At 41.1% G+C, this 288,358-nt stretch overlaps 1 protein-coding gene across 1 annotated transcript; it reads right to left on the bottom strand.

The window, feature by feature from the left end:
- Positions 1-62,592: 62,592 nt before the first annotated feature.
- Positions 62,593-228,238, bottom strand: MPP7 (MAGUK p55 scaffold protein 7). Its single transcript, XM_065900993.1, has 15 exons — positions 228,128-228,238; positions 169,881-169,958; positions 167,478-167,558; positions 155,518-155,649; positions 147,434-147,515; positions 146,816-146,901; positions 143,254-143,328; positions 142,878-143,074; positions 142,338-142,402; positions 113,366-113,536; positions 82,614-82,694; positions 66,809-66,902; positions 65,710-65,818; positions 64,488-64,631; positions 62,593-62,772 (listed from the first exon to the last, which is right to left on the bottom strand). The coding sequence occupies exons 4-15, from the start codon at positions 155,587-155,589 to the stop codon at positions 62,593-62,595; spliced, it is 1,356 nt and encodes a 451-aa protein (XP_065757065.1). The 5' UTR covers positions 155,590-155,649; positions 167,478-167,558; positions 169,881-169,958; positions 228,128-228,238.
- Between the last annotated feature and the right edge of the window lie 60,120 nt (positions 228,239-288,358).

The following is a 288,358-nucleotide window of genomic DNA, read 5'->3' as shown; positions in this document are numbered from 1 at the left end:
AGGGGGCAGGAGTGGTGGCAACAGAATTATACCCTCTACTTCCAGAAGAAAGAGTCAGCAATAATCTCTAAAAAGAAAAACCAAGCCATAGCAGTTTAAGCATGGCATTTAGAAATTTGGAAATGTTGAGCAATACCAAAGACAAGTAAGAGACTTGCCCATCACTGTGATTTTTAAGAAAAGAAAAAAAAAACAGGATCCAATCAACTTCTCAAGATAAACCAGGGCCAACCACCTTGTAGGAAGGCTGTGCTCCATCATCCAGGCCTGGCTAATCATACACAGACTTAAGAGACCCAGTCCTGATGAACTCAGACATTGGAGAGGGCAAAGCTTCTGTGACAAGTAGCTAGTGCTGCAAGAATGCTGCAAGACACAGAGCCCAAACTCAGTGGTACACGTGGATCTGTACTCACAGACCCTCAGGTCAGTTGCAGTTCTTGTAGCTTGGCTCACCTAGACGAGCCCTGAGTAAGTGCTCTGCTTCAGGCTCTGCTTCTGGGCTTGGTTCCAGGCCTTGTTCCGGAACTCAGGCTCAGGGGCAGTGGCTACCTGTGGGATGTACTTGTTGTAGTGAGTCACTTTCATGGACATTCCAAGCCTCTGATTGCATCACATCAACTGACATCCCTTGGATCCAAGAACTCACATGGCCAAGCTCAAAGCCAAAGGTTGGGAGCTATTATTTGCCCACCATGAAATCATGGCCAGGGTGTGGATAATCTGACACCACTTCAACAGAGTGAAGAAATCACTGGAACTAATAATCTACTGAAGCACCCTTCTTTGTGTATCATTCATCAAGTGGGTTCTAATTTTGGTCTTCATTCCCAGTGCGTTATCATGGTGGTTCTGTCACCTTATCATATTCTCTATCCTCTAGCAGGAATATCTAAGGTTGTTTGCAAATAATTTAAACACACTGTAATCATAAGTTTAAAAAAAAAGAATATCTAGGATGAATAGCCTAGTTAAGTGTTCTGATTTGCTTCTTTATTTTTATGCAATTATTCTGAGTCTTTAAAAAATCTTTTTATGAATTATTTTATTCAAAGTCTCTCTTTTTTGTTCTAAACTCTCTCTTTTATCTAAGTAAGAAGACAGAATACCATAAAGAAATGTTTCACCCCATTTTATGTCAAGTAGCACTTGGTCCCTGTTCTGGATTTTTTACAAAGTAGAAACTCAGGGCAAATACACTGGAATGCAGGGAAAGTTATTTGATATAGAAAATGTGTAGTCTAGCCAAGGAGTGATTACTCCAGAAATCCTCATGGAGAATAAAGGATTTAATGTGAGACTTGATATTTTGGAAAAACAAACTGAGGATTAATAATATCCGGGTGATGTCTCCCAAAAACACCAAAGGAAACAGTGAAGACGTCTTAAAAGAATGGCTTCCAGATGCCTAGTAAATCATGTGTCTCTACCAAATGAGAACATGGCTTAAGGAGGATATTACTTATTTTGAGAAAAGAAGCATTGTTTGGGTGACTAGTCGTCTCTTGCCCTTCAACTCTGTAATATTATTAAAGATACGGAAGCCAAGAGCATTATCCTTTTTGAATAATGGAATGATGGATACCATTATTTGCGGTGAAAATTAGTTCTACCATTCAGTGTGATTTCTGTAAGAAAATTAATAAATTAGGGTTTTACGGTGAGATGATTTGTCTTCTTTGGTGACTGGAGTATATCTCGGAGTCTTGTAAAGTGGATGAAGGATGATTGTAAAAAGGTAGGATGAGAAAACCAGGCCGAGGCTTAGTGCACAGGAACGTTTTTAGATACATAAATTTCAGAAACAATTTGCAATCTGGAAATTGATTTCCTATAAAGCATCTACACCCACAGACCCTTTGGCAAGAGTCCATGTGTCCCCAGTTTGGAAACCACTCACTTGGTTCACTGATGGAGCGTCTCGTGCCCCATATTCCTCTGCCCTTTGCAGTCCTAGGTCACACCCTCCAATACGCTCCAGGGAGGATTTGCACCAATCACAATGTACCAGAACTTACTAGCTTTCAGAGTTGGGGTCCTGAAGAGCATTTATTGAGGTCACTGGCATTGGTTTTCCATGTTGAAATCTTCCTTTGACTTTCTCGGTGATTCATATTCTCGTCCCTGTAATATGACCTGGCAAGTGTTTGGGCTTGAGCAATTCTGCTCTGGGTTTTGTCACTGGATTAGCAAACAGCAGCAGCAGCAATAGCAGCAGGAACAAAACTAGTCTCTAGGGATCGCAAACAGATTGTAATCAGGTATCACAGAAGAGAAATTAGAATGTGTGCATTCTCTCTGAGAGATATTGCATTTACTAAATTAAATTTCCTATAGAGGATTTTAAGCACAAATGGGCCATTTTGCAATTTCCATGAACTTTAAGTTCTTAAGGTTAAAAAAAAAAAGAGGTCTAAATGAACCTAATTAATCTTCTGTTTCCTTCCTAACTGGCAAATCAGCTGAAATAGGCAGAAGCACAGATTAATAAACCATATGCAATATACTGCCAGCTGTCATCTGAGGAAACTATTTTTTCTTCTGTCCTATTCATTACCTAAGTGTTATAGTAACATCACAGGAGCTCTTTGGGATTAGGAAAGCCATGATGATTTTTCTCCCTCCTTTGCAAAATTGTCTACTTCCTTAGTTTCTGTAAACTCACTTTGTATTAGTTAAGATTAGGTTCTGGTGTGAGAAACAGACTCCAAAAACCAGTGGCTTACGGAGGACAGAAGTTTATTACAACAAGAGTCTGCAGCAGTGGTTCAACTCCACAAAGTCCTAAGGGACCCAGGCTGCTCCTCCCCTGGGCAGGACCCACATTTCCACGGTCCGCTCCATCTCCAGACATCAGCACCACATTCCTGCCAACAGCAGGTTGGAAAGCATGAAAAGGGGCAAAGGTCATGTACTGGCTTACTTTTAGGAAACTGCCATACCACAATTCTACTCATATCTCAATGGCCAAAATTAATCATATGGAACATTTTTGCTTTTTACATTTTGAAGCTATCGTAATAGGTACATAGAAATTAAAAAAAATTTTTGGCCGCACTGCACCGAGTGGCATGTGGGATCTTAGTTCCTTGACCAGGGATAGAACCTGCACCCCCTGCACTAGAAGCATAGAGTATTAACCACTGAACCACCAGGGAAGTCTCTTGTTATCTTTTCTAAGGATCCGACCCTTTTATCATTATAAAGTTAACCTGTTTTTCTCTAGTAATGATTTTTGCTTGAAAGTATATTTTTTATGATTTTAATAGAGGTACACCAACTTTCTGTTTGGTGTTTTCCTGGGGTATGTTTTCCGTCCTTTTACTTTCAACTTTTCTGGAAACTAGCATTTTAGATATGTTCATTGTAACAGAATATAGGTGATTTTTTAAAAATACATCTGACAATCTTTGGGATTGACATGTACACACTGCTATATTTAAAACAGATAACCACCATGGATGTACTGTATAGCACGCGGAACCCTACTCAATAATCTGTAATAACCCAAATGGGAAAATAATTTGAAAAAGAATAGAAACATGTATATGTATAACTGTATCACTTCGCTGTACACCTGAAACTAACACAACATTGTTAATCAACTATATTCCAATATAAAATAAAAAATGTTTGAATAAAATAAAACACAAAAGACCCCGAATAGCCAAAGCAATCTTGAGAACGAAAAACAGAGCTGGAGGAATCAGGCTCCCTGACTTCAGACTATACTACAAAGCTACAGTAATCAAGACAGTATGGTACTGGCACAAAAACAGAAAGATGGATCAATGGAACAGGATAGAAAGCCCAGAGATAAACCCACGCACATAAGGTCACCTTATCTTTCATAAAGGAGGCAGGAATGTACAGTGGAGAAAGGATATCCTCTTCAATGAGTGGTGCTGGGAAAACTGGACAGGTACATGTAAAAGTATGAGATTAGATCACTCCCTAACACCATACACAAAAATAAGCTCAAAATGGATTAAAGACCTAAATGTAAGGCCAGACACTATAAAACTCTTAGAGGAAAACATAGGCAGAACACTCTATGACATAAATCACAGCAAGATCCTTTTTGACCCACCTCCTAGAGAAATGGAAATAAAAACAAAAATAAACAAATGGGAGCTAATGAAACTTCAAAGCTTTTGCACAGCAAAGGAAACCATAAACAAGGCCAAAAGACAACCCTCAGAATGAGAGAAAATATTTGCAAACGAAACAACTGACAAAGGATTAATCTCCAAAATTTATAAGTAGCTCATGTAGTTCAATAACAAAAAAACAAACTACCCAATCCAAAAATGGGCAGAAGACCTAAATAGACATTTCTCCAAAGAAGATATACAGACTGCCAACAAACACATGAAAGAATGCTCAACTTCATTAATCATTAGAGAAATGCAAATCAAAACTACAATGAGGTATCACCTCACACCAGTTAGAATGGGCATCATCAAAAAATCTAGAAACAGTAAATGCTGGAGAGGGTGTGGAGAAAAGGGAACCCTCTTGCACTGTTGGTGGGAATGTAAATTGATACAGCCACTGTGGAGAACAGTATGGATTTTCCTTAAAAAACTACAAATAGAACTACCGTATGACCCAGCAATCCCACTACTGGGCATATACCCTGAGAAAATTATAATTCAAAAAGAGTCATGTACCAAAATGTTTATTGCAGCTTTATTTACAACAGCCCAGAGATGGAAACAACCTAAGTGTCCATCATCGGATGAATGGATAAAGAAGATGTGGCACATATATACAATGGAATATTACTCAGCTATAAAAAGAAACGAAATTGAGCTATTTGTAATGAGGTGGATAGACCTAGAGTCTGTCATACAGAGTGAAGTAAGTCAGAAAGACAAATACCGTATGCTAACACATATATATGGAATTTAAGGGGAAAAAATGTCATGAAGAACCTAGGGGTAAGACAGAAATAAAGACACAGACCTACTAGAGAATGGACTTGAGGATATGGGGAGGGGGAAGGGTAAGCTGTGACAAAGTGAGAGAGAGACATGGACATATATACACTACCAAATGTAAGGTAGATAGCTAGTGGGAAGTAGCCGCATAGCACAGGGACATCAGCTCGGTGCTTTGTGACCACCTGGAGGGGTGGGATAGGGAGGGTGGGAGGGAGACGCAAGAGGGAAGAGATATGGGAACATATGTATATGTATAACTGATTCACTTTGTTATAAAGTAGAAACTAACACACCATTGTAAAGCAATTATACTCCAGTAAAGATATAAAAACTAAAATAAAATAAAGTAAAAAAAATAGTCTGACAATCTTTGCGTTTGATGAAGGTATTTAATTTATTTACACTATGTGAAATCTTATTTTGTGCTTTCCATTTGTCCCATCTTTTCTATGATTCTTTTTCTCTCCTCTGTTTCCTTCTATTTGAATTGATTAATTTTTTTTTCTAACTCTGTTTTACCTACTATTATTTGGAAGTTGTGCACTCTGATACTGTTCTCCAAAAATAACAGGCATAATTAACTTATCAAAGTCTCAGATTGAACAATGTCTCTCTCCACCTGCTGAGCCCTCATCCCTGTTAGAGTTGTCTCCCTTCTGGGATAACATGCTGTGGTGCTCACGCATTTCAATTCTTTTAACCCCTTAAAACTTTGATATTGCTGCTTTATACAGTCATCATTTCATATTATTTCTTTTTTTTTTTTTTTGGTACGCGGGCCTCTCACTGTTGTGGCCTCTCCCGTTGCGGAGCACAGGCTCCGGACGCGCAGGCTCAGCGGCCATGGCTCACGGGCCCAGCTGCTCAGCGGCATGTGGGATCTTCCCGGACCGGGGCACGAACCCATGTCCCCTGCATCGGCAGGTGGACTCTCAACCACTGCACCACCAGGGAAGCCCCCATATTATTTCTTTCTGTGCACATATTTACCAGTTTCTCTGCTTTCCATTTCTTTTAAAAATAGAATCATTGAGGTATGATTGACATACAATAAACTGTACATATTAAAAGTGTACAGTTTGAAAAGTTTCAACGTATGTGAAACAATCACTACAGCCAGGAGAATGAATATATCGTCACGTCCAAAAGGTTTCTCAGGTCCCTTTTAATCCTTCACTCCTATCTCTTTTTTATTGTTGTCGGTGGTATTTCAGGCAGGAGCCTAAATCCAAATCCTATTACTCTGTCATAGCTATTAGTGAACATCTCTCTCCATTTGTGTTTGTATCTCAGACTTTGGGTTTTGTTTTTTTTTTAATATTTATTTATTTATTTATTTATCTGGCTGTGCCGGATCTTCGTTGTGGCACGCGGGATCTGTTTTTAGTTGTGGCATTGTGAACTCTTAGTTGCAGCAGGTGGGATCTAGTTCCCTGACCAGAGATCGAACCTGGGCCCCCTGCATTGGGAGCTCAGCATCTTACCCACTGGATCACCAGGTAAGTCCCTGTATCTCAGACTTTGAATATGAGATCACTTTCCTTCTCTCTCTTTTACACTCTTTAGATTTTCCCTTAGTGAAGGTCTACTAATGGCAAATATCCCTCAGTTTTTGATGGCCTGAGAATATCATCAGTTTGGCTTCATGCAGAAAAGATACTTTTTTCTAAGAATAGAGGTCTAGGTTAAAAATAGTTTTCCCTTTGTACATTGAATATATCACTTCACAGTCTCCTGGCTTCCTTTTTGCCATCAAGAAAGCAGCTGTGTGTTACTCCTTTGAAGATAGTACAACTCCTTTAAAGATCTTCTCTTTTCTTTGGTGCTCTACACTTTCACTGTGAGTTTTCTAGTTGTGGGTTTCCTTCGTATTTATCTGCCTGATTTTCTCTGTGCCCTTGAATCTGACAGAAGATACTTTTCAACAGTTCTGGAAAATTCTCAGCCATTTTATTCTCACATAATACCTCTGCTCCCCTTCTTTCTTTTCTTCCTGAAGCTCCAATTCGGCACATATGTACTCTATCCACAACTTTTTTTACCTATTTTCCCATATATTGCATGTCCTATCTGTGCAACCCTCTGGATAATTTCCTCAGGACTATTTATCTTTGAGATCACTAACTCTCTCCTCAGCTGTGTCTAATCTACTGTTAAGCCCATCCATTGAGGGTTTATTTTGTTCGTTTCAGTTATTAGGTTTTTCATTTCCAGGTGCTCTATTTGGTTCTTGCTCAAATTTGGTCATTTTATATAGTTTATTCTCTGTACAGATTTTCAAACTTTTATTTCTTTATACATGCTAAACATAATTATTTTATATTCTTATAATAACAATACCTGAAGTCTTGTATTGCTGCTTCACAATCATGGTACCTTGTTTCCCTGTGTGTTGGATGGTTTCTTGCTGTGAGCTGCTCATTTCCCTTGGAAATTTGTTTTTCAAGGAATTCTTTGGGAACTGGGAAAAAAAGCTTCCACCAGAGAAGACGGACCTTTGCGTCTGCCAGATACCTAGGGTACTATATGTTTAAGACTACTTTAAATTACTGGTATCATCTTATATATTTGATCTGTAATTTTTCATATAACAGTATATCATGAAATGCCTGTCATTCTAGACAAATTCGCCTACTCACTATTTTTAATGTTGTATAGCATTCTATAATAAGGCTATATTATAATTTATTTGATCCTTCAACTGTTGACTTTTGAGTAGATATCACTGAAAATGTGTATCTTTATATACATAGCTTTACATGCTTGCATAATCATCTCTAATTATATATATATATATATGTTTATCCTCTAATCATATATGTTCACTTATTATTCAATAATACATATTGAATGTATTCATTTCAAATATATATAATATATACATTATAATAGATGTATATTCATTCCAGAAAGTTGGACTGCTATGGCAAAGAAAACGTGTACTTTAAAAATGTTTCATACATACTACACATGACCTTCCAGAAAGATTCTATCAGTTTACAGCCCACCAATATATACCCATGCCCCTGACAATACTAGATGTTATCAATCTTTAAATTTTGCTGATCTGATGAGAGAATATTATTGTTTTAATCTGCTGATATCTTACTACTAATAAGGCTGAACATATTTGCTTACTTCTATTGACCATTTGCTTTTCTCTTCTGTATGATTGCTGTTCATTTATTTTGCCCATTTTTACAATTTTTTCTGAGTCATTTTCTTGTTTTTGTTTTTGTTCTTTTTGCAGTACGCGGGCCTCTCACTGTTGTGGCCTCTCCCGTTGTGGAGCACAGGCTCCGGACGCGCAGGCTCAGCGGCCACGGCTCACGGGCCCAGGCGCTCCGCGGCACGTGGGATCTTCCCGGGCCGGGGCGCGAACCCGCGTCCCCTGCATCGGCAGGCGGACTCTCAACCACTGCGCCCCCAGGGAAGCCCCCCCTGATGATTCTTAACCAATTTTATTTCTTAACATATAAGTTTTATTTTTAAGAAAATTTACACATTCCTCCTCTAAATACTTATCCAGTCTGAGTTGGTGAAGTCCTAAATGCTCCTGGTTTAAATGCACTATATAAACTGTGAATTCAAAGCAGTTTAAAAATATCTTTGATGTTATATCATTTCATATGATATGTATTCTATCATTAAGGAAAGCATTCCTATGGAAGAATAAAAAACTTTCTATAATTTTCAGTTTATTTCAACATGCAAAGTCAAATTTCTCTCACATCATAGAAACCTATAAAAATTATCAGTAGCTGTAGTCAGTGTTTTATAATTGTCAGAAAATGGCTTTCCCAATAACTTTGCAAAAAATTCATAGCCCGAAAGAATTAACTGAAGAAGCCAAGTATGAGTTTCATAAGAAACAGAGATTTGAACAGTCATTAGAAATAGTAGACATCTTCCAAAACAGTAAAATATGCATTAGTAAAACTTCAAATTCCAACAATGCTATAATCTCTCTCCAACAATAGTTGTTAAATATAAATATTACTGCTTTAGATAAATAATGAAGATGGAACCATCTGGTGAAAATTAGTTACACACTAAGCACTTGAAGTTAAAAAGTTAGGGTCTCTGAAAATAAGTATATCTCTAGTAAAGCATTAGAAACCTGACTAGAAATAGCTCCCTAAGTGTGACTATTAGTACATGAATCTCCAACACTTTTTTAAAAGATTGAGGAGGCAATCAGATTAAATTTTCTCAACAATAAAATATACAATCACTACTCACTGGTAGGCTCTTTTGCCTCAATTCAAATACCCACTCACTTCAACTAAAGCACTCACTTTAGGTAATGACCAGAAACAGGAAATGAAAAAATACAGATTCTAAAAGTAGTCACGAAGAGCACTATAATATTCATGGTGTAAAATTTGAGAATACCAAAGAACGGATGCAGGGGACTATCACCGTGTACACTGTTTACAACAATTATTCACTGCATATCTTTGCCCCAAGAACAGTATCTATTATGAAAACATTTCAATTCTAATTTATACTAGTTCATATTTACATTGTAAAAGTTATTCCTGGATCATATGTTTAAAAGGAAGATGTTAAAATTTGTAAGGTTCAAAGACTATCTACAAATAAGAAAATGACTCAGGGCTTCCCTGGTGGCGCAGTGGTTGAGAGTCCGCCTGCCAATGCAGGGGACGCGGGTTCGCGCCCCGGTCTGGGAGGATCCCACATGCCGCGGAGCGGCTGGGCCCGTGAGCCATGGCCCCTGAGCCTGCGCGTCCGGAGCCTGTGCTCCACAACGGGAGAGGCTACAACAGTGAGAGGCCCGTGTACCACAAAAAAAAAAAAAAAAAAAAAAGAATCATCAGGGCTTAGAAATGATATTTTTCAGAATTTTCCCAAGCAACTTACTGATAAACATGCTGAACAAACATATAAATTCATCTGATTCAGGACTGATCCAAAAGCTAAAAAGATGACAAAGTCTTAGCAGATTTCGTATTCCACTGACTATCTGATTTAAACAGTTTAAACATTCTTTGGCATTTAAATAAAGTCAAGTATTCTTATTTATTATTTTCAGAACATATAATTTAAGATTACAAAAGTTTGAAATATATTTTTTAAAACTCAGATCCATTTGATCATTCAAAATTAATAAAAGGAGGCAGGGTGGTAGGGGAGAATGATACTGAATTGCCATCCATGCTTCAGTACGAAAATGGCCTGAAAGAATAAATGACTGCACATAATTGGCTTTCTCAAAATAAGTTACTAATAAGAACTATAAACCTTGGACTTCCTCAGTTCAGTGAAAGCACATTTAGCTGCTGTGTTGTAAGAGATGCTGGTCCTTATAATGGCTATAATCAGACTATTTGGAACCTGATGCATCCAAGTCAAAGTTACCTACCTAAATTATCAAGCAACTTCTGGAATTCTCTGGATTTAGGGGTAGTGTATCAGCCAGGGCCAGAAGAGATCAAGATCAAAAGGGAGCCAACACAGCAAACAGAAGAAGAATTCAGAAATTCTGGTGTAGGAATCAGGTCAAATCAAAAGTAGGAACTTGGGCCTCTGGAATTACACCAGTACAACCAAGATTACAGGGAAGGTGAGTAGGCAGAATTCAATGGGTTACACTTTTACCCCAGCCCACTATCATAGTGATACTATCACAGAAAGAAGAGAAAAGAGGGCCTTACCTTGTAATCTGCCCCAAGGTGAAATCTTAAGCTACCCTAAGGAGTCTTGAAAATATGTCCTAGTCTTAGTAAAACTGGAAAGCTAGCTTGTATAACTGATCCTAAACTTTATACCAATAAATGTGTCAGTCACATTAAGTATTGTGTTTGGCATACATAACTATTTACTATTATTTACATATCATGAAGACAATCATATACTTTTCTTTTTAAAATCTTTTCATGGTCTATGCTAAATATTTATTAGAAGCAACTTCTATGACTGTTTACAAACTAAATACCATAATTTGTGTACTACCTGGCAATGTGTAAGGAAAGAATCTTGTCAGTTCTACATTTTGCTTTACAAAAATATTAACTTAGCTCTGTTCTTAAATCAGTACATGCAAAGTTCAACAAGGCATGAAAATCCATAAGTAAGACTACGTTTTGGGAAAACACTACCTTGGGGAGAAAATGTTGTAGTCTTCCATTTTCAAGCTGGCATATACAACCAATTGAATTAACTTTCAATTGTCTATTTAAAATTAATTCAGTCTGATCTAGAACCAAAATACTAACAAAATGCTTACATCTGCAAAAGTTGAAGGAGTAGATGTTTCAGTCAATATCATTTTCTATATTTAAAACCAGAAAGTGACGTCAACAGCCCTCAACAACTTACTTATTGTCGTATTTTTGGTCTCCAAACACATCCGTTTAACATGTGCACTGAACTTTCAGCCCTGAGAATAGAATCCCAAACATTCACTACATACATATGTCTATGATTACTTCTGACCACAACAAAACTTTCAAATGAAAGTGAAAAATAAGAAGGTAAAAGGTTTGTTTCTCCATCTTGCTATTTTGTTTATAAGTACACACATACACATTAATATTAAATTCACAAAACAGGATACAAAAATTATATGTGAACTATGATTGCAACTATGTAGAAAATGCATATAAAAAAATGGGAGGCCAGGAATCCACTAAAATTGTAACAGCGGTTATGCTAGGGTTATAGAGCCACGGTGTTTTGCTTGCCTTTGTCTTGACTTTCCAAATGCTCTGCAATGTGGTGATACTACTGTAATTCAAAACTCCCTTGTCTTCTTTATCGAACACCCTGAAAGACTTTACTCAAAAAAATACGTAGTGATCAACGTGCAGTTTTTTGGCAATTTGGTAGGAAAGGAAAAGAGACGTTCACCGCTCATCCCACATCGGAATTTGAAAGTCCCTTTGAATGCTCTTCTCCAGAATCCCTTCTGTGCTTTAGTACCGGGAAGGCTCTTCTTCCTTCCTTCCCTCTTCACAGCACCGCATCCCTGCCACCTTACTGCTCAGCCTTTGGCCTCCAGAATGCCACGCCTTCCCTGTCAAGTTTCTTTCTCTTGAAATTATCTAGGAAGGTTTAACTATGCCTTACCTTCTGCCTCTACATTTGCTTATCAAACCCATGCCATCAAGGTGCTCAGAAAACAAAAGGATTTTGCAGTCACCGGGAACCCCCCTCATTATGTTTCTATGAGTGTAAACTGGCCTGATTTTTCCGAGAATACAGCAATCTCTCTGAAAATGCAAAATATACGTACCTTTTGGCCTAAAATCCCACAGTTAGAGATCATCCCGTAGAATTAGTCAAGAAAGTTCACCAGTGGAAAATGTACATGGATGTTTACTGCAACAGCGTCTGTCATAGCAAACAACTGGAAATATCTGAAGTATCCGCTGATACGGCACTGGTTTAAACAAATACAGTGTATCCATGGGAAGGACTACCACGCGGCTATTTTAAAAGAGTGAATGAAATCATACTAATCTAGAAAGCTCTCAAAATATATTGTTTTTTCTTTTAAGTCAAGATATTAAATAATCTTTAAGTATTTTTCAGAGGGTAAAGTGCAAGCTATCTACTAAACCCAAGACCCTAAAAAGAAAAAAACAAGACTATGGAGGAGGACAGTTGGCCCAGCAATGAAGTCTCTTGGCCTTTATCAGCATATAAACCGAAGAGAGGGGAGCAAGGCTTGAGAGGTCTTGCTACCCTTTCCGGCCCAAGTGCTGTGGCCATGTGGTCTTTCGGGAGATGGCGTTAGCGGTGCAAGTGGCTGATGCGACCACCACAGCAGGCAGTCACAAAAGCCAGCAGATCCCACCTCCACAGCTGCCCGAAGGTTGCCCTGCTATGACCCACATGGGGCGGTACCTTGGCCAGGACGGGGGCAGGCTGAGACCTGCCACACGGGAGTGTCTGCTGAATTCAGCCACACGGTGCACTTTCCACTGCTTTGGCCTCATGTATTCCTGTTTCTTGGGGAGAAGCCAGAGGGACCTGATTTTTCTGGTGACTTACTATCACATAGGACCTATGTTCTTTAGTTTCTTTCATTATATCCCTTTGAGATGCTGAAACATCAACCCTATATTTTAACAAATAGCACCTGGACCCTCTCATCTCGTTTCTTTGTGAAAGAATCTCAAAACACTTTAGTAAAGAAGATTTATGACAACTCTTCTATTTTTTTCCATTTTATATGTCTGCTAAATTCCATTTTTTAAACATAGAGAGAGCCACTGGTGGAATTGCAATGTCTAGAGACGTTAACTTCTCCGTAAAAATGAGGCCACTCAAATCTTGTTAAACTGATATTGTATTCATTGTGCCTTTTAATGCCCACGTTCATTCCAAAGGACTTATAAAATGAAATCATCAAAAAGTTCCCAGCTGCACAAGTCTTCTGAAACTTTTCTGTTGTAACAGAGTCTGCGTTACACATTACAAAAACATGCAAGGGGGCTTAAAGATAGTTTAACAAAAAGACTAGAAAGGGAGACTCTCCAGGTGGCTTTTTAAGTGTGGAACATAATAAAACAGTGTTTGGAAAGTATTATGCCAAGATGTAATAACTAGAAAACAAGAAAGTCCATTTATAAGGTGAAGTGTAACTTTCAGTCATAAATGGAAGAAATGTTGAGAACGCAAGGCGGAAAAAAGCCATGAGCACTTAGTAAATGTGTTACAACTACACTAAAAGCCTTCAGATGTAGAAGAGCAACGGACGGTGTATTCTCAACCATCCTTCTGAGCCTCTGGCCTAAGGCTTTGAGTTATATACTATATCGGTCAGGACCTCCTCAAGGAAGAGAAATCACTTGAATATTTAAAACAGAGAGCCTGATGCAGGAGGCTGGTTCCCCAGGGGAAGGCGGAGCTGAAATGCCCAACAGCAGACAGGGAGACACCCCAAGCTTAACCCTAGCAGGAAGCCACCACCATCCCTGGGCCAGAGTGAGGATGCAGAGGGCACGGGTAACTGGAGGGGAGCTGGACGTGGCCCACCATTGCATCACATGTCCCCAGGGAGAGGGAACAGGAGAGATACTGGCTTCTCCCTCCTTCCTCCCCGACCTCCCGCTGGTGTTTGCCACACCGGTCCCAGCTGGGGAACTAGCTCACAGGGTTCATCTGTCCCGCAGTGCAGGGGAGCAGACAGATCCCAGGGCAATCGGGTCCAGGACCAGCACAAACGCTGTCTGCATTAGCAGAGGCACACCCTTCCTCCTTTATGTTCGGGGGAGAACTTCCCACGGGGAGGGACGTGCACGGCGCTAGGATGACCAGGGACTCTATCCTGCCGCGCGACACTTTGCTCAAAGCAAGTAGATTCACCCCCGACTGCTCCTTGTGTCTTGACAGTGTTTCTCTGCTGCATTACTTAAAGTAATATTTCAGGTGGGCCGTACACGTTTTTTAAAGGGCTCACTTGGCTTGTATTCTGGGTGTCCTGCTGTAATTCATCCACTGACCTTTGGGCAGAGCACACTTTACAACCACACCAGAGGCAGGTTAAGTGGAAGCCCAGCTGAGCAGCTGTCCATGACACCAACCAATAAGAGACGCGGAGATCAATGGGGCATTAAAACATCGCTGGAAATGTCACTAGCTGGGGGGAGAAAAAAACCCAAAAAACAAACCAAAAAAGGCCTTGCATTTCCCAAAATTCCTCCAAAGGAGATAGAATGCACTTTATCTGGTAGAACGCTTGAATCCACTTTCAGACACTGCCTCGTCCATGCCCATAGCCAAAAAGTGCTCTTGGGAACAAACCGAAAACTAAATCTCAACAGTAAATCCATTGACTCACATAATTTTAAGAAAGACGAGTCAAGGTGACCTTCAGGCGAGTCTGGATCTGCAGCCCAGTGACATCCCCAGGCCCACACCTTCCTCACGGTTGGCTCATGGATGTTGAAGGACTGCCAGCGGCCTGTCTGCGAGGAGAGGGAAGACCTCTTCCCTCGACACAAGACCTTCGGGCCACCAACAATTACTGGCCAGCCTTGGGCTTCTTGGGAAGTACGGTTTCCTTAAAAATTTACTGCTTCCTTCCCATTCATCTGGTCGCTACTGCATAACTTAAGGTGTTTGAAATGGACACGGGGGTGGGAGGGGTCAGGACTAAGCTTACTCATATTTCTGAGAAGTTCCCGCCTTCCTGCTTTCTCTGGCACCACCTCAGCTTGTGAAGGAGAATTAGCTCTTCCAGCTTTGAGAGGCTCCAAATGTTTGGGCCCCCCAGACACCATAGACAGCCAGTTCCCTAGAAAAGTATCTCTTAGCAAAGCCAGACCCTGGAAACCTCTTAACCATTGTGGTAAGGACTGCTTGTCGGTCAATTTAAATTCAAAAGGAAACATAAAGGGATACAAATAGATTATAAACATTTTATTTTATTCATCCATTCATCAGTAGTTTGGTATGAGGCCAAGGCTTTTTCTTTAAGTGTGGGTCTTTTCTCACATTAAACTTTAGACGTAATTCATTGAAGCATAAGATTTACAGTTTCTTTTATTCTGTTTTCTTTTAATGTGGAGTGAGACTTTAAAGGAACTTGTGAAGTAGAGGAGAGAAAAATCCTTTTAAATTTTTACAATTTCCCCCAATTTTTATAGTTTGGGAGCAATTTTTAAGCAGTTGACTTTTATCAAGTCTTTCCAAAGCATTTAATCTAGTTTTCCTAGGGGGGAAAAAAAAAACACCTCTACTGTCATACTCATAGTTCATTGGTTTCTGTAATTCTTTATTACTTACTAAATTATTATGTTACAATAAACATAACTGGCATAAATAAATTTAGGAAAAGACACAAGTAAGTTGGGTGGCCATAAAACTCAGCTGGTGGGAGCAGGTGTGCTTGGTGGGTTAAGGGCAATACCTATACCCATGAATGTTCTGAGGACCATGGGCTTCAGTCAAGATGTTTTACAGGAGAATGGAGCATATTAAGTGGCCAAGCAATCAATTCAGCAGATGCTAGTTAAGACAGCAACTGGGGCTTCCCTGGTGGCGCAGTGGTTGAGAGTCCGCCTGCCGATGCAGGGGACACGGGTTCGTGCCCCGGCCTGGGAAGATCCCACATGCCACGGAACGGCTGGGCCTGTGAGCCATGGCCACTGAGCCTGTGCGTCCGGAGCCTGTGCTCCGCAATGGGAGAGGCCACAACAGTGAGAGGCCCACGTACCGCAAAAAAAAAAAAAAAGACAGCAACTGCCTTACATTCCCTTTCTGCTTTCAGAAAAGCCACCTGCAGCCTAAGTTTGCTTGTACTTCTCACATAAGACCTAACTCAAGGTCACAATATATATTCAAAATCTCCAAAATCCTGATTTTTTTTTCCTACCAGATGTCAATGTCACAACCTTGGTAGAAATGTACTCAGAGTCCCAAAGCACAGTAGGAAATATTTTCACCCACTCTTTGCTGCTATATACAAAGGTGTCCAACTTCCCTGCTTGGGATCTGTATGATTATCCTCATTACTGTCCAGCCTACCTTCTCAGCTCACACAGTTCCACATTTTTAAATCTTCTCTTTGTAACACCTCATTTTATGTTAATAAATTCTGTATGCATTGTAACTATAATAGAAAAGACTTAAACTGGCTTAATCAACAAAGAAAATACATTGGCTCAAACTTCAGAGGAAGTGCAGGTTTTAGGCGAGGCTCAGAGATCCAGTGCATATTTGTGTAGATTGTGCATTGCTCAGAGGTGCCTGGGCAAGCGGGCAAGTGGGAGCTGGATCCAGCTCACCATCCATATGCCCAGACATGGGTCTGGGTCTACCTGGAGGAAGGGGTGCCATTTTATTCACACAAAGGAGAGGCCCGCGCAAAAACAAACCCCAAAAAGCTCAGTTGAGCATCTTTTTTTTTTTTTTTTGCGGTACACGGGCCTCTCACCGCCGTGGCCCCTCCCGTTGCGGAGCACAGTCTCTGGATGCGCAGGCCCAGCAGCCATGGCTTACGAGCCCAGCTGATCCACGGCATGTGGGATCCTCCTGGACCGGGGCACGAACCCGCGTCCCCTGCGTCGGCAGGCGGACTCTCAACCACTGTGCCACCAGGGAAGCCCTTTGTTTTTTATAGAGCATTGATTTATAACATTATCTAAGTTTCCATTATATTTCTACTTCTGTATACCCTACAATACAACATGCTTACCACCAAAAATTTAGTTTCCTTCTATATGGAAACCCACCACATAGTTGATCCCCTTTATCCATTTCACCCACTCCACCTTTGGTAACCACTATCCTGTTCTCTGTATCTACTGTGTCTATGTCAAATTTCTTTTAATACATTAAACCTAACTGGTGCCATTGGCAGTATCAAGGGAGCATTTAAAAGAATTATTTTGGAATTGCTCAGTTTAGATTGGGACCTGTTGAATCTGATGATAATACGTTATCCAAGAAGAAATGACCTTTGTGCAGCTGGAATGATGGAATCAGGGCTCATTTGTTACGCCGAATTATTCAGACTTGCTAATCTTACCACTTTTTAAAATGTTACCACATTTTTGAAGAGAATTTTGCTTCCCTTCCTTTTGCTCAGTAGTGTTCCCCTAGACTGACTGTAGCTTTATTATGGTGAAACAGAAGTCAAAATTAATAGCTGGCATACTCCTCTCTAGGTTGCATGTCTAATCATGCATAGGAAGGAGAATTAATTTTCTCTGTACGGTTCAGAAAATTTGCTTGTATCTTTTTTATTCTGCTGTTACTTGCTTAGGTTATGAATGAAAGGATGGATTTCAGAGAGAGAAGCCAAAGCTGAAATGCTCTATTTTTTTTCCATTGAAGTATAGTTGATTTACAATGTTGTGTTAGTTTCAGATGTACAGCAAACTGATATATTCTTTTTCAGATTATTTTCCATTTTCCATTGTACATTATTATATTGAATATAATTCCCTGTGCTCTACAGTAGGCACTTGATGTTTATCTACTTTGTATACAGTAGTTTATATCTGTTAATCCCATACTGTACTCCTAATTTATCCCCCCCCCCCACTTTCCCCTTTGGTAACCATAAGTTTATTTTCTATGTCTATGAGTCTATTTCTGTCTTGTACATAAATAAGTTCATTAATATTATTTTTTTTAGATTTTTAGATTTTTTTTAGATTTCACATATAAGTGATATCATATGATATTTGCTTTTCTTTGTCTGACTTACTTCACTTAGTGTGATAATCTCTAGGTCCATCCATGTTGCTGTAAATGACAATATTTCATTCTTTTTTATGACTAACATTCCATTGTGTGTGTGTGTGTGTGTGTGCGCACATCTTCTTTATCCATTCATCTGTCAGTGGACACTTAGGTTGCTTCCATGTCTTGGCCATTGTAAACAGTGCTACTATGAACATTGGGGTGCATGTATCTTTTTGAATTATAGTTTTTGTATTTTCCAGGTATATGCCCAGGAATGGGATTGCTGGATCATATTGTAACACTATTTTTAGTTTTTCAAGGAACCTCCATACTGTTCCCCATAGTGACTGTATAAATGTACATTCCCACCAACAATGTAGGAGGGTTTTCTTTTTTCCACACCCTCTCCAGCATTTATTATTTATAGGCTTTTTGATGATGGCCATTCTGACTTGTGTGAGATGATACCTCATAGTGGTTTTGATTTGCATTTCTCTAATAATTAGTGATGTTGAACATCTTTTCATGTGCCTGTTGGCTGTCTGTATGTCTTCTTTGCAGAAATGTCTATTTAGGTCTTCTGCCCATTTTTTGATTGGGTTTTTTGTGTTTTTTTGATATTGAGTTGTATGAGCTATTTGTATATTTTGGAAATTAAGCCGTTGTTGATTGTATCATTTGCAAATATTTTCTCCCATTCTGTATGTTGTCTTTTGGCTTTGTTTATGGTTTCCTTTGCTGTGCAAAAGATTATAAATTTGATTAGGTCCCATTTGTTTATTTTTGCTTCTATTTCTTTTGCCTTGGGAGATTGACCTAAGAAAACATCGCTACAATTTACATAAGGGAATGTTTTGCCTATATTCTCATCTAGGAGTTTTATGGTGTCATGTCTTATATTTATAAAGTCTTTAAGACATTTGAGTTTATGGTGTGAGGGAGTTTTCTAACTTCATTGATTTACATGTGGCTGTCCAGCTTTACCAAGACCACTTGCTGAAGAGACTGTCTTTTCTCCATTGTATATTCTTGCCTCCTTTGTTGAAGATTAACTGACCATAGGTGTGTGGGTTTATTTCTGGGCTCTCTGTTCCATTGATCTACATGTCTGTTTTTGTGCCAATAGCATGCTGTTTTGATTACTGTAGCTTTGCAGTGTTGTCTGAAGTCTGGGAGGGTTATGCCTCCAGCTTTGTGTTTTTCCTCAGAATTTCTTTGTCAACTCTGGGTCCTTTGTGGTTCCATATAAATTTTAGGATTATTTGTTCTAGTTCCATGAAAAATGTCATGGGTAATTTGATAGGGATCATGCTAAATCTTTAGATTGCTTTGGGTAGTATGACCATTTTAGCAACATTAATTCTTCCAAAACAAGAGCATGAGATGTTTTTCCATTTCTTTGAATCTTCTTCAGTTTCTTTTTTTTTTTTTTACTTTTTTTAACATCTTTATTGGGATATAATTGCTTTACAATGGTGTGTTAGTTTCTGCTTTATAACAAAGTGAATCAGTTATACATATACATATGTTCCCATATCTCTTCCCTCTTGCGTCTCCCTCCCTCCCACCATCCCTATCCCACCCCTCCAGGCGGTCACAAAGCACCGAGCCGATATCCCTGTGCCATGCAGCTGCTTCCCACTAGCTATCTACCTTACGTTTGTTAGTGTATATATGTCCATGCCTCTCTCTCGCCCTGTCACAGCTCACCCTTCCCCCTCCCCATATCCTCAAGTCCGTTCTCCAGTAGGTCTGTGTCTTTATTCCTGTCTTACCCCTAGGTTCTTCATGACATTTTTTTTTCTTAAATTCCATATATATGTGTTAGCATACGGTATTTGTCTTTTTCTTTCTGACTTACTTCACTCTGTATGACAGACTCTAGGTCTATCCACCTCATTACAGATAGCTCAATTTCGTTTCTTTTTATGCCTGAGTAATATTCCATTGTATATATGTGCCACATCTTCTTTATCCATTCACCCGATGATGGGCACTTAGGTTCTTTCCATCTCCAGAAATCAATGTTTTATAGTTTTATAGTTCTCAGTGTATAAGTCTTTCACCTCCTTGGTCAGGTTTATTCCTTGGTGTTTTATTTATTTTTGATGCACTTTTAATTTTTTTTTCAACTTTCTCTTTCTAGTATTTCACTGTTAGTGTAAAGAAATGCAACAGATTTCTATATGTTAATCTTGTATCCTGCTACCTTGCTGAATTTGTTTATCAGTTCTAATAGTTTTTGGGTGGAGTCTTCAGGGTTTTCTATAAAGTGTCATTTGCATATAATGACAATTTTACCTCTTTGCTTCTAACTTGGATACTTTTTATTTTTCTCTTCTCTGATTGCTGTGGCTAGGACTTCCAATACTATGTTGAATAGAAGTGGTGAGAGTGGGCATCCTTGTCTTGTTCCAGATGTTAGGGGAAAGGCTTTCAGCTTTTCACCATTGAGTATTTTTTTGGCTGTGGATTTGTCATAAATACCTTTTATTATGCTGAGATATGTTCCCTCTATACCCACCTTGGTGAGAGTTTTTTTTATCATAAATTTTATCAAACGATTTTTCTGCATCTATTGATATGATCATGTGTTTTTGTCTTTTCTTTTGCTGATGTGGTATATCACATTTATTGATTTGTGTATGCTGAACCATCCTTGTGACCCTAGGGTGAATCCAACTGGATCATTTTTATGTGTTGTTGGATTCAGTTCACTAATATTTTGTTGAGGATTTCTGCATCTATATGCATCAAAGATATTGGCCTGTAATTTTCTTTTTTGGTAGTGTCTTTGTCTGGTTTTAGTATCAGGGTGATGGTGGTTTCATAGAATGACTTTGGGAGTGTTCCTTCCTCTTCAATCTTTTGGAAGAGTTGAGAAGGATTGGTATAAGTTCTTCTTTGTATGTTTGGTAGAATTCCCCAGTGAAGCCATCTGGTCCTGGACTGTTGTTTACAGGGAGTTTTGAGGTTTTTTTTTTTTATTACAGATTCTATTTCACTTCTAGTGATCAGTCTGTTCAAATTATATATTTCTTCTTGATTCAGTTTTGGTGAGCTATATGTTTCTAGAATCTTGTCCATTCTTCTAAGTTGTCCAATTTGTTGGCATATAATTGTTCATAGTATTCTCTTATGATTTTTTGTATTTCTGTGGTATCAGCTGTTATTTCTCCTGTTTCATTTCTTATTTTTTTATGGGGGTCCTCTCTCTTTCCGAGCCTGGCCAGAGGTTTGTTGATTTCATCCTTTTAAAACACCAGCTCTTTGTTTTATTGATTTTTTTCTATTGTTTTTTAATCTCTATTTTATTTATTTCCTCTCTGATATTTATTATCTCCTTTTTTTCTGCTGACTTTAGGTTTCTAATTCTTTTGAGTGGTAGGTTAGGTTATTTATTTGAAATTTTTCTTGTTTTTTGAGGAAGGCCTGTATTGCTATGAACTTCCCTCTTAGGACTGCTTTTACATCGCAGATTTTGTATGGTTTTGTTTTCATTGTCATTTGTCTCAAGGTATTTTTTAATTTCCTCTTTGATTTCATCACTGACCCATTGTTTTTTTAGTAACATGTTGTTTAGTCGCCATGTAATCTTTTTTTCTTTTTTCTATTTGTATAGTTGATCAGTTAAGCATATTTTTTGTGAGTCTATTTCTGAGTTCCTTATTCTGTACCATGGATCTATGTGTCAGCTCTTCCATCACTACTACACAGTCTTGATTACTGTAGCAATAAAGTAAATTTTGAAATCAGGTAGAATAAGTCCTCATACTTTATTCTTCTTTTTCAAAAAAATAGTTATTTAAGTTCCTTGACCTTCCATATAAATTTTGCAATAATTTTGTCTATAGCTACCAAAAAATCTTGCTGGGATTTTGAAAGGAATTGCATTAAACCTGCATATCAATTTGAGGACAACTAACATCTTTACTATGCTGAGTCTTGCAATCCATGAACAAACCATGCTTCTCCATTTATTTAGGTCATCTTTGATTTCTTTCATCAGTATTGTGTAGTTTTTGGCATACAAGTCCTGCACTTGTTTTGATAGATTTATACCTAACTAACTAATATTTTAAGTGATTATAACAGCATTGGATTTTTAATTTTAGTGTTCACGTGTTCATTGCTAGTATATAGAAATGATATTTCATCTTTCTTTTGTAACCTGTGACTTCGTTGAATTCTCTTAGTTGTTCTAGTTCTTTTGTAGAATCTTTGGGATTTTCTGTGTAGACAGTCGTTTCATCTGCAAATAGGGACAGATGTATGTCTTCCTTTTCTATCTCTATATCTTTCATTTCCTTTTCTTGCCTTATTACACTGAATAGAATTGCCTGCACTATGTTGTATAAGAGTTGTCAGAGCAGATATCCTTGCCTTGTTCCAGGTCTTAAAAGGAAAGCATTCAGCCTTTTGTCATTAAATGTGATGTTAACTATATATTTTTGTACATATTCTTTATCAAATGGAGGATGTACCCCTCTCTTCCTATTTGTCTGAGAGATTTTTTTTTATTATGAATGAGTGGGGATTTTATCAAATACTCTTTCTGCATTAGTTGATATAATCATATGATTTTTCTACATTAGCCTTTTAAAGTACTGGTACATTGATTGATTTTTGAGATTCAAACAACCTTGTAACCCTGAAGTAAACCCCATTTGGTTATGTGTATATTCTTTTTAGATATTGCTGAATTCTGAATGCTAATACTTTGTTAAAGATTTCTGTGATTATGTTTATGAGAGATATTGGTCTGTAATTGGGTTTTTTTAAATTATCTTTATCTGGTTTTGGTGTCAAGGTAATAGTAGCTTAATAAAATGAATTGATAGATATTCCTCCCTCTTCTGTTTCTTCAATGACATTGTGTAGAATTGGTGTTAATGTTTTACATCCTTTTTCAGTGAAATGATCTGAATCTGGAGGTTTCTTTCTTGGGAGTTTAAAATTTTTGAATTCCGTTCTCTTGATAGTTATAAGGGATACTCGTTCATAATTGATGAGTTGCATTTTTGTTTTTCAAAGAATTGGTTCATTTCACCTAGCTTATCAAATTTGTGTATACTGAGTTATTCATAGTGTTCCTTTATTACCCTTTTGATGCCTGCGGGGTCTGTAATGATGACTCCCGATTGCATTCCTCATGTTGGTAACTTGGGTCTTGACTCTTCTTATCTTTATCAGTCTTGTTAGAGACTTGTCAATTTCATTGATCCTTTCAAAGAACCAGCACTTTGTTTCATTGATTTTCCTTTTGCCCCAATTTAGTTTCAACTGCCAGAAGTAAGTTTTCCAATTATGAAAAAAAAGGAAGATTTTGAAAGGTTTATGTGTGTTTAATACTGTTACTCTCCTCATAAAGTAAAATAGTGGATTTATAATTCTGACCAAAAATCTCTCTTCCTTTTGAAAAGGTTTGATGTCATTTGGCTATCAAACCATATAAGTTTGCATTTTAGAGTTTTTATGTGAATCATAATAGTGTATTGTATAGTGCAGGTACTTAAATTCTAGTGTATATAAATAGGTATTATCTCAATGTTTCTTTAAGACACAGATGCAAAGGGCCCAGCTAAAACTCACTGAATTATCATTTGCATTTTCATGAGCACCTAGGGTGATGCTGATGCATGCAGATAGCCCCTGGAACACACTTTGAGGAATGTTACTCTACAGGGTAACTGTCTCTTCTTGAAGAAAAACATTCTGAAAACATAGGTAATTGAAGCAGTTACCTAATTGAATAACCTCCGTTTTTAAAATATGCATTCAAATATTTTTGTCTTTATTCCTTTCCAGCTTTCCTACTGTAGACCTAGACACATGGTATTTAACATAGGGGTGGTGCAGTTTGTGTAGCAAAAAAAGGAAACATCTAACTCAAGACATAACCCTTGACTACAACATCTTTGGAACTGACCCTATATATAGAATGGGTCTAGCTTTCTTAAAGGAATACCCTTAGCTTATTTATTTTGGCAATCTTATGCGTATTTTATCTGTATTATTGTGGTAGCCAGGTAAAAACGCCATAACTTAAGGTTTCACATGACTACACAAATAGCAATAAAATGGAAACAAACAACTGACTCCCTCCCAAATAGTATTTTATTTAACCTAAGCTCACCTCTTTGGTGCTGCAGCTATGTAATTGGATCATTTTATAAAAGGGTTAATAATGCAAACTTCTGGACAGAAGTCCAGAAAATTATCCCTCTGTTTCCTTTCCTTAGACATTGAGTAACACTAGAGTTCATATGTTTTTGGAGATCATTTTAGAAAAGGCAGGATGATTACTAAACAGTCAATTATTAGGTAGTAACTCACAGAAAAAAATTTGTAGGGTTTGGCTTTGGCTTTGAAGTATCTTAATTAAGTCTTGCTTGTTCTCCTGGATGTGAAGGATTCACGTCTTATTGATTCTGACCCCTGTAGACTATCTCCATCCCCACCACAGCGGCCAATCCACTTTCCTTTCCCTCCTGGACTACATCCAAAGGCTCCACTCTCTATTCTTGACCCCTTCCAGTCAGCCCCCCACAAGACCTTTAAAGTGGAGTTTTTAATAAGATAAATGGAATCATGTCATTCTTCTGTCTGAACTCCTTCAGAGGCTTTCCTCATCATGGACCACACGTTCCTGCAGGATCTGCTTCTGGCCTCCTTTCTAGCCTCAGCTCAATCCCACTTCCCTCTTCCTCATGACACTTGAGTCACTTTGCCTCCTTCGCCCCCTTAATCCTTTGACGCATCCAAGCTCTTCCCTACCTCAGGGCCTTTGTGCAGGCTGTTCCCTCTGGCTGGAAGCCTCTTCCCACAATTTTTACCTGGCTAAATCAGGGCTCCTCTCTTAGATCTGTGCTTAAATGCCACAACCTTAGAGAGAGCCTCCAAATTGAAGTTATGTTTCTCCCACATTTCTCCTCATTGCTTATTTTCTTTCAAGACATCGCAATCTGTAAATACAAATGCATGTGTTTGCTAATACCTGCCTTTCTCACTAGTCTATTCTGAGAGAAAAGATTATGGTTATGTTGTTCATTACTATACCCCAGTGCCTACCATAGCACTTGGCCCTGAAAGAATAAAAGTAAAGATTTGTAATTACCCAGTGTATTAGCTATCTCCTGCTGTGTGACAGATTAATGCACAAACTAAGACATCTGTCTAAAACAACAAATACTTCTTATCTCATAGCACTGATGGCCAAGAATTTAGAATGGCTTATCTGGGTGGCTCTGATTCAGGGTCTCTCATGAAGCTGTACTCAAGGTGTCAGCCAAGGCTGTGGCATCTCAGGACTAGAGTGGGGCTGGAGGATCTGTTCCGAGAGGGCTCACTAACTAATTTTCCTGTGGGTTATTAAGACTATTGGCAGGAGGTTTCAGTTACATACTACAGGCTACTCCATAGGGCTGCTTGAGTGTTCACATAGTGTGGCAGCTGGCTTCCCCCAGAGAGATGATCCAAGCGAGAAAGAGATTAAGGAGAGGTAGCCCATTCTAAGTCCTAACTTCAGCTAACACATAATGTTGCTTTTACTATATCCTATTTGCTAAAAGCAAGTACAGGTCACACTTAAAGGGAGAGGAAATTGGAAGAGGAAACTGGAAGAGGAAATTGGAAGAAGAAATTGGAACTCCTCCCTTCTTTGGAAGGGAGGAGTATCAAAGAATTAGAGGACACATTTGGAAATCACCACAGTTCTTCCGGCCACAAATTGTTTATATTGCCTCCACATGCAAAATATACAAAACTCCTCCTCCTATCTCTCTGAGGGTCTCATTCATCTAAATTATTGGATTAAAATCCAGAATGTTGGCTTCAAAATTAGGTCCAGGTATGGAGAGACTCCTTGGGCATAGTCCCTTAAGTATAACTCCTTTAATACCATTCAAACTGAAGACCTATGACTTGAAGAGACAAGATAACTACTTCTCCCACAGCCAACCTGCAATGATGCGATGGCTGGTTATGGCCCGGCATAACCGCTATAATACAATCCTGTTTAAAAGGGGTGAAAATGGAATGTGCAGAGAAGCCCTTGGTCCATGGCAATTCTGAAATCCAGCCTGACGTAAGTTGCTGTTCTTTCCTCTTCCTCTTCTTCTTCTTCTTCTTCTTTTTCTTTCTTCATTGATTTTCTTCATTTTTTTTGTTTCCAGTTTTATTGATTCCTGCTTTAAACTTTATTATTGCCTTCCTTGTATTTGTTTGAGGTCTATTTTTGCTCTTCTTTTGAAAGTGCTTAAAGTTGAACCTTAGATTATTGATTGGAGACTTTTCCTTTTTTTTTGAATGTATGTGTTAGGTGATAAATATCCCTCTTGCACTGCTTCAGTTGTGTCCCACACATTTTATTATGTTATATTTTCATTTTCATTCAGTTCAGTGTATTTTATTTATTTCCCTTGAGACTTGCTGGGTTTTTTAAATTAATTTTTATTGGAGTATAGTTAATTTACAATGTTGTGTTAGTTTCAGGTGTACAGCAAAGTGCATCAGTTGTACATGTATCCACTCTTTTTTAGATTGTATTTCCATATAAGTCATTACAGACTATTGAGTAGAGTTCCCTGTGCTATACAGTAGGTCCTTATTAGTTATCTATTTTATATATAGTAGTGTGTATATGTCTATCCCAATCTCCCAATTCATCCCACCCCCCCTTTCCCCCTTGATAAGCATAAGTTTGTTTTCTACATCTATGACTCTATCTCTGTTTTGTAAATAGGTTCATTTGTACCATATTTTAGGTTCCACATATAAGTGATATTATATGATATTTGTCTTTCTCTCTCTGACTTACTTCACTCAGTATGACAATCTCTAGGTTCATTCATGTTGCTGTACATGGCATTATTTCATTCTTTTTATGGCTGAGTAATATTCCATTGCATATATGTACCACATCTTCTCTATCCATTCCTCTGTCAATGGACATTTAGGTGGCTCCCATGTCTTGGCTATTGTAAATAGTGCTGCAATGAACATTGGGGTACATGTATCTTTTCGAATTATGGTTTTCTCAGGATTATGCCCAGGAGTGGGATTGCTGGATCATATGGTAGCTCTATTTTTAGTTTTTAAAGGAACCTCCATACTGTTCTCCATAGTGGCTGTACCAATTTACATTCCCGCCAACAGTGTAGGAAGGTTCCTTTTCTTCACATCCTCTTCAGCATTTGTTGTTTGTAGATTTTTTTTTTTTTTTTCGGTACACAGGCCCCTCACTGTTGTGGCCTCTCCCGTTGCGGAGCACAGGCTCTGGACGCGCAGGCTCAGCGGCCATGGCTCACGGGCCTAGCCGCTCCGCAGCATGTGGGATCTTCCCGGACCGGGGCACAAACCCGTGTCCCCTGCATCAGCAGGCAGACTCTCAACCACTGCGCCACCATGGAAGCCCCAGTTGTTTGTAGATTTTTTGATGATGGCCATTCTGACCAGTGTGAGATGATACCTAATAGTGGTTTTGATTTGCATTTCTCTAATAGTTAGCAATGGTAAGCATCTTTTCATGTGCCAGTTGGCTGTCTGTATGTCTTCTTTGGAGAAACGTCTATTTAGGTTTTCCACCCATTTTTTGATTGGGTTGTTTGTTTTTTTGATATTGAGCTGCATGAGTGTTTGTATATTTTGGAGATTAGCCCCTTGTCAGTTGCTTCATTTGCAAATATTTTCTCCCATTCTGAGGGTTGTCTTTTGGTCTTGTTTATGGTTTCCTTCGCTGTGCAAAAGCTTTTAAGTTTCATTAGGCCCCATTTGTTTATTTTTGTTTTTATTTTAATTACTCTAGGAGGTAGATCAAAACAGATCTTGCTGTGATATTTGTCTGAGAGTGTTCTGCCTATATTTTCCTCTAAGTGTTTTATAATTATCTGGTCTTACATTTAGGTCTTTAATCCATTTTGAGTTTATTTTTGTGTATGGTGCTAGAGAATGTTCTAATTTCACTCTTTTACATGTAGCTGTCCAGTTTGAGACTTCCTGTTTGATCCATAGTTTATTTAGAAGTGTATTATTTAATTTCAAGTTTTCAAAGATGTTCCTTTTATCTTTTTGTCATTGATTTCTAGTTTGATTCCATTGTGGTTAGAGAACATATTCTTATGATTTCAATTTGTTTAAATTTGTTGGGGATGTCCCTGGTGGTCCAGTGTTTAAGACTTCACCTTCGAATGCAGGGGGTACAGGTTTGATCCCTGGTCAGGGAGCTAAGATCCCACATGCCTTGTGGCCAAAAATCCAAAACACAGAAAAACAGAAGCAATATTGTAACAAATTCAATACAGATTTTTAAAAATTTGTTGAGGTTTCTTTGATAGCTCAGGATGTAAGCTCTCTTGGCATATGTTGTATGGGTGCTTAAGAAGAGAGTATTCTGACATTGTTGGGTGGAGTGCTCTATAAATATGGATTACATCCTGTTGGTTGGTAGTGTTTTCAGTTCTATAATTTCTGTTCTAGTTGTTCTATCAGTTGTTGAGAGAGGGATTTTGAAGTCTCCACTTATAACTGTGGAGTTCTCTAGTTCTTTTACCTGTCTGTTTTATTTTCACATAACTGGAATCCTATTTTTTGGTTCAGGTAAATTTTGGATTACTAGATCTTTGTGGATAGATCCTTTTATCATTATATAACGTCCTCTTTTGTCCCTGGTAATTTGCTTTGCCCTGAAGTCTATTTTATCTGTTATTAATTAAGCCATGCTGCTGGAGTTTAACTAATATTTGTATGATGTATCTTTTTCCATTCTTTCATTTTTACTCTGCCTATATCATTATATTGAAATGAGTTTTTGTTGACAGCATATAGTTAGGTCATATTTTTTCAGTTCTTTCTGCTGATCTCTGTCTTTTAATTGGTATGCTTAGATCATTTCCATTTAATGTAATTATTGATATGTTAGAGCTTATGTCTGCAATTTTATTTTTTGTTTTTCATTTCACTGTTTTCTTTTTCTTGCTTTTCTGTGAGTTATTTGAACATGTTTTAGAATTCCATTTTGATTTATCTCTACAGTCTTTTAGGGATCTGTTTGTACAGCTTTTTAGTCAGTTTCTCTATGTAATACTTTGTATATGTATATAACTTATCACAGTGTACTGGTGCCATCAGTTTATTAGTTCAAGTTAAGTATAGAAATATTCACCTTCCTTTACATCCCTTTACCTTTAACATGATTAATTTTCCTAAGTATTTTGGTATATTCTTCGAGAATCACACCAGAGAATGTCATAATTTTTGTTGAGCCTATCAACTGAGCTTTTTATTTTGGTTATTGTATTTTTCATTTCTCATATTTCCATTTGGTTCTTACTTATATTTCCTATCACTTTTCTGAGACCTTCTATTTCCTTCCTGTGACTTTGTATTTTTTCATTTATTTACAGAATATTTGTGTTTGCTGTTGCTGCATTTTTATCATGACTGCTTTAAAACTGCTGACAACAATTCTAACATCTCTTTCATCTTGGTGTTGTCACCCATTAATTCTTTTTCTATTAAGTTTGAGGCCTTCCTGGTTCTTGGTATGATGAGTAATTTTTTAACTAAAACTTGGATATTTCATATGATGTCATGAGATTCAGGATCTTCCTTAACCTTCTATTTTAGTTGGCTTTCTCTGATACCACTCTGGCAGGGGATGGAGATGGTACTGTGTCATTACTGTCAGGTGTAGGTAAAAGTTCAGATTCCCCACTTGGTCTCCATTGGTCCCCAAGGAAGTATTGCTGGATGGATGGACTTCTGGCTCCTACATGGTCTCCACTGAGTACTGTGGGGGTGGCCGTGCTACCACTGGGCAATGGTGATATTCCTGACTCTTTACTAGGCCTCCTCTGATACCACCCAAGCAAATATAGGGAGGGTGCCTTGTTACTTCCCAGTAGGCATGGAAGTCCAGGATTCCCACCTGATCCCCACTGAAACCACCTGGGCTTCATTACCGGCTGGTGGGAATGAAAGTCTTCGATCCCTATTTGGCCTTTTCTGATATCACCCCAGGAGTTGGGGCACTTCATCATAGCCTCATGAGGGTAGAAGATGAGGCCTCCCCACCTGGACTATGTTGTTGTTGGTAGGGCTGGGGCCATAGTTTTTTCTAGGGTGTTTGGCTCAAGTAGAGCAGTTATTTCTAAAAATTTTCTGTCTTGCTTGGTGTCCCCTACCCTGTTTTCTTGGCAAAGGAGAGCAGGTTTTTGTCGAGGATTTTTTCTTGTCTTTACCAATCAGTGTTTCTGGGCTGCCAGCTTCTTCAGATCAAGTCTGGGATATATGAGGCAAGAGAAAAACAAGGGCTCTCACCACTGTGTCATTCCTCAGATCCTGAGGTCCTCTGCCAGTCTGCCTTCTACCATCCAACGTTCAGAGTCTTCTAATATTTGTTTTATATGTCATGTCCATGGTTTTTAGTTGTACTTAGAGGGAAGAATGGGAAAAAGTACATCTATTCCATGTTCCAAGAAACATAAGTCTCCACAATTTTCTTATAAATGAGATGAGAAGAAAAGAGTTACAAAACTAGGTTTATACTGCCTTTTATATTTACCTATATAGTTGTCCTTATCAGTTCTTTTATTTCTTCATGTGGATTGAATTACTGTTTAGTGTCCTTTAATTTCAGCCTGAAGGACTCCCTTCAAGCTTTCATGTAGGGCAGGTCTACTAGTGAAAAATTCACTCCTGTCTTGTTTATCTGGGAATATCTTAATTTCTTTTTTGTTTTGGAAGGACAGTCTTACTGAATATAGGATTCTTGGTTGATATGCTTTTTCTGTCAGTACTCTATTTCATCCTGCTGTCTCTGGCCTCCATGGTCTCTGATAAGAAGTCAGCTGTCAATCTTAGTGAGAATTTCCATCTACACAGTAAGTCCTTTGTCCCTTCCAGTTTTCAAGTTTCTTTGTCTTTTGACAGTTTGCCTAAGATGTGTCTGGGTGTGGATCTCTGAGTTAATCCTACTTAGAGTTTATAGAGCTTCTTGGATGCACAGTTAATGATTTTCATCAGATTTGGAACTTCTCAATATTCTTTCTGCCCCTTTTTCTTTCTCCATTCCTTCTAAGTCTTCCATTGTACATGTTTTGGCATGCTTGACAGGGTCCCAAAGGACTCTGAATCTCTTTTTCTTCATTCTTTTTTCCATCTGTCCCTCAGATTGAATAATCTCAACTGGCCTTCAAGTTTGCTGATTCCTTCTTCTGACAGCTCAGATCTCTTGTTGGGATCCTCTCATGAACTTTTCACTCATGAACTTTTCACTTCAGTTACTGTACTTTTTGGTACTCTGTAAATTTCTATTTGTTCTTTTTAAATAATTTCTATCTCATTATTTTTTGTAATTTTATAATTTATATCTCTTTATTTGTATTCTCTATTTGGTAAGACATTGTTCTTCTACTTTCCTTTAGTTCTTTAGATGTAGTTTTCTGTAGTTCTCTGAACATATTTGTAATCGTTTTTTTTAAAATAAATTTATTTATTTTTGTCTGTGTTGGGTCTTCATTGCTGCATGTGGGCTTTCTCTAGTTGTGGCGAGCAGGGGCTGCTCTTTGTTGTGGTGTGTGGGCTTCTCACTGCATTGGCTTCTCTTGTTGCGGAGCACGGGCTCTAGGTGTGCGGGTTTCAGTAGTTGTGGCACGTGGGCTCTAGAACGCAGGCTGAGTAGTTGTGGCACATGGGCTTAGTTGCTCCACAGCATGTGGGATCTTCTTGGACCAGGGCTCGAACCCATGTCCCCTGTATTGGCAGGCAGATTCTTAACCACTGCACCACCAGGGAAGCCCTGTAATAGTTTATTTAAAGTCTTTGGTAGGTACAACGTCTGGGCTTCATCAAGGACAGTTTCTACTGATTGCTTCCTGTGTGTTGGGAGAGGGGAATAGCATATTTTCCTATTGTAATTTTATGTTGTTGAAAACTGGACATTTAAAATGATATCATGTGGTAACTCTAGAAATAATATTCCCTCCTGCCAAGGTTGGTTGTTGTTACTATTGTCACTGCCTATTTATTTAGTGATTTTCCTGAACTAATTCTGTAAAAATTTCTATTCTTTCTTGTGTATAATAAAACAAGTCTCTATTCAGTTAGCTTAATGGTCAGCTAATGATTGAACAGAGATTTCCTTAAACGCCTTGGACCAATAATTCTCCATTCTTTGCCAAGGAATCTGTGTGTAGGGGTATGCCTGTAAGGCTCTGGCATGCAGGCTTTAACTACGGCTTAGCCTTCACTTCCCGTTTGTGCAGAGCCTCAAGGTCAGCCAGAGGTTAGAAATTAGGTCTCATCTTCTCAGGTCTTTCCTATGCATGTGCACAGCCCTGCACATGAGCATGTTCTTCTAATATTCCAGCAGTATCGGAGATTTTCAAAGTCCCCTCTGAACATCTCATTTCCCAAAGTTTCCTTTTGAATTTTCTGGTAGCCTCTTACTAGCCCCAAATTGTATTGCTGTTTCAGGCAGGAGCAGTGTTAAACACTGCCACTAATTGTTTTCTACAAATGTCCTGATGATAGGGCTGTTTAGATTGAGTAAGCTCTGAATTGGGTTAAAGAAAAGTCCCAAGAATATAGCTTTTGGGGAAGCTATGAGGCAGGTCAAATAGTGACAATTATCTAGGAATGGGGTGTTAGGAGAGTTTTAACCCCATTCTGTGCCATCTCCTTTGGCTAGGTTGCTGGTTTTTACTGTGATTATGTGGATGTTGATTTCCAAGATTACTGTGAAGCTGGGGCAAGGGAGAGAGGAATAGGATAAATCACAAAGCTTTCTGCTTGTGCCTAGATTCATCTGTTCTCCCTGAGTAAACACTTCTAAGATTATTGCAAGTCTTTGGTGAACTTGCAAATTTCTAATAAAGTTGATCCTGACCATTTTAGCCAGTGTCTCATTGCAGATCCTATTATTTATTTATATTTGGCTGTGTTAGGTCTTCGGCTGCATGCAGGCTTTCTCTAGTTGTGTTGAGCGGGGGCTACTCTTTTTGCGGTGCGCAGGCTGCTCATTGTGGTGGCTTCTCTTGTTGCAGAGCACGGGCTGTAGGTGCACGGGCTTCAGTAGTTGTGGCTCATGGGCTCTGGAGAAGAGCAACAAGAGAAGCCACCACAATGAGAAGCCTGCGCACCGCAAAAAGAGTAGCCCCCGCTCAACACAACTAGAGAAAGCCTGCATGCAGCCGAAGACCTAACACAGCCAAATATAAATAAATAAATTTATTTTAAAAAAAAGAGTTCCCTTTTCTCCACATCCTCACCAACATCTGTTGTTGTGTTCTTTTTAATGATAACCATTCTGACAGGTGTGAGGTGATATCTCATTGTTGTTTGATTTTCATTTCTCTAACAATTAGTGATGTTGAGCATCTTTTCATGTACCTGTTAGCTATCTGTATATCTTCTTTGAAAACATGTCTGTTCAGGTCTTCTGTCCATTTTTATTGTTTTTTGCTTAATGGAGTTGTATGAGTTGTTTATATATTTTGGATATTGACACCTTGTCAGTCATATCATTTGAAAATATATTCTCCAATTCTGTACGTTGTCTTTTCATTTTGTCCATGGTTCCCTTTGCTACGCAAGGGCTTTAAAGATCTATTAGGTCCCCCCCTTTTTAAATTTATTTATTTGTTTTTATTTTTGCTGTGTTGGGTCTTCATTTCTGTGTGAGGGCTTACTCTAGTTGTGGCAAGCGGGGGCCACTCTTCATTGCGGTGCGCGGGCTTCGCACTATCGCGGCCTCTCTTGTTGTGGAGCACAGGCTCCAGACGCGCAGGCTCAGTAGTTGTGGCTCACGGGCCTAGTTGCTCCGTGGCATGTGGGATCCTCCCAGACCAGGGCTCGAACCCGTGTCCCCTGCATTAGCAGGCAGATTCTCTACCACTGTGCCACCAGGGAAGCCCCGGTCCCATTTTTTAATTTTAGTTTTTACTTCTTTTGCCTTAGAAGACAGATCCAAAAATATATTCCTTTGATTTATGTCAAAGAGTGTTCTGCCCATGTTCTCTTCTAGGAGTTTTATGGTTTCAGGTCTTATGTTTAGGTCTTCATTCCATTTTCAGTTTGTTTTTGTACATGGTGTGAAGAAATGCTCTAATCTCACTGTTTTACATGTAGCTGTCAGTATTCCCAAGGCCACTTATTGAAGAGATTGTCCTTTCTCCATTGTATATTCTTGCCTCCACTGTCATATATTAATTGACCATAAGTGTGTGGGTTTATTTCTGGGCTCTTTCTCTCTCTCTCTTTTTTTAAAAATCATTTTAGATTTATTTATTTTTGAACAATTATATTTTATTTTATTTTAAAAGTATTTATTATTTATTTTGGCCGTGCTGTGTCTTAGTTGTGGCATGAGGGATCTTTAGTTGCAGCATGCAGACTGTTAGTCACAGCATGCAAACTCTCAGTTGTGGCATGCATGTGGGATCTAGTTCCCTGACCAGGGATTGAACCCAGGGCCCCTGCATTGGGAGTTCAGAGTCTTACCCACTGGACCACCAGGGAAGTCCCTCTTTTAATCCTCATACTGGCTTATTTAACGGGTTAATCCTCAGTCCTTACTATATATTTGGCTTCCCTGGTGAGATTTTTCCCTCTCCTACAGATTCTTATTTTCCACTTAGAGAAAACCCTTTAACATTTCTTTTAGGGTAGGTTTTAGTATTGATGAACTCTTTTAGAGTCTGCTTATCTGAGAAGTTCTTTGTCTCTCTTTCTCTTCTAAATGATAACCTTGCTGGGTAGATTATCATAGATAGCATGTTTTTCCCTTTCAACACTTTGAATACATAATACCACTCCCTTTGGGCCTGCAAAGTTTCTGCATAGAAATCAGGTTGTAGCCTTATGGGGGTTCCCTTGTATACTGACTCTTTGTTTTTCTCTTGCTGCCTTTAGAATTCTCTTGTTAACTTTTGTCAGTTTAGTTATGATATGTCTTGGTGTGGGTCTGTTTCGGTTCATCTTGTTTGGGACCCTCTATGCTTTCTGTACATGGATATCTCTTCCTTCAGGTTTGAATTTTTCAGCCATAATTTCCTCAAATATATTTTCAATCCCCTTTTCTCTCTCTCTCTCCTTCTGGGATCGTATAATGTGAATGCTGGTATGCTTAATGTTATGTTAGAGATCTCTTAAATTGTTTTCATTTTAAAATTTGTTTTTCTTTTTGATGTTCTGGTTGGGTGATTCCCATTATTCCAACTTTCCAGATCAGTTATGCATTCTTCTGTGTCACTTGTCTGCTACTCATTCCTTCTAGTGTGTTTTCTATTTCATCTATTAAATTATTCATTTCTGTTTGGGTCTTTTTATATTTTCTAGTTCCTCACTAAAGTGTTCACTGTGTACATTAATTCTTTTCCCTAATTCAGTTAACATTTTTATTGCCTACTTTTAAAATTCTTCATCTGGTAGATTGTTTATTTCTCTTTCATTGTTTACAGTTTCAGGGATTTTTCTCTTGCTCTTTCAATTACGAGTAGTTCTTTGCCTTTTATTTTGCATATCATTCCCCATCTCTATCAATTTAGGTGAAACAATTACCTATTGCAGTCTTGAAGGGGTGATCTTATGTGGGAGCATCCCTGTACGGACTGCATATGCCCAGTGCTTTTTGGTGGGAGAGCTGGATTTGACATGGACAAAAGTCACATCTTTTCCTCAGGGTGTGGGGCAGCTCTCACCTTGGTAGGGAGTGGAGCTGGAAGTAGTGGGGTAAAGCTGGAGCCGGGTGTGAGGCAGGACTTCTCGGCTCAGGGGCTATCACCACCCTATCGGGGACAGGGTCTGATCCCAAGTTGCTGGAGCAGAAGCCCTGATTGAGGGTTGAGCCCGAGCTGGCTCTGTTCTCTTCAAGTGTTTGCGGCATCCGAGATCCAGAGCACGTGGGCTCGGTAGCTGCGGCACGCAGGCTTAGTTGCCCCCATGGCATGTGGAATCTTAGTTCCCTGCCCAAGGATCGAACCCGTGCCCCTGCATTGGAAGGCAGACTCTTAACCACTGGACCACGAGGGAAGTCCCAGTTCTAGGCACTTTTGATTTGAAATCTGGGGCACGTAAATCTCCCAGGTTTCTGTAAGGAGCTGGATCTCCACAATCACAAAAATCAAATCAAACTGCAGTTTCTGTACCCAACTTTGTCCTCATTCTTAGATGTGACAGTCCAACTCATGTCCTGTACATGAAACAGTTATCTGAGAGTGCCCAGCTCTGTCTCCCCACAAAGGCCTTGCAAGCTCTTGATGCACTCCAGACGGGAGGACCACACTGTAGTGAGTCGTTGACCTCAGCCCTACGAAAGTACTCTGACCATCATGGACTGGAGGGCTGGCTTAGAGTCCATTCAACATCCACTGTGATAACCCCACTCAAAGATGACCTTAGCTTCACTTACATTTGAAGATCAGAGATTAAAAATTATTCTTAGGATGGAAGAAAATCTATTCAAATATGAGTAAGAAATCTGGAGTTTAAATTTGTATTAATTCACCTGAGGGGTATGCGTGTGTTTGTGTAGGGGAAAGGGCTTGAAAATACACACAAATAGGACATCAGCTTCTGGAAGTCATTCTCCCAACCAGTATGTTTTACTTTATACTGTTAAGTTAACTTGATGAAAATATAAGTTTGGGTAAAAATAAAAGAACAAGGGTAGAGAATATTATTTATGAGTGTCAAAATTCACTATCTAGACAGACTTTTTCATTTGACTAAAGGAGCAGAAACCCACACATCAGAAATATAATAAAATTTTTTTCACTGTGTTGCTGGCAACAGCCTGGAAGAATTCTGCAAAAACCCCGACTGTGAAGAAAGGTACTCTGACTGTGTCATGTCATTTGAGTCCCTGCCACTGTGCTTTGTGCCTTGGCATTTTTCACCAGGCTGGCTCTAATTGCCTGAGCAGGGCTTCCATTCTATGTGGAAGAAATGATGTCTGTCTAGCCTCATTTTGCAGAACAAGCCAGATGTAGCGTAGATACAGGCCCCGGAGGTCAGAGAACGGGTGCAGCATGCACTTCCTCTTCTTGGGCAGCGGCACCCCAATTTCCTGTGTGAAGATCAGTGCTTCTCCAGTGTGGTCTCTGGACCAGCAGTACCAGCCTCACCTGGGCACGAGTTAGAAAGGCAGATTCTCAGGCACCACCCCAGACCTCCTTAATCAGACATTCCGGGGCAGGGCCCAGAAACCAGTATTTAAACAGGCTCTCTAGGTAATTCTGATGCTGCTACCATGGGGAACCCCTCCCTTCCCTAATCTCAGGCACCCCAAATCAGGGGTAGTACACAGAACCTGTGCTTGCCCAGTTAAAGTCAATGTCAGGACTTAATCTGAAGCTCCCAGAAGACTCCTGTTCTCCCAGCTGCCTTGGACTCAGTTCCCTGGACAGCTGGCTTGTAATCCCAAGTGGAGAACCTGTCTGAGAATCAAGCCAGTGAGTGGAAGAAAGCCCAGTGAGCTGGGCCAAGCCCTGTGCCTCGGGCAGAGAGAACCAGCTCCTGATAATACCGCTGGAGCCCAACATCAGGACCACTTCAAGCCAGCTCTGCCGTGGGCTCTCCAGAGACAAACGTGGATTACCTTTTTACTGAAGCCAGTTTGGCCTGGGTATCATGACACTTAAGACTGAAGGGATTCTAAGGAATAAAACATGCAAACACTATTCTGAGCCAGTCAGTGAGGTTAAGTGTTTTCAAAACCACTAACCTAATGAGCACTCAGTCTTAGTAGAGAAACTTGCCTCCTGAGTTATGAAGAAAATTAAGGACACTTGACAGTCTTATCAACATGGCCCTTCTCTTCCTCCGCTCTGGGATGAGGTGAGGACTCCTGTGGCAGGGGCTTCCTGCTTCCTCACCCCCTGTGCTCTTGGCCCTCTGCCTTCCCTCGTCTCCCAGGACCCTGCTTCTTAGGTCACTCTTTTCCCTGCTGTATCCTCACCTCTCTGTCTCTGAAGCCTCCTTGCCTTCAGTCCATAAATATGCTCAATCTCCCATCCTCTAAGTACAGCCCAGCTTAACTGCCACTCTCATTCAAACCTTGCAATTCAAGTAGCATCAATTTACTACTTCCATTGCCTCACCTCCTAACGCGCTTCAGTGACTTCTCCCATCACCACTCACCTGCAAATGTCTCCATTAGGGTTACCGGTGCCTGCACCATGCTGAATCCAGTGGACATTTCTTGAGTTCTCTCTTGGGTTTGACATCATTGGTCATCCTTTTCTTCCTGGTCTTTTCTACTTCCTTGGCTTCTCCGATATCACTCTCTCCTAACCCTCTTCACAGTTTTAGCTTTTCCCTCACCGCCTCCTTTATACCTCCTCCTCTGTGAACCTGGTGGAAGTTGGCATCATCTAGGATGCGTTCTTAGCACATTGCTCCTCTCCATGGATGATCCCATCCATTCTCATGTCTCCACTAGCCCTGTGCTCCATGGATTCCAGAGTCTGGATACCCAGAAGCTTCTGCCTCTGACAGCTAACTGTCTACTCATCTCACATCCAAAACTGACCCAGTCATACTCCCTCAGCCCCATCAGATCTTCCTGCTACATTTTCTCGTTCAGTTGGCAACACCACCACCACCCAGTCACTCAGGTTAGAAACTCGGTTCCTCCCTCTTCCTGACCTCTCACTTTGAATCCAGCGTGCATCCTACAGATTTTGCCCACCGAAGACTTCCGGAATAATGTTTCTTCTCTCCATCTTCACCGCCTCTCCACCTCCAAACCATAGTTTGGATTATTGCCATTTTCCCCACGGATTAGGTCTTTCTTTTTCCCTTCAAATCAAGCGGTTTAGAAGCCTCCAGAAGGCCTGGTATGGAGACACAGCCAAGCCAGCTCCACCACCTCCCATCCCGCTCGGTCCCCTCACTGCCCCCCCTAGTGCTGACAACAGTGTTTCTCAAGTTTTCAACCCGAGAATGTCCTCACCAGGCTCACCTGGGGTACCTGTGACAGTGCTGATTCCGGAACCTTACAACAGTCCTACCAAATCATACTCTCCAGCGGGTGCCTAGAAAGTTTGGATTTTCACACGTGTCTCAGTGATATACACGTTTAAATTTTGGACCCTTTGGCCCAGTGATACACCAGGACCCTCCTGACCCTGGCCCTTGCTCCTCCCATTTTCTTTCTTTCTCACTATTCCCTGACTTTAGCTCCATGCTTTTATAATCCCAAATGCCTGTATTATACTACACTGTGTGTCTCATTCCATGAGTTTGTTCGTGCCGCTACTGAAATACCCAGACCCTGTCGCTCACTCCACACCCCCACTGCCTGGTTATCTCATGTTTGTCCACTGAGACCTTCAGCTCATGCCTCCTCTCTTGCAGCACGCCTTAAGGTCTTACCCTCCAAATCCTCTCTTCTCTCCCACATCTTTTCCCCTCTGTTCAGCAGGCCAGATCCTCTTTTGAGCTTCCACATGTGTATCTCTATTATTGCTCTTATGCCAGTTCTCAAGATTCCTAATTTGTGTGCCTCATTCTCCCTCTACAACGTGAGCACCTTCAAGTCAGCGACTGTGTGCTATTCAACCCACTAGTCATCGCCCCAAGCACAGGCTGGGTAGACAGCAGGCACTCAGATGTTTCTTCCATACATGAAGTGTGCATACGTGTTCTCCCTATCCTTGCTAGCTGTTTCTCTGCAGAGGGTCAAACGTAAGAGAGCAGGGAGGAGGTGGAAGGTAAGATTAATAGTGACAGTGTTAAGGATGAACGGGAAGGGAAGATGCTCACGGAAAAGGGGCCATTAAGGCCATTATAATGGTGGCGAAAGGAGATCATGAGCTTCTGAACAAAGAAGGTAGCAGAGAAGGGAGAGGTAATTCCCCTCTTTTCCTAGTTTGTTGAGAGCTTTTGTTATGAAAAGGTGCTGCATTTTATCAGATGCTTCCTTTGCATTTACTGAGACGTTCATGTGGTTTCTATCCTTCATTCTGTTAATATGGTATATCACATTAATTGATTTTCATATGTTGAACCATCTTTGCATTCCAGCAATAAATCCCTGCTGAATTCATTCTGCTAATATTTTGTTGAGGATTTCTGCATCTATATCATTAGGGATATTGGTCTGTAATTGTCTTGTAGCATCCTTGTCTGGCATTGATACTGGAGTAATTCTGGTCCTATAAAATGAGTCTGGGGACTTTCCTGGTGGCACAGTGGTTAAGAATCCACCTGCCAATGCAGGGGACACGGGTTCGAGCCCTGGTCCGGGAAGATCCCACGTGCTGCGGAGCTACTAAGTCCGTGAGCCACAACTACTGAGCCTGCGCTCTAGAGCCCACGAGCCACAACTACTGAGCCCGTGTGCCTAGAGCCTGTGCTCTGCAACAAGAGAAGCCACTGAAATGAGAAGCCCGTGCACCGCAATGAAGAGTAGCTCCCGCTCGCCGCAACTAGAGAAAGCCCGCGCACAGCAACGAAGACCCAATGCAGCCAAAAGTAAATAAATTTATTTTTAAAATAAAATAATTTTTTAAAATAAAATGAGTCTGGAAGTGTTCCCTCCTCTTCAGTTTTTTGGGAAGTTTTAGAAGGACTGGCATTAATTCTTCTTAACATGTTTGGTAGAATTCGCCAGTGAAACCATCTGGTCCTGGGCTTTTTTCTTTTGGGAGGCTTTTGTCTATTGATTCAATCTCCTTGCTAGTTATAGGTCTGTTCAGACTTCCTATTTCTTCATGATTCAGTCTTGGTAGGTTACATATTTTTAGGAATTTATCCATTTCTTCTAGATTTTGTAGTTTTTTGGTATATGTAAAGGCCATGTAAGAAAAACCCACAGCTAATATCATAATCAATGGTGAAAAACTGAAAGCTTTTCCATTAAAATCAGAAACAGGATAAGGAGGCCCACTCTCACCACTTCTATTAAACATAGCACTGGAAGTCCTGGCCAGAACAATTAGGTAATAAACAAACAAAAACAGAAACATAAAGGTGTCTTAGTCTGTTTCAGGCTCTTCTGTAACAAACCAGCACAGACTGCGTGGCTTACAAACAGCAGACATTTTTTGTTCACAGTTCTAGGGGCTGGAAGTCCAAGATCAGGGTGACAATGTGATCAGGTAAGGGCCCTCTCTGGGGCTGCAGACGTCTCATTGTTATTCTCACATGATGGAAGGGGCTAGAGAACTCTGTGGGATCTCTTTTTTAAGAGACCTAATACCAGTCATGAGATTTCCATCCACACTTATGACCCAATCACCTCCCAAAGGGCCCACATTTGGGGTTAGGATTTCAACACATGAATTTTGAGGAGATACAAACTTTCAGACCATAGCAAAAAGGCATCCAAATTGGAAAGGAAGAAGTAAAATTGGTCCTGTATGAAGATGATATGATCTTATATGTAGAAAACCTAAAGACTCCACACAGAAAAACTGGTAGAACTAGTAATGGATTTAGTAAAGTTGCATACAACATACAAAAATCAGTTGCATTTCTATACACTAACAGCAAACTGGAAAGGAAATTAGGAAAACAATCTTTTTTACAGTAGCATCAAAAAGAATAAAATACTTAGGAATAAACTTAATTAAGACAGTGAAAGACTTGTACACTGTAAACTATAAAACACTGATGAAAGAAATTAAAGAAGACACAAACAAATGGAAAGACATGCTGTGTTCATGGACTGGAAGATTTAATATTGTTAAAATGTCCATACTGTGGCTTCCCTGGTGGTGCAGTGGTTGAGAATCTGCCTGCCAGTGCAGGAGACACGGGTTCGAGCCCTGGTCTGGGAGGATCCCACATGCCACAGAGCAACTAGGCCCGTGAGCCACAACTACTGAGCCTGCGCGTCTGGAGCCTGTGCTCCACAACCAGAGAGGCCGCGATAGTGAGAGGCCCGTGCACCGCGACGAAGAGTGGCCCCCACTTGCCGCAACTTGAGAAAGCCCTCGCACAGAAACGAAGACCCAACACAGCCATAAATAAATAAATAAATAAAATGTCCATACTACACAAAGAGACCTACAGATTCAATGCAATCCCTATTAAAATCCCAATGGTAATTTTCTTTCAGAAAAAAAATTCTATAATTCATATAAAACTGAAAGAGACCCAAATAGACAAAACGATCTTTAAAAAGAACAAAGCTGGAGGCATCGCACTTCCTGATTTCAAAATGTATTACAAAGTTTTAGTAATTACAACAGTATAAATACTAGCATAGTGACAGACATATAGATCAATGGAGCAGAAGAGAGAGCCCAGAGATAAATCCATACAAATATATGGTCAACTGATCTTTAACAAGTGTGCCAAAAATGCACAATAGGGAAAGGATAATCTTTTCAACAAATGGTGTTTGGAAAACTGGATCCACACGCAAAAGAATGAAATTGGACCCTTATCTGACACCTTACATAAAAATCAATTCAAAATGGATTAAAGATCTAAGCATAAAACCTGAAACTATAAAACTCCTAGAAGAAAACATAGGGGGAAAGCTTCATGACATTGGTCTTCACAATGATTTCTTGGATATGACACCAAAAGCACAGATAAGTGTGACTACACCAAACTTAAAAGCACAGCAAAAGAAATCCAAGAGGGTGAAAAGGCAACCAGTGGAATGGGAGAAAATATTTGCAAATCATATATCTGATAAGGGATTAAGTTCCAAAATATGAAAGGAACTCCCACAACTCAATAGCAAAAAAAAAAAAAAAATCCTGATTTAAAAATGGTCTCAGGACTTGAACTGACATTTCACCAAAGATTTACAAATGGCCAAGAGTATATGAAAAGATGTTCAACGTCACTAATTATCAGGGAAATGCAAATCAAAACAAAAGAGACAAGAAGTGCTGTGGATGTGGAGAAATCAGAACTCCCGTACTCCTTTGCTGGGAACGCAAATGGTGCAGCTACTATGGAAAACAGTATGGAGGTTCCTCAAAAAACGAAATATAGAACTACCTTATGACTCAGCAATCCACTTAGGGCTACTTATCCAAAAGAACTGAAATGAGGATCTCAAAGAGATTTCTTCCCTCCCACGTTTATAGCAGCACTATTCACAATAGCTAAGATGTGGAAACAACTTAAATGTCCAACGATGGAAGAATGGAGTTTTAAAAATGTGCTATATACGTACAACAGAATGTTATTCCGCTTTAAAAAGGATGGAAATCCTGCAATATATGACAACAGGGGTGAACCTTGAGGAAGCTACGCTAAGTTAAGTAAGCCAGTTGCAGAAGGACATATACTGCGTGATTCCGCTTCTTTAGGGTATCTAAAATAGTCAATCTCTTAGAAGCCAAGAATAGAATGGTGGTTGTCAGGGTGTGTGGGGAGGTGGAAACGGGGAGTTGCTGATCAACAGGTATAATATTTCTGTTTTGCAAGATGAGTAATTTTAGAGATCTGTTTACAACATTGTGCCTATAGATAACAACAGTGTATTGTAAACTTTAAAATTTGTTAAGAGGATAGATCTTAAGTGTTCTTACCACAATAAAATAAAAGAGGGAGAGAGAGGGTAGAGAGGATGGAGCTAAGAGATTTCTGATAGGATTCAGTGGCTGAATGTCTGTAGGGGGTGAACATACTAGTTTTCTATTCCTGTGTAACACTCACTACAAACTTAGTAGTTTAAAACAACACCCATTTTTATCTCACAGTTCTGTAGGTCAGAAGTCCAGGCATGGCTGAGTTCTCTGCTCAGGTCTCACAAGTCTGACATCAAGGTTTTAGCAGGACTTACTTCTCATCTCACTTGGAGCTCAGGGTCCATTTCCAAGCTCAGCTGGTTGTAGGCAGCACTCAGTTCTTGAAGCTGTAGGACCGAGGTCCTAGCTTTCTTGCTGTCAGCCGGGGACTGCTCTCAGGTCCTGGGGGCTAATCATATTCATTGCCCTGTGGTCCCCTCCATCGTCAAAACCAGCAAGAGAATCTCCTCATATCAAATCCTTCTCACACTTCAAATCTTTTTTATTTTTCTGTCAGGAAAAGCTCAGTCACTTTTTAGGGGTATACTTGATTAGACCAGGGCAAATCCCTTTTTTTAAAGGCACCTGATTTGAAACCGTTAATTCCATCTGCCAAATCCCTTTATAGGAACACCTATATTAGTATTTGATTGAACTGGGAGAAGGTGTAGTAGGTACACCAGAGGGTGGGGATTCCGGGGGTCATCTCCAAATTTTGCCTAACACAGTAGAGAAGTGAGGGTAGACTGGGAGAGTTCTAGCTGGAGACATTGGAGGGTCAGCGAAGCCACTGACTAAGGCTGAAAACACAGAAGGTGGAAGAGTTTTGGTGGGAAGGAGCTCACATTTAGGATACATGAGATAAAGAGTTTAAAAGAAAAAATCTCAATGAAGCAATTTTTTGTATATAAGAATATCTCCTGCCAGCCTGCCTTACAAGGGCTGAGCCCCAGTAGTACTTTCTTTCTGAGGAATAGAAAACTATTGGTGAAAAAATAAGCTATTAAAAGGAACTGATCTTTAGGGAATATGGGGATAAAATAATTATACTTTATAGAAATATTTTGCCCCTCTCAGCTCTCTGAAAGTTCTAAAGAATATTCTCTAACTCATAATGGGTATAAAATGTGCCTGAAGATGAGGGCGCAGAGTTTTATTCTCTAATTCTTGAGAGAACCTGGCCCCAAGTTTTTATTAAAGTTGGTATTTCCACCCCACGGCAGGAAATGGCAGTCTGCTTGCAAGGTAAAGTTCCTTCTTCCTCCAAAACCTATCCGTAAATCTAAACTATCAACTACCCAGGGCAGGACATCCAGAGATTACGAAACGGCTTTCCACTGTCTAGTTCAATACTTTTCCATTATTCCTCCCACCTTCCCATGAATTCTTGAGATGCCAGGCATTGCAGGTGGGGGAGGAGCGCAGTGTAACCAACCCTCTTCTCTCATCCTGCAGAGATGAGGACGTAGGAGGCGACACACTTAAGGATAAATAACTGCACAGTAACTGGCCCACTGCTGACAGACATATGAATAAGGTGTTGGAGAGACCGAGGATGGAAATGAAGGTCAAAATCCAGCCAGGGTACGGATCATGAAAACCTTTTCATACAAGGACTGGCTTGTTTTATCTTGCTTTGTATTATAGATGCCTGGGAGTCAGTTCTCTATCTGTCGGGTTTCTTTTAATTTCAGAATTTGGAATTCGTCTTTCTTATTTTTTTACAACGTCATTGAGGTAACATTTAGGTCCAAGAAACTGCATGATGCTTAAAGCGCATAGTTTGATCAGTTTTGAAGTCATTACCATAATGAAAATAGCAAACGTAGCCATTATCCCCCAAAGTTTCCTCGCAGCCCCTGGTAATTCCTCTCTTCCTTCCCCTCATCCTGGCAATCACTGACCTGCTTTCTGTCATTATAGATTACCCTGAATTTTCTAAAATTTTCTATAAATGAAACCATACAGTATGTTCTCTTGTCTAGCTTCTTTTATTCACCAAAACCATCTTGAGATTCATCCATATTGTTGCATGTCTCATTAGCTTATTCTTTTTTATCGTGGAGTTCTATTCCATTGAATGGATAAACCATAATTTGCTTACCCTTTTTGCCTGTTGATAGGCGTTTAGGTTATTTCCAGTTTGGGGCTATTTCAAATCATGCTGACATGGACATTTGTGTACAAGTTTTTATGTGAACTTATGCTTTTGTTTTTCTTTGGTGAATGTCTAGGAGTAGAATAGCTGCGTTGTGTGACAGAAGTATGTTTCACTTAAGAAACTGCAAACTTGGGCTTCCCTGGTGGTGCAGTGGTTGAGAGTCCGCCTGCCGATGCGGGGGACACGGGTTCGTGCCCCGGTCCGGGAAGATCCCACATGCCGCGGAGCGGCTGGGCCCGTGAGCCATGGCCGCTGAGCCTGCGCGTCCGGAGCCTGTGCTCCGCGAAGGGAGAGGCCACAACAGTGAGAGGCCAGCGTACCGCAAAAACAAAAGAAAACAAAACAAAATTGAACTACAAAAGCACGACGTGCTAAATAAAAAACAATTCAAATAATATAAAAAGGTATGTACTAAAAAGCGAGACTTCTCAGTACCGCCACTCTCCCCAGGTGGACCACATTAACAGTTGGTTTGGCACCTTCATACCATTTTTTATATACCTTTACATACAAGGATGTAACATCCTTTCAGGTCAATTATACACATTATTAATACGCACATTATAATAAAATAATACAGGAAGAACCACCTCATAGTTTACAACAGTAGCATAGCGGTCAAAACTATATTTTACATTTGTACATCATTCTCTCACTGCTAATAGTAAGACTGATTATAATTTTTCCAAAATAAATTCTGCTGCATTTGACGTTCCTGTACAAATATGAGTTTGCAAATGAAACTGTTTGGTCTAGGGCCAAGTGAACTGCAAAATTGCCCTGCAAAAGTGTTTTAGCTACTTGAAGCCCACCACTATAAAATAATAGCTAATATCTATTGAACATTAACCAGATACAAGTACTGTACTGGGGGCTTTATGTAAAACATCTCAACAAACCCTACTGTGTTGTCCTGTTACTATTACTTCTGCTTTATAGATAAGGAAATGAAGGTGCAGGGAGGATGAGTAATTTGAATGAGGTAACATAGCTAAGAAGTGACATAGGAGTGATTTAAATCCAAATACTTTAAATGTATTATTGTCTGTAAGTTCTGATGATTCTTTTACCTATCACTCATGGTTTTATTCATAACTTCCTCTTTCATAAATTCATTTTCATTGCTGGAGTACCTCTTTGAGTCTTTTCTTCCAGGAAGAATATAAGGGTGGTAAAACTGGCTACGTCCTTGTATGCCTAAGTGAGTCTGTTTTATTGCCACTCTTTTTTTTTTGCGGTACATGGGCCTCTCACTGTTGTGGCCTCTCCCGTTGTGGAGCACAGGCTCCGGACGTGCAGGCTCAGCGGCCACAGCTCACTGGCCCAGCCGCTCCGCGGCATGTGGGATCTTCCCGGACTGGGGCACGAACCCGTGTCCCCTGCCTCGGCAGGCGGACTCTCAACCACTGCGTCACCAGGGAAGCCCTACTGCCACTCTTGAATGATAGTCTAGCTGGTTATAGAATTCTAGACTTATACTCATTTCCCCACAGTACTTGCTGTGCCTTTGTTATCTAATATCCCATTGCATGAGACATTGGATGCCCAACAGGTTTTTCATTTCCTTCTAGGTAATCTCTCTCTCTCTCTTTCCCTCACTCTATCATGCTATGGGACTCTTTCCATTGCTGAGGTTCACAAATTTATGAAAGAAGTACTTAGAACTTTAAAGTGATTCTATCTTCAATTTAGGTAAATATATTGTTTATTTCATGTTTTTAGCTTAATTTTCTCCTAATGAGAAACTGTACTACATGGATACTGGATCTCCTTTCTTTTTTTTTTTTAATTAAAATATAGTTGATTTACAACATCATATTAGTTTCAGGTGTACAACATAGTAGCTCAACATTTTTATAGCTATACTCCATTTAAAGTCACTACAAAATAATGGTTATATTTCCCTGTTCTGTACCATACAACCCTGTAGCCTATCCACTTTGTACATAGCAGTTTGTACCTTTCAATCCCCTATCCCCCTCCTACCTCTCACCCCCTCCATCTCCCCACTAGTAGCAACCAGCCTGTTCTCTATACCTGTGAGTTTACTTCTGTTTTGCTGTGATCATTCGTTTTAATTTTTAGATTCCACACACAAGTGATAACATACAGCATTTGACTTTCTCTTTCTGACTTGTTTCACTAAGTGTAATACCCTCTAGGTCCATCCATGTTGTTACCAATGGCAGAATTTCATTCTTTTTATTTATCTGTTGATGGTCACGAAGCTTGCTTCCATATCTTGTAAATGGTTATTGTAAATAATGCTGCTATGAAAATTGGGGTGCATATATATTTTTTGAATTAGTGTTTTCATTTTCTTTGGATAATATATACCTAAGAGTGCAATTGCTGGATCATATGGTAGTTCTATTTTCAGTTTTTTGAATCTCTATACTGTTTTCCATAGTGGCTACTACACTAACTTACATTCCCACCAACTGTGTACTAGGGTTCCCTTTTCTCTGTATTCTCACCAACATTTGTTATTTGTGTTCTTTTTGATGACTATTCTGACAGATGTGAGATGATATCTAATTGTGATTTTGATTTGCCTTTCTCCGATGATTAGCAATGTTGAGCATTTTTCATATGCCTATTGGCCGTCTGTATATCTTCTTTGTAAGACTGTCTATTCAGCTCTTCTGCCCATCTTTTAATTGGGTTGTTTGTTTTTTTGATATTGAGTTTTATGAGCTGTTTATATATTTTGGATATTAACCCCTTATCAGTCATATCATTTGCAAATATTTCTTCTCATTCAGTAGGTCGTCTATTTTTGTTGATAACTTCCTTTGCTGTGCAGAAGCTTTTAAGTTTAATTAGGTCCTATTTGTTTATTTTTGCTTTTGTTTCTTTTACCTTAGGAGACAGATCCAAAAAAATATTGCTATGATTTATGTTATACAGTGTCTCCCTATGTTTTCTTGTAGGTCTTACATTTAGGTCTTTAATCCATTTTGAGTTTGTTTTTGTATATGGTGTGAGGAAATGTTCTAATTTCACTCTTTTACATGCAGCTGTCCAGTTTTCCCAGCACTGCTTATCGGAGAGACTGTCTTTTCTCCCTTATATACCTCCTTTGTTGTGGATTAGTTGACTGTAAGTGCATAGGTTTATTTCTGGGCTCTCTATTCTGTTCCATTGATCTATGTGCCCATTTTTGTGCTAGTACCATGCTGTTTTGATTACTGTAGCTTTGTGGTATAGTCAGAGAGCATGACACCTGAAGCTTTGTTCTTTTTTCTGAAGATTGTTTTGACTTGTTGGGGTTTTTTGTGGTTCCATAAAAATTTTAGAATTATTTGTTCTAGTTCTAGTGAAAAATGTAATGGGTATTTTGATAGAGTTTGTATAAATTTGTAGATTGCTTCGAGTAATATGGACATTTTAACTGTATTAATTCTTCCAATCCATGAACACAGGATATCTTTCCATTTCTTTGTATTATCTTCAGTTTCCTTCATCAATGGTTTATAATTTTCAGAGTATAGGTCTTTCACCTCCTTGTCTAAGTTTATTTCTAGATACTTTATTCTTTTTGATGCAATTTTAAATGGGACTTTTCTTATTTTCTCTTTCTGGTAGTTCATTAACAGTGTATAGAATATAGTGTATGTCTATTTATTAAACCTGTAATCTGCAACTTTATTGAATTCATTGATTAGTTCTAATATTTTTTTGATGGAGACTTTAGGGTTTTCTATATATAGTATCATGTCATCTGCAAACAGTGATGGTTTTTCATCTTCCCTTCCAATCTGGATGTCTTTTCTTTTTCTTGTCTGATGTCCATGGCTAGGACTTGCAGTACTATGTTAAATAAAAGTGGTGAGAGTGGGCATCCTTGTCTTGTTCCTGATCTTAGAGGAAATGCTTTCGAGTTTTCACCATTGAGTATGATGTTAGCAATGGGCTTGCCATATATGGCCTTTATTCTGTTGGGTTATGTTCCTCTATACTCACTTTCTTGAGAGTTTTAATCATAAATGTATGTCAAATTTTGTTAAAAGCTTTTTCTGCATCTATTAAGATGAACATATGATTTTATTCTTCACTTTGTTAATGAGGTGTATCACATCGATTTGCAGATATTGAACTATCGTTGCATGTCTGAATAAATCGCATTCAATCATGGTGTATGATCTTTTTTATATATTGTTGAATTTGTTTTGCTAATATTTTCTTGAGGATTTTTTGTATCTATATTTATTAAAGATACTGGCCTGTAATTACTTTCTTTAATCTTTCTTTTTTCTTTCTTCCTTTCTTCTTTCTTTCATGTCTTTGTCTGGTTTTGGTATCAGGGTAATGATGGCCTTGTAGAATAAATTAGGGAGTGTTTTGCTCTATTTTTTTTTGGAATAGTTTCAGAAGGATAGGTATTAGTTGTTTATATGTTTGGTCGAATTCTCCTGTGAAGCCATCTGGTCCTGGACTTTTGTTTGCTGGGAGGTTTTTTTTTAATACAAATTCAATTTCGCTACTAGGGATCAGACTGTTCAGATTGTCTTTTTTCCTTATTCAGTCTGGGAGGTTGTATGTTTCTAGGAATTTGTCCATTTCTTCTAGGTTGTCCAATTTTTTTGGCATATAACTGTTCATAATATTCTCTTATGCTTTTTTTTGAATCTTTGTGGTATCAGTTGTTATTTCTCTTCTTTCATTTATTTCATTTGTTTGGGTCCTCTCTCTTTTCTTCTTGATGAGCATGGGTAAAGTCTTATCAATTTTTTCTTGTTTATTTTTTCAAAAAAAAAACAGCTCGATTTCATTGATTTTTGTATTTTTGTTGTTCTCTATTTTTTAATTTCCTCTCTGATATTTATTATTTCCTTCCTTCTGCTGACTTTGAGCTTTGCTTGTTCTTTTTCTACTTCCTTTAACTGGTAGATTAGGTTATTTGAGATTTTTCTTATTTCTTTATGTTGGCTTGTGTGGCTATAAACTTCCCTCTTAGAACTGTTTTGCTGCATCCCGTAGATTTTGGAGTGTTGTGTTTCCATTTTCATTTGTCTCAAGGTATTTTCTGATTTTCTGCTCTCTCTTCATTGACCCATTGGTTTTTTAGTAGCATGTTGTTTAGTCCCCACGTTTGTGTTTTTCTCATTTTTCTTTCTGTAGTTGATTTCTAGTTTCATAACACTGAGGTTGGAAAAGATGCTTGATGTAATTTCTACCTTCTTAAATTTGTGACTTATTTTATGGCCTAGCAGCTGGTCTATCATGGAGAACTTTCTATGTGCACTTGAAAAGAATGTGTAACCTGCTGTTTTGGAATGTGATGTCCTGTAGATATCTATAAAGTCCAACTGGTCTTCTGTGTCATTAAGACAAATTTTGCCTTATTGATTTTCTGTCTGGATGATCTGTCCACTGATGTAAGTGGGGTGTTACAGTCCCTACTATTATTGTTTTATTGTCAATTTCTCCCTTTATGTCTGTTAATATTTTCTTTATGTATTTAGGTACTCCTGTATTGGGTGCATATATGTTAATGACTGTGATATCCTTTTTGTATTGATACTTTTATAATTATATAGTGCCCTTCTTTGGCTTTTGTTATAGACTTTGTTTTGAGGTCTATTTTGTATAATAAGAGTATAGCTATCCCTGCTTTCCTTCTGTTTCCATTTCCATGAAATATCTTTTTCCTTCCCCTCACTCTCAGTGTGCGTGTGTCTTTAGCTCTCTAGTGAGACTACTGTAAACAGTATATGGGTCTGTTTTTTTATCCAATCTGCCACCCTATGTCTTTTAACTGGAGCATTTTAATTGATACTTGTAATTATTGATAAGCATGTACTTATTCCCATTTTGTTATTTGTTTTCTGGTTGCTTTTGTAGTTCTGTTTCTTCTTTTTGTTTCTTCCCTCATGGTTTGATGATTTTCTTTAGTGGCATGCTTGTGTTCCTTTTTTCCCCCTAGTTTTTGTGTATCTATTATGGGTTTTTGATTTGTGGTTACCAAGGAGTTCATTCACATATATTGACTGTAACTATATCTACTTGTTTTAAACTGACAGTCACTTAAGTTCAAACACATTCTAAAAGATCTTAATTTTTTCACTCCCCTTTCCCACATTTTGTTTTTGATGTCATATTTTACATCTTCATGTTTATCCCTTCACAATTTATTGTAGTTTTAGATGATTTTATACTTTTTTCTTTTAATCTTTGTACTAGCTTATTTAAGTGGTTGATTCTTTGCCTTTACTCCTGGGATTTTTCCTGTTCTACAGATACTTACTTCTTGTAACCTTTTCTTTTCTACACAGAGAAGAACCTTTAACATTTCTTTTAGGGTAGGTTTACTCTTTATGAACTTTAGTTTTTGCTTGTCTGAGAAATTCTTTCTCTCTCCTAAGTGATTGATTATCTTGCTCTGTAGGGTATCCGAGGTTGCAGGGTTTTCCCTTTCAGCACTTAAAATATATCTTGCCACTCCCTTCTGGCCTGCAAAGTTTCTGCATAAAAAGCTGATAGCCTATGGGGGTTCCCTTGCATATAACTCTTTGTTTTTCTCTTGGTGATTTTAGAATCTCTCTTTAACTTTTGCCACTTTAATTATGACATGTCTTGGTGTGAATGTGTTTGCAGTCACCTTGTTTGGTACCCTCTGTGCTTCCTGTACCTGGATATCTATCTGTTTCCTTCTTCAGGTTTCGGACGTTTTCAACCTAATTTCATCAAATACATTTTTGACCCCTTTCTCTCTCTCTTCTCCTTCTGGGACCCCTATAATGTGAATGTTGGTACACTTGATGGTGTCCCGGGGGTCCCCTAAACTGTTCTCATTTTAAAAAAATTTTTCTTTTTGCTGTTCTGATTGGATAATTTCCATTACTGTGTCTTCCAGATCACTTGTGCATTCTTCTCTATCACCTAGTCTCCTGTTAATTCCTTCTAATGTGTTTTTCATTTGTCATTATATTCTTCATTTATAACTGGTTCTTTTTTACATTTTCTAGCACCTTGTTTAAGTTCTCACTGTGTTCATCTATTCTTTTCCTTAATTTAGTTAGCATTCTTACTGCTAACGCTTTGAACTCTTTATCTGGTAAATTTTATTTGTTTCATTCGTTTTTTTTCAGGGGTTTTCTCTTGTTCTTTCAACTGAAACAAATTCCTCTGTCTTCTCATTTTGCTCATCTTTCTGTGTCTATGAATTTAGGTGAAATAGTTACCTATTCCAGCCTTGAAGGGATGTCCCCATATGGGATCATCCCTGTACAGTTGCACATGCCCCATAGCTTTGGCGGGAGAGCTGGATCTGATGTGAGCACCAGTCATGCTTCCTCCAGGGTGTGCTGGCACCTGTCTCCTTGGTAAGAGTTGGGACTGGAGATGGACAGGCTAGAGCCATGGCCAGGCGTTTGTCCCACGGCTTCTCCTCTGGTCAGTGGCCAACATCACTCTATTGCAGGGTTGTTCAGGTCCCAAGTTGCTGAAACAGAAGTCCTGAGGCTCAGGTCCGAGCTGACTCTGTTCTGTCAAGTGTGTATTCTCCTGTCTCCTAGCACCAGCACCCTCGCCCTAGAGGGGAGCAGCGTTGGAGCAAGAGGGGCTGGAGTGGGTGCCTGGTGTGGATCAGGGTACGGACTGTGGCAGTCCTGGCCCCAGAGTCCCGGACCTCGCTGTAAGCACCAGTAATGGCTGTCCCTGCCCCATTCAGAGGCCATTCCAGGTCCAAGCCAGTACCGTCCCTCACAACTGAGCACTCCTCTCCTCCATGGCTGCTGTCATGCTAGTGTGGAGCTGTGTCCCAGAGCAAATGGGGCCTGAGTGGGCACTTGGCTCAGGCTGGGGTATGCTGCAGGGTGGTTGGGGGAAACCAGAGTCCCGTGCATTTTCAATCTGCTCTCTCCGCTTTGTTTCAGGAGTAAGCAAGTCTGTGCACTCTCCTCACAAACGGAGTCTAGGTCTCTTACAGCCCTCCTGTTAGTCCCACGGATTTTCAAACCAGCTAAGGTGACTCGTCTTTTCAGTGTCAGACCCCAGGGCTGGGGTGCAGAATATGTGGCTCGAAGCCCTCGTTCCCCGGGGGGAATCTTCGCCCATGTAATCCCCCTTCTCCTGGGTCCCCTTCCAGGGGCACAAGTTCCAATCTGATCGCTTCTCTTTCCTTCCTTCCCAATTCCGTGTGGATCTTTCTTACAGCCTTGGTTGCACAGGAGTCTTTCTGCCAGCCTCTCGTTAGTTTTCAGGGAGAACTGCACCACATGTAACTGCATTTTGATGCGTTCATGGGGAGAGGTTAGCTCTGTGTCCTCCTACTCTGCCATCTTGACCTCCTCCCTTCGGATTTACTTGTGATGTCTCACAATTTTTCTGAATTCTCATCCTTATGCTATTAAAATTATGTTCTGGGAGAGTCTGTGATCTTTCGATTTAGTATTTGGGTCTGCAGTAATGTCTACTCTCATATAATCTCATTGTATGTTCTTGGAAAATATTATCAACTTTAAAGCTATTTTCTTCTGCAGCAGTATCCCCAAGGATAGTACTTGATGCTCAGTCACATATTAATCACATCAAAGCATATTAAAACAGGATGAGCAGTGTAGCTCAAAGGGTGCAAAGTAGATGGGATTTGAATAGCCATCCATCTGAAGCAGCAATAGTCACTCCTATCATACTCAGTGGTCTCTTCCTGTAAGAGAGATTTTTGTGATGTCACTTCTGCTATCTTGAAATGAAATCCACAGATATAGTGTAGTCTGCACAGTTAAAAAGAAACCCCAGGGACTTCCCTGGCAGTCCAGTGGTTGAGAATCCACGCTTCCACTGCAGGGGCCACGGGTTCGATCCCTGGCTGGGGAACTAAGATCCTGCATGCCGTGCGGTGCAGGAAAATAAAGTAATAAAAAATAAAATAATGGAACCCCAGTGTAATATAAGGGAGAAGGAAAAGGAGAGGAATGGAAAGTAAAATAGCTCAAATTGTGAGATGTAAATGCTCAAGCAGCAGTTCCCCAAAGACAGCAGTGATCACGTGCATGGGGTAGGTTCACACATCGTGGCATGGGTGTGTCCTGACATGCAATGTTGGAGACTGACAGCACGAGTGGTATTTCCATTAGTGACATGATGTTCCAAAATAGTGAAAAACTCTTGGTAAACTTCTGAAAAAATGAAATACTATCTTCCTTTGATTTACATGGTAGCGCATTCCTGGAAAAGTCAGTGTATATTACAACCTAGCCAAAATACCACTCGTGTTATTCTTTCCGGAGCTGCTTGAGCCCGTGTTTATTTTTATTTTTCTTTCCTTTGAAAAGCTTTTAAGGCAACAAGTTTTCCTGAGCTCAGTTTTTTAGTCCTAGTCCATAGATTCTGATAGTTACATTGTTATTTTCTGAATAATCTGCAATTTTATTTTTAGTTAGTCCATGATCAGAATACTTTTTAAAATTTTGACTTTTTCTAAGAGGTCTTTTTTTGGTGTTTACTTGTTATTCATTTTTAGCTCTATTGGACTGTGGTCACTAGATGTAATTTGAAGTATTTAAATATTTTGGAATTTAATGAGGTTTTTCTTGTAGCTTACTTGAGGACTGGGTTTTATAAATGCTCAGTGTAGCTCCTGAATAGAAGGTATAATTTCAGTTTGCAGGAAAAAGCATTCTTTCCATGGCTATGAGATTGGCTGAGGAACTGTGATATATGGACCTTCTATAACAATTTTCTTCAAGGTCTAAGAGAAGTATTTTAAAGATTATCAAATAAGATGGTTTTATTGACTGCACTTCTGAAGGTTTTACCCTGTGTCTTCGATGTTCCTCCTTTTGTGACTTATACCACTGATTACTAAAGAATGACTTTTTGACCCAACTGATAAACATTGAACTCAATTTTAATATTATTATTGTGCCTTCTGTTTTCTTATTTTTTTTTTTTTTTCTTTGCGTTAGTAGGGCCTCTCACTGTTGTGGCCTCTCCCGTTGCGGAGCACAGGCTCCGGAAGCGCAGGCTCAGCGGCCATGGCTCACAGGCCCAGCCGCTCCGCGGCATGTGGGATCCTCCCAGACTGGGGCACGAACCCGTGTCCCCTGCATTGGCAGGCAGACTCCCAACAACTGCGCCACCAGGGAAGCCCCTGTTTTCTTATTTATTTATTTTGCTTTCTTTTTGTTTGCATCTGCCTGGCTTATTTTTGTCAATCCTCTTACTTTACATCTTTCTCTCCTTGAAGAATATGGTTGATGTCCATTTTTGATGTAGTTGAAAAATGGTCTCAATACATGAGTTCACGGCATTTAGATCTGTAATAAGAGACCCATTTGGCCTTGTTTCTGTCATCTCATTTAATGGAGTCTCTTTCTGATTCCTCTTTGTATTTACTTTCAATTCCACAGATGATTGCCTTCAAATACTTTTAAAAAATTTAACTAATATTTAAGCACGTTTATATTTCTTCCTTCTTTCTTTCATCCTCAGTTGTTTTGGTATCTTCTAGATTCCTAAGAGCAATGTATTTCCCTAAGTTATTACTTTATGTTATATAGCTCTTCATTGACATGTACAGTAATTACATTTTGTAGCCATTGTTACGTAAACATATTGCTCTTTAGGTCTTTTCTCCGTTTAAGTGGAGTCAGTGATCACAAACAGCTCACCTACTACTAACTAGCAGAGTGCCAAGGCACAGAGCAGGAGCCCAATGAACTGAGCCTTTAGGTATTACTAATGCCCAGGTCAGATTAAACAGTTAAAGAGGTATTACTTTGTCCAAAATGGTAGACTCACAACCATGATAAATTTGGAAACCCAAAAACATATGAACAACTTTCCCCAAACTTAAATTTTATCCATACTGTGGAGGAAAAAAACGTGGAACCCAAGAAAAATAAAATTTAAATGGGACCTCTTGCTTTAGTTTTCGCTACAAGTTCCGGAATGTTTTAAAGCTCAGTGCATCATTGCAGGGCAAGTGACACCTTTGGAAAGTGAACGTAGATACTGGGAGTGGCCTAGGCTGTCATGCATACTGCTTTCCATTAGGAATGCTTCCAGCAGCAAGTAAGCAACAGCTAAATATTAACACTTTTTAATAGAACATCTTTTCCAGTTTTACTGATATAATTAACATTGTGTAAGTTTAAGGTGTACAGTGTGATGATTTGATGCATGTATATATGATGAAATGATTACCACAACAAGGTTATTTAACACTTCCATCACCTCACATAATTACCTTGTGTGTGTGTCTGTTGACAACTCTTTTAGCTACTTTCAAGCATGTTACACAGTGTTGTTAACTAAAGTCACCATGTTGCACGTCACATCCCCAGAACCTATTCATCTCATAACTGGAAGCTTGTACCTTTTGACCAACCTCCCCCTTTTCCCTCCAACTCCTGGTAACTACCATTCTATTTTCTATTTCTAGTTCAGCTTTTGTAGATGCCATATATAAGTGATAACATATAGTTATTTGTCTTTCTGACTTATTTTAGTTAGAATAATGCCCTCAAGATACACCCATGTTGTCACAAAAGGCAGAATCACCTTATTTTTAACTGTTGAATAATCTTCGTGTATGTGTGTGTGTGTGTGTGTGTGTGTATGTGTGTGTGCGCATTCTCCCATTCTTCATTCATCTGTTGAGGGACACTTGCTGTTTCCTTGTCTCAGCTGTTGTGAATAATGTTGCAGTGAACGTGGAACGTGGGAGTGCAGATCTCTTTTCAAAATAGTGATTTCATTTTCTTCAGATATGTACCCAGAAGTAGAATTGCTGGGTCATGTGGTGGTTCTATTTTTACTTTTTTTAAGGAACTGCCATACTGTTTTCCATAGCTGCTGCCCCAATTTACATTCTCACCAACAGAGCATAAAAGAACATTGTTTTTTCAGTAATTAGAGGAAGGAGGTCCCAGGATTTTTGTCAGCAGCTCAGTGATGTTACGGATTTAGGATCTTTTCCTTTTTCTACTCATTCATCTATAGATTGGCCTCAGTCATCCATTGGTTTAGGGTTAGGGTTATGGCTGTCATCTTTGCAAGCACCTCAACATAACAAGCATCTCAAACAGGAAGCATGGGGGCAGGAGCATAAAAGGTTTTCACCTCATGCAGTTGTTTAAATCAGGGAAACAGCTCTTACTCATAGCTCCTACGACAGACATTACCTCGAAGTGGGTGGCATGACCAACTCAGGTCCATCCTTGCAAAGAGGGGATTGTATGATTGATTAGACCAATCACGATTCATCACTAGGGAATGGTACTCAAACAGACAAAATAGAAATATTGCATATCATGCTAAGTTTTTTGTATGTTTTTGATAATAGCCACTGTTTGAAGATCAGCCCACTATACAGGCATAGACAAATCAAGTCATATCTGACTAAAGCAACAGTGCTCTGAGAACACTCTTTGTAAACTGCTGTGCATCAAAAGGATGAACAATCACTCCCCTAATGACCAAATCTCACCTGTTTCCAGAACTGGCTCAAGTTCTAGCACCACCAGGAAACACAATGCAGTGAAATAGTGTGGGATTGGAGGAAGCCTGACCACTGTTCAAGCCCCGATTCCTTACTCGTCACCTGTTACCTTGGGCCAGGTACGGAAGCCAGCACCTTGGTTTTCTCAACTGTAAAATATGAAGCTACCACTCCCATACAAGGCAGCTGTAAGGATTAAATGAAGTCGCAGACAAATCATACAGATGTCTGACGTCAGTAAGGACATTTGGTCTGGCAGTGAGGGGGCCCAGGTAGGTGTATGTGAATAAGACAGCTGTTATAAAAGTAAAAGTATTCCCTGCCCCCCAGAAGCTGAAGTGTAACTGAGCACGCATTTGGAAAGGAAGTGTGGTAGCAGAAGAAAGGGCTGGGATACAATTAAGGGACATTTCTTTCAGCTGGTATCAGCTATATTCCATACTAGTGGTTGCAAATACAAACTGGTTCACTTTCCTGTTGAGAATCAGCCAGTGAATTCTGGATGCATCATTTGGACGCAATGGTATTTTTATAAAACAGTAAAGCTGGTCATAGAAATTATTTAGGAAGCTTCCTGTGAATTTACTAATAAGAGAACTCTTTGTTTGGAGTAATTAAGAATATTTACGCAGCTACTTTTAAACTGTGTGACGTGAGAGTGACCGTTGTGAAGCGAGCTTACCATCAGTGAGCACTTCTAGCCCAGGCTTTGTTCCAAGCACATTACACGGATCAATTCTTTCATTTCATGCCCACAACAATCCTATGAGGTAAGCACTCTTATTATCTCCATTATTTTCTGGTGAGAAAACGACAGTGAGATTAAACGAGGTTATAAAACTCGTAATAGGCAGCATCTCAACTCAACAATCCAGCTCCAGACCCCACGCCCCTAACTGCTACATCCTACAGCCTCTCAGTGGAAGCAGAGCTGGGCTAACTCGTTCAGCTGCTTAAGCAAGGCCAGTGCCACTTAGCCTGTCTGTATAAGCAGATGGCAGTCTGTCCTCACATGCAGAGCTGGAAGTCTACTTCGCCTACCTGGAACAGGGGCAGAGGATGTGGGTGCCGCTCAATGCCTGACGGAAAGAGGCGGGGCGGGGTGTCCCCATCACGGATGGGCTGGGACCAACCATTCCATTCTTTGCTCCACAGCTTTAAGTGGCTGGACCGTGTGGGTAAGAGCAAGGCTAGTGAAGTCCACCTCTCCAACAACCTGGATGAAACCAATTAATGTTTGAAACAAATATGAAATTTAATTTTAGACAGAGCCAGTTCAAATATATCACTTGGTGTCATTAAAAAAAACAAGTTTTTCCACCATTGGAAACAGTGAAGTAGATACCAAGTGCAAGAGCCATCTTCAAGAGAGTACACACATAATTTGAAGATACTTTATTAAGCTCAAAGGTTTTCCATGACTTTTATTTATAAACTCTCACTAGTCAAAAAGAAAATAAATAATAAAACTCTATCTTCAGGAAACTTTTAACAACATAATTTCGTTTTACATGTTTGTCAATTTTAAATTATTACAATTTAGATACATTCAATCATTACACAATGCCAGGAAGGTCAGCCTTAAAGATATCGATAATGTCTATATTGGTAAGTAAAATAATGGTAAAAAAAAAAGATTCCAGTATGTTAATAATGGGAGTATAGAATTATCTTCTTGATCTTGGATTTTAAATACATGGACTTAAAAAACCCAATATTCCTGTTCTCTCAAATAGTGGCTGACACTGTCTCAGAAGCAAGCTGCCTAAAGAACTAGTCTGTCCTTGCTAGAGAGGGAGCTGAGGATGCATAAAGCACAGAATCAAGGGCCCTTTGCAACATTAATCAGAGGCCATGGAGTTGGCCCTGCTGCATTAAATTTTAACTGAATCTCTTTTTTTTTTTTTTTTTTTTTTTTTGTGGTACGCGGGCCTCTCACTGTTGTGGCCTCTCCCGGAGCACAGGCTCCGGACACGCAGGCTCAGCGGCCATGGCTCGCGGGCCCAGCCGCTCCGCGGCATGTGGGATCCTCCCGGACCAGGGCACAAACCCACGTCCCCTGCATCGGCAGGCGGACTCTCAACCACTGCACCACCAGGGAAGCCCCTGAATCTCTTTCTAAGCATCAAGGTGGCCATGTAAACGTCACTTGCAAGACCACGTATGTATATTACCTGATTTTTCAAATTGCTGAAGTACCTCTTTTCATTATTTAAAAAAATACTGCCCAGCTCTCGTGTAAAAAGGGAGAAAGGCTGGACAAATATAGTTCTATAACACCTCCACCACCACCACCAAAAAGGACCCCGTTTCTACCACATTACACTATCTCTACCTCCGCAGGAAAGAATTGAGGCAATTGTCTGTAAATGAAAAAAAGCAAACCAGGTACTATTTCTGAACAAAGAATTTGGACTGCCTAAATTATAATTCATTTCCTAGGAAGTCCTGATTTTTCGGAAATTTCAGTCAATGTTCAAAGAGAATATTCTACCCAAACCACCTAAGGAAGATTTGTACTTTCTTAGACCAGCCACACAACTATAAAGTATGGCTTCAATATTAGATCTGGCAACCCACCAACCCCCCCTTTTTTTTTTTTTTTTTTTTTGTGGCACGCGGGCCTCTCACTGTTGTGGCCTCTCCCGTTGCGGAGCACAGGCTCCGGACGCGCAGGCTCAGCGGCCATGGCTCACGGGCCCAGCCGCTCCGCCGCACGCGGGATCCTCCCGGACCGGGGCACGAACCCGCGTCCCCTGTATCGGCAGGCGGACTCTCAACCACTGCGCCACCAGGGAAGCCCTCACCAACCCCTTTTTAAACTAAATTGCTTGCTATTTAGTTAATTAACTTAGACCTTGCTGTTTGGATTATGCTGTCAAGTAACAATGTCTGGTTATCTAACTATTTAGCTGTGAGTGTGTATCAAGGTATGAAATTTGACACGTCTGAAGGAAACTCAGTGAGTGATGCTATCAAATGTGCACACAGAACACACTTGTGGATCTGCATATGAATAAAGGTCAAATATTTACATGGAATGTTGACCCTGACTTATAAAACTACTATCTTAAATTATGATGTCTTTACATACTATTTATTTAATGAATAGCCTCATTTGATAATTAAAAAAATATGCCTTTCAAATATTTCATAAATATATAAAATTTCACTACACTCTTTTTCTTTAAACAGGACATCTAAACTCTCTTTACAAATCAACAAAAAATACCGTTTTTTCTGCTTGAAAGTCGCAGATGCAATGATTTCTGATTGACAGGGTCCTACGGCACGCAAGAATGGGAGGACATGTTCTCTTACACAACTATGGACATTTCTGGTATTTTGAGCTATATAATTTACTCGCTGAAGATGAGTGGCATCAAAGAAAAATGAGAGATCCCATCTAAATATTTACAACAAAAGAGTCTTTCTTAAACTTCTTTAAAAATGGCAAGACTAGGATGGTATCTGGCCAGTGTTAAATATTTTGATGACGAAGAAATAACATTACATGAAAAGTTTTCTAAAATATATCTTATAGTGCAATTTAAATATATTGTCATCAACTGCACACATTTGAAAAATGATCACATTTTCCTTAACTGTAGCAGTAACAAGTAAAACCTACTTTTAGAATAGGAATCATTCTTATAATTTATTGGGAAAACCCAAAGCCAAATAACTGGCTCCAGAATTTCTGGTGAGTCCAGAAATGTTGTCTGAGGATTTACAAATAAAAATGTCCTTTGTAATCTTACTTGCCCCAGGATATCACCATTCTTAAGCCATAAAGAAAGGTTTTTAGTTTCATAAATGGTAATTTTTAAAAGCCCATCTTCCCTTATTAAACATTTGTTGAGTCACTGATATATGCACTCATAAGGCCTTCTCAAACTGTAACTGTGAATATGTTGTGTCTACGTAAGAAAAAGTTTGCACTTGCAGAACAGTAAGAAGACTCGGCCTTACTGCCAGCCCAGGCGCCTCTATGATGATGTCTGGCTCCTGAAGACTGTGAACTGAACGTATTCAGCGGCTGACATGCAAACTCCAAGGCAGTGATGACGTCGGAGACCAGCTGAAGCACTGAACTCTCGTGTACATTCTCCAGCTGTGTCTCTCTAAAAAGTTCAACCCCATTTTGGAGATAGAGCTACACAGTCAAGACAACCAGAATACGGTACTGTGCAGATTTTGACTTTGGACCTTAAACTCAAACACTGTGCTTGAAATAAGGCTGTAAAAAGATACAAACAAGACCAACACATCAATTTTAACCAAGATTGCACATCTTAACAGTGATATAGATTAAAAAAACCCTACCACCAAAATGGTAACTGATTTAATCATGCACTCTACAGAAAAGATAATTATGGAAATTTCCCTTAGTTACGAATGCAACCAGCTCACTGGAACCCAGTGGGTATCTGTCTCCAGTTTGTCAAAAGTTGTTTTAAGCTCACTGAAGGCCACGGTGAGATCATCATTTACTATAGTTTTGTCAAAAAGATGACCATATTGACTTTCCATTATCTGGGCAGATTTAATCATTTCTTGAAAGTCTTCCTCCTACAAAAAGAAGTATTTTAAAAAACTGGTTAACCAGGCAATTTTACCACGTCACGTCAATGCAAATACTGCACAACTGGTTTGTCTAATGTTGTTCTGTGTTCACTATTTCACCTCAGCCACAAAAGAAAATTATCCTCTTTAACTGTAAGTTCTTCAGAAGCCATAATTTCTAATACCCTCTCTCTCTATTTGCTTGTAACTAAACTGCCCTGACAAGAGTCAAAACTCCTGCCTTACCTAAATTTCAGGATAATTAGTCACTCGCTTATCATTACAGGGATATTTCAGTATTAAAGGAGAATTGTTTACCCTTAGGCTTTGCCTGCCTTGTTCACATTTATTCATAGCAAGGAATGTATAACAAACTACTTTTTCAGAGTTGGATACATTTATGAAAGGACACTTATATTATGTCCTTCTACGTCTCAGTAGAAGTGGGAAGTGGGTCAGGGGCCCTTCATACTCACATTTTTGAAACCAGTAAGAATTTTAGTTGATTATAAAACAAGACTATATACATAAACGTGAGTTAAATCTTATGTTATCATTTATTATCTTCATTGAGAAATCTTCACATAGTACAATACTATAATAAATAGTACAATAACTCTTTTTTTTTTTATGCGTTACGCGGGCCTCTCACTGTTGTGGCCTCTCCCGTTGCGGAGGACAGGCTCCGGACGCGCAGGCTCAGCAGCCATGGCTCACGGGCCCAGCCGCTCCGCGGCATGTGGGATCTTCCCAGACCGGGGCACGAACCCGTGTCCCCTGCATCAGCAGGCGGACTCTCAACCACTGCGCCACCAGGGAAGCCCACAATAACTCTTTATACCGTGACTTCTTGGAGTCTTTTCAGAGTCTACATTTCAATGTCATAGAAGATTTTCACAACAGAAATTTTAATTTTAGTGTTAATCCAGAGCCCTGAGTAATGTATGGTTGTGTATTGTCAGTACTTTAGAAAAATGACATTTTTAAAATACTGGGAATCAAAAACATTACCTGTACTTGGTACCCACAATTAATAGTTTACAAATTAATACAGACTAAAGTTAAAGATGAGTTAATTAAGAGAAGGAGGGGAAAAAACCTTCTGCCATTAAATTTCTCTGCTTTTTATTTTTGAGCCTAAAGTAGACTACATCGTCTTATGGTTAAAAACAAAAAACAATGAAAGGCCCTGCCAGAGTCATTCTAGTCATTAACAAACCACAGCTGCCATTTCTAGTAACAGTCAAAGGAAATACAAACACAGATCGAATAATACAAGTCTACTTGTCCTATACCCAAAATGATGCTTTTCCTTTCACTATGCTAAATATGATGTTGATACGAACAGACAAGGCAAATTATTCAATTTTCATCTAGACTATTAATGAGTAATGGTACCTGACTTTGGTATTTTTCCCTTTAAAAATAAGGCTAGCTGAAAACTCAGTGGTCTAACTTTTTACATGTGCCTTCAGAAATTTTATAAGTGTACATAGTAGCATACAAAATAGCTTAGAGTCAGTGTAATATGAAGGTCACTCACAGAAGCCGAGGAAGCAGTTACGGTGCAATCACTGAACGCGAGCGCCTAAGTACAGCTCTGCCTCGCATGGGTGTCTGGGTCCCTTCATCTGCTGCAGTCTCCCTAATGCAGAGCCACTACTGCACATACGACGTTAAGTCCCGCTTGTGTATTTTCAGTAAAGCACCCTCATACTCACCGTAAAGGGCTTGGCGGCACCTTGCTCATCTCTGCTTGAAATAATCTTTGCATTTTTTCTTGTCTCCCTCAAACGCTCTATTGACGGAGGCTTTATAAATATCACATAGGGCTTAAATTCTAGTGTCCTTAAGTGCTTCACCGTCTGCAATGAGGAAAGTAAGTTTTCTTACATTTCTCCATAAAGTCATGAATTTTATAACAAAACTGAATTTCCTTTCTAAGGAGAAAATTCCTTAAAATTATTTCCTAATTAAGCTTAGCAGGTCTTTCAATATATTGTGGTTCAATCAGTTGTTGACAATTCAATGTAACAGACACCTCTCAAAAGATGGAGAATGTAACTTGTCTTTAAAAATGCTTTGAAATATGACATAATTAATACTGAAGAGAAGCAGCTAAAAATATCAGAAAACTAGTTTTTAGATCTAATACCCAAAAGATGCTATGAGTTAACTTTCTTTACACGAAAGTCTTCCAACCATCCTGTTTACGTCTCTTCCTGATCTCAGGTTGAGGTCTCCCTCCTCTTTCATTCTGCCCTTCAGAGTCCCCTACAAAGGGCAAGCCCCCTGCTTTTCACGAAGCTCGCAGCACTGCCTCTGGGTAACGAGGAGAATGCTGTGGGCTGCGTCTCTGCTGGGGGTCTGTGGTGAGACAGGGAAGTGCACTGCTTCACCCACTGGCACTCAGTCCACATGACATGAGTTCCCAGGGTGCCAGGCGAGCTCTACCTGGCGACTTGTTCCTGGTACAGCTCCTGTGAGATGCCCGCGGCTCTCACCGGGCAGTTTACACTTCTAGAATATTTACAGAACCAAAATCAACGAAAGAGGACTGAGAACCAAAATGTCCATTGTCAAAAATGATGAACACTTATAACAATGCATACACGAAATACATTATACATGTAATGCAACATATTTTTAAATACAAAATACATAGAAGAAATATCTAAGAGACATTACACTTGGCAAACACTGAATCCAAATAAGAGTTACAAACACAAATGTCGAGGCTTCCCCGACCCCTGTTTCCTAATAACAACATGGGCTTCTTTTCAGCAGAAACTTCTCAACTGACATTTAAATGCTTTTGTCACCTTAGGAAAGCCACCTATATGCCAAAAGTGAGTAGATTTCAGATTTACCCCATACTGAAATGCTCAAATGTGGTAGATTACATGGGCTTGAAGGGTGTTGAATAGGTCACTGTTCACTTACATGAGGCTGAACGTCCAACAAACAAACTTTGTTTTTAGCTAGGACAGACCGAACTGAGTCTATACTTGTGCCGTAATAGTTGTTTTTATATTCACCATATTCAATGAACCTGTAGAAATTAGAATCATTTGTGAATTATATATGGCAGACATAATTCATATATAAAAGATGTTTTTGCTGAACATGTAATTTTTTAAACTGCTTTTAATAAAATAACTAGGTCCAAGTACTCCAGAATGTCAATTTAAAAAAATCTTCTATTTCATTTTTTCAAATCAGTAACACTTGCTTGTATTACACTTAAGCAGAAAAAAAGTATTTTAGTCCAGCAGGACTCTAATGTTTTCCATCACCTCTTTTTCAGAACTAATGCAATGCAATAAAACAGTGAATAAGCCAAACAATAAAAACTACTGAAACTTCACTGCACACGAAAGAACAACCAAGCTCAGCTTTAGAACTCGAGGAGGACTGGCTGGCGGCTAACGCGAGCAGGACAGCTGAGAACGTGCTATAAAAACTCAATCATTGTGCCAAACACGGAAAAAGCATTTCGATGTTTCAATAAAGTCCCACAATCCCACATTAGAGCACACATTGCTCCCTGATACCCTAAAATATCCATGCTTCAGCAAATGGAAAACCAGGGGCTGGGAGACTTAGCGCTTGCTAGAGGACATGGTACAAGCAAGATGGTTAACATTATTTTGGTTTTCTGAAGAGCCAATGAGAGAGAGGGAGGTATGTGGAAAAGACTGGAACTAGGGATCTATTACACAGTTACTAGTTACTAAAATAAGGTTCTAAATTCTACGTTAAGATTCAATTACAGGGGCAGGACGATCTCACAATAATACACTAGCAAAATAATCCCGACACATTCAATTTACCAGATACACGACAGCTCTAGGTTATTAAAAGATTACAGGCAATGATGGGTAATAGCCACTAACTAAATTATCTTTTTATCAGTTTCAAATATTATAAAAATGAAAATTCATTTCAAACGGAAGGGAACCCTCAGTTGTCTACAACTAGACATATGGGTACATGTTTAAAAACAATAGTTCTACAAAGATTCTAAAAGAAGTCCACATACTTGTTATTTTGTACATCGGTCTCAAACAAGTGCTTGGAAACGAAGACATATTCAACACCATCACTCTCCTGGCTTCTTCTTGGTCTGGTGGTGTCTGTGATTTAATTAAAAAGAGTTCAGAAAAGTCTGCATCAGCCACCCTAAGTAAAATAGTAAAAAAGAAATTATCATATATTTGATTAAAGGACTTTTCTTAAATAAGATTTTAAAACTTAAAAAGCAAATTAGCTAATAAAATATAGGAATCCCATTAATTCAGTTTTTCCACTGATATTAAAGTTATATTGACTTGAAGATGGATTCAAAATTAAGTTGCATTATGTTTATGCTATTAATTATTCTGAAGGGGCTTTAATATGCTAATTAAACAAAAATGGTATTTCAACCCTTGAGGAAAAACTCCTTTCTTTGGCAAATAATATGCTTATTATTGTCATATTGATTCTTTGTTCATTGTAAGCAAGTCTACTGCCCACTAGGTTGAAAGGTAAAAACTCTTAAAATTATTTTACTATTTTCTGCACAGGGTACATGGTGTATGCCATCAATGCTTAATTTCCCAATCAAAGTCAAAGACTTCTATGTGCTATTCATTTCTCCTTTGAAAAATCATAAACATCTTCTTGAAATACAAGTGAACTTCTAAACTTTCAGCAATTCTGCCTAATTATTTGCTACTGAATTATAATGGAGCAGAAAATAACTCTAAAAACAAAAACAAAACCCTAAGGAACTGCAGGCTGATATGGCACGTGAAAAACTGACTACTGTCCATCCCTCCTGCTGATTACAACTAAAACCTCTGGACCCAGAACATCTATTTTTGTTTTGAGCACTTTGAAAATAAAAAAAAGCAGGCAGACTGTGGAAGAGAGTCAACCGCCCTGGGGAACGGTTTAACTTTTATTTCCTTTTAGCTTTGCCCTAGGGGTGGGTTCGTTCACAGAGCAGCATGGAGGAATGTGTGTCTAAATTCCAACAGAAGGCCTGACTTCCTGGAGAAAAGGACCAGAAAAAATAATGCCCCTGTGAGCTGAAGAGGGTGCAAGGAACCCAGGAAGGGACGGAGCTAGAGAAGAAAATACTCTAATTCTGTGTGCAAACCAGCACCGGCCTAAGAATAACCCCTAAGCCGTACACATGCAGCCCAGACTCAAACCCGCACAACGAACTTGTAAGAAGTGAATTAAGATTAGAATACACAAGTCTCAGCCTAATCCGTGAGTAGTGGAAGTCCAGAACACACCCAAACCAATGGAGAGAAGGCTTAGGGAACGGAGCTGAGATCTGCACTATGCACACACGTTGCAAACTAATCCCTGAACTACACGTAACAGGGCAGACCCAAACCAGCACAGCAGAAGTTTAGAGAACTGAAGTGAGATTTAAACCATAACTTACAGAAAATGAGGTAAAACTTACAGTCTAAACATAAACTAGTCGGTTATAGCTAAAATAAAACATCACCTTTCTCCAGAATATTGTAACAGGACCTGGGGTCAAGAGAACGTTGCATTTGTAATATCGGGATGCAGTGTTCTATTATTCAACAGAAAAGAACCGAGGAAGGGAGGAGCTTCAAGATGGCGGAAGAGTAAAGACGCGGAGATCACCTTCCTCCCCACAGATACACCAGAAATACATCTACACGGGGAACAACTCCTACAGAACACCTACTGAACGCTGGCAGAAGACCTCAGACCTCCCAAAAGGCAAGAAACTCCCCACATACCTGGGTAGGGCAAAAGAAAAAAAAAATAAACAGAGACAAAACGATAGGGAAGGGACCCGCACCAGTGGGAGGGAGCCGTGAAGGAGGAAAGGTTTCCACACATTAGAAGCCCCTTCGCAGGCAGAGACTGCGGGTGGCGTATGGGGGAAGCTTCGGAGCCGCGGAGGACAGCGCAGCAACGGGTGCGGAGGGCAAAGCGGGGAGATTCCCGCACAGAGGATCAGGGCCGACCGGCACTCACCAGCCGAGAGGCTTGTCTGCTCCCCCGCCGGGGCGGGCGGGGCTGGGAACTGAGGCTCCGGCTTCGGTCGGAGCGCAGGGACAGGACTGGGGTTGGCGGCGTGAACACAGCCTGCAGGGGGTTACTGCACCACGGCTGGCCGGGAGGGAGTCCGGGGAAAAGTCTGGACCTGCCGAAGAGGCAAGAGGCTTTTTCTTCCCTCTTTGTTTCCTGGTGCGCGAGGAGAGGGGATTCACAGCGCTGCTTAAAGGAGCCCCAGAGACAGGCGTGAGACGCTAAGGCCGCTGCTGCTGCCACCAAGAAGCCTGTGTGCGAGCACAGGTCACTCTCCACACCTCCCTTCCGGGGAGCCTGTACAGCCCGGAACTGCCAGAGTCCCGGGATCCAGGGACAACTCCCCCAGGAGAACACAGAGCGCGCCTCAGGCTGGTGCAACGTCATGCTGGCCTCTGCCGCCGCAGGCCCGCCCCGCACTCCACGCCTCTCCCTCCCCCCGGCCTGAGTGAGCCAGAGCCCCCAAATCAGATGCTCCTTTAACCCCCATCCTGTCTGAGCGAAAAACAGACACCCTCTGGCGACTTACACGTAGAGGCGGGGCCAGATCCAAAGCTGAGCCCTGAGAGCTGTGCGAACAAAGAAGAGAAAGGGAAATCTCTCCCAGCAGCCTCAGGAGCAGCAGATTAAAGCTCCACAATCAACTTGATGTACCTGCATCTGTGGAATACCTGAATAGACAACAGATCATCCCAAATTGAGGAGGTGGACTTTGAGAGCAACAATATATATATATTTTTTCCCTTTTTCTCTTTTTGTGAATGTGTATGTGTATGCTTCCGTGTGAGATTTTGTCTGTGTAGCTTCGCTTTTACCATTTGTCCTACGGTTATGTCTGTTCATTTTTTTTTTAACTTAAAAAATTTTTTTTCTTAATAATTATTTTTAATAACTTTATTTTTTTTTTACTTTATTATTTTTTTTTTTTTTTTTTTTTTTTTTTTTTTTTATGCGTTACGCGGGCCTCTCACTGTCGTGGCCTCTCCCGTTGCGGAGGACAGGCTCCGGACGCGCAGGCTCAGCGGCCATGGCTCACGGGCCCAGCCGCTCCGCGGCATGTGGGATCTTCCCAGACCGGGGCACGAACCCGTGTCCCCTGCATCGGCAGGCGGACTCTCAACCACTGCGCCACCAGGGAAGCCCTTTACTTTATTATTTTTAATCTTCTTTCTTTCGTTTTTTTCTCCCTTTTATTCTGAGCCGTGTGGAGGACAGGCTCTTGGTGCTCCAGCCAGGTGTTACAGCTGTGCCACTGAGGCGGGAGAGCCAACTTCAGAACACTGGTCCACAAGAGACCTCCCAGCTCCACATAATATCAAACGGCAAAAATCTCCCAGAGATCTCCACCTCAACACCAGCACACAGCTGCACTCAATGACCAGCAAGCTACAGTGCTGGACATCCTATGCCAAACAACTAGCAAGACAGGAACACAACCCCACCCATTAGCAAAGAGGCTGCCTAAAAACATAATAAGTCCACAGACACCCCAAAACACAACAACAGACATGGACCTGCCCACCAGAAAGACAAGATCCAGCCTTATCCACCAGAACACAGGCACTAGTCCCCCCCACCAGGAAGCCTACACAACCCACTGAACCAACCTAAGCCACTAGGGACAAACATCAAAAACAACGGGAACTACGAACCTGCAGCTTGCGAAAAGAAGACCCCAAACACAGTAAGTTAAGCAAAATGAGGAGACAGAAAAACACACAGCAGATGAAGGAGCAAGATAAAAATGCACCAGACCTAACAAATGAAGAGGAAATAGGCAGTCTACCTGAAAAAGAATTCAGAATAATGATAGTAAAGATGATCCAAAAACTTGGAAATAGGATGGAGAAAATGCAAGAAACATTTAACAAGGAACTAGAAGAACTAAACAGCAAACATACAAAGATGAAGAACACAATAAATGAAATTAAAAATTCCTAGAAGCGATCAAGAGCAGAATAACTGAGGCAGAAGAACAGATAAGTGACCTGGAAGGTAAAATAGTGGAAACAACTACTGCAGAGCAGAATAAAGAAAAAAGAAAGAAAAGAACTGAGGACAGTCTCAGAGACCTCTGGGACAACATTAAACGCACCAACATTCAAATTATAGGGCTCCCAGAAGAAGAAGAGAAAAAGAAAGGGACTGAGAAAATATTTGAAGAGATTATAGTTGAAAACTTCCCTAATATGGGAAAGGAAATAGTTAATCAAGTCCAGGAAGCATAGAGAGTCCCATACAGGATAAATCCAAGGAGAAACATGCCAAGACACACATTAAGCAAACTATCAAAAATTAAATACAAAGAACAAATATTAAAAGCAGCAAGGGAAAAACAAGTAACACATAAGGGAATCCCCATAAGGTTAACAGCTGATCTTTCAGCAGAAACTCTGCAAGCCAGAAGGGAGTGGCAGGACATACTGAAAGTGATGAAAGAGAAAAACCTAAAACCAAGATTACTCTACCCAGCAAGGATCTCATTCAGATTCGACAGAGAAATTAAAATCTTTACAGACAAGCAAAAGCTAAGAGAATTCAGCACAACCAAACGAGCTTTACAACAAATGCTAAAGGAACTTCTCTAGGCAGGAAACACAAAAGAAGGAAAAGATCTACAATAACAAACCCAAAACAATTAAGAAATTGGGAATAGGAACATACATATTGATAATTACCTTAAATGTAAATGGATTAAATACTCCAACCAAAAGACATAGACTGGATGAATGGATACAAAAACAAGACCCGTACATATGCGGTCTACAAGAGACCCACTTCAGACCTAGGGACACATACAGACTGAAAGTGAGGGGATGGAAAAAGATACTCCATGCAAATAGAAATCAAAAGAACGCTGGAGTAGCAATTATCATACCAGACAAAATAGACTTGAAAGCAAAGACTATTACAAGAGACAAAGAAGGACACTATGTAATGATCAAGGGATCAATCCAAGAAGAAGATATAACAATTGTAAATATTTATGAACCCAACATAGGAGCACCTCAATATACAAGGCAAATACTAACAGCCAAAAAAGGGGAACTCGACAGTCACACAATCATAGTATGAGACTTTTAACACACCACTTTCACCAATGGACAGATCATCCAAAATGAAAATAAATAAGGAAACACAGCTTTAAATGATACATTAAACAAGATGGGCTTAACTGATATTTAAAGGAAATTCCATCCAAAACCAACAGAATACACATTCTTCTCAACTGCTCATGGAACATTCTCCAGGATAGATGACATCTTGGGTCAAAAATCAAGACTTGGTGAATTTAAGAAAATTGAAATTGTATCAAGTATCGTTTCCGACTACAATGCTATGAGACTAGATATCAATTACAGGAAAAAATCTGTAAGAAATACAAACACATGGAGGCAAAATAACACATTACTTAATAACCAAGAGATTACTGAAGAAATCAAAGGGGAAAACAAAAAATACCTAGAAACAAATGACAATGAAAACACAACGACCCAAAACCTATGGGATGCAGCAAAAGCAGTTCTAAGAGGGAATATTATAGCAATACAATCCTACCTTAAGAAACAGGAAACATCTCAAATAAACAACCTAACCTTGCACCGAAAGCAATTAGAGAAAGAAGAACAAAAAAAACCTAAATTTAGCAGAAGGAAAGAAATCATAAAGATCAGATCAGAAATAAATGAAAAAGAAATGAAGGAAACAATAGCAAAGATCAATAAAACTAAAAGCTGGTTCTTTGAGAAAATAAACAAAATTGATAAACGATTAGCCAGACTCATCAAGAAAAAGAGGGAGAAGACTCAAATCAATAGAATTAGAAATGAAAAAGGAGAAGTAACAACTGACACTCCAGAAATGCAAAAAATCAGGAGAGATTACTACAAGCAACTCTATAGCAATAAAATGGACAACCTGGAAGAAATGGACAAATTCTTAGAACTGCACAACCTGCCAAGACTGAATCAGGAAGAAACAGAAAATATGAACAGACCAATCACAAGCACTGAAATTGAAACTGTGATTAAAATCTTACAAAAAACAAAAGCCCAGGACCAGTTGGCTTCACAGGTGAATTCTATCAAGCATTTAGAGAAGAGCTAACACCTATCCTTCTCAAACTCTTCCAAAATATAGCAGAGGGAGGAACACTCCCAAATTCATTCTACAAGACCACCATCACCCTGATACCAAAACCAGACAAGGATGTCACAAAGAAAGAAAACTACAGGCCAATATTACTGATGAACATAGATGCAAAAATCCTCAACAAAATACTAGCAAACAGAATCCAACAGCACATTAAAAGGATCATACACCACAATTAAGTGGGGTTTATCCCAGGATTGCATGGATTCTGCAATATACGCAAATCAGTCAATGTGATAAACCATATTAACAAACTGAAGGAGAAAAAGCATATGATCATCTCAATAGATGCAGAGAAAGCTTTCAACAAAATTCAACAACCATTTATGATAAAAACCCTGTAGAAAGTTGGCATAGAGGGAACTTTCCTGAACATAATAAAGGCCATACATGACAAACCCACAGCCAACATTGTCTTCAGTGGTGAAAAACTGAAACCATTTCCACTAAGATCAGGAACAAGACAAGGTTGCCCCCTCTCATCACCATTATTCAACATAGTTTTGGAAGTTTTAGCCACAGCAGTCAGAGAAGAAAAGGAAATAAAAGGAATCCAAATTTGAAAAGAAGTAAAACTGTCACTGTTTGCAAATGACATGATACTATACATAGAGAATCCTAAAGATGCTACCAGAAAACTACTAGACCTAATCAATGAATTTGGTAAAGTAGCAGGATACAAAATTAATCCACAGAAATCTCTGGCATTCCTATACACTAATGATGAAAAACCAGAAACTGAAATCAAGGAAAAACTCCCATTTACCACTGCAACAAAAAGAATAAAATATCTGGGAATAAATGTACCTAAGGAGACAAAAGACCTGTATGCAGAAAATTGTATGACACTGATGAAAGAAATTAAAGATGATACAAATAGATGGAGAGACATACCACGTTCTTGGATTGGAAGAATCAACATTGTGAAAATGACTGTACTACCCAAAGCAATCTACAGATTCAATGCAATCCCTATCAAACTACCAATGGCATTTTCCACAAAACTAGAACAAAAAATTTCACAATTTGTATGGAAACACAAAAGACCCCGAATAGCCAAAAGCAATCTTGAGAAAGAAAAACGGAGCTGGAGGAATCAGGCTCCTGGACTTCGGACTATACTACAAAGCTACAGTAATCAAGAGAGTATGGTACTGGCATAAAAACAGAAATATAGATCAATGGAACAGGATAGAAAGCCCAGAGATAAACTCACGCACATATGGTCACCTTATCTTTGATAAAGGAGGCAAGAATATATAATGGAGAAAAGACAGCCTCTTCAATAAGTGGTGCTGGGAAAACTGGACAGCTACATGTAAAAGAATGAAATTAGAGCACTCCCTAACACTATACACAAAAATAAACTCAAAATGGATGAACCTAAATGTAAGGCCAGACACTATAAAACTCTTAGAGGAAAACACAGGCAGAACACTCTATGACATAAATCACAGCAAGATCCTTTTTAACCCACCTTCTAGAGAAATGGAAATAAAAACAAAAATAAATAAATGGGACCTAATGAAACTTAAAAGCTTTTGCACAGCAAAGGAAACCACAAACAAGGTGAAAAGAGAACCCTCAGAATGGGAGAAAATATTTGCAAATGAAGCAACTGACAAAGGATTAATCTCCAAAATATACAAGCAGCTCATGTAGCTCAATATCAAAAAAACAAACAGCCCAATCCAAAAATGGGCAGAAGACCTAAATAGACATTTCTGCAAAGAAGATATACAGAGTGCCAACAAACACATGAAAGGATGCTCAACATCACTAATCATTAGAGAAATGCAAATCAAAACTGCAATGAGGTATCACCTCACACCGGTCAGAATGGCCATCATCAAAAAATCTACAAACAATAAATGCTGGAGAGGGTGTGGAGAAAAGGGAACCCTCTTGCAGTGTTCATGGGAATGTAAATTGATAGAGCCACTATGGAGAACAGTATGGAGGTTCCTTAAAAAACTGAAAATAGAACTACCGTATGACCCAGCAATCCCACTAGTGGATATATAACCTGAGAAAACCATAATTCAAAAAGAGACATGTACCACAATGTCCACTGCAGCTCTATTTACAATAGCCAGGACATTAGGAAGCAACCTAAGTGTCCACTGACAGATAAATGGATAAAGAAGATGTGGCACAGATATAGAATGGAATATTACTCAGCCATAGAAAGAAACGAAATTGAGTTATTTGTAGTGAGGTGGATGGACCTAGAGTCTGTCATACAGAGTGAAGTAAGTCAGAAAGAGAAAAACAAATACTGTATCCTAACACATATATGGAATCTAAAAAAAAAAAAAAACGGTTCTGAAGAACCTAGGGGCAGGACAGGAATAAAGACGCAGCCATAGAGAATGGACTTGAGGACATGGGGGGGGGAAGGGTAAGCTGGGGTGAAGTGATAGAGTGGCATGGACATATATACACTACCAAATGTAAAACAGGTAGCTGGTGAGAAGCAGCCGCATAGCACAGGGAGATCAGCTCGGTGTTTTGTGACCACCTAGAGGGGTGGGATAGGCAGGGTGGGAGGGAGGCTCAAGAGGGAGGGGATATGGGGATATATGTATACGTATAGCTGATTCACTTTGTTATACAGCAGAAACTAACATACCATTGTAGAGCAATTATATTCCAAAAAAGAGGTGAAAAAAGAAAAAGAGATCAGACTTTTGATTATCAGAAGTGGTGGGAGGGTTTGGAGGTAGGTAGGGGGGCAGGATGAAGGTGGTCAAAAGGGACAAACTTCCAGTTATAAAATACGTAAGTATTGGGCATGTAACGTACACCATGATGATTATACTTAACACTGATCCACTGTATATATGAAAGTTGCTAACAGAATGGATCCTAAAATTTCTCATCACAGGAAAAAAACTTTTCTTTCTCTGTCTTTTGTTTTTGGTATCTATATGAGATGATTCTATAACTCAACTTATGCTGGTGATCACTGTGCAATATATGTAAGTGAACACCTTATGCTGTACACCTTAAACTTACAGTGTTATATCTCAATAAAACTGAAAAACAAAAAATATGATTTTAACAGAAAAAGAATTAAAATAGAAAAAAAGACAATAAAGAAAAACAAACAAAATTTTAAAATCTGATTACACTGATCAAGAAAAAAAGAGAAAATCACCTATATAAAGAATGAAAAAGGGGTTATTACCACAGAGCCTCTGGATATTAAAAAGGATAAGAGAATATTATGTTCTATTTAATGCCAACATATTGATAGTTTAGATGAAATGGACAAATTTCCTGAAAAATACAATGAATCAAAATTGAAATAAGAGGAGACAAAAAAAATCGAAATATCCTTGCATCTATTACATAAATCAAATTTACTTTTTAAAACCTTCCCCAAAAGAAAGCTTCAGGCCTAGATGACAGATGATGCCTATCAATCATTCAAGGATGAAATAACACTAATCTTACATGAACATTTTTTGCAGGTAGGAGGAAGAATCATTGCTTAATTCATTTTATGATATTAGTACAATCATAATAGCAAAGTCTAACACATTAGAAAATAAGATTATAGACAAATATGCATCATATTTAGGCACAAAACTCCTTAACAATTTTAGCAAGTCAAATTCCATTTGTGTATATATATATATATAAAGATTCCAGATCGTAAGAAAGGTTGGCTTAACATTTGAAAGTCAATGGAATTCACCCTATTAACAGAATGAAAGATAAGACACAATCATTTCAATGTATGCAGGAAAAGAATTAGAAAAAAATTCAACACCCATCTGTGATAAAAGGTCTTGGCAAACAAAGGGCATCAATGAGTCAACATCACACTTAATGGTAATAGACTGAATTTCTCCTGAGGTCAGAAACACGGCAAGTCTGCTAAACAATAACACAACAAAATAACTTGAAATGGATCAAGACCCAAATGTAAAACCTAAAGCTATAAAACTTGTAGGAGAAACAGGAGGATGTCTTTGTGAACTTGAGATAGTAAAGAATTTTTAGATAGAACACAAAAAGCACAACACATAGAAGAAAATATATGTGATAATTTAGACTTTGTCAAAATTAAAAACTTTTGCTTTTTGAACAACACCATGAAGAACTAACAAGGCAAGCCACACAGACTGGAAGAAAACATCTGTAACCCATTTATCAGATAAAGAACACTTTCAGAATATACAAAGAACTCTCAAAAGTCAGTAACAACCCAAATGATAACATCACAGTCACGAGTTAAATGCAAATTGTAGTACAATGAGACATCACTACACACATTGCACTGACAAAAATTTAAGACCGACTATACCAAGTGTCGACAAGGACATGGAGCAACTGGAGCTTATATACACTGCTAGTTGGTTGTAAAAGGGCATAACCGCTCTGGAAAACAGTTTCTTTAAAAATTGAACCTACAGTTACCATATGACTCAGCCATTCTACTTCTACTTATTTACCCAGGAGAAACAAATCAATACGCCCATCAAAAGACTTGAATACAATGCCCATAGTAGGTTTACTTGTAGTAGTCAAAAATGTGGGGAAACCCCCAAGTATCCATCAACAGGTGACTGGATGGATAGACAAACTGTGGTACTTCCATGCAGCAGACTACTTGGCAATTCAAAGGGATGAATTACTGATCAATGAAACAACACGGGTGAACCTCAGACTCATCAAGGCGAGTGAAATAAGCCAGGTGGAAAAGAAAAGAATGGAGGAACGTACTGTATAATTCTATTCATGAGAAATGCTAGCTATTCAAACTAATCTTACAGTGACAGAGTGCAGATCAGTGGTTGCCTGGGGACAGGGGTGGAAGGATGGATTACAAAGGGCCCAGGGACGTTTTCTGAGATGGAAATTTCATTCTGTTGACTGTGGTGATGATTTCGCGTGTGTGTATATAGGTGATCTAATTGTACATTTTAAATATGTGCACTTTATTTATTTTAATTATATCTCAATAATGTTATAAAAGGAAAAATAAGGGAAGTGGGGAAAAAGTAACCGAACACAAAAAGGAATAGATTTATAAAACCAAATGAGTTTAAATTACATTCAAAATTTAAGGTCCCTGCTATTTAGTTAGCAAGCGTATTTTAACAGAACGCTCAGAGCTGCTGGAGGGGCATGAAGAGGTGGTGCCGTCCTTTACAGAAGGTCACTTGCTTTGCTGAACAGCACGGAATACGGATAAATTTAATTCTACCATAAAAGCTGAGAATGAATTTCAGAGCAGAAAAACAGACTCTACTAAAGTGTATATAACATAATACGCATCCAAGAATATACACGATAGTAAAGTTAGCACAAGACCCGACTTCGGAGCTTAGGGCTGACATTCATTTATTACTTGATTGTTATTGTCGTTGCTGGTATTCCTTTAGCAAATAGCAGGCTTAAGAAAAATGTACTGTTGACAAGCAAAACCGAGGATTTTGTGTGCAGTAATCTGTCTCTCATGAACTGAGAAAAGGTTGAATAAAACTATTCAATTTTAGGGCTTCCCTGGTGGCACAGTGGTTGGGAGTCCGCCTGCCGATGCAGGGGACACGGGTTCGTGCCCCAGTCCGGGAAGATCCCACATGCCGCGGAGCGGCTGGGCCCGTGAGCCATGGCCGCTGAGCCTGCGCGTCCGGAGCCTGTGCTCCGCGACGGGAGAGGCCACAGCAGTGAGAGGCCCACGTACCGCAAAAAAACAAAAAACAAAACAAAAAAAACCAAAAACTATTCAATTTTAATGGCAGAACACTGAAAATCTGGAACACACAGTTTAAGGATTACTGCACGGACACATGGAATCCCCTTGGGAGGGTTAAAAATGTTATTAGACCCAGATCAAGTGAATAAGACATTTATGACACTGCTAAACAGTTATAAGGTAACATCTACAACCAAATTGCTTATCATGATCAGCCTGAACTGTCCAGGTCTGATGTGGTTTTACCGGTGAAGAATTTTACTGCCTAATTGTAACCAGGCACCATAGGAATCTCATACGCTCCTTAACGCAAGCAATCCTGAATCAGGGTCAGAAAACTCTTACGAGAAGGAATTAGAAGGCAAAGGTGGGCATCAAACCACAATACAGGCCACTACCTCGCCATGATTCACTGTTTAAGTGCCATGTTTATCGTTTAAAAGAAACATCAAACAAACATGAAATGAACTCCACTGTCTTCCTGTGCTCCCAACAAAACCCCAGAATAACCACCATGGTGGGAGAAGAAGAAAAAAAAAAGTTTTAACTGGTCCCCTAACTTGCAATACACATATGTATTTTTAGAAATCTCAACAGAGATATCCTATCTACAAAGAAGCGTTCTAGAGCATGAGGCCTTTGAAGCCTCTGACAACACGTAACTGTAACATATACCTTCACGAGAAACCACAGAGAGTGCTTAGTGGGTGTGGCTGGCTGAGAGAGCACCCGAATTGCACACTATAAACACTCTGGAATCCATCAAGTGTCTGATATCCACTCTATCAGCTTTAAGCTTTGTTAACTGTTTTAACTGATATCCACTCTATCAGCTTTGAGCTTTGTTAACTGTTTTAACTGATATCCACTCTATCAGCTTTGAGCTTTGTTAACTGTTTTAACTGACATCCACTCTATCGGCTTTGAGCTTTGTTAACTGCTTTAGTTTACTGAAAAGCCTTCTGAAGCACTATGTGAACAGCCGTATAGACTTGTTAGGATGAACCGGGGCCTTAAAACAATCTTGATGCTGCTTTAGCAAGGATGAAGCTTCCCACACAGAAGCACGTTTAGGCAGAAATCAGGGGCTCTGACCACTTTCTTTAAAAGCAACCTGGCATGTCTAATATGGCTATGTGGATCATTTTAAAAGTTCACGTAGTTTGTTCGTCCATTTTAGCACGAAAGAAATAGCATTTACCTAATTTAGCATCCCTTCAAAAAGTTTTTTTTTTAAATTGAAATAATCGTAGATTCACAATAAGTTGCAAAAATAGCACATAGAGGCCTCATGTAACCATCACTCAGCTTCTTCCAAGGGTAACACCTTCCATAACTATAGTACGTATCAAAACCAGGACATTAGCTAAATCAACAATTAACTACCAAGTGTTTCCTTTTTATGTTTAAAAACCTGAAGTATAATATACAGAGAAGTTCCCATGGAAGCCCGATGAATCTTCACACATCAGATACACCCGTGTAACCAGTACTCTGAAGAAGAAACTCGCCAGGACGCAGAACCCCCTCCCACCCACCTCCTCAAGACTTCTAACAGCACGTATTAGCACTGCCTTTCCTGCATTTACAGAAAGGGCGTCACAAGCACGTTCTCGTTTGCGTCCGTCAGCCTCTTCTCGCTCAGCACGATGTTTGTGGGAGTCCTGTACTTTCGCATGCGGTAGCAGGTTATCACTGCATTACAACATCCCTCTGTGTGAATATACCACCATTTGCTCGTCCGGTCTACCACTGATGGGCACTGGGGCAGCTTCCAGTTTTGAGCTCTTCTGAGTACCGTTTCTATGCATATCTGAGTACATACTGTATGCATTTCTGGGAGGAGTGTCCTAGGAGCGGAGCGGCTGGGTCACGGGGTATCGGGTGTGCTCAGCCTCAACAGACCCGTAGTTTTCCAAAGTGGCTGAATTACTCTGCTTCCCCACCCCAGCAATGTGCGAGAGTTCCACTGCTCCAAAGCTTTTCCATTTACCCCTTCTGGTGGATATCTGGTACATTTTTTGGAACAGAGAATTTAAACATCGAACAGAATACCAGTGGTGTAATCAAAGCAATAATTTTTCTCCAGATGATCACAACTCTACCTAAAAGTCTTCTACAAAGCAAAGCAATCTAAAATTCCCAAACTGCTCTTAAAATATCTTCTTACTTAATTAAATCATCCTCATTTGATGCTATGGCTGTATTTCTCACACATGACTGACACAGTGAATCACCTGGGATACGTGCTATAAATACAGATTTTCAGGAATTCTGTCAGGTCTCCAGAAGGAGAATCTCTTTGGAAAGGCCTTGGAATCTTTTCATAAGAACCTCAAGAGACTCTTATTATCAGGCAAGTATGGGAAACACTGCGTTCTGGGGATCTTTTGACATTAACACCTGTTTAAAAAGGAAAATTACTCCTTTAGGGATTTCTTTGGAGAGTCTCAGCCCCAGAACATTTCTGGATGTTGTTAACTTCTATAACAACTTCAGACGCAAACAGTATTTTAATAGTTGGATTAACTGAGTCCAAAGTGCCCTGAGTAATACCAAAATTATCATGGAGGGTTACATGTGATAGGCAGCCTTATTAACTTTTATCCTCTTCAAAAGAAATTAGTTTTTACTACTAATTGGGCTGCAGTAAAGAGAATCTGGAGTTGCAAAGGGCTGCGCAGCATTATACGGTAGCGAGAACGTGAGACCTGGCTTCAAATCCAAGTGCAGCTATTGCCTGTGGAACCTCTGAGTCAATCAAAGTATCCTTTCACCTGTTTCCTCCTCTGTGACGTGGAGATATTGCCCATCTTACACCGTTGTTGGGAGGGCAAAATAAGACAAATAAGGGCAATGAAGACACAGTAGGAAATTAATTTGTTTTTTTTCCTTTGTAATCTGTTTTCCATCTTCTAGGTTTCTTCTGTAATTGCTCACCTGTAAGCTTAACAGTTGTTTTGTAAAATGTTCTAATGACTTGTATATTGCAATTCAGCTTTTGTGGGAGAAATACATAATTAAGAAACTGTTTAATTCCCTATTTCCAGTTTCCTCTACTTTCATCTCTGTTGGTAGAAACCAGCAGCCCTATAACTTACGGCTGAAAACGATTACAAACAATAACTTGGAAAAATGCAGTAACAAGGCGTAACAAGGTAACAGAAAACTGTAATTTTAAAATAAAGTTCAACTAGTCCAAAACTAGAGAACGTTGCTAAGGGCATTATACAAATGATTTTTTTAAAACATTACTAAAACCACTTAAAAAGCCAACATTTAATCTAGTCTTTTAGATGGTTCCCTAACATCAACCTGTTAAGTTGTCAAATGGCATTTATTCTGGGTATCAAAATGCTTCCAGGATCACATTTCACTTGTAAGAATGCCTGTGAAAACCACTTTTACAAAAATAGACCTAATTCTGTATACTGATAAGAAGCCTACCACATTTGGATTATATGGCCATGAAAAATTACTCTATGCCAATTACTACAATATGAAAAGTAATTAAGAAACGTTCATAAGAAGCCTCCTCCACTCTCTGCAGTTTGGCCCTTCTAATCTTAAAGCTCATGGAAAACTCTGGAAATTGAAGAAACAGAATAAACTTGTATGGAGCAGAAAACTTGTAAATAATAATTTGATGTCATACCTGTATTAAAATCCACCATAAAAAATGCAAGTAGGGAAGCTGAGAGCAACAAACACCTTGCCAGTGATCTGTGTCATCTGGGGCAAACCCCTTAACTCTTGTGCCTCAGTTTCCTCCTCTGTAAAATGTGGACACTGTCACTTCCTACTCCCCAGGGCTGTGGTGAGGTCTACATGTGAGTGCTGACACCAGGGCTTTGCAGCACACATGCTGTGTACGTGCTGGGCCAGCAGTAGTAGCAGCAAACAGCACAGAACTTACGGGGCACCGTCACGCCGTAGTGCTGTGTGTCACTGATCAGCAGCTTTCGTTTCAGTTCATTCAAACCTACCCCTACAGGACCTGAAAAACAGGAAAACAGAAATTCACTCCTGAACAGAACACACCATATAAACATTGCTATGATGACATGATCCGTAAGACAGACTGAAAACGTGTACCCAACTTCACATGTATCCCAAGTCAAGAGATTATCTCTAGTTAAGTTGTACGTAAGAAAAAACTAGGAGTCATTTGCTTGCTTTTCTACTTTTTATTTCTTTATTTTTCCTGTTTTTTTAAATTTCGCTTTTCTACTTTTTAAATTTAAATCCCCATCTTTCCATTAAAAGGATTAGAAATCTTTGTTTCAAATGAAACATATTCAAGAGTATCTGAGTACATTAACAGGTAATGGTATCCCGAAGACCTTAAAAAATAGGTGCACCTAAAAAAACGGAATTACACAATTTTAAACGTTTTTAGATCCTAATAAAAGAAAATCTTTGAACCTTGATTTTATTTTAGGTGCAAACACCTCATCATGCATTTTAAACTTGCAAAACCATCAGTGCAACGTCAAGCTCCTCTGCAACACTGTTTATTCCCAGTTGGTCCTTAAGCCTTTGAAAACTTACATAGACCTGATGTACTTCAATCAGTGTGCACATATAAACACCTGTTGTGAACAAGGCAAACAGTAAACGCTGTGAAGATTAAAAGATAAGTGAAGTCTGCCTTCAGAGAAAGTAACTGGGTCGGGAGAGTCACACAAAACGAACAGACTGGGGCCAGAAAATGAAGAGTGGTTTCAGATATGAATCCGAAATCAAGAGTTAGAAGGGCACAAGCCCCAGACGGCTAGCTTCTCACAGCCCTGCCATCGAGGTCTATTTGGTGACGGTGTCACGCCTTGAGCAGAACGCAAGCCACAGGGCCAGACTGCCCTCCGTTACGTGCCCATCCTCAACACTCCCTCACCTGGCGACACCCATGCTGTGGTCTGAATGTCTGTGTCCCCCCCAGATTCACATGTTGGAACCCTAACACCAACGTGATTCTGTTAGAAGCAAAGGTCTCTGGGGGGTTCTGAGGTCACGAGGGTGGAGCCTCCATAAAAGGGCTTAGTGCTCTAATAGGAGATGTCACAGAGCCCTCTAGCGCCTGGCCATGTGAGGACACAAGGAGAGAAGAGAGCCCTCGCCCCCACTGCTGGCATCCTGATCTCCGACTTCCAGCCTCCGGAACCGTGAGAAATCAATGTCTGTCGTCTATAAGCCACCTGGGCTGTGATATTTTGCTGTGTTGGCCTGAAAGGACTAAGACACTGGACATGTTCTCGTCCTTGAGCCCTGGCTGGACTTCATTCTAATCCTAAAAGGAACCATGCTCCCTTTCTTGGAAGGAATAATGAAAACCCATGTCCAGTAACTAGCACCGCACCCAGGTATTCAAGGGTTCATTCCCTTGCCTACTTACTCTTCCAGGCTTTGAAAAGCATGGGGTTTTATGCTGGACAATGGAGGACACTCAGGAGGACAGAGCAGAGCGGCTGGGGGTCTGGGTGGGGGCGAGCTGGGAGCAAGACGAAGGGGCCTCCGCCTGCACAAACTGACCTGTCCCCCCGCTGGCCACTGGCCAGCGCCGTCCGCCTTCCCACACGCTGCTGTTGGGGGCCAGCTCTCTGCCCCAAGACAGTGGTTCTCAAGTCTCTCTCTAAAATGAATACTCTGGGGCTTCCCTGGTGGCGCAGTGGTTGAGAGTCCGCCTGCCGATGAAGGGGACGCGGGTTTGTGCCCCGGTCCGGGAAGATCCCACATGCCGCGGAGTGGCTGGGCCCATAAGCCGTGGCCGCTGAGCCTGCGTGTCTGGAGCCTGTGCTCCGCAACGGGAGAGGCCACAGCAGTGAGAGGCCCGCGTATGCCCCCTCCAAAAAGAAAGAAAAAAAAAAGAATACTCTATAATATCCCAGTTTTATCCTGAAATGGCATTCACAGCTGATATAACTTGCTAGCGCATATACTTTCTCCCTCCAAATTAATATAACGCCCTAGCTGTAATGTATGAAGGATCAAAAAGTAATTTACAATAGAACAATGTGTATTTCGATATGTAAATGCTCGGGCATGACTGGAGAAAATGAAGTCAGATGTCCGCACCTACTTATTCTAAATAAGTCTGGACTTCAGAGTAATAAAAAGACTAGCAGCCATCCTGTACCAGAAAGAACAGATGAAAGCCCAAGGATACAGGTGAACATCAGAATAAAGTCTAGCAACTCAACGGAAACACAGATGGGTCTTACTGGAATATGATAAGGAAAGAGAGGAAAAAGCAGCCTTAATAAGGAAACAGGGATACAACACATCAAGGCTATCAAAGAGAAGAAAATAAAACTTTTACAAAGAACGTGCAGTGTATGTGCAAGCGCAGTGTAGAAATCCTTCCCCTGAGATGGGACGGGTGAGTCACCTGTGAGTCCCTCAGTGTCCAGCATGACACTGGGAAGTCGTGTGGGATGCAGGACAGGTTTCTGTTCCATAGAAATGTCAGGTGTACATCCCGGCATCCTCAGCCATCTGCATAAAGAATAGGTGCCCTCACGAAAGTCCACGGTGTTCCGCGGTAGGCGGTCCTGCCCCGTCTGGGACCACTGCTCTCGTCACCTCTGCACCCCAATCCTGCCGTCATCGGGGACGACTTCAACACCCCTGCAGAGAGCCTACTTCCTCCCCACTTCACTTCAACCACAAACTACGCAAACCCTGACTCTGCCTCACCAGGAGCTATCTCATCGCTAGTATTAGATTCAGGCCTCCCGTGTGAGACCCCGATCCCTGATCGTTAGCCCTCCCACTCAGTTATTCCTCCTCTCATCAAAAGGACCGCCAGTGGTTTCTTTCTTTTTGTCTAACAGCCCTTCGGGTCTTCACTTCCTTGGGCTGTGGTATCTCCCACTGTCTTGCTAATACCCTCAAAGCTCTTACACGCCGGTCTTTATCACACTTGTCATGGAAACTTCGAGTCCAAGGTCAATCTTATGGCTGCTCTACACATCTGCGCCTGGACTGAGAAAGCCCGTACAACGGGAGCAGGGATGCACACACTGTGCTCCCCACAGAGCTCAGACCCCTGGGCTCTCCAGCAGTTACCCAGTTTTCCTGATTGGATTTCCCGGGTCACCATGTGGTCACATCCCAACCCTCTAGTCTCCTCCTCCTCACACCTAGAACCTCCTCTCTCCTCACACCTAGAACCTCCCCTCTACTCTAACAATTGTCAAAGGCTGTCGATCTTCCCTCCTGAAGATCCTCAGAGCTGCGACGTGCCACTGCCACCGCTGCCACCCGAGCCCGGACACCTCATCTGTGCCCCTCTCCTGAGTCAGCCTCCAAGCAGCTCCCCTACCTCTGCTCAGCAGCCAGCACCGTCTTTCTGAGAACGCCAACACACGCACTTCCTCAGTCCTCTCCACAAAGCTGCGCGCCTACACCCAGCCGCCAGCTGCAGCCCCTCGTAGGGGGTCTCCTCCCGCGTCTTCACCTCTCCTGCACTCTGTTTCACGCTCCTTCCCATCAGTACTGGAAATTCACACTGTCTCCCACCTTCAAACAGCCGGAATGACCAAGAAAGCGAAAGGAACACCTTCCTTGACCTTGCACTGTGCACCGCTGTCCCCAGCATCCCGGCCAGGCTCCCGTCACTTCTCACCAGCACCTCCCACTCCCGCACTGGGAAGAGGACCCGACGTGACTCTTTGACAGGTCTGCCCGGCTTGCATGTTGGCAGCTGCGCCTCCCTCCCTAACCTGCATTCTCGCCACTCCCGCCTTGCACCGTACACCCCGGCTGCGCGAGACCCCTGCGCCCTGTAACGTGGCGGAGTCTTCTCCGTGCTGCTGGGTCCTCGTCACATGCCGCTCAGCTAAAACACTGCTGTCCTTTCCTGGCTAATTCAGGCTGCGTCTTAGATACGCCCTAGGGATTCTTCCCTGACACTTTAAATGCGGGTCGGGCGCCCACTGCTTGTGCCCCCTGCCCTTGCGTGTCAGAGGGCCGATCACACTCCGTCATGATCGTCTGCACACTCGTCTTCACCCTCAAACAGACCTGAAAACAGCGATGTCATCTATCTGCTCACCAACTGTCTCCCTAGCTGGCAAACTGGAGGCACGCGTTAGGTTGTTCTACTTATTTAAGTTACGCTCAGTGACTCTGCTGTCATGGAGGTAAAGCTATTTGCCGAATGAACCAAAGGCATGGGAGTTAAAGCAAGAAGCATCTGCACCTAGGATGTGTGGACGCGATGGCTAGAGAACGTGCTCAACGTCGTAACAGGAGTGGGTGGGGCTCACGTTTGAACCTGGATCCTTGATCTTAAGATCCAGAGAAGCAGAAGGGAAGGGGATGACTTTGGCGCTGGAACAGTGAGCATAAGGGACGGAAATCCACCTGCCTAAACTCAGACAAGGACCGCGGTGCGCTTCAGACGCAGGCTGGGGGGAGTGATAAGCATTGATGGGTTGTCTCCAAAGCACCAGGCACCAGGCAGGGGCTCATGTGTCTTATCCACTCTGTAGGGACAAACAAGATCTGAGTAGGTGCTGCAACCTACTCTTTAAAATAAAGAGTAAACAAACAAGAAAAACAAGGGGCTTTACGATGCTTTGCAGATGATGCAAACCCAATTCTATACGCTCAAGAAAAAGAAGCAAACAGAACACTACAACTTAAACAGCAGGTCCTGGCCCGCCATGCCCGCTCCCCACAGAGGCACCGAGGACTACGGGGGATGCGAATTCACTGTCCCTTCAAGGAGGTCTGGGCCCTGGAGTACTTCCCAGAGTGTGAGCTAATTTGCTGAGTGAGAGTCTAGCATTTTTTTCTTTCTTCTTCTACCCATGCCAAAAAACCACAGTGATTTATTTTAGCTCTGGAGGAAAAAAGTAGGCGTATTTGAACTAGCGGGGGGGAAAGTATGCTTTTGCTCACGTGATACCCTTAGACTTGGACTGTTTTCAATTTTCGCCCTTACACAAGCGAACTCTTACCAGGGACCCTGCTTTACCGCACGCCCACAGACCATGCCAAGAATGTGCAGTGGCAAATACTTTTATTTAAAATTTCCCCTAGGTTAGTTATTGGAAGCCATCATCTTCAAGGTGGGATCCTGTCACAAAAAGATTAAAACAGGGGCATAATTTTAACCATTCTTCCTACAAAACTGCCGGGCAGGCCACTCAACAGCATTTTCCCAGCCAGGCCCTTGGATCAATCCTGCCACCCACACAGGTGAAGTTATAGACTTTTTCCTCTTTTAGATCTTGACCTTAAGATCACATCTTCCATCCACACTCCTGCCCTGTGTCCTTCTTCTACGGTGGGGCCTAAGGTCACAGTTTTAGTTGGCTGGTTTGTATTTAGACGACTTACACCGCAGTTGGTTTAGGCATGCACACTGAGTTAGGTCTATTATGTCTCTGTAACGGGACACATTCATCTCCTCTTCAATGTATAAATTTTTACCACAATTGGTGACACACATTTACACATAAGTATACAAATAAGTTTCTCTAGAGTTTGTTTCCAGCTGTGCTTGTTCATGCTAAAGGGAAGCAGAGAAGATAACCTAAACAGCAGGTATTTAAATCACAGACAGCAGGCTTTGCAAAAGTAAAGACAGTGATGACACAATGAGGTCTTTTTAGGCAGCAGGCTTGTGTCCCATGGTTTACATACACCATGACTAATCCTCAAAACATCCCTGCCAGAAAGGTATGGTTATCCTCGTTCTACAGATGAGAAAACCAAGACAATGAAAGGGTAATTTTCCCAAGATCGCACATTGGGATTACGGCTTCACTGGTACTCAGAAGCCAGTATGCCTGCATTCCTTCCATTCGATCCATCATCTTATCAAAAGAATGCCGAGGACAGGACACGGGCTCAGGTAGCCAGCTGCTCAGCTGTTTGCGGCTGTGACCCCCAACTTCACAAAGTCCCTCACCCCATTCCGAGCTGTCCCACACTTTAAATAGAGATGAAAGTTATGCTGGTGGAATACGAGGCTCAGGCTACAAAAAGTGGCAGAAGTCAAATCCGGTGAGCTCAAAGCTCAGCCTGCGCAGAGCCTCTGAGAACTGAGCTAAACCTACGGAAGACGGCGAGCTTCTCAGGCCTGGGCAACACACACAGGGCGTGTCTATTAGGATTCTCGACTCAGGACTAAGGAAACTCAAACAGAATGATGACATCAGAGGAAAAGCCAAGAAAGCATGTTAAAAAATCCTTCTGGAGTTCACTAATGTGGAATTCATGCAGTGCACTGAAGTGGACGGGCTTGCTAGCTTTAAAAATAAAAAGGATGTTTCTATTTGAAGCAGAAACGTAACTATGTTTCTTTTGTTTTTTAAATTTCATTAAGAATTCAGAAAATCACTTTGTGTGCAAATTCTGGAAAGAAAGAATAAAGCCATGAGCATCAATCTGCATTAGTTGAAATTCTAATGTATGTAAACAATAATGTATGTAAACAATAATGTATGTAAACAATACATCAAATGGATAAGGTAATTAGAAAGGCACGTTACTTTTAATTATTTGTGTGCATTTACTTAGTAACTCCTACCTTAACAGTAGGCAAATGTGTTGTGTGTGATTTTATATAAAGGCTCATTCATTTCAGCCACAGAAATACAGCCCGTTTGGGGGTTAATAAAATGATGCTAGAAAGTTTCTAGTTAAAGCTTTACATTTAGGCAAATATTCCCATTAACTAAATGTAAAAATGCCTTTATTTTTATCTTACAGAGATTTTGGAGGGAGTGGCCAAGACGGTGGAGAAGGACCACCCTAAGCCCACCTGCCCCCACGGGCACAGCAAAGTTACAAGTATTCACAGAGCGGCTATCAATGAGAACCTGAAGACCAGCAGAAAAGATCTGACACAGCTAAAGATATGAAGAAGGAACCACAATGAGATGGGTAGGAGGTGTGCAGGCAACGTACAGTCAAGACCCACACCCCACAAACAGGAGGAAAATTACAATTGCAGAGGTTTTCCCCAAGGACTGAGAGATCTGGGTCCCACACTGGGCTCCCCAGCCTGGGGGTCCTGCACCGAGAAGATGAGCCCCCAGAACCTCTGGCTTTACAGACCAGTGGGACTTGCTTTCAGGAGAGCCAGGGGGCCATGGGAAATAGGGACTCCACCCTTTTAAAAACATAATTAATTAATTAATTACTTTATTTATTTTATTTCTGTAGAGGTGGGTCTCTGTTGCTGTGCATGGGCCTTCTCCAGTTGTGGTGAGCAGGGGCCACTCCTCACCGCAGTGCGGCCTCCCGCTGTGGTGGCCTCTCCTGCTGGGGAGCATGGGCTCCACGTGTGTGGGCCTCAGTAGCCGTGGCTCACGGGCTCCAGAGCTCAGGCTCAGTAGTTCTGGTGCACAGGCTCTAGAGTGCAGGCTCTAGAGCTCAGGCCCAGTAGTTGTGGCTCGTGGGCTCAGTAGTTGTGGCTCACGGGCTCTAGAGCGCAGGCTCAGTAGTTGTGGCTTGAAGGCTCTAGAGCGCAGGCTCAGTAGTTGTGGTGCACAGGCTCTAGAGTGCAGGCTCTAGAGCACAGGCTCAGTAGTTGTGGCACACGGGGTTAGTTGCTCCATGGCATGTGGGATCTTCCCAGACCAGGGCTCGAACCTGTGTCCCCTGCATTGGCAGGCGGATTCTCAACAACTGCGCCACCAGGGAAGCCCAAGACTCCACTCTTAAAGGGCAAATACAAAATCTCCTGCACTCCAAATCCCAGCACAGAGGCAGTAATTTGAAAGGAGCCTGCATGAGACCCTCTTGCTGGTCTTAGAGAGCCTCCTGGAGAGGCAGGAGACAGTTTGCACACCCCTGGGGACAGAGATGCAGGCAGAAGCCACTTGGGGAGCTCACTCTACCATAGTGACGTGCGAGCTGCAAGTGCCGTTTTGGAGTCCTTCCTCCTGCCTATTAGCACCAAGCACTGACCTGCCCAGCGGCGGGCTGGCACCAGCCATGCTGGGACCTATCGCCGCACAACAGTGGGCTGACAGCCACCTCATGAGGCAGGGCCGGGCAGCCCACTGGACTGGGGGTCAGCCCCGCCTACCAGCGTGCCCACAGGAGTCAGCCCCACCACGACAGAAGGGCCCCCGCAGCACACACAGGGGCACCCCTAGAGCGTGCAGCTCTGGTGACCAGAGACGAGCGTGCTGCGGGGTCCCACTGGAGTCTCCTACAGACAAACAGTAAAGGCAGTAGATCAACCTCTTATCAAGTTAGTAGGAAGATTAAAGAACAAAGTAGTAAAACCATCTTTATGCACAATAAGTAGTTAGGGGATACACAAAAAGATGTAAAATATGCTGTCCAAAACATTAAACATGGGAGGAGGTGGAGTAAAAACGCAGAGGTGTTATAATGCATTAGAACTTAAGATCATCAAGTTAAAATAATCATGCATATATATATAGGTGGTTACATATGAACCTCATTATAACCATAAATAAAAAATCTATAATAGATACACATACACAAAATAGAAAGAAATCCAAACATAACAGTAAAGACAGTCATCAAATCAAAAGGGAAGAGAACAAAGGTAAAGAAAGGAAGAAAGAAGAATTACAAAAACAACCAGAAAACAATTCACAAAATGGTAATAAGTACATACTTATCAATCAAAAGACACACAGTATTACTGGATAAAAAAACAAGACCCATATATATGCTGCCTACCGGATACTCACTTCAGATCTAAAGACACACACAGACTGTCAGTGAGGGGGTGGAAAAATATATTCCATGCAAATGCAAACAAAAATAAAGTTGGGGTAGCAATACCTATATGAGATAAAACAGACTTTAAAACAAGCACCGCAACAAGAAACAAAGAAGGATATTACATAATGATAGAGGGATCAATTCAACAAGAAGATATAACAATTTTAAATATATATGCACCCAACATAACAGCACCTAAATACATAAAGCAAATATTAACATACATAAAGGAGAAACTGACAGTAACTGAATAATAGTAAGGGACTTTAACACCCCTTAACATTAGTGGACAGATTATCTGGACAATAAATCAATAAAGAAACAGTGGCCTTAAATGACATGTAAGATCCAACAGTTTAATAGATATACAGAGGACATTCCATCCACAAAGCAGAACATTCCTTTCAAGTGCACATGGAACATTCTCCAGGATAGATCAGATGCTAGGCCACAAAACAACTCTCAATAAATGTAAAAAGACTGAAATTATGTCAAGTATCTTTTCCAACCACTAGACTAGAAATCAACTACAGGAAAAAACTTTTATTTGCTACTTTTATTCAACATAGTATTGGAAGTCCTAGTCATAGTAATCAGACAAGAAATAAAAGGAATCCAAACTGGAAAGGAAGAATGGAACTGTCACTGCTTGCAGATGACATGATCTATACATAGAAAATCCTAAAGACGCCACCAAAAAACTACTAGAATTCATCAATAAATTCAGTAAAGTTGCAGGATATAAAATTAATATACAGAAATCTGCTGCATTTCTATACACTAATGACAAACTATCAGAGAAATTAAGAAAACAATCCTGTTTACCATCACATCAAAAGAATAAAATACCTAGGAATAAACCTACCTAAGGAGGTAAAAGACCTGTTCTTAGAGAACTAGAAGTCACTGATGAAAGAAATTGAAGACGGCACGAACAGGTGGAAAGATAAACTGTGTTCATGGACTGGAAAAATTAATATTGTTAAAATGACTATAATACTCAAGGAAATTACAGATTCAGTGCAATCGCTATTAAAATACCAATGGCATTTTTCACAGAACTAGAACAAATGATTCTAAAATTTGTATGGAGGGACTTCCCTGGTGGTGCAGTGGTTAAGAATCCACCTGCCAATGCAGGGGACACGAGTTTGAGCCCTGGTCTGGGAAGATCCCACATGCCGCAGAGCAACTAAGCCTGTGTGCCACAACTACTAAGCCTGCGTTCTAGAGCCTGTGAGCAGCAACTACTGAGCCTGCATGCTGCAACTACTGACGCCCACGTGCCTAGAGCCCATGCTCCACAGCAAGAGAAGCCACACAATGAGAAGCCCATGCACCGCAACAAAGAGCAGCCCCCGCTCGCCGCAACTAGAGAAAGCCCACGTGCAGCAACAAAGACCCAATGCAGCAAAATAATTAATTAAAAAAAAAAAAGAAAAAACTTCGTATGGAAACACATAAGACCTCAAATAGCCAAAACAACCTTGAGAAAGGAGAACAAAGCTAGAGGTATTATGCTTCCTGATTTTAAACTATACTACAAACCTATGGTAATCTAAACGGAATGGTACTGGCACAAAAACAGACATATACATCAGTGGAATAGAACAGATTTTTTTCCAAAGAAGACATACAGATGGCCAAAAAACACATGAAAGGATGCTCAACATCACTAATCATCAGGGAAATGCAAATCAAACCCACAATGAGATACTACGTCACACCTGTCAGAATGGCCATCATCAAAAAGAGCACAAATAACAGCTGTTGGCAAGGATGTGGTGCACCGTTGGTGGGATGTGAACTGGTGCAGCTGCTGTGGAAAACAGCATGGAGGGTCCTTAAAGAACTAAAAGTAGAACTACCATACGACCCAGCAATCCCACTTCTAGATAGTTTTCCAAAGAAAACAAAAATATTAATTCAAGAAGATACACGCACCCCTGTGTTCACTGCAGCCTTATTTCCAATACCCAAGATATGGAAGCATGCACCCCTGTGTCCACTGATAGATGAACAGATAAAGAAGGTGTGGTCCATACCTACGATGGAGTATTACTCAGCCATAAGAAAGAATGAAACCTTACCATTTGCTACAACAATGATCGACCTAGAGAGTTAAATGCTAAAGTGAAATAAGTCAGATGGACAAAAACATATACCATATTATTTAACTTATATGTGGAATCTAAAAATCAAAACGAATGAACAGAAACAGACTCAAAGATACAGAGAACAAACTGGTGGTTGCCAGAAGGAAGGGGGCCATTGGATAAGTGAAATACGTGAGGGAGATTAAGAGGTACAAAATTCCAGTTATAAATAGGTAAGTCAAGGGGATGTAATATATAGCATAGGGAATATAGTCAATAATATTGTAGCAACTTTGCATGGTGACGGATAGTAGCTGGACTTATCTTGGTGATCATTTTGAAATGAAGAATATGGAATCAAAAAATTAATTTATAATTTTTTAAAAGATTTGAAAACAAATCTTTATGTAAATTCTCAGTCTTTATGTAGGAGAATTAAGACATATGCCAGCTTTGACCCAAATGACCCCAAAGTCTGTTGAAATTACTGACTCATTTTCTATGAAATCATGAGAGGTTGAGGTTTTCTCCATTGTTCTCTTTTCAGATTTTTTTTTTTATTCCATGAATATTTTTAGGGATTTATGATTTGTTTGTGTGTAGAAAATAAGAAATAAGTTTGTATTAGAATGCTAGCACAATATCCTTTCAAAATTAATAGTTGAGCATAAAAGTTTTTCATTCTGTAAACATGGCCCCCCAAAAGATCTACTTTCTGAATCTGAAATAGACATGTACAATTAAAAATTTTTAAAGGCTAAATGAGTGAAGAAAGCATTGAGGCAGTAAAACCAGTGCCTCCAATAGCACTTTGAAACTGTAAGAACACCAAAAGAATGCTTTAAAATACTGGTATGATATTCTTACTCAAAAAAAAAAAAAAAAAAAAAAGGCCCAGCTCTATGACATCGTACTTTGAATCTTCAACCATCTACTTATTTATGTGTTAGCACAGATCCTGAGTCACTGAATAATTATTTACTAGAACAATAATGTATTACTATTGTGAAAATAATGTGTGAAACGTGGTATTTTTTTCAAATGACACTCATGTAGTCCTACACAGAATTAACATAAAGTAATTTCTAAATATCCAGCACAGAATTTAATTGTAGCTTTTCTTAAGGCTGCTGAGCATCAAATCGAATTTAATAATGTAAATAAGGATGGGTGGTACCTTACGCGTAAGAGGTCAATATGCTAAAAATTCCAGTATTAAGTTGTTAGGAAACAAACTTCTCGTTTGAGAAGAGAAAGAGACACAGGTAGGTGGAGATTAGCCCAATTAGTTTTAACATACTATATATTCATGTAACAGACACAGTATATTAATAAAATCGATGTTTATTTATGTCTAATATTAACTTATATATTGGAAAGAAATCTGTTGCTCTGACCAAGTACTATTCACTTTTGCTACTGATCTCTGAACATGTTGGCACAAACATAAAGATGGTATGTTATGTGCAAAGCTACTGACACAGATGCAGCTTTTACTATGTTTGCCTCCAGTGTACCTGCACTACTTAACATGACGATTCTTCCACATTTTCCCCCAGACATTTTATGCTATTGGCCAGACTTGTTACTCTTACTATCCAGTGAAAAATATCAGAATTACTGGAGACTGCAATAAATACCCAAACTGCTTCTGTGACCTAAAAAAACCACACTTACTCATCTGATTTACTGCAAAACATATCAAATGAAATCTCTAGGTATCCCTTAGATCAGACACGTTATAAAAAGTCTACTTGTCATATTGCAGCACTATATACTATATTTGCTGCTCTACGCATAAAATAAAAACAATCATGCTATTATACCTGACTCACAATCTTATAATGATCGCATTAGTGTGTGGCTGGATTTTGGTGTTGGAGAGCGACAAATCTGTTTATAAAACCCTGGGAATCAAACTACATAGAAAACGCAGCAACTTCGCAGCTCATAACAAACCTTGTTAGAGATTCTGATTTTCTTTCCTCTGTTGCTTTCATAATAGAAGAAAAATGCAATTAACGAAGCATCAGTTTTTATGCTGATGTCAGAAGGAGGAGGAGAAGAGGAAAGAAAAGAAAAAGGAAGTAGGAGGCTTGTTGAAGCGGCATTATTTTTTCCAAAGCAGCTATTTACACCAGACTTCGACTTAAGTACCTGTCTCTCCTCTAACTCAGGGCTATGACAAGAGTGCAGTAAAATTAAAAGGCAACATAAAACCATCCTTGGGTCTTCCTTAGCGAAGCAGAAGAGCGATGGATAATTCCCTTATCCATTCCTTTCCAGTTTGTTCAAAACTGCAACGTTTCAGTGAGGCTCCCATGATCTCTATTCAAAATAGCCAACGCCCAGGTCCCCTGATTCTGCTCTGCTTCTTCTTTCTTCTACACCATTTATCACCCTCTAAGTACAATACAATTGACTTTACTATTTATTGCTCATTTATTATGAGTATGTTTTCTGTCTATAAGTCCTTTCATTAGAATGTAAACACCTCAAGGGAAAAAATGTTGTGTTCTTCAGTGATGAATTCACACGTCTAGAACAGTACCTGGCACAGTCCGTGCCCCAAACAAATCCGTGCCCCAGACGAACATAACTGTGATTTACGCCGAGGAAGTCATCAGAGTGTAAACATTTAAGATAGACCAACAGCCAACTGTGCTTATAATAAAGATCATATTTACCTCTTATATACAAGGATTATCATTTTAAATCTATCACACACTCATAGATTCAATGATAACTTTTGGGTTTATAGTTGTCTATCTAAAATCCTGCAAAGCAGACTCTAATTCCCACAAACCTTCAATCAACGTTCAACAAAAGCTATGGGAATCCTAATAAACATATTAACATTTACATTTAGTCATGATTGCTTACTTTTCTTTCTGCTTTATGTGGGAGACTTTTTGCTCTGCCAGTTTTATGGGAAAATGGCGACAGTCTTACAAATGCTGATTTATTCAAACTACTTCCACAAGGCAGTCTTTAGGCAACATAGGAGAGTCAGCACAAAGGAGGCAGAATAGGGCTTCAGGCTAGAACGTGCAAGGTGAAACATACAGAAAGATTCATTGTCAGTTTCCTCTTTTGTCTCCTAACCAGAAGGAACAAGTAACAGATTGTCTGACCATCCACAGAGATAAGCCTTGCTCTTTACTGCCTTAAGCCCTGAAGGGTTTTAGTAGCTGCCCCGGCACACACATTATTTGGTTTCATTACTTTACTTTTTAAAAAGTCAGGTTTCGCCAAAGATAAAACTTATGTAGAAAAATGTACTAAATGCTGCTTGTCATTTGGTTTTAACATACATTTTGGAAAATACTTTTAAATGCAGAAGGAAATATAACAGAAACCATCACTGAGATGTTTTAGTTGCTAAAATGTGGCTTGGAATAGCATCTTTCCAAAATGAAGAGAAAAGCAAATACTTCCGATCAAGGCTCAAAGTCCTCCCCGTCATATTTTTGCCATGTTAACAACTTGGATAATTTTAACTTCTTGAACATTAAGTCTGAGAATTAAAGTCATGCAATATTATGGTAAAAATGTAGAGATAATAATTCTGGGTAGCTCCTTAATGATATTTATCTAACAGTTTCAGGGCAAATACCCCTATTCCTGATGGCTTTGTGAACACTGAGAGAAAACAAATGAGGCTGGGGACCACATGCTTATACTCTTTCCGTCTTCTGTACACGTTACAGGATCCAAGAACTATTTTTTAAATATATAATTTTTACAATCAAGAAAAGTAAACAGTTAATGCAGGAACAACGAGAATTTCCGAAACGGGAGTCCACTGCTTGACTACCTCTTTTAGATGATAAACTGCTAAATAATCTAATTTATTAAGCATTTTGAACGCTGAGCTTCAAAATCAATAGAGGCCTATTCATGTTTGAACATTTCATGTTTATCTTGTTAGTATTTTTAGCTAATATATAAGAGCTACATTTTATTAAAACTTTAGTAGGGTCAGGAATTGGCCTAAACCCTTTGCAAATATTTCATTTAGCTCTCAAACAAACCTAGAAAGCAGGTGATCGTATTATTTTCATTTTTTGGATGAAGAAACTGAAGCCAGAGAAAATCTGAAATGTGTAGGTGTCACCAGCTACTGAAGTGCAGAACTGGATGGGGACTCAGCCTGTCCTGCCCCAGAAGCCTGTTTCTTACCATCCACGCTATCCTGCACTATATCACGGGATCTAGTAGATGGAGATTTCTCGAGACAATAAACTCTAAACTTCTGATACCTCAAATTGTGCCACATGGGACAAGCAGGAAGGCTTTCTGAGTGGTGACCACATAGAAGAAAGTGAATAATGGGAAATTCTTTAGAAGGCCAGTCTACAGAAGGCCACAGTGCAGGCAGAAGACAGAAGACATCCTCATGTTCAGTCAGTGACACCAACTTAATGCAATTTCCAGGCCTCCATCTGGCATTCAGGCATTCCTGATTTTGAAAAGTTTATAAATCCTTCCTTTAGTAGAAACAGGATAAGAAGTTTGTGTGAATTTAATATTTTTACGTGATTTTCTTTCTCTATTTTTCATGTAGAGATACAGGATCTACTATTTGCCTGGGTATAATATGTACTCTAACACCACAAAAAAACAAGACCAACATTCTTCATTAAGTCTGTTCTGTTGTAATGCAATAGTAAAAAGTTCTGCATTCTTAAACATTACCTTTTACCAGCACTTGGTCCAAAACAGGGAAATAAAGTGTTCAGAGCTAGAGTTTCAAATAAACTTATTTTTCTAATAGGAATTTCAGAATAAAGGCTAAAAACTCATAAATCAGTTGCTCTAAACAGATAGACCAAACCTAAAATATTCCAGAATAGCAGATTAAGAAAAATCAGAAGTCTTCAAACCATCATTATAACACATGCATATGCAAAAGTACAAAATGCAAGTGTGAGGCTAAGAAAAGTAGAAAACCAAAATAAATTGCAGTCAGCTGCCAACCACCAGCAACGAACGTAGCGGCAACTGAACCTAACCAAAGAGAGCACCGGGCTTCCCCAGGGTGCAGAGCGCTAGCACCTGGCTATAACCAGGAAGGGTAGGCAAAAAGCAAAAGGCAGACTCTCTGGCCTCGCCCAGGGTATGAGCTCAGAACCTGCATATGAACAAGATCCCCAGGTGAGTCAAATGCCTTTTAAAGTTTGGGAAGTGCCGGAGCAGGGGCTGCAGGCTACCCTGCTGGGGTAGCAGGCGTGTCTGTCTCCACCATCACAACACGGCTGGGGGCTGTGGCTGACGCCTGAAGGCAGAGGAGACGGTAAAAGCAAGCCCGGAGCTCTTCCTTGGTGGCCGGGAGAGCTACCCAGGTGGACTGCCGAACATGTGAAGAGATCGAAGAGGAAAAGGGCAGGCAAATCTGCTAGGATACTTCAGGGAAGAGCTGGCAGACGTAAGGAGCAGGAAAGCAGACCAGTAAGGTAAGCGGACCAGTGATGCTGTGGGCAACGCGGGGCCCTTCGTAGATGGCGCAGGGAGGGAAGGCAGGGCTGGCCTGACCCCGAGGCCCCAAGTGGAAACGTGACTCCTGCACGAGAGACGCTCTTGGTAGACTCAGATCTAAACTTCCACAAAACATGGAGCTATGTGTCAGAAAAATGAATGGATGGGCCCTAAATCAAAGAAAGAAAGAGAAAAGTAGGATATTTGGAACCGGCAAACAGTGTCAGCACAGCCCTGATTTTACAGGTTAGAAGCAATATTCCACAGTGAGATAAGGAACTCAGGCTCTGGTCCTGAACTGTCTGGGTCTGAACTGGTTCCACAGCTTAGTAGCTGGATCTTGGGCAAGTAACCTCTCTCCTCTTTGTGCTTGAGTTTCTTCTGTAAAATGGGGATATTTACCTCATAGTCATGGTAGGGGCTGAATGAAATAATGTAGGCACAGAGCTGAGTACAGTGTCTGGCACTCAATACATAATGGCTACCGTTATTACGCAGGGCGCTCGATACGTGTTGGCTACCGTTATTACGCAGGGCAGAGGAAGGTCAGGGCTCACTTAAGAAACAAGTTAAAATTGAAAAACAGTTGGGACACTTTGAATGCAGCTGGGAACAGCAGAGAGTCATAAAACGTTATAGTCAGATCCTAGTCCATAATAGAGAAATCTAAGTCATAAAAAAGGATGTTCTGCTTGTTGTTGAAGTAAGGCCTGGAAAACTCCAAAGAGCAAGGAAATGCTAGTGGGGGAGAAGCACATAGCACAGGAAATAAGAATCTTCACTGACTGTACCACTTTGAAGCATCAACATTTAGCATCTCCAGCATAGGAGTTGCTTGAGGGTAACACTTCTTTGGGGAGATAAAAGGGAAATTTCCCCTGAAAATCAGGCCTTAGAAACTTACGGAATTGCAAGAAGGAGACAGAGAAAGAGCAGTTCCTGCAGTCTGAGTGATGTCACATGTGAAACAACTAAAATTAAAATGAAGAAAGCTCTAGGATCCTGCTGGGAATGTAAATATACAGTGACAAGAGCAAGCAGTGTGCTTGTTTGAAAACTAAGACACCTGGCCCACAAGACAGAGTCCACATTCAATTTGGAGACAGGTGCCAGGAACCTGAAGATCAAGAGGCAAAGGGGATTTAGGGCAAGATAAGTGCCTACAATTAAACTAACCTCTTCATTAAAGAGCTCACCCAGATATGTTTTAGTTCAATGACTGTGGATCTAGACAATCAATACTCATGTAAAGCAGAAGCCAAAACACTGCAGATCACTCTGTGATTTGGGGCTTACAGTGGAATGTTGTGATACATATTTCTGGGACCATTAATTTACCTTAAAAAGTAGCTGGGACGAAGCTGTGTTTTTCTTCTGATGACCCTTTGAAACTGTGAGCAGGAGACATGAAAGTTAGGGCTGTGTCACCCCATTCTGAGGAGGCTGACTGCAGAGTGCCAGTCTGCACAGCTGTACACGCTGGGAGCTCTAGCTCCACTCCAGGGGGGCAAGCTCAGTACAGCCTACCTGGCCCACCGATTACAATGGAAACCTCTGGATGGCACACAGAAAGCAACAATCTGGGGCTCTGGAAAAGCAAACAAAAGCAGGCAGAGTAAAAGGAAGCCAAGTCTGGAGAGGTGACCCCCAAGGGGTGAAGTCTCCCATTTTATTTTTTTATCTCTTCTTGGCCTTTGCCCAGAGGGTGAGTCTCTCTCAGAGCTGAACCGTGGAGCAGCGGGCCGAACAGCTAAGACCCCACAAAGATGTGGGTTTACCCCGAAGCTGTGAGTGAGTGAGATGAACCCAAAGCAGCATAACGGAGGCTTGGAAAAATGAACTAAGATTCAAACCAATGCCTCTGACTACCCCAAGTGTCACACGCATGGCACAGACCCAAAGCAGCAAAGACTTGAAAACTGAACTGAGGCATGCAGAGGGAGCCTAGTAAGGTTGACAGCCTGCTAAAAAACTCAGCATCTTCCAGTGGAATACAGTAAGACCCAAAGTCTGTATGAAATAATGTTCAGAACGTCCAGGGTGCAGAAAAATGATTCAACATACAAAGAACAAGGTAAAGGTGACGAATTTTCAAGGAAAAACGCAACAGATGCTGACCCCAAGATGACCCTGATGTTGGAATTTTCCAAGACAAGAAAGCAGCTAAGCTTCATGAGGTAAAAGTACACACACTTGAATGGAAAAATGAAATTCTTACTAGATAAACAAAAACTATGAAAAAGAACTGGTAATTTCCCAATTGAAGAACATACAATACCTGAAAGAAAGAAAGTTTGCTCAGTGGGTTAAACAGCAAAGCAGAGATGATGAGGGAAAGAGTCAGAGGCCTTGAAGATAAAGCAATACAAATGATCAAATATGAGAAACAGAGAAACGCTTGGAAAAACTTGTGAGCCAACAGTAAAGGGTCTAACATATGTGCTGCTGGAGCCCCAGAAGGAGAGGGGAAAGAGGCTGGGGCAAAAAAGTCTTTGAAAAAAGATGGCCAAAAATTTCTAAAATTTGGTGAATGTCATAAATTTTCAGATTTGAGGAGTCCAGGAAATCCTGACAGGTTAAACTCAAAATAAAAGATACATCATAGTCCAACAGCTAAAAAGCAAAGATAAGGAAAAACCCTGAAAACAACTAGAGAATAATTACACATAAAGCCAAAAAGTCATCAAATTTATTAAAATCAAATAAGAAAAAATAGTCACATAACCCAAAAGAAGGCAGAAATGGGAACAAAGAAAAATTTAAAAAAATACAAATGGCCAAACAGAAAACAAATAATAAAACAGTAGACTTAAAACCGTTATTTAATATATATATATAAACATATATGTTAAAGTTTAAACATATCAATTAAAGACACTGATGGTGAGACTGGACAACTAAAATGAGACCCAATACTATGCTGTCTGAAAAAAAAAACCCACAAAAAATAAACATATAGATGGGTTAAAGTAAAAAGACAGAAAGTGATGTACCAGGCAAATAATAAGCAAAAGAAAGCCTGAGTGGCTACGTTATATATCATACAAAGCAGACTTCAGAACAATGAACATTACCTGGGGTAAAAAAGAGTATTACATAATAAGAGTGAATTCATTAAGAAAACATAATACTCCTTAATGTGTATCTACCTAGCAACAGAGCTTCTAAATCTATTAAACAAAAGTGGACCGATGTAAAAAGAGAAACAGACACAGCTACCGTTACGGAGAATTTAAGTCTTTTCCCAACAATTAACAGAACAAATGGACAAATAATTAGTAAGAATATAGAAGACCTGAATAACATTATCAACCAAGTTGACTTAAATAATATTTATAAAATACTCTATTCAACAACAACAGAACACATTCTTTTTAAATACACACAGAACATTCAACAACACAGACCATATTCTGGGCCGGAAAAAAAAAAAAATTCTGACAAAATTGAAATCATACAAAGCATATTCTCTGACTATAATGAAATTAAACAAGAAATCAATAACCAAAAGATATTTGGATAATCCCCAAGTATTTGGAAATTAAATAACATGTTTGTAAACAATTCACTGGTCAAAGAAGTTACAAAGGAATTTAGAAAATATTCTGATCTGAATGATATGTTATAAAAACACAATAGATCAGAATTCGTAGGATGCAGTGCTTAGAGAGAAATTTAAATTTACATTTATACGCAATTAACTATGTTCAATGATCTAAGATTCAAGTTGATAAAACTAGAAAAAGAGAAATTAAATAAATCCAAAGTAGGCAGAGAAAGGAAATAATAATAAAGAGCAGAAATCAATGAAATTGTGAAAAGTTTTTAAAATGTTAAATGTAAATTTGGTGCTATAAAAGACCAACAAATTGGACAAAGAGCTAGGCAGGTGGACTCCAAGAAGGCCAGCAATGACCCTCACCTCCTGCTCGTAACACCCTTGTGTAAACTCCCTCTCTGTGAATGTGAGTGAAACCTGTGGTTTGCTTCTAACCAACAGAATGTGGAATGTGTTGCCAGGCCGCGTGAGGCTGTGGCCTCCGGCTCTGGGCTGACTCTCGATTACCTTCTCAGTTCACACACTTTGACGAAGCAGCTCCCAAGTGGGAAGGAATTAGGGGTGGCCTGTGAATCCTGCCGACACCACGTGGTTTCGGAAGCAGATCCTTCATCGGTCTAGAATTCAAATGAGACCCTTGCCTCTGCCCCAGATACGTCTGCAGCCCTGTTGGGGCCGTGGAACAGAGGACCAGCTAAGTCATGACCAAACTCCCCAATTCTGACCCACAGAAACCTTCCTACAATACACATTTTGCTATTTGAAAGTCACTAAGTTTGCAGTAACTTATTATACAACGATAGATAATTGATGTAAGAGTGAAGACACAAATTATGATAACAGGCATGAAAGTGGGGACACTACCACAAGATACTACAGCCCATTCAATGATAATAAAGGAACATCATGAACAACTTTATGCTTCTGTAATTGGCACCTTGGATGAAATGGACAAATTCCTTCAGACAAAACGTCAAAGCTCACTCAAGAAGATAACCTAGGGAGGACCTTCAAGATGGCGGAATAGTAAAGACGCAGAGATCACCTTCCTCCCCACAAACACATCAGAAATATATCTACACGTGGAACAGCTCCTACAGAACACCTACTGAACGCTGGCAGAAGACCTCAGACCTCCCAAAAGGCAAGAAACCCCCCACGTACCTGGGTAGGGCAAAAGAAAAAAAAAAGAATAAACAGAGACAAAAGAATAGGGATGGGACCTGCACCAGTGGGAGGGAGCCGTGAAGGAGGATAGGTTTCCACACACTAGGAGCCCCTTCATGGGCGGACACTGCGGGAGGCGGAGGGGGAAGCTTCGGAGCCGCGGAGGAGAGCACAGCCACAGGGGTGCGGAGGGCAAAGCGGGGAGATTCCCGCACAGAGGATCAGGGCCGACCGGCACTCACCAGGCCGAGAGGCTTGTCTGCTCCCCCGCCGGGGTGGGCGGGGCTGGGAGCTGAGGCTCGGGCTTCGGTCGGAGCGCAGGGAGAGGACTGGGGTTGGCGGCGTGAACACAGCCTGCAGGGGGCCAGTGCACCACGGCTGGCCGGGAGGGAGTCCGGGGAGAAGTCTGGAGCTGTCGAAGAGGCAAGAGGCTTTTTCTTCCCTCTTTGTTTCCTGGTGCGCGAGGAGAGGGGATTCAGAGCGCTGCTTGAAGGAGCTCCAGAGACGGGCGCGAGCCGCGGGCGGACCCCAGAGACGGGCAGGAGACGCTAAGGCTGCTGCTGCCGCCACCAAGAAGCCTGTGTGCGAGCACAGGTCACCATCCACACCCCCTTATGGGGAGCCTGTGCAGCCCGCCACCGCCAGGGTCCCGGGATCCAGGGACAACTCCCCCGGGAGAACTCACCGCGCCTCAGGCTGGTGCAACGTCACGCCGGCCTCTGCCGCCGCAGGCCCGCCCCGCACTCCGCGCCCCTCCCTCCCCCCCGGCCTGAGTGAGCCAGAGCCCCCGAATCAGCGGCTCCTTTAACCCCGTCCTGTCTGAGCGAAGAACAGACGCCTTCAGGCAACCTACACACAGAGGCGGGGCCAAATCCAAAGCTGAGCCCCGGGAGCTGTGCAAACAAGGAAGAGAAAGGGAAATCTCTCCCAGCAGCCTCAGAAGCAGCGGATTAAAGCTCCACCATCAACTTGATGTACCTGCATCTGTGGAATACCTGAATACACAACGAATCATCCCAAAATTGAGGCAGCAGACTTTGGGAGCAACTGTAGACTTGGGGTTTGGTTTCTGCATCTAATTTATTTCTGGTTTTATATTTATCTTAGTTTAGTATTTAGAGTTTATTATCATTGGTAGATTTGTTTATTGATTTGGTTGCCCTCTTCCTTTTTATATATATATATTTTTTCCTTTTTCCCTTTTTATGAGTGTGTATGTGTATGCTTCTTTTTGTGATTTTTGTCTGTATAGCTTTGCTTTTACCATATGTCCTAGGGTTCTGTCTGTCCGTTTTTTTTTTTTTGAAGTATAGTTTTTAGTGCTTGTTATCATCGGTGAATTTGTTATTTGATTTGGTTGCTCTCTTCTGTTTTAAAAAATTTTTAATGGTTTAAAAATTTTTTATTTTAATAACTTTGTTTTACTTTCTTCCTCCCTCCCTCCCTCCCTCTCTCCCTCTCTCTCTTTTTTTCTCCCTTTTCTTCTGAGCCGTGTGGCTGACAGGGTCTTGGTGCTCTGGCCAGGTGTCAGGCCTGTGCCTCTGAGATGGGAGAGCTGAGCTCTGGACATTGGTCAACCAGAGACCTCCCACCTCCACAGAATATCAAACGGTGAAAGCTCTCCCAGATATCTCCATCTTACCACTAAGACCCAGCTCCACTCAACAACCAGCAGGTTACAGTGCTGGACACCCTATGCCAAACAACTAGCAAGACAGGAACACAACCCCACCCATTAGCACAGAGGCTGCCTAAAATCATAATAAGGCCACAGACACCCCAAAACACACCACCGGATGTGGTCCTGCCCACCAGAAAGACAAGATCCAGCCTCATCCACCAGAACACAGGCACCAGTCCCCTCCACCAGGAAGCCTACACAACCCACTGAACCAACCTTAGCCACTGGGGGCAGACACCAAAAACAACGGGAACTACAAACCTGCAGCCTGTGTAAAGGAGACCGCAAACACACAGCTTTTCATTAAGCGAAATGAAAAGACAGAGAAACACACAGCAGATGAAGGAGCAAGGTAAAAACCCACCAGACCAAACAAATGAAGAGGAAATAGGCAGTCTACCTGAAAAATAATTCAAAGTAATGACAGTGAAGATGATCCAAAATCTTGGAAATAGAATGGAGAAAATACAAGAAACGTTTAACGAGGACCTAAAAGAACTAAAGAGCAAACAAACAATGATGAATAACACAAAAAATGAAATTAAATATTCTCTAGAAGGAATCAATAGCAGAATAACTGAGACAGAAGAACGGATAAGTGACCTGGAAGATAAAACAGAGGAAATAACTATCGCAGAGCAGAATAAAGAAAGAAGAATGAAAAGAATTGAGGACAGTCTCAGAGACCTCTGGGACAACATTAAATGCACCAATATTCGAATTATAGGGGATCCCAGAAGAAGAAGAGAAAAAGAAAGGGACTGAGAAAATATTTGAAGAGATTATAGTTGAAAACTTCCCTAATATGGGAAAGGACATAGTCAATCAAGTCCAGGAAGCGCAGAGAGTCCTATACAGGATAAATCCAAGGAAAAACACACCAAGACACATATTAATCAAACTATCAAAAACTAAATACACAGAAAAAATAATAAAAGCAGCAAGGGGAAAACAACAAATAACATAAAGGGAATCCCCATAAGGTTAACAGCTGACCTTTCAGCAGAAACTCTGCAAGCCAGAATGCAGTGGCAGGACATATTTAAAGTGATGAAAGGGAAGCACCTACAACCAAGATTACTCTACTCAGCAAGGATCTCATTCAGATTCGATGGAGAAATTAAAAACCTCACAGACAAGCAAAAGCTAAGAGATTTCAGCACTACCAAACCAGCTTTACAACAAATGCTAAAGGATCCTCTCTAGGCCTGAAACACAAAAGAAGGAAAAGACCTACAATAACAAACCCAAAACAATTAAGAAAATGGGAATAGGAACATACATATCGATAATTAACTTAAATGTAAATGGATTAAATGCTCCAACCAAAAGACATAAACTGGCTGAGTGGATACAAAAACAACACCCGTATATATGCTGTCTATAAGAGACCCACTTCAGACCTAGGGACACATACAGACTGAAAGTGAGGGGATGGAAAAAGGTATGCCACGGAAATGGAAATCAAAAGAAAGCTGGAGTAGCAATTCTCCTACCAGACAAAATAGACTTTAAAATAAATACTATTACAAGAGACAAAGAAGGACACTATATAATGATAAAGGGATCAAGCCGAAGAAGATATAACAATTGTAAATATTTATGCACGCAACAAAGGAGCACCTCAGTACATAAGGCAAATACTAACAGCAACAAAAGGGGAAATTGACAGTAATACAATCATAGTAGGGGACTTTTAACACCTCACTTTCACCAATGGACAGATCATCCAAAATGAAAATAAATAAGGAATCACAAGCTTTAAATGATACATTAAACAAGATGGACTTAACTGATATTTACAGGACGTTCCATGTGAAAACAACAGAATGCATTTTCTTCTCAAGTGCTCATAGAACATTTTCCAGGATAGATCATATCTTGGGTCACAAATCAAGCCTTGGTAAATTTAAGAAAACTGAAATTATATCAAGTATCTTTTCTGACCACAACGCTATGAGACTAGATATCAATTACAGGAAAAAACCTTTAAAAATACAAACAAGTGGAGGCTAAACAGTACACTACTAAATAACCAAGAGATCACTGAGGAAATCAAAGAGGAAATCAAAAAATACCTAGAAACAAATGACAATGAAAACACGACGACCCAAAACCTATGGGATGCAGCAAAAGCAATTCTAAGAGGGAGTTTTATAGCAATACAATCCTACCTCAAGAAACAACAAAAAATCTCAAATAAACAATATAACCTTACACATAAAGCAATTAGAAAAAGAACACAACCCCCCCACAAAGTTAGCAGAAGGAAAGAAATAATAAAGATCAGATCAGAAATAAATGAAAAAGCAATGAAGGAAACAATAGTAAAGATCAATAAAACTAAAAGCTGGTTCTTTGAGAAGATAAACAAAATTGATAAATCATTAGCCAGACACATCAAGAAAAAAAGGGAGAAGACTCATATCAATAGAATTAGAAATGAAAAAGGAGAAGTAACAACTGACACTGTAGAGATACAAAGGATCATGAGAGATTACTACAAGCAACTCTATGCCAATAAAATTGACAACCTGGAAGAAATGGACACATTCTAAGAAAAGCAGAACCTTCCAAGACTGAACAAGGACAAATAGAAAATATAAACAGACCAATCACAAGCACTGAAATTGAAACTGTGATTAAAAATTTTCTAGCAAACAAAAGCCCAGGACCAGATGGCTTCACAGGCAAATTCTATCAAACATTTAGAGAAGAGCTAACACCTATCCTTCTCAAACTCTTCCAAAATACAGCAGAGGGAGAAACACTCCCAAATTCATTCTACGAGGCCACCATCACCCTGATACCAAAACCAGACAAAGATGTCACAAAGAAAGAAAACTACAGGCCAATATCACTGATGAACATAGATGCAAAAATCCTCAACAAAATACTAGGAAACAGAATCCAAAAGCACATTAAAAAGATCATACACCATGATCAAGTGGGGTTTATCCCAGGAATGCAAGGATTCTTCAATATATGCGAGTCAATCAACGTGATACCCCGTATTAACAAACTGAAGGAGAAAAACCATATAATCATCTCAATAGATGCAAAAAAAGCTTTTGACAAAATTCAACACCCAGTTATGATAAAAACTCTCCAGAAAGTTGGCATAGAGGGAACTTACCTCAACATAATAAAGGCCATATATGACAAACTCACAGCCAACATCGTTCTCAATGGTGAAAAACTGAAATCATTTCCTCGAAGATCAGGAACAGGAAAAAGGCTGTCCACTCTCACCACTATTATTCAACATAGTTTTGGAAGTTTTAGCCAAAGCAATCAGAGAAGAAAAAGACATAAACGGAATCCAAATTGGAAAAGAAGAAGTAAAGTTGTCACTGTTTGCAGAAGGCATGATACTATACATAGAGAATCCTAAAGATGCTACCAGGAAACTACTAGAGCTAATCAATGAATTTGGTAAAGTAGCAGGATACAAAATTAATGCACAGAAATCTCTTGCATTCCTATACAGTGATGATGAAAAATCTGAAAGAGTAATTAAGGAAACACTCTCATTTACCATTGCAACAAAAAGAATAAAATACCTACAAATAAACCTATCAAGGAGACAAATGACTTGTATGCAGAGAACTATAAGACACTGATGAAAGAAATTAAAGAGGATAGAAACAAATGGAGAGATATACCATATTCTTGGATTGAAGAATCAACATTGTGAAAATGACTATACTACCCAAAGCAAACTACAGATTCAGTGCAATCCCTATCAAACTACCAATGGCATTTTTCACAGAACTAGAACAAAAAATTTCAAAATTTGTATGGAAACACAAAAGACCCCGAATAGCCAAAGCAATCTTGAGAAAGAAAAATGGAGCTGGAGGAGTCACGCTCCTGGACTTCAGACTATACTACAAAGCTGCAGTAATGAAGACAGTATGGTACTGGCACAAAAAGAGAAATATAGATCAATGGAACAGGATAGAAAGCCCAGAGATAAACCCACGCACATACGGTCACCTTATCTTTGATAAAGGAGGCAAGAATATATAATGGAGAAAAGACAGCTTCTTCAATAAGTGGTGCTGGGAAAACTGGACAGCTACATGTAAAAGAATGAAATTAGAATACTCCCTAACACCATACACAAAAATAAGCTCAAAATGGATGAAAGACCTAGATGTAAGGCCAGACACAATAAAACTCTTAGAGGAAAACATAAGCAGAACACTCTATGACATAAATCACAGCAAGATCCTTTTTGACCCACCTTCTAGAGGAATGGAAATAAAAACAAAAATAAACAAATGGGACCTAATGAAACTTCAAAGCTTTTGCATAGCAAATGAAACCATAAACAAGATGAAAAGACAACCCTCAGAATGGGAGAAAATATTTGCAAATGAAGCAACTGACAAAGGATTAATCTCCAAAATTTACAAGCAGCTCATGCAGCTCAATATCAAAAAAACAAACTACCCAATCCAAAAATGGGCAGAAGACCTAAACAGACACTTCCCCGAATAAGATATACAGATTGCCAAGAAACACATGAAAGGATGCTCAACATCACTAATCATTAGAGAAATAAAAATCAAAACTACAATGAGCTATATCACCTCACACCAGTCAGAATGGCCATCATCAAAAAGTGTACAAACAATAAATGCTGGACAGGGCTTGCAGAAAAGGGAACCCTCTTGCACTGTTGTTGGGAATGTAAATTGATACAGCCAGTATGGAGAACAGTATGGAGGTTCCTTAAAAAACTAAAAATAGAATTACCATATGACCCAGCAATCCCACTACTGGTCATATACCCAGAGAAAACCATAATTCCAAAAGACACATGCACCCCAATGTTCAATGCAGCACTATTTACAATAGCCAGGACATGGAAGAAACCTAAATGTCCGTCGACAGATGAATGGATAAAGAAGATGTGGCACAGATATACAATGGAATATTACTCAGCCATAAAAAGAAATGAAATTGAGTTATCTGTAGTGAGGTGGATGGACCTAGAGTCTGTCATATAGAATGAAATAAGTCAGAAAGAGAAAAACAAATACCGTATCCTAACACACTTATATGGAATGTAAAAAAAAAAAGTGGTTCTGATGAACCTAGAGGCAGGACAGGAATAAAGATGCAGACATAGGGAATGGACTTGAGGACACGGGGAGGGGGAAGGATCAGCTGGGACAAAGTGCGAGAGTGTCATGGACATACATATACTACAAAATGTAAAATAGATAGCTAGTGGGAAGCAGCCGCATAGCACAGGGAGATCAGCTCAGTGCTTTGTGACCACCTAGAGGGGTGGGATAGGGAGGGTGGGAGGGAGGTGCAAGAGGGAGGGGATATGGGGATATATGTATACATATAGCTGATTCACTTTGTTATAAAGCAGAAACTAAGACACCATCGTAAAGCAATTATACTCCCAAAGATGTTAAAAATAAAAAAGAAGAAAACCTAACAGTTGTGTGTGTGTGTGTGTGTGTGTGTGTGTGTAGAGATGAACTCTCTTACATGCTTGCTTGCCCTCTCTCCACCCCTTCTCTCTCTCTCCCACCTCCCTTTTTTTTTAAAGAAATTAAATTTGTAGTTAAAGACGTACCCCAAAAGATGGCTCCATGCCCAAATGTGTTTTCACTCAGGAATTTTACCAAACATTTAAAAAAATCATAATACTAATTCTACAGAAACTCCCCAGAGAAATGAAGAGAAGGAAACAGTTCCCTACATGTTTTATGAATATAGCATTACCTTGATACAGAAGCAGACAAAATCATCATAAGAAAACTGCAGGCTAGATAACTGGAGTACTGTACAAAAGACTAATATGTCACGACTTAGTGGAGTTTGTGCTGGGAATGGCAAGGCTCATTCAACATTCAAAAATCAATCCATATGAGTCAGCATTTCAACAGATCAAATGACAGAAAACATATAATCATCTCAACTGATGCAGACAAAAACCACTTGACAAACTTCAACATCAGTTCATAATAAATACTCTCAGCAAACTAATAATAGAAGGGAATTTTCTTAATTTGCTAAAGGGTATCTATTTAAAAACCTATAGCTAGTATCATACTTCCTGGTGAAAGACTGAATACTGCCTCAATAAGGAGGACAAAGCACCGATGCCATTCACCATCACGCAGGGGAGCCTGGAGTGAGGAGGAGATACAATAAGGCAAGAATTTAAAAAGTCCTACAAAGAAGGAACAAAACTGTCTCTATTCACAGGTAACAGGATTAACTATTCCTGAAAAGTGTCAAGGAATCTACAAAACAGATACTAGGAATTTCCTTAAGGGCTGGGGAGTGACACCTGCATACAGCACCATTTCACAGAAACCCGTGATTAATTCTATCTGTGAGAGGCCGAGCTTTCCCCACCCCCTTTCCTTTGGAAGATTCTAGGGAGTGGCTATTTCCTTTCCATAATCAGCAACTATCTTTAGTTGCTTCTGTAATTAATTTTATTCTTCCCTGGATTAGTATTCAGACTTATAACTTATCCTCATCTATCTCCCCTTCCTCAGCCCCAAGGAAAGGGTTTTTTTTTTTTTTTTTTTTTTTTATTGTTAGCACCTATAGGAAAGAAAAAAAGGCAAGGTTTATCCTACTTTCTTCTTTCAATTAGATCCCGTAGAGAAAACCAAAGGTTACATAGTTGTAATAATAAATCCTGGACTAGAGAGGGTCATCTAGATTCAAGGGGACGTAGGAAATCACACTATCCCTGCCCTTTTATCACAAAGTACACCTCACCCCGGGTGAAGAGCAGGTATGCGACAGGGCTGGGAGGGACTCTGCAGGGACTGGTGCTGCTGAGGGGTGGCTCGGGGCAGGGGTGCTGCAAGGACAGGGGCGCTGCGAGGACAGGGGCAGGAGGTCCAAGGAGCCCGAGTGCGAGGTAACAGGACTTGGAACTGGGGAAGGCTTGGGCTCTCGCTCGCTCAGCTCCACAAGGAGGGAAGCTGGGGCATTGTAAGCGCTCCAGGCAACAAAAAGACCTACGGAGAACATCCTTCCAGGTGGGGCTGGAGAGGGGGTGAGGGTCCAGTATACACAGATGGTCAATAAAGGAAACCTTGGAGTCTGTGAATACGTATTTCTAAATAGTGCAAACAGTGGGAATATCTGGCGATGCCATGATCCCCTCCAGAGCCACTGGATGTGAGAAGCGGCATCATTTCCTACTGGTCACCTACCGTCTGTTACGAACATGCTGTTACCTTCAAAGGACCCCATCTTAATAAGGAGGGGGATTCTTTAGCTTTTCCATCTATTCTCATCCGCGTGACTGTCGTCTTCAGATTATAAAGGCACAATTAACAAGAGATAGACTCCAGGCTCCAAATTTTCCCCCCAAATCACTGGCTTTGATCCTTGGAGCCTATACACCTGTCACCACACTTTTAAAGAAACACAAACAAGGGTGGTGGGGGGGACACGACGGTTGTGTCTGCTCCTATCTTAAAGGCTGGACGAGACGTCTGCTAGGATGTTAATGCAAATCAGACCAATATTTATGGAAATCCCCGCGTATACTTTTCGCAGTTTCCCTAACTCTAGCTTTAAACACGCTAGAACTTCATCAAAGATCTAAACCCATAGGAAGCTTATACCATGGCTACTGCCTCAAAATGAATCAAAAGAAACGCGATTACATTAAATTTTTTCATTTCTATTACTTAGTTGCCCTGATATGCTGAATACACTGTGACAGTGTTTGCTCTCCCCTGTCCCACAGAGGGTCCAGTAAGATGCCAACGCCGTGGCCCAGAGGTCTTGAAAGTCTCCTCGATGTCACAGGTACAAAAAGACTAAAGGTTTCATTTTAGAGGCTGAAGAAAAGGTGTTAAGATGAGATTTTTTTAGCTTGAAAATTTCCAGCATTGTTCTCTTTGAAGTTAAATTCCCACTGTCTCACTTATTTCCTCAGCATCACACACAAAACAATCACTTACCAACCAAGACAACGAGTCTGTAGTTCTCATTCATCTGCCGTCGATAGGGTGTCACCTCCTCATAAGTGGGCACATCGGCTGTGTCGTACTGGTCACTCTTCTTGCACTCATACATGGATTTATTTGTTTTCTTATCTTTTCTACTAAGACGGAAACTTCTTCTAAAACCAGCTGCAAATACAAAAAACTATTTTTAGCAATTAGAACTAAAAAAAGAGACCCCACCACAATACAGAAAGAAAACACCCTCAAAGTTGGGCTGGATTTTATTCACCATAATATCATTACAAGTGCACTTAGTAATAAAGGTAAATAGATGTTCCACTATTTCATGAAAACAACTGTTAAGAGAATCATCTAACATTTAATTATATAGTTATAATATCATAAATTTTATTTGGTTCCAAATCATAAAGAATTCTCTTCCGAAATCAGGAACCAAAATAACTACGTGATAAGACAAATTAAGGAGGTCAGGCGTCATAAAGAAAATTTTTCACAGACTGACTGATGAACACATTTGATAAGAAAAAGTTAAAAGCACTAAAATCACTTGAAATATAAATGCTGAATATTCCCACTCAGAAGTACTAGAATCTTTTATGCTATATTCTGAGCACAGCCTAACAGCATACCTGTGCCACAGACAGCATCTATTGTTAAATAGAAAGAAAACTAAAGTTAGGGAGAGCACAGTGTCGAACAGGCCTCTGCACAGATCCGGCAGACAGAACCTGCCTGTCACTAAGAGCAAGTTACTTAACTGCTATGAGACCCCAGGGGGTGGAGCAAATGACCAAGCCCCAAGTTCTTCTTCTCCTACGGAAATTCTATGCTTTTATAATTTGAAGGCTACTGAAATTTGGAAATAAGTTTCAGAGCCACAAGTGTGCACTCTTATGAATAGACCATGTCATCTTTTATTAAACAGCTTTCCGAGTATTTAAATAAATTTCCTGTCTGCTTAAACGGTCCCCTCCAGCTCACCACTGTCACTTGAAATGTTGGCTTAGAAAAGCAGCTTTGCAAAAGTTCCTTTTCTCAGTCAACTCCCATTTCATTCTGCTTCTGCTTCATGTTGTTATATCATTCTGGTTTTATGCCTTTTCTAGAATAGTGATATTTACCATACACACCATTCAAGAATTCTTGGCCTAACCAACACTCTCAAAATACAGACTTTAAAGGGAGGGAAAAAAGCCTGCTTATTAAGATATGATACATATTCTCTATCAGCTCCGTAGTACAAAAAAAGACGCAAGTATAATTATAAAACATATAAAAATAGATTCTCTTTAAAAAGAATACTGATCAAATTTGACAAACAGAAAAAACTTTAATAAAGGTATTTTATAATAAAACATAATAATGTAACAACTGATCTGTGTGAATTTTAGGGTACATGAAAAGTAAATATTACTATTAGATTTAAAAATTAATAATATTCAAAATAAAGGCGATATGAAAAAACAATTATCAAATCACTACAAATGTCTGGCACAGAAATGGATCGAAGACGTAAATGCCTCACCCACAATGAACCCAAAAGTGAAAACCGGAAAGATTCCTGATCCACGAATCCCAGCTAAATCCTGAATTTCAGTGAAAGCGCTTTACCTAATGGAGTCTTTATGATTAGCTGAAGTTTTCACTTCCATCATAAACAATAATGAGATAGTGGGAGAAAGAGAGAAGAGAGCCAGATTTCTAATGTGAGATCTCGATGGACATCAAGGATGGAGGACCCTGGTCTACAGAATGGCTTGGGGATGCAAGTTGTACAGCGCTTGGTACAGAATAGGTGCTTGATCAAAGTAAAAAGTAAATTTTCGAAACAGAATTTTAAAAAGGCAACCCCCAAAACTCTACTATCATTCCTGTTTCATTTTCTTAACATAAATTTCAACAAAGGAAGCAGAACGCATTTGGTATTTTCACAAGAGAAATGTAAGAGGCAGACAAAAGGACAAAACACTGCATCCGTGAAGGCTCAGGGCTGGAAGCAGCCCTGGGGAGCATCGGAGCTGCTTGGCCCCTGCGCCCGGGCCAGCGCAGCAGGGATGTCACCACACGCGCCCACGCAACACGACACGGCCCTGACCTCGCTCACATGTCTTCCAGGTGGCCACGACCAGGCAAGTGGAATTCCCACAGGTTCTGAGGCTTGAGTACCTTGGCCCCATGCCTCATTTACAAAACAAAGGGAAAAGTCAGCCAGGTCCATACGGATCCAATCGGAGCTCCGCTCCCTGAGTGTTAAAGGCTCAGACTGGAGGGGGAAAGGCCTGGGTCACTGGCTTACTTACTAACTGGGTGACTTGCCAACTAAGGCTCATTTCTCAGCTTTAACATAAGGATACTGTCAACCCCTCACAGGGTTATTAAGGTTAAACTACCCATGTGAAGCATTCGCTCAGTGCCTAGCATATGGTAAATGCCTTACAGACTAGACAGAGACCAGTACCTGACTACGTCCCACCTAAACATGCTGTGTCCCCTGTGTTCCCACAGCACACGTCTAGCAAGAACGGGAAAAACAAATGAAGGGGCTTACATGTTTTTAATTGGGTAATGCTACGAAAGACACAAAATAGTAAAGCCAGATTTAAATATGATAAATATTAAAAGTACCTTATTAAAGTGGTAAGGCATTTTTAAAGAAATAAAACAAAGACTTAAGTGTACATTAACTATCCTTTCATTTTTTCTTAGATACTCTTTCTAGGGCGGTGCTGCTTCTGTTCCTATATTTAAATCTAGAGAGCATCCTTCCCTCCTGTCCTCCTTCCCCATGATCCCTCACTTCCTCAACACACATCTATATATGGTCCATACTGACACCACACATTTACACACACACATACGCATACATATGCACACATGCATATACACGTGTACATACACAAAAACAGAGTCAGAAAACAAGAAAAGAAAACTCCCCAACCCAGAACAACAGAGGATATGACAAAAGGTATGAAATCCAGAATACTTAACTTGCCTCTCAGAACAACAGAGGATATGACAAAAGGTATCCTCTCAGATAAAAGCAAAACCAAACCAGGTGGCCAGAGGTAATGGCACACTGGGCCTGCCTTTCAAGGCAGCAAAGAGACTGTAACTTTCAAACTTCAGTGACACAGTGAGTGACGCGTCAGCACACCTCGGTTAAGTCTAAGCCTAAAGGAGATCGACCTTTATGTCAGGAAAAGGGGTTAATAATTTCTGGCCTTCAGGCCTTAGGTGGTTCTCTTATTAAAAGGATGACCAAGAATGTGTACTTAAACTGAAAGCAAGCACAAGGTTCTTTCCGATAAATGTGAATAAATAACCCAGAACGTATTTACTTCTAGTTTGTTTTCTGTGTACAAGTCTTAGCAAAAGCTGGCTTTTAAAAAGAAGGAGCAGGAAAGCAGCAGTAACAAGGAATTTGGAGTAAGGGAAGAGTTTCGTACAAAATGTATTTTTCCTTATATCTCACATTTTTGTAATTTATAATTGGCTCAACATTTTTACGGACAGGCTTTTTCCAGGGCTCTTACCCACAGCTGCTAAAGATTTGTGTTTTTTAAGGAACAGCGTGTTTACTTTATTACAATAGGAAAGTGGCTTCACAGTGAGAATGCAGCTGCAGGTCAGCCCTTCATCACACAGAGACACTTCTTATCTAATATTTTCCAGCAGGAATAATTTACGATGACTTTTAACTTATCTAGTTGTATGGTTCTGTTTTAAAGTAAATTTACTTTTTTATTATAAAAGATGACATTTACGTTGCTTGTTATTTGCTCCTTATTTCAACAAGACAGCAATAAACATCCCTGTACATTCCTGTTACTCTATGTCACTGATGACTTTATTAGGGCAAATTGCAAGAAGCTTGACAGATCTTGTCCAAATGCTTCTCAGATTGGTTAATAACAGTGTACATTTCCAAGTACAACTGCCCCTATTACCATTCTTTCATTAAAGGACTTCTAACCATTTAAAAATCTGTAGTGATCTGACAAGTGAAAAACTGTGTATCATTTCATTTTAACTGATAGTAAAGTTGAACTCTCCTTCACGTTTATTACTCATTTGCATTTATTCCTTCTGTAAATTGCTGGTTAATACATGTTGATCATTTTTTGATTGGGGTCTTCATAAACATATATACACATACATGTATCTTTTAAGGTCACAGCCCTTGGCCCTATTTGTTGCAAAGACTTTTTAAGATTTTCAGTTTTCCTTTTCAAAGAAATTTTAAAGGTTTATGTATTTGAATCTGTGAACTTCTTTGGTTTGTCATTTCTTCCACTGCTTTTATGACTTTCCTACCCTTTAGTCTGATAAATACCCAAATTTTCTTAAATTAAAAAAAAATAGGTTACATAGCTTTCCACTTAATGTTTTAAATCCATCTGGAATTACTCAGCTGTGATTAGGAGATCAAGTTTGTGATGTGAGGCTGTAACTTTATAGTTTTCTAAGTAATTAACCAGTGGTCCCAGAAATACTTACTGAACAATCCTTTTCCTACTTTATATGAATACATACTTTGTACTGAAGCACCAGATAGTTAATTATGATGTCATGACCAGAAAAAGGTGATTCTTGGTCTAAGTTTAGATCATTCCCTTATTAGTAATATTAATACCAAAACAACAGAAGAAGTGGTGGTGCTAGTGGGTGTTTGTGGAGAACTTACTGGACGACAGACACCATCTGAAGCACTTACGTGCATTAGTTCATTTAAGTCTCACGGCAACGTACGAAGCAGGCATGACAATCTACAGGTTTAAGTAACTCTTCTTTTAGTGTCAGAAAAAGAAAACAATTGCCAAGGCCTTGGCTCAAATATTAAAAGATGAAAGAAAGTCAAGAACAAAGTTTGAAATGTTATTCCACACACATAGATGTATGAGAGAAAAACTGGTGAGCCTTCAGTGACTTTATGAAATAACAGGAAAAAATTATCAAAGAGAAGCAGCAGTTTAATTTAGGGATTAAAAATTATAAGCTCTTTTTCTGTTAGAAGATACTTTTCAAATATAACTAAATATATTTTTGATACTCCTCTGTATTTAAGATGATGTGTAAAATACAAAATATATAAAACAGTGTCACTGCCCTCAAAGAGTTCCTGATCTACTAGGGGAATCGAAATTATTCCAAATACTTGTAATTTAAGGGTTTTCACAACATAGGCTCAGGAGTAGAAACTAAGATTTTTTAGCAAGTACTTCTAATCTGATTCGACTTTGACATTTCTCTTAAGTAAAAGAAAAAAACTTAAACGCAGGCAGTTGTGATTCGGTTATTTTCAAAGCTACTTCACTAAATTTATTGATATAACACCATTCATCAAAAGGGTATTAAATTTAATGCTTACAATGTGAATTAAGACTCATTTGGTATTAAAATTAGCTTCAAATTGTAGATAAATATTATGCCTAACCATCCTATAATTTCAAATGTTAGTGATATTTTTAATAGTAAAAAAAAAAAACTTGAAGCATCCAAAACATACAAAGTATGGGAATGATTAATTATGAAAAACACCTTTTCAAAGAAATGGGGCTGAGGACACGGCTATATTTAAAATACATAACCAACAAGAATCTACTGTATAGGACAGGGAACGCTGGTCAATGTTCTGTAATATTCTAAATGGGAAAAGAACTTGAAAGGAACAGATACATGTATACGTATAACTGAATCACTTTGCTGTACACCTGAAACTAACACAACAATGTTAATCAACTATGCCCCGATATAGAATAAAATATTTTTAAAAAGCCTATACGGCACCATTAGAATTGCATTTGATATACTAATAAATGGAAAAAACTGGACATATATGACAGTCATAGTTATACTATGAGTTTTACCTTTACTAATATAAAAATTGGTATGGATACAGAAAAAAGTATAAAAGCAGACAATGATTGTATTAGGGAAAGAGGGCTGTAGGCAACTATTTTGTCCTATTTTTTTAAAGTTTCCATAATATTACGTAATTTTACAATTAAAAAAAAACACACACAAAAACACCAAACAAATGAAATCCGGTACTGGTAGTTGTATTTGTGTGGTTATACCAACATATGACAGAAAATACATTTTGACTGTGTCTCAGAGGCAGGTTCCAGTCTTCTGTATTTTGAAATGATTATGGTAATAGATCAAAGTTTTATATTCTTAAAGGTTAGAAATAGCCAATAAATTAAAATACTTAAAAAGCAATGAAAGTAAAAACAATGGAAAATTTTTTAAATGAGAATACAGTATAAACACTAAAGACCAAAGGTCAAGGTAAATAAATAGAGAGCCAGCAGTCTCACCTAAGAAGTGAAGATGATAAAAGAGAAGGAGTCTGGGTTTTGAAAACTTACAACTAAACTAATCAAATTGATAGGAAATTTTTTTTAAATCACAAATTGTTGTCATATTCTTTGGCTCCCATAAATAACTTCAGTGTAAATTTTTATAATTTAAATAGTTATCATTTTAATGATCTTACTTTTTCATAAAATTTTGACATTTTATTAAAAAAAAAATACACGATGGTCTTACGAATACACGATCATCTTACGGGCAGTCATCTCCATTAACACAAAAGGCACCCCCTCCCCCCACCGCCAGCAGAGCCAAGGTAACTCACCACCAACACCAAGAGCCTCAAAAATCACAGGTGTGAATGAGAGTGCGACCTGCCTTTCTGTTAACTACAAGAAAACAGATCCTATTGTGTGACCGCTTGGACTTTTCAAATGGCACAGTTTCCATCTCTGGTTACACTTCTGTAACCCATCTGATACAATAACATCAGATATTATGCATCCCCAATGTTTTTAAGAATATAAGCTCTTAAGATGTTAAATGCTACAGATGTTGGTAGACTGGGAAAGAAGAGTTTCAGTGAAAGCTGCCTGAATTATAACAGAGCAGTATCGGTCACAGGCACCTCAAAAATTAGAGATCTACAGAAGGGTCCACTCTAAACTTTCTGATTTTTTGAAGAAATACATTTATTTTAACACAATCAAGAAAAGTGCTTAGTTTCTTAAAAGAAGGTACAAATAAGCATTTAAATGATCTTTTTCTCACCTTAAATGTACTAAAATATGCTTTCCAAAAAAAAAATTGGGAGAACTGCCAAAAATGTTGGATGAAAGTTATTCTCTTAAAACAATGGATTAATTTGACCAAATATTGAATGAGTTCAATAGGCACCTTAACAAGGAAGAGGGACTCCCCTGGTGATGCAGTGGTTAAGAACCTGCCTGCCAATGCTAGTGACAAGGGTTTGAGCCCTGGTCTGGGTAGATCCCACATGCCGTGGAGCAACTAAGCCCACGTACCACAACTACTGAGCCCGCGCACTAGAGGCCGTGAGCCACAACTACTGAGCCCACGCGCCACAACTACTGAAGCCTGCGTGCCTAGAGCCCATGCTCCGCAACAAGAGAAGCCACCGCAATGAGAAGGCTGCGCACCGCAACGAAGAGTAGCCCCCGCCCGCCACAGTTAGAGAAAGCCCGCACACAGCAATGAAAACCCAACGCAGCCAAAAATAAATAAATAAAATAAATAAATAAATTTATCCAAAAAAAGGAAGAGAAAAATATTACTATGAATGAACTTTTAAAGAAGACTTAAAAAAAACTCACGTAGACACTAATAAAAACTAAGCAGCTGGGAATTATTATACAACAGGCTCCTGACAACAGAATGTTGAACATTTCCACTAAAATCAACATTTTGAATATAATGCCCATCTTGTTATAATGATATAAACATAAGGGACATGTAAAGACTATGTAGTAACATTAGCCTAAGACAAACTTACTGTTGAAGTGATGTTCCCATACTATGCCCATCATAAAATTATCCCAAAGACAAAGAAAGATAATTAAGAACATCTTAAAACAACAAACAAGCAGAAATCTTGGGAGGAAGTTTAAATTGAAAAGCAACGTGAACAGTAAACTATAAAAGTTACTGAGATGTGGAGTGGCTGGATTAGTCACCTTCTACATCCATCTTATAAAACAGTGTGGGGCGGTTGGGGGGGGGGGGAGAAACCTAAATGTTATCATGGATTATATTAACTAGCCATACATATGGTAATTTTGTATATAAAGGGGGAAATGGCTTTCAAACAAGGAAAATTCACCTCTGGAATGTCACAGACACAAAAGTTGCTTTCAGTATAAAGAAATGTTCAAATACCATAATTACCCTTGAATCTTTCAACTCAACTCCAGCTAAAAACAAAAATAGACACTCAAAGTACCGAATGAAATCATGGAAGCTAATATAAAATATCAATTTGCAATTTCCAAGAAAAAAAATTACCTAGGTCTTAAAAAGTTTTCCTGATACCATAAACAGTATTTTTAAAGCACAGCACAGCATTACCATTAAAAAAAATAGAAAAACCACATGAGAATTTAATCTTCCAGCCAGCTAATAAAGAAATGAGTTCTAACTTACTCTTTCGAAATTATGAGAAAATACAGTATGCACACATAAAAGTTAATATAAAAATATAATTCTGAAAGGGGTAAAATTGGATTTGAAATTTTAATGTATTTTTTTAAGTTGAGTCTATGCAACCTAAAATTCTCCAAGCAGAAATGGTTTCTTTCTGTCCGAGAAAGTATTTCCAAGTAGTATTCCAGACATGTCAAGATTACGCAGAGTTCTTTCTTGTTCAAGAAATAACCTGTACCACTTTTGAAAGAATGCTTCTAAATGTTCTCTTTGTATAAATTTTATTTTTTTGGAAAAAATACTAAGGCAGTAAATTTTGACATAGCTGTAGTTACCTACATAGCATTCGTTAATAAAATGACTGAATATTGGAACAAATGGGAATTTTTGCTAGATTTATAAAATAGGCAATATAACTAGAGGCTCACTGGTGTTTAAACACTGGACAAATAAGGGACAGGATTCGGAAGAAACACAGAAGTAGAGATGGATAAATAATAGCTTTTAAAAGAAATAACAGCAAACGGATGGTTTAGTTTTTATTGAACTTTACGGTAAACACTGTAGTTAAACAGAAGAACAGTTTTAACTTATAGAAGTCCCCAAACTGATCTTGTTTTAAAAAAAAATGCATGACATGCTCCAGCAGGGGCAGAAGGGGAGAAAAACTGATGATTTTTTAGGAGATCATTTGCAAGAAATTATGTTTGAAGACAGATGCATGATAAGCAGTGCTTTGTGAATTGTTTATAACATAATTTCTATAATGAATTATACAGAGCAAAAACATTCTGCAATTCTTACCAATTAAAGAAAAAACCAATTACTCTTCATATGGACTATTTTGTATTGTAGTAGGAAAAAGCGGAGAGAATCATTAAAGCTTGCGCTTCTACCACTGAGAAGCAACCACCCTTTGGAAGCCAGCATATGCGCGTGTGCAGAGACACCCAGACCAAAAACACTAACTTTCACACCATCCACCAAAGCTAAAGGAAGTTGTTGAGAGCTTAGGGCAGGAAATGAATTACTCCTAATAATTCATGTGTGTGGGTATATATACATGTGTATATACTTTAAGTATATAAATATACACACACACACGTTCAAAGGTGCGACTTTTGCAATTCATATTTACAGCATACTATCAATTTACCTTCACTTTATTAATTTTATGCAAATATACAACTTACACTGCCTAGTCAGTGAGCTTTTTCCTTCCTCCCACTAGTAACAGCCAAACCTCTTTTATTGATAAATACGCTGAACTTTAAGAAATACAGCGTGTTACACTACAAACCAGTGTATATTCACATCAGTGATGGCTCACTAAATATGGTTTTAAGATATAATTCTTATACAAACGGACATTCAATTATTGGAGTGTTACAATGTTACTTTTTCAAGAGAGTCAACTTTGATCATTTTGACATGGAATGTATTTTTCAAAAATGTAACCAGTCATCAGGGAAAGCGCTACTTATATATGCTGTTTTGTGCTTGATTTTACGCACATCAGAGAAAGTGAAAATAATCAAATGTATTACTGAGTACAGGCCTCATTTAGATCAACAGGGACCCTGGGCATTCCCATTTTGGGGTTCAAGGGTATTCTGTCTGCACAGTAATCCCTTCCGTGGACTCAGGAGATGCAGTGTAGAGGTAGATGAGGGGCAAGGCGAAGGGTCTCAGAAATTCCTCTATTAAATAGTCCTTGGAAAAGACCTCATGAGATGGTAGCATTTCTCGGAACTCCTGTGGCTATGTTCCAGAGTGGTCCTAGAACCGGAGAAGGTGCCCCGTGCTGAAGGTGGACGCAGGCACATCCTGTGCACGTAGGTGTGCTGTTAGGTGAGGTGCGCTACCGCCCGCGAGCGCAGTGGCACAGGCTGGGATCTGACGTCACCAGAATACTAAGGGTGTTTCGTGGGACAGGCAGTAATCGACTGAAACGTCACAAATCCATTCCATGTTGTTGACTTGTACGGTTTAAATTACTTCTTTTAGTGAGGGAAACACTTGATGTGGAAGACATATTAAATCTCCAAAGGGTAAATTTTTCCTCACTGCAATAATTACCACAGATATAGGTAAAGTAGAATAACAGGATGGGGAATGTGACGGTTAATCTTATGTGTCAGCTTGGCTGGGCCACAGTGCCCAGACGGTCAAACATTATTCTAGATGCTTCTCGTAAAGGTGTTTCTTGGATAAGGTTAGCATTTAGATCAGGAGACTTGGAATAAAGCAGATTACATTCCATTATGTGGGTGGGCCTTACCCAATCAGCTGAAGGCCTTAATAGAAGAGACTAACCTCTCCCTGAACAAGAAGGATTTCTGCAACTGTAACAGGGAAGAGATAAATCGAACGAACTCCACGTTGGATCTGTTTCTTTTACTTTAACCTTTGCTTTTGGTTGCTTTTGTTGTTATAATCATACACAGTGGCCTGCCTCAGGGAACCCCGCCCACCTGTGAATGGCTGCAAGAAAAAAGAAATTAACACATCCCCTCCCCGAGGCTGGTCATTTCAGGAGATGTTCTGAAAAGACTGATGGCCCTTATACTTTCCTCCCTCACCACCTCGCCCTGGCTGATTCTATGAAAGAAAGTGGCAACCAGACCCCAATAAGATGGTTTTTCAGAGACACTGGTCTGCCATCTTCTCCATCTGCCGGCTTTGCAAATGAGGTCGTCTTCCTTGCCTCAGCACCTCGTCTCTGATTCGTTGGCCTGTCCTGCAGGACTCGGTAACACCAGCAGACTGCCTCTGGGCTCAAACTGCAACTCTTCCCTGGGTCTCCAGTCTGCCACCGACCCTGCAGATTTTGATTTATCAAGCCTCCACAATCACACGATCCAATTCCTTAAAATCTCTGTGTGTACGTGCGTGTGTGTATATGTGTGCGTGTGTATGTAAACACATTCTGTTGCCTGACTAATACAAACGATTAGGAGGGAAATATTAAAATTTTAGAATAAACTAACACTTCCTAGTTAGTAGAGAAATTAATTGCAACATTTCAGCATCCCTTAAAATAGAGAAAAGCAATAAAACCAAAATTTGGTTCTTTGAAAGGATCAATATAACTGACAAACTGTTACCTACCCAAATTATTAAAATTAGGAACGAACATTACTACTGACCTTGAAGAAATAAAAAAATTATAAAAACAAATTAGATAATCTAGATGAAATGGAAAAATTATTAGAGAGACAGAGACTACTGAGACTGAAAAAAGAAGAGAAAATCTGAACAGATTCTTACAAGCGAAGAGACTGAACTAGTAATCAAAAAACTTTCCACAAAGAAAAGCCCAGGACCAGTGGCTTCACTGGTGAATTCAATCAAATGTTTGGAGAATAATTAACACAATACTTTACAAATATTTTGAAAAAATATAAGAGTAGGGAACACTTCACACCTCATTGTATGAGGCCAGTATCATCCTGATACCAAAATCAGACAAAGATATCACAAGAAAAAAAAAATCTACAGACCAATATCCCTTATGAATATGCATGCAAAATCCTCAAAATACTAGCAACTCAAATTCAACAACATATTGAAAAGGATTATACACCATGAGCAAGTGGGATCTACCCTAGGAATGCAAGGTCAACGTATGAAATCAATCAATGTTTACACTACATTAGTAGATTGAAGGAAAAAAGCTACATGACCATCCCAATTGGTGCAGAAAAAGGGATTTCTATATACAAAATGAAGTAATCTTCCAACAGAGATAGTTTTACGACTTGTTTTCCAGTCTGGGGGCCTTTTCTTTCTTTTCCTTGCCTAACTGCTGTAGAACCTCCAGTATCACGTCACGTAAAGGGGCAAGAATGGTCATCCTTGTCTAGTTTCTGCTCATGGGAGAGCAGTCGGCCTTTCACCATTTAGTATGCTGTTAGTAGATGCCCTTTATCAGGTTGGGGAAATTCCCTTCCATTCTTCGTTTGTTCAGTTTTTATCGCAAAAGGGTGCTGGATTTTGTCAAATGCTTTTTGACCCAACCAAGCTCCCGAAACTGCTCACAAGGCTGCTGCTGACTCCCACACTGCAAAGTCAATGGTCAGTTCTCTTCTTCTCCTCTTCTTTGACTTATCAGCAACATCTGTCAGAGGTGATCGCTTCTTCCTCCCTGAAATGTTATTTTTACTTCGCTCCTACAAAGTCACACGCCCGGTGTTTCTTCTACTTACCTCACTTTGGGTTCGCTTCTTGCCCGTATCATCACTCACTCCTTGGTGATCTCATCTGGCTTCACGGCTTTCCATTTGATCTAATATCGACAACTCCAAAATCAAGAGTCTCAGTGCAAGAGCCGCCTCTGCAATCACCTATCCGACATCTCTATTTAACGTCTTAAACGCAACCTATCCCAACGGAATTCCCGAAACTCTCCCCACCCCGATACCCTCCTCCGCTGTCTGGACCAGCTCAGCAAATGGTCACTCCATCCTTGAAGTCACTAAGCTCTTCCCTGATTCTCCAACTGGTCTGAAAATCCCGTCAGTTCTATCTGAAGGTACATCCAGAGTCTCCTGTCTTCTCCCCACCTCCACCTACGATATCTTGGTTCGAGCTGCAGGCACTTCTTGCCTGGATGACACACAGCTGCCCGCTTCTGCCCTGGCTCTCAGCAGATCAGCCAGGGCGACCCTTAAGTCCACGTCAGGGCAGGTCACTGCTCGGCTCCAACCCCTCCGTGGTTTCCCATCTCACACAGACTAAGGGCCGAAGAAGTGGGCTGAGCGGCCCCCGCACTGGCATCCTGTTACCTCGCCAGCCTCGATTCCCGTCGCTCTCTCCTTTCTTCACTCCGCTCCGGCCACACTGCTCTCCTCCCTGCTCCACAGACGCTGCAGGGCTCTGTCTGAACGGTCGAGCTCCCTTCCGTGACCACCCTGGTGACACCTGCATGTCCTCACCTGCCCCGGCACCATTCCTGCTTCACTTTTCTTCATGGCACTTCTCACCATCGGATGTATCGTATAAATTATTTAGCTGTCTCCACCCCACCCCCTTCAGCTACCTGTCTCCACCGCACCCCCTTACAGAAGCGCTACGAAAGGGGGTCTGTTTGGATCTCTGTTGAAACGCCAGCGCCCAGAACAGTCCGGAACATAACAGGCGCTCAATAAATATTAGGAAAAAACGCTAGGAATAGCATTATAAGAAAGTTTTATTCTGCAAATACCAGAAGAAACTGTTAACCAGAGCTAAGTGGGTGTCTCTTGAGGGAGGACACAGCACTAAGGAGGAAGAGGGAAAGGGGCTCCGGTCTGTGGCTGCAAGACTTCTGACGCTACTTGACTCTTCAAACAATTTATTAAATAGAGCCATGTGAAGCTGCTGACACTCTAATGCCTTTTGACCTACAAAACCCAGCAATTTCACACGCTTCAACCTAACGCACATACTACTTTGATAAAAATATAAAATTTTTAAATAATTTTGGTGTGGGGAATACAAACGAAAACTCAGAAGACAAAGGAAAGAATTCACAGATTTGACTATGCAAAAATTAAAATGTCCACACGATGATAAAGCTGGCCTTTAAAAAAGGTAAAATGCAGGCTTCCCTGGTGGCGCAGTGGTTGAGAGTCTGCCTGCCGATGCGGGGGACAGGGGTTTGTGCCCCGGTCCGGGAAGATCCCACGTGCCGTGGAGCGGCTGGGCCTGTGAGCTGTGGCCGCTGGGCCTGCGCGTCCGGAGCCTGTGCTCCGCAACGGGAGAGGCCACAACAGTGAGAGGCCCGCGTACCGCAAATTAAAAAAAAAAAAAAAAAAAAAAAAAGAAAGAAAAAAGGTAAAATGCAACCAAAAGACCAGAAGAAAATGCACATGCACGCGGCAGAGAGAGGGTTAATATTCATGATAGAGAAAGGGCTTGTCACATTAACAGGAGACTGACAAAGAACCTGATAGAAAAAAATAGGTAGAGATAGGACTATTCAAGGGAAAAAAAGAAGAAAAGCTAATAAAAAGCCACAGTACTGCATTAAGTCACTATATTTAAAGGTTTAACAAATAACACTTTTACCAAAAAACAGCTTTGTCATAAATGTTAGCATGCTGTTTATGACACTGCTTTAAAAATGCATAAAATCTGTAGCATTTTGAGGGTTTGGCTTTTGAGGGGGAAAAACAATTCCACAAAACAGTCAATTTGCTCAGTCTATTTGTAACAAAGTAACTCTTTAATACTACAAAAAATAACCAGAAAACTACCATCAAACTTGTGTATTCTGAAAAAGAAACAATTTTCGATCTGGGGTCGTTAGTTGAAGGGCTTCCTTAAAAGGAAAATCTTTTATCAGAAACACTATTAATTTCTGTATCTTATTATGTCATATCTTTTTTAAAATAAAGTGTTTTTTTAATTAATTAATTTATTTTTGGCTGCATTAGGTCTTCGTTGCTGCGCACGGGCTTTCTCTAGTTGCGGCGAGCGGGGGCTACTCTTCGTTGCAGTGCGCGGGCTTCTCATTGCGGTGGCTTCTCTTGTTGAGGAGCACGGGCTCTAGGCGCACGGGCTTCGGTAGTTGAGGCGCGCGGGCTCAGTAGTTGTGGCTCGCGGGCTTAGTGGATCCACGGCCTGTGGGATCTTCCTGGACCAGGGCTCGAACCCATGTCCCCTGCACTGGCAGGCGGATTCTTAACCACTGCGCCACCAGGGAAGCCCCATATCCTTTTTTTAATACAAAGTCATCTTACTGTATGCTTCTCTTCTCAGATATCTGACCTCAGCTGTACCTAAATGAACCTCTAGGTGCCTTGAATCTGCGGATCTCCTGCTGTACATGTATCAGAACAAGCACTTAGACCAGAGAGAAAGATGTCACAATGCGCATCTACTCAAACATGCCGACCATGCTTTCCTCTTGGCCACAGTCAGGTATGGAAAGGAAAACTCGTTTCCAAGACCAGGAGTTGAATGGAGTCGACAGCGAGGCTCTATAATCAGAGTTTGCAAAATCCAAAAGCCAACAGAAGCTAGACGGCAGAAAAATCTTCAATTGCATGCTGTCAAGGCATTTTGTACAACGTTACTCCTCCGAAGAACTAGGTGGTCCCATTTTCCCTTAACTGCTCTTTGGTTATTTTTTTTTTCGCCACGTTTGAGGACAGGGATACAAAGAAATACTTCACTATTAAAGCATCAACACGACTGCCGGGGAGTGCTGGGGGACCCCTGTCTCAGTGCTGGCCAGCCCACGGAGCGGCAGGGCCGTGTTCATGTAAGGGGTCCCTCGTAACTCAGCCCCAGCTAATTCTTAACACTGCGAAATGAAGGCCTAGTTTGGTCAAATCTTTTGTCAAAGGAGCCAGAAACTTTTACATGAAATTTCTCATATTTGTGGGTCTAACAAAAATATATCCTTTGCCTAAACACAGCCTGAAGACCGTCTCTGAGCTCCCCAGGCTGACACCAATTATTACATGATGCACGATATTCCCATTTTACCTGGATGGCGCCCTAGTTTCATCCGTAATTGGGGGGTGCAGAGCGGTGTCTTGGAAGGATGAAGCCCTCTACGTTTTCCAAAGAAATCTTTTCTTGGCACCTGGGGTATCTGCATGGTTCACTTCACCCCCTAATGCCAAACTCCTTAATCTAAGTGATTAAGATCCCATGGTCTTAATTATCCTCAATCGCATCCGCTTTGGGGCTTTGACCAACGAACTAGTTCCTATCTCAGAATTTCAATCCTTTATCATCAGTCCCTCATCTCTGCTACAGAAGCGATCCGATTATCCTCTCCCACTAAATACTCCTAACCCTCGACTACACAAACCACCTTGAACTCAGCTGACCTCTTCCTTCCCCGTCTACTCTTACTTGCAAGGCTTTGGCTCCCAGTAAAGTCATGGCTCAGACGCTGCCGGTAACTACGAGTTTCCAGACGCAGTGGCATTTTATCAGAACTCATTCCCTTTGAAGCCCGTCATGCTGACCACCTTTGCTTTCGTACTTCAATTCATATTTACTGATTAAATATTAATTTTATAAAACTCTACATTCTATAAGAGAGATGTAAATTAAAACCAGATTTCATTCTTTGGATAAAATTTTATACAAAGAATGAGTGCAAAAACCAGGCAAAACGTTAATAAAATGTGTAAAGTTACTTGGCCTGTCACTGAAGATCTCACGTTATCGAGCGCCATGCTAATTTTGCAGTGCTATCGTCTACACGTCACCCAAACTTAAATACGCCCTGTGCTCTGCAACAGTCACCTCTGTCCATGCTCTTGCCTCTACCGCATCCTCTGGTCTTACTGTAATTCCACCTAAACCCCGGCGCCAGTTCTAACATCACCTCTTGTGGGGCTGAGTCCTCACTGCACAGGCTGCCACAATCATTCCTTCTGAATTACAGCATTTTATGTGACATTCACCAAATAACGCTGCCTTATGCCACAGTTCTTCCCTGGATGGATATATACTTACCATCTAACAGACCAAAGATTAAGCCCTGAAAGTTGGGGAGAATAGGTGTCCCTCTTTCTATTTTGGAGAGAGGCAGAAGCTTGCAGTGACGGCCTCTCCCTGTCTGCCAACTCCCGGCCAGCCCCTCCCACGCCGACCGTGGCCTGGCCACGAGACCTGTTCTGCCCAATGGGCCATCAGAGGATGTGATGTGAGCAGAGGCTTCATAGCACTTACATACTGGAGATGGTTTTCTCTGCTGTTCTCCAGAACCCTGAGACCACCACATGGGTAGCTTACTGGAGGGTGAAGAGCTACGTGGAACAGAAACAAGTTCGCCCGGCTGAGCACTCCCATCCACCAGACCAACCAGACCCCAGCCAGACAGCCAGACTGCAGCAATTCGCCATGCTGACACAGAGCAGAGCCACCCAGCTGACCACAGAAACAGGAGAGTAATAAATGCTTGCTGTTCAAAAGCCACTAAGCTTTCCAAAACTGGAAGGGCGGGGATCAATCAATTGACAGAGTATCTGGCACACTGTATTGTACTGAAATGAGAGAAGAATTATTGAAATTGTAACCTCTCTCTGACCATCCAGTTCTCTCCGTAAATTATAGTTTTTCTAGCCTAAAAATTAGAATACCCTATATTCTACATGGTTTTTTGGTTTTTTTTTTTTCAATTTGTTTTGTAGAATGAAAAGCTATAGGGCAGTATACTGTAAAAGATACAATAGGTATTATATAGATGTACATAGATATACAGATATAGATGGAGTAGGTATTATATCTACATAGATGTACATAGATATACAGATATAGATGGAGTAGGTATTATATCAACATAGATATACAGATATAGATACAGTAGGTATTATATCTACATAGATGTACACAGATATACAAATATAGATGGAGTAGGTATTATATCGACATAGATATACAGATATAGATACAGTAGGTATTATATCTACATAGATGTACATAGATATACAGATATAGATGGAGTAGGTATTGTATCTACATAGATGTACATAGATATACAGATACAGATGGAGTAGGTATTATATCTACATAGATATACAGATATAGATGGAGTAGGTATAATATCGACATAGATATACAGATATAGATACAGTAGGTATTATATCTACATAGATGTACATAGATATACAGATATAGATAGAGTAGGTATATCAACATAGATGTACATAGATATACAGATATAGATAGAGTAGGTATTATATCAACATAGATATACAGATATAGATACACTAGGTATTATATCTACATAGATGTACACAGATATACAGATATAGATGGAGTAGGTATTATATCGACATAGATATACAGATATAGATACAGTAGGTATTATATCTACATAGATGTACATAGATATACAAATATAGATAGAGTAGGTATTATATCTACAGAGATGTACATAGATATACAGATATAGATGGAGTAGGTATTATATCTACATAGATGTACATAGATATACAGATATAGATAGAGTAGGTATTATATCAACATAGATATACAGATATAGATAGAGTAGGTATTATATCTACATAGATGTACATAGATATACAGATATACAGTAGGTATTATATCAACATAGATATACAGATAGAGTAGGTATTATATTTACATAGATGTACATAAATATACAGATATAGATAGAGTAGGTATTATATCGACATAGATTTACAGATATAGATACAGTAGGTATTATATCTACATAGATGTACATAGATATACAGATATAGATAGAGTAGGTATTATATCGACATAGATATACAGATATAGATACAGTAGGTATTATATCGACATAGATGTACATAGATATACAGATATAGATAGAGTAGGTATTATATCGACATAGATATACAGATATAGATACAGTAGGTATTATATCTACATAGATGTACATAGATATACAGATATAGATAGAGTAGGTATTATATCTACATAGATGTACATAGATATACAGATATAGATGGAGTAGGTATTATATCTACATAGATGTACATAGATATACAGATATAGATAGAGTAGGTATTATATCAACATAGATATACAGATATAGATAGAGTAGGTATTATATCTACATAGATGTACATAGATATACAGATATACAGTAGGTATTATATCAACATAGATATACAGATAGAGTAGGTATTATATTTACATAGATGTACATAAATATACAGATATAGATAGAGTAGGTATTATATCGACATAGATATACAGATATAGATACAGTAGGTATTATATCTACATAGATGAACATAGATATACAGATATAGATAGAGTAGGTATTATATCGACATAGATATACAGATATAGATACAGTAGGTATTATATCGACATAGATGTACATAGATATACAGATATAGATAGAGTAGGTATTATATCGACATAGATATACAGATATAGATACAGTAGGTATTATATCTACATAGATGTACATAGATATACAGATATAGATAGAGTAGGTATTATATCTACATAGATGTACATAGATATACAGATATAGATAGAGTAGGTATTATATCTACATAGATGTACATAGATATACAGATATAGATAGAGTAGGTATTATATCGACATAGATATACAGATATAGATACAGTAGGTATTATATCGACATAGATGTGGATTTGAAACCAGGACGCACCATGTACTGTCTACGTAAATCCTTTCAGCTTTCTGAGCCTCAGTTTCCTTTTTGTAAAGTGGATAAAATACTCCAATCTCACCGTATAAGAGGTAAGATGCACTAAATACCGAATACAGTATCTGGCACATTTCTTCAATAACCAAGAGATACTATCATCATGTACACAATACTAATCTGAAAATAAGGAGGTTGAAGGATTTCTCTCTCAAACTGAGTTTCCACACCACTGCCTCTCACTACTGCAGGTGGAGAATTTGTCAGTGTTTGAACACACGGCAGAGCGCGGAAAGGTCTGAATGGAGATGAAGGTGCTTCCGATGCCTTTAACAATCTCTAGATATCATGAATTTTGTTTATAACATCGCTTGGCATCTCCAAACTGGAAAGTTTCCTTCCAAAACAGATGAGCAAGTTAATCATAAGGCTTAATTGTACTGGAAACTGGTCAGTCGATGGTTATTTTGGAAGTGTTATGGGGATAATAAATCATTAGAAAACAGAACCAAAGAGTTATTTAGGAAGACATAAGTTATTCAGAAGCTTTGAATAATTCACAGCTAACCAGATAATTTAAAAAAGTCCAGATACAACTAATTCAGTAAACGTACTTGGCATATATAGATGCTTTTTCACCCTCTATCAAAAAATATATGATGGTTTACAAAAATAGAGCATCTGGGAAGCTTCCTGAATAATAAACCAAAGCACACAGTGACTTCCTTTGCGTCCAACCAAATGAGCCAGTTTAAAATAAAGATTCATGCTACCCCCCGCTGATACCAGAGCATGCTAATGAAAATACGCTAATTTAAGACAAAACATGGCTTTAAAGAAAGCAACAGAAAGAAAGAAATCCTCTTCCATGACCAATTGCTCACCTAGATAGGTTCCACTGCTGATACCACCATATTCAGCATCTTCTGGATGGAGTGTAAAAGCAGACAGAACAGAAGCCAAGAAACAAAGCAGAACAGTTAGAAGCCCAGCCACAGATGCAAAACAATAAATCACTTCCAACAATCATACGGCACAGCACAGAACAGCCCTCACAGTGCTACTCTTAAACACAAAACACTCTGTTTTATATTTAAGTTTACAGCAACATTGTGAAACACCATGCAATTCTTTTTTCAAGCTTCTTCGGAAGTGCCTTTACTGCAGTTCCAAGAAAATTGTAACAGACTTGCCTGATACGTTTATACTTTCACAGTCAAGAAAATTACAACACTTGATCCCAAAAGTAAATTTACTTTTGTAAATCAGGCTCTTTGATAATATGTAAAATATAGCACTTATTTTGGCTCACTGGAGTAGACAGAAAGGTTAAAATGAAAATACAGCCTTTCTTTTGATAAAAAGAGAGTCCATGCGGGGAAGGAATAAAGGCACAGTACTTCTATTTTTATTTTGTTTTAAAAAAGATGAACAGATGAAAACATTTTAGAATAAACAATGTGCTATTAATTATTTCCAGGAATTAAATGAATACTGGGTTATGCATATCTTAAAATTTTAACTTAAGTCATGGAGTCCTACTTATTTTAGGCTTCTAATCTTTATATAAATATACTTCTAAAACTAACAGCACAGACTGTGCAGAAATCAAATAGTTGAGAAGACTCTCCTCACATCCTTATGTAATAATAAGTCTGTCAGTGTATCTGAATAACATTGCTTTCTTCATTCATCTTTATTTGAGACTACTGACAGATAAAAACAATGTACTACATTAGAATACTGTGTATGTTTCTGCTATATAAAGCAAAAGCAAAAAAAAAAGTGTACATTTCTTTCAAAAACAAAGTCCAACCACGACTGCTGGTACTGTAATGTTACGGTGAAAGTTGGGATGTACCATGATCTTTTACAAACTGCTTGCTATGGTCAACTTAATTCTCTACACATGTGTACTAAACAAAGTTACTAGACTATGCAGGGAAACTTTTATACATGTACCTTTAATTTCCTCTGAGAAGCACACACAAAAAAAAAGAGGAGGAAAAAAAAAAAGAGAATATGATTAAATGTGTAGAAAATACAATTAAAGTAGGAAGATGTTACATCCAAGGGACAAAAAAAATCCACCTACCACACTCAACTGTTTCCTCATCTTAGAAAAGCCAAAGGAAAAAAACAAACGTATTTTAAATATTTCAAAGTAATTAGTCAATGAATAAATAGAATTTGTGAAAAACTACATTTCAGACTACATGGTAGTTACGGTCTAAAAATAATGTATACACTTAAGCAGTAAAAACACAAAGTCTTCATATAGCTTATTAAATACCCCAAAGGGGAAAATAACCAGGAAAAAAAAAATCAGTATTTTTTTTCAAAATGATACCTTCAATAAGGGGATTGTATTTATTTTCATGGAACAGTTCTGTTTCTAAACTAATCTGTTTAGAACTGACGATATTGCATGATGGAAACAGTGAAAAGAAGTAAACATTTTAGAAACAACAAATTTCGCCTTTAAAATGTCTACATATCCTGTAAATTTAACAATATCTTGACAACTGTCAACTTATTACACATATGAAATGAATCAGGCAGAACCCTTTCTTTTCATTCTGTCTATATTACTTGATGAAAGGTATCTTAAGTAATCTGAAATGATTAAGCTACTAATAAGACAGCACTTTATGAGTTAGGTTTGACCTAGGAGACACATCTTCAGTTGAGGTAGGAAAAAGAACTGGAAATTTAACAGAAGCAAATTGTAACCACAAGTCAAGGTAGGAGACATTTTGCTACATGACCTTCCAGAGCGAACAGGACCGATGAGAACAGTTCTCTGCTCACTTCTCCCTTCACACGCAGCACGACAGCCAAAGAAAACACTTAGGAGGAAGTGCACAACAGCCTATGTTTACTTTGCAAATACCTATGGGCCTTCAAACTGCATTAGCTCTATTTGGACAGTATTTGCCAAAATGACAAGCAAACCATTATTATTCAGGCTCACAGTATGAGTCACTCAAGTTGTGAGTTTATTTATCCTCATTTCTTAGTAGCTCTGAAATGTCACGTGCATCTAAAACAAATTATTAGAAAACAAACAATGAATGATGGGACACAGGACAGCCAAGCCAGGCATCTAGGTAGAAATAACACGAGCTGTGTTTAAGACTGATCAACCTGTGATCTCAGACATTTCTGCTGTAAAGTTGATTGTTAAACAGTGGATTTTCTGATAGAAACAGCAGGATGGCTTGAGTATTGCACTCATGATTAAAGACTCAACGTCACATAAATCAGATGATAAAAGCCATGTCACACACACACACAAATGAAAACACCAAAGCCAATCCACAAAATAAAATCTGTAACTTAAATTACATGTAGTATATGTATATTTCATATTCTAATAAGAGGTCCTAAATAGGCTCCATAAATATTCAAAAGAATGTTTCCTCCTTGCAGTTCTTAAGTAGGAAGAGAATGGTATTTCTAGCATGATACAACACACACGTAAATATCCAATAGCAAGTATCATGCTTAACAGACATCCAGTAGGAAAAACAAAGGGGGAAAATATACAGAAGGTAAGGCCTCAGAAAACAGCTGGGATAAGTGGCAGGACTCTTCCTTTGGTAAGGCACTGCTGCATGGATGTCGAACGCATAAACTTAATTTTCCAACAACTCTATGAGGTCGGAAGTATTATCCCCATCTTACAGATGGGGAATGAGAGGCAGAAAGGGAGGGAGCAGTCGTACGTGGCAAAGCTGGGTTGTGGACCCACGCGGTCTGGCTCCAGAGTCTGAGTTTTGAACTACCATGCTACACCATCACATCAGAAGTCACTTTTTAATACCTGGAGCTTCAAGCCAGAAAATGCACGTCAGGGGAAAGGTCATCGGAAATAACACATTTCTTTCAAGCTTCCCGACTACTTCCGTCCACCTTCTGCTGCTCCAGCCTCTGGCCCGCCCCGAAACATCAACCTCTCAGGTGTTTCTCTGCCAGGAGAGCTGGGGAGGGGCCCTCTCCTCTCCCGGCCACAGCAAGAGTCCACGCTACGTCATCAAACACGGACGCGCAGGATGTGACAATTATAAAAAGCACAGAGAGAGGCCAAGGTCACGAAGAGAGACTTGCCGTCCTCAGAGAAAGGAGCGTGGAGGCTCACGTGAAAAGCACTTGATGAGCTCTGCGCACCAGGCAGGAGGGACTTCCCCGGTCACTGGAGGTCACCCTGCGTGGGACATATCTGATACTCCTGACAAGTGAAGAAGCTGGTCTCTATCAGTGGGATAGTCTGGGGGCAAAGTTAGAGCCCCACTCTAGAAACTGCTTTCTCAGACCCCTCACCGCTCAATGCCATCTCCCCTAAAAGGCTGCAGTGATCCATGACCAAAGACCAGACCCCTAACCGCTGATCAACCCTCTTACCTGCATGACGCCAGGTCCCCAGAGACCATATGGCTTAGAACCTCTCAGATGGAAAAGCTAAACACACGCCCTGACAGTGTCATCTTTATATAGGTAAGGATATCACAGACGAAAAAGAAGCAGCAAGAAACGCCTTGACCTCAACCATCTCATGGTGTGAACAATCAGAGATGCAATTTAATCCATCTACACCTTTCTACGTGAGCCGTGATCTTCGGCATCTCCCGAAGAGCGTCAGGGGAAAGAAATATTTCCAGTATTTTTAAAACCCCGTACGTTTCTGTTACACATGATCCCACCAGTATTAAGAAAACGTTGGTCAAAGTTTTAGATACAGAAATTTAAGAACATAAGCAATCTATTTGTTCATTTCTGAATTAAATTTAAGCGTGAACACAGTAAATAAACATTATCTAAGATGCCAGGAAGAAGGTGCTTATTCAACTTGGAAAGTAGTATTACAACAACCTGTAGAGCAACGATATATATAGTATTCTCAAAAGTTTGGTCTTCCACAATGCTGGTGCCATGAAGAATGAGCTCACTCTTTTCCTCAACGTTTAAATTCTGTTGTTGGTAGCTTGAGATCTTCACAAAATACTTGTCTTTCAGTGAATGTGGTGACAGCCTGTTTGAATGGACACCTCTTGCCTGCAGTCAAATATTTTCTTTTTTACCCACATGATAACCATCAAGATCGGTTAAAACAAATTCTAAATTATTTTGTGTCTTTACCTTCTAATTTTTAAACAGCCAATAAATTGTACATTTTTGATTTCTCATTTATTACTGGAATTCTATTAGAGCTATTTTGTAAAAGAAAATGTCTTCGTTACTATTATTCAATCAGCATTATTAGAAATGTTCAGCTATTTATACTTTGATAACTAAAAAAAGGAAACGAAGCACCGTAAGTAAGTATCATACTTGAACCTTCTGCAGTGAAATACAGTACGTGAGTAAGGACTCGATTTCAATATAAGTCACATCGGACTGACGTTAAAGTTAATGTCTGTGCTACTAAGAAGCTAACTCCTAACTTTATATACACAACTGAACTGTAAGTATCAGCTCTGGCAGGAAAGCCGTAGGGTAAATTCTATCAACACAAGAACTGCAAGCTACTACGTGTCTGTCAGGAGAGCTGCCCCACGTGCTACTTGAGACATGAGATAGGTGCTAACTTGGGCCCCAAACACGCACCCCGTGTCCTTCTGATAACAATCCAAACGTTGGTCACAGCAAGGAACACCTCGTTTGAGGAGCCTGTTTTCTGTATATGCATTAGATACGCCAAGATTCCTAAGGAGAGGAAATGACCAAGCATCAAGGATGAATACCACCCACACTCAGAGTTTCGCATAAGGGTGCCAGTTTAAAAGCCTGAGGAGGTCGGTACTACCATAGCTTCTGATTTTTTAACCATGGAGCCCAGACCCAGAGTTCTAGCACAAATGTAAAGGCAGAGATAACAGTACTGGGGTGCTCCAGTCCTTTCTGACCTCTGTGTGCACACTAGCTGAAGCCCTACAGCACCAGAGCCATCTTCCATGAACTCTTCCTCCATGAAGACTTCAGTTATGATGATACACTGTGAATCAAATAAAGAGTAAAATCCTACTAATACAAAAGCAATCAATTTGTCAAAAAAGTTAACTGGCTAATGACCTTTAAGTCATTATTCTAAACTCATTGCTTAACCAATACCTTCCTAGGTTTTAAGAGCACTTGTGAAATTCAGGGCAGAAAATTTTTATCAACATGAGTATTTTTCATAAATTTATAAACACCAATATGAGAGAATTATTCTTTTAGAAATTTTATATTAAATCAGAAATTTTCTTAAAACCTATTCCATGACTATTCAATGTAATTAAATAGATCCATTATAAAATATATACAGATTTTTTTCAATAAAATAAAATATAAAAATAAAGGATTTTATATCAACTTTCTGCTTTTCTTCATAGTATTATTCTGTAATTTAGCAAAGGGCATGATAACAAATGTCCTATTCCAAAAATCTAAGTACCAAAGGTTGAAGTCCAGGAAGTGTTGAGTCAGATGGTCTTTATAAGATTTAGTTACATTAAAAAAAAAAAATCACTTTCAAATACACAGGTTACAAAACAAAGTGCTTTTAAATACTTATAAAAATGTTCAGAGCCAGGGACTTCCTTGGCAGTCCGGTCATTGAGACTCCGCGCTTCCAGTGCAACGGGCATGGGTTTGATCCCTGGTCAGGGAACTAAGATCCCCCCACGTGCCATGCAGTGAGGCCAAATGAATAAATTTAAAAAAATAAATAAATAAATGTTCAGATTCAGTGCAATGATTTTTGTATAACTTTTGAGTTCAGGGGTTTATGAGACAACACTCAGAGAATTTCAAATGGAATTTCAATTTTTTGAGAATAAAGACAATGGCCTTTTATTTAATTTTCACAGAAGTATACGGTCTCTCTGAATGAGGCTGTATTTACTACACGCTGTATTTACTTTGGATAATATTGATCAGATTTATTTTTTTATTTAAAAGTAAAGAACATCTACCTCTGAGAACAAACAATGCATCTCTCAGTGAATCAAAATCTAGGTTAAAAATAGAGAGAGAGAAGAAAAGGAAGAAAGGGTGAAAGGACGACCACGTTCCATAAAGACAAGTCCTGAAACTCAAAGACCAGAGTATTAACATATAAAAGAAATTATGTAAATTCATATTAGGGAAATGCAAATCAAAACTACAATGAGGTGTCACTTCACACTGGTTAGAACGGACATCATCAGAAAATCTACAAACAACAAATGCTGGAGAGGGTGCAGAGATAAGGGAACCCTCTTGTACTGTTGGAGGGAATGTATATTGATACAGCCACTATGGAGAACAGTATGGAGGTTCCTTAAAAAACTAAAGATAGAACTACCATATGACCCAGCAATACCACTACTGGGCATATACCCTGAGAAAACCATAATTCAAAAAAACACATGCACCCCAATGTTCACTGCAGCACTATTTACAATAGCCAGGTCTGGAAGCAACCTACATGCCCGTCAACAGACAAACGGATAAAGAAGACGCAGCACATATATACAATGGAATATTACTCAGCTATGAAAAGGAACAAAACTGGGTCATTTGTAGAGACGTGGATGGACCTATAGACTGTCATACAGAGTGAAGTAAGTCAGAAAGAGAAAAACAAATATCGTATATTAACGCATATATGTGGAATCTAGGAAAATGGTACAGATGAACCGGTTTGCAAGGCAGAATTAGAGACACAGATGTAGAGAACAAACATATGGACACCGGGGGGGAAAGAGGGGTTGGGTGGTGGGGCGGTGGGATGAACCGGGAGATTGGGATCGACGTGTAGACACTGATGTGTATAAAATAGATCACTAGTAAGAACCTGCTATATAAAAAAATAAAATTAAATTAAAAAAAAAAGAAATTATGTAAATTCAAAGACAAAATAGCCTCCATTACAATTAGAGCTCTACACACACACACACACACACACACACACACACACTCTCACACACACACACACACACTCACACACATTTATCCTGAAACCAGTTTGGGGAGAGCTATTAAGAAGACAATCTCTCTACTTTGCACAGTTCTTTAAAACAAAAAAAAATACATCAAAAATTTTAAGTAAGTGAAAATTCATAATTATAACCAATTACACACATTTCTAAGTTACCTAAAACTCAAGCAAATTAGAGTATGGATTCAGATTCGAGTAGAATCACATTTATTTCATTTTCAAGTTAGACACATTTTATCCCCCATGCACCAAATGTATAAGAAATGTGCAGGCCCCCAAATGTAAAAAACCCTCAAAGAGCAAGTCAGGTAGAGGCCTCAGAGCTCCTTTCCACTGGGTGAGTTGCCAGTGAAAATTCATCACACTTAAGAACAATGCAACATTCTGGTTAAACTTGAAGCTTTCGATGTCACGGGACATGTGGCATTCTATGACAAGTGTTTTTTCCTTCTGCCCAGACTTAACAGAGCAAGAACAAGCAGGCTTTTGAATCAGCGCTCTACTTGAAGCTTGCTTGTGAGATTTATACTCGACTGCAGTTTGGCTCCCTTATAACGTGATTCCTGGGCTCTAGGCTTCTACAAACTGACAGAAATAACAGGAGATGGGAAAAAATGCAACGATACTAAAAACAGATGTTGGTGTGAAATTCCAGGACCATTTATTTGCTCGTTTCACCTTTTAACGTACAATTTCTATGCTGAAAACAAAAGGGCTTTTTTTTTTTTTTTTTAAACTCTTAAACTACCTAGAACCATGAAGCAGAGAAGATAAAGTAGGATGGGGACTTACAAGAGGTGGGAGGTGAGAAGTAAAGAGAATCTGAGAGAAGGCTGGGTTAAAAGAAAAACCATTCTTTTCCAGTAATCCTACATCATCGTTTTTCTTATTCTTGTTTTCTTTTAATCTAGTTTGGTAATAACTCTGAACAGACCGGTTGAAGGTCAGAGTTACTGTGATGTCAAAATAAGCAAGGAAGAAAGTAGAACAAGGATGACTGTTTTAGGCACAATTGCTTTTGTGCCCTAGAAAGTGATGGATTTTTTTCCTCCAATCTTTACCAAGAAATATCTTATCCAAACCTCCTAGCTTTAGAGAAATAAGAGTTGCATTTTAGGTTACATTATAAAGTACCTAAGTTCAGAATCAAAGAGAGTTGTAGTTATTAGCTTTTTTCTTACAGAGTGAGTCATGGGTTTATTATAAACAACCCCAAACACCCCTTTCTTCAAAAGATTCACTTTACTATTCCCACTGTGAATTTGTTCCTTGTTGGCTCTTGTGAAATGATGATCCAAACGCTATCGCAGGTAATAGGACCTCTTATTCTACCACAAACACCTGCTGTAACAGTCAAAAGTAAACAGCAAGACTTAGTTACTCTGCATTCTGATTAACAAACTTACATGATTTCCTGTTGGAAACTTGCAGGGGCTGGACTAGTATTTCTGGTCGTCTCAGAGCCAATCTCCTGGGGGAAAAGAAGGTCAATATGCCTATCAATTTTCAGTACAGATCCAAGATTAACATAACACCAAAATATTAAAAGCCTTAAGAAAAAAATGGAATGTTGGAGGAAAAAATGAACACAATGCAATCTACTCAAATTAAGAAATAAATCCTCTACTTTCAAATTTTTATAAATTCTCCCCACTCTGAAATCACTCTTCTTTATTTTTCCATCTTTCACATCAATACAGTTTCAGATATTAATGTGCTATTTTCCATTTGTTTTGTAACAAAAACTGAATATGACCTGAGAGTGTCATATTATGTTTGGTCATTATTCATGCTTCGTTAGACAAAACAGAAATCCAAACCTGAGGGATAAGGAACTCTAAGGCAAGGTTTTAGTGCTTATTTTATCACAACTATGCTGGAATGGTATTTTGCAGAGAACAAAATGTCAGCTGAAGACAGGCCATGATTCTGTGCCAGGAACTCACCTTTCCTGGAAATGCTTTGAGGGAATCAAGCCTGCTCTGGGATTGGCATCTCCTTCGTGCTTCGCCTGCCACCATGTTGCATCATCCTGGCTCATAATCTGAAGAATATCTCCCTTTTTGAAAGAAAGCCCAGCTTCCTTACATGGAATTGCTTTATCCTCATTAGGGTCATAGTCAAAGAGGGCTTTGATAAACATCTGGAAGAAAGTTCCGTTTCAGATGCATAAATATAAAAAAACAAATGTGAAGCGGCCAACATTCTTCTAACTCTGATTTATTTGAGAAATAGAATATTAAGATAAACTTGTTGTGTTCCATTTAGTAAATGGAAAAACATTGGTTCCCACAAAAAAAAGGGTTTCTGAGGAATGGTTACCTTGCCCTCCTTTGATGGTGTGTCCTCCTTGATGCTGGGTATAATCTTGAATGTGATTGCGCCCTGAGACTGAGCCTGACGTCAGAGGAAAGAAAGAGTTATAAGAAAACCGCTGGAGCCAAGGAGGAAGAAAGTCAAATAGGTAGAAAATGAAACGATTCTAAAAATTTACAAGCTTGGGGTTTCTACTCTTAGACAGAACAAACCGAGGAAACTATTTTTGTAGAAATTCCTGTAACGTGAGAAGGCACTAAAGTTTGTCAAATAAGTTAAAAAACATTAACCACTAAACCACTTTTACCTCTTGTGCACTTTTAAAATGCCGATGAATGTATTACCATCCATGTTGAGTTACTTCAAAATAGAAAGACAGAATATGCACAGTGCCTTAAACAGGATTAAATGGCAAGAACAGACCGTGTGCAAGGTTCAGACCACTGCATCTGAGGCTCAGCAGCCAGGTTTCAGGGACAAAATTCCTACAACTGCCAGTAATGTGGCTACAGATACACGATTCAATTAGTTGCGACGCTCATCAGAAAAATAATGAAAAACACTCATCTCTATTACATTCTGGTTAGTAAGAGAAGTACCAAACGTAGCAGATCAATTAAAAGATGAAAAGATTGTCTATTCTAACTTAATTAAAGCAAGCAACAATACCCCAAATTCTTTGCTGACTACCTCAGACAAGGGTAGGTCTTCCTATCAGGGACCTGCTGTGTAGCACAGGGAACTCTACTCAAAATTTTGTAATAACCTACAATGGAAAAGAAGCTGAAAAAGAATATGTATATACGTGTGTGTGTGTGTGTAACTGAATCACTTTGCTGTACACCTGAAACTAACACGACATTGCCAAGTAACTATACTTCAAAAAAATTGTTTTTAAATAGTAGGTCTGCCTTTAACACACCCTTACGTCATTCCTTCTCTCTTTTTAGCATTTGTCATGACCGTATCTATGTAATTACTTACACAATTATTTCTTAATGTCTGTTACCCTCACTAAATGGTAAGCTCTGGGAAAGCACTAAGTACATATTTAGGAAGACAGGCGGACAGGGAGGAAAGGCGAGGGGGAGGGGCGGTGGACCTCCCTGAGGCTCTCGCTATCCGTGTGTGCTGGGGGCCAGGACTCCATTTTGTTAAGAAGGCCCTGACTGATACCGTCTGCCGGTTTCCATGGTGTGAATACTCCCATCACAGCCAGTTTCAATGTATCAGCATGAAGTCACTGAAAGCCAGGACGGGAAAAGCTGCATTGAATCAGCTTTTGTCAGCATACGGAAGCCGCTCCAGGGCAGCAAAGAGACTCACATAAAATGGGGGTTTAATAGTAGAAATATCAGAATTTTATAAAGGAGTGACTTCAAAATGGTAATATCACTGTTACTGCTTATCACAGAAGTAACTCACTAACCTTATTAAGAATTTATATAATACTAAATTGCGCAAGTAGAAAGAAAGCAAGTCTTCCCTATAATCCCTTCCCCTTCTTCTAGTTTGTGTGTGTGTGTTTTAATGCAGGTGTCCCCGGCCCCCGGGCCATGGACCGTAACAGTCCGTGGCCTGTTAGGAACCGGGCTTACAGCAGGAGGCGAGCGGCGGGCGGGCGGGCGAGCGAAGCTGCATCTGTATTTACGGCCGCTCCCCATTGCTCCCATTACCGCCCGAGCTCCGCCTCCTGTCAGATCAGCGGCGACATTAGATGCTCACAGGAGCGCGAACCCTACCGTGAGCCGCACACGTGAGGGATCCAGGCTGCGTGCTCCTTATGAGAATCTAATGCCTGATGACCTGCGGTGGAGCTGAGGCGGTGATGCTAGCGCTGGGGAGCGGCTGCAGATACAGGTCATCATTAGCAGAGAGGTCTGACTGCACGGAGTCCATCATACGTCAATTGCTTGCAGGCTCGTAACAAAACCCTATCGGTGAGCGGCAAGCGGAGAGAAGCTCCCGCTGATTCCGCATTACGGAGACTTGTACAATTATCTCATTATATATCACAATGCAATAATAACAGAAATAAAGTGCTCGATAAATGTGATGCGCTCGAATCATCCCGAAACCTTCCCCCACTCCCCTGCGGTCCGCGGAAAAACTGTCTTCCACGAAACCGGTCCCTGGTGCCGAAAAGGCGGGGGACCGCTGTCTTGATGTATGTAAAGCCCTTAGAACAGTATCATTAAGGGCTCAATCAGTGTAAGCAATTCCTAGGATTACTATTATTACTAAGTCATACAGGTCTATCGCCATTGTGAATGCTTCACAGTAATCCATCACGTGAATGATGATCAATTCAACCTTCTTGATAGTTTCTAAATATCTTTAAAATATCTTGTTTATACACATTTGAAATTATTTCCTTTGGGTTAATTTGCAACAGTTGAATTTCTTGATTAAGGGGTATGCACATTTAAAATGGATAGTTTCGGAGAGCCGTCTCAAAAGGTTCTATTAGTTTACCCTCTACCAAAAAAAGCATATAAACATATCTATTCCCTTATAATCTGGCTAACTCTGGGCATTACCAAGCTTTTAAATAATCACCAATCCAATATGTTTCAGACATCGTGTCTCCTTTTGTAATTCTCTGTACATACACTTTGCTGATTTTTCTGTAACCGTTTCTTTCTTAATGATTTTTAAGAACTCTCTATATCCATTAAAATATGAGCCTTCTATCATATAAATTGAAAATATTTTGCCTACGATCTCATTTGTCTTTTAAATTTTATGTACAGCATCTTTTACTGTAGAAAAAGTTTTCAATTCTAGTCATCACGTCAGTTATTTTTCTATTTGAATTTCACATCAAACCTTTCTCTACTTTTTATGACTTTTTAAAAAACTTACTTGATTTGAGGGGATTTATTTTTGTGTGAGTTGTAAAATAAGGACTATTTTTTCTAACTGAATAATCAATTAATCCAATACCATTTATGAAATGATCTCACTGCTTTCACACTGATTTAAAATGCCATCTTAATCATACACTACATTTTCATATATACTGAGGTCTATTTTGAGATACTAAACTCTCTATAAGTTAATAACATGTTTTCATATGTAACAGGGGCAGTCTCCCTTTATTCTATCCTTACAAATGAACTTGAGGATTTATATTGCCAAGGCTTATAATAATTTCATTTCGTTTTAGATTTCGTAAGACATCTAAGTTAGTTTCACTTTTTTATATACCCGGAAAGCACAGCCCCTAGCGCCAGAGATAAAGGCATCCTCAACAACACAGTACGTGCCATGTATTAAGGACCTAATCTGAGATGGGCCCTGTCAAACTCTTGATCTACATTGGCTCATTTAACGCTCCAGACACTCCAGTGAGAGAGTTACCACTTCTTATTCTCATTCTGTAGATGAAAACAGGGAGGAAATAAAAAGATTAAGGTATTTTCCAAGGACATAAGGGGGATTAAGTCACAGCGCTGGGATCCAAACCCTGGACTATTAAATCCAAATCCTGTGTTCACAACCAGGTCTGAAATACAGTAATTCAACCTCATTTTCACTGCAGTTTTTGAGTAAATGTTCAGCTTACCAAGATCTGAATGATTTCCTCAGGGCTTTTCTCCTCGACAGGTATCCCATTCACTTCCCTAAGTTCATCGCCAACGTGAATAAGACCTGAGAAATCGCAAATTCAGAAAGTAAGCAGTGTTACGTACAAAAGGAACGGTGGTTTGCAGTGTGCCCATCCTGAAAGCACCGTGTGGTGCCCTCAGTGCACGCAAGGACACACATCTCAGGCCTCTGAGGTTTCAGAGGCTGAGGCTCCAGCCTCGCCAAGGCCGTAACATCACAACGCTGCCAAAGGAACAGCAGAGGCACCTCAGTCTTTTTCTAGAGATGCACATTACTTTCATTTTAAGATAAATTTTTAAAAGGCTGTGTGCTTTCAGTAGTACTTTCCAAATCAGAAACATTGAACTAAGTCTTAATATAACCTTGGAAGCCTACATAAGCTAAGACCGTAAAGTATTCTAGAATGAAATTTACCATTTAAATAGGTTCCCACATTTTAACACAGAGTACAATATCTTATTACTGTTTTGCAGTATTGTATCAAAAGACTGTTATCCTCTTAGCTACATCCCGGAAATGTGACACGTAAAATCCACGCGCCCCGTCCACGTCCACCTAACGTTCAAACTCTCACCACTTCTGTCTGCAGCTCCTCCTCTCATGATTCTGGCCACAACCACGGCCCCGGTGGGCTCATCTTTCTTAATGGTAGCTCCCTTTTAAGGAAAAAAAATAGTATTTGTGGGTAAATGTGTGTACTGGGTGGTAGGAAAGAAATAAGGACAGAAATAAGGACATTCATCTGGAAAAAGTAAAAACGCTACAAAAAGTAAAGGAAGGGGGAACAGACGTCGTGCCATTTGCTCACAAATACTTATCACTAGACACACAACTTTCTACCACACAGATCCTCTCTGAAACCTTTAATCTCTTCAGTACTATGCAAAGTGCACAAATATCTTCTTTCCATTATAATACCTTGTATTTGAATACTATTTGCTTTTACCCTTATAGAGCGTTTCCTCATTTCAGTTTATCTTTACAATACCCTGTGAGAAGGTAGACTAAACGGAGAAGGTGAAGTGAAGAGAAAAAAGATTATATAAACTAGAAAACTAAAACCCAGATCACCTGACCTTTAGTTCAGTGATCCTTCTGTTACACTATTACATTACAGTAAAGGAACTCAGCAATGATAATAAAGAAAGTGGGGGAAAAAAAAAAAAGATCTGTTACTCTGAGGTTTTTATGTACTAGGACTGCACCTAGGTACAAACGGAACTAACATTTTGGCGTGAGATTAGGAAACAGTTTCAAAAAGAACCCAGAAATTCTTTACTTATGCACGTTCAGAAGCAAAGTAAGTGCACGCTCTTCGTCAGAACGTCAGGTACACGCGGTTACTTTGAACGCCTTTTCATGACTTTGCTTCCAAGAAACTGGCAGTGGTTTAGATGGGCCACCAACATCACACCACGCGCTGACGAGGTGCACGTAAGGTGGAGGCAGAGCGCACCCCCACGAAGGTGGAATTCTTCTCGCGTTCGCCAATAAACACATGTACAGCATTACCAAACAGATATGGAAACAAAATTAGGAATCCATTTGTAGTAAGTGCTTTCTATATGACGTTTTATTTTGTATATGACAGCTATCAAATACATATCTAATAACAGCAAAAAAATTAAATAATTAAGTGTTAGGATGATTTTGTGGCATTTTTCCTCACCTACGCATGCATTCGAGGCCGAAGACTTGAATGGGTATCTCTCCATGGTCATAAACCTTAGACTCTCCAATTACTGGTAATTTCTGCTTTTAAACAGATAACTTGTAGCCAAGATGACTGGAAATGTAATATCCTTAATATAACTAATTAGTGTAATTAGATCAACCTTCACTTTCTTTAACAATGTGTCTCAAACTCTCCCACCAAAGTACGCCTAATGTCATAAGGGTCTAGTTATCTAACTTAAGATTACTTATCTGTATTTTATAGATGAGAAATTGAATGCCAAATGGTTATAATTTGCCTGAGATCAGACAAAGTCAGTCTGAGATGCAGTAAAGTCAGAGCCTGTCTAAGGCAAACTGATGAGAACTGCTTTCTTAACCACTGCTTTTGCAGATGCAGAGCATCAATTCTCCCCTCTTGATGTGTGCCTGCTGTATCCACACGTCAAGTGGTGAAATGGTTCTGGGGCACCTAAGGCTGTGAGAAGACTTGCAGCTAGCTTTCTGGAACTCTTGAAATGCTGGCTCTGTGGGAAGTCAGCCACCATGTAAGAAACCACGTGTACAGCCATGCTGTGAGGAGGCCCAAGCCAGCCAGGTGGAGATGCCACTTGTTAAAAGAGGTGCCTGACCAGCCCCCAGCTTTCCAGCCACCCAGCCCAGACACCAGTCCTGGGGATGAAGTAACCCTCAGGTGACTCCAGTCTCAGCCCCTGTCTAACTACACAGGAGGGACTCTAAGGAAAAACTGCCCAACTGAGCCTGTCAACCTCCAAAACTGTGAGAGATAATATTATTGTTTTAGCTACAAACTTTGGGTGGTGGTTTGTAACACAAAATTAGGTAACTGCAACAAATGTCCCGCTCCACTATGGATTACGGTTTTTCAGTATGGAACCATCCAGTCTGCTGTGCTCAATGAAGCTGATAAATGTTTACTGAGAACCTACTACGTGCCAGCTTCTGGTCTAAGGGTTTCTGACACATTGCTGAAAAAAAAAAGAAACCCAGGTGTTTCTTCCCCCTCATGGAGCTTACATTCTCACAGGGGAGACAGACAACAGACAGAAGATGAAACAATTAGATCTGTCCTACAGCACGTTAGAAGGTGGTAAAAACTATGGAGGGGGTAGGGCAGGGAGAGGGAAGACAGTATGTAAAGACGCTGCTCTCAACGAAAAGGCTGGAAGGAGATGAAGGAGTTACCCAAAGCGAAAGAACAGGGCAAAATGGACGATCAGAGAAGCACAAAGAAGCCACTGTGTCTGGGTCAACGTAAAAGGGGAGAAGCAGCAGCAGGTGGGTCAGAAGGGGCAGGGAGTTGGACGGTGCAGCGCTCTGTATGTCCCCGGGAGGACTCAGGACTGCGCCGCGAAACAAACGGAGAACCTGCACAGCGGCTGTGACATGATCCGAAGGACCCCTCCACCTGCCGTTAAGAAGAGACTGAAGGAGGGCTTCCCTGGGGGCGCAGTGGTTGGGAGTCCGCCTGCCGATGCAGGGGACACGGGTTCGTGCCCCGGTCCGGGAAGATCCCACGTGCCACGGAGCGGCTGGGCCCGTGAGCCATGGCCGCTGAGCCTGCGCGTCCGGAGCCTGTGCTCCGCAACGGGAGAGGCCGCAACAGTGAGAGGCTCGTGTACCGCAAAAAAAAAAAAAAAAAAAGCAAACAAGGAGGAGGCTGTCACAACAATTGAGGGCAAAGATGACGGAGGCCCGGATCTGACTGGCAGGAAGGGCAGTAATGAAAAGTGGTCCAGGTGTGTTGAAATATATCTGTAGGGCTGAAAGCATTTCCCAGTGGATCGGAAAAGGGATGTGAAAGAAAGAGAGGTATCAAAGGTAGACTCTATGGCTCTTGACTGAATAACTGGAGAGATGGGACTGTCCATCAGTTGAGAGGGGGAACCACAGGGCTGGAACAGACTGCGGACAAGCAGTCTACTTGCAGACACGTGAAGACTGAGATGCCTGCTACGTCCAAATGGAGACACTGGGCAGACGGATGGACATGCAAATTTAAAGATCAGACGAAAGGTCCGGAAGGGAAAGGGGCCTGGGGGTCCCTGGCACACAAATGGTTTTTAAAGCCAGGGGCTGAAAGAAATCACTTCCAGGATGTGCGGAGGGAGAAAAGCGCTCCAACACTTACAGGACTTGTTATAGGCCCTGAAATATACTTACCTATGGCTACAGATAGGGCCTTGAAATAGACATGCCTGCTCTCTGCTGATTCTACCTCCCCGTGCAGGGTAAACTACGGACCTGAGAAACGGTCTCTCACTTTCTACAGGATACCAGCACTTGACTCAATCTTCTTTTTGATCCCTACATTCTTTTTTTTTTTTTTTTTGCGGTACACGAGCCTCTCACCGTTGTGGCCTCTCCCGCTGCGGAGCACAGGCTCCTGACGCGCAGGCTCAGCGGCCAAGGCTCACGGGCCCAGCCGCTCCGCGGCACGTGGGATCTTCCTGGACCGGGGCACGAACCCGTGTCCCCTGCATCGGCAGGCGGACTCTCAACCACTGCGCCACCAGGGAAGCCCTGATCCCTACATTCTTGAACACTTTCTATTTCCATATTGCTTTGCAAACCCTTATTATCACAATTCCTTGATGTATTCCTAGGGCAACGTACTAGAAATAAGATCAAAACCCAGTAACATAGAGCACGTTTCATGTGATACTGCACAAAAGTCGACATTCTGACGGTACAGTCTGAGATGAAATGTAAATTAAAATGGAATCTAATGTTTTAATACTTACATATTTTCTTCCATAATTATTTTTAATTTATTCTATGTGATTTTGATGACAGAGTGTAGACAGCTTTAGGCTAGACTGAGAAGTTAACATTCTGGTTAGACTTTTCTTGTTACTTCTGTAAAATGGTTTAGAAACAAGGAGCACTAAGACACAAATAAAAACTGTCCCTCGGAGACCGCTGCCAACGCCCTACGGCCTCCTTAAAGAGGTGGCACGGTCAATTTCAGGTCGGACTTCTGAAACAAGGGCTTTCATGTACGGCTGACCAAACCCTGGCGTCAAGAAGGCCTGCGACACGTTTTACAACCTATTTGATTCCCAGGCCCGACCTGAAGCTAACGCCGTGGACTCCTGGGGGCAGAGGCCCTACAGTCTGCGTCTGAAGTAAGCGTCTCAGGTAACCCTAGTAACACCAGAGTCTGAGAACCCCTGTTCTCAAAGAAGTAAAAGGAAAATCCATGCAAGAAACACTGAAAATTAAGGCTCATAATTCACTAAGAGAATTTCATTTTCTTCAGCCGGTCTAAAAATTACTCTTCTGGACAAAAGAGGTATAAATTGCTCCAAACTCACAGGGAGGGAGAACAGCCCTGTTCCCTGCAACCTGACCAGTTTCCTTCTCCCCTTCTCGCAATTCTTCCATCCATCCCTCCCCTCAAACTATCACCCCTGCTCCTTTCCATTCCCAAATACCGACATGATCTGTGTTCGCTGCCTCTCCCTCAGGAAACCATTCTCTCTGTGAATCTAGCTGTCAACTAGCTTCTACCTGATCATTCTAGGTCACGTTCATTTGATGCTGGCATAATGCAAAGAACTTAACACAGCATTTCGAGCACATCGGATGTCAGTGGTACTCAAAACACTCACACGAGAGGCTAATCTCCTGATTTTCTGATCAGGAACCTGAGGCTGCAATAAACGACTTGCTGCTATAAGGACACAGAGCAAACCTCCCACTGAGGTCACCTAATGCAAGCTCAGTGCTTATTTCAGCACATTATACCTCAGTCTGACAACAAAATTACATTCTGAATCACTTGCCAAGCTCCTGACCATCCATCCACGTGCTAGAATTTCATTTCAGCCTGGCTTCCCTCACCTTGACGATTTCTGAGTCTTACTACTCAGACCCATTCTCCCAAAGATGCCTTAGACTCTATATTTTCTCTTGGTCTTTGCTTCCCCTGGACCCCCTTCGGCAGCTGTGGCTTTTCCAATGACCTCCCCAAAATGACAGGAGACAACTGACAAATATAAAACGACGAGTTTGTTAAAAATAAATACTTTCCATTTTTCTGGGTCGTGCATTTTTTAAACTATAAATTTATTCACCCAATAATCTTTCTTCACTTTCACAATAATTGTCAAACTAAAGAAAATACAGTAATTACGCATTTGGATGAAGAAAAGTTCAAGACGAGTAATTCTCACTTGATTCCATGTTCCAGTGTTAAAACAATATTTAAAATCTTAATACTTTTTTCAGGAGTCCCAACAAATAATTTTGGGAATTTCTTCATCCCAGTTAGAGGTTCTGTTTTCTACATGAAGTTCTTATTTATTTTTAATACATCCCCTTGAACAAAAATCATGCAATCAAATTGTGGCTCACCAGGAATGTGAAGAGCCAGTGACTAAAATAATCTTTTAAAGTACTCAAAATTACTTTAAGTTGCATTAAATACAGAAAACAAAACCTAGAGTTTAAAGAAGCTAACTGCACATGTTGGTAAAAAAAACCTTTGGCTAATTTACTTTTTTAAAAAAATAAATTTATTTATTTGTTTGTTTATGGCTGTGTTGGGTCTTCGTTGCCATGTGCAAGCTTCTCATTGCAGTGGCTTCTCTTGTTGCCGAGCACAGGCTCTAGGCTCGTGGGCTTCAGTAGTCGCGGCTCATGGGCTCTAGAGTGCAGGCTCAGTAGTTGTGGTGCACGGACTTAGTTGCTCTGTGGCATGTGGGATCTTCCCGGACCAGGGCTCGAACCCGTGTCCCCTGCACTGGCAGGCGGATTCTTAACCACTGTACCACCAGGGAAGTTCTCCAGTTTCTCATTTTTAAACTATGACTTTAATGTATTATATGAACTATAACAAAAGAGAGCTAATGACAAAGAATTATCACCTCAAAGTTAGGTCTAATTATTTCAGCTGTTACATGCTTGTTATGGGCTAAAGGGTGTGATTCATTCAGTAACAGACTGTGAAAACACAACTTTACATTATTTTATATACTTCATTCAATTTCTTTTTAAATTGAAACGAATTTACAGCAGGTCCAGTTAAAACTTTTGAGAAATCCCCACGCAGTACATGCCTAATTTCTCTGATTAACATTTGAAGATCTTCTTCTATCAGGAAACATGGAACTTAAATGCTGCTGATGACTGTTTAAATGTCAGCTCACCAAAGCAACACACCAAAAACCACCACCTCTGGAAAACTATGACTGATCAAAGAAATTGTTAGTAATGAATTATTGATCTCCTCAAGATGGCCAGTCTTTGAATTCTCTAAGAGAGTGAATTTGTCAAAACAGAAACATACTTCTTATTGGTAGATACACAGAACCCACCAAGGATTAGTCACTTTATGGTGACAGGTCCCAAGAGAGCTCTTCTCCATCTAGTCTGCGTACCATCTACCCTCACCTGCATCACCTGCATGATAAAGGCCAAGACATACTAAGGTTACCAGCAGAGAGTTATAACCATAGGTAAAAAGCATTAGTGTATAATCTAAACCAAACAACCTGAACCAGGGCTACAGGGAGCCTTAGAACACCCCCAGATGAGCTTCGGGGGCTCAGTTATCCTTCTGTGATAAGCACAGTTATCTGTACATTGTTCTGGGTGAGAGTGTCCAATGTATTTATTTACATACCACAGTTGCCTTTAAACGAAAGAAGAAGATAAAAAGTACCAAGAATATAAAGACAGATGTGGTATAGAAGAAAAAAACTAGTGTTTGAAGCAAGAGAGTCAAGTTTAGATCTCAACAGCTGTGCTACTTTGGGTTAAGTTGCTTTAGTTCTTTGAATATCAGTTTCTTAGTCTGTAAAAACCGAAAAATGGTATCAACTGTGAGGATTAAATATAACCAGTATGTAGAGTACATAACACAGTGCCCAGCAACTACTGTATGATCAACCGCCATTTGCCGTCAGAACACAAGTGTTTCAATTAGAATAAATGGGCCACAACACATTTAAAGTCAACTGCTAGGCTGTGACATTTATTTTCCTTTTGAATATAGTTTCATATGGATACACTCTGCACTCATTTCCTGTCGCTGCTGTGAACAAATGTCCACAAATCTAGTGGCTTACTAGAACAGAAATTTATCATCTTATAGGTCTGGCGGTATCGATAGGAGGGCAAAAGTGGGTATTACAGGCCCAAATCAAGGTGCCAGCAGGGCTGCATTCGTCCTGGAGGATCTAGGAAAGAATCCGGTCCTTGCCTGTCCCAGTTTCTGGACACTTCTGGCGTCCCTTGGCTCTCGGCCACATCACTCCCACCCTCGCTTTCACCATCACATCTCTTTCTGTACCTCTGACCCCCCTGCTTCCCTCCTTCCCATTAACGAGAACCCTCGTGACTACCTTGGTGCGGCCTGATGATCCAAGGGACTCTCGCCGTCTCAAGACCCTTAACTAATCCTGAGAAGCTCCCTGTGTCTTTTAAGGTAACATATCCACAGGTTCTGAAGATGAGGACACGACATCACTGCGGGCTGGTGCGAGGCATCAGTCGGCCTACCCCAGACCTTGACATGCCTCAGCACTCTATAAGTTCTGGGGCTAAAACAAATGGTTGCATCTACATTTTGAAATATCGGATACCCGATTAATTTCTCCTCGTCACTTTAAAATCCATCAGCTTTCTAGAAAAGCCATAAGCCATTATTTTTAGTCGCACTTCTGAATCTCACATCAGCTGTTAACTGGCGCACTACGCTGTCTTTTAGAAATGTCAACAAGTCACATTTTAAACACTGTTGCTATTTATAACCAAAAGAATGCCTGCCACTTTATCCGGCTCCGTTTTAATTTTTCTAAATCCTATGCTTTAGGTGTGAATGCTCCATTTATTTCAAAGTTCAGGACACAGAGGAAGTACACTTTAAAGAGAGGAGTCTATGGTATGTGCCCATCAGATGTGGCTTTACCATGGCATCTGCTCGTAGCTGAGCATAAAATGTAGCCCAGAACTCACCAGCGGCTCTCGGTTCTTGACCAGACGGATGATTTTCACGGAGTCTTCCTCCTCATCAATGTCATCAGGCATAGGAGGCAACACGGGGTCATAGTTCTTCAGAGCCACGGTATCGTGCACAGAGAGCAAAGCCTATCAAAGTCCAAGGGAAAAAGGGTTACAGTAGTTGGACGTGTTTGGCGTTTTATACTTGACTACAGTATAAGGAAAATCAAACTGATGTTCCAGTTCTGCCACAGCAACCGTAAGAAGGCAACTACTTGGGAAGGAGCCTCTTGCAAACGGGGCGAGGGGAAGCTGTAGAGCAACAGAGGCAACCCTACTCGGCCACAGGGTGCGGCAAGCATCAGCGTAAAGCGTCTGCCAACGTGAGCATCCTCCGGTTCACCCGAACAGAAGCGGCAGCTGGGGCGCCGCTGAGGGGCCGCTGAGGGGCCGCTGAGGGGTCGCTGAGGGGCCGCTGAGGGGCCGTTACTTTTGAAAGGAGGGAGAAAAAGGAGGCTACAGATAGACTGCCAACGGGCTGGCAGGTGTCAGGCAACGACGCATGTCTTTTTTTTTTCTTTCCTTCTGTTAGCAGAAAACACAAAAAGAACTGCTCAATACAACTGACTAGCTTTCATTCTTCTGTGATTTTTCTCACCTTTTAAATTTTGATGTAATAGCCGACTGTGTGTATAAAAGAATAACATAGAAGTATTTCTAGTCATGACGGTTGTGGTGCTGAAACTCCACAAAACGGTCATACCGTCATTAGAGACCAAAGAGGAGAATAACGTGAGATGTCACTACATTGGGGGTGACTGGGTCTAGACTGTTAACTAATTTGTTCCCTGATCGGCAGCACCGGGATGCACCGATTACTCCAGCCAGAGCCTTGAAATCCCCCTTACCTACACCCCCATCCTGTTAAATCTGCTTCCACAGTGTAAGCTAACGTTTGTTATCTTCTCTCCAGTCCAGAGCAGACGGTGGCCAACTGTGCCACCTGTTTTCGTAAGTGAAGCTTTCCTGGAACCCAGCCATGCCTGTTCACTGATGTGTGCCTTATGGCGCCTGCCATGCTACAATGAGAAACTGAGTACAAGCACCAGACATTTTTCCATAAAACAGGTGGCAGACCCTTGGTCTAGATCATTGATCATCATCTTTTACCTGGAGCATTTTTACCTGGAGCCTTTCAATGGTCCACCTGCATTCACCTTGGGCTCATTTTCAAATTCCTGATTCACAGTGTGTCCAGAGTAATTGCTTTTTTTTTTGCGGTACGCGGGCCTCTCACTGTTGCAGCCTCTCCCATCGCGGAGCACAGGCTGCGGACGCACAGGCTCAGCGGCCCTGGCTCACGGGCCCAGCTGCTCTGTGGCATGTGGGATCCTCCCGGACTGGGGCACGAACCCGTGTCCCCTGCATCGGCAGGTGGACTCTCAACCACTGCGCCACCAGGGAAGCCCCCAGAGTAATTACTTTGAAACTCAGAGTAAGTCACCTAAGTGGTCTACTAAGAACTCTCCTACCCACCCACTGGTTTGGGATGAAAAGCAAGTCCTAGTCTTGTATTTTCCCTCCAACTCTGTCTCATACCCACTGTCCTCCTCACTCAGTTTAAATACCTGGCTTCTTTCTCACAGAGGCGTGGCCAAAACATCTAATATAAATGTAGACCCCCGGGTTACGTGATCTCATAGCACCATCTTCTTTGCCTTCATACATGCTCATAATTTTTAACCATGTTTCCATTTTTATGTACATATATTTAATATCTGCTATCTACTGAAACAGAAGCTCCAAGATGGCGAAGAAATGGCATCTAAATTAAGCTTTCTTATTGACTATACCATATATACAGAAAAGCACACAATGCATAAGCATACCGCATGAAGAATCTTCAAAAATGAATATGTCCCTGTAAATGTCACCCAAACGAGAAACACAACATTAACTGAGCCCCAGGGGCCCCTAAATATGCTCCTTCCTAGTCACCGTGGCCTCTATTCCGCTGAAGGTGGTAGTTTTGCCTCTATTTAAATACCGCATAATGGGATCTTCCTTTTTTCCCTGACATTAAGTTACTGAGGTTCATCCATGCTGTTACTGGGAGCCATTCCTTTTTTCATGGTTGTACAGTACTCCAACATATACATACTTCATAGTTTCTTTACCCATTATGCCTCTGAGGGACATTTAGGCTGTTTTCAGCTCTTGGCTATCACAAACAGTGCTGCGGTAAACAGTTCATATCAGCTGATGTACACACAAATCTGGGTTAAGTATATTTAAGGGTGGAAGTCTAGGTCATTCAACACAGGCAGACGAGGCAAAGTGGTCGTTCCAGCTACTCTCCCACCAACAGCTTATGTGAGTTCTAGCTGCATCAAGGGATCCGACAGTTTACAGTAGTTTAAATTTGGCCATTCTGAGTATACAGTGTTATCTTCTCGCGGTTGAAATTTCATCTTTCTTATAACTCATGATATCTTTTTTCTTTGCTGTTCAAATGAAAGCATTTCTTTTTATAAATGTTTTTCTCCAGCCAGTATATCTCTAATTGCACTTAAGAAACAGAATTTAAAAAAAAAAAAGTCTGTATTTCATCTTGTGCCAAGTTAAAAGAATATCCAGTAGCTTCCACTTCCTGTTTTAGACTGTTATTACCATTACTTTATATTCTCTTGGTATAAAAATATGCTTTAAAAAAATCCCAAACTAACACATAAACAAGCAACACAGGTACCAGCATATCCTTATAAACATAAACACGACCGATGCTCACAAGTCAGGCAAGACAGGAATGGCATCTTGGATGCTTGATTCATGGATAGTGGCAGGCAGTGCAAGAAAGCTTCTGGAAAACCGTCAGTCCTGGTTTTCAGCACAGGAGAACCTCTCATTTCATGGTGCACGTTTCACAATATTACAAAACCACCACCTTGTCTACTTGATTAAAACCAGGGGAAAGGGACAATGTTCCTGGGGAGTGACAAGGCACAGAAGTGCCCTGGGGCCCCGCACAGCCAGCGGGCCCAGCCCCGCAGTCTGACCAGAGGCCTGGGACCCGCTGCCAGATGCTGACCTCTGCAGACGCAGCGAGGGTTTCCACGGACTTCAGGAGCGCGTGTCCCCGGCGTGGATAATACACTCTAACGACGATCAAGTGGGGGAAGTGAGCTCCTCTGAATCATGCGTGGGATCGGTTCCAGACTCAGTGGAACGGCCATCCGCTCCAGGCCCTGGACTTCAGGTGACAGGCTGAACGGCGGAGGGTCTTCCTCTCTTTTGTCGGTGCAGTTTCTCAGCCTCCTGCTGCTTCTTCTGCTGTTCTAACTTCTTTAATGTAAACGTCAATTGTCTGCTGCCAACCGTGGTGTCCGATACACCCAATGTCCCATTTTTCGCTTGGAGTTTCAACCGGTCTTCAAGGGTTTTATTCATCACGATACCTTCTTTCGTGAAATGCCTGTTCAAGATCCTTGCACAGTGCTCTCTGTTCCATCTGTCTTTTTCTTCCTGACCTGTAAGAGTTCTTTATAACGCGCTGGATCCAAGCCTTTGTCGGTTACAGGTGCCACAAATGCATTCTCCCACTTGGTAGCTTTCACTTTCTTATTAGTGTTCTCTGATCAAAAAAGGATCCAAATGAATGAACCCAATAATATTTTTTTCCTTTATGGTTGGTGCTTTTCTTGGTATCCAACAAAGTTTCAAAGGGAGAGAATGAAGAGCGTCATCAGATGATAAAATATTATCTGAAGACATAATAGCTGCAAAGTTTTGACAACTGATGAGAAACACAGTCTGAAGATTCGGGAACTCCAATGGATCCTTTAGGAAGCAGGAACAATAAAAATTAACCCACGCTTACATACATCATAGTGAAATGACAGAATACCAGAGACAGAAAGTAGTTCTTAAAAATATCAGAGAGAAAAACACAGATCATCAGGAAGGAAAGAAGAAAAAGTAATTGAGAACTGACTGATCAAGCAGCAAGACTGATCAAGAAGCTTCTGGAAAATGACTGATCAAGCTTCTGGAACTGACTGATCAAGCAGCAAGACTGATCAAGAAGCAAGACCACCTTGGAAGTGCTTAGGAAAAAAAGAACAGTCAGCCCAGAACTGTGCATCCAGCAAAAGTACAGTTCAAGAATGAGGATGAGAGGGCTTCCCTGGTGGCGCAGTGGTTGAGAGTCCGCCTGCCGATGCAGGGGACACGGGTTCGTGCCCCGATCCGGGAGGATCCCACATGCCGCGGAGTGGCTGGGCCCGTGAGCCATGGCCGCTGAGCCTGTGCGTCCGGAGCCTGTGCTCCGCAACGGGAGAGGCCACAGCAATGAGAGGCCCGCGTACCACAAAAAAAAAAAAAAAAAAAATGAGGATGAGAACCAAGGTGAAGTTAACAGGAACCCACTGGAGAAAACTTAAAAAAAAAAAAAAAAGATAATGAAGCAATGGTTTTTGAAGACACTGGACATGAGACAAGGAAAGACAGTGACCACTGAGAGATCGGAAACAACTGCGAACCCTAAGACTGCCCCAGCTTCCTGTCTAGAGTGAATTTCCCGCTATGCCAGGGGGAGAAGGAACCCAGGACAGCAGAGCTGGGAACCTAGGGAGATCAAGGGGCTAACGTTCTCAGGGAAGGGATGAGAATGGAGAGAGCTGCACAGACACAGAGCTCCTTGAGTCCTTCGCCAAGGCTCGCATACGGAACAACCGCCAGGAAGGGTTAGAGCAGTAGTTTGGAACTGAGGGCAATTTTACTCCCCAGGAGCCATATGGCTGTCTGGGGACATTTTTGGTTTGTAACAATTCAAGGGATGCTACTGCTGTCTAGTGCACAGAGGCCAGAGATGCTCCGAGGCATCTGATACCACAGTAGACAATCCCCTCCCCACCGCCAAATAAGTATCCAGTCCTCAAATTTAAATAGTTCCAAGGTGGAGAAACCCTGCATTACAGGAAACAATCCCCGAGGCCTGCACAGGGCAGGAATAGCTCCTGTTCCCACCAGTTACAAGGAAAAGCTTCACAATTCACAGGGCATTGAGGAGGGTTAACAGAGGGGTACTTTCTTAACAGCAGGAAATAATTAGCCCAAGATTAAATGCTGCTAAGATCTCACCTAACAAAGCTTAAAAGCAAGCCTCAAAATAACTTAATTGTGTAATTTAAACTCAAGAATATTATCTATAAATATACAAAAATATCCAGCATCAAAAAAAGTAAAGTCACAATGACTGACAATCAACAATTACTAGGCATGTACAAAATCAGCAACTACTATGCACAGTGATGAGAAATATAAAACTAGACCCTGAAAAGTTACATGACAGAATTATGTAGAACCAAATCCTGAAATTACAGAAAGATCACAGAAAAGGAAATTAACAGTTACTACTAATTCCAAATGTTCAAAAAGCCAGAAGAAGGGCTGAACAGGAGACCTGGAATATACAAAGAAGATTCAGACCAAGCTTCTACAGATAAAAGGTGAAAATACATTTCATTCAGTACACTGAATAAGATTAACACTTGTAGGCAAAGCAATAAAACTACTGAAACACAAAGAGAAAATATAATGAAAAATTATGAACATTTATTGAGCTGCCGGACTTCGATGGTCTATCATATGCACCTAACTGGCATCTCCAGAGACAGGAGAGGTGTTAAAAAAAATCTGAAGAAATATGGCAGAAAATATTCCAAATTTGATGGAAACAAAAAAGTCCGTATGTTTAAGAAGCTCAATGTATCCAAGCACAATAAACAGAAAAGACATAACACCAAACTGCTTAAAAGCAGTGAAAAGGGGACTATCTTAAAATCAGCCAAAAAAAAAAAAAAAAAGCACACCACAAGACAATGGAGCAACATCTTTAAAATACTCAAAGAAAACTACTGTCAGCCTAAAATTCTATACCCAGCAAAAATACCTTTTAAAAAGAAGGAATACTGAAGACTTTTTAAAGACATACAAAAGCTGAAGGAATTCATCACCAGCGGACTTGTATTACCAAAAATGTTGTAAGAAGTTCTTTCAGACAAGAGGAATGACTGCAGATGGGAACACAGAAGCGCACCAGAAATGGCTGTTATCTGTGTACCTAGCGTAACTATCTTGCACACGGTAAGAATAACAGGGAATGCTAATGCATATATTACATAATAAAGTGAATATTATAGTTGATAGGCATTGTTAGAACACCAGCTACTATTTTTCCTCCTTAGCTCTGCACTTTCATATCTGGATTCCAAAAAAAATAATTTACAGATATCAAGTTCATTATTTTTAACAGCTTTGCTTTATAAATAGTTTTGGTTAGCAACATTTTTATTTTGGACAACTAAAAGTAACTTTGTATTCCATTTTCCTGTTTTAACTGCAGCAACTTTATTCTTCACTATACAGACATTCTTTCAGGAGGCAGTACCTAAATGAAAATTGTGTTTCCATATGCCACTGATCACAGCTGATGGGTTTACCTGTCGCTTAGAGGAATCTACAGGAAATTGAACACTGGGCTTTGTAACTCATCGGGCTCCCAAGCTCTCCCTGCCTTAGACCCCCTGGAGTCAATTCTATGCTCTAAATATCTGTCAGACCCTTAGAATTAAGCGTCTGACTCATAAGGATGAGTAACACTGATTTATTCTTCCAGAAGGAAGCTTAACTTTGCCATTTATTATGCTTTAATGAAATCTCATCCATTCCGCATGCCCGGGCAGTGAGTAATTTCTGGTAAGTGAATGTTTTGGAAAGCTGAAAAATTACAACACATCTTTCTATTTTATTGCCTTTCAAAAAATCTACCAAATTTTCCCTGACTTCCTAAATTATAATACCATGTTCTAGAGATGATGTCACCTCACTTTTATCAAAAATGAGCCACTGAATGACAACTCAGAGAGGATGATTTGCCTTTAATGTGGTGATGCGATGCCTAGGAGTGGTTTTTATTTATTGACGATTCTCTTTGCTTTCCCCGGAAACAAAGTCTCTGTAGAGACCAACGTCCCTTCTGCAGCGCCCCCTAAATGGCCCGTGCTCCTCCCCTACTGCAGCAAGCTTTAGAGTCTGTTACATCTACGCAGGCTTCTTGTGACTCTGTCATTACCTTCTTCTCACCATGTGGTTTCTTTTATACTTCGTTATTTTTCCTGGACTGTAAGATTTGGACAATAAGACTGGATTTTGTAGACATTATTGAGTAATAATAATTATTTTTTTTGTATATGGCAACTGACCAATTCAAAGTTTTAAGGACTGGGTGTATTCCAATACAGTAAGTAGTGTATCCTATTACCCTACTTATAATGGGAAAAAATGTATATGTAATATTTCCTTACACAAAAAGGAATGAAAGGTAATGCAGCCAATTAAGAGTAGTTATCCCTAAAGATATATGAACACACAATTCACAGAAGAAATAAAAAGCCATTAAGCATATGAAAGCAATGCTCATCTTCACTAATAAAGCAACAAGGATAGGACTTCTATTTTAAAATTTAGATTCAAAACACAGTTATGTATTATCCAAAATTCTTTTCTGTTTAATTTCAAAAGTTTTTATCAAGTCACTTTGTAAAAGGTAAAAATTAAAGTCAGAGTAATAAACTATCACATCTTATTAAAGACAATATCATAAATCAGTTATAAAGATAAGTTATTCCTTCCAACCTCATGTATGGATTGTTTTTTTTAACTTTTCATGTGTGTGTGTGTCCATCTGCCCCTGAGGCTGTAAATGCTTTTATTCTATCCCATGATTATGGTTCAATTTTTACACTTCCATCTTTAATCTACTTGGAATTCATTCTAGTAGAGGTCTTTCTTATTTCTCCCCAAATAATTAACCAGCTGTCCCAACACCTCATACTGAATTTACATCCAATCCCACCCATCCCCCACTTCCTTGTCTCCATCCTCACAACCTTCGTTAGGACCACAGTCACGCTGCACCCACATTATTTCTACAGGCTCCCAGCTGGCCTTCCCCCCGGGGAACTGCTGTGTCCACTACACACACGGTGATGGCACTGCTTGCTTGTTTAAATCCTTCCAGTGACTTTCCACTGCTCTCAGGATGGAATTCAAACTTTTTCATATGCTCGCGAGTAGAGTGGCCATATGATTTATCATCTAAATAAGGAAACCACCGAAATTAAAAGGGAGGCTATTAATATTAACCACGCTGGAACTACAGGCAAACACCAGGCCGTCCTGGGTAACCAGGAGGTCGGCCCCGACTCACAGCTCTACTGTCCAGCCCCTCCCCTCCCTCTTTCACACGCTGCCGCTCGGCCACACTAAGTCTACGTTACGCCCTCAAATGTGACAAGCTATTTCCTTTGTAGAACTTCATACCGGAACCCTTCATTTCTCACCTCCCCCGCAGACTCACCCCTCACTCCTCTGCCCCTCTGGTCACCTCACACCAGCCTTCAGGCGTCACGGGGCACAAACCATCTCCTCTGCAGTCCTCTTCAACCCGCCCGCACCCAGCCTTGGTGCCGGCTCCGCTCCTATGTGTTCCACACTATTTCTGGGTGTTCCCTCTCTTTATCCCCTATTTCTATCACCTTCATTAATCTTCATGTATCTTCATACATCTTCCACAAGTTCCAGCTATAGGGACTGGCAGAGTAGATGCTCAATTTATGTAGGAATGAATGAATGAAGATCCAACTCTGGTGACATCTACAAACTACCAAAGAAAGTTTTAATGCTTTTCAAAACGAGTTGCCTACAGAAAGCACGTATTATCATTTCATAGTTGGCTACACACTTGGTGGTATATACCTATGTGTGTTTTTAAAAAATCATTATTACTTTGGAGGTACACTTCAGGTTTCCTTTCAGTATTGTGAATTAAATATTCTCAATGGAAGGGCAATCTTCAAAAAGTAAATAATTAGTTCCCTTATCCACTAAAATTTAAGGGCAATATTCAAGTTAACACCTTGGAATTACATTTTTCACATTTTAACTGTCAGTTCAATGAACAATTCATGTATACATGTTATATTCTACTGTACCTTGCTTCTGCTCTTAAAAAAAAGAAAAAAAGCAAATATTTTCATTTATTCTAAGACAAAAAGGAGTATTTGATCATATTCTGAAATAGCTTAAAACTTATTTGGAGACTGCACTTCTTAAAGTAATCACCTTCAAAAGTGAGATAGTGATGGCTGTTAACATAACTGATTTCAAGGAAAGCAATGTTAAATGTCAGGTCAAACTGGGAAGAGAAGTATTTTCTTCCCAAGACTGGTGAACTAGAAATCGCCATTGTCGACTGTACCGTCGAGTGTCTGCAATGTCACCCACTTTCTACACGTTATTTCCTGAACACACCTTTCACGCTGACTTCTCACCATTCCTTAGTCACACTGCTACGTACACGTGAAAACAGACAGAATTGTCTGTCTGAGGTATTTTTGCCATAAGGAAGTCTAAGTGCTCAATTAAAAGCCGCGTCCTATGTGGCTGCACGACGCCATCGTAAAGGGAAGAAAACCCACATTTCTCCTCCTTCTGGAGGAGTTTCTCCTTCCTTGCTGTGTTTCTCTCCTGCGCGCTTCCTTTACTGCTCACACAAAACAAAATTCTGATCACCAAACGCGTGACGGGTTTTCTCAACACCAAGCAATTCTCTGTGACACCACCTGGGCGTCCTACAGTTCAAGCCAATGCTGAGGTCATCTTCCCAGAGACAGCGTCAGCTCCCACAGGTTGAGGGCTCAATCCTTTAGGACTGCCCCCCCCCCCCGACACACTTCAGACACCAGTCACCACTCCAGGCTGCCACCAGTGTTTCTGACCAACCCCCTGCTTGGGTTCAATTAATTTGCTAGAGTAGGTCACAGGATTCAGGGAAACACTTACATGTACCGGTTTATTAAAGCATATGATAAAGGACTCAGATGAAGAGATACACACAGGGTAAGGTCTGGAGGGTAGGAGCGTCTGTTCCCGTGGAGGTGGGTACATCACCCTCCTGGTACATGGATGTGTCCCCGAGCCTAGAAGCTCTCTGAACATCACACTTTGGGGATTTTAGGGAGGCTTCCTCAAGTGGGCATAATCAATTCTTAACTCCATTTCCAGCCCCTCTCCCCTCTCTGGAGGATGGTGGCAGGGGTGGGGTGAGGCTGAAAATTCCAAGCTTCTAATCGTGGCGTGGTCTTGCTGGTGACCAGCGCCCAGCCAGGGGCACACCCAGAGTCACCTCATTAGGACAAATGAGGTGAGGCTGAAAATTCCAAGCTTCTAATCGCCGCGTGGTCTTGCTGGTGACCAGCGCCCAGCCAGGGGCGCACCCAGAGGCGCCTCATTAGGACAAAGCTCCCCGTGCTCTAACCACTTAAAAATTTACAAGGGCTGGAGGGGACCTGTGTCAGGGACAGGGTCAAAGACAAAGAAATACAAGCGCAATACATGTTCCCAGTGTTCTTATCACTTAGGAAATTAACTAGGGTTTTATAAGCTTCGGGCCAGGAACCTGGGGCAGACACCAAAATGTACATATCTTCTCTTATCTCAGAACCATCTAAGGTCACACACCCCTCTCCGGCCAAATACCAGTTTCCATCCAGTATAACCTCTTTATTATTAGCTATTCCATTTCAAACACTCTTGAACGGAATACCAAAATCAGATCTTTTGTTTCTGGGGGGTCAGAAACATTCCTCTTTAATTCGTAAAATTCAAACCAAGATAACGCTCTCAGAAACGGAGCTTACCAAGCGCCTCGTGGGCACCCCTGCCACGCTCTGACTGACATCAACTTCCCAAGTGCAGTGTAAGAAGACATTTTCAGAGCATTCACGAATCTCCTCCTAGCTGCTCACTTTCTGTGCACTCCGTCTTCAGCATCAAGCGGCCTTCCTGCACTAATCAGATCCGTATTCTTCTAGAACTAAAGTATAACCGATTTCCTCTGCACCCGTCAATTCCTCTCATATTATTAATCATAGTTCATTTATCCTTTACAGAAATACATTCATGTACTTTATATTTACTTACACGGTTTAGAAATCATGGTCCCTACATGTTCTCTCTTTATCTTTTATTTAATACTTTTTTGAATATCAGTTTAAGACCACAGATAGCACAGTTCCAAAGGAGATTTTTCAAAGAAGGTAGAAATAATCAGTTTTTGCATCTAGATGGACATTTTCATTCAAAAGTCTATATGTGCTTGACAGAAATCATGACATAACTGATCATTTTGATTACATAATGACTGATCTATAGGTAATTCTGACTCCTGGACAATATTTCACATACAAGTGCGGTAGTATCAAGTATAAAATGTATGGGTTATAGAATTTAATTCATTAATGACCTTAGAATTACCAGGAAATTTTCTAAATCACATCGTTGACTAATCACACCTGGAGGAAAAATAAGTGATAAACTTGTAAGAGAAACAGAGACTCGAAATGGATCTGCCAGTATTTTACTGGTATTTACACTGGAAAAATGCTTTGCTCTGTAAAAATGGTACGATGCATTAAAACACAAATTGGCAGAAGAGGGGGCAGGAAATGGGGAGAGGAAGAGGAATGCTAAGACAGTCCCACAGAAAAATAGATACTGTTGTCAAATACACTGGCACACCATTAACTAGCCAAGCAAAATGGACCTAAACAAAATCGCTAATAGGTTCTGTATCCTGTATTCTTAACTTCTTTTAAAAGAAAAACGACCTTGAAGCTCCATTATATTTGCCAACTTAAATCCTGAGCTTCCCAATTTAAGTATTTTATAGATTGTCACAACATCATCATGAAAAGCTCAACTCTTTTTCCTTAACAGGATTTAGGCGATTAAAATACTGTGCACTATTTGAAAACACATTTACTAGAAAATTGATGCTCGAAACAAAATTCATCTGAAGTCCCAGAAAGTGGCCCTTTTTGGATATATTTATTACAGGTGTCGCACGTCCTCACCTTCACATTGGGTTTTGACAGTAGCTTCAACAGCTCTCTGATCTCGCTGTTTAACGGCTTGCTCTGAAGCTCCTCCGCCAGCTGCACGGGAGATCACATTGACACGAAGGACAGTTAGTAAGAGCAGGGGGAGCTCCACATGCGACAACTGAGAATCTCTCCTGCTACGTTTTCGGTGATTACGCACAAGTCAGCAGGAAACTGACTGATTTCCTGTCAGACTGTCAATCGCTGCTCTTCTTTTGCGGCTCTTAGTAGCCCTGATCCCAGCCCAGGCTCTCAGCTGAGTATAACTCAAGAAATCACGTCGGCTAGATCACCTTCTGATTTACCGCACAGGGGGCAAATCCCAGCACTTCATCTACGACATGGTCTTTTGCATGCAGACAAAGGACCACTTGGAAAAAGCACTGGATCAGGCTTTGACATTGTACAAAAGAAAAACACAGAAAAGAGAACTTCTGAATGAGGTGGTGAAATCCACAGGGTTTCTAAAACCCCACAGTAGCTTGCTGTTTAGAGCTGGGGTAAAAAGAACTAGAATGCCTCTAAAAGAGCAAATGATCTGAAACTTTTATTATGCTTACCTACACAGTCTGTTAAATATAAAATAGGTTAATCATTAAATGACTTATAATAGGTTGACAGCTACGCTGCTACCTCAGATGCTGACTGCTCTCTACCACCAGGATTATAAATTCCCATTGCCGGTTCCAGCTGAAGCTAAAGAAGAAAGGGGTGGAGCTTGGAACCTGCCTTGTGTTCTGCATTAAGAGGCCTCCATCAAAATCTCTACTCAATCTTACGCTATAAGAAGGATCATATCATTTTCATAAGAAGAAAAGCAAGATTCAAATAGAAAAAAAGATTAGAATTATGAAAAAATACAGCACAGAATGCAAAATATGTACATATACTTTCATTTAAAAACCCTTCTCAAAACACTGCATGAAAGTTCCATTTGCCCCTATAGTTTCTAACAAACTGAAAATAATTGCTCTTATCTCTGGAAAGGACTTTTCTCTAAACGAGGGGTGTAATATAAATTATACACAAAAAATAAAATCAGATAAAATTGATATATTCACTGACTACACTTCAAAAAGTGCTTTTCCTTTTTCAAGGTAACATTTTTTTACAGAATTTTTAACTTACAAAAAGACACAAAAGGCTCTCTGCACTCTTGAATCAAACATTTAAATATATTGCTCTGATGAATTACAAAATGCTAAGTTTATATTTACATAAAAATCTCTAATTAAAAAAAATGCAATATTGTTGTAACATGACTGGGCCTTAATTACACTGGTTTATAAATAAATATTTCCCCAAACCCTCAACAATAAATGTTTTAAAACTGGTTTTCAAGGCTCTCTGAATTGTCAAGTGTTTTGGTTCTGCAACACAGAGGTAAGCTTCTTCACAAAACATGTATATTGCAACATCCTTGTAATTTGTAATCTCTGTAGAAATGGAAGAAAAAAATGGGGACTAAACAGGTAACACACAACTTGGAGATACATTACACATGTTTTATTTTCTAAACTAGAATACACGGTATTAACAAAGAAAATCAACCCTTGAAGATGGTCAGTTTTTTTCATTATACCTACAGCCCTAAAATCTTCCTAAAAGGAACTATAGTTTGTTTTATTGTAATAACGTAAAAGATTAAAAACCAACGGAGGCTGTAGGGTGTCACTAAAAGCAGCCTCCACGCCACATGTATTTCTTGTCCGGCTTAGTGTCCCCTGTAGTTCATCCAGGTCTGTGCTCAGTTCATCTGAGTCCAGAAGTTAACTGGAGAAACAGCGAGTTAGTTCCCTGACCCAGATTTAAAATAAAATTATAGCTACGGAAAATTAACTACTCCATCAATGCCAGCTGCTGCTCAAATTTATTTTTCGGTTATGAAGGTAATTTGGAAAGGTCTAATATCCATAAATCTCTACTATGCTTTACAATCCATTTAAAAAACAACCCTGACTTTTTACGTATTTCGTCCGCCTCATTCCTATGCCAGCGTCTGTCAGTTTCAAGACTGCCAGCGACACAGCTGTCTTGTCTCTATTTCTCCAAAGCTTTTCTCTTGCCTGTGACTTTCTCGGACTCTAACAGCTGAGAGCATCTCTCCCCACAGAGGCACAGACTAAAATTTCTATTTTGTAATTACCAAGGCAGGACAAGAGGGTTATCTCCATGCAAAATCTTTAGGACAGGAAAGTGAACAAAAATCAGCCTAGTGTCAGCGTAAACTCAGGGATGACAGGCCTTTTGGAGATATTTGCAACTTCTTTCGGTTTTCACTCCTAGGATCACACATCTCTGTCTGCACTAGGGTGAGTCCTGCCCCCAAGGGGCCGCGAAGGACGAGTCCCCCTGAGCTCAGAAAGGCACACTTACGTCACCAGCTAAGGCTGCCGCACCCTGGAGGATGGGCGTGGGATTCTGCTTCTCGTAGTAGTGAAGCTTCTCGTGAATCTGGAAGGGAAGCAAATGCACATAAGCTCACCTGCCAGCAGGCAACCTGAGACATTCAACTACTTGGATCGTTTCAACAGCAACTGATCTCTAAACATGTTTCTGTAAACCTACAGATGACAAAGAGGCGTGCCTAATTCATCTACTACTGTGCTTCAGTGTTTGTAACAAGAAGTCAAACTGGGGGGTGGGATCATCATTAAACAGAAACTGTGTTCCCCAAACAAACATTAGCTTTATAAAATCTTTAATTTCTAAAACATAATTGCTTCAATACTTCGAGCGGCGGTTGTAGGTTATATACCTGCTAAAAACATAAGTTATGATTAAAGCAAAGCAAGAAGCTGGCAGCCATGTTCTGACAATTTGGTGTGTAATAACCACCCAGAGCAAAGAACCAGGCGTCGTGCAGACCGAGGGCCAGCGCTCCCGGAAGACCTCACGGAGCACACAGCTCCCTTCACTTCTTCTCGCTTTTCCTTTCTTCCAAATAGTCAGCTTCCCCCCACCCATTCAAATTTCTACAAAACAAAGGGATTTCTCATAACTAGAGACATCTCTCCTAACTATTCAGCTTCAATTTTTCATTTTGTAAAACCAGTAAAATTCTATTAATACAAGATAATTTTGTCCGTTTCCCATCACCATGACCAAAGAAGCACAAAGGCAAGAATACATTTTAATGCATCAGAAGACTAACTGAGTTCATTTTAAAAAACCTAGAATGATAGCTAAGAATGAGGGGAGCTTTGACAAACTTGTAACTGTTGGCACCTAGTTTAATCTATTTCAGCTCTTACACAGAGGTCCTTAAATTTTTTTTTTGAATTTTATATTTTTAGACAGCAGGTTCTTATTAGTTATCTATTTTATACAAATTAGTGTATATATGTCAACCCCAATCTCCCAGTTCATCCCTCCACCACCCCCCACCCGTTTCCCCCCCGGGTACCATATGTTTGTTTTCTACATCTGTGTCTCTATCTCTGCCTTGCAAACCGGTTCATTTGCGCCATTTTTCTACATTCCACATATATGCGTTAGTATACGATATTTGTTTTTCTCTTTCTTACTTCACTCTGTATGACAGTCTCTAGGTCCATCCACATCTCAACAAATGACCCAATTTCGTTTCTTTTTATGGCTGAGTAACATTCCATTGTATAGATGTGCCACATCTTCTTTATCCATTCGTCTGTTGATGGGCATGTAGGTTGCTTCCATGACCTGGCTATTCTAAATAGTGCTGCAATGAACATTGGGATACATGTGTCTTTCTGAATTATGGTTTTCTCTGGGTATATGCCCAGTAGTGGGATTGCTGGGTCATATGGTAATTCTATTTTTGTTTTTTAAGGAACCTCCATACTGTTCTCCATAGGAGCTGTATCAATTTACATTCCTACCAACAGTGCAGGAGGGTTCCCTTTTCTCCACACCCTCTCCAGCATTTATTGTTTCTAGATTTTCTGATGATGCCCATTCTAACAGGTGTGAGGTGATACCTCACTGTAGTTTTGATTTGCATTTCTCTAACGATTAGTGATGCTGAGGAGCTTTTTAGGTGCCTCTTGGCCACCTGTATGTCTTCTTTGGAGATCTGGAGGTTAATCCTTTGTCCGCTGATTCGTTTGCAAATATTTTCTCCCATTCTGAGAGTTGTCTTTCGTCTCGTTTAAAGTTTCCTTTGCTGTGCAAAAGCTTTGAAGTTTCATTAGGTCCCATTTGTTTATTTTTGTTTTTATTTCCATTACTCTAAGAGGGGGCTTAAAAAAGATCTTGCTGTGATTTATGTCAAAGAGTGTTCTTCCTATGTTTTCCTCTAACAGTTTTATAGTGTCCAGTCTTACATTTAGGTCTTTAAACCATTTTGAGTTTATTTTTGTGTATGGTGTTAGGTAGTGCTCTAATTTCATTCTTCTACATGTAGCTGTCCAGTTTTCCCAGAACCACTTATTGAAGAGGCTGTTTTTTTTCCATTGTATATTCTTGCCTCCTTTATCAAAAATAAAGATGACCATATGTGCGTGGGTTTATCTCCGGGCTCTCTCTCTTGTTCCACTGATCTATATTTTTGATTTTGTGCCAGTACCATATTGTCTTGATTACTGTAGCTTTGTAGTATAGTCTGAAGTCAGGAAGTCTGATTCCCTGCATCTACTGAGATGATATCATTTTTATTCTTCAATTTGTTAATATGGTGTATCACACTGATTGATTTGCACATATTGAAGAATCCCTGCATCCCTGGGATAAATCCCACTTGACTGTGTATGATGCTAAATTTAATGTGTTGTGGGATTCTGTTTGTTAGTATTTTGTTGAGGATTTTTGCATCTATATTCATCAGTGATAATGGCCTGTAATTTTCTTTTTTTGTAGTATTTTTGTCTGGTTTTGGTATCAGGGTGATGGTGGCCTCAGAGAATGAGTTTGGGAGTTCCTTCCTCTGCAGTTTTTTGGAAGAGTTTGAGAAGGATGGGTGTTAGCTCTTCTCCAAATGTTTAATAGAATTCACCTGTGAAGCCATCTGGTCCTGGACTTTGTTTCTTGGAAGATTTTTAATCACAGTTTCAATTTCATTACTCGTGATTAGTCTGTTCATATTTTCTATTTCTTCCTGGTTCAGTCTTGGAAGGTTCTAAGAATTTGTCCATTTCTTCCAGGTTGTCCAGTTTATTGGCATAGAGTTGCTTGTCGTAGTCTCTTAGGATGCTCTGTATTTCTGTGGTGTCTGTTGTAATTTCCCCTTTTTCATTTCTAATTTTATTGATTTGAGTCCTCTCCGTTTCTTGATGAGTCTGGCTAAAGTTTATCAATTTTGTTTATCTCCTCAAAGAACCCGTTTTTAGTTTTATTTATCTTTGCTATTGTTTTCTTTGTTTCTATTTCATTTATTTCTGCTCTCATCTTTACGATTTCTTTCCTTCTACTAACTTGGGGTTTTGTTTGTTCTTTCTCTAGTTCCTTTAGGTGTAAGCTTACATTGTTTGACATTTTTCTTGGTTCTTGACGTAGGACTGTATTGCTATAAACTTCCCTCTTAGAACTGCTTTTGCTGCATCCCATAGGTTTTGGATCATGGTGTTTTTGCTGTCATTTGCCTCTAGGTATTTTTTGATTTCCTCTTTGATTTCCTCAGTGATCTCTTGGTTATTTAGTAACGTATTCTTTAGCCTCCCTGTGTTTGTGTTTTTACGTTTTTTTTCCCCTGTAAATTTCAAATCTCAAAGCACTGTGGTCCGAAAAAATGCATATTGATATGATTTCAATTCTCTTAAATTTACCGAGGCTTGATTTGTGACCCAAGATGTGATCTATCCCGAAGACTGTTCCGTGTGCACTTGAGAAGAAATGTAATCTGTTGTTTTCAGATAGAATATCTGACAAATACCAATTAAATCTATCTGGTCTACTGTGTCATTTAAAGCTTGTGCTTCCTTATTAATTTTCTGTCTGGATGATCTGTCCATTGGTGTGAGTGAGGTGTTAACGTCCCCCACTATTATTGTATTACTGTTGATTTCCTCTTTTATAACTGTTAGCATTTGCCTTATGTATTGAGGTGCTCCTATGTTGGGTGCATATATATTTATAATTGTTATATCTTCTTCTTGGATTGATCTCTTGATCATTATGTCCTTCCCTGTTTCTTGTAACATTCTTTATTTTAAAGTCTACTTTATCTGATATGAGTATTGCTACTCCAGCTTTCTTTTGATTTCCGTTTGCATGGAATATCTTTTTCCATCCCCTCACTTTCACTCTGTATGTGTCCCTAGGTCTGAAGTGGGTCTCTTGTGGACAGCATATATATGGGTCTTGCTTTTGTATCCATTCAGCGAGACTGTGTCTTTTGGTTGGAGCATTTAATCCATTCACATTTAAGGTAATTATTAATATGTATGTTCCTATTCCCATTTTCTTAATTGTTTTGGGTTTGTTTTTGTAGATCCTTTTCTTCTCTTGTGTTTCCCACTTAAGGAAGTTCCTTTAGCATTTCTTGTAGAGCTGGCTTGGTGGTGCTGAATTCTCTTAGCTTTTGCTTGTTTGTAAAGCTTTTGATTTCTCTATTGAATCTGAATGAGATCCTTGCCGGGTAGAGTAATCTTGGTTGTAGGTTCTTCCCTTTCATCACTTTAAATATATCCTGCCACTCCCTTCTGGCTTGTAGAGTTTCTGCTGACAAATCAGCTGTTAACCTTATGGGAGTTCCCTTGCATGTTGTTTGTCGTTTTTCCCTTGTTGCTTTTAACAATTGTTCTTTGTCTTTAATTTTTGTCTATTTGATTACTATGTGTCTCGGTGTATTTCTCCTTGGGTTTATCCTGCCTGGGACTCTGCACTTCCTGGACTTGGGTGGCTATTTCATTTCCCATGTTAGGGAAGTTTTCGACTATAATCTCTTCAAATATTTTCTCAGGTCCTCTCTCTCTCTCTTCTCTTTCTGGGACCCCTATAATAAGAATGTTGGTGCATTTAATGTTGTCCCAGAGGTCTCTTAGGTTGTCTGCATTTCCTTTCATTCTTTTTTCTTTATTCTGTTCCATGGCAGTGAATTTCACCATTCTGTCTTCCAGGTCACTTATCCGTTTTTCTGCCTCAGTTATTCTGCTATTGATTCCTTCTAATGTATTTTTCATTTCAGATATTGTATTATTCATCTCTGTTTTTTCTTTAATTCTTCTAGGTGTTTCTCCTTTAATTCTTCTAGGTCTTTGTTAGACATTTCTTGCATCTTCTTGATCTTTGCCTCCATTCTTTTTCTGAGGTCCTGGCTCATCTTCACTATCATTATTCTGAATTCTTTTTCTGGAAGGTTGCCTATCTCCACTTTATTTAGTTTTTTCTCTGGGGTTTTATCTTGTTCCTTCATCTGGTACTTAGTCCTTTGCCTTTTCATTTTGTCTATCTTTCTGTGAATATGTTTTTTGTTCCACAGGGTGCAGGATTGTAGTTCTTCTTGCTTCTGCTATCTGCCCTCTGGTGGGTGAGGCTATCTAAGAGGCTTGTGCAAGCTTCCTGATGGGAGGGAGTGATGGTGGGTAGAGCTGGGTGTTGCTCTGGTGGGCAGAGCTCAGTAAAACTTTAATCCTGTTGTCTGCTGATGGGTGGGGCTGGGTTACCTCCCTGTTGGTTGTTTGGCCTGAGGCGACCCAACACTGGAGCCTACCTGGGCTCTTTGGTGGGGCTAATGACAGACTCTGGGAGGGTTCACACCAAGGAGTACTTCCCAGAACTGCTGCTGCCAGTGTTCTTGTCCTCATGGTGAGACACAGCCACCCCCGGCCTCTCCAGGAGACCCTCCAACACTAACAGGTAGGTCTGGTTCGGTCTCCATCCTGTCCCACGCTGCTCCTTCCCCCGGGTCCCAATGTGCACACTACTTTGTGTGTGCCCTCCACGGGTGGAGTCTCTGTTTCCCCCAGTCCTGTCAAAGTCCTGCAATCAAATCCCGCTAGCCTTCAAAGTCTGATTCTCTGGGAATTCCTCCTCCCGTTGCCGGACCCCCAGGTTGGGAAGCCTGACGTGGGGCTCAGAACCTTCACTCCAGTGGGTGGACTTCTGTGGTATAACTGTTCTCCAGTCTGTGAGTCACCCACCCAGTGGTTATGGGATTTGATTTTATTGTGGTTGTGCCCCTCCTACCGTCCCACTGTGGCTTCTCCTTTGTCTTTGGATGAGGGTATCTTTTTTAGTGAGTTCCAGTGTCCTCCTGCTGATGACTGTTCAGCAGTTAGTTGTGATTCCGGTGCTCTCGCAAGAGGGAGTGAGCGCACGTCCTTCTACTCCACCACCTTGAACCAATCTCGGTGCCCTTAAATTTTTATGCTTGAAAACTTACTTTAGCCTCTTCTTATTTCCAGTTGAGGAGACTGCCCCCCACTATATATGAAAAACAGTTGTACCTCATGGTTTCCTGTTTTTAACAGGTATCAAGTAAAATCCTCTTTTAATTATGCTCAAAGCTAACCAAACTCTCTTGTAAAAAGTCTGGAAGACAGATTTTATTTTGATTAGGCAGATGCTGTCGCTAAGAGAGGATTCTATTACCTTTTTGGCAACCTGGTGCCTAACGCAAAGCAACAGGGAAAGAGTTTTGACACTTATGATATTACCAGAATGATCAGGGCAACATTTTTACTTAATATCTTGGAAGCTTTCAACATTTATCATATTACGGAAATAAATTTTACGGAATACAAGCCATGAAACAAGTAACAGTTGATTTGAAGAAGCTAACAAAATATAATCTAAAATGAAACCAACGGTCCTAAAAGCTAAATTAATTTTGCTTAAATAATTATCAAGAATTAAAAAAAAGAAAAAAAAACAATTAGGTCACCTGAACATATACTATCATAGAATACTAAACTTACCCGCTCATAAAACTTATCTAACTTTATTGCAACTACCTGTTTAAGTGTCTGCCTTCCTGCAACAATAAGCCCCGAAGCTCATGTGCCTGTATTACCTCAGCCTAGTTATCAGGACTCTTCGTAACATGGTCTTCAATGAGTTTAGTATTTTAATTCTAAACTCACAAGAACACTAAAAGGTAGATAGCACTGTTGTTGTCCCAGTTTTACAGATAAACATATACACAGTTAAATCACTGGCTATGGTCCCACAAATGGCAGAGCTGGGATTTAAAACTCAGGCCATCTGGCTTAGCTTCAGGGCACTTAATCACCCCACTGGCCTCTCAGATCTTGTCTGCTTTCTCCACTGACCTCATTCACTGCTGAATGAATATGACAGAAAGGAGGCTGGATAGAGAGGTGACAAATCACAATGGCTGTTGCCATTGACAACAGGATGATTGACGGTTCCCGTCCCCCCCCCCCCGCCCCCCCTTGGTTTTTCCCTCCCTATGGTTTCTACTTTTTCTAGATTTATTAAACTACTATAATTATAACCTAAAACTACATGCCCCAATTAAATACGTTATTTCTCCACTTAATTTGCTTCTTCTGAGTGCCTTTTAAAAACAGCTTCCTCTTTCTCCATCATCCTTCCAAGACCCTCACTCAAGGATACAAGAGCCCACCCTCCCCTGCCTGTCCCTGGACTTTGTACTAAATCGAGAATATTTTAAATGTTCTCCTAGAATTTCCAGATGCTGGCAACCCTTTGTCTAGATGTGTTTTACTTCAGTACATAATTTTAAAATTTAAGTTGGTTAGCAAAGTAAAAATTACTCTAAATAATCTTGAACTGTTCACTGTTTCCAAACATCTTGAAATTCTGCTTTTTACTAGTATTTATAATACCAGGAAGACACATTTAAAACCAAACTGACGTAAAAACTCTAATATAAAAACGGGTAACGTGTACAGCCGTGACCCCAAGGTTGCCCAACAGCATGTTCTGATGCTGGACCCACACTCCGCTTGTTCGTTATGCTGAGTCATCAGCCGCGTGGCTCCTGGACTGTGGCTAGGGGGCCTGAGGAACTGAATTTTTAATTTTAATGAATTTAAATTTAAACATCAGTGTGTGGCTAGTGCCTTCTGTATTGGATGACATGGCATCACTTCATGCTCTCCACTATGTAATTTCCCTTTACACCCCAGAAAAGTTCACTCTGATATACAGTTTGGCAAGTTTCCCTGAGGGGTAACATTCTGGAATCCAATAGACAAATATATAACCAAAGTCGTGGCTTTCGCAATAAGGCAAACAGCATCCCTTACTAAGTATTATGGGTTCGCCAAATGTGCAAAATCTCATTTATTTTAAATAAACATTTCCCTTTGCAGATTCAACCGCATAATAAAAGTGTACTTCATTTTTTCTCCCTTGAAGAACAAGAAGAGAGTAAAACTGGAAGGAACTGAGGAGAGAAAGGACCTAGGGGTAAAAATAAAAGAGTCTGGGGAGAAGGGGAGACTCTGGTTACATTAATTTCATATGATAGAAAAATATGCAATTATTCAAAACCAAGATCCTAAAAAAGAATGGCATGTGCTAAAATGTTTAAAATACACTATTAAGAAAAAAGGACAACTCAAAATGTATATACGTTTATGCTCTATTAAGTAGTGTCCATAAGGGTTTGTTTTCTGTAATTACATTTCTAGTCAGAAGTCAGTTAAAATAAAATTCATTTGTATATGTAACCAAGGCTTATAGGAAAGCTATAGGTACCTTCACTTACATTCACATCTTGAAAATAAATGTTCAATTTCTATAAGGAAATCTGGTGCCAGTAATCTAATTTCGGTACACGTACAGTAGAAACTGCCTTAAATGAAGCTTCAAAACAAAATATAAATAAAGCTTGACCAATCTCAATGCAATCATTTGTTTTAAACCTCTCAGTGATATGTAGAGGTAAACTGCAAACCACAATCAAGGTTACCTAAATGGTGATATTAAATAAACCAAAGCTGTAAAATCCTTTTGCCTTCTATTATGAGTATTAAAAAGCACAGTGGTTTGAATCTCTGTGTTTATCACAGTACCCAATCTAGAATTGGCACGTGTGCACAGACACTACACACACACACACACACACGCACCGCTATCTCCCTCCTTTATTTAAAAGCATGAAGAGGAGGGAATTCGGTATTAAAAGAAGATCCGTGCATCACAGTGACAACCTAGAAGAGCTGAAAATCACACACTATATTGTGTAAAGATTGCAAAAGTGAAAGTATTCTAATGGCTGGGACCCTCTTTTAAAAAGAATAATTTAATCTTTCTCCAAAAGGAAAAAAAAAACTTAGCTCAAGAGAAAAAAAGGGATAAGAAAGAGAAGGGTAAATTTAAAACTGAAAAACAAGAAAACAACAAAGAGCAGAGGCAGTAGTGCTAACTGTATGTCCTCCTCTCCATTTGCTACTACTAATCTCCCTCTTTGGGCTAATTTTCTTGGCTGACACCTCCAGAAAAAAATTTTATACAACTGATGAGAGCTGGACATTCTTGTTTTGTTCCTGTCTTTAACGTGATAAATTCTGGCTTCACGGCGCCACAGATAAATATTATCTCGTGAAATCAGGCCCAATGCATTCTAAATTTATCAAGAGTATTTTTAAAGAATGAATGCTCAATTTCACAAAATGTTTTTCAGTATATACACATTGTGTTTCCTATCTGACCCGTTAATACGCGTGCTCTTTACAAATTTCCAAATACTAACCCATCCAACCCACAATGAACTTCATGTGTTACGATGTATTGTTCTTCTAATGTGCGGGGAATTCCACTGGCCAATACTTTACTTAGAATTTCTGCATCAATATTCATAATTAAGACTGACATTTCTTTTTGTCCTGCCTTTACTGGGTTTTGATATCAATGTTATACTCATTTCGTTATTTTAAAGTTATGGAAGCTTTCTACCTTTTATATGCTCTGGGAACATCTAAATACCAGTGGAATGATCTCTTCTTTAAATACTTGAAGGCATTCCCCTGAGAAACCAGCTGTCTCTGATATATTTTGGTATTTTATTTCTTCTGGTTTGTTTACAGCAATTTCTCCAATTAGGTGTTTCTATCTCTCCTAGTATCAGCTGCAGAAAATACTATTTCCTAGAAAATTATCCATTTTTGTCTGGCTTTAAAAAAAAGCTACCTGAAGCTACTTAAGCAAAATAGTCTCTTAGAAGTCTTTGAATTTACTCCATATTTTTTTCTTCGTTACCATCTCTTATTTGGTGTTTGTAACTTTATTTTCACCCCTCATCCCTACGTTAGTTAACTAATACTGATTTTACTGTGTTTTCAAAGAAACACCTTTTAGATTCACTAGTTTTTACCATTTTTGTTTTCTAATATTTTTCTGTTCTTATCTTACTTTATTCCTTCTTTCTTTACGTGACCCAGCCCCACACGTACATCATACAAACGACTGGGGCAAAAGAAAAGGTACGCTACTCTAATCGGAGTTTTACTCATTCATAAAGTATTAAATGAAATAAACACCCATCCCAGGAGAAAGATACTCAGAGGTAATTTGGAAACAAAATATGGCAAGAGTGTAAGTGCTTCTAACCCTTCTATTTAGAAAGGTAACGGGGGAAAGAGCTAAGAGGGCATAATCACACCAAGGGGAGATTCAGGAGATCTGTTTCGGTTAAAATTTTTGTCCCTCTTCATTATTCATTAACTGGAGAGACGAGAAGGAAGACATTTCTGTCCGTTTTCGCCGCTGCACACTTCAGTGCTGCCTTCACAGCGCTCAGTACAGGGGGGCACATCAGACCCCCTGCACTGCTGGTGGCGTGAAGGCGACAGAGGACTCGCCGTTCATTCACTCTGTCCGCTAGGAAACTGGAAGTGAGAGCATGTGCTTGCCTCTCCCTCTTTTCATCTCTGCCCTCCTTTCAGGTGATGCTTCTAATGATAAGGAATGCCAAAAGTGGTTTCCGTGTGTGTTTTTAAAAAATTTTAGTCAGTGTGTATAGTGCACTATTGTTTACTTCTAAATAGTTTCCTTTTTTTTAACTGAAGTGTAATTGATGTACAATATTGTATAAGTTATAGGTGTACAATACAGGGATTCACAATTTTTAAAGGTCATCCTCCATTTAGTTATTATGAAATATTGGCTGTATTCCCTGTGTTGTACAATATCCTTGTAGCTTATTTTATACCTAATAGTTTGTACCTCTTAACCCCTCCCCCTCCCCCACTCCCTCTGCCCACTGGTAACGACTAGTTTGTTCTCTGTATCTGTGGGTCTGCTTCTTTTTGTTATATTCACTAGTTTGTTGCATTTTTCAGATTCCACATATAAGTGATAACATACAGCGTTGGTCTTTCTCTGTCTGACTTATTTCACTCAGCATAATGCCCTCCAAGTCCATCCATGTTGTTGCAAATGGCAAAAATTTCACTCCTTTTCATGGCTGAGTAATATTCCACTGTGTATATGTACCACATCCTCTTTATCCATTCCTCTGTCGATGGACAATTAGGTTGCTTCCGTGTCTTGGCAACTGTGAACAGAATAGCACGTACTGTTTATGGATGTATACATGTTTAAAAATATGAAAGTGTGTATGGGAACATATCCAGCAGCTTCAGCATGGGCCTCTAGCCACGCCTCTTATGACTTATTTCATACGGTATCTGAAGCAAATATACGAGGTTAGTATCGCTTTAATTTTGATGCTGGGTATGCAGCTTATTTATCATATTTTCTTATTTTTTGTATGTCTGAAGTGTTTTAAAATGGAACATTAATAATGAAAACATTTTCAAAAATTTTAGATGTTAAAAATAAACAAATGGGACAAATATATATGTATATGTATAAGTGAATCACTTTGCTGTACACCTGAAACCCTGTAAATCAACTACACTTCAATTAAAAAAACACGTTCTATTGTCGTTTTAAATGTACATAAGTGGCACTGTTTCTGTTACGACTGGAGTTTTCATACAATACAGTCTGCCATATCTGTGTTGATACATGCGGATCCAGTTCATTCATTCTGACAGCTGAACGATATTCCATCATATTAATCAACAGTAGTTTATATACCCACTTTTCAATTGAGGAACACTCTGGCCCTTAACACATTTTGCTATTAAATATCCATTCACGGGACTCCTTCCTGCCCTGCCCGGGTGCCTGGAAGTGTGTACGTGTTCCCCGTGGCCCCAGAACCCTTGCTAATACTTGGCATCAGCAGACATTCTGCCAGTGACACGGATGTGAAATGCAGTCTCCCTGAGGTTTCCCTGTTCACGATAGTTCCTGCGGCCGACAGCTGCTCTCGGACACTAACCCTCGCCCTCCACGGGGACTCCCTGCAGCCGGACAGCGGCGGCGGGTCAAGGGCCGCACTTCCGAGGCCGTCCACTCCTCCCTCGCCTTGCAGCCTGGTGAACGCGTGTGATCAGCCGTCAAGCAAGGACCGTAAGTGTTACGTTCTCAGTGAGGAAACCGGCTGGTTTCCCCCACCCGGGTGTGGGTTAAGAGAAGGGCTTAAGAGACAGCAAAGCCACCAGATGGAAGGAAGCTGGGTCCCCAAATGCCTCAGGAAGGAGGGTAACACATCCCTAAGGCAAATCCCTCCAAGTGATGACTGAGTGAGAAATAACCTATTGCACCTAAACCAGTCCAGTTTTTGGACTCTCGGTCCACTGCCGATCCTACCTTAAATAAATAACCGGTGGCCCCAGGCAAACAGAAGCCATTGTAACGCAGCCAGAAACATCTAGCTCTTTCTTTATGGCTGTGCACTTTCTTTCTTAATAAAACACTCCCTATCCTAATGTAATAACGAGATTCTCTGTGACTACTTTAAAGTTCTACCGCTTTACTTTGAACACTGAAGTCTTAACCCACACCCACGAGGAGCTCTCGACCTTTATCTTTTTCCAAAAGGACACAACATTTAATCCTTTCACACTGACAGGTATTACTACCCGTTACTTATGACACTCCCACGTACAAGTGTCTGCATCTGAGCTCTCTATTCTGTTCCCTGATTGGTCTCTCTAAGCCGATGCCGTTACTATAGTTTTATCGACACTTTTGATATTTAGTAAGGCAAAAGTTCTTAGCCCTTTATTCTTATGCAAAGCATTATGGATCCCATATTCCACGAAAAACTGAGTTGGCATGTCTTAACCTCTTCTCTTTCTGCATTCTGGGAATTTTCCCGAAATCTATCTTATTTACTCGCTGTCTTAGGCTGTGTCTAATCTCTGAGGAACCTAGCCGCAGAGTTTTTTGGGTGTTTTTTTTAATGACTGTACTTTTTATTCCTATAGTTCAAGGAGTTTGACAAATCTTTCTGTTCTGTTTTCCTAGCACCTAGTGTTCTTATGACTGAGGCCTTCCTTCACGCTAATACCACTTTAAGCGTACTTACTTTATAAGCCATGAGACGTGTATTATATAGAGTGCCTAGGTTTTAATCTTGCTATTGGTGGTGTCTGCTGACTGCAGGCTGAAGGGAAACTGTTTTCTCAAATGCTCTGTAACCTGGGGCATTATATGAGGGAGTCCTGGGTGAGAGATATACCTTTTCAGAAATACTTTTTTATTTGCTTCCGAGGGCACTAGCTCCTTGGTTAATTTCACAGCTCAGGACTCTTGGATTTTGCAGATAAAAAACTCAAACCCCAAGCCATGGACCAACAGACTCGTGGTTACAAATTCTTAGAGTAGACTTTCTTCTGTTCCTACCTAATCCCAGGATGAGGCCGACCAGATGCTTCACCATCTCCCTAGAAAGCGACTTGGCGTCTTCCACTCCTTCCCAGTCGCTAACAGAGTAACCCTAGGAGAGTAGCTGTCTTCTGTGTTTTGTGTTTCCCAGCCGTTCGTGCAGCTGGAATGTCAGGACAGTGACCCGCAACCCCAGCTCTGGCCAACGGCTCCATCACAGGCACAGCAGAAGCTCAAACAGGCAGTTACCTGCAGAGCATCTGGTTCCCACCTCACTTCTAAAACAAGGGATTTCCCTTTCCTTCTTACGAGCTCAGAAATGCATTTCAAAGAATGTTTGCAATTACCCAGAACTTCTAAGGATTTCTTGTAGGAACTAGAAGGCTGAGTTGGTCAGTTAATGTAAATTAATTCTGGCCTCTAACAAGGGAGCATCCAGTTCCCTTGTGCAATGCTATTATAAAAGGAAAAAAAATCACTTTTTACTTCTAGGAGGAGAGTCTAAGAACCTTTATATTTGAATTTTCATGAGTAATTAGGTTCATTTGGCTGACGAGATCCATTTTGGTCAGTGTTTCTACCTGATCTTAATTTTTTTTTAAGTTATAAAGATCAGTTCATCTAATTTGGAATTACTTTTTCATGGCTAAAGGAGCGATCCTTATAATGTCTTTGTCTCTAGACCCTCCTTCTCTACGGCGTGAGTTTACGGTATACTTGTACTTATAAGCACAGTCAACAACAGAGCTTTGAGGCTGTAACTTTACTCCAGGGATACAGCCAGAAGCAGGGTGGGGGGAGCCTTTCCACGGGAGGCCACTGGGAGCCCCTGGTACTTTGCCTGCAAGTCACGCCAGGGTGCTTGCAGCATTGCCACAAAGATTCTTATAACGGACATGGGATAAAGTTGTTATAAGCACCAAAAGCAGTTTTTAGGCTTAAGATAAATTATAAAAAGCAACAAACCATCAACCTTTTGATTCTGGTTGACTGTGTACTGATTCTATTTGAAATCACTTCCCAGAACTTTCTCCACAGATCAGATTCCTTTAGTTCCCAGAACAATATTCTAGAGGGAGTAGCCACGGCATTAAAGTTTCTTTGGAATGTGTTAGTAATTCAAAAAAAATTGAACTTGAATTATTCACTCCAGAAGTATATGAACTGTCCAATATTTGTACATACCTCTTTCATTCCTGCCCTCATAGTGAAATGATCCGATTTGCCATTAAAAAAAAATTTGTATTTCAATACTAATTGAAAAGCTGGGAACTGCTCAATTTATAAGAGTGATGGTGGATGTTACCATGAATGGCAGATGGGGTGGTGTGAGATCATGGAACTTGGGCAGGTCTCAACGTACAAGCAGCAGTCCACTGTGTTCTAGGCTTGCTTGCATTGGGTTGGCCAAAAGTTTCGTCCGGTTTTTTCCATAAGATGCTCTAGTGGCACTTAGCCGTCTTTAACTTCATTCGGAACAATTCTGTTAGATTGTATGTGACACCTGTCATATCAGCGTGCGTTTAAAAAAAGACTTACCAAAATTGGTGAATTTTCATGTAGCCATTTTAATATTGAAGATGGAAGAAAAAAAGCAACATTTTCAGCATATTATGCTTTATTATTTCAAGGAAGGTCAAAATGCAACTGAAACGCAAAAAAAAAGATTTGTGCGGTGTATGGAGAAGGTGCCGTGACTGAGCGAACGTGTCACAAGTGCTTTGTGAAGTTTCGTGCTGGAGGTTTCTCGCTGGACGATGCTCCACGGTCGGGTAGACCAGTTGAAGTTGATGGCGATCAAATCGAAACAATAATTGAGAACAATCAACGTGATACCACGCAGCAGATAGCCGACATACTCAAAATACCCAAATCAAGTGCTGAAAATCATCTGTACCAGCTTGGTTACGTCAGTCGCTTTGATGTTTGGGTTCCACATAAGTTAAGCGAAGAAAACCTTCTCGACCATATTTCTGCATGCGATTCTCTACTGAAAGGTAACGAAAACATTCCATTTTTAACACAAATTGTGACGGGCGATGCAAAGTGGACACTGTACAATAATGTGGAACAGAAGAGATCATGGAGCAAGTGAAATGAACCACCACCAACCACAGCAAAGGCCAGTCTTCATCCAAAGAAGGTGATGTTGTCTATATGGTGGGATTAGAAGCGAGTCCTCTATTATGAGCTCCTTCCGGAAAACCAAACAATTAATTCCAACAAGTACCGCTCCCAATTAGACCAACTGAAAGCGGCACTCGACGAAAAGCATCCAGAATTAGTCAACGGTAAACACATAATCTTCCATGAGGATAACACAAGACCGCATGTTTCTTTGATGACCAGGCAAAAACTGTTACAGCTTGGCTGGGAAGTTCTGATTCATCTGCCGTATTTACCAGACATTGCACCTTCAGGTTTCCATTTATTCTGGCCTTTACAAAATTCTCTTAATGGAAAAAAATTCAATCCCCTGGAAGACTGTAAAAGGCACCTGGAACAGTTCTTTGCTCAAAAAGATAAAAAGTTTTGGGAAGATGGAATTATGACGTTGCCTGAGAAATGGCAGAAGGTAGTGGAACAAAAGGGTGAATACGTTGCTCAATAAAGGTCTTGGTTAAAATGAAAAACGTGTCTTTTATTTTTACTTAAAAGCCCTGGCCAAAGAAGGCACTTTTTGGCCAACCCAACAGTTTACATTTTAACAAGCAAGCGCTGTAATTACAGCTTTAAAAGAAAATCTTTTAGGAACAAAAGATGGCACCAGCTGTCTTTAAAAAGTGGCAAACTGCATGTCTAGGGTCCACGTTATGGGGTGGATGGCTCTCAGCAGATTGCGGCCTCCTGGAAGCCCTATGCAAATTGTTTGCATGTGTTTTTCTAGGAAACTAATCCAAAATTCTCACCAAAAACTCAAAGGGACCTACGATCCCAAGAAGGTTAAAAATTCTTATTTTAGGTTCCCAAATACAGATGGATGATTCATGCTAAGAGGCTTAGACCTCACCCTTCCCAAAAAGCCATTAAAGAGGAAATCCAAGGCTGGATTTGTGCCTCCCTCCATTTTCCTTGTAGAGATGGGGGGCGGGGGGGCGGGAGTTGCTCTGGAAACAGGAAACCAGTTAGGAGGGCACCACTCCAGTGCTAAAAATTCCCCGCAGACCTGGCACTGCTCCATGCAGGTTACTTTGTTGGTTCCTCGGGCCCAAAAGACTCCATCCCTTCCCAGTAGCCACCACTACTGCCTCTACCCCCAAGCCTGCTATAGGATGGGATAGACAGTCACCCCTCGGTAGCCGCAGGGGACTGGTTCCAGGAGCCCCTGTGGGTACCAACGTCTGCAGATGCGCAAATCCCTTATATAAAGTGGGGGGGGAGCAGGGAAAATAGCTGGCCCTCCCTATCTGCAAGCTCCCCACCCGTGGGTTCAATCAAAACTTCCCAGCTGTTGTTTTTCTTGCTGCCCCCAAAGATAAGCATACAGGTCCACGATGTTTTAGCGATTTTACAGCTATTCACATGGGGGCAAAGGACAAGGGCAAAGAAAAATAAACATGAAGAATTTATAACATTCTCACAGTTGTTAAAAATGGAGTATCAATTTAATTTATTAAGAGCCTTGGATCCAATTACATCTGAGTTTCAATCCCAGTTCTGCACCTTACTTGCCAGTTAGACAATTAACTTTTGCAATGGACTGAATGTTTATGTTTCTCCTCAAATTCATATGTTGAAACTTACTCCCCCCCAATGTGATGTTACCAGGAGGTGGGTCTTTGGGAGGTGATTAGGTCATGAGGGCAGAGACCTCCTGAATGAGGTTAGTTCTCTTATAAAAGGGAACCCAGAGGGCCCCTTTCCCCCTTCCACTATGTGAGGACACAGAACAAAAAGAGGGGTGTTTATGAACCAGGAAACAGGCCCTCACCAGACCTCCAATCTGCTGGCGCCTTAATCTTCGACTTCCCAGCCTCCAGAACTATGAGAAATACACTTCTGCTGTTTGTAAGTCCCCAGTCTACGTATTCTGTTAAGGCAGCCTAAAGGAACTAATATAACTTCCTAAACCTCAGTTCCTTCATCTTTAGACGAGGATAATAATAGTACCTACTACATAGGGTTATTGTGAAAATTAAAGTAACCATTAAAAGACCTTCACGCTGTCACTGGAAAATAGAAAATACCCCATAAATGGTAGTTTATGCCCTGATTCTCCTTCAGACCCTCCACTGACATTCCAGGGAGAGGACATGTTACTTTCTCCTCGACGACAGACATCACATCGCACACACATAAGATATAACTGATGCCTAAAGGTAACACCAAAGCAGAATTACCACCGCTGCTCAAGCAGAGAATACACATTTCTGACTAAATGCCACCCGCTTTGGCATTTCTTCAAAAACAGTCAAAGTAAACGAAGAAAAGGACTTGAACGAAGGCAGTGGCCACAGGGTTAAGAAAACCTGGGTGGAGGCAGAAAAGGCAAAAGTTAATTCTGACCACGGCAAGCAGCGAACGATGGAAGAGACTGCAAAATCACTGAGATTTCCAGGCATGATGTGGTTTGCTATGAAAAACGTAGATCGACACGTTTGTTAACACGTGCAAAAAGGACCTGTCTTAAAGCAGCCATCACCCTAGTTGTCCTATTCCCAAAGGAGCAAGTTCTGTCTTTGGGGAGAACGAAGGACAAACTCCTCACACAGGAAAAAGCGTAACAGCTGGACGCAAGGGTTCTCGGAAAAAACAGTAACCATCAGAATTACTTCCGAGACCAGACCAAGCTGGCCATCACTGTGAGCCATCACCTCCCTGTGGGAATTTAAAGACCCTTTGCCCACAATCTCAAGTTCTGTTGACGTTGATGAGAAAACGCATAGTTTTGAGATGAGGTAGGATCTGGTAGGGAAAGCAGAGTACATTCCACTGTGACTGTATGGAAAATGAGTGTTAGACAGGAACCAGACTTCACTCACAGTGGAAATATCTAGCAAACATAAATTAGTTGTCACTTCCTTACTCAAATCTGTCAATGCCTTGCCACTGCACTTGAGATTAAGGGTTTGCTTGTCAATGCACTTCGAAATTCAAGATAGCTGGGGTCCTGCAGGACGCAGCCCCTGCGGGGTTCCAGCTCAAGCTACTCTCCGCCAAGTGCCAACCACAGGGACCTTCAAGGCTTTCTCTCCGCCTGCAGTGCTGCTGAGCTGTGCTGGGTCCCCACACTCACCTTTGGGTCCCAGCTCAAATGCCACTTACACAAAGACACAGTCCCTAACAGTCCCACCCGATCACGTTGGCACGCCCCCACTACTCGTCCTGATAGATCCCTATTCTTTTTGATCATCACCCTTAGCAGATTTCGGACTTGAGGATCCATGATAATGAAATTAATACACTAGGGACAATGTCCCTAGAGTTCCCACTATATCCCTTGCTCCTAGCCCAATACCTCCCATAAAACAGAAGCTCAAAAGTTATAATTATTATTAATTAATGATAAATGGATCTATGAATCTTGCAATCCCAGCCAGCAACATTCTGAGATCACAGTTTAAGAGGATGGTGAGCGTAATTTTTTTCTTCTTGCCTCCAAACTGACATCTAGTGCCCAAAGCCGAAGGAAAAGTATGAAGTCCGCATTCTAAGGAAAACTTCCAACAACTGGAAACGCATCTGTCTAGAGCTTAAGAGGTGGCTGAAATATAACTATCAACCATCCCTACTGTCCCATCTGCCCCTTCCCTCTGTGTGTGCGTGTATATAGTATATGTATATGTGTAATATTATATAAAAGAGGACAAAAGAAAGAAAAATTGTCTTATCGAGACAGAAGAGAAGATAGGCGTAGGGAGTCTACAGCCTAGTGAAGCAAAAGCCTCTCAGAGAATCGCTGACCAGAGAATCAAGTGCAGGTACAGACACTGAAAAGATACCCTCCGGCTCAGACAGCTGACTGGCTGGTTTAGCCTTTGTGTCGATCTAATCAGGGAATGAAGAGCAATGAGGAGAGATGGCAGAATACAGCAAGGGAGCAGTCGGGGGGCAGCCGCTGCAGAGCTCCCGCTGCTTGGTCTGCAAGGAGTGTGAGTTTCCTAGGGGGCAAGTGGCCCTCACTGCAGGTAGCTGGGCTTCAGCTGCCTCACTGATAAGCCAGCCGACCGCACGGTAAAGGCTGTGGGTCACACCAACTGTGTCCCCGGAGACACGCAACATCTGTCACTTAACACAAAGAGGTAAGGATGCCAGGAAGTGTCTGCCTAAGAAGCAACAATATGGACAATCGAGCAAAAAATATTGCCCCTTTCCTTTTTTTTTTGCTCCCAGCCACAGCACACTGGAAAAGCTGGATCTCTTCCCAGAAGTAAACCAGTCCATGTCCCAAGGTGGGGCTGGGGGGAGGGGGACGGGGAGGTAGCGGGGGGGGGGGGGGGGGAGAGAGAGACAGAGAGAGAGAGAGAGAGAGAGAGAGAGAGAGGGAGAAAGAGGGAGAGAGAGGGAGAGAGAGGGAGAGAGAGGGAGAGAGAGAGAGAGGGAGGGAGGGAGGGAGGGAGAGAGGGAGAGAGGGAGAGAGGGAGAGAGGGAGGGAGGGAGGGAGGGAGGGAGGGAGGGAGGGAGGGAGGGAGGAGGGGGTGGAGGGGATGAAAGAACACACTGCCCATCCCCACGACAACTCAGCTACCCCTGGCTGGCACTAGGAAAGGAAAAAGGTGAGATTCAAATCTGATATGACAAAGGAGACTTAACCTGGTCTTTTAATAACTGAAAAGGTCCTGGGAGTTATAGACTTGGCGAGAAATTTTGTTTAAGAGACAGAAAAGCTAGTCTCACTGTATCACACTATGGCACAGTGACTGGAGAAAATTAAAACTGCCTTTTATTTGCACTGAGCTGTTCGCTGTGCTGACTGCCGTAGTAGCGACCAACAGCAACCTAACACCTTCGGTGTCAGACCCCTTCGTCCTCTTAAAATTCACTGAGGACCTCAGAGAGTTCTTATGCGACTCTTTTGAATTGATGTCTGTAGCAGTGAAATTAAAACTAAGAATTGTGGGCTTCCCTGGTGGTGCCGTGGTTGAGAGTCCGCCTGCCAATGCAGGGGACACGGGTTCGTGCCCCGGTCCGGGAAGATCCCACATGCCGCAGAGCAGCTGGGCCCGTGAGCCACGGCCGCTGAGCCTGCGCGTCCGGAGCCTGTGCTCCGCAACGGGAGGGGCCACAACAGTGAGACAGGCCCGCGTACCAGGGGGAAAAAAAAAAAAAAAGAATTTTGAAATTTTTATTAATTAATTTAAAATAACCAATATGTTAAAATAACATTCTTCATAAAATGAAAAATATAGTTGCCTGAATAATAATTTTAGAGAGAAGAGTTATATTGTTTTACAAATTTGTCGATATCTTTCAGTTCTTGCTGAAGTAGGTACATTCTCCAGTGTGCCTCTGTGTTCAGCCTGTTGGGATATGTTTCTTTGGTTGAAGTAAAGGAAGAAAATCAGGCCTCACATAAACTGGGAAGAGGGAGTCATATTTTTTCAGCGACTGGTGGAGACTCATCGACTCAACACCAAATAGCTACAGGTGGTCGCTGTTTAGAGGCGAGTTGCAATGCGAACTCTGAGGCCTTATGCATGTGAGCCTTCCAGACTCTATTACATCACTATCACGGGCCTCCTCTGCACTCCATGTGGCCCTTTGCCCACTATGATTTTGTAGTTCCAGGCATTGGTCACGTGGAAAACTGCGCTTCAATGAGTTACGCGGGTTTTCCAAATGTTTACACATTTCATGGTACAACAACAAAATCATGTTTGTTAATATCACCACTGATGTCATCCAAAAGGGAAAGTGGCAACCTCACAGTGGCAGATACAAGGTCTTCAAGATTCTAGTAACTGCTTGAAAGCTTGGATTTCATCACTGGCAACACTACAGTTGCTTGCTGTCCTTGAAGCGACAGGCTCACTTCAATTATTTGAGAAGATGTCTTCCAAACATCGCCTAATCTGGATTAACACTGTTTCTGTGTCAGTCGTTCTTAGAAGTACAAAAGGTACCCTATGAAAAAAAGGCAGCTGGTTTAGCTCTCGAAACACACAGTCCTGCAGTTGCTCTGACACCTGGCAAAGTGCTGAGTACATCCCACGTCTTCTATGTTACAAGGACTTGAGAGCAGAAAGACATGGCCTCAATGGTTACGATCTAACGCAATGAACCGTCTTTTCTGCTTCATCAAGCACAGTCTTAATTAAATCGGGCGTTTGTTTTTTACTGTGAATGCACAGCGGTAAGAACTTAGTGACGACCAACTAGTACCATTTGGGGCCACTGCCCTGACTTGTTCTGGACGCACCAGCTGTCTTACCCACTGTTGCTTTCCTCCATCAGTGCAAATGCCAATCCAGTGATAAAAGCAAATAACATCATAATATTATTATGAAAATAGTTTTGACCTTGCAGACCCCTGAAATAGTCTCCAGGACCCTCGGGGTTTCCACGGACCACACTTTGAGAGTCACCACCATTTAAAATTCTGAGTGCACGTAATAAATGAAGCAAAGCTAATACTTCTTTGTGGCTGCACCCACATGGTGAATTATACGACTCTAGCATAGGAATGTTAATATTTTCTACCTTATGCACACTTTCTTTGTCTAGCATTTGACCTAAAACCACAGGTCCAGGTTCATGATACCTGTTCCTCTCACAACCAGGTGGTACTTTTCTATAAAGCCACATGTTCCAGGTCTGCAAAGTGGTGACAGGAAGCTTTAAATAAAAGACTAGTATACTTTAAAGAGTTAACTTAAACACAGACACACAGGTTTCAGCGTTCCATGAAACCTAACTTTGCTCGATCCCTTAATGTTTCATTATTCACATTTTTTCGAAGTTCTGACTTTGATGTCTTTCACTCTGGCTTGTTGCTGCAACTGTTAGTACATTTAAACCTAAGCGATTTACAACAGTGTCCCAGACCAAGTGCCTCTGGCGTCAGCCCAAGACTGCTTTTATCATCTTCTTTTATTTATTGCACTGTTTCAAAACTGTCCTTTCTCTCACACATTTGTATAAATTTTTCAATTTTATATTTTTTCCTTTTACGTATTTTTATGTCTAAAATGCTACGCTATTTGTCTGCTTTGTATAATCACATAAAAAGGCATTTGCTTGTTCTACTACCATCACAGCCGGGATACTTTAACTCGCTTAAATAATTGTAATTGCAGCAAAGCTAATTGCAACTGTACCACAACTTAAAAAATGGCATTCTTTTCTTCCCCTCTAAGTTTTATATAAAAACACAGCTCACCACTCCCCTCCTATTCCTGGCAGAGTTACCGAAAATGTTTATCTTTCTATGAAAAAGCATTTTTAAATAGAAAAACAAAGCTGCTATTATATGAGACTGTGCAGACATGAGTAACCAAATATACCTCTTGGTCAATAAGAAACAAAAACTTATAATGACTTTGCTTATATAGGAAGATGGCCCCTAGCTGGGCAGGAGAAACTCAGACCAAAATTAACCATCTTAATCTTGTTCCAAAACAAAATTTTCCTACCACCTCAAAGCCGAACGTCCTAGGCTTCTAAAGTATAAGTTTAAGTATTTATAATTTATTTCTAGTAAAAAAAAGAGAAAAAAAAAGAAACCTCAATTTTCCAAGATTATTTTCCCAACTTTTCACTCAATTTAGTCCTTAGCATCATTGTAAGGGTATATGTGAAACACCTTTATAGAAATGAAACTGTAAAAACTGTATGCCTTTCTACTAGCTTTAAAACTATCTCAGATACCAAAAGGGAAATAAAATCTATTTTTAAATGGTAGAGGTTAAAACATAATCACTGGTTTAGTTTAGGCCTCCAAAATTCCACGTCACAATTCACAGTGCAATTGAATTCCATCTTTAGGGCCGAATCTGTCAAATCTTACTACTCTGAGATCAAGCTGAACTTTCCCCCCAGATCAATTAAAACAAAGTATTGTTTAAAACCTGAACGGAAGCAGCTGTGGATCTCAAGAGATGAAAGATATAACTCTTTGAAGGAGCAAAAGAACAGTTTTTCCATCAACTTAACATTTTACCTGTGGGAACACCAACAATTCCACTCCAGGACAGAAGCGCTTCCTTGAAAACACAGAACGAGGCCTTCCAGTTCTGAGAGTGTGAATTGTGTCCATAAATTTATCACCCTTATTACTCAGGATCCCACTGAAATGACCAAATAATGCAGAAAAAAAATTTTAATGCATGGTAGCAGAGAAAAAGGCCATCCAGAGATCGGGTACCACTGGAACACCTCTAGAACATATAAAGATAAAACAGTAGGAAAAGCCTGTCTGTGTCATCACGGGCTAAGAGGGCTCCGAGAAGGGAGTGGCCTCGTTGCTATCAGAGGTCCGAGGAACCCCAAACTGTGGGAAGCAGGAGCTCGGGAAAAGAGTGAGGAGGAGATTATCCTATTCGTTACTCAACAATAATGCATGAAGGACTGGGGGAGGTTGCTCGTGAAGTGACTCAAAGATCCTTCCCTCCCTGTACGGACTCTGTCGTGTAATCATTTCCCCTCGTGTGTGTGCTGTACCCAAGGACGTGGCTGCCATGAACAGAAACAGAAAAAAGGGATGGGGCGTCACCGCTGAGGCGAGGTCACACGAGACCGTGACTTCTGTCTTGCTGGCCACGCACGCACACGCACTGCCCCCATCCCCCTTCATCCTTACAGCTCCTTCTTCACTGACCCTCCTGCTTCCCTGTTACCAGGATCTTGGGGCTACACTGGACCCCCGACGTAATCTAGGATTATCTCCGTATCTCAAAATCCATAATTCAATCAACCCGAGTCCCTTTTGCCTTGTGAAGGGACACATCCGGAGGTTCTGGGGGTGAGGACGTGACAGCCTGAGGCGAGCAAGCAGCTCTGTCCACCGCACCGGGCTCCGCTGCTCCCGTGGCCTGGCCCCGTCTCCTGCGCGGGCAGCTGCCCGCCGGCCCCGCCGGTCTTCCGCCGCTCAGGGCTCTGCACCCGACTCCCTGTGTCTACAGAGTGCCCCGCACTCCCTGTCACTACGGACTTAACGAAAACATCACCCCTCAGGTTCGGGACTGTGATGGGCAGCGTGACGACTCTAGTGACACCGTACCACAGACGTGAAAGCTGCCAGGACAGTGAATCTTAAATGTTCTCACCACAACAAAAACTTGTGAGGCAACGGAGGTGTTAACTAACCTTACTGGAGTGATCATTTTGCAATATATACAGATATCAAAATGTTTAATTCAATAAATGAAAACAATACCGCCTCTTCGAAGAGGTCTTCCACGATCCCGTATCACCGTTTCTCACATCACCCTGAGTTACTGCTTTCCAGGCACTTTTCACTACTGGAAATCACCCTTCTCGTTTACTTGTTACTTCTTTAATGTGTGTTCTGTGAGAAAGGGACGCCTAGGGCCTGAAGCTATGCAAGAGCCTTAGCCCAGGCAAATATTCACCGGACAAATAAATCACGCAGAATAAAAAGCACCGGGGGTCCGGCTGCCTCGGGTCGGGGCAGGAGTGGCCCAGGACGAGCCCACGCTTCCGGAAGAAGGGGCGCAGGCCGCCGTCAGTCCCTGAAGCCCAGAACTGCCAGCCCAGAGGCAGCCAAGCCGAGAAGGAACACGGCCGTGGGACTCCACGGGCCCGGCTTTCTAAGCAAAGACCGACGCTGAGCGCCGGGACCTGCAGGGTCAGGGGACGCACGTGGTAGCTGCAAGGACCCGAAGAGCGGAAATGCCCCCAGGGGAAGGGGCACGGCTGGCCACGGGCAGTGGCCCCGGGTCAGGTCGGCGGGGAGGCGGAGCCCGGAAGGTCCCGGGGTCTCCGAGTCCCCGGGAAGAGGAGTTCAAGGCTATTTATCAAGAGACACAACGAAGGAACTCCGGAACTGAGCCGGCACCTCCTCGCCGTGGGCTCTGCTCGGCGACTAAGCAGGGTGTGGCAGCCGGGCTCCGCGCCCAGGAAGACAGGCTCCCGTTCCCGGGGGCAGGGGCGGGCGGGGTGAGGACACCCTTGTCTAGCTGGTGATCCTCCCGCCAATGCCCAGGGCTCCCAACGAACACAGGGGCAGAGGCCAGAGGAGGAAACGCGCTGGACAGCTAACCTCAAGGGTCCGTACGAGAGGGACACAGGAAATGAGACAGAAGGAGGCTACGTGGTGACCGAAGAGGAGGGAAAACACAGTGCGACACAGGCCACAGGCACGAGGACGGCATCTAAAAGCTGGAAAAGGCAATGGATTCTCCCCCAGAGGGTCGAGAAGGAAGCACGCCGTGGACACCTTAATCTTAGCTCAGCGAAATTTCTGGCCTCCAGACCGTAAAAGAATAAATCTGTGTACTTTTAAGCCAACGAGATGGTTGTAATTTGTTACGGCAGCAACAGGAAAGTAGTATAGGGCACAGATTAAGGAAGCTTAGGAAGCGTACCAGTGTAGCAGACTATGGCGTTTGCTCAGAATATTTACCTGGTACGGACAACAAAGCATCCTAGGTTTCAGAAAACCCTCCCGTTCCCACCTCCCGCCTTGACTGGAGGGACCAGAAGCTGGATGACCTCCCAGGCCCATTCACCCTAGGAAGCCTACACCCACCACGCTTACAAGGGAGATGTGGCCAAACCAAACGTCTACACTTGTCAGACTGGACCCCCATGTTTATAAACGAAGACTCACCAAATAAAAGAGGAAAATCGAAGAAGGACAGTCATTGGAAGACATGGTTCCACTGGGTTACATTAAAAATGAGCCCCCTTCCACAGTATAAGGACCAGGATGATTTGGGCCTCAAAAATTTTTAAGGCAGCCATTATCAGTTCATCTGCTCAAACACGAAAGGACAAGGGCATGACATCTTCCAAAAATCATTTTGGTGATAAGCACTGACCCTGTCAGACCGATCAAAATAAAATCAGACCTGGAATTTAGTTTCCCACGTGGTCCTGAAGGTCTTTATCTTCCAAGCAAACCAACAAAATCTTTCCACTTCAAAAAAACCCCAACTTTATAACTTGTATGCGAATGTTCCAATGATACAGCATTCACAAAAGTAACATCAACCTGTAAGCAGTTTTCTGGGACTTGCTTTCCTCCCACACCCAACGTTATGTTTTGAAATGACCCGTTTTGTTGCACGTCTTACAGATTTTTTTTTCACTGCTGTATATTACTTCATTGTACAAAAAAGCCCAAATTATTATCCATTTTCCTGTGAGTGGGCATCTGAGTTACCTCCAGTTGTTCCGCTGTCAAGAACTCTGTTGCTATAAACATTCTTGCAAACATTCCCCAGTACACAGATGTAAGAGACTCCCTAAGGTGTATTCTTATGAGGAGAATTGCTGGGTCAAGGAGTAAAATTAACTTGATGAGTTAATGTCAAATTGTTTTCTAAAATAGTGGTATTACATGTAAAATAGATGTAAAGTGGGAAGCAGCCGCATAGCACAGGGAGATCAGCTCGGTGCTCTGTAACCACCTAGAGGGGTGGTGTAGGGAGGGTGGGAGGGAGACGCAAGAGGGAGGAGATATGGGGATCTATGTATGCATGTGGCTGATTCACTTTGTTATATGGCAGCAATTAACACAACAATGTAAAGCAATTTTACTCCAATAAAGATGTTAAAAAATGAAATAAAAAAAATAAAATGGTGATTTTTTTTACACCCCCATTAGCAAAAGGGCAAAGCTGGTCCACACACTCAACCAACACCTGCTTTTAACAGATTCTTAATTTTTGCCCATCTAGTAGGGGTAAACAAATAGCTAGTTCATTGTGGTATTAACTTGCGTCCCATGGTTACTGATAAGATTACCTTTTCTATGTCTCTTGGCCCAACGAACTTCTGTTGTTTTTATCACTCTTACGGGTGGTTCTTTATATTTTCAGGAAATGAAACCTTTGTCAATTTTAAGTCTTATAACTCCTCTCCCAATTTATGGCTTGTCTTTTCACATATATATGGGATAATTTGACAAACTGAAGTTCTTAGTTTTACTGTAGTTAAAATTTTCACACTACTTTTATGATAAATAGAGTGATATTCTCCCATCTCATCTTCCAAAACTTCTGAAGTTTTACTTTTCACATTTGGATCTATAATCCACTGAAAAAGGACGTGACAGCCTGAGGCGAGCAAGCAGCACTCCGTCCACCGCACCGGGCTCCTTCTTCACTGAAGGAGCAAAATAATGATTTTCATTATGAAGTGAGACAGAGACCCAAATCCATTCTTTTTTATACGGATAAACTACTTCGACCCCGTAACTGCAGGTCTGTAACCAGGAGCTCCCGCATCCTGTGTTCTACTCCATACCTGTGCCAATACCAGGCCATCTTCACGATGCAGACTTTATGATAAACCTTGACCCCTGGTAGAGGAAGCATCCCCACCCCCGGCCCTTACCATCTGCATCAGGAGATGCTGGCTCCTGTTGGCACTTTGCTGGTCTATATAAACTGAAGCTATACAACACTTTGGAGACAGGTGGCATCTTTACAATCCTGACTCTTCATACTCATGAACAGGGCATCACTCTCTACTTACTGAGCCTTCTCTAAATAGTTCAGTAAAGGCTCATAATCTCTTGTGTCCAAGTCCAACATTCTTGCTCCATTTATTCTTAGGAATGCTGCAATTATTAACAGAGCTAAAAAATTCCTTTGTTTCATTTCCTATTGGTTGCTGGAGACTATAAACAACTGATTTTTGCATGGATCTTGCAGTCAGCCACCTGTGCTAACCTCTCTATTAACAGTCTGTAGATTCTTTTGAGGTCGTCTCTGGGGGGACAATCATATCATTGGTGAATGATGACAGCTTTGTGTCTTTTTTTTAATATTATGTTTTAGAATTTTTAGTTATTTATTTAGTTAATTAGTTAGTTATGGCTCTTTGTTGCGGCGCAGGGGCTTCTCTCTAGTTGTGGCGTGAGGGTTCTCTCTTCTCTACTTGTGGCCTGCAGGCTCCAGGTTCCAGAGCACGTGGGCTCTGTAGTTTGTGGCACACGGGCTCTAGATGAGGCACCTGAGTTCAGCAGTTGTGACGTGCGGGCTTCGTTGCCCCACGGCATGAGGGATCCTAGTTCCCTGACCAGGGATGGAACCCCCGTCCCCCGCACTGTAAGGCGGATTCTTTATGACGGGACCACCAGGGAAGCCCCGGCTTTGTGTCTTTTTCCCACTCCGTCTTCCCCTTCTCTTGTGTTACAGCTTTGATTAGGATCTCCACTATAAAAAAAATCTTTTAAGTGATGATAGAAAATATTTTTTATTTATTCCTGACTTTCAAAGAATGGTTTTAATTTTCCACGTGAAGAGTATGAATTACTTGTAAACTTCGGTAGGTATCTATAAGAAAGTTTCCTGCCATTTCTGTTTCTTAAGAGTACAGTCATCCCTCAGTATCCATGGGGGATTAGTTCCGGACCCCCGCAGATACCAAAATCTTCAGATGCTCGAGTCCCTTATATAAAAAGGCAGAGTATTTGCACATAACCTATGCACATCCTCCCACATACTTTAAATCACCTCTAGATGACTTACAGGACCTAACAGAATGTAAACGCTATGTGAATAACCGCCTGCCCGCAGCAAATTCAAGTTTTGCTTTTCGTAACTTTCTGGATCTTTTCTTTCCTGAACATTTCTTGATTTCCAGTTGGTTGAACTGTGGATGCAAATCTCATGGATATGAAGAGCGACTGTATCTTTCCTTATTTACTTCATAAATGAAGGTTATATTGTTGCCTTTCCCTCATCTATCAAAATAATTATATGCAATAATTACGTTTATAAATTGTCTAATGATACATCCAATTCGATCGCGGTGTATTATTTTTTAGGTTCACTACCGGTTTCCAGCGTGCTAACATTTCTGCCCTTATTTCATGAACTGAGGTTGGCCTATAACTTTCCCTCACTGTACTGATATTGTCTGGGCTGATGTCGAGGTCCTATCAACTCCCATGGGAGGAGAGAGGCATATGCTCCCTTTATTTTCTGGAGGAATCTGCAGAGGACTGGAACGACCTGCTCCTTGACACTTCGGTAGAATTCATCAGGAGAGCCATCTGAGCCTGGTGATTTCTTTATCTCATTTTGACTTCCTGTTTCTTTTTTTTGCTTGTTTGCTTGTTTTTTGTTTGTGTTACGTGTGCCTCTCACTGTTGTGGTCTCTCCCTTTGCGGAGCACAGGCTCCAGACGCACAGGCTCAGCGGCCATGGCTCATGGGCCCAGCCGCTCCGCGGCATGTGGGATCTTCCCGGACCGGGGCACGAACCCGTGTCCCCTGCATCGGCAGGCGGACTCTCAACCACTGTGCCACCAGGGAAGCCCTTGACTTCCTATTCCTTCCTGACAATTCTGTAAGTTGTGCTTTTCTAGAACTTCTTACATTTCACCTAATTTTTCAAATTAATTGCCCTAAAATTGCTCATCGTGCTCTCCATCATTGTAATCTCTGCTGGATCTGTAGTCATAGCCCTCTTTTCATTCCTAATACTGTTTTTTTGTACCTTTTTTCTTCTCCCCGTCAATCATTCTAGCCATAAGACTGTCTATTCCATTAGTCTTTAAAAACAACAGCAACGAGAAGTTTTGGTCTCATTGGTCATCTCTATTTTCTCTTTCACTGATAATGACTCTAAGATTTCCTTGTGAAGTGATTATTCTGTTGCTTTTAAAACTTCTTACGCTGACTGTTCAGTTCATGATGTTTATCCTTTCTTCTCTCCTAATATAAGCATTTAAGGCATTTTATGAAATGTCCCCTTAAAAACAGTTCACCTTGGGCTTCCCTGGTGGCGCAGTGGTTGAGAATCCGCCTGCCGATGCAGGGGACACGGGTTCGTGCCCCGGTCCAGGAGGATCCCGCATGCCGCGGAGCAGCTAGGCCCATGAGCCACGGCCACTGAGCCTGCGCGTCCAGAGCCTGTGCTCCACAACGGGAGAGGCCACAACAGTGAGAGGCCCGCGTACCGCAAAAACAAACAAAAAAAAACAACCGTTCAGCTTTTACTGCATCCCCCAAGTTTTGATATATAAGCGCCAGCACTCAGTTCTAAGTATCTGTTAACTCTCATTATGATCTCTTGTGTGGCCCATGAGTTACAGAACCTCATTCTACGCATTTTAAGATTTAAAATATATGGGGATTTATTCTTCCTATTTATGACTAACTTCTACCTTAAAGGCATGGGGTCTGTGTCAATTATTTATCTTTTTCTCAGCTCTCTGGTGGGAGTACTGGAGCCAGCGGACCAGATTCCCTAGACCCCCTTGCCTACTGTCTTCCTGTTAAGACTCGGCCAATGGGAGCCAATTGCTATAGTAATATGTTTGCTATCACCTCTTTAATTCTTTCAGCCTCCTAACATGTACGTAACCATTCCCTCTATCGAATCACCTCAGTATGAATTACTTATCATGGTTTCTGTTTTCCTAAAAAGACCCTGACTGATAAAGGGCCAGAGAATACAGTCTGTAGGACATCTAGTATTTGACAATTGTTGAGACTCACTTTATGGACTTATATATGATCAATTTATATATGTGACCCATGTGTTGAAATCCTACTGTAATGAACCTGCTGAATTATCTCTCCTTAATCAATTTTTGCTTTATTTGTTTTGAGGTAATTTTGTTGCATGTACACAAGTTCAGAAGTGAATAGTTGGACTTCCCTAGTGGTCCAGTGGTTAAGACTCCATGCTTTCACTGCAGGGGGCATGGGTTCAATCCCTGGTCAGGGAAGTTCCGCATGCCATGTGGTATGGCCAAAAAAAAAAAAAAAAAGAAGTGACTGTTTTTCATCATTTTATATAACCGTCTCCATCTCTAATACTATAATGATATTTATTTCAAACTCTACTTTGTATGACATCATTATAGCTCTCTTCACTTTCTTTTGGTTTAATATTTGCCCTAATAATAATTTTCTACCTTTTACTTTAACCTGTTTCATGGCCTTATGTTTTAGGCATGTTTCTTACAAAGAGCATATAACTAAACTATCCTGTTAACAGTCTATATGTGGGTTTTTTTAACTCTCGAGTTTGTATCTATTGTGACTACTGATACGTGTGGACCTCATGTCTACATCTCACTTTTTGTTTCTTTTTGTAATACTTCCTCTTTTACTTTTCTTGCATTTACTTTGTATTGACTGCCTCATTTTGTGTGTGTTGTTGTTGTTTTTTCTTTTGTTTTTCTTCTTTTCCCCCCTCTCCTCATGGTTTAAAACTTATGATCTCTATTACCTACAAAGTCACCTTACATTTTTCCATGCATGTTTAACATACAGGGAAACACCATCTATCACAAACACTACACGGACTTTAGAACACTTTTAACTCCTATCATTTCCCTCCCAACTCAAACGCTATTGTGTCCAAAAATGGTGCTCACAGTATCCTAGCTCTGCCTTTATTTTAGACCACCAAATCTGACCCGTTAGAAGTCATTTTACATCACCAATGTTGTTTAGATGGACACATACGACTATTCTTATTTGACCATCACTCCTTGCATCTCAGGTCATCCATTTCCATTTGGGATTCCGCCTGCCCCTAAATCCATCCCTTAGAAGTTCCTTCAGTGTGAGCCTCAGGTCGTAAGCTCTTTCAGTTCCCCTTATCCCATTGACCCTTGAACAACGAAGGGGTTAATCCACATATAACTTACACTGTGCCCTCGGCATCCTTGGATTAAACCAACCACGGACTGTGCAGGACTGTAGTATTTACTATCGAAAAACAGTAAATACAAGTGGACCCGGGCAGTTCAAAGATGCATTGTTCAAGCGTCAAGTGTACAGCACTTTTACTCACCTTGGGTTTTTTTTAATTTTTAGAATATCTGTATTAATAACGTTTATCCATACAGTATAACCTGAGATGGCTTATCATTCATTTGACAATGCTTTCCCTGTAATTTAACATACCAGGTAATCGCAGTTAATTTAATATTTCTCTGAGATGCCTCAGGGTTACTTTGAAGCATCTCAAAGGTAGCTGGATCACCTCGGTTCTTGAAAATAGTTCTGCCTAGACTAACAGTACTTTTCTTTCAGCACTTTGAAGATTTTTACTACCTTCTGCTCGTATTTTCGTTTTTGAGAAGTCTATTAACAGTCGACTTGTCATTCTTTGTCCTTTCTCTCTGGATCTTTTTAAGACCTTCTCTTTTCCTTTAGTGCTCAGTGTTTTCACAACAATGTATCTAGACACAGAGAGATTTTTTGGGTTTTTTTTTGTTTTTTGCGGTACGCGGGCCTCTCACTGTTGTGGCCTCTCCCGTTGCGGAGCACAGGCTCCGGACACGCAGGCTCAGCGGCCATGGCTCACGGGCCCAGCCGCTCCGCGGCATGTGGGATCCTCCCGGACCGGGGCATGAACCCGTGTCCCCTGCATCGGCAGGCGGACTCTCAACCACTGTGCCACCAGGGAAGCCCTACACAGAGATAGTTTTAAATGTTTTTTATGTACATTTTTGGATACACTGTGCTTCCTGAATCTGTGAAGTCATGGTTTCCTTCGGTTCTGGAAAACCTGCAGCCATTCACTCTCAAATATCTCCTCTTTCTTCAGATCTACTTTAAAGTTCACTAATTCTCTTTAGCTGTATCTAATTCACAATTTAAGCCATTAAATCCACTGAGGTTTTTAATTCAACAATTACCTTCTTAGAAGTTTCATTTTCTACCCAAATCTGCCTGTTAATTCCCAATAATCTCTCACTGTAGCTCATCTTTGGGACAGCATCCTTTATATCTTTGTTTTCTCCCTTTCAGTTTCTAGCTCAGGTAGTGGCTTAGGAAGGTGTTCTCTGACATCATTATGTAATAGTCATGTAATAAAATCACTCCGAAATGATTTAAACAACTTCAGCATTCCACAATGGCTGCAAAAGATAAATTGTTACAAAAATTCTGAGAATGTCATACTAAATATAAAAATACAAATAAATAAGTATGTACTAGGTGTCAAGTAATGTGACACATCACGATCAAGGATACTCAAGGGATGTAAGACAAATACGGTACTTTCTTGAAGTTTATAGCATACTGTTTGGAGGGCCTGACAAGCAACTAACTACAGTTGTTTTCATTGCTTTTTAATCGATTTTCTCCTAAAGACAAAAAAGAAACAGATATAGACCAAAAAAAATAGAAAGTAATGAAGTTAATAAAAATCAGACGCAGGAAAGTCAGGGAAATTTCTGTCCATGCTAACCTCTCACTTGTCTTCTTTTTATTTTTAATCTCAAGAGTCCTGTGCTGTGGGAAAAGACTACTTTCCTTCTGGTTTTGTATTTTAATAGCTGAAGAAAAAAGTTTCTGGTTAGGTTTGGTGGCAATAAGTGAAGGAGGCCAAACTTTGGAGTCAAGTTAAAAAGTACAATATGTCATCTCAATGGAAAGAGCAACGAAGATTTAGCTGGGTCTTCTCTACACGTATACTGAAGCTTTCTAACAGGCTGTGGTTAAAAGAGTATGCTTGGGACCAAACTTTTTAAGTATACCATATTTTCAACTTGGCAGGTGAAGTAAGAATTTTATGGAACCCTCAGACAAACAAATCATCGGTAATGCTTGCACACCATCCATGTAAATCTCGATTATGATATCCTATGCTTGCATTGCAATTCTGTAGTTTTATTCAGTCTTTCTACACAGTAGACTTTCTATAGTGTTGTAACATCTTTCCTTTCTGGCTCACTTACGTCTTGCTCACGTCCTGTTCCAGAGAGGGTCTCATGAGAAACAGAAAAGAGGGGAGAATGGCTGGCCTCCCTGTCTCATGCAGTCCGTCAAGAACCAAACATCTTTCCATCCCAGTGGCTCCACCATCCCTGAGACCCTTACAGTCCTTCCCCGGACGCGCTCAGTAACTTTGCCAAAGCAGCAGTCATCACTATCCCGCAGCACGAGGGAGCATATGCAGGCTGCCAGACCCAGATGATGCAATGGACTTTCACTGGCCTACAGAGAGGGTGATGTCATGGACCTCAGCAGCACAGTTTCACCAAGTTGCAAGATACCAAATCAAACTGTCCTAATGCATTTCAAGAGTATATTTTACTAAAATGTAAGTTAGGACCTCAACACACCATGGATAATTTTTTTTAATACAGTAGAAATAAATACATCACCAGGTAAAATTTGTGATTTAGAAATAGATACTGCTGGAACTGTATGAAAAAACTTAAAAGAAAAAAAAAAAGCTAGACGTTATTCAATCCTCTCCCACTTCTGATTTATATAGGAAGATTAAAAAGCTCTGTGTAGCACATGTACAAATCTTATTTCATTCTAGACCCTTGTTCTGCCCTAGACATACATGTATTATACTTCTACTTCTGCCGAAGCAGCCACTGTTCAGATATCAAGGGTCTGTGACACCAAGATAATGTGGGCATAACCAATATTCGCCAATGAGAGGCAGCAGAAAATTGCTTTTCCAGCTGAGATGAAATAATGCTTTTCACCAAGTTTCAAAGAAGAAAAATAAATCTAATAAAATATTAAGGAATGCAATACTCCCGCAAAAAAGGGCTTTCTGAATTATAGAAATTATACCAACTATACTGATTGCTCCTTGTATACCCAATTACACATGTTCGCCAAACGAGTCAGACTAGTAATAACTTAGTCTTATTCTCTTCATTTATCTTTTAATCACTACCAACTTTAACACTGTATTCAAATAGTTACTTATTTTGTTGAATGTATGAATATGGCATGTACTAATTATTGCTAATAAGACCAACAAACATTGAGTGCTTACGATAGCCTGATACTGTTCTAGGTGCTTCAGGGGATTAGCTCCTCTAACGTTTTCAATAATCGTATAAGCATTATGATTTCCCACGTTATGGACTGTCTGCGTATCATTAGGTTTGGTTGAGAGGACAAAACATTTTTGAATGATTTTTTTAAAATAAATAGAAGCCAAGGGGAGGCAAGATGGTGGCAGAAATTCCTACACAAAAAGAGAGACCACCAACAGAAAGATGCTAGAAACAGAAGTGATGTGAGCAGGACAGGAAGCCTGGAGGTGCGGGGCAGAGACGGGGCCGAGCCCGTGCAGGGGGGACCAGAGAGGGAGGACTGTACAAAGAATAAAATGGTACCTGCACCGAGAGAACCTTTTTTTTTTTTTTAATATTTCAGAGCAACAGACAAGGAAGCAATAAGAGGCACGAATCTACATTACCCTCGAATATCGCCCACCCTCACACAGCTGACCTCCCTCTATCCTCCTAAGGGTACAAAGAGACTCATCTCACTCAAAACTGGAGGGAGATTAGAAAAACAGAAAGAATTAATAACATACAGAAACACAATGAAGGCACACCAGAAAAACATACTGAAAGCAGATGAAAACCGTAGCCTAATATTTCAAATTGAGTTAATGGAAATAAAGAAAACATTGGAAGCTATTAGAAAATGGCATGATCGGTATTAGAAAAGGCTCAGAAATGAGACGATTAGAAAACAGGATGATATGAAGAGAAGTGGAACACACGAGAAACATTTTTTTCAGTAACAAGGACCAATCTAGAAGCAACACAAGAGACATGGAAGCTACAGTTAAGGGAAATAAATGATACAATGAAGAAATAAAATTTAGATCAAGTAGTAATGAAGAAAGGTGGAAACAGAATTCATGGGGAAAGAGACAAAAAGACTTGGTATTATAATGCCCATTTAACAATGCCGTACAGGTCCTAGACTGAACAAGACGGTGTACATACACAAAACAATAAATGGCTGATAGATGGATAGATAAGGATTATAATGGAAAAAACAAAATCGCCATCATTAACCAAAAAAATCTATAGTAAACCAATCAAATTTCTAAGTGAATTTAGTAAACTGCAGGGTACAAGGCCACTATATTGCATCAATATATTTCTATGTACCAGCAGTAAACAATTAAAAAATAACATTGTAAATACCTAGAAAACACTAACGAAAGACAGGCAGGACATATAAAATAAAATTATAAATACTACTGAGAGAAATTAAAAACCTAAATAAATGGAAAGATAGGCCGTGTCTGTGAATTATAAGACCCAATATTGTAAAGACATCTATTCTATTCAAATTGAACTATGAATCCAATGCAATAACAATAAAAACCCCAACAGATTTTTCTGTAATTAAGATAGTATGGGGCTTCCCTGGTGGCGCAGTGGTTGAGAGTTCGCCTGCCGATGCAGAGGACACGGGTTCGTGCCCCGGTCCGGGAGGATCCCACGTGCCGCGGAGCGGCTGGGCCCGTGAGCCATGGCCGCTGAGCCTGCGCGTCCGGAGCCTGTGCTCCGCAGCGGGAGAGGCCACAGCAGTGAGAGGCCTAGGTACCGCAAAAAAAAAAAAAAAAAAAAAAAAAGATAGTATGACACTGACATAAGGACAGAAAGAAGAGAAGAGAGCCCAGAAACAGACCCACGCCTATGTGGACACATGATTAATGAGGAGGTTAGTACTGCAGAGCCGTGGGGAAAGGCTGGCCCTTCCCCAAATCGATTCCTACCTCACACCATATACCAAAATCAACTCAAGAGAGACGGTAGATCTAAATGTGGAAGGTAAAATAATAAAGCAACTAGAAGTTATACAGGAAAATACCTCCATGATCTGAAGTACACATGGCTTTCCTAAACAGGACACAGAAAGCAGTAACGGCCACGGGAAGGATGAATAAACTCTGCTGTGTTACAGCTGGGGGCTTCTGTTCATCAAGACCCTGTTTAGAAGAAAAGCCACAGAGGGATAGGAGGTATCTCTAATACCCAAAAGCAGAAGAGAACCGGGCCGAAGACCTGAACAAGCACCTCACTGGAAAGGACACCCAAATGGCCAACAAACCCATGAAGAAGTGCCCAACCCTACCAGTCATCTGGGAATCCAAATGTAAAACCCACTGAAATACCATCACAACCCACCAACGTGAGTTTAAAAACAAAATGAAACAGAACCCCTTCAACAGCAAGGGCTGCTGAGGGTGCGGGTGGAGCCCTGCGCGGTGGTGGGGATGCGAACGGGAGCAAACGCTTTGAACAAGACCCTACTGCCTGCTGCTGCCATCGCTAAGCACACGCACCCCAGAAGAACGCACATAAACAGTTCAACGAAAACACCATGTCCCAACGAATTCCTTACACATCCAGGTACGAACCAAAGACCTGTAAGCAGCGTTATCCACAGTGGTCTAAATCAGAAACAGTCAAAATGTCTACCAACAGCTCAGTAAACTGGTGTGCTTACAGAATGGAACCTCCTTCAGCAACAGAGTGAGTGAACTATCTACTGACAATGTAAGTGACCACACAACCATCATTTGAGTGAGAGAAGACACAGACACACAATTACATACTGTGAAGTTCCATTAAAACTTCCAAGAATGGGCAAAACAATCCATGAAAGTTTAAAGTGAGAATAGCGGTTTACCCTTAGGAAGGAGAGATGCGCATGAGGGGTATCTGGGGGGAATTTTAAAAACTACCATAAGATAAAAGCACGCGAACACGTGATTAAAAGGGCACACTGAATACTTGGGAAAACTAACACAGAATAGTTAACACTGAGGATGATTCTCTAAGGATTTGAAAATGAAAAGACAAACATCCTTTAACCATCAAGACAAGAACACACATAAAGGAAAGAAGTTACACTGGCACCAGACTCGGGCAGGAAGAGGAAACATACTTAAGGTACTCAGAAAAGAAACTGAAACCCAGCATCGCAATTTCAGACAAACTGACCCTCAAATATGAATACAGAGACCACAAGAAGAACTTTTAGGAAAATTGTTCCTGTGAGCCCTACCCACGAGAAGGCTATGAGAGGATGAATTTCTGAAACAATTACAGAAGCTTCAGGATAAAGATGGTTACAAGCGACTTAGTTAACCAGGCTAAGGGTAAAAAATAGATCTGGAAATGCAGTCCAATACAAGCAGCAAAAATGAGAAAGAGAAGGGAGAGAATAAACGGAAAATACACAAGCGCACTGACCACCTAACAGGCATTAACTGGAAGTAACAATCAGGATAAAGTAAATGAGAAGTTGGGAGGACCTGCTGGTCACTGCTAGGAACCAACAGACAGTATCTGAAAAAAAAGAGTCCCATTTCTGTGAATCTCTCTTAAAACACACCAGGCAGGAAGTGTGTAAAATAAGCCTGAGACACCCCGTCAGGCTGAAAAGCAAAAGGGCACAATCAAAGTCCAATGGGGCTGTGTCAAAAGCCCCAGCAGCCAACTTGAAGGGGCGCCCACGGGTCAAAGACGCGGTGACGCGACCACCAAAAAGAATGACTACGACGGACTGACACCTCCCAGATAGAAAAAATCCTTGAGTTCATGATGATACTTAAAATTTAAAAAAAGATTACTAACTTTGGAGACTGTTAGGGCACGGAAACAATATTCTGCACATTTTAAGTTAAAGGAAGACTCCAGCATTTAGCCTATGGCTCCACCATAAGCTGTATTTCAGATTAACCTACGAACTGATAAGAAAAACTTCTAACTCTAAGAAAATGATTAAATAAATGCTGGTGTGAGTAGCTGACGGATTACAGCAATAATGCCTCTGAAATGTATGGTTACGAAGTTTAGTGATTTACAACAGACAGGGATCTCTTCCTCAACCTCAGATGCACTAAAATGATGTTTTTTTTAAAACAATGAAAAACCGTGGATATGTGTCCGTCAGAAGACTAGACAACGACTTTCTAGAGAAGGGAAGCCAGAGCACAGAGTCAGAGCGACTTGGGAGACGGCCCAGGAGCCTGTGATGCTCAGAGCGCCAGGCACAGGGGTGCCAACGCCCAGGCCCTGGCAGGGGTCTCTTCCCCCCACCTCCTCAGAGCACCGTGCAGCCGGCCACGTAGGTGCCAGGGAGCAGACCCCAGGTTTCTATGATGGAAAACTGCAAAGCCACAGGGGAAGAGGCCTCTACATTCCGTACTCTGCAACCTCCTACGACCAACAGTAGTTGATTTTTCATCCCTTCACTCCAAAGCTGGGTTTCTCCATCTTGACACGACCCACATTTTAGGCTGGATAACGCTTTCTTGTGGGAGCCTGTCCTGGCATTCGAGCAGCATCCCTGGCCTCTATCCATGAAGTGCCAGCAGAACCCCTCCCTTCAAACCGTGACAATCAAAAATGTCTTCAAGTATTGCAAAATCGCCCCCAATTCCCTCCAGATCCCCCCCAATCCGGAAACCACTGTTCTAAAGAGAAGTCCGCCGGTCACCAGGCCCTGCCGAGGCCAAGGAGCTTCCCGTCAGCCTCTCACACCTCACTAGTAAATACAGGCAGATAACCAAGAATTCAGACATTGGACAGAAGCCTTCAACAGGACAAACACCAAGCCGACTAACAGAAGAAAGTCCCAGAGGAAATAAGGATTTATTAACGAAACAGCAGAGAATTGAAAACGAAATCAAAACCATTCTACTGAGTATCCATCAACCAGCAGAATAGCTTGTTTGTTTGTTTTTTAACTATAATTGATTTACAATATTGTGTTAGTTTCATGTGTACAGCAAAGTGGTTCAGTTTTATATGTGTGTGTGTGTGTGTTCTTTTTCAGATTCTCTTCCATTATAGGTTATTACAAGATACTGAATATAGTTCCCTGTGCTGTACAGTAGGACCCTGTTGTGTACCTATTTTATATACAGTAGTGTGTATCGGTTTGTCCCAAGCTCCTCATTTATCCCTCTCTCCACCCCTTACCCTTTGGTAACCGTAAGTTTGCTTTCTATGTCTGTGAGTCTGTTTCTGGTTTGTAAATAAGTTCGTTTGTCTCATTTTTTAGATTCCACATATAAGTGATATCATATGATATTTGTCTTTGACTTATTGCACTTAGTATGATCACCTCTAGGTCCATCCATGTTGCTGCAAATGGCGTTATTTCATTCTTTTTTATGGCTGAGTAACATTCCACTGTATATATGTACTACATCTTCTTTATCCATCCATCTGTCAGTGGACATTTAGGTCGCTTCTACGTCCTGGCTATTGTAAATAGTGCTGCTATGAACACTGGGGTGCAGCTATCTTTTCGTATTAGAGTTTTCATCTTTTCCAGATACATGCCCAGGAGTGGGACTGCTGGATCGTATGGTAGTTCTATTTTTAGTATTTTAAGGAGCCTCCATACTGTTATCCATAGTGGCTGCACCAATTTACATTCCCACCAACAGTGTAGGAGGGTTCCCTTTTCTCCACACCTTCCCCAGAATTTATTTGTAGGCTTTTTGATGACGACATTCTGACTGGTGTGCGGTAATGAGTCGTTGTGGTTTTGATTTGCCTTTCTCTAATTAGCAACGTTGAGCATCTTTTCATGGCCATGTGTATGTCTTCTTTGGAGAAATATCTATTTAGGTCTGCAGAATAGCTACATGTTAAAGCCACAGAACTAACCTGGGTTCCAGGCCAGCTCTACCACTTAACTGCCTGTGTAACGTTAGTCAAAGCAGTACCTTGCTCTTCTAATCTTCACAATGGGGATAAAGATTAGTACACATATCTCAGAGCTGCCAGAAGAAGTAAACAAGGAATTTAAAACTTTGTAAAGCACACAGCACCCAGTAAGGAATCAATACATAAGAGGTGGGGCTTATTTTGGTTTGCCTTAATTATTCTTAGATTCTACAGTATATCCATGGGAAAAGACTAGGACATTATGAAAAAGGAACAGCAACACACACACACAGACACACACAACTTATTGGCAGCACGTAATTTTGACAGCACATTCTTTAAAAATTAAATAGAAAGATGGAAAGTAAAAGTTGAGGCTGTCTCTCCAAAAGCAAGAGCAGAAGAAAAAAAATAGACTACTGATCCAGAAAGACCAATACACACCTAAAATAACTTCCAGAAAGATGGAGAAGAGCTGAGGGAAGGAAATTATCAAAGAAATAAGAGCAGAAGAACAAAAGTCTCCAAGCTGAAAAGGCCCATGGGATCCAACCACTGCAACACTGAGGTGCAGACAGAGAACCCCCAACACAATAACGCTTATTGTGAAATTTCTGCCCCAACCCACTCTTACCTGGTTAGTTCTCAGGCAGCCCTCAGACCTCCTTAACTAGCTCAGTAGTCACTTCTCCAACAAAACGTTCCCAAATGTGAGCGAACACTCCCACCACCCCTATTACACGCTCTAAGTACCAAAAACCTGTCTGTATCTCGGTGTTAATGTTACCCTTATTTAAGTGATGCTTTGAGTACTGATTTCAAGAGTCACGTAGCTAAAGAACAGACCACCACGTCTATTTTTTGCCCTCGTATCCCAATCACCTAACATAAGGTACCATAAGCATTTAGGTACTTTTTGTACGAATGAGCCATATAATAGAAGCACTGCTTCCTTGTAAATATAATACATTATTAATCACAACTACCTCTACCACAAAGTTCTATGGCTCTTTACATGACATAAGGACATTTCACAAGTTTCTCATACTGTTTTGGCCTACATTTGCTTCTTTTTATTTGTAATCCTTCAGTGACATAACTGACAAGTTCCTTGAACTAAATCTCAGATTTCCTAAAGGAATGAGTGTCACCTGGTGGAAGGACATAAGATTAAAAAGCAACTCGAGGCAATTATCTAAAGCTTAGTAGGCACAAAATAGAGACCTAGCAAATATTTACTCAAATTAGAAACTAAAGATGTATATCAACCTTGTCAAGTAATGAAAATCAAATTTTCATCATCTGCATAATGTAAAACATCCCAGTTTAAATAAATGAAATTTATAAATAAAATGTATTTTTAAAGTTGGCAGTTAACACCATTTAATTTAGCTTCTAACTGAACTAAACACAGAAATGAAAATGAGGAAAAAAGCACTTAGAGCTTCTACTCTCCCAAGGTGCAAAAGTAAAGGAAGTTACAATTGAAACACTACTTGCATATGAAATACATGATTTGATGTATTAAAGGCCACTTTTTCTTTTAATTAGGAAAGCTCTTTATCAGAAGGTGTGTGCGCGTGTGTTTTATGCTTTGATCTTGAGAGCCTGCGCTTGTTAAGCCAAAATAACCTCACGAAATTTAGTAAGAAAACAAGGGGACCATGAGAATATAGACAAAGCTGTCGCGATGGGAAAGAACGGGAAATTAGAGATGGACGATCAAGGACGGCACACCCCACTGCACTGGGAAGACCACAAAGAATAGACTAAAATACACGTCCACTTTTCTCCAGAGGGACGTGCGTGTGTATCAAGAAAGAAAACATTACTAAGTTTTGACAAGAAAACAAACACTAACTTTTTACGGTGCAACTGTCAGATCAATAGCAACCAATTAAAGTAACAACTTCATGGATGTTAATACGCATGTATCTTCACCGCTACATCACTGAGCTGTATATGAAAAACAGAACAGAAATACCACACGGTGAAGGTACCTGTTGGGAGTCAGTGGGGTAAACTGGGCGATAACCACCCCCGAGTCTTTAGTGGCTTCTAACAGGGAAGGCCTGTTGTCGCCTGACACTACAGGTCCTGGGGACTCTGCTCACACGCCCACGTACCGGACCGGGGAGATGGTGCCCCCAGCATCTCACACGCCGTCACCAAGCGGGCCGGAGACCAGGCCAACTCCGCACCTGCTCCTCGGGGCTTCTGCCCTGCACCCACACCTCACCTCCACTCACATTTTATCGACTCCCCATGTTTCATGGCCACGACTAACGACTAACGTCAAGGGGCACGGCTAAGGTGACTTCACGGGGGCCTGCGAACTGTATTACCCTAGGAGAGATGCAGGATGGCAGGATGGATGCTTTTGTGATTCAGAATGAAATCATTTCAAATTAATTAACTCCATTTTATATACACAAAAGCCTACGATTTCACTTTGAGGGGTTTTTAATAGTAAATTTGCATTAAAGTCTTGGTTTATAAAATTCCAATAGAGCGCTTTAAACAACATTTTGAAACTTTTAAAAGTACTTAATCTGAAAATGTTAAGGATTTTCTAAGTATTTTACATGAAAATGGAAAGAATTATAAAATCAACCGTACATGATTTCCAAATCATGACCACCAAAGAACACCCCTCATTCCTGCCATCTTCACTGACATATAAAAACCATTAACATTCATTTTAAAACAGGTGGATTAAAAATCTTTCTTTACTGTCACCTACCTGTAATAAAGACGACACAACTTATGCAACAACCTGAGTTAACTGAAATTGATTTAAAAAAACCAACTAGGGCTTCCCTGGTGGCGCAGTGGTTGAGAGTCCGCCTTCCGATGCAGGGGACACGGGTTCGTGCCCCGTCCGGGAAGGTCCCACATGCCGCGGAGCGGCTGGGCCCGTGAGCCATGGCCGCTGAGCCTGCGCGTCCGGAGCCTGTGCTCCGCAACGGGAGAGGCCACAGCAGTGAGAGGCCCGCGTACCGCAAAAAAAAAAAAAAAAAAAAAAAAAAACCAACTACATCTTCAATTATTTACGAAGGACCACAGTATTTCAATAAACAAAGCCAGTGGGATGTGAGCAGCCCTTACTATGCCCTCAGCGAGCACTCAAGTATTTGTGAAATAAATGGAAGCCAAAGTGGGAAAGACGAAGCCTGGAAGGGAAGGTGCCCAGTCTCCCTTAATAGCCACCTCCCTTGAACACCTACATCACTTGTAAGCCATGTGGAATATGCAGGGATGAGCTACACACAGCTGCTGCCCAAAAAGGACTGACTTCAACAAACAACTATACCCGTAATTACGGTAGGTGCCAAAAATACGCTACATGGATGCTCACAACCAACTGGGAATATTAGATCAGTGCAAACAGCCACGGAGAACCTCTCTGGAACCAGCATATAAAAATAAATCAGACCTCAGACTTGGCTGGGGGCTACAAACACCTCACACCCTAACACATGTTCTCCATAAGATCTACGAGCTAAGGGTTTTGTATTGGACAGTGGGTCTGTCCAAGATGCTTCTGTCTTCTGCATTTAAGACAAAAAGAATCCGTGTGTATGTATGCCGTAACACAATAAACTATCAGAAAAAGTAGATGGGACACAGACCAGAAGATACTTAAAACGCATATAAACAAAGATCCAGTATCAGATATATAAAGTCATTCCTACAAATCAACCAGAAAAAGACAAATAACCAAAGAGAAAAAGCAGGCAAAGGATATAAAAAGGCATAAATAGGAAATTGGAAAAGCTCAATCTCTAATATTCAAATAAATAGAAACTAAAATAAAGGGACAGTATTTCAAATTGACCCTGTTGGCAAAAATTAATTCCAAGCGTTAACACAGATGTAAAGCAATTGGGACTCTCCTTCTGTTGGTGGGAGTGTGAAAGGAAACAATCTTAGAAGAGCAATCTGGTAACACCTAAAAAAGTGTGAGATGCACCCCAGTCTTGGTGCGTTAACAAAATGTTAAGCAAAAACAAATGCAAAAAGATGTAAGTATGATTCTAATTATAAAAAGTTTTCAAACAGAAAAAATAATACTTCATATTTTCTAGGAACAGAAGTTCAAGATAAGGTGACCTCTGGCAGGTGAGGGATAGGAATGGAAACTAGAAGGGACACTCAGGCTTCAACCGAACCTGCAGTATTTTCTTTCTTAAGCTGTGCGGTGAATATGTGGGTATTCAAGCTATGGTTCCGCCTTTTTTAATGCCCAAAATATTCTATGACATTTTTCAAGTGAAGGAAAAGTTAGAAAACACATTTAGCCAACTCAAGGACTTTTTCAAGAATTTCAAATCATAGACTGTGTCAATTTCCATTTTGTAATTTTACAGAGAGAAAGGAAATAAAAAGGCAAGAACAAAAGTTTATTAAGGCAAGAAAACATCATCCTGAAAAAGCAGAAATGCAGCCAAAGGGATAATGAGAAAAATAGCGAAATCCTGGGATAAAGCACGGAACGCAGCTAACGAAAAGAAAGCAATGGAGGAGGTTTATGGTGATGATAATAACGGTGACTCATGTACCAGGTCCACTTAAAGCATGTTTCATATGTTAATTCCTTCATTCCCGGTAAGAAGCATACAAGGTAGGTACTACTACTGTCTCCATTTAACATGTAAGGAAAAGGAGACACGGTGAAGTAAAATCCTATGATCGCTACTATCACCTTACTGCTGGCACAGTGCTCCTGGCACAGCGAGAACCTGAGGCCAAGCAACACGGCTCCACAGTCCCAGCTCTAAACCACCGCTTCAGATGTGCGCTCACAAGAAGGGCCAGCTGGGTACCTGGACACACAGAATACACCTCAATATTCGCAGGCAACTAGACAAATACGATGAGAATGAAATGATTGCAAGAGTGAGAGCAAAAGGAAAAGAGAAGCAACAAGAGGTCCAAAGTTAATCTGAATGATGAAAGTCGTCCTGGAGGTCACAAGACGCCTCCCTCTAGAAATTACCTTGGTCTCCTTCAGCCACATATGGAAACCACCCGTTCACTAATGATTCTGAGCGGAGTGCCTAACGTACCAAAATAAACTTCAGGGAACATTATCCAGTCCCTCCCCCCAAATCAAATGGAGTTTACACCGAAAATTTACTTGTGATTCTAATTTTTTTAGATTTGGGGACACATACCCTAGAAACACTGTTTAAAATGGCAGCTAGGTCTCCAAGCCAGCCCACAAAACCATGTGAAATTTCCCCTGAACCTGGAGTTTTCTGTGAACAGCGTATGTGTCCCTGTACACCTTCCGACACAACCTAGAGAAGTGCGGACCTAGCTGTACGTGACCCTGCCACGTCATAGTGCGTCGGGACCCTGAGGAACAGCGTGCCCCCTTTTTCTCTCTGGGTCCACAACCATCATCGGTCAACGTACCACGAGAACCAATTCAGAGCATCAGGACCACGCTCACGGCTCAACAGCCACCCGGCAAGAGGACGCGAACTACTGCCTGCCCTCACGTTAAGCTAAGGCCTCCAGAAACAGCACAGTCCAGAGCTGCGGTGATAGGGAGGGATGACCCAGGGTACTAGGACTGCAAACACACAATTCACTGAGCCAGGCACTCTCCAACCGGGTATGTCCAATCACCTGCAGAACAATTCTGCAAAACCTAACCAAGGGGGGACAGGCACATCTCTGTGCCCAGCAACGCCACTGTCAGGTAGAAAAACCTAGAGAAGCTGGATGTTTCCCTACCGGAATTAAGTCTCTGAAATTGGAGAATCACGGGAGTCGCCTCCACAAGGGAAGTGAGAGGGTTACCGACGTCCTGACCCCATCCATTCTAGGGAATGAACTGTTCTTGAGTCCGGTAGGATACCCTGTACATTCATGTTTGTGGAGAATGTACGTTCTGTTAGTCAAATATGAATAAATGTAAATGCAGATGACTGTTCTAACGCTATGCATATTCAAATAAATATATAAATCTCACAGTAACTTTTTTTTTTTCTTTTTGCGGTACGCGGGCCTCTCACTGTTGCGGCCTCTCCCGTTGCGGAGCACAGGCTCCGGACGCGCAGGCTCAGCGGCCATGGCTCACGGGCCCAGCCGCTCCGCGGCATGTGGGATCTTCCCGGACCGGGGCACGAACCCACGTCCCCTGTATCGGCAGGTGGACTCTCAACCACTGCGCCACCAGGGAAGCCCCTCACAGTAACTTTTAAAAGATGCTCTTCCATTATATTAAACACAGACCCGGCAAGAGGAAACAGCCCCATGGAGTATCCACGGTCCTTGCCCCTATTCACCCAGCCCCAGTCCCAAGCAAATCTCTGAAAAGGGTTACATATGGCCTCTGTTTTGAGAGAGCGAATTACAAGGGCAACAATTTACTCAGGGTCTCAGGAATTCCTATCTTCGGCAGACCTTACATATTTCTGTGCCTGAAAAAATGTAAGCTATAACGTAAGAAATAACTTCGTCTGGCTGCTCCAACAGAGCTGGCCGAACAGTTACCTTTGATTGGCCAAGGAGCGTTACCAGCTGCTGATACCCAGTTCTCCGCTCTTTCAGACCAGGTGGCCAGGGATCATTTGCAGTGTCGGCTGCCTTGTCCTTTTCCTCCCACCCAAGGCAAATGGTATTGCAGAGGCAAGTAACATAACCTCCCCAACGGGTTTCCTCTCCGAACCTAACATCCCCTCTCCCCTCCAAAACAGCACAATTTGTTTCTGCAGAGCCCAGGACCAGTGTCTTGTTAAATAGCCTTTCAGCCTTGAATCTGATTTACTACTGTGTAAATATCACCTTTCCCCCCTATAAGATGCTTTTCGTTGCTTCTAGATTAAAGCAAGGGAAAAACATGGAGTGCCTGCGTGATTATAAAACCACAGCTCAATGAAATTCTCTCTCTCTCTTTATAGCTCGACTGTATCAATTATCCTGGAAACAACTACTTTCCAAGCAAGTCTCATGGTGCTAATGATTAAGAAAACTGGAATTAGTGAGAGATTAAGATCAAGCATTACCTTCCAGCTGCTTTTTCGTTTCCTCAAGTTTCCAGGTGGGAGATATAACATTTTTAAAGTACACTCTCATTCACAGGTTGCTTTCTGAGCATCTGCTCAAGACTTATTTTCAGACTCAAGATTAAGATTTTCACTTTTAAAATTCTACCTAAATTCACGAGCATAAAAACTTCACAAATTCATATTAATATGGAGATTGAAAATAACCCCCCCCCCCCGCTGAGTTATCCCTCACACCTTGCGTGCACTTCTCAGCTACTCTGCCCACGGTGTCACGCGTTTCATTAAAAACAAAATTGCAAGACATCTTTCAGAAGAGAAACTGAAAATTTCCAATTACAAATGTAATTTGGTAAGGAGCTATTATCCAAAATACATAAAGAACTCTTACACATCAGTAATCAAATGACAGCCAAATAAAAAAGAGGGCAAAGGGAGATTTCTGGTTTCAGCTCAGACATGTAAGGAGAATGGAAGTTGCAGGACACAGTGCCACTCTGAAATCAGGACAGACAGGAATGCAGAGAGTCGTGGCTGAAACCAGCTTAGCAGGGGCAGATGTTACTGGGGCCAGAAACTTGTAGGGACCCTTAACTGGTGATACTGACAAACTGATGGTGGGCAAATGTGACTAGTCCGAGGGTTAAAAACTCCTGGGGACCCAGTCTTGGAGGAGACCCTTGCACTTCCCTCTGGGAGCCCAACCAAGTTCTCATGGTGACAGGAGAAAACTCCCCTATTATTTCAAGCAGGGGAAGGAGAAAGATATCATTTTGAAATACAAAGGCCAAGAGCTTTCTCCATAACAAAGTCCTCCCCTCTAATGGAGGGGCTTTATTTACCAGAGCTTTATTTGACCTGGGGACAGGGCAGTAGGATAACTCTAGCCCCCTCTGGCCTTCCTGTCTCAAATAAGGGGAGAAAGGAAAGAGGGAAAAAAAAAAAGAGGCTAAGAAATGTTTCTGAAGGCCCTCAGAGCCCAGAAGCTGACATTTAATCAGAAGATTATATAACAATTCCTCTCCCCTACAACTCACCACCATCAACAGGGCTCTAGTAAAGTAACAGTGGATTGTAACTGAGAGAGCCGTAAGACACAGACACCAAGAGAGTTCTTAAGGAAAGACAAAGGGGACAGGGGAGGGGAGACACTGAGAGCTACAGCCAACATTGAACACAGCCAGGTCAACATAAAAACTCACATAAAAAGCCTAATTACCTCAGTACCTATTACCCAATACATCATGTCCAACTTTCAACAGAAAATCACAAAGCACGATAAAAGGCAAGAAAAACACGGTCTGAAGAGATAAAGCAAGCACCAGAACCAGACTCAATGCTGACACAGACTTTGGAACTCTGCGACAGAGAACTGAAAATACGCGTGATAAACAGGCTAACGGCTCTAATGGAAAAAGTGGACAACGTGCAAGAACACACGGAAAATGTAAGCGGAGAGATGGAAACTCTAAGGGAGCATCAGAGTGAAATGCTAGAAATGAAGAACACCATAACAGAAATGAAGAATGCTTTTGATGTGCTCATCAGTAGACTGGACATGGCCAAGGAAAGACTCAGTAAGACTGCAAATATGTTAATGGAGATTCCCCAGACTGAAACACAAAGAGAAATAGGATGAAAATCTTAAAAAGGAACAGAATACCCAAGAACTACAGGACAATTACAAAAGGTGTTACATACACATAATGGGAACACCAGAAGGAGAACAGAAAGAGAAAGAAGAAATATTCAAAGTAATAATGGCTGAAAATTCTCCAAAATTAATGACAAAACACCAAACCACAGGCCCAGGAAGCTCAGAATACATCCAACAGAATAAATCCCCAGTAATCTACACTTTGGTACACCATACTCAAACTGCAAGATCCAAAAATGAAGAGAAAAACCTTGAAAGAAGTTCAAGTGAAAAAAACACCTTACCTATATAAGACAAAGACAAGAATTACATCAGACACTTCATCAGAAACTATGCAAACAAGAAGAAACTGGAGTAAAATATTTAAAGTGTTGAAAGGAAAAAACACCACCCTAGAATTCTGTATCCAGTGAAGCTGTACTTACAAAGTAAAGGAGAAATAAACAAACGAACTTAAATTTAAGAAATCTGCTGTCAGTAGACCTGCCTTGCAGCAAGTGTTAAAAGGAGTTCTTCAAGAGACAAGGAAAGTGATGTAGGTCAGGCACTCGGAAATACATTAAGAAGAGAAGAGCATCAGAGTAGGAGTAAATAAAGGTAAAACAAAACTTTTATTTTTATTACTCTTAAGTGATCTGATAATTGTTTGTTCAAAGAGCAGCAAGGTGTTGGGTGACTACAGTATATAGATAAGTGAAATGAATGACAGCAATGTTATAAAGGATGGGAAGAAAGGAATTAAGAATATTCTTTATAAGGTACCTGCAACTACCTGTGAAATGGTACAGTGTTACTTGAAAGCAGACCTAGATTAGTTGTAATGCATGCAGCAAACTCTAGGGCAAGCACTAAGAAATCTTTGATATGTTAAGAAAGAATAAATGGAATCATATAAGGTGTTCTACTAAAAGCAGAGAAGGAAGAAAGGGTGATAAAAACGTAAAAAAAAACAAGTGTTATGAATAGAAATCAGTGGCAAATATAGCAAATATAACTCAGCTACGTCAACAATCACTTTAAATATGAATGGTCTAAATATACCAATTGAAAGACAAAGACTGTGAGAGCAGATTAAATAAGGAAGAACCTACTGCCTACAAGAAACCCACCTTAAATATAAAGACACAGATTGATTAAAAGTAAAGGAATGGAGAAAGATAAACCATGCAAAGAAAGCTGGAGTACCTGCATCTATTTCAGACACAGCGAGAGCAGAACAGGGAATATTATAAGGGATAAAGGAGGGAATTACATAATGAAAACGGGGTTATTTCTCTGAGAAAACATAACAATCCTTAACGTGTATGCACCTAACAAGACAGTGTCAAAATACATGAGGCAAAACTGTAAAACTGCAAGGAGAGGACTCCCCTGGTGGCACAGTGGTTAAGAATCCACCTCCCAATGCAGGGGACATGGGGTCAAGCCCTGGTCCGGGAAGATCCCACATGCCATGGAGCAACTAAGCCTGTGTGCCACAACTACTGAGCCTGCGCTCTGGAGCCCGCAAGCCACAACTACTGAGCCCGTGAACCACAATTACTGAAGCCCATGTACCTAGAGCCCGTGCTCTGCAACAAGAGAAGCCACTGCAATGAGAAGCCCACGCACCCAACGAAGAGTAGCCCCCTCTCGTAGCAACTAGAGCAAGCCCACCATCAGAAACAAAGATCCAACGCAGCCCAAAATAAATAAATAAATTTATTTTTTAAAAATTGCAAGGAGAAATGAACAAAGCCACTATTATACTCAGAAACTTCAACACTCTTCTATCAGTAGTTGACAGATCCAGCAGGCTGGAAGTCAGTAAGGATATGGCTGAACCAAACAGCATCATCAAGCAACTGAATCTAACACTTCATCTAACGACAGCAGTATACACATTCTTCTCAAGCTCACACAGACCAAGACCGACCACATTCTGAGCCATAACACACCTTAGCAAATTTAAAAGAACGGAAACCATACAGCATATGCTCTCTGATGGAGTTAAAACAGGAATCAACAGAAAGACAGCAGTAAAATCTCCACGTATTTGGGAATTCACCAACAATTCTAAATAACACACGGGTCAATGAAGAAGTCTCAAGACAGATACATTTTTTAAATACTTTGCAATAAATGAAAATACAACTTATCAAAATCTGTGGGATGCTGCAAAAGTAGTGGTTAGAGGGAAAGTATAGCTTTGAAGGTAAGAAAAACAGAAAGAACTAAAATCAGTAACTTAAGTGTCTACCTTAGGAAACTGAGAAAAAAAGAGCAAGGAGAAAAAAAAAAGAATAAAATACAAGCAAAAAGCAATAGAACTGAAACAAGAAACAGGAAAACTCAATGAAACCAAAAGCTGGTTCTTTGAAAAGATTAACTAATAAACCTACAGCCAGGCTATCCAAGAAAACAAATGAGAGGAACACAAGTTACTACTAATAGCAGAGATGAAAGAGTCACCAGCATTATGCATCCCATGGATGTTAAAAAGATAACAGAAGATTATAAATAAGTCTACGCCCTCAAATTTGATAACTTACATGATTCCACCAATTCCCTCAAAGATACAAGTGACAAAAACTCTCACACAAAGATAAATAGGTGATCTAAGTAGGCTTATATCTATTAAAGAAATTGAATCAATAATTAATAACCTTCCCAAACAGGAAGCACTAGGCCCAGATGGTTTCACTGGTGAATTTAAGGGAAAAATCATCCCAATCCTCTACAAGGTCTTCCAGAAAAAATAAAAGCAGACAGTGCACTTCCTAACTATATACCTAACCATATACCAAGCATTGCTCTACTACCGACACCAGATAAAGACATTACAAGAAAGGAAAACTACAGACTAGAATCTCTTATGAACAGAGACGTAAAAATCCTCAACAAAACATTAGCAAATCAAATCCAACAATGTATAACATGAATTATATACCAAAACCAAGGGGGATTTTTCCCAGGAATGCAAAGGCTGGTTCAATATTCAGAATGTAATAATGTAATCCACCACATCAACAGGATAAAAAAAGTCATATGATCGTATCAAGAGATGCAAAAAATCATTAAAAAAAAATCCAACATCCACTTATGATAAAAACTCTCAACAAACTAGGAATAGAGAGGACTTCCTCAACTTGATAAAGAATATGTATAAAAATACCTACAGCGAACATCATACTTAATGGTGAAAAACTAGATTCTTTCCCCCTAAGATCAATAACAAGGCAAGGAGGTCCCCTCCCTCTCACCATTCATACTCAATACTTTACTGAAATTCCTAACTAATGCTGTAAGAAAAGGAAACAAAAGGTATACAGATTAGGAAGGAAGAAGTAAAACTGCCTTCGTTCATAGATGACGTGATTATCTATGTATTAACAGAAAATGCCAAAGAATCAACAAAAAGAACTCTGAAACCTACTGACTACAGCAAGGATTCAGGATACAAATTTAATATACAAAAATCAATTACTTTTCTATACACCAGCAATAAACAACTGGAATTTGAAATTAAATTAGTATCCAAAAATTAGGTATAAATCTAACAAAATATGTACAGAATATAAATAAGTACAGAAACTCTGATGAAAGAAACCAAAGATGATCTCAATAAATGAGAGATATTCCATGCTCATGGGCCAGAATACATAATATTAAGATGTCAATTATTCCCAGTTTGATCTATATATTCAACATAATCCCAATCAAAATTCAAGCAAGTTATTTTGTTGCTATGACAAACTGATCCTAAAGTTTATATGAGTAGGTGAAAGACCCAGAATACCTGAAACAATACTGAGAAGAGTGAGAGGATGGACACTACCCAACCTCAAGACTTACCATAAAGCTATAGTAATCAAGCTTCCCTGGCGGCACAGTGGTTAAGAATCCGCCTGCCAATGCAGGGGACACGGGTTCAAGCCCTAACCCTAGTCCGGGAAGATCCCACATGCCGTGGAGCAACTAAGTCCGTGCGCCACAACTACTGAGCCTGCGCTCTGGAGCCCACGAGCCACAACTATTGAAGCCCACACGCCTACAGTCCGTGCTCGGCAACAAGAGAAGCCACCGCAAGGAGAAGCCCGCGCACCACAACGAAGAGTAGCCCCCACTCGCCACAACTAGAGAAAGCCCACACGCAGCAACGAAGACCCAACACAGCCAAAAAAAATTTTTAAAAAGAAAATAAAAGCTACAGTAATCAAGAAGGTAGTACTGGTGAAAAAACAGACAAATAGATCAGTGGAACACAACAGAGAGCCCAGAAATAGACCCACACAATAAAAATCAACTGATCTTTCACAGAGGAGAAAAGGCAATTCAATGGAGACAGAATGGTCTTTTCAACAACTGATGCTAGAAAAATCGGATATTCAATATGCAAAAAGTTGAACGTAGACATAGAAGTTACACCTTTCACAAAAATTAACTCAAAATCAATCACAGAGCTAAATGTAAAAACTGTAGAGGATAACAGAGGAGAAAATCTAGGTGACCCTGGGTATGGCAATGAGTTTCTGATACATCTCCAGAAGCATCATCCACGAAAGAAAACTTAAGATGAACTTTATTAAAATTAAAAACTTCTGCTCTGTGAAGACACCATTATGAAAATGAAGGCAAGGCACATACTGGGAGAAAATATTTGCAAAACACATATCTGATAAAAGACTTGTATCCAAGAAAGACAAAGAAATGATAAAACTCAACAATAAGGGGGAAACAGCCCATTTAAAACATAGACAAAAGATCCGAACAGACACTCCAACAAAGAAGATACACAGATGGCGAATAAGCAAAGAAAAGATGCTCCACATCACGACGTAAGAGAGCTGCAACCTGAAACAGTCACGAGACACCACTGCACACTTATCAGAACGGCTAACGTCCACAAAACTGACACCACCAGGTGCTGACAAGGATGCAGAACAACAGGAACCCTCAGGCACTGCGGGTGGGAACGCAGGGTAGTACAGCCGCTTTGAAAGGCAGACTGGCAGTCTCTGAGAAAGCCACAGTCTTACCATGTGACCCAGGAATCCTGCTGCTCGGCATTCACCCAAATGACCAGAAGACTTAACGCCCACACAGAAACCTGCACACAAATGGTTAGCGAAGTTTTATTCATAACTGCCCAAGGCTAGAAGCAAACTGACTCGGGTGAGGAGAGAACCTGCAGCCCAGGGGAGCTGGCAGCCTCCATCCTGAAGACGCGAGCTTCACACCTGCCTCCTGGTGTTTGTACAATAGTTATTTCTTCTGCCTGACCTCCCCCTCCTCCCGCATAAATCCTTACCTGAGCAACTCGGATTCAACATGCAGGTTTTAGCTTAAACTACCGAAACCTCCTTGAGCACCTCTCAGAGGCCAGTACCGAGGGAGACACCTCGCGTGTCCCGTAACAGCTGTAAACACGGGCGGCCCCGGAATGCTGCAACTGCCCATCGCTGCATCTACAAGCCCTCTGGGGGGCTGGAGGCGCCAGAAAACAAGGGGCTGCACCCGCTCTGCCGGAAAGCTTAGCCCTGGGGACCTACACGGTGTCTGGCACATAGTAACACGTCAACAAAGACAGCGCCAACAAAGCAATCAATCATCGGAAATTAAAACTACGTAACGCAATGTGATAAGGGTCTAGCGAGTTTTATCCTTACTCCTGTAAGACTGAAATCACAGAAATACACACAGTAACTCAATCACATCAGGAAATTTTTCTTGAAAATAATCTCTTTGTGTTTTGTTGAAATACTTCCGAATCCCAAAAGGATAAAATTCAGATTGCTACCTTTTTTTTCTCCTGTCCCCATACATGTATGCAACTATTTGAAAGGGGAGAAAAAGCATACACAGCTATTTAAAAGGTACTAAAAGTTTGATATTCTTATCCTAGAAATCCAACACAATTGTGAAATAAGAACAAAAATTTCTTGAAGAAACAAAACTACCAGGCTTCTTTACAATAAATATAATACGGTTATGGAAGTCTTTAAGCCACATCTTGTTCTAAAGTGAACTTAAACCAGATTATAAAAATACATACAACGCCACTGAATAAAATAAAATTTAAGGTAAGTAAAGGAATCTCAGTAGGAAAAAACACAAGGACGGGAGGTAAATTTAGAAACGAGGTTCAGACACGAACTACACGCTTCATGGTTCTGTATATTTGCAAAATGTGGGTCCAAGATGTGGCTCTACACTGACTGATGATCTATCAACTTCCCTGGGTCCTGTGAAAATGGACACCCTTGTCTCGCCTCACATTATGTATGGTATCTCCTAGGTCTTCTACCAGTACCATCTTTCTTCTGACGTCACCCTCAGCCTAAGCCTTTTTCGGGATCTCGTGCTCAGAGTTTTTATTATTCAACTTTTCTATTTAGAAGTTTTTCTTTAAAAAAAGAAATCCGCAGGTAACACAGTCTAGGATCATCATAGCTCTTTTCCAGCGACAAGCTCACAACCTCCGGTACTCCCCCAGAGTGGAGCTCAAAATCCTACGGTGGCATGTGCCATACCTGCCACAGACCCTGACACCAAACCTACCTCTTCTTAAGTATATTTTACATCAGACCAGCAAGTTGCCTGCATTCAAAACTGTGTGGTGATTTAACAACCACTTTCTTTTTTACCTAAAAGAAGATGAGAACTGTGAAAATTTGGGGCTAGAATAAAATCAGGTTTCACATTCACCCAGTTCTAACCCACATACCAACAGCGCCAACTGCAGGCAAAAGAGCGTAACATCAGAGCACGTTACGATTCGGTCTAAAAACAACTCTTTTCAAACAAATTCCTTTTGCTCTGCTGAGATTTACGTCCAGAAGCCGAAGCCTTCTCTCCTCCACCCTTCAGTAGAGGCACTTGGAAGCCAGCTAAGCAGGCTGTCCCGGCTGTTTAAACTACTGCCCCACGAGACCTACCTCCTGCAGGGCATCCTAGGCTTTCCTACTTGAAAACTAACATAATGGGTCAGTCAGAGGACACCCTGGAGTCCCCAGTGGGGAGCGGGGAGTGGTTAAGAAAGGGAGGACGTACTAGAGTTACACACTAAAGCTGATTTTAAAAATACACTTTACGGCAACTACTGAAAAAACGTTTGGGACAGTACACATGCTGTTATGCTATTTAAAATACTAGCAATATCAATTCATTTGCTGCATTGTTTTTATAAACCAGATATCAATAACAGTTTGCTTCCTAGCCACTTAATTACGGACACATACTTGGAATAACAACCTATGCTGAAAACTCAACAACTAGTGTAACGAAAAAATTCTTTACACATTAGTCTTATTCTATTAATAAAAATAACAACCATCTCTGTCAATTCTTTTTGGTCCTTCACATGCTATGATAATTCATTTTTTTCTTAATAATTATATTTGCCTAACCTATATAACTACAAAAAGAACTAAGACCTTCGCTATCTTATTTGAAACTCACAAACAACCTCGTCAATAGGTATTATAATTTCCATTTTATAGGCAAGGAAACTCAGATAGTAGTCACATTATAAATAAATACAAACACACACACATCCACTGTTTGGCGGGCATGTTTGTTTACTGATTAAGGAGTAATGATGCCATGTGAAATGTGTTTTATTCCTTCTCTCAAGAGATCAAATCAATCTAATCAAATCCATAACTATCCAACTTCCAAACATTTAATACAGGAATATTTTCATGACTGCCTCAGTAAGTGATAAACTTCATCAATTATAAGCCCAAAACCATTTCTAACACATCCCAAGAGAGCAACTAAAAGACCTAAAATTATTCAGAATACAAAGGTATCCTGGAAAAACTAAATAAACCAATAAAGCACTCTTTAAATGTATTGCTAGGAGAGTGCCACACATCAAGACGCTGACTTCTTGAGGACTGCCACTGCCTGAAGCCCACGAACTGCAGCAAATCTGACAAGAGAAAAACGCAGTAAGAACTGCCCTGTCCTGTGGAGCAACCGTCCCTCAGAAGTTACTCACTTCCAAATACTATACATCGGTCAAAAAGCCTCTCATCACAACAGACAACCATAACAGGTCGAGCTGAATGGAGGACGGGCTCAGATACTGTTGAGGCATACGTGTCCAGCTCGTCCAGACTCGAGTAAGACTCTAAATTTCTTTCAGCTTGAGTTAAAAGAGAGAAAATGCAACTCATGTTTCCAGAAGCAAGAGTGGCATATTTTCCAGTAAGTTCCTTGTTCTCGTCTTACTATTTTAAGAGTTCTGATCACTCCCAGCATTGCTGTGTGGCAAGATCTGGTTTCTGGTGGCTGATCATTTCCACGGCGTGACGCTTGGCTAAAACGGTCTCCCACACACTGTTTTTTATTCCTATTTAGCGTCCCTGTATTTATATACAAAATTCCACTTCAGTGGCACTGTGCCAGGAGAAGAAACAGCTTTGCTAGAATTCACTGACTTTATTAGAGGAAATTATTTTAAATTAAGGTAGCCACTGAACAGCTGTCATCCTGAACCTCAGAAAATATATTCCTTCTAATTTTTGCTGCGAACATTTATTTATTTAAGTTGAATTCCAGCTCATGAACGTTGACCATGAGGAGTCTAGCCCTTCCTGCTACTATTTCACATTCCTTTTCTAAACAAGGGCAAGCACAGGCATGCTCCATCAGTATGCACAGCCAGATCACCACCATTAAGTGAAATCATCTATGTATTTTCGGTGGAATCCTTTTAACAACTTCCACGCCCGGCAGTGAAATGGAACAAGGCTGTTTTGTTTTCAGAGGGCAACAGTTTGATCTCTGGTTTACTAGATGGCGCTCAAAATATTTTTGCATATGTTTTTCCGCGAAGAACATCTGACAACAGCATGGTTTACCTTGACTAGCGAATGCAGGCTTTTTTCACCAAACACATCCCAGAGGAAGGTCAGGTCTTCCTGGCTGTCCACATGTGGCCGCAGCTGGGCTGGCAGAGCCGCCAGCAGCTCATACAGACCTATAAAACGGAAATAAAACACAGAGCATCACCGCACAGTGTGGCCTCATTAATTTCGCTTGAGGTGTGTGAAACTGACAGCCGGAGCGTGTCGCTTCTACCGGGTCTGTATTCTGGGCCATCAAGCAAAACTCTTCTCCAAAGAAGGGGAGCTTTCGGATTTTTAAATTCCAAAGACGGATGTATTAACAGGCCTGTTTTTACCTTGTGCGGTGGTCATTTTACAGTCCTCCAAGTTTACATAACCCGAGACAGAAAATGTGTACAAGCTTTCAAAGAAAAAAAGAAAAAAATGCATACATTCCTTTCCTTAATCGTTATTACATTTCCCTCAATGTTAGCCAAAAAGTGAAGTGAGTCATGAATAGGAAAAACTTCTTTAGAAGAGAAAATTGATAGCATGGTCCATTAAAATGGTTTTGTGGTTTCCAAAGAGTTCCTAATAATATATAGCTTCAAAAACATTTGCGTTACTGAACGTCCAAAAGCAAGTTCCCAAAAGTAAGCCAGAATAAACCATACTTGGTGTGGCATTATTTGTAGCCACGCTTTTTTTTTTTTTTTTTTTAAACAATGACAACAACAAACTGCGTAGCACTTAGGCTAAATGAGACTCTAATTTGGAGGTATGTGAACCCCTGGAAAGAGTCAAGGCAACAGATGCAGGTTGCGTGTGCTCTCACTGGAAGCTCCCTGCGAGCAGACAGTAGCGCAGTGTCCCGGGAGCAGCCTGCACCGACCATCCGTCTCGTCCCCGGGACGGCAGACTCCTGTCCAAGAAATGTTGCAGCAGTGCTTGCCCGGGACTCTTCAGGGAGGTGACCTGGCAGAAGTCAGCATCAACTCAGAGCTCATGTTTCATTTTCCAGCAGGATTCCATGAGGTAAAAAGGACAAAATTCTTTTTATTTCTGTCTGCTGTCTACAAAAACACCGAGACCTCCTGGGGTCTACAACACATGGGACTCTTTCTGTTTCTGGTCTGAATAAGAGCTGCTGTTCATTAGAAAGACAGCTTTACAAGATATTTAACCAGCGAAAACGCATAAATTAGGGACTTCTGATCAGCACGTCTGCTATCTTTCCAAAGCCTTACAATATTCTGATAACCAGTGACGATTCACAACCACATGCATGGGTACCACTTTGGAAGTCAGATACGAAATTTGAGAGATCTGACCAAACTGAAACATTCCTTGGGCTGTATTTGGCCAAAAAGATCCAAAATACTCCAGACAGGATAAAAGAAAAAAAAAAACCTTCTCTCAACTGCATTCTTAAGTATTCCTGGTGGTTTATATTTATTCTCATAAAAACCTGGCATCCTGCCTAAACTAGCTCTTATTTACAATTCAGCAAAAATATTTTTACGGTAGCTCAACCTAAGTCAATGTATAATGATACAGGTCTCACTTTATACAAATATATACACACACACACAAATGTAATGTAATCACAATCGCCAAGATCAGAGATTCAAAACATGAAATTATGTGAAAAGAACTTAGAATTTCACAATTTTATTACTGATTTCAAGAGTAGTAAAAATGATTACCTATTCCTTAATAATATCATTGGGGGGAAAGACACTAACTCAACTGTGATATAATTTATGTGGTACAGTTCATGGGGGATTCAATAAGTTTAAATAAGTTAATACACTTGAACAGTCCCGCACGTGGTAAGTACTCAATGTTTCCTATTGATGGTGGGAGCGACGGTGAGAGCAATGGTGAGTGCCATGGTGAGAGCGACGGTGAGTGTGATGGTGAGTCATGGTGAGGGTGACGGTGAGCGACGGTGAGAGTGACGGTGAGAGCGACGGTGTCATGGTGAGAGTTATGGTGAGTCATGGTGAGAGCGATGGTGACTGCGATAGTGAGAGTGATGGTGAGAGCGACGGTGCGCGTGACAGTGAGAGCGACGGTGAGTGCAATCGTGAGTGCGATGCTGAGAGTGATGGTGAGTGATGGTGAGAGTAATGGTGAATGTAATGGTGAGTGTGACAGTGAGTGTGACGGTGAGTGTGACAGTGAGTGTGACCGTGAGTGCAATAACCATTGGGTTATTGACTTTGACTGTCATTCATCATTAGCATTACTAAAAATGCAGAAGTTCGGATCAAACAGACAGACCTAGATTCAAACCCCAGGTCTATACGCATTTCATATTACTTATCTGAACCTCGTCTCCGTCACGTATTGAAAAAGAAATGGTAATGTACACATGTGGTAGAACTGCACAGAATACACACACACACACACGCACGAGCACATGTGAAACCGAGGACATCTGAAAAACGTCAACTGATGGCATGGATGACAATCTCCAAGTTGTGACACGCTACTACAGTTATGCAAGATGTTACCACGGGGGGAACGGGTGAAAGTACACAGGATTTCGCTGTACTATGTCTTACAACGTGTGACTCTGTAATTATCTCGAAATAAAGCTGAAACGTACAACAGTTGCTGTAAGAATTCAATGGAACGATTGACAGGGCGGGCACTTGATTAAAATAACGATGTTCTTTCCTTAGTGCATCTCCTTGCAGCGAACGTCTCAGTGCACTGCTTCTGAGGGAAAACAACAGCTTAGAGACACCTGCCAGCTGGACATGACACCGTACTCAGAAATGAAACCACCCGCGTCTTTTCCATATGGGAGTTGTTCACTTTACCCACGTACACTTAGCTTCTTGTGGGAATAAGCCATGTTGGATTTAATTTTCAAATAGTAGTAACTGCTCTGTTAGTTAAAGCTCAGAAGCCCGAGTTTTCTGTGTTTCTCCAGCTTTATGCAATCCTCATTCGTATGGTCCTCGAGTGGCAATAACACTTGCTTCTCTTCACCTCCCACATCTGGTGCCAGAGAACAAGACCAGAAGAGACAGGACAATGCCAATCAGAAATTTAAAAGACGGTTAAAAGAGCTCCTAGGCCAGGGCTGTATGTAGTGTCAATGCAGGCAACGAGGAAACCATCACTTCCACTCAAATCAGCAATCCAGGCCCCAGAAAGCACCTCGGTCCACGTCTAAAACTGGGTCTGTGATTCTACGTGTGCTTTAAAGTATTCCTATATCCAGTTCCTAGAGTCCCAATCATGAAGAATACTAGGAAATCCAAATAGTCGTGGTCCTTGAGATTCGGAGGGAAGTAAAGAGAGCTGAGACAGCTCGGCACGTCTCTAAAAATGTTACCTAAATCCACTTGTTCCCTGCGCCATGAAACTTATCCTGTGCTCCTCTGTGGTCACCCCAGTTCATTCTAATAAACGTCTACGGCACCTGTGAACCCAGCACATCCCTAGCTCTGAAGGTCTGGGACAAATCGGACGTGATTCCTGTCTGCAGGCGTCTACAGCATAGATGACACCACAGGCTATTAGCAAAGTGAGTGCAGGACACGGTCAGGCTGTGGAGGCAAGGGAAGGGGCCGGTCCCTCCAGGGGAGGGGACGACCTCAGGACACCCTTCAGCAGGAACAACGCCGAGTCAGGGCTACGAGGGCTGCAGGCCCAAGAATCAATGTGCGTGAAGCTCTCAGAGTTGGAGCCCTGGGGACAGCACTAAGCGTAGAATATAGCACCCTCTCCCCGGGGATCTTACAGTCCTGGGTGACACAGAATGCATCTCATACATGAGCAAACATCAAGCAATCCCATTTGCCCAGGTAAACAGCCAAAACGTTTTCTCTTCCAAGTAAAGTAAACAGATGTTTAGGCAGCTGATGAAATAAATGATTAATTTTCAGGGATGCTGATAAGATGCTCATGACTCTCTCTAATATTTAAATTGTAATTTAGTTAGAAACATACACTTTGAATTATCTATTAAGTAAAATACATTAACTCAGATATTTAGTTTTTGCCCCATTTGCACATTTCACGCAACCATTTTATTTAAATTCTTCAGAGTGAAGTTCTTCCTCATCGTGAGATCATTTTCGCTTCTAGGTCAGTTGAGATACAGCACTGTTTTGAATATGGGAGATGCCTTCGCTGAGAATCTGGGTAAAGCCGATTGGTTTTTCATTTGTTCTGTGGCTCTACATTTTTGATCAACAAAACCCCTTACCTACTCTTTAAAGTTCTATCAACTGCAAATGTGAGGTTTTTGACCCCTCTCCAAGGAATAACTAAATCTGGTTTAAACCAGATTGTCTCCTTTTTTAAAAACAATTCTGCCAAGGGAGCTCTCAATAATCCCCAAAATTATGAATTTCGGTTATATGTGAGTAATTTTGGCTTCTCCATTCAACACACATTTTTGTGCACGTGAATACACAGAGAACGCTCTAAGAGATTTTGTAGGACCTGAATACACGCCAGCTCTGTCTTCTCCACGAGATCATTTTACAGAGGGAAAAAAAACTCACCTTCTATTTGGGCACATACGCTAATAAGACACTGTCAAGGATGCCTGTGGATTTCACTAAACTTATTTCATAAAAGTGTTCCAACAGAAAAAAGCAGTATTTTTAAATTAGTGTATTTTATATACTGAGAGAAAAGAAATCAATAAGAGCAAAACTTAAATAGGTCGAGGGTGACTCAATTAATATGTGCAATCATTATTCTAGCAATTTTAAGAAGAGAGCAATCAATGAAGGTCAAAGAAGCCTCTAATGGAGCTGGCAGGATACGGGCTGGGATCTGAAGCGGGGAACACGGGGCCCAGAAGCGTGATTCTAAATTGAGGGCTAATGAAGGCGTTCACAGTAATAGGAGCCAATCGCAGAGAGATGCAAAGATGCTTCGAAGATCTCTGAGTTGGTTCCCGAAGCCTACTGTCTAGGAACGAAGTACTGTAGTCTCTTCTCTTTCCAGAGGAAGGTTAGATGGCAAATGCTGGCTGTCTGACGTCACGAAGAATAATACCCTAAGGAGAATGCTTTCCGTACAGTATAAACCGCCCACTGTGTGAGCCAGTTCATTGAGCCAGCACACGTGTGGACCACAATCCTAATTTAATCACTTACGTACTTGATTGGAGCTCCATGTGCTACAGCTGGCTTCTCTGCAGCCTTGCTGCACTGAAGGGTAAAATACTCGTCATTTTCCTTAAAGAAAAAAGAACTACAGTCGTCCCTTGGCATCCGTGGCTCACTGGCCCCAGGACCCGCCTAGGATCCCCAAATCCACGGAAGCTCACGTCCCACAGCCATCCTCCGTATCTGTGGTTCCACAACAGCAGATTCAACCAAACGCTGACCACGCAGTACTGTGTTTACTGAAACCATGTGCATAGTAGTGGACCTGGGCAGTTCAAACCCATGCTGTTCGAGGGCCAAGTGTAAGTACTTTTTCTCCCTCGACAAAACCTATGGTCAGAGTATGTTCTTGATGCCTTCTGAGCCAACACAAGTGCCAGAGGGTCAGCAGTAGTATTTTACATACAGATATAAATACTTAATACTTTGGTGCTTCAGCAACTTCAAGTAAGTTGTCCTGCAATTTTTTTTTTTTTTTTGCAATATCTAGATAAGAGTAGTACTTGTAAAGCTACAGTCACACTTCCTATCAGGAGCTTGTATGTGAGTAACAGGCAGGTGATTTGATCAAGGACTGTGGAAGGCAGGTAACACTGACCCAACCGTGTGGAATAAACAATTCACCCGAAGTCATAGTACACTGAGCAGAAGATAAATGTCATCACCTCGCATTAAAATTTCATGACTTTATAAGATCACCAATTTACTTAAATATATGATAGCAATTTTAACTGTGGGTAAAGCTTCCTATCATTATAGTCAGACCCCTAGCGATTTTCACCCTGCCTCATAAAACTAGCTATTGGGGCTTCCCTGGTGGCGCAGTGGTTGGGAGTCCACCTGCCGATGCAGGGGACGCGGGTTCGCGCCCCGGTCCGGGAGGATCCCACATGCCGCGGAGCGGCTGGGCCCGTGAGCCACGGCCGCTAAGCCTGCACGTCCGGAGCCTGTGCTCCGCAACAGGAGAGGCCGCAGCGGTGAGAGGCCTGCGTACCGCAAAAAAAAAAAAAAAAAAAAACAACTAGCTATTGAATATTAAAAATTGCGTTTATTTCTTTTGTCCCCCCTTCCTTAATCTATCCTTCCTACCACCAACTCCTAAAGCTTCCTAAAATAATACTTAGTAAAAATTATTACCAGTAGCAATTCCTAGTAGTGTTCACCATACCTAATACTATGGTATAAGCTACGGTAAAGTGTTTTACAGGTTACCTCGCTCCGTGCTCTCTATAAGCAGGTCCTATTACTGTCTCCATTTTACAGGAGGAAGTACCTTTAGCCTAGGAAGTGGCATAGTCAGGACTTAAACTCAACTCTGGCCCATGTCTCCCATATAACCCCATCATTTAAATCTTCTACTCAAAAACCGCAAAGAGCTCCCTGGAGAAAAGTTAAATTTCCAACTGGACACCCAAATTACAGATGGATCAAATATTTCAAATATAAACTAGAGGATAATCTCAGAGAATATTTTTATCATCTGAAGTGCTTTTCTCTGCACACAAAGAACCTAGAAATCACAAAAAGCAATGATTGACAGACTTGGTGACAAAATTTTCACGCATCAAAAAAACCGAAGAAGTTTGCAGAGAAACTGCTAAAAATTATTTGCAACAAGCAAGTGATTGACATTAAGCACAATAAAAGATCAGTAAACCAAGAGGAAAATGGGCAACGGCACACAAACAGGCATACGGTGGTGGAAGGAACAGGTGACCTCCCCCAAAATCAATACATAAAGCACTGTTCAATCTAAGAAATAACATAAAATGATTCTTCAGAGCCAGAGCATATCACTTTTCTTTCATCAATTTAGGAGATAATTAAGTTTGCAAATACCCAGTCTTAGGAAGGGCCTGAGAACAGGCACCCAGCAGCCGTTTGGCGGGATACACGCTCGTTCATTCAGTCAGCATCCACTGACCACTGTAAGTTCTCTGGGCCACATGCTGTCCAAGGTGTTCAGCTAGATCAGTGAACCCACAAGGATCCCGATGTCGTGGAGGTAACACTCCATGGGGAAGACAAGTAATAAACATAAGTCAGGAAATTACACAGTGTGTATCAGACACTGATAGAAAAAGAGAAAACCAGCAGTGTAAGGCAGACCCGGTGCTGGACCGCCGGCACAGGCCATGACAGGTGGGGTGGCCAGGGAACCCAGAGCCAGGAGGACGGCGAGGGAGCTAACGGGCACGCGAGGGACAAGCAATCCAGGTAGGGGGGTCAGACAGCACAGAAAGCCCACCTCTAGGTCCGGGGTGCCCGCAGCGTCTGAGGAGGGCAAGGCACCCAGGCTGACTGGGGCACAGGGAGGGAGAGATGGTCCAAGGGGACAAACGAGGACCAGGTCACATTGGCTCTTGTAGGACAAATACTGCAAAGAACTTAACTTTTATTTTATAGGGACAGAGCCACTGCCGGGTTTTTGAGTAAAACGACTGGAGTTACATCTTAAAAGCACTGCTCTGGCTGCTGCATTGAGAAGAGGGGGCAGGGGGGCAAGAGCAGAGGCGGAGAACAAGTCAGAGGGTCAGGCAGTGACCCGGGCGACGGAGGACGGCGGCCTGCACCCAGCAGCAGCGGGCGGGAGCTGTGAGGAGCGTTCAAGTTCTGGAGAGATTCTGAAGGAAAAGCCAATTGTGAATTTCTGTCGGAGTGAATGAGGGGTATGAGGAGAAGAGAAGAAACAAGAATGGCCGCAAAACTGAAGCTGCCGTCAAGGGAGACGGGGACGTTCGGTTTGGGGCCCGGTGAGCTGAAGACGCGGACGGGATGACCAGGTGGAGATGAAGTGGGCAGCTGGATGGAGGAGAGCCGGGAGCTCCGCAGGGAGGCTGAGCTGAAGACGTGCACTTAGGTGCCCTGGGCACGAGCCTGGGAGACCCGGGGACACGAGTGTGCACAAAGAAGGAGAGGCCGAGGACCGAGCCCCGGGGTCTCCACAGTGACCAGATGCGCGGGAGCACGGGGGCCTGCCGTCCCGGAGGCCTGGTGTGGCGGGGAAGGGTGACGGCCGGGGCGTGAGAGGCCACCGTCAGGGAGGTACACCAAGGCCCGAGAACCGCCCGTCGGATCCAGCCGCGTGGAGGTTGCCGACTCTGGCAGCGTGACGGGCGATGACCGCAGAGCATTAACGATATCGAGTGACACGTTGGAAAGAGCAAATATTGACGACTCTTAGCAGGAGGGTCGGTACAAAACAGAATCAATGTCTGTCAGGTGCCAGGGAAGGGAGGGGTAAAGAAGTTGCTTTAAGATGAGAAACACAGCCCGTGTGTGCGCTAAGGGCATCGATCGGCGCCCCCCACCTTGAGGAGGTGAGATGGAACAGGGTCAGGCACATGTGGAGGCACGGCTGCGACGGCTGCACGCACGGGTCGTCCGTGGCTCCAAGGAGGACGGCAGAGAAGGGGGCACGTGGCAGAGGGACCGGGAGGACCCTCCCACCATCACAGCGGTGTTTGCACTATAAACTATGAAACCCGTGGGGAGTGACGGCAGGGAATCAAGTGTCTGCGTCCGAAAGAAAAGGTTGGAAAGAGTCACCTGGGAGAATGGAAAAATGAACAAAGCGGGCAGATCATAAGTTGGCATCGTACTGGCAATACGAGAATTTCAAGCCTACACGCGTGCCCTTTCAGCCAGCTCCTCCGTTCACTCGTCCGTTCCATTTCTAGGGAGCCTGCATCTACATCCAACTCCACCAGCGTTTACTCCAGGAAGAGAAACCAGAACGACCAGGAAGTAATTACTTTCATTTTCACTCTATGTGTGTGTGTATGTATATTTCAGATTTTATATATATATATATATATATATATATATATATATATATATATATATATATATACATATGTATATATTTCTGCATTGCTTGAGTTTTTACAAAATAGACGTTACTTTCACAATTTCAGAAAATTTCACTTCTGGGTACTATTCTGACATAAACCTTTTCCCAGCACGAGGGCTCACAACCTCCCCCCTAATTCCGTTCCAGCCACGGTGGACCGCTATTTGCTATCCCCTGAAAGCGTAACTGTTTCCATGCAATCTTACACCAACTCGCTAGATAATTAACTTCCTGGTGATCACGACTGCTGTCACAGTCCCCTCCGCCAGGACCCCTGAGATTATCTGGAAGACAAAACCAGCGTGGTAACAGTCTGACCTCAAAGTTTCACGAACAGGTTTAGCATAACACACTTGACAACGTCTCAAGTGCGTGGACGAAGCTGGGAAACTCCCTTTGCGTTTCAAAATTCCTCTGGATCCTTTCCTGACCCCACTCCACAAATACCGAGTGCCACCCTGTGCCAGACTGCTTAAAGCTGGGGATACAAGGGTGAGGGAGAGAAAGGAAAGTCATCCCCCAGTGTAGTGTGGGAGACGGGCATCAGACGTCGTCGTGAGGATAAGGGCAGAGCTGTAACTGCGAACACGCTGCACGGGAGGGAGGCATGGCTGGGGAAAGCGCAGCACATCCCTGAGGGATGTGAACAGCCTCAGGGAAAGCCTCCCCGGGGAAGTGACGCTTGTGCTGAGATGGTCCAAGTACAGACGCAAGCTGGGGACGATGAAGTGGGGAGTAGAAAGACCCATAGGAAAAAGAAATGCACATACGAAGGCCCGGGGGTAGATGCTTAGACTCCGCAGCCGATGACATAAATACAAATCCCAACTCTGCAACTGCTAATTGGTTAACATTTCCGTGCATCCAGTTTTTAAACTGTATAAAGGCACGGCTGACCTAGCCTTACTAGGATTGTAACAAGGATTAAATGAGTCATCTGTAAAGCTCAGAACGATGCCTCATTTAACTGTATATCCTATGTATTTAAAATAAAAATAAATTCCAAATTAAACCTAAAACATATGCGTATGCCGGGGCATCAAGGAGACAGAACAGAAAATGTAAGTTTATGCTGCTGGAGAAAAGCTTTCCACGATAGGCAATAAAGACGGGCAGTGATGGACCCCACGTACTGGGTAAAGTGTGAACTAGCGAGAAGAGAAATGAAGAAAGTGATCACATACCCCTGACCCAGGTCAGTCTAGACATCTGCATAGTAGAAAAGAAAAAGTGGGAAGAAAGATGATAAATGGTCCCAGCTCTAAAACAGCATTAAAACCTTCAAGATGAATGCAGTGCAACAAATACTTGCAAGAAGTGGCACTGACTCTAACTCTGGTGATATCAATGTCACGTATTCACTGACAAAGTTCTTACAACACCGGCTTGTGTAAACCGTGCTGATGCACGGTCCTAATTCAAAATCCACACGGAAGCTCCCAGGAACCAATCACTTGCCATTCACACTAGCGTGAACAACTGGACTCACCTTCCATCGCTTCAAGTGACGACAGGAAAGTAACAGCCATCCCTTCACTGGGATAACTCTAACACTCCCCACTCTCTCCAGCCTGCCAGGGTTAGACACAACAAGGAAACACGCTGGAGATGAAGAGCTACCCCACACCGCCGTAGCCTTGCGAAAACAAATGACGCAGAGCAGATCCGACCACAAATGTTCATTCCAATTATTCGATCACTCTGGATCTCTGGGCCGCTGCCTCTTGAAGTGACAATGGAAAACGGTGCATCAGATACAGGATCAGCTTTGTCATAAAATCACTCATATCCTCCTTCTTTTGGCAAAACTAAGCATCGGGGAATCCTGGCTGCACACAGAGAAAGTGCAAAACCAGCCAGCAGGATAATTCATCTCAAGAGGTAGTAGTTGTTTTTTTTAAAACAGATCTTGTTTTTGAGCCTTTTTTTTTTTTTTTCTCACTGTCGCGGCCTCTCCCGTTGCGGAACGCAGGCTCTGGACGCGCAGGCTCAGCGGCCATGGCTCACGGGCCCAGCCGCTCCGCGGCATGTGGGATCTTCCCGGACCGGGGCACGAACCCGTGTCCCCTGCATCGGCAGGCGGACTCTCAACCATTGTGCCACCAGGGAAGCCCTGTTTTTGAGCCTTTTAACAACGGGTCTCGCAGCAATTTTCCCAAGAATTCTTGACATAATTAACATCTTCGTAAGAAAAAAGCCAAGAATTCCTGTTTAGAGTGTCAGTGCTGAAACATTTTTGAGAGACTTTTATCTTCCATTTCAAAGCTACACAGTTCTATCGAGATACAAAAGATTCTGGAATTTGAAACTTCACAAGGACATCCTTCACAGAGAATACAACATCCTCAGAGGTCAGAAAAACTGCATCGGTCAAGAACTTATACCAAAAAGTCACAAAAAGACTTTACCACTTGGCACAGATCACTTCACCAAACTGATCTTTATTGTCAAAATTTTCTTCTGAATCACTAAAATAAGGTGGTGGACAGGGAACACGAATGATGGACTGAAAAGAGAAATCAGGCAACGTATTTATTTCCTGCACAGATGAGGAAAAGTCATAACGCTCTGTAAAAGAGGAAAATGACCGGGGTTGTCACATTTGTCAAACAACAGAGAAGTTTCTTTTTATCAAGGAGACTATAAAGTGTAGACACACCATCTAGACTACATCAAAAATAATCCAAGGGCAAAGCAAAAAACAGAAGCCTCTAACCTACTCAAGTGAGAAATTCAGAAAGTCTAAAGAGAAGTGGGCAAGGGACAGGAGCTATGACTGTACTAACTCATCAGATGGAAGACGGTTCGTAGCTGCTGGGCAGACTTGAGGCCTAAATGAAACTAAAGTCCCTGGGGGGCCAGATCAGAGTGATGAGTAGGTCACCACTCAAAGCAGCACCGATGACTAACCTTGTGTCAGTGGGGAGAGGGCTCCCGCAGTCTGCCTGCGAAGCGGCCACGGGTCACCTGAGACAGTGATGGAACTGGAGCATCGCTGGGCAGCGCGAGGCTTGGTTAGAACACGAAGCATCGTGATTTAGGGGAGGGCGGAGTCATCTTGGGAGTAAAGGACAGATAGGACACTAAGGCTATTCGCCCGCGGGGAAACCCGTGCTCCCAGCGAGTAACAGGCTGTGGGCGGGAGGCAAAGCCACAGCCCCATAGGCCCCGTGTTTAGCCTGAGCTGGTGACGGACAGCAGGTGAGGCAGACACACACGGACCGGACACCGCTGACCTGAGGAGAAGAACATCTCGTCTAAGTGAACCAACTACCGAGCTGTACACCTGTAGCAGGGATCACAGAACTCGAGGACGAGTGTTCTAATCAGAGGTTCTGGCTCACGTCTTAGGCAATCACATCCACCTGCTGTAGTGATCAAACCAGCCTCAGCAGTACTACCTCCAAACACGAGGACAGTAAAACACCAAGACTCAGGAGTCTAACTCAGAGTAAAAATTTACTAAACAGAGAAAAAGGTTGTGCTGTCCTAAACCTAGGACACTAAGAAACTTCTACCAGCTTAAACTCGCCGTAAATACCCAGCATGACCCAGGGCTAATCAGAATCTTAACTCCTGATTTGAGAAATGTTTTCACCAAAACCAACAGATAATCTCGCACATTCCTTCCCTCCTCCTTCACAGCAAGTGTGTAGAATTACGGCTATGCCATAATCCAGGGAGAAGGTATCGCTATACATATTGTAGATACTCTGAAAACTCAAGAGCATAGATGACAACGTATGTATCACAGATTTGCCTACATGTACTGTAAAGAAATCTTTGTTTAGGACAATTTATTTTCTATTCTTATTTTACTGTATTTGGACAAATATAAATAATTATTAAATCAAAGGAAATTAATGATAAAATATGACATTTTATCACAAATAAAATTCTCAAAACAATAACATCTAAAAAAAATACAGAAGCATGAAGAAGTGAAGACATTTTTCCAGTTCCAGCAAAGTGCTTCTATAAAAATATAACATTCTGTACAGGACAGTAGTTCCTAAGAGAATAAATGGCTCAGAATTTGATGACAGTCTTCCCACAGCAAACAATTCACTCTTCTCGCAGATTCCAGATGCTCGGCATTCCTGCCATCAGGATGGAAAAATTTACTGTGAGTCTAGAGAAATTTAATATCACCATTCTTGTCATTTCCCTCATAGCTTCATTATTACAACAAGTCTGGGGAAGCTATAAACCTATGTTAAATGATAAAAAAGATGTGCTCTGTGTCCAATCATATTAGGTGCCATATGTGACCAAAATACGGAGAAATCATATAGAAAAAGACTTGGGAAAGAGAAATATATGTATTCGATTTTTCCCTTAGTTTTGATACTTGTGTTCTATACAGTTTGGCCAGGCACAGGACTAAAACGTTTTACTATAACCATGGGCTAATAAACGCTGAAGAACATACATCGACGCCCAGAACAACAATATAAAACTTTATTATATTAATAAAATGGGATACACCAAGCTTTCAATTTTCCCCTTTGTCAAAGGTAAGATAATCAGCACAATTCAGTGCCATTCACAACAGGCCTCAATTCTTCTCCTTTAAACGATGTTTTATTTCCAAAACTACCTATACCACTAAAATATTTTAATTCAACCCCGATAGAGGCATTCTCTTTTTTACACTCTCCCTCAACTGCAAATAACTTATTAAAGCGTTCGGCAGGCTGAGTTTTTAAATATGCAAAATAATTTTAATAATTACAAAATGGCAGATCGCTTAGTTCCAGCTTACACAATTACAAGCCTACCTCAGAGACACTACGGTTCAGTTCCAGACCACTATAAGACAGCGAGTATCGCAATAAACTGAGTACACGTTCTTTGGTTTCTCAGTGCATATAAAAATTATGTTTGCACTACACTGCGGCCTATTAAGCGTGCAACAGCATTATGTCCAAAAACCCAATGTACATAACTTAATTTAAAAATACTTTATTGCTAAAACACGCTAACCATCATCTGACAATGCAGGGTTGCCACAAACCTTTGATTTGCAAAAACAGTATCTGCGAAGCGCACTGAAACGAGGTATCGGGTGCCTTAAAGTCTATAAATCAGGGTGAGTTAACAGAGGTAAGCGCACACACCTGCACAGAACTCCCACGTTTAGCTGCCGCCTCTAAACCTAGGTCGGGTCCAATTCCTAACTAAGTGCACGCTGGCCGTGGTGGCCTCGCAGACGGCGTCCTCCACACCAGTCAATGTAACAACACTCTGATTCCAGAAGATGAAGGCATAGCGAAGTGAAAATTACTTGTAAAACTCTTGTAAAGTACGGCCGATAGCTGTCTTCTAGAAAACTGGATACACACCTATACGGTATTTAACCAGTTACAGGGCCTCCTGGGCTGGAACAGTTGGCTACAAAAGCTAAAGCACTGTATTTGTTTTATCGCAGTTAATAGTACAATAGGATTTATTTCCACTTATTTCCATATTTATAATATATTTAAAATTTAGCGTAACATACAGTGAGACCGAGCCAAATAGTATATCTGGGTTTTAACTTACACTGCAGGACGGCAACCTACTCTTAATATTAACTCTAACTTCCGTAGCTACTATTCGGCGTATTACATGGTAAACAGTGAACACACCAGTAGGTACCCACATCCATCAGGAGGATAAGGAACTGCAAGAGAAACCGAGCGAGCAGAAGGCAGTTCACTGACTGTACAGAAGGAGAGGTGAGGCCTTCTCCCAGGACTACTGCAAAAACCGGCAGAGATAAAGAACGAGTGCTCAGCAAACGAACACCTCCCTGTGTTACAAATGAAGGAATGCAAAGAACACCTGGCACCTGGGCGGCCCTTAGTAGCTGCACAGTAGATGCCATCATCTTTTTTATCGTTTCCTCTTGGAGGCTTGTTAGCTGAATTTAATAAGCAATTAAGCGAAAGGAGAGCAGCGTTCAAGAGAAAGAATCACTTCAGTGGCTTCCTTTTCAATCCTTTTCAAGGATTCTCCTGAAATATCCTTCATGACAACCCCAAGAACAACCTGCTCCACGGTAACGCAACAGCTGTGCCCCTGAGAAAACCTGTGTCATCACAAACACACAAAAACCCTGCTTCCGGGCTTCCCTGGTGGCGCAGTGGTTGGGAGTCCGCCTGCCGATGCAGGGGACGGGGGTTCGTGCCCCGGTCCGGGAAGATCCCACGTGCCGCGGAGCGGCTGGGCCCGTGAGCCATGGCCGCTGAGCCTGCGCGTCCGGAGCCCGTGCTCCGCAATGGGAGAGGCCACGGCAGTGGGAGGGCCGTGTAGGTGAGACAGTTTCCAAATAGTGATGACAATGTACTTCCATGCGTGAATCTTATAATAAATGGAATAATCTACAGCGTAAGTACATTTTATTTTAAGCTAAAAATAATAAATTGGTGGCTCAAAACTGATAACCACTGACGTAAATGCTTCCCACGCTTCCAGCCTACACAAACCTTCTTGAAACTGCTTGAAATTTTCTCTGTAACAGCAATCATAATCATCAGGGGTAAGCCGCACCCTCAAAACTCCAAGAGTGGCCAGTTTAAAGCTGCTGACATGTAAGAGAAGATCCAGAAAGAGACCTAGTACACGTAAAGAATTTAGTATAAGATAAAGATAGCATTTCAAACCAGGGAAGTAGTGAGAAATTATTCTACTAAGAGTGCTGCATCCCTGGATTACCTTTTCAGGATAAAACGAAATCAAATACGAAACTAGATCCCTACATAATGAAGGCAATCCCAAATAACATCTTTGCATTCAAACTGTGTCATAAAAATTCAGTCTAAGAAATACCTGCTATCACAAAAATCCTTTCACAACAATTACAAGAGTGATTTTTTTTCACAATCCTCACTTGTCAAGAAGCATTACAGACCTTAGCTACTGTGTCCTGTACCTTAAGACACGTTCACATGCACTTCTTGGACAGTATTTTAAAATTTTGGAGGTTCAAGTACACTACATCAGAAAGAGAAGTTTTTAACATTTAATGTGAGTTTTGGCAAATAAAATATTTTAAAAATTGTACTGATTTCAATAGCCTTATAATAGCTGTTCAGTTACATCCTAACAACATAAAACCATCTTCTTGGTTTTGTTACCAAGGCTGTTGCCCCAGAATCATACCCCCGCCCCTCCTCAAAGGGAAACCAACTGCTCTTACCTAAGTTTCAGGGGGAAGCTGCGAGAGAAAAACAAGAACTGGCTGGAACCAACCAAACCCAAGACGGCGGAAGATGTGACCTCCTGTAGACTCTAAGCCTCATTACATGGTCACTGTGATTCATTAGCTAAATGACCCAGCCACCAGCCCATGACAGCTGACAGTTGCCGTGACAACCAGAAAAGCCCATACAAGGACTGAAAAGGAGAGTTCCCCCAGTTCTGGGTCCAAACCACACCCCTGTTCTTGAATAACTCATGAATATTCCTCCCTCTCTTCCCAATTCCCTCCCTTTCACCTCGACCCTCCTATGTATGTAGTGTCTCCACATGAATTGGGTTGAGAAGTTGATTTGCAAACTAGGTTCCCGCTTCTCCATCCTTCGAATAAAGCTGGTGCTGGTTCCAGGATCAGCACCAGTTTCGTTACTGGCTGCATGAATGCAATTGGAAAAAGAACCTCCCGGGCTGGGATGGGGGTCCGGCCCAGGCTAGGACCCTAACTGGGTCCAGTCAACCAATTCAGTAACAGTTTGGTCTCCACTTTTACTATAACTGCTCACTGTGTATCTCTGAAGGTCTCTTCTAAAAGGAATAAAGAGTCACATCTTTTGGATGCCAAGTTCCAAGAACAATAGAAACCCACTAAATAAAGTTCTTACTACCAAAGAGAAAAGAATATTTTGTAATGAACAATTCCACAGCAACAGGGATTTAAAATCTACCAAGATCACTCAAACTGCCAATAACCCCCTTTTAAAACTAAACCCTAAGATTGTATTAAGAATTTTTTTTTAAAGGCAAAATCTCTTTTGTGATAAGGAAGAACGTTGCAAAACAAAGCCTAGTGATTCGGCTAATCTAGTTAGCATGCACACACACAAGCACATATGGAATCTGGGTTATAAAAACAGACTCTTGATATAACGATTCTCATTTATTTCATAGGAAGAACACCAAAAAATGCCCCCTTTAATTTAAATGTCACTTAGCACAGCACGTTCTACCAATCAAGAGATTGCCGGGGGGGGGCAAGGAAGGGACTTTTCCAAATTTGGAACTGGGCTTCAAGCCTCTGAGGAAGCAGTGCAAGAGAGCAGATTCTTTTTTATTACTGTTATTGAGATAAAACTGACATACAACATATATAACATGGCATTAGTTTTATGTGTACAACATAATGAAAGAGTAGATCAATCCTTGATTCTTAAGTTGCCACCTGCTGACAATTACAGGGTCCAATGGTCCCTTACGCCGTCCACGATCACTTGTTCCCACTGGGAATTTAGCACCGTCCAAGGGGGAAAAAAATCAAAATTCTGTTGACCTATGCTCAAATTTGCAACAGGGTGATGATTTTTGCAGAAATCTAGTGCTGTCACTGTTTCCTAGGCCACACAGGTGCTGCAGCAGTTATGCCTGTCAGAATCCTTGTTCCTTCTCATCAACTTTCATGGCATCTCCTTATTGCCATTTGTGTTTGGAAAATTCTACAACTATAATTATGTCCAGTCATTTGTTCAAATTCGCTCACAGAAGCATAAAACAGTGACAGAAAAGAGTAATACAATCACAGAGGTTCCCAATCTTCTGAGTATGATCTGAGTACCAAATGTTACAAGGCTACAAAGGCAAGTGAACGTGACGATATTCACTAATAAACCGACAACACACAGTATTAGCCCTCATTCAATATCCCTTCCTATCAAACACATGCCCGCTACACTAATGTCACTGGTTTTTATCTTGGATACCATAAACATCACTGCAAAGCTATAGGATTTCACAGGGCTGACAAAGGTAAAGGTGAAAATGTGCTTCAACCACCAGAAACGATGGTGATGAATGAGTTTCCGAAACAGGTCTGTCTACCAGTTACCAATCAAGGAAGAAAAACCCTAACAGGCCTGACGCCGCATGGCACTTCAAGAGGGAACAATCTGAACACCAAACTTAAAAAAAAAAAACTTCACTAGAAACTGAAGACTCCAAATATTTTTGTTAAAGTGCACTTTTTATTATCCTGCTGGAAAAGTTAAAGTGTTGTTATAGGATGTTGTCAGCCATTTTATGGCAACAAAGAAAATTTCAGCAGGCTCCATTCTTCGTTCATGCTAAGACTAGCACAGAGTCGCAATTACACCCTAAAATGTTGTTAATTAAAATGTGGTCACAATGGGGCTCAGGCCCATGAGATCTACCAGGCTGTGGGAAGCTGAGAAACAGTCCTTAAAGGGCCCCTACACAGACTCACCCACCACGGGGCCCAGTGCAAAAGTAGCCCTTTGAAAAATCACCCAGCCTTTAAGTGAAAAAGACTCATTTGCTAACTTTAAAGTGTTGGTCTGGGTGGCAGGGGCCTACTCGAATTCTCTGCAAGGACAGTGGCTGGCGGAGGCCATATCCCTGCTCTCCTTTTTCCCTGTGTGGACGGAGAATGTCACCTGCCATGTCAGTAAACAAAGGATGCTGTGGCCATCAAGCCCTCAGCCACTGCAGCCACCCTGACCGTGCACCCGAGGGGATTCAGGATGGAGGAAAGCAGGGTCCTGGCCCTAGACAGTTAAAGTGGACATCAACGGAATGACTTCAACGAGGCCAGACTCTTGCATCCTCCCATACACAGAAAAGCGCTGAATTCTTTAACTTGAGGTGTCTGGTTTTCTTTAATGAACAGTAATCTTTTGAAGTTCTGACAACCTGGTCTTCGTTGCAGAAACTCCTACAGACCCTGGTTCCCCCCGTCGCCTCTTCACAGCAGCTCCTCAGAGCACCCGAGAGGGTGCCTCCTGGGCTGAAGTCCTCAGAAAGTTCGCCGAATAAAACATAATTCTCAACTTTTAGGTTGTGCGTCTTTTTCAGCTGACAATTGCTAAAGCCAGCAGGTGCCGCTTCTTTCTCCTTTCTTTCTGGTGGGTGTCATCTTCCACTCTCCCTCTGCCCTTGCTAAAACCAGTGGGCGCCATCTTTTTTTTCTCTTTACTTCTTTTTCTCATTTTTTCCTTCTTAGGGCAGATGCCAACTTTGTCCACCTCGTTCCGGGCAGCGTGTGACATCTTCACGCTCTCCCTCCCTCTGTGCTGCTCCGGAGTGCCAGCATCCCCCCCGAGGGAAGCTTCTACGTACATCTGGTGACCCAGTTTCTGTGCCTGGCTCTGAGGCCAGGGGGGCTTCCATTCCTGGGTCCCGTGACGTAACAGTCATAGAGTTCTTGGCCAACTCCCACCCCAAGGGCACCGCACGGCCAGCGCACTGAACACACACTCCTTGCCCTTCTGTGAGCGAGGCCAACCTGCTGGTTCTGCAGCCTCAGCCTCGGGCGCAGGGGCTTCAGGGGTGTCACATGTCTAGAGGCGATGGAGGCGCAGGCCAGGCACAGACACCTGTTTGTTCTCCCTCTGCCTCACTACAGCTCACCAGTAACTCCCAGAAAGGAGCTTGTACACTCTTCTGGAGCCCTGACTTTTTGGCTGCCACCCAGAGGACCCCTCCAGATCCTCTGGTCTGTGGACAGCAGGGCTTACGCTCACAAGACTGGATACGTGTTTGCGTTCTTTAAAAGCTGCTGCCTGAGGGTCTGGCTTCCAATCAGCCTGAATCTAGTTGCTGAGATCCTCTCCTTTGGGACAATGGCTGGTCTTAGCACACCCTCAACTACTGCGAGCCACTAAAAATAAAATAGGATGGCTGGAAAATCACAAAGGTTTGAGAGACACCAGTTAGGGCAGCGTTGAAAAATAAGGTTCATCTCCTACAGAAGGCCAACCCTTCACGACTTGGAAAGGTAGCTATTTCATCTAATACACAGAAACCAACACAGAGTCAAGCAAATGAAGATACAGAGGAATACATTCCAAATGAAAGAATAAGGTAAAACCTAAGGAAAAAACCTTAATGAACAGTGGTATGTAATTTACCTCATAAAAGGGAAAACGTAGTGGTGATAAAGATGCTCACTTAACTCAGGAAGAGAACTGATGAACATAGTGAGAACTGCAACAGAGACAGAAAATACAAAAAATACCATAGAGAAGTACCAGAGCTGAAGGATAAAATAACCGAACTAAAAATGACACTAGAGGGATTCAACAGCTGACTACACGAACCAGAAAAAAAAGGATCAGTGAACTCAAAGACAGAGAAGAGGAACTCAGAGAAGAAGAAAATCAAAACAAGAAGAAAAAAAGTAAAGACAGCTAAGTAACTTATGGGACAACATCAAGCAGACTAACATTCACAATATAGGGATCCCAGAAGGAGAGAGAGAGAAATGGCAGAAAAGTTATCTGAAGAAATACTGACTGAAAACTTCCCTCACCTGGGGAAGGAAACGACACCCAGGTCCAGGAAGCCCAGAGAAGTCCAAAGAAGGTGAACCCAAAGAGAACCACACCAAGACACATTACAATTAAAACATCAAAAGTTAAAGACAAGGAGAGACCCTGAAAAGCAGCAAGAGAAAAACAACTTCTTTCATAAAAGAGAACCCCCATAATACTATAAGCAGGTTTTTCAGCAGAAACTTTGCAGGCCAGACGGAGTGGCATGATATATTCAAAGCACTAAAAGAACAAACCTTCCAACCATGAATATTCTACCAGGCAAAGTTACCATTCAGAAAGGAAGTAGAGGTAAAGAGTTTTCCAGACAAGCAAGAGCAGAAGTAGTTCATCACCACTAAACGGGCCTTAAAAGAAATGTTAAAGGGACTTCTTTAAGCTGAAAAGAAATGATGCTCCTTAGTAAAAGGAAAATATATAAAAGTAGCAATCTCACTGGTAAAGGTAAATACATAGAAAAGAGAGTGGATTAATCACTTATAAGGCCAGTGTGAAGTTTAAAAGACAAAAGCAGTAAACATAACCGTAATCACAGTAACTAGTTAAGGGATACACAAGATAAAAGATATAAAAGGTAACACCGAAAACATAAGAGTGGTGGAGGAAGTAAAAATGTAGAGCCTTAGAATGCATTCAAACATAAGTTGCTATTAACTGAAAATACCGCCATAAATGTAAGTTGTTATAGGTAAGCCTCACGGTTATCACAAAGGAAAAAAATTATAGGAGATACACAAAAGACAGTGACAAAGGAGTCTAAACATACCACTAAAGATAGTCATAAAATCACAAAAGAAGAGAGCAAGAGAAGAAGAAGGGAAGAGAGGAACTACAAAACAGCCCTAAAAACAATCTACAAAACGGCAGTAAGTACATTCGCATCAATAACTACTTTGAATATACACAGACTAAATTATCCAATCAAAAAACACAGAATGCTTGAATGGATTAAAATACAAGACCTATCAATAGCTATTTGCTGCCTACAAGAGACCCACTTCATACATAAGGACACACCCAAACTGAAAGTGAACGGATGGAAAAGATATCCCATACACATGGAAACCGAGAAAGAAATCTGGGGTAGCTACACTTACATCAGGCAAAATAGACCTTAAAACAAAGACTGTAATAAGAGACAAAACAGGTCATTATATGATGATAAAGGTGTCAATCCAACAAGAGGACATAACATTTGTAAATATTTATGCACCCAATATAGGAGAAAGCAAATATTAACAGACCTAAAGGAGGAAACAGACAGCAACACAATAACAGTAGGGGACTTTAATACCCCACTTACATCAGTGAATAGCTCATCCAAACAGAAAACCAATAAATCAGGAAACATTGGCCTTCAGTGACACATTAGAGCAGAAGAACTTAACAGATATATACAGAACATGCCATCCAAACCAAACCAAACCAAACCAAATATACATTCTTCTCAAGTGCAAACAGAACACTTTCCAGAAGTATCATATGTTAAGTCACAAGGTAAGTCTTAACAAATTTAAGAAGATGGAAATCATATCAAGCACCTTTTGCACCTCTGACTGCAACAGTATGAAACTAGAAATCAATTACTAGAGAAATACCTGGAAAATTCACAAGTACGTGGAGATTAAATAATGTTACTGAAGAAATCAAAAGAGAAATCAAAAAACTAATAAAAATGAAAATACAACATACCAAAACTTAGGTAATGTAGCAAAAGCATTTCTAAGAGGGAATTTCATAGATATAAATGCCTAAAACTCAAGAAACAAGAAAAATCTCAGATAAACAAACTTTATAACTCAAGGACTAGAACAAAGCCCAAAGTTAGTAGAAGGAAGGAAATTTTGAAAAGATTACAGCAGAATTAAATGAATTAGAGACTTAAAGACAAGAGGAAAAAAAAATCAATAAAACCAAGAGCTGGTTCTTTGAAAAGATAAAACGGACAAACTCACCAAGAAAAAAAAAGGAGAGGACTCAAATAAATAAATCAAGAATGAAAGAGGAGCTGTTAGAACCGATACTACAAAAACAAAAGGATCATTAAAAGACTGCTTCAAACAATATGCACCAACAAACTGGACAACCTAGAAGAAATGGGTAAATTCCTTAGAAACATACAACTTACCAAGAGGGAATCATAAAGAAACAGAAAATGTGAACAGACATTACTAATAAGGAGATTGAATTAGTAATCAAAAACCTCCCAACGAACAAAAGCCCAGGACCAGATGGCTGCACCGATGAATTATAGCAAACATTCAAAGGAGAATCAATGCCAATCCTTCTCAAGTCTTCCAAAAAATAGAAGAGGGACCACTTCCAAACTCATTTTACAAGGCCTGCATTACCCAAATATCAAAACCAGGCAAGGACAACACAAGAAAAGAAAATCACAAGCTAATATCCCTGATGAACACAGCTGTAAAAATCCCCAACAAAACATTAACAAACGAAATTCAACAATACAATAAAAAGGTGATGCACCACAATCAAGTGGGATTCATTCCAGGAATGCAAGGATAGTTCAGCATCCGCAAATCAATCAATTTGTGATACACCACATATACAGAATGAATAATAAGAATCATATGATCATCTCAATAGATGAAGAAAAAGCATGTGACAAGATTCAACATCCCTTCATGATAAAAAGTCTCAACAAAGTGGGTATAAAGGGAACATACCTCAATATAATAATGGCCATTTAAGACAAACTCACAGTTAACATCATAGTCAAAGGTGAAAAGCTGAAAGCATTTCTTCTAAGATCAGGAGCAGGACAAGGATGCTTGCTCTCACTACTTATATTCAACAAAGTATTGGAAGCCCTAGCCATGGCAATCAGACAAGGAAAAGAAATAAAAGGTATCCAAATCAAAAAGGAAGAAGTAAAACTGTAACTCTTTGCAGATGATGTGCTATTATATATAGAAAACCATAATGACTCCCCCCAAAAAAGTTACAATAAATAAATGAATTTATTAAAGCTGCAGGATACAAAATCATGTACAGAAATCTACTGTGTTTCCATACACTAAACTATCAGAAAGAGAAATTAAGAAAGTAATCCCATTTACAATTGCATCAAAAAGAATAAAATACTTAGAAATAGATTTTACCAATGACGTGAAAGACCTGTTCACTGAAAACTTTAAGACGCTGACGGAAGAAATTGAGAAACGCAAATAAACGGAAAGATATTCCACACTTAAGGATTGGAAGAATTAATATTGTTAAAATGTCCATACTACCCAAAGAAATCTACTACCCAAAGAAATCTACTACCCAAAGGATTCAGTGCAATCCCTATGAAAATTCCAAAGGCATTCTTCACAGAAATAGAACAAACAGTCATAAAATTTGTATGGAACCACAAAAGACTGCAACAGCCAAAGCAAACTTGAGAAATAAAAAGGTGGAGGCATAATGCTCCCTGATTTCAAACTATATTACAAAGCTATAGTAAGCAAAACAGTATGGTAAGGATATAAAAACAGACACATAGATCAACTGAACAGAATAGAGAGCCCAGAAACATGCATCTGTGGTCATTCAATTTATGACAAAGGAGCAAAGAATATACAATGGGGAAAGGAGAGTCTCTTCAATAACTGGTGCTGGAAAAACTGGACAGCCACAGGCCAAAAAAAAAAAAAAAAAGAAACTAGACCACTACCTTACACCTTACACAAAAAATTAACTCAAAATGGATTAAAGATGTGAATGTAAGACCTGAAACCATAAAACTCCTAGAAGAAAGCATAGGCAGGAAGCTCCTTTGACACTGGTCTTGGCAATGATTATTTGGATTTGACACCAGAAGCAAAGGCAACAAAAGCAAAAATAAACAAGCAGGACTACATAAAACTAAAAAGCTTTTGCACAGCAAAGGAAACCATCAACAAAATCAAAAGGCAACTGATAAAATAAAAATATTTGCAAATTATATATATCATAAGGGGTTAAAAAGAAGGCAGATTATCTGAATAGACATTTTTCCAAAGAAGACATACAGAGGGCCAACAGGCACGTGAAAAGATGTTCAACACTGCTAATTATTAGAGAACTGCAAATCAAAGCCACAATGAGATACCACCTCACACCTGTTAGAATGGCTACTATCAAAAAGAAATAACAAGTTCTGGTAAGGATGTGGAGAAACGGGAACCCTCATGCACTGTTGGTAGGATTGTAAATTGGTGCAGCCGCTATGGAGAACAGTAAGGAGGTTCTTCAAAAAAATTAAAAACAGAATTACCATATGATCCAGCATTTCCACTTCTGGGTATTTACCCAAGGCAAACAAAAACCACTAACTCAAAAAGATATATGCACCCCCCCAATGTTCATTACAGTATTATTTACAATAGCCAAGATATGGAAACAACCTAAACGTCCATCGACAGATGAATAAGATAAAATGTCACACACACACACACACACACACACACACACAATGGCATATTATTCAGCCATTAAAAAAAGAATGAAATCTTGCCATTTGTGACAATACGGATGGACCTTGAGGGTATTATGCTAAGTGAAATGTCAGACAGAGAAAGACAAATACCGTATGATCTCACTTATATGTGGAATCTAAACACAGCAACAACAAGAAGCAGCTCACAGGTACAGAGAACAGACTGGTGATTGCCAGAGGTGGGGGTGCAGGGCGGGCAAAATGAGTGAAGGGAGTAAAAAGGTACAAATTTCCAGTTATAAAAAGACATGGGGATATAATATACAAAAGCACAAGCAATGTAAGAAAAAACTGTGTCACTCAAGGGTCAACTGGTCACGGCCAACAAGCCATGAAAAGATGCTCGACATCATTAGTCATTAGGAAAATGCACACAAAAACCACCATGAGCTACCACTTCACCCCTACTAGGATGACTATAATTTTAAAACTACATAAAATAACAAGTATGGGTGAGGATATAAACTCTCATACACTGCTGGTGAAAATATAAAACGGTGCAGACCAGAAAACAGTCTGGTGGTTCCTCAGAAAGCTAAACACAGAATCCGACCAGGAAACTTTGTTCCTAGGCACATACCTAAAAGAACTGAAATCAGGGGTTCAAACAGATACTTGAACAACAATTTACATTGCAGCATTATTCACAATGGTCAAAAGGTAGAAACAACTCAAGTGTCCACCAGCAGAAAAATGGATAAACAAAATTCAGTGTGTACATACAAAAGAATATTCTTCAACCATAAAAGGGAATGTAGTTGTGATACATGGACCAGAACATGGATGTACCCTGTAAACATTATGTTAAGTAGTGTAAGTCGGTCACAAAAGGACAAATATTACATGACTCCACTTATAGGAAATATCTGAAATAGGCAAAATCGAGAGACAGAAAGTAGACTGGTGACTGTCAAAAGCTGGCAGTCGGGGGCAAGCGGAGTTACTGCTAAACGGATACAGAGTTTCTGTTTGGGGTGATGAAAATGTTTTGAAAATAGACAGTGGTGATGTCTGTACAACATTTTGAATATAATTAATGCCACTAAATTGTACATTTAAAATGGTTAATATGGCAAATTTTATATTATATACATTTTACCTCAATTTAAAAAAACTTAAAAGTGAAAAAAAAAAAAACCCAAACTATATAGACGTCACTAAATACTGCATTCCTTACAGCTAAAACAGAGGTCACACTATTGCCATAAAGATTATAAAATGAGCCTCAGAGTGAAAGACAAATATTATGCAATGAATGAAAATTACTGGCAAAATTCCTTCATGAGGTGACGCTGTGGGACTCTCTGTAGCAGCAAAGGTACGCACTGTGGGAGAGTTATTGCTGTCATGGAGGCGTGTTGGCACGTGCTGACTGTACCCTTTGGAGGCAACTACCAGCAGGACAGAAGCTGAGACACAGTCTCCACCTGTGAGCCACTGGGAGAAAATGCCACGTAGCGGTTTTTCTGTTAAACGCTGAAAAACCCATACTACCTGGAGAGAAACTGCTTCACTTAGCTCGTCCACATTTTGTGAGCAGAGACGAGGATGGAAATGAGTGTACTGATTCAGTTCAAGGGAGCACAAGCTCTACGCGCAAAGAAGTACACTGCTACCAAAAAGAAAACAACCTGTACCCAAATGTGGGTCCACACACTGCTTTCTGTTCACACGTAACAGCCACCCATCAACCATGCCTAATGAGCCCAACTTGCTGAGGAAGGTAACTGTGAAACAGGAACGTGGTCAGCTCAAAGCTACAGGGTATGCTTCTTTTGGGGAACTATCAGAAGAAAAGAGCAGCAAGGTCAACAATGAAATGTACAAACAATCAAGGCGGGGGAAATGATCATATTAGCCTTTTAAGTGAAAGATGAGAACAAAACACCTTCATGACAGACAATGCTAATGGAGTCCTTTTTTGTTATTTCAAATGGCTTCCTTTAGTGGTGTATCTCAGTGATATACTCAGTATATCTCCAAGAACGTGAATCTATCACTTTAAAGATTAAAAACATGATTTTGATGTTGGAAATAAGGTTAGCCAGATTTCCTAACAAAACTGATCTACGGTGCAAACAACATTTTCAAGAACTAAACAACTTATTTTTTAAAAACTTTCTAATTAATTAAAAACTTAATGCAGGGATGTAAAGGGGATCATATACAGCTCCAGAAAGAAGGATTAAAAATGGAAGAGAGGTGAGAGTTACTCAGAGAAAAGAATGAGAGTGCCAAGAGAGGTAAATCCAGAAGAGTGACATGAGAAATAAGGGACACAGAAAAAGTCTCACATACATTTAACCGACACACAGAAAGAGAAATGAGAGAAAGAATGGAGTACAGGTAATATGTGAAGTGATAACAACCGAAAATTTTCCAGAATTCATGAAATACATGAACACATACATCCAAAAAGCCAAAAGAATTCTAAAAGAATAGAAAAAAAAAAGAAATTCTACCTAGACACGCAGCTAGAATAGAACTATAGATACCCAAATCAAAAAAGAAAATCTTAGAGAAAGAAGACAGATTACTTTAAAACAGAGTCTGACAGCTGATTTCTAAATTAGCAACTTTAAAGATATCGTTTCTTCATCTTCTCATTCTTAGTACACTGAAAAAATAATAATGCCAACCTAGAGTTCTATGCTTAGTAAGAATACCTTTCAAAATGAAGGCAAATGAAAGCATGTCCGACACGACAACAGAGACAGCTGGACATCAGCAGACCTTCAATAGTGGAAATTCTAAAGATTTTTATATTAAGCGGATGAAAAGTCATCTTGGATTAAAATGCCAAGTTGTAAGGTGCTATGAAGCTGACATCTTCAAGGTTTGGGTTTTGTTTCTTGTTTTTTAATAGAGAGTCAAAATACATGACACAATAGCATATAAACGGGGAGGGAAGCATACAGGGTAAGAGCGTAAGGTCTTTAGACTGTCCAGGATGACAATAAAGGTACAGATTAACGGGGGATTTTATAATAAAGGATGCATGTTGTAATTTCTAAGGTAGCCATTAAAAATAGAGAAAGAGAGTGGATAACTTCAAAATAATTAAGGGGAAATCTAAACTGATAAAAAGTATTCTAATGAACACACAAGAACAGAAGAGAACAGGAGTAAAGACTTTCCAACACACTGCGTGACTGTGAAAATCTGAAGAGACAATGAGAAAGGAAAGTTACAGGCTACAATCACTCACAGACACAGATATTAAAACTGTAGACAGCGGCTTCCCTGGTGGCGCAGTGGTTGAGAGCCCGTCTGCCGATGCAGGGGACGCGGGTTCGTGCCCCGGTCCGGGAGGATCCCACGTGCCGTGGAGCGGCTGGGCCCGTGAGCCATGGCCGCTGGGCCTGCGCGTCCGGAGCCTGTGCTCCGCAACGGGAGAGGCCGCAACAGTGAGAGGCCCATGTACCGCAAAAAAAAAAAAAAAAAAAAAAAAACTGTAGATAAAATGTAAGCAAGCCAAATCCAGCAGGCTATATGAAAGGGATAAGAAGTGAGGAGCAAATTGGGCTTATCCCTAAAATGCCAGTTAGCTTAACATTCAAAAATCAGTGACATTTGCTATATTGAGATGTACAGAGAACAAATCATACGATTACAATGAACAAATAAAATGCACTCGACAAAATTCAATGGCTAGTGGTTTTTAAAAAGTTTTCTGCAAACTAAGAATAAAAGGAAACTAACTTCCTTAATCTAATAAAGGGCATATATGAAAAAAAACCCAGAGCGAGCATGACAACGAAGAAATGCTGGAGCAACTCCTGTTGAGATCTAGAACTAAAAACAAGGATGCTGAGTCACAGTGACAGTCAACACTGCAATCAAGGTCCCATATGGCAGCTCTGCCTGCAGGGGAGAAAGGACAGTCTTTACAGCGTCATGGTGGGACAGCTGGACATCCACGTGGGAAAAGTTAATCTGTAGCCTACTTCACACCTTACACAAAAATCTACCCTAGAGTACTAAAATCAAAATGTAAAAGGAAAAATGAGTAAGTTCCTGACCACAGGCTAAGGAATAGTTCATGAATAAAACAGAGAAATCACTCACCATAAAGGACGTGGTGATGAGCTGCATTGAAACGTGTGACTCCTGCACGTGGACCAGGGCAGGCGGCAAGGAGAAGGAGAAGACAGGCCACAGGACAAGAGAAGACGGCCGTCAGCTAGCAAAGCTGACAAAGGACGGAATCCAGGACACAGAAAAATGCCCTACACAGAAGACCAGGCAATTGAAAAATGAGCAGAAGATGTCAACCTCACGAAGAGAACATCGAAATGGCCAACGTGCAGATGTGTTCAACCTCATGAACAACCGAGAAGTGCACGTTAAAGCTACCATGAGCTACCACTACATATGGACCACCATGAACAACAGGTACAGATACGGAGTGACAGGGTCTTTCCCACGTCCTGGAGGAGGAAAGGGGCTGAATGTGGAGTGAATAAATGGGTCACGCCCATGTGATGAAGCCACCATAAAAATCCCAGTACTGTGGTGTTCAGTGAGCTTCTGTGTTGGTGAACACTTCTACACACAGTGGGTGACGGACCCCAACTCCCACAGGGACGGAGTCTCCTGATCTCTGGACCCTTCCAGACCTCACCCTACGTATCTCCTCATCTGTATCCTTTACCCTGTCTTTTATTACACAGTAACCTGACAAGGATGAGTTAGCTCTTTCCCTTAGTTCTGTGAGCTGTTCTAGCAAAGGACAGAATGCAAGGAGGCGGCTGTGGGACCCCACTTTGCAGCCATGCTAGACAGAAGCTGTGGGCAACCTGGGGGCCTATTACTTGTAACTGGTATCTGAAGTCGGGGCGTCTTACGGGGACTGAGCCTGTGAGGTCTGCGCGACCACCAGCGTGTGTCAGAACCGAGCTCTGGGACACCCAGCTGGTGTCGCAGAGGACCGCTCGGTGTCAGGGAAACCCACACACCTGGAGTGAGAGCTACTGAGTGTCAGGAGTACTGTCTACACAAGTATCCTGCACTTCTCCTTTGCAGGCTGGACCGCCTTTCTCTTCTCTTAAATATTGCAAAATCACCGTCATAGAAATAGGCAATCAAAACGTAGACAGCCAAAAAATAAAAGAAGAAAACCAAGCATAGAGGTACGTCGGGCAGTTCACTAAAATATTACGCTTTTCCCCTGGATTTTGTAAGATTTATTTTATGTATCCACTTTTAAAAATTTGTAATTTGTTATTTTTTCCCTCATGCTAAATAGTCACCACTAACCTAAAAAAAGTTCATGTGGTAAAATTCCATTTATAAAGCTCAACAATGGGCGAAATTAAACCAAAGTGCCTAGGGAGGCTTAAAACATACGTTTTGTGTACACCGTGAGGCAGGATCTTCTTTGCTGTCCGTCGCCATGGCGGCTGGGGAGGCAGCGAGTGGAGGAAGCGCACGGGATGCTCTCAGGGGTTCAGTTTCTTTCCTCAGGTGGTGGCCACATGGATGTTGGCATTATAATCACTCTTAAAACTGTACTATGAAAGTTTTATATGCATTTCTGTATATATATTACATTCCACGTTATATGATATTTGTGAAATTCAGACCTAATGAATTTGTAAAACTAACACAGGTACTATGCAGGGAAAGATCGATTCCATAAGATTAAAAACAGAATGGTACTATCACAGGAACGAAAACAAGATCAACTCTCCAGTTGATAAAAGCTGTGTCCCAAGGAGGGACAGGTAACAGTTTGGACACTACTACACACGCACACTGGGCTGAACAGTTCAGTAGACAGATGGTGCGTGGTGGGTGGTGGTAGCCAGCGGGCATTTACAGACAAGGGAAGGAGGCTAAAATGATCCATTTCCTATGGATTCGAGCTGGAGACACCAGGAAGAACTCATATGTAGCTTAATATACTTACAGACGATTGCACATAGAAATGTTCATATATGTGCATATATACACGGGTCAGTACACACACATGTATTTCTTTGCTCTGCCAGATGAGAGGGCCTAAGAGAAAAACCACTGTGCAAACCTACCATCCAGATCTTGGTTTCTAATCCCATTCCCTAATAAAAGGAGCTGGTGGTCCTTTGAGAAATGGCTGATTCTAGACGGGGCACTGCAAGATTAACCTGGAGCATCCCCTCATGCCCAAAGTAAGGAAGCGTTTAAAACACGCCCCTGTGGAGAGGGATACGTCAAAGAAACCAACTGAAAAAGCTCCCGGTGGCCCCAAAGCTGGGACAATTTGAACAACAAAATAAGTGAAGTAGAAGCGAATTATGTCCCGAAGTGTCAATAAACATCCAAGAGTCCACACGGATATGAAAAAGGATTGAATAAGTTAATGGGAGAGAAGAGAGAAAGTATTCCAAATAAGTTACAGGGATCCGTCACCCTGAAGGAGAGCAGGACACACCCCCTTCGCATGTGAGAGGCACGCAGACGTCCTTCCCCAGAGCACAGCGGGACAGGGTGGGCAGACAGAGTCACTGTCCAGTGGGGAGGTGGGGCGAACATCACATCAGCCACTTAATCAGCATCAACAGTCATAAGCCAAGTGGACAGCACGTCCCCTTAATATACAATATGACGACAGTGGCACTTTACATCAGACAAATTCCAACAGAGGGAATTCCACTACATATCTGACCAGTACTACTCTCGAAAATGGTCAAGGTCGTCAAACACAAGGAAAGTCTAAGGAAACTGCACAGCCAAGAGGAGCCTAATGAGACGAGGTCAACTAAACATAATGTGAGACCCTGGACCCAAAAAGGATATTAACAGAAACTAAGAAAATCTGAATAAAGTATAGATTTTAGCTAATAATAATGTACCAGTGTTGATTTTCTAATTGAAATGAATGTACCAAACCAAGGTAAGATGTTAATAATCAGGGCAACAATTATAAAGGATACTGGAACTCTCTGTCTTATCTTCATAATCGTTCTCTAAATCTAAAATTACTCTAAAAATAAAATTTAAAAACAAATTTTTTTAAATAAGATCACCAGATCATAATAGCTAAGAAAGAAAACCCAGAACATATGTATACACGAGAGGGGCTAATACACATTTATGGAAAGAGGCTGGGCTATTGAGTGAGTGATTTGGGGACTACTGGCTCTTCACGTGGGAAATATGTTAAGATTTGATTACTGTCTCATTCCACATGCAAACTAGTTGGACTGAAATTCCAAATGTGTAAAATCAAATTTTAAAAATCATTATTATTTTTAGGCCACGCCATGTGGCACACGGGATCTTAGTTCCCCGACCAGGGATTGAACCTGCGCCCTCTACATTGGGAGCACGGAGTCTCAACCACTGGACCGCCAGGGAAGTCCCCAAATTTTTTTAATTATTAAAAGAAGATCTTAGAGACTATCTTCTCAATCCTACCTTAGGTTGGAAAGACCTTCTTAAGCACAAGGAAAAAAGCATTCACCACACAGAAAATACTGATTTGTCCATATAAAAGTTTTCAACTTCTATTTTAAAAATGATACTATTTAAGGAAGAAAAAAAGGACAAATGACCAGAAGAAATGGTGTTCAACCTAAAATGACCCAACGGGTTAATACACAAAATACAAATAAATAGGGCTTCCCTGGTGGCGCAGTGGTTGAGAGTCCGCCTGCCGATGCAGGGGACACGGGTTCGTGCCCCGGTCCAGGAAGATCCCACATGCCGCGGAGCGGCTGGGCCCGTGAGCCATGGCCGCTGAGCCTGTGCGTCCGGAGGCTGTGCTCCGCAACAGGAGAGGCCACGACAGTGAGAGGTCCTTGTACCGCAAAAAAAAAAAACAAAAACAACAACAAAAAATACAAATAAATACTGCAAATAAATAAGAAAATGATAAACCAATAGAATGGGAAAAGGATAAGAACAAATCACAGAGGAATAATGGCCATTAAACAAAGGGAAATGTGCTCAATGTTGGTAGTAATGCACATTTCACACTTAAGATACCGTATTTTCCCCATCAGATTGGTAAAAATTATAATATTGAATATTGCCAAGAACATGGGGGAAACGATTCTTAAGGTACTGTCCGTGGATTGTTAAGTGGTTTAACACCTCTGGAGGCCAATTTGACAACATCCATTAAATGTGTACATCTTTTCTCCTAAAATATTACAAAAGGAACAAAACCAGGACTTTCATTAAGGGTAGCCTGGTTCACTACACAATGTAATGTGACACAATGGAAAACTATGCATTAGTTGAAGAGAATCTGGAGTATCTGTGTTTATATATACAGATGTATGCACACACACATATCATAGAAACACCTCTTCGAGACATTACTTCGTGTAGAAAGAAAGTCACAGAACAATCCATAGAGTATGACAGAATCTGTGATTAAAAGATAAGACAAAACAATACACTTATGTACACACACATTTACTTACAAAGGCAATTAAGTGTTTAATGTACAGAGAATTCTTGCAGGATACTCATCAAAATGAGAAAGAAAAGGAGACTGGGGAAAGGGGAAGAGCGGGTAGGAAGGGTTTCTTTCCTTTTTTTATCTGTGTAGTTTTAATGTATTACTTATGTAACTGTTTGCTCTCAGAGGAAGGGGAAGTGGTGGAAGTTTACACAGCAAAGCACTTCCCCACGTGAGCACCACGCGTGCACTGGGGCCGCTGTGAGTTGCACCCGCTCCCACTGCGTGAGTACCGCCCTTCAGCTATGCTAACGCTGTTCCCCTGGAGACCATCGCTAAGCAACGCTGCTGACAGTAACAATGACCCTTGACTGATCAATGGCATCTGGTCTACAAGGAAGGACAAGAGAACGTGGCATCTGATGGGTGCCCACACCCTGGGGTCCCCCTGAATGCTGTGACTCTTAAAACAATCTCCTCTGCCCAACTCAAACCTTATTGGGACACACTGGTCAAAAACTATCGCAAAGCCGGGACTGAGTCGCACCAGCGTTTTAGATTTGCACCAAGCCGGCCAGCTAGGCGTGCTAGAGTCCTTTTTTTTTTTCTTTTTCAGGTACGCGAGCCTCTCTCACTGCTGTGGCCTCTCCCGTTGCGGAGCACAGGCTCCGGACGCGCAGGCTCAGCGGCCATGGCTCACGGGCCCAGCTGCTCCGCGGCATGTGGGATCTTCCCGGACCGGGGCACGAACCCGTGTCCCCTGCATCGGCAGGCGGACTCTCAACCACTGCGCCACCAGGGAAGCCCTAGAGTCCTTTTTCCATTCTAAATAGCCTATGGTATTTTTCACGACTGACGCCTAAACTACCACTTTAATCATTCCCCGTGTTAGCTGTAATCAACAATATTTTGCATTCAATTAAACTAAGGCATTTTTTGGTGAACGAACGGCAAGGCAGAAAACTTATTTACTACATAAACTGCAGTAAATTTATGGTTCAAATAAATTTTACCTATAATTTCCCAAACCACGACGGAAACTTAAATCATTCATTTTATATAGTGGAACACAATGTGGGCCTATATAAAAACTGAAAAGAAAAAAAAATTTTGTCCAAAGGAGCTGCTTCCAAGTTCATGTCTTGAGAAAAGAAGATTTTTATGTAATTTAAAAATCAAAATCACTTCCTAAGAAAAACTAATCCTCAGTGTAAATCACAGTAGAAAAACATCGTTCTTGATGGATAAAGACAAGAAAACACTTGCCAAAGTGTAAGTATGGCTCTGCTTGAAACAGCAAAGAACGGTACGGGCAAATCGTGCACGTGACAAGGCCAGGGTCACCTAACACAACACAAAATCACGTTTGTGATTCAGCTCTTTAAAAACTAGGGTGCCAGTGGCTGTCCAGGACAAGACATATCTCAGCTGGTTACAGAAATGTGACCAACTCAGCGTGGTCAGTGCAACAAAGCCCATCCCTTTAGCCACACTCTGTGCCACCCCCTCTTCTGAGTGGTCTTAAAAATGCAAGCTACAGCTCCCCAACCCCACTCGCATTCTGTTTTCATAATTCTGAGGAGGGTCCAAGAATCTACATTTTTCTACAGTGCTGATTCCGGGGAACCCCAGAAAAGGGCTTCAAAGGGGCACTGACCACCCCCATCCCACCTTCTAAATCAGGTCAGAAAGAGGGGATTTCACACATGCATGAGTTTTTTTCCCTTTCTTGTAAAGCTTTAAGTATCACTAAGTCTCACAACTGCTAACAATGTGCTTGTTTTAATTGAGTTCTTTAATGACATATCTCAACTTCAGAACAGTTTTCGCCTCCGGACAGAAAGAAAGAAAATAGAAAAATGGGGGGAAAAAATGAGAGGTCTGAGCAACTACAGCCAAAAAAATTCATCGCTATGACTAAAGCAGAGTGACAGGTAATATGAGTACCATGACACTTTCCACACTTTTCTCTATCTTTAAAATACTTAATTTTTAAAAAAAGAAATGTAAATGTACGACATTATTCCAAAATGCAGAACAGCACAAGAGGATTAGCAGGAGCCCTCGGTACCCGAGAAAGCGGTCCCGCCCTCGCCCTCCAGTAACGTTTATCCTGAGGCCATGATGGCCCTCACTTTGGTTTCAGAAAGACAAGCCTGTCTGCAGCCGCTTAAAGCAATGCTGGTTTTCACTGTGAACTGGATGATTTGTAAGGATGGGAGGAAAAGTGCCCCTCACGGGCTCCATACCTGTGTCGCTCCCCGAGCCTGCGGACAGCGCGGGCATGATGCAGGATGCGGGATGCAGGATGTGCGATGCGGGATGCAGGATGCAGGCTGAGCTGGGCCCTGAAGTGCCAACACGCTCCGTTCAAAGGCGGCAGGGATGCCAACCCTGAGGCCTGCAGCCACGCTGTCTACCCAGATCTATGTCTCCTGCAGTCCGTTTCTACAAAGAAAAAGAACACATTAAAAATAGAAGAGGCAAGATTACTAAACAGCAACTTTCTGTAACTAACTCAAAATGCTGATTCCAACACATTATTTAGGGAGATCACAATCTTCACAATTTCTTCTACAGACCACAGACAAATATGAAATGGGAGAGTTTTTTATTTCGACGTGGGATTTCTAATTAAAAACATGAAAGTTCTTCGTGAATGTGTCAAGGTTTCCTTAAAGATTTTTACAGTTGGTTTGAGAACCACTGACTGCATAGATGGAGAACTTGAGGAAGCTTTTGTAAGCCAACGTCATTCTAAAATTCCTCCCTTCTGTTAGAATTCAAAACTGTATTCCTAAAGGTAGAGCAGAGATTCTCTAAATTGTCAACAACTTATAACTAATTGTAATTTTTTTAAGTAACTCATCCTAATACGACAACTGCAAAGTTCTCTAACGAGATTACAAACAACCTTGAAAGAATACTAGAATTGAAGCAAGATATTATTATTATAGATTTACAGGACTGCTGGTAATCTACACTAAACCTAACAATCCAAGCTAATATATGAAAATAAATTGTTTAAGTAAAAACTCAGCTTTGATGTATCTTGGAAAATATCAATTTTTTAAATAACTATTTTAAGTAACGTTTATCCCAAAATAAGCAGTAAAGGCACTATTGTACAGTAACTAAAAGCAAGGGCTCTAGTGTTTGCTCAATCTCTGATCCTGCTAGCTCTGTGATCTTGGAAAAGTTATTTAATCTTATTAAGCCTTAATTTCCTTATATGCAAATGAAGAGAACAACAATTTAGAACTGTTGGATAATCCAATGAACACCCTTCAAACAATGAATGCTAACTATTACGACTGGTTTTTTTTTTTTAATTCAGGTAATGAGATTATAAAATGAAAACATAAAAGTAGCAAGATTAAAATTTACATTGGCCTACACCTAGGAGGACGCCATGTGGTTTAAATTTGGACCACGGCTGCCTAATAACGGAAAATACACCGCATTTACATTTTTCAGAAATCAGAAGAACCACACAACGTGTTTAAATTCACTTTTTAATGCATTTTTCCCAGTTCTCTATAAAGCAAGTTCGGTGATTTAAAAGCATATTTTAACATATATTAACAAGAAAAACAGATACTGTAAACATCTGAAAAACTGGCTCACTTCAATCCCTAAAGCCTTGAAATTGCTGATTCATATTACAGAATAAAGAAAATGAGCCTGCCAAATTCCTCATGAAAAAATTCAAACTATAAGATTCTATTAAAGCCTTCTAAATTAGCTTTTTAATTATCAAAGTAAACGTTAGCATAAAAATATTCACCATCAAATAGACTATCTTGGACCAGGCAACCCGGTGCAATGTCTTGAGTTTTGTTTTACGTTACAAAGGCTGACGTAGTTAAAATACACATACAAATTCATACAGAGATCCTCTGTGTTAATTAAAAATATGAAGGCAGTTATTTTAAATACCAAGTGAAAATATAAATCACTAAGCTAAAAATAAGACAGAAAAAGGTAAAGCAAGGCTTCATCGGTGCCCGTCTCTGACGCTGTTTTCCCTAATAATTCTAAAAGGCAACTCTGCTTTGCTTTCATAAATTATCCTAACAATCAGGATTAAGATTCAACTACATAAAGTGCTCCTCGACTCAAACGCAAAGAAAATAAAAAACAGACCATACATAATTTAAAAAACGCATTCAATTAGTAAACTTTTGTTCTGCTGCTGAGAAAAAAGGGAAAAACGGTTATAACTTGTAATGTATATGCACACGTATTTCTACCATTAGGGCATAAGGCATATACGTAGGTATGTAGATAGGTATTTATTATAGTGTGTATGTATGTAATTTAAGCTCTTTATGCCATAAATCATAATTTGTACGGTACAGATTACCTAACTACAGAAATACACATACTATATAATCTATACCATGCAAACTATGACTTTCTTCAAGCCTTAACGAACCTACAATGTTTCAATTTCATAAACCACATACAACATATAAGCCAATTTATGCTTAAAACAAACATCCTATTAATACTAAAACCACCTTACATTTCACATCAAAATGTCCTCCCGAGTTGATACTGCAGCTTTCCACGTATGCCGTATACAAAAGCTTTACACAGTGTTTCTCATCTTTTATTTCACAATAAACACTCAAGGTTAAGTTTTTTCCAAAGTTGTATTATTTAAGAAATATATGCTACAAGATAATTATCTTCTCAGAACATACAAGTATATTAATTTAAAAAAATGGTTTGATAAAATCCCAACCAGGAAAATGGTTAATATTCTGTGGAACGAAGCAGAGTTGCTGGGTTTAACTTTCAAACTGAGCTAAATTTCTGTAGTAATCATGTTCTTTTCTTTGGCTAAACTTATTTAAAATGCTTTGGAATTTGTCAGAATCCAGCCATGATTATTACTGACTGTTGTATGGAATCGATTTACTGCAACACAAAAATACCAGCTGTTACAGTACGTCCTGAGAGGGATTACCGAATATTCTTAAATTGAAGTTCAATCCATCTTTCCATAAAAAAGAGAGCGACCCAAACGCCAGGAACGAAAGTGCAGTGTCAAGTGCACCTGAAGCATTTACGATCCCCAACAGAACCATTACAACCCTACTTTAAAAGGGCTTATTTCTGAAATTTCATTATTCCAGTCATACCGCACTTCTATATATCACACCGTATCAGGTTCTTCTGGCATCCGTCATATGGAAACAGTGAACTATGTGAAGGTCTAGAACCTACAATGTTCAGTTTCTACCCGCCCTGGGCAACCCTTAGGGCTCCCGGGGCACTCATGACATCTAGTGGTCAACCACAGAAGTGCAAGTGTCTGTAGCAGAAAGTTTTTTGTTTTCCCTAAAAAAAAAGTCTTAATCGCACCCAGTGAAACAACCATCTGCAAAAACTTTTAGTAATGTGTGCGCGCTCACACACACTCACACACACACACACACACACACACACACACACACACACACACACACACACACACACACACACACCACTCCTGTGTATCTCCTCTATCAATACTTCACTTCTGACAGCAGATGTGGTTTTCCACACCCCAGGCAGATCTGTGACACCAGCTGGGTGACCTACAATTAAACTCAGTTCTGACACTGTCCACCTGGAGATAGGGCCAGATACCACAAGGTGAGGGCTCAGCCCCACAAGACTGGCCCCCTTCTGATGTCACCTGCAAACCCAGGTTGTCACCCGAGCTTCTCATCGACTGACTACAATCAGGACTTCCCCCAGCTCCCTCAGGTTCACTGAATTTGCCCGAGGGGCTCACAGAACTCAGGAAAACATTTACTTTTTAGGTTACTGGTTAACTGTAAAAGGAAATGATGAGGGACAGCCAGACAGAAGGGTTGCACAGGGCGAGGTGGAGCCCCCACCCCTTCCCTGGGAGCCGCCTTCCCCCAAATCTCCACGTGTCTGCAGCCTGGAAGTTCTCCAGACCAGAGGCTTCGTCACACAGGCACGGTTGATTAAATCACTGGCCCACTGGTGCCTGAACTCAACCTCCAGACCCTCTCCCCTCCCTGGAGGTTGTGGGGTGGGACTGAAAGCTCCAACCCTCCAATCAAGGTTGGTTGTCCTCGCCACCAGCCCCGTCCATAAGGGCTTCCCAAAAGTCACCTCGTTAACATAAAGGTATGGCTGAAAGTAGTCAGGAAAAACGGAAGACATCTTTGTCCCTCTTATCACTTAGGAAATTCCAAGGGTTTTAGAAGCAGAAAGGGTTACACAGAACACCAACTATATATTTATTATATAAATCACAATATTTCACACACACGCACGAGGTTAACACAGATGAATGAGAAATCAGGTACTGGACCTAATTTTCCAAACTCACGCCCTCTCTGTTTGGAAGAGTATTCAAGAATATGAAAACTTTTAATTAACTGTCATCATAAATAAACTAATAATCATAGTAAGATCCCATCATTTCAAGAGACAGTAACTGTGCCCAGTAATCCAACTGTAGATTACTTCATGAGTTACAAATACTCTCTACTTACACTTTCAAAACCCAATAGAGCAGTAACACACACAAAAAGGGTAAACCCTTTTTTAACAAATCTGACATTAAAAAAAAAAACTCTACCTGAAAGATGCATGAGTTGTATTAGCCAACGGAAGCAGCAAATCTTCATAAATTATAATTGTTAGAAAATACAGGAAGCAACGCAGGTAGGTGGCATCAATCTGCTTACAGAAAATGGTATTTACACCTTTTATACCATCAGTTCTCAAAGTTTGGTCTGCAGACACCAGTGGTCTCTGAGATCCTTTCAGAGGCGCCACTGAAGTCAAACTATTTTCATAAAACCATCAAGATGGTATCTGCCTTTTGCAATGTGTGGACATGTGCACCAATGATGAAAAGTACTGGTGGACAAAACCATGGGTACCTTAGCACAAATCAAGACAACAGTACCAAATGGAAACTATTCGTCCTAGTTAATTCTTCACTACCAAGCAGTCTCATTAAAAAAAAAAAAAAAAAAAAAAAAAGACGGAAGGGCATTGACTTTAGAATGTCCTTAATGAAGTAGTAAAATTAATAATAACTGACTCTTGAGGCATTGCTAATGATAAAGCATAAACACTCAAGCAAAAAAATAGAATTTTATAAAACCTGTGTCCACTAGAGGTGGCCCTCGCTTTGCAACGCACCGTGTTAACCGAAACGCAAGCATCCTGAAACCAGTTCCCGCTCTGCGCAGGTCCACCAGCTTCCCAAAACCCACAGGCTCTTCCAGGATCGGTGGTGATATGAGCAAATGTGATTTTTTTTATATCGTGTCAACCTGTGGATAGTGAACCAATATTTTTGAAAGTATCAATGCATAATATTTTAAAAAATAATGTGTGAATAAAAGATCCAGTCAAAACGCAGGACAGACCAACAGATTTGAAAGTTCCAATATGATACGCCTGTTGATGTATTTTCAGATTCCATACTGCAACACTGAGACTACCACATGTCGAGTTTTGAGGTACAGTTGACCCCCGAACAACAACGGGTTTGATCTGCATGGCTCCACTTACACACAGATTTAACAGGACTACAGGATCCACAGCTGAGTCCATGGATACAGAAGGCCAACTACAAGTTACACGTGGATTTTCCACTTCATGAACAGTTACCACCCCTAATCCTCACATTGTTCAAGGGTCAACTGCAGTAACAAAGAACATCTACAATTACCTGAACAGGTTACTGAAATACTCCTCCCTTCTCCAGCTACAGATCTGTGCAAGACTGGTTTTTCTTCATATCCTTCAACTAAAAGGTAGAGCAACAAATGAAAAGTATACACATCTGAGAATGTAACTGTCTTCTATCCGGGCAGGCATTACAGGAATTCCCAACTCACCCATGTTTTTGTTTTTTGGAAAACGGTTATTTTTCATAAAAACATGATTTACGCTAACATATAACAAGTTTAATATTGTTCTTTTTAAGTGAATTGAAACGACTTTTTTAAATTTCTCTGTTTTAGTTTCCAATACGGTAAATATCAATATAACACACATAAACAGAACACTTTGGAGCCTTCAATAATTTTTAAGAGTCTAAAATGGTCCAGAGACGCCAAAGTTTGAGAACTGCTGTCTGTGGCCAGAGCAGGCACAAATGTTCTACAAAAGGCAGACAGTAAACATTTTAGGCTTTGTGGTCTCCAGGCTCAACACAGACAATACGCAAATGAGTGGGTGTGACCCTGTTCCCACAGTATTTTATTTCCAGGAAAGAAGAGGGTCAGATTTGCCGACACCATCCTGTACATTATACCCTATCTGCCACTGACTTAAGGGTCCAACAGTAGCATGCTTTCCAGCAACTTCTTTATTGGTAATTCTTTAAATATTCAAAGAAAGTTCAAACTTTTGTCAGTTTTCTATTATGCAGAAATGTGTACGGAATTTTAACCTATGCAATTCCTAATCATAAACAAAATCACATTTCAATTTTGTCTATGCCAAGAATCTTAGACTGTCAGACAATAAAAAAACTGTCTACAATTTCTGTCTACACACTGACAATAAAAAAATATGCTTACGACTGGCAATGCATTAGGGTACCATATGTACAAAAATATGCTTTATACAACCAAACGCAGAAAGTCCTGGATTTCAAAAAAAGGGGACAATTACAAAAAATTAAAACATCTCACATTTACAAACTCACCAGGGTTCAATTATTATGTAATACAAAGCTTACATATCACAAATGGAAAGGAAAAAACCAAAGCGACAGAAAAGAGGACTCCCACTGAAAGAATCTTATAAAGACTTAAGAGAGGAAATGAGAGAAACAATGCTTTATAACCCCCAGGTCAGGAGACTCAGGCTTCAAGGCTGCCGGGAAAGTCGCAGGAGCCCCGGGACCCCAGGACTTCACCTGCCGGGAAGGGGCACTGGGACGCCCAGGTGTAAGGAACGACTCACCAGCCGTGACCCCACGCCAGACGACCTGAACCACCGACCGCAAGCAGGGCACCGCAACCCTGTGCCGATTCTCAGACGTCCTCAGGAAACTCAGCGGCCTCTCCAGTGCTGTGCACAGCCCCGGCCCAACGTGAGACCGCTCTTCTGACAACGACCTTTTCTCGCTATATTTCTCTTCTCCCGCCCACTGGACAGTCTTCAAGATTACACTATCAACCATGAACGAACCACCTGTTTGCTGTATTAAATAATTTCTTTCCTCTATTTGATGGGGGCAGGGGAGAACGATAACTTCTGCACTGCATTTTCCTTGCCTAATTCTCAGTTCCAGATCCTCCACAGCACTCCACCAGCATTCCCTGAAGTCCCCTCTACTGAAAAAACCGATCACTTTTGATAATTAAGATACATCGATGTAATTTTGCAGCTCTGTTGGGCTTGCAATCCCCCGCTAGATCTCCTTGAGGTTGGAGCCTGTATCATCATATGTCCTCCAAACTGCATCACAGACCCCCGGTCAGAAGTGCTTCTGTATGTGACCAACTCCAACCTGCCAAGAGCTCTGAGCTGACCCTTCAAGGTCAGCGTAACCTCATTATTTTACTTACGGGGAGACGGCACAGCCTAGTGAAGAGAGCGCAGATTTGGACACAGGACAGACCTCGGATGAGAGCCCAGCCCTGCCTTCCTGACTCCATGGTCTTCGCCAGACGATTTAATGAAATGCGAGTACATGCAACGACGTAAGTAGAACGCCTAACCCATAGGAGTCAATCAACAGGTGACATCTTTTATGAATACTTTTCAACCATATTTTCATCACTCTCTACTTCTCACGTCCTCTAATCTAGCAAACGTTTAAAGGTCCTATAATGAAAAGAATACAGGCTTTGGTGGGAGACAGTCCAGTCTCCTGATTCCACCACTTACTACACACACAGTTTACAAGATATGAGACCTTGGGAAACCAAATAAAACAATTAAAAGAAAAAATACACACACACACACACACACACACACACACACACACGTGAGCAACAGATAACACTGAATGCACCCCATTTCCCAGACATTAGGTTAAAAACTCAACGTCTCATTTAATTCTCACAATAATCTCATCACATAAGGACTATTATCATCGTCTTACAGATGAGGAAACAATTCTAAGCAACGTGCTCTAAGCCACAGCTTGAAGGGATTCTCACATCAGCATGTGTGTGAATCCAGCGCCCACGCACACACTACACAGGGCTGCCTCTTCACTCTTAATTTAATCCCGCCCATTCAGTTCCCTCTGGCGTCAAACAGAAATCATTTCTATGATTCATTACATCTTGTGATGACCAAATGAGACATATCTGAAGCACTGGGAACATAACAGATGCTCAAATATTAGCTTCCCCGCTCTCTCAGTCTTTTGCTTGATATCCTCCTTTTATTTTATCCTCTTTATTTACAAGAAAACTGCGCGTTTCAGATCCACACCCTCTAGCTTGCTCTTGGGCCACCAGACTTCACGCCTTCTCCGGCAGACCCCTGATGCCTTGACCAGTAACACGAAGGAAACAGGTTTGTTACTTCCAGGAAGGTGCATTTAACAGCCACCATGAGATCCGACGCCTCGCCTTTCACAGCTGTCCAGCGTTCCAGCTGCCTGACAGAGGACGTCGCGGAGCAGTGCCCCCTGCCAACATGTGATGGACACACTGCATGAGCAGGAGATGAGCGTGGCGTTAGAGCCGTTTGCTACTGACGCTCAACCTAGCCCTTCCTGACGGATAAACTGATCATGGACGGAAATCACTGGTATAATTTTTAAATAACATAAATCATGTAAGCGTTTACACACTGTTACTAACTGGGTACTAATAAATATTGTGTGGTTCAACACAATAGTCGCTTAAAATGTAGCCTACTAAAAACATCTGTAATGAATCTGGACATTTATAAACATGATTTCGTTTACTGACAACAGAAAGCATGCAAACTGTCTACTTTCATCAGTTTCTCAGGCCCTACAACAGAACCATCAAAAGATAAGCTTCCCAGATACCAATTCTTATTTGCAAAATATTAATTACGTCATGCTACCAACATTAACTGTATTTTCTAAGTAAGGACAGGACCAAAGAGTGAAACTAAATGTAATACACAATAGTTCATGCGTATTTAATTTTTTAAAGCTATCATAGATAGTGACAAAAGCAAATACCTAATTCAAAAGCCCTGTTCATTTATAATACTGACAACTCTGTACTAAATTCTCCTCCACGGTGGTCTTAATACTCTTAAAGGAAATCCTCACCTTCTTGCACATGAGATCTTATTCAAGTCCCTATATGTCCTATTTTCTTACATACTCATCTACTTTATTTATTTGGGCGGGGGGGGGGGGCATTTCCACAAAAGAAGTAATTTTATTCACTCAGGTTGTAAGTAAATGCTTCAGGAAACAATGATGTCAGTTTCAAATGTATTGAAAGATAAATAGTAAACAGTATGTATTTCAGTTTTTCAACAAGGAAATTAGTTAATTTTATTTACTAATAAAAATAAAAGAAGCCTCTAACCTAAAGTATAGCCTGATCATTTATTTCTCTATAAAGAAACACAAATTGGATTTTTTTTTTAACAGAAAAAGGACAAGACCCACAGAAAGATAAACTCCTCTACCTGCTGGCGCTACAGGGATTTCCCCAGTTACTGACTGATTTTGGTAGATCGGCATCACCACTGCAAGCCTGACGTCATCTACTTTAATGACATCCAAAGCTGAAAGCAAAGAGAATAACCCGTGTAAGAATAATTCAAAACCCTAACGTTACATTGTACAGAAAAACGGTGACTCCTACACTGATGAACAGAGTATCTGTTCTGTACTGGCCCTTCAGGTATTAAATAGCAGAGAATCTCACACTCAGAGTCAGTTACACCCAAGGGTAATTAACTTTGAGTATCTCGTTGTTCATATACCTTTTAATGTTATTTTCTTCAACTACCTCAATGTTTAAACCGTTAATATTAGTTGCTGGAATCTACTGACTATACTTTGTAAATTTTTAATCTGCATAGCATAGCTCTGAAAAGGATTATTTTCATTTCCAGGACGAAATGAATGAACAGAAAAGAGAAAAAGCTAACATTTCCCAAGTTTCACGTGAAGAAGGAACAAAAATTAAGTTGCTAAGGGAAGTAACATGCCAGTCATTGCTCAGAAACCATGGGAAACGTTTACACAAAAGAACATTCCACAGAACTCTGCAAAGCCTTCAAGGGGACCTGTAGGCACACTGTCTTGTACAAACACACTCTAGGGGGCAGACCCTGGCAGAAAGAGCAAATGACACAGACTCTGGGCACACGGGCACAGCTCCCCGGCGGCCTTCGTGGGTCTTTCCCCAAACGGCGTCTCAGTGGACTCCCTGGGCGGCCCCTTTGCAGAATCTCCCCCACAAACCCCACCCCGACTTGATGTTTCTTCTTCACCCTCGTCACAGTCTAATCACTATGTGGGTTTCATTTAGCTAGTCAACCGTCTGTCTTTCCTGCTAGAATGTCAGCTACGAGAGGCAGGGACTTCTGCCTGTACTGCTCCCTGAATTCCTAGCGTCTGAGAACAGAGCCTGCCATATACAGTAAGAGGTGTTTGCTGAAGAATGAATGAGTCAACAGCGAACCCATTACCAATTCCTGCCATGATGTTTTGTTTACTTTTATTTTATTTTTTACGGGAGTCTAGTTGATTTACAATGTTGTGTCAGTTTCAGGTATGCAGTGAATTAGCTATACGTATACATATATCCTCTGTTAGATTCTTACCCCATATAGGTCATTACTGAGCAGAGTTCCCTGAGCCACACAGTAGGTCCGTAGAAGCGATCTATTTTATATACAGTAGGGTGGGTGTTATATGCCTCTGCCCACCCCCGCTACTTCTCCTGCCCAAAGGAGGGAGAGCTGCGAAGCCCACTGATCATGATGTAAAACACTTATTACTAGATCAGAGTACGCAGATGCCCTACCAATCAAATGTACTAAGAGCTCAGCATCCATGCCCAGTGCCCGCGGGCACTTCCGGCTCCCCGCTTGCCCCAGCGTCCCTACCCCGAGGCAGGCAGGCCCTGCAGGTGCCAGGGCCCTGCCGGGGTGCACTGTCTCCCCACACTCGCACCAGGCACACACCTGCTTCCTCACACAGACTTCCACTAATCTGGGCCTTCAGCCCAATCCAAGGGCCTGGCCCCTCTTCCTCCTTAAGGGGAGGCTGGCCAGCTTGTCTGCAGTGACCTCCCTCTCCTCCCAGGGAGAAGCTACCTCACCCAAGAATGCCGGCCTCTTCAACCACTGAGCGCGCTTGAAGCTTTTTCTGATAAAGAAAAAAAGAAAACTTTTTTTAAAGTTTCTATTTAAAATGTAGCAGTGTTCACCATATACCCATCTCCCAGAGTCTCAAAAGGAGAGGTGGAAAATGCCCGAGAGCCTCAAATGAAGTAGCGTAAACCAAGCCTTTGTGCCTCTGTGCCATCTCTCAGAGGATGTAACAGGACCTCGTATCTGTACGCCCAACCCTAAGCTTTCCAGACTGTGTCCCCCTGAGCACCTCCCCCGAGGCCACTTTGGAGGGATGCTTGCTGACGTACCTATGGATGCACAGTAAAGACATCTGCAACCTATTCCCAAGTGCTTCAGAGCAGGGGCCGGGGCACGCAGGGCAAGATGTTACCAACTGCTGGGCCTAAGGTAGACTTATGGGTAGTCATCGTACTATTCTTTCTACTTTTCTGTATGTTTGAAGTTTTTTGGTAAAGTTTTGTTTGTTTTCACGAACCAACCCGCCATGTAACCAGCTTCCCAGAGCTCTGTCTCTCTCTCTGGGACCCCACTCAGCAAATGCACTGATGGGCGAATTGCCCTGTCCCCACCTCCAACCCACAGCATCATCTTTCTAAGATACTCAAAGGATTGTGTTACTGCTCTAAAAAAAACTGTCTGATGACTCAACGGCACATTCATGATAAAGTTTAAATTCCAGAAATGACACCTGCCCTCTGCTCTTACTAGTTTCTTTCACTGCAGAGATCACACGGACACCCTCTCTCAAATTTTCTATCAAACAACCCTGAACACACCCGGCCTCTGTTATTTCCTGCCTCTGGGGACTTGTTCACTCGAGGTCTTCTGCCCGCTTCAAAATATGGGTTTAATCAAATATCCGTCATCACACGGCCCAGTGGTGACCAGTGTGAACAAAAAGGGCCACCGTATAAGGGACAAGAAAGTCTGAAGTACACATTTATACATTCTCTTATTCAAACCTGTACATTACTATTCAGCAATTCCTTTCAAATTCAGCAGAGGGTGCCATAATTTCACTTTTAAAAAAGAAAATGTAAGTCATATTAACAAAAGCAACTTGCGCGACTTAAGCGCTGTTGCAAGCCCTGAAAATTATATTTCTAATGAATTAGAAAAATGAAAATAAACATCCAACGTTGATGTGATGTGAACAAATGTCTTTCTTTCCCATTTAAGAAAGAAACTGCATGATAACCCACCAAAATTCTAAGTGTTTATACCCTCTGAACCAACAACTCAACTTGTTAGTAGGAATTTACCCCAAGAAATAAACAAGTATGCAACAATGGATCAATCAATTTACAGTACAATACATGGGGAAGGGGTCCAGGTTTCCAAGGACAGTATCTTCACTGCAGTCACTGCTTCACGCACAGCATCAAAGCGGGTCTGACTCTAATGCACAGGGTCCTGGCTCCAGTGTGTCTGCACTGACACGTGGGGCACCACGCCCACCACCTCTTCATTCACACCCTGGTAGTTTGTTTCACTTTGGGTCTTCAGGTGTACAGTTTCCTAAACTAGCTCCTAATCCACTTTTAGTTTTGGTTTTGCAATTCCAGCACTTTTGCAACAGTTACACAAAGCAGACCAGGCAATTGTGTACACTTGACTGTTGAAGCCATCTTTTCGCTATTACTAAAAAGAGATACTTTTGCTATGTCCACTCCTGTGTGGACTGTCCTCAGTTGCGTTGCAATCTCTTTGGATTAAAAAAATGTGACAACGTCTCAGAAAGATCCTTTTTACTCTCCCCTAAACCACTTGTGAACATTTCTAAAACCATTAATTTCACAAAGGAGCCAAGATTTCTAACAGAAAAATCGCAGCTGTATAGATTCTGAAAATCTTGCTAAACACGTCTTGCAGTTCAAGGGCGGTCTTTCCTGCTTGTCTTGTGGTTCAAGGGCTGTGTTTCTTTGCCCTAATCCCTGAAGATTAGATTGCTATAGACAGGAAAGAGGGAAGGAACCGGCCCAATCAAATGAAAAGTTACCATTTGGAACACAATGACATTGTTGTAACAGACGTTTCAGGGAGGGAGGGATTACCTAAAACCATTGGGCATCTGCTCTTACGTACTAGTTTTGCAAGGCTATGATGAATACAAGTAGCAAAATAGCACCGAATCACCCTGAGCAAACATCTGATCTTATCTTTTTAAATATCAAGGATTCCTAGATTTATTATACCTTAACTAGTAAATAAAAAGAGAGACTAGAGATAATTACTTAATACCTACCCAACACAATTACCCTGGGTGGGAATAATGAGTATTATGCAAAGAACCATAAAAAACATTTATCTCAAAATGAAAACTGGGGCAGACCGTATCTGACTGAGTCTCTCTGCTGCCCATATACTCTCACCAGGTCTCCCAACCGCAGAGGCAGGAACGGCCGAGGAAGAACGAGGTGAAACCCGCTGTCAAGGTCATCAACAGCAGAGTGCTGGCTGGGGACCTCGGTGTCCCGCCCCGGCACAGCCAGCTTGGGAGGACCCTGGGGAGCACCGCGGAATGTACACAGAGAAGCCTGTACAAAAGTAAGGGCTCCACACCTGAGGCCCCCATAAATTGCTACGTATCGCAGGTTGGAAAACAACTGAATGATGGTGGGAGACGGGGAGGGGCGGGGCGGGGGGTGGGTTCCAGCGGGAATCTGCAACCAGACAACAAACACGAACTTGCTGCAACACGGAACCTGGAGAGTACTGAACTTTTAGCACTTCCCCCTTTTATTTGCAAATTATGGTGCTCATTCGAACCCAGTGCAAAGGTACTTTGAAGAAAAATGTATAGGAAAGAGGTAGGAACTCATTTTTTCCTGATTCTACAAATTATTACTGAAATGCTTATTCCTGGTCGATTTTAATCAGCTAACGAAATTCTGATCACAGAGCATCCCGACCCAGAGAAATAGCTCAACAACCAGAAACATCTCTGGGTGTCGCTAGCTATATCCCAAAAAGTTTGTAGAGACGCACTGGAAGTAGGAGAAGAGAGGGAAGAGACAGGAAATGGGACATTCCAGCCCAGGAATGTCACCTCTTTTAGGACGAGGGAAAGGTCACCCTGTGCACACTCTGGCATTGACGGAACACCCCGGCCATGGGAACCGGGCATGTGACCAAAAGGTCCAAAGGGCACGAGGACTGAGAACAATTTGGGGAAGAGCATGTCTAGACGGGGACAGGAGGGCAGTGCTGGCTCCCGGGTCAGGAGAAGAAGGTGAGGGCCCAGGTGGGCAGCTGCAGACGAACCAGGGACAAGTGCAGACACCCCGCGACTCCAGACCTCCGCAGATGCTGCCACCAAACCACGGGGACTGCAGCCCTCCAGACAAGTTCTGCAACTAAAACGCCCACAGCGTTCTGAGTTCTTCGTTATGTTTAAAAGAAAAGCCTACTGACTCTAAGGGTTCCAGTAACAAACACACCAGAGAAATATTATTCAGCCAGGATTCTACTCCTAAGAATTTTCACTAGAAACATAATTCACGTGTGTGCAAATATATACGTACGAGGGAACCTTACTAAGCATCACTGATGACAAAAAAAGAGAAAAAACCTAAAATGTCCGTCAATCAGGCAATGGTTTAAAAAAATGAATGAAAAGTGGAACAAGGAGGGCGGGTGGGGTATAAAATGGGAATAAATTTTTAGACTATGTTTATTTTTTAAAATTTCACAAGTACTTATTCAATTCTTGTATAATTAAAAACAGAAAAAAAATCATACATACTATGGCAATCTTTCAAAATTTCACAATTCCATTGTGGGTCTCAAGGCCTATTTAATCTATCACCGTACTTAAACATTTATGTCAGTATCTGTGTGACTTTCCCCTCCATGAAATTATAAATTTCTTAAGAAATATAAATTATATTCCACAATGGCTGGCACAGAGATGCTCATTAAATGTATGCTGAGTGGACAAATGAGCAAGTACACATGTGCCCTAAGGTTACCGGGGCAACCACAGCCAGCTAAGGTGATGACTGGAAGTTCTCCGAGCTATGTCAGCCTGACCAACAGGAAGGATACAGATGGTTCTCAAGAAACTGTACACATTTCAAAAAGCTCCACGATCCTGTAGGAGGTTCTAGGTTCCCTAGATGGAATTTATCCCTCACCAAGACCACCCACTTAGATTAAAAACTAAGTGGCTCCATGGTGTTAAAAAGCAGCAAATACAGTTCAGTGTTTCATGTCATGGCACAGACTGGAAATATTTTTCTGATGCCTGGAAGTCTGCTCTTGGTGAAACAAATCAATTATACTCTCTTTATATCCTATAATTATGATCAGGAAACTTAAATACAAAGTATTAGGGAAGATATTAAATCCAGAATTTATATAAAACTCCCAAAGAAAATGTGCTCAGATTTTTTTCATGAGAAACCTAAGCTTGTTTCTGTGAACAAACTTTTTTTACACTGAGTTCTGGGCTTGTTGATGACGCCCAGATGAGCTCTTCAAATTTCAGATGGAGCCCCATCAACAATAAACTTGGTCCACACAAGGTAATACATTTAAAATCATTTCTACTGTCATTCAAAAATTTTAATTGGATGGCACATTTCCTATTCTTTCATGCATTTGTGACTTGAATGGACTTTAAATCCAATCAAACTTCCCTAATATAGACTACAGATTCTGGCTGATAATGATGATGTGTCAGCGTGGGCTCCTCGACCGTAACAAACATACCATCCTGGTGGCGGTGTGGACACGGCGGAGGCTGTGCACGTGGGGGACAAACCAGTTCTGCTCTAAACAGAACTGGTCTGAAGAATAAAGTTAATTTTCAAACATTCTTCTCCTTCAAACAGGAAAAAACTCTTTTATACTCACTGAACATCATTAGGTGGCCATTTTGATCTTATTTTTACTAAGCTGAATTTTTACTCTGAAGTGTCACTAAAAAGTAATACATATCTACACAGTTCTTGCAATTTTCTATTAAGTTGATTAAGATGTTCAATGATATATTTTTACTTAAGTAAGCCACCTTTCAACTTAACAACTGTCTTTCTACAAATCCACAAAGAGAGAACCATTCACACACACACAAAACTTAAGTCAGCTCCTCTTAAACGCAAACTCTTGACAAACCTTTCTTCTGGTCTTCTAACACTTGAAGTGTGAAAGGGCAGAAACTGCACACAGATCCCATTTCTTTGTATAAAGCCAAGGAAAGGGGATGGGGGGAGACGGAGGCCCAGACTTAAATTTTAAGGGCTAGGATGTTGTTAGATTCACTACCTTTTATAACATCAGTTAATAAAGAACTCAGATTTATAGCAAACTTTTACATAAAAGCTTCTCTGTGAATAAAATAATATATAACTTGAATCAAAGATCTTTGTTTAAAACAACTTGACACTTTTGATCAGGGCCACTACACTACACTACAAACATGTGATTGCTTCTACAGCATCTTATTTGCTTTGACTTGTTCATTGACCATTAAGAATATTTCAAGCCCAGCAGTGTGCTGGTAGCAGCGTGCAAATAATGTTCTTCCAGGTGTGTGTCTCCAAGGATTCTATGGAGTGCGCTAGTAAACCTTAGTTAATAACTTGTGTTGATTCATCTTGAAATTTCTTGTGATTTCCTAATCCTCTGGGTAAATACTGTCTCCATGTAATCTTATCATCAAAAAGTCTACTAAAAATATTATCCCGAAGTAAACTGCTTTAAATTTCTTCACTAGCTCCTGACCCGGTGTTCAAAGTTTCCTTGACAGGCCAACAAATTAAGCAATTCTGCGCTCTACAATAATGATGTATTTGAGTTTTAGTGACAGACAGTGTAACTAGCTTCATGACTCAATCTGAATTCAAAAAAGAATTCTGCTTCCTATTTTGCCTTTCCAGACATCTGAAAAATTACCCATCTATGCAGCATAAGAAAGACACTTTGTTTTAAGGTACCAGAACAGTCTGTTTAGTACCACTGCTTCATGTAATAACATTCCATGCAAAAAGGTATTTAGGTAGAGAAAGAGAAGAATTATCAAGGTATGCAAGTTCAAAAGTGAGATCATCTTTTTTTTTTTTTTTTTTTTTTTGCAGTACGTGGGCCTCTCACTGCTGTGGCCTCTCCCGTTGCGGAGCACAGGCTCCGGACGCGCAGGCTCAGCGGCCATGGCTCACGGGCCCAGCCGCTCCGCGGCATGTGGGATCTTCCCGGACCGGGGCACGAACCCACGTCCCCTGCATCGGCAGGCGGACTCTCAACCACTGTGCCACCGGGGAAGCCCACGAGATCATCTTTTATTATGTTACCTAATTAATGCCAAACTCTTAATTTTAGGCTTCTATATTTATCTTGTTAATTACTTTCAGGCTTTAATTCAAAAGCTTTTCATTATGATGGGAAAACAAGTACCTTTAATTTAAATCATTTACAATAGGAAGTACTTAAAGGAATTTTCAGTATTTACAGTTTCTGGATATCAGTTTTTCAAAATACTTTTAGGTAACTTTCAATCTAAGAATGTTTAAAATAGTCTCGCAGTAAGCAAAACAGAAAGATAAAATATCCGTTTTCATTTAACTGAATTAAAATTCTGGGAAAGTAGTAAATTATAAAATTACATTCATATATAATCAAGACTTCGGGAAAATTACTTTTATAAAGCTTTAAAGCTAATGGTCCCTTTAATGAAATCTAATTAAGTTCACTTATTTATTTTTAGAAATGAACATTTTTATTTCTTTAAAAAAGTCATAAAATTCCATCAAAATCAGACCTTGGCTAATTGTCAACTTCAAAAGCCAAGTACAAATAAATGCAGCAATTATAGAAATTAATAAAAACCATTTTATGCTCTACCTAACAACTAATTCCAGATGACAATGATGGTAAGAATAAAAAAAACTAGAAAGCATGGATAAACTTTTTTTTTAATCTGTTTGAAAGCTAAAAAAAGAAAAGAAAAAAAAAATCTCCCAAAGTAGGACTTGAATGGCCAAGATCCTGGAGAAAAAGGATTTTGAGATGTACCCAACGCTGCTTTATCCCACTTCCCAATTCATAAGCAGTGTAGACGGACAGGTTACGAAGATAGGAGAAGACGACTGTTAAAAAGAGGAGTCAAGGGAGCCTCGGTCACTCTGACAGGCCTGGGAAGACAAAAAAATGGAGCTGAGGCCTAGTAAGGCAGCTAGGACTTGAGAGGCCAGAAGTCCTGCAGGAAGAAAAGCACGAGCACAAAGAAGTGAGTCCAGCAGTCTGAGCCGCTTTTCTTCTCAAAGCATTCACCGGTTCACTAGCAAACGAAACCACAGGATAGAGACGTCAAACAATGCAGCTGCCGAGTGACTGAGACGCTGAGCAGAGACAGTCTATCTCACCAGGCTGCAAAGATAAAAACTGGAGTCTGGGGCTCAGCGAGGTAGGAGAACACTACTAAATCTCACCAGCTTTCAGCTGGGACCCCAAAGGGACCGCACCACTGCAATTTTCAATAACGTCCAATATTCGACCAAAAACTACCGACCTATCGAGAGACAGAGCCAACAGAAAAAGACAAAAGAAACAACAGGTAATTCAGATACTGGAATCATCAGACATGAACGTTATTCGTCACAATTAGTTTACACTGAAGAAAATGTAAACCATGAAGGAGAACTTCACCGGCACCAGTAAGGTTCCCCAGTGAATCAAGTGCACAGCCAGGGTGAACAACCACTGGGCTTTCGAGTCAATCAAACCTAGACTCAAATCCAAGCTCTGCCACTTCTCAGCTTTCTTTTCCCCTGAAACAGAAATAATAATATCTTAAAGTGTTAAATGTAATAATCAAATGCCTGTCACAGTACATATAACAGTCAGTAAACATTAAGTCGTGTATCACGGTCCATAAATGGTCCATCAGAACTACCTCATCCCAGCACCAAGTAAGTTTCTTGCATACTTCCTTTCAATGTCACAGAAAATAACTCACCACTATCAGCTCCTAACAAAAGTCTCTTTCAAAGCTGAAAAGAATTATGTTTATTTTTGTTTTGTTTTTAAGTCACCAATAATGTATTCTGGAACTACCAATGCTCTTCAGAAAAAAATATTATATAAACAGTAAAAAAAAAAAGAAAAAGTATTTATGAATTCATACTCTGACTCGTTCCCCCAAAAAGATCTGAGGTCGCTTAGAGAGACGCCAATAAACCAGGAGGTGGGCTTCTGTCTGTGGATAGGGGCTTTGTTTCCGTTCTTCCTCAAGGCAAGGGCAGACCGGTTACGTGTGGGAGGGGTGGATACAAAACTTCTAGGGAAGGTATTTATAGTCATGTGCTGACCCTTAAGAGTAAAAATAAAAACACACACTCCTGTGGGTCCTGGCAATACTGAATATCCACACAGCCATGATTTCATCTGACCCACGACCCTCTGCGGCAGGTTATACCTCACCTCACCATTCCTGTCCCAGACCCACATAACGGGATGAGGACAGACCCAGTGGTCCTTCCACTCTCACGCTGCTGCTGTCTTTCCAAGCAGAGTCAAGGTGATACCACGAGGAAGACAGAAAAGTAAAACAATTTCACGGTGGGGGGGATTTGTTTTTTTTTTTTCCTTTTTGAGTTACTAGTACCAGAAGTCTGCAGCTCGCCTATTCATAAAACTGTCTGGTAATTTGGGGGGTGGGGGAGGGACTGCTGTTTTAACTTCGGACTAATTAAATGCCTGGCTTTACACCTATTCGCTTTATCGAATAGCCACATGTCTTAGTCAGCAACTGCCAGGCACTGTATCATCACAGATGAAGACGGTATAATCCCCTCTCTGAGAGCACGCTGCGTATCGGGGGAGAGAGTTCCACGTAAAGCAGAAAAGTGGAACGGAGGCTGTGGAAATACCAGGTTACTGCTACGCTAAACAGCTAAGGGGAAATAAGAAAGAGCCTGCATCAGACAATGAAAAGGCTCCGGGCTCAATTTCAACAGGTGAAATTGCTCCTCAAATGTAACACCCCATCCTACTCCCCAGTTCATTATTACTCTTTAAAATATATCAACTCGAAGTTAAACAGAAAGCTGTGTATCCAACAATTAAAATCAGTAGTTCCCAAACTTCGCTCATTCATATATCACCCTGGCAACATTTACATTACATAAAAAACAACTCAACATTTTTCTTCAGTCAAGTCTTTCTTAACTTAAATACCTTCTTTGGACCCTTTTAAAACACAGAGCAGTGAAACCCTGAGTTTGATGAGCTAGTTATGTTTTCTAACACACATGAAAATAAAGGCACAGTGTTTAAAACAAAAACTGTTCATTAGAAAACTGCTAAAATTTCCCTGCACGCCCACACCCAGGAAAGACCAATTTAAAAAAAATTTATCAGCTACTTATAAATTCCTTATTTGTAAAAACAGTAAATGTTTATGGCCTTATTAGATGACTACATCAGTGTCAATTCTTTTTTCTACTTGTTAGTATATGTTTTAACCTAAAAGGTAACCAATTATTTCCAGTTGGAAATCCCTTCTATTTCAGTCTCCCAAGCTACCAAGGAATGTATTGTCTATATCTAGTTATTAGTGATCTGAAATAGTTATAGCAATCTTCCTCATACCTATAGACAGACGGTTCTTTCCTTCGATCGCCTATCAAGATAGAGAAATTACTGAATAAAAACATATGAAAACAACTAGATAACATACTTAACTATTTTAACCAAATAGTATCTCTCTTCTAATGTACTTAAAATAAAAATGCTGTTTTCTATGTGATATATTTTAACTCAGTGTTGAGACTTATTCTATGCCCAATTCCTATTAAAGAATTTCAATAATTTTTGCAATTATAGTTGCCTAAAAAAGTTACACTGTGAAATTATTCTTTAAGTAGCTTAGTTCCTTACCAAAGCAAATTCGTTTTCTTAAGTCAATTCAGCAAACTGCAAAGCCAGATGGATCTTCAATTCAACTAAGAGTCTTTAACCTACCAAGGAAGAAAGAAAAATTGCTCTTGTCTACTTTCTCACTAGTTCCCTGTCCAGAACTGACCATTTTAGCAGTCAGAATGGTTTACGCTCATCAGCAAAAGCAGGTCTGACACACAAGTGAGAAACTGAGAGCTATTACACTGAACCATGATTTACGTAAGATTCTGCAAGACACTCACTGGGGTTGTAACTCTACGGTGTTTTTCACAGATGCACCTGCCCATCAGCACAGCAGCTCTGCATCCCCTGAGCAGTGCTGTTTATCCTGGAACAAGTAATAGGTCAGATCCAAGGCAGACACCTACACAAGGACTTCAGTAAAAGGCAAATCGCTGTCCCTACCGTTAGGTCCTAAAAGTGGTCACACCAGCACTGAAGTAGCCAGACTGGGCCCAAGATGGAGTCGCTTGTGCAAAGCCCCACATCAGCAAACCAACATTGAAGATTCTATGCTCAGTTCTCCCAGGAAAGGCAGGCCTGGGCCAAGCAGTCAGCTCCAAGCCTGCCCTCTGCTCCACCCAAGGAAAGTAGCCCTGCTTTAATCACTCAGCAAACGCCCAGGTAACTTCTGTGCTCCTGCTGTAACTGTGCTCCGTGAAACCTGTCGCCGTGCACAGCTCTTCCGAGCTCACTTCTATGTGCCGGGCGGGTGCTGCCTGTTCCATGAATCACTGGATAAACCTGATGAGATCGTTAAAATTTACTCCACTGAATTCTGTCCTTAACACGAGGAACCAGCAGAAAGTCACAGCGCTTGCTCAGTGTCAACACCACCTCCATTCTTCCTCTGGCCTCCAAATATACTTCTCCTCCACAGTACAGCTTCCCCCTTCTGGTGACCCCTGAGCACGGAGGGTGGGCATGAGAAGCGCTGCAGCGACAGTGACGTGGAACGTCCTCCAACTGGGGAGGTGGTTGGAACGTCCTCCAACTGGGGAGGTGGTTGGAACGTCCTCCAACTGGGGAGGTGGTTGGAACGTCCTCCAACTGGGGACGTGGTTGGAACGTCCTCCAACCGGGGAGGTGGTTGGAACGTCCTCCAACTGGGGAGGTGGTTGGAACGTCCTCCAACTGGGGAGGTGGCAACGTCTGGTCCTGTGATCATCAACACGCTTCCGGACCCTGAGAGACTAGTTTATCTTTCTATTTATAATTTTTGACTGAACTAGTAAATTAAGGTGAAACAGCATAGCTCAAAAATTGGCACCATGCACTCACTACGCTAGGCACCCACCATCACGGGTCCTAAATCAGGCACTTTTAAAAAGTCATCCGTGGTTTCTGTTACCACTTCAGTTACATAAATAATACTGTAGTACAACAGCCTTCGGCATTTCAGGAGCCATGGGTATTTTCGGATCAGATGAAAACCATGGACCTGCTCTGTCCACGGAGACATTCACAAGATACACAGAAAGCTGCACCTGATCCAGGCAGACTGTGGAGCCAGAAGACTCTAAAGTCTGTCCGTGTACCCAGGTCAGAACCTGCTGGATCTCACAGGTGAGACCAGATGCCCCAGGCTGCTGCTTCTCTGCATATCTAACTACCTGATCACATCTAAGTCAGATGCAATGACAAAATACTGTCAAGAAAAACTGAAATTCTTTGGTGGCAGCATATTCAAATTGCTTTTTATCTAAATACACTGAAAAGGCCACCAGGGGCTCTTGGATTTAAGGAATTAGGGGTGTGATGTGATGGGGACGGGCGGAGTCACAGGTACTGAGGCTGAGTTTGCATAGCTCTCCAAACAAATATTAAGAAAACGGCAATTGTTCACATCACATAACGGGGGCGGGGGATTATAGCACACCTCTCCTGTCCTGGTTCACCACTGTCAGTGCGATCTTTCAATACTACAATGCTACATTTTTCCATCACTGTTTATTACGATGAAAAATTAGATCTGCTCATGAGACACACACAGAAGACCTTTAAAATGAACACTGGAGTATTTTCCTCCCCAGGACTTGGCTGTGAAGCATAGCCCAAGCAGCCAGGAGGGCAGGGGAGGGCTCGTGGAGCTGCCCCTCCTCAGCAGCGGGGAGGGCGGGGGAGGGGAGGGGGAGGACGGGGGAGGGCGGGGAGGGCGGGGGAGGGCGGGGAGGGCGGGGGAGGGGAGGACAGGGGGAGGGGAGGGCAGGGGAGGGGAGGACAGGGGGAGGGGAGGGGAGGGCTCGTGGAGCTGCCCCTCCTCAGCAGCGGGGAGGGCGGGGGAGGGGAGGGGGAGGGCGGGGGAGGGGAGGACAGGGGGAGGGGAGGGGAGGGCAGGGGAGGGGAGGACAGGGGGAGGGGAGGGGAGGGCAGGGGAGGGGAGGACAGGGGGAGGGAGGGGGAGGGAGGGGGAGGGCGGGGGAGGACAGGGGGAGGGGAGGACAGGGGGAGGGGAGGGGGAGGGCAGGGGAGGGCTCGTGGAGCTGCCCCTCCTCAGCAGCGGGGAGGGCGGGGGAGGGGAGGGGGAGGGCGGGGGAGGGCGGGGAGGGCGGGGGAGGGGAGGACAGGGGGAGGGGAGGGGAGGGCAGGGGAGGGGAGGACAGGGGGAGGGGAGGGGAGGGCTCGTGGAGCTGCCCCTCCTCAGCAGCGGGGAGGGCGGGGGAGGGGAGGGGGAGGGCGGGGGAGGGGAGGACAGGGGGAGGGGAGGGGAGGGCAGGGGAGGGGAGGACAGGTGGAGGGGAGGGGAGGGCAGGGGAGGGGAGGACAGGGGGAGGGAGGGGGAGGGAGGGGGAGGGCGGGGGAGGACAGGGGGAGGGGAGGACAGGGGGAGGGGAGGTGGAGGGCAGGGGAGGGCTCGTGGAGCTGCCCCTCCTCAGCAGCGGGGAGGGAGGGGGAGGGGAGGGGGAGGGCGGGGGAGGGCGGGGAGGGCGGGGGAGGGGAGGACAGGGGGAGGGGAGGGGGAGGGCAGGGGAGGGCTCGTGGAGCTGCCCCTCCTCAGCAGCGGGGAGGGCGGGGGAGGGGAGGGGGAGGGCGGGGGAGGGGAGGACAGGGGGAGGGGAGGGGAGGGCAGGGGAGGGGAGGACAGGGGGAGGGGAGGGGAGGGCAGGGGAGGGGAGGACAGGGGGAGGGAGGGGGAGGGAGGGGGAGGGAGGGGGAGGGCGGGGGAGGACAGGGGGAGGGGAGGACAGGGGGAGGGGAGGTGGAGGGCAGGGGAGGGCTCGTGGAGCTGCCCCTCCTCAGCAGCGGGGAGGGAGGGGGAGGGGAGGGGGAGGGCGGGGGAGGGCGGGGAGGGCGGGGGAGGGGAGGACAGGGGGAGGGGAGGGCAGGGGAGGACAGGGGGAGGGGAGGGCAGGGGAGGGGAGGACAGGGGGAGGGAGGGGGAGGGAGGGGGAGGGCGGGGGAGGACAGGGGGCGGGGAGGACAGGGGGAGGGGAGGGGGAGGGCAGGGGAGGGCTCGTGGAGCTGCCCCTCCTCAGCAGCGGGGAGGGAGGGGGAGGGGAGGGGGAGGGCGGGGGAGGGGAGGACAGGGGGAGGGGAGGACAGGGGGAGGGAGGGGGAGGGAGGGGGAGGGCGGGGGAGGACAGGGGGAGGGGAGGACAGGGGGAGGGGAGGACAGGGGGAGGGAGGGGAAGGGAGGGGGAGGGCGGGGGAGGACA

Source organism: Phocoena phocoena, chromosome 2, assembly GCF_963924675.1.
Source record: "Phocoena phocoena chromosome 2, mPhoPho1.1, whole genome shotgun sequence".
Classification (NCBI taxonomy): Eukaryota; Metazoa; Chordata; class Mammalia; order Artiodactyla; family Phocoenidae; genus Phocoena; species Phocoena phocoena.
Note: the sequence above shows the minus strand (reverse complement) of the source record. Positions and strands in the feature narration are given on the sequence as shown.

Coding starts and splice junctions, on each gene's coding strand:
- MPP7 (XM_065900993.1), bottom strand. CDS start 155,589: ATGCCTGATGACATTGATGAGGAGGAAGACTCCGTGAAAATCATCCGT. Junction 65,819..66,808: donor ACCGATGTACAAAATAACAA/GTATGTGGACTT, acceptor TAATTTCTACAG/GTTCATTGAATATGGTGAAT. Junction 64,632..65,709: donor TGTTGGACGTTCAGCCTCAT/GTAAGTGAACAG, acceptor TCCTCATTGCAG/ACGGTGAAGCACTTAAGGAC.